The sequence below is a fragment of the Dipteris shenzhenensis genome, chromosome 2, assembly GCF_047967505.1.
Source record: "Dipteris shenzhenensis isolate YYH24624 ecotype China chromosome 2, Dip_SZ_1.0, whole genome shotgun sequence".
Lineage (NCBI taxonomy): Eukaryota > Viridiplantae > Streptophyta > Polypodiopsida > Gleicheniales > Dipteridaceae > Dipteris > Dipteris shenzhenensis.
In genome coordinates, this window is record NC_141597.1 from 21363292 (window position 1) to 21651649 (window position 288358).

General features: G+C 43.4%; 6 protein-coding genes across 11 annotated transcripts; all 6 read right to left on the minus strand.

The window, feature by feature from the left end:
- Positions 1-3727: 3727 nt before the first annotated feature.
- On the minus strand, positions 3728-142471 carry LOC147904475 (Metallopeptidase M24 family protein). Of its 3 annotated transcripts, none has more exons than XM_087386756.1 (15): positions 142076-142471; positions 139471-139596; positions 139121-139240; positions 138695-138970; positions 131885-132057; positions 131286-131567; positions 111846-112000; positions 89116-89306; positions 88488-88596; positions 88140-88294; positions 61276-61368; positions 34094-34174; positions 29224-29340; positions 4244-4335; positions 3728-4051 (listed from the first exon to the last, which is right to left on the minus strand). In XM_087386756.1, the coding sequence occupies exons 1-13, from the start codon at positions 142427-142429 to the stop codon at positions 29260-29262; spliced, it is 2196 nt and encodes a 731-aa protein (XP_087242882.1). In that variant the 5' UTR covers positions 142430-142471; the 3' UTR covers positions 3728-4051; positions 4244-4335; positions 29224-29259. The 3 variants fall into 3 exon arrangements, with proteins under 3 accessions (XP_087242882.1, XP_087242880.1, XP_087242877.1); XM_087386754.1 differs by having other exon boundaries at positions 3728-4087; XM_087386751.1 differs by having other exon boundaries at positions 3729-4084.
- Positions 142472-168584: 26113 nt separating this feature from the next.
- Positions 168585-169686, minus strand: LOC147904476 (uncharacterized). Of its 4 annotated transcripts, none has more exons than XM_087398193.1 (4): positions 169644-169686; positions 169494-169554; positions 168949-169415; positions 168585-168790 (listed from the first exon to the last, which is right to left on the minus strand). In XM_087398193.1, coding segments are annotated over exons 1-4 (546 nt in total). In that variant the 5' UTR covers positions 169661-169686; the 3' UTR covers positions 168585-168789. The 4 variants fall into 4 exon arrangements, with proteins under 4 accessions (XP_087254319.1, XP_087254311.1, XP_087254323.1 ...); XM_087398185.1 differs by having other exon boundaries at positions 168585-168865; XM_087398197.1 differs by having other exon boundaries at positions 168585-168845; positions 168949-169033; positions 169644-169675.
- Positions 169687-169747: 61 nt separating this feature from the next.
- On the minus strand, positions 169748-172472 carry LOC147904477 (uncharacterized). Its single transcript, XM_087391507.1, has 7 exons — positions 171889-172472; positions 171589-171799; positions 171350-171481; positions 170787-170977; positions 170469-170702; positions 170207-170382; positions 169748-170127 (listed from the first exon to the last, which is right to left on the minus strand). The coding sequence occupies exons 1-7, from the start codon at positions 172470-172472 to the stop codon at positions 169796-169798; spliced, it is 1860 nt and encodes a 619-aa protein (XP_087247633.1). The 3' UTR covers positions 169748-169795.
- A 27406-nt stretch (positions 172473-199878) lies between these two features.
- On the minus strand, positions 199879-200639 carry LOC147904478 (uncharacterized). The gene has a single exon (XM_087386766.1). It carries the CDS (start codon positions 200588-200590, stop codon positions 200192-200194), a length of 399 nt encoding a protein of 132 aa, XP_087242892.1. The 5' UTR covers positions 200591-200639; the 3' UTR covers positions 199879-200191.
- A 15329-nt stretch (positions 200640-215968) lies between these two features.
- LOC147904479 (18.1 kDa class I heat shock protein-like) lies at positions 215969-216491 on the minus strand. Its single transcript, XM_087391518.1, has 2 exons — positions 216341-216491; positions 215969-216231 (listed from the first exon to the last, which is right to left on the minus strand). Exons 1-2 carry the CDS (start codon positions 216489-216491, stop codon positions 215969-215971), a joined length of 414 nt encoding a protein of 137 aa, XP_087247644.1.
- Positions 216492-233680: 17189 nt separating this feature from the next.
- On the minus strand, positions 233681-239193 carry LOC147904480 (ABC transporter C family member 8-like). The gene is made up of 11 exons (XM_087386775.1): positions 237637-239193; positions 237170-237490; positions 237005-237091; positions 236064-236699; positions 235764-235928; positions 235363-235651; positions 235059-235273; positions 234600-234905; positions 234436-234499; positions 234058-234297; positions 233681-233959 (listed from the first exon to the last, which is right to left on the minus strand). Exons 1-11 carry the CDS (start codon positions 239083-239085, stop codon positions 233829-233831), a joined length of 3903 nt encoding a protein of 1300 aa, XP_087242901.1. The 5' UTR covers positions 239086-239193; the 3' UTR covers positions 233681-233828.
- Positions 239194-288358: the final 49165 nt, after the last annotated feature.

Genomic DNA, 288358 nt, shown 5'->3' on the forward strand with positions numbered 1-288358 from the left:
TAGACAATCTTCTCTTGCTATGTGCTGTAACAGTAGGTTTGCCCTTAACTACTATGTCTTTATGTCTGAGAAGGAAGAGAAAGATCTTCAGAATCATCTAAGTCCTCCGTGAGCATATTGTCACTCTTTATTACTTCATCTTCAAAATCATTGTCCCAATCATCACCCTATTCCAACTTGGGAATGATCTAAGGACTAGGTTCAAGCATAGGTTCAACCAACGCCTCAAAAGCGTTTTTCATTAGAATGTCAAGCGCATCACTGGCTTTTGGTACTGAAGAGATTGCCCATTTTGATTTAATCGGGCTGGCTGGGCGAGAAGTAGTTTCCGCCTGCTTGAAAATCTTTGGCTCTTTGGGCGTCCATTTTTCGTTAGGACCTTTGGGCTGATCAGAGCTGTTTTTTGCCTTGACTCGTTTTAACGAGCAACTCCTAACTGTGTGGTCTTTCAGACCACACAAAAAGCACGAGTTGGAAAGGTTATTATACAGGACCTTTTGTTCTCTTAGTATTCCTCCTCTCTAGTTAAGAATCACTATTGTATCAGGCAGCTCCTCCGCTACATCAAGTTGCACACAGACCTGGGGATTGCCTCTAGGATTAATGAACTGTTCCCTTTCTACACTAACAACCTCTCCTAGACTACTGCATATTGATGCAACTTGGTTGCACAAAGAGAAAGGAAAATCTGGAAGCTCTACCCATACCGGTAGAATCGTGGAGCGTGGGTGATCCAGACTGAAGAAAGGAGACCACTTGTCAAGATAAAGAGATTGGTTGCGCACATGTAGCAAGAATCTTGCAGCATGCTCTGCTTTTTCGAAGAGGAAAATGAAATAACCTCTACGGAGGAAACGGACATTGGTTACTAGATTGCCTCTCCTGCTCTAGTTGTTTCTAAACAAATTTTTAAGGTAAGCAACTGGGGGATGAGACCATGCAGATACCCAACAAGTGCATGCAACTCGAGCCATTCAACCAATTCGTCAAGATCTTCGTCGACTTGGGCAAACATGGTTTTACCTGGTTCAAAAGGCTCTCTCTCTCCTGGAATGCTTGATCTCTGCTTTTGAAAGCCTTGTGCAGCATCAGACGGTCCATTTCGTGCTTCTGTTCCGTTGGAGGCGAGGGCATCACCTTTGCCGGGGATCTTCTTGGACAGCTAGTCTTCCTCTTGGGTCGGCTTCTCAACTATGATTTGGGTCATGTTCCTCTTTTCTTGTACGCCGCTTGTCCGGGAGCTGCTAGAAGGTTTTTCTTTCTCTAAAGGGGATAGAGAAGAAGCCCCCTTTGCCCTGCTAAAGAGTGCCCGTGTACGAGGCGCCAGGTGTTGTAGCTTGTCCAAGGCGGCTAGGAGACGTTGCTCCAATGTTGAGAGAACCACGACTTGTGCCCCTTCCAAGTCTGCTACCTCCACGATCGGCAATGGCGTAGGAGTTTCCTCGTTCACTGGTTCCTCTTTGGATTCCTTCTTGGAAGCCAACAGGAGAGGTCCAGGTATCTCTATATCCATCTCCGACATTCATCTGGGAAAGCATAGTCGAGTTGTCTACTAGCGGCGGGAATGCACCAAGGTCTGTGAAGTCAAGGTCAAAGTAGTCTCTTCCAAAAGGGGGAATGAGGGACGCAGCCATTGTCACATCTTGCATGCAAAACTCAATGAGTGTCGTATTTGGTTAAGTGTGAGTTGAGTGGGACAAGAATGATGAAGGGAGGACACCGTACGCAGGTCTCAGAGGGAGTGGAGGGAGCCTAGATTGCGAGGGACGCAAGTCGCCATCGCTGTCACCGTCATCGTCCTCCATCCAACCCTCAGTTCTTTCGAGGAAAGAGAATCTACTTCAACCATTTGTTGCCACATGGTATGTACCAATTTACAACGAGGACTAAAACCTCATTGACCTTGAGAGATCAAATGCAGATGTTTCAGATATTAGCATAAATCATCATCCCACACCTTCTAGGCATATTTGATGGTAAGCACCCAACATGAGACACTTCTCGGTAAGCCCTCAGTATGAGACACATTTGACGATAAGCCCTCAACACAAGGCAACAGTCCCATCTACATCAGCACAGTATGATTTCAATGATATACAACCATCACGTTCATGCATGGATCCGACTCCATTTACTATCACACCAATTGCAGATACTCAACAAGAGTTCACCGGTGATCATGCAGTTTTTCAATAGGTAAGTCCTCAATATGGTGCACTCACATCTCCAGCCGCATGCAGAAATACATGCCACTGTATATTCGGCTCCGCAAGTGATTTCATTCTAGCATCGATCACTGATGCCTTCACTTCTGACACGAAGCATGATATGGATACAATTTCCACAAGCAATACAAATCAACACATCAATCTTCAAGACATTGCACCATCGACTCAAGCATGCCGCATTGCAACACGCTTGGATCCAATATTCATTACCACCTCTTTCGATCAACAAATCATTCCTCATTATAAGGATATTTATGCATCAGTGCAGTCTTGCCCCAGTGCAATGGATATCATCAAGTTCAACCATAACGCAACCTGAGGAACCTCAGTGCTTCAGCATGCACTTATGACTGTTGTATACAGTCCTTAATGCAAATTAGTAGTTGGATCCAAGACTTCAGATCAGTCCCGATATCAATACTCGAGCCTAAGAGACATCTTATGATTTTTCAATTGTATTTCAACCTTCTAAACCTTTACACTGTCAGTTCTACCTTAAGCCTATAACAAATGTTGCATCCCATGCCAATGGATGTTTAGCCATACACACATCAGACGACCTTCAACTCATGACAGTTGAGCATACAAGCTTGACAAGTGAACCTCTTCTTCAATAGAGCAAAGTATCCTACCAATATCTTCAGTCCCAAAATTTTCACCCCGAGATCACTCTATTCACTCCAACTATGTGGTCTTCTTCGACCTCGCATCATTCGACAGAGATTATAGCTCTGCTACAACATACCTCACACATTACTATCAGCCATAGGCAACAAACTCTGTGCATAGGCCCTCATGATCCTTAGCTCGGCCGTTGTGAAGCTTAAGCGCAACACAAAAAGATCTTGTACATGCACCCTCTACTTACCCAGTGCAATTTAATTGGGGGTGTTGAGGATAAAGTAAATTGTACCATACCTCTAGGGCATTAGGGACAAAAATCCTAAGGGATTCACATGTGTATATTCAAGTTTACGTTCAATACAACATAGTGTACACCTAGTTATATCATGTGCACTCCTCTCTCTCTCTCTCTCCCACTTCCGCTATCACTTCGTTCTAGGTTCAATTTTCGAGCTTTGTGTGACAGGAGGCCTTCATTGATCCAAATGTATAAGTGAATCAAAAGTGTTACACATATAAAAAGAATCACTCTTTTATGCTCCCAAAAAAAAGTCAGGTTCGATTGATACATGAATGCAAATTTATGAAGTTATACACTAAGTCATTGCAATAGCAAGATGTATGTAGCCTATGTAGACTCTCCATCAAGATGCACAATGAAAGTCATAGCCTGCCTATCCACCCTAGTTAAAAAGATGTGAGATAATCCAGCTTAATGTAAGACCTAGATACAGAATGCAAGGAACAATAACGGATCATGCTCCTTGCACAAAAAAGAATGGCAGCTTCAAACCATCTATGCCAGCCAACATATTCAAAACGCTTTGGAAAGCCATAGCTTCATGTTTAGAACTCATCATAAATAGTCTATTTATCAACCACCTCCAACAAAAAATTATGTATTCTGTACAGGAGGAATATATTTTGATTTATTCAATTGTTACAAATAAATTGATCCCTCAACTATGAATGGCTGAAATTTTGAGAAACAGGACTACCTTATGCTGCACATATAGCTGAAATACAGCTGAAGGTCATAGCCGAATAATATTAATATACAAATTAGGACAATTATTATACATGGAGCAGAATGCCACTCGGGACATGATTGTTTGTTTTTTTGGCGAGGACTTGGACATGACATTTTTATGAGCCTTGGTAAAGAGTTACGAAACATGACATATTCTTGAACCCGAATGCTGCAGAGGAAACTCCTATGAATAGGCCATCATCTCCTGTAATCATGTTGAGCAAGAAACGTGAACATATATAAATGTCCTTTCAGAAACGTTCAATAATTTGGAAGGAAGAAAATATTGAGTAACCTAACCCAGTGTGTACAAATGGTTTGGAGTTAACAGATAATTTCAAGGAAGAAAATTTTGACTAACCTAGCCCAAATACTGCAACTAGCTTCTAGTTGGCAGTCTTTCATATGTGATCCTGGAAATCTGCAAGGTACATTTTTTTGGCCAGGGTTCATCTGCAAAATAACCAACAAGATTCAGTTTTGACCTTCTTCCAAAATTTCGGATGAGAGCTGCTAAATACATCTTAAAGTCTCCCAAAGGCCTTACAGATAGGACTGTTCTAGTTTTTCATTCAAACCATGTCTACTTCAAAAAGTGTGAGATATCCTTTCTTCAAGGAAGTAATCAATAAAGAAGTATGTATCAAGCATCACAACCAATCGTAATTAAGGCTTGCAAGGGTATCATCCCAATCTGTGACTAGTAGCCCTTTGCAATCAATTTGGCTTTGTACTTCTCCTAGAGAATACAAGACACCATTTTTGTCCCATACTTCTCTATTTAGCATCTCTGTTGGTCTTCTACCAACATCTTTAATGTAATGAAGTGTGAAATCTCCTAGCTCAATATGATCATTAGCATCCTCTTGTCAAGATGGACGAACCACTCCATGTAAGGAGTGAAACTGCTAGAAGCTCCTAAGGTCAACGTATGTATCTCATTAGCATAGCTGGACTTATTTGGGCTTTTCAACTTAAAGATCTAATATGTGGCTATGTAAGTAGAGCCTTTACCATTTGAATTAGACACTTGTTGACCGATGTCTACCTTTTTCTTCCTACATTCAGAAGTGAAGAGGCCATGCTTTCCATAGTAATAACAAGGACCATTTTTCTTAGTGTCTTTTATTCATGATTTACTTTACAGTACTCACTTTGTTCTGTACTATTATCATTCCATTTAGGCTTAGCATTAATTAAGATTTTTGAGATTGTTTTCTAATCTTTGCCAGTATGAGCGTATTATTCCAATTACTAAGTTTCCTTCTTTGCTTTTGATTTCATCAATGATGAAGTAACCATGAAGCCGAGCGAGTGGAGGAGACTTCTCTCAGTACAAAGCATCGTGACAAAGTCGTCCCATGAATTAAGCAAGCTCTTGAGAAAGGCCCAATCAGTCGAGCAAGTCTTCCATTTAGATGGTATAACCCTAATCTTGCTAAGCTGCCTCTTGATAACTAATGCTTATTGTCTTCTTTGTAGTTTGTAGTGCTCTCCAAGCTTTGTTTGAGTTTCACAATTTTGGAGTGCAAGGATGCTGTTATCTTTAATGCTCAAGTTGATGAGAGTATGATCCTTTTTCTCTTGCCCTTCACCTACTCCCCATAGTTTTCTAGATTAACTTTTATAATGTCATATTTGGTTTGGCATTCTCTAGTAAAAGACATTCACTTATGTCACATAGACTAAGAATCTGTCATATGTGTGCTTTTACTAGGCAACTCAATCAAATGAAATGAACACCTATGTGAATGATTAAATGCTTTTCTACTTTTCCCCTTCTTTATCCAGAAAAAGGACTTCTATTAAGTATGAACAAAGTCCACAAGAGCAAGCTCAATGCAAAAATACATCATGCAAGCATGAAAAAAACACCCTATTGATAGCTTAGCAACAATAAACTACCTGGAGATCTACTCTTCACGTATAAAGTTGAGACACGAGATTACATAAGATATGTAAAGCATGCAGAATTGCAATGGAAAAATGACCCGACTGCTTCTATTATACTTCAGCAAAATGAGCCTCAATCCTACGGGATTTGTTGGCTTCTACAAGCATAAATGAAGCGACTCGACTTTGAATCCTATGCAGCTGCTCGACTCTGTTACTAGCTATGGCGCACAGCATACCAGCTTGTCACCTCGACAAAAAGACCTAACTTGTTTACGTGAAGACCTTTGTAGTTCTCCAAGGATCACCGCTTCCATGCAGTCGTCTAGTTCATTCTCTAGAGCCGCCAAGTGTCCACGTTACGCTCAGCCCTCCAATCAAGCAAGTTCTCTTAGCATGGTCTGATGACCAAGTGTCACCAACAAGCACTAACCAATTGTTGAGCAACTAACTCACACTGTGACTCCTAGGAGGATCACCCCTCCAACACCTATAAGGGGCTGAGAAAAAGCTCCTCAGAGCAAACAAGAAATAAACCAAGGAAGAGGCTCAAAGTGCTATCTCAACTTTGCCGTGGACTCGAAAAAAAAGGGAGCCTCTCCATTCCCTAAGGCATATAACTCTCCTGGAAGAAGCTGCTCGTGAGGTTCCCTGCATGCTCATCCAGATAGCCATAAGCGTATGAATAGTATTTGTCCAAATAATGGCCAAGTCTGAGAAGGGTGGACCTGGGATCCATCCAAGGGCTCTATGCATCTGGCTCTCTAGGTATGCCATGTTCAAATACTCGCCAATATCTCCCAAGAAGAATCCATAGCAGCATGCATGGGCCTAAATTGTGAGAAGGGAACATCATCCCGAGAGCATGACTCAACGAAATGGTGCCATATCGAGAGAGCCTAGGAAAGGCCATGGGGAGAGGGTGAGAGATACTCAATCACAGGTTAGAGACAAGAGCTGAGGCACGAACTGATGCTGATAGATTGTGTAATCATAGCAAGTACATAGCCTCATTTATAGGTTGGGCAAGCCTTATCTTCCCACATAGACACCTCATAGATGTGGTCACACACAAGAGAATCTAGATCCTATAATCTAGGGGAGGAATCACACCTACCACATGAGGTGGCACAAGTGGCCTCAAGACTCTTCACACTCACACAACTGTAGGACACTCCTAGGACTCTAGGACCACACACACACACTAGGACTCCGATTCCAACAAACCCCCCTTCGGAGCTAGGGTGAGAGACTGTGCATCCCAGGCAATCTCAGAGGCTAAGAGCTGAGCATAATTCAAAGGTTGAACCAAGCACTCTCATGGCTTAGGTGTCAACGTGATCAAAGACTCAAATCTGAGCATGGATGCATGACCAACTCATAGGTCTAGGGAGTACACCAACATCCTGGAACTCGGCCAAGCCTGATAAAGGAAAGACATAACAACCCCCCTGTCTCCTAACTGGGTACATGGAAATAAGTGGAGCCTTTTATAGGACAAGGCACACAAAATGACAAATTATTACATCATTTTAGGGGGACTACCCAAGGTAGAGTACCTAACACACATGACTCTAGAAAGCCCACTCTTCATCTATCACCTCATGGAGGGATAGACCAGAAACAGCAGCAGTGTAGGCTTGTTCCTCAGGTCCAGAAGGTGTAACTTCATCGTCTTCGTCCTCACTCTGTTCCGCAACCAGATTGGCATGTTCTTTGGCTTGTACCTTTGCCATCTTGTTGAAGCAACAATCCTCTGGATGGCCAAGCTTCTGACAGTAATTACATTTAAGAGGTTTTTCTTTCTTCTTGGGCTTATTCTTGAGAAAGAATGCTTTGCCAGATTCAAAGGAAGATTCTGCTTTCTCTGTAAGCCTACGGTCCTCATCAATGAGATGAGCTACCATATCCTTAAAGCTCATATTGCAATTGACTCTTAGGACAGCAAGGATCTCATTGTACTTGGAAATGTCTTCAATACTTGAGAGAAGTACAACAACTTGATCATCATCTTCAACAATGGCTCGGATGGTAGATAATTGTTGGAGAATTGACCCAAGATTGCCCAAGTGTTCATTGAGGGTTTCAGTTTCCTTCATCTTGAGCTTGAAGAGTTTTTGTTTGAGAAATACTTTGGAATTATTGATCTTATTTCCAAACAAATTCTCTAATTTTTCCCAAACGTCATTTGCAGTCTTATCAAAATCCACATGGTGGATAAGGTTGTCAGCTAAAGCTAGGCCAATGATAGCCATTGCTTTATCATTTTGGTTCTCCCACCAACTGATTCCAGCATCATCACTTTGGGGTTTTGGCTCCTTGCCATTGGTGATATTCCATATCCCTTCTTGCATGAGAAGAAGCCGGAGTTTCGTCTGCCAAGTTGGGAAATTGCTCCCTGAGAATTTCTCGATGAATGAGGAGTTTTTTATGCTATCCATTGGTGGAAAGGTCTTAGCTGTTATTACATACAATGTCTAAATCCCTTACAATGTTTACTCAAATTTTGCAAAAAAAGCCCCAAATTTTACATGCCTGAGGCTTCAATTCTAGGTAAGGAAGTAAAATCAATGTATGTTTGCGAACAATAGATAGTACAAACAGAAAAGCCCCAATTTGTTGCAGAATAGTACCGGTTGTAGCAAGATCTAGACCGCAAAAGTGAACCCACGAACTGAAAGAGCAAATCTGCAATTTCTGCCTTCGTGCTGTTGCTTGAGAGAGATTTCAGATCGTGGACATGGATCCCAAAACAATATTGTTGGAGAACTCCCACGACATTGTTGAAATGAACTCCGTGGTTGAACAGAAATGTATCATACAAACGATCTGACGATGACGAAGACCCAGCTGATGATGTGGCGTAATCAGGTCTTATATTTCAATACTCAGGACGATGATAGAATAGAGTTTTTAGTCGAATTTTCCAAGCAGGCAAAGAACTTTGCTACGAATCATAGCGATGGCAAGGCAGCTAATTATATCTGACTGACGCATGAATCTCTACCGCATATTTAAGCCGTCAGTATCGGTTCAAACCACTGCCAAACCTCCACAAAAAGCCTCGCGTTGCAGTCTTCAGCCATTGTAGCTTCTGCGTTGACGGAAGAACTTGAGAAGGTAATTTTTCCTGGAATAGCGTGAATTAGTCCAATAATCAGACACGCTCCGTCATGAGGACGAGCTTTCATCAACTAAGACAAGCGAGGCAAACGATCGCAAACGTATTTCAACAGGAAGAGAGGAGAGCAGGGAGGGGGCAGTAGCAATGGGCAGAACTGGAATGGCATGCTAGTCAGCAACGTGGAGATGGCGACGTGCGAGTCGATGGCCACGGTCAGCTTCATGCTCACCGCATGACTTTTTGTCGCTTATCCAAGACACGTCTCCGGATCTATGCACCTTTCTCTTACATCTTGACGAGCGGTGGAGACATACGGCAATGTTATCACAGAGACAAGGCTCAGTCAGGGAAGACCCGCTCTGATACCAACTGTTGAAAATGGGGAGAGGGTGAGAGACACTCAATCACAGGTTAGAGACAAGAGCTGAGGCACGAACTGATGGTGATAGATTGTGTAATCATAGCAAGTACATAGCCTCATTTATAGGCTGGGCAAGCCTTATCTTCCCACACAGACACCTCATAGATGAGGTCACACACAAGAGAGTCTAGTTCCTATAATCTAGGGGAGGAATCACACCTACCACATGAGGTGGCACAAGTGGCCTCAAGACTCTTCGCACTCACACAATTGTAGGACACTCCTAGGACTCTAGGACCACACACACACACACTAGGACTCCGATTCCAACAAGGCCATGCCTCTCATAGAAGACCTAAGGCCTCGAAAGCGAGGGCTAGGCCACTGAGCCCCAGGTCACAAAGAAGGGGAAAGGTGCAAACATACTGAAAAACCTAGGAATCCCCTTCCAAACAATCCTCACCTGTCTGCAGTGTGCACTCCCATAGGCAATGTTGGATAGTCTCCACAATAGAACGGCAACAAGCCCTAGGTGAGTCTGCCCGAATCCAGACCTCCATTAAGTTACCTCCATTAAGTTCACTGCAATCTGTCCATGAATAGAAAGCCAAAAGAAAGGCGTAATTTTTAACGAGGGATTTTCAGAGTCTCCTCCAAAAAACTTTCTGCGAATCAGCAGAATTGTGAAAATTCTCCCACGAGGAGCTCTAGAGGGCCTCTAGCCTCTACAAGTGAGCTGAAATCTCCTGATATTACTGATTTTGTAACGGAAGAATGGAATGCTCTTCTCTTGATGACCTACATCGATCCACTGCCACTCTCGAAGATCCCACTGTAAAAGCTTTATGGGGACTCCTCTATATAGCTCAGATCCTCCACGATCCCAGAGAGAGAAGTAGGGGGTCAGGGACTAGGTGCCATTGTGAATCCGTGCCATGCTCCACATAGCCTAAGATCCTAACAGGCTGGAAAGGAACTCCCAATAAAATGTCGTGAAGATCTAGATAGCTTGCCCCTAGTCTGATCATCGAAGACCAATGCATATGCACGTGCTTGTCCTAGTGCAATGACATAAGTTGGAACACCCATCCCGGAGAAATCCTCCATCCAACTAGAGCAAGAGACTGGCCTGTCATCTGTGTGAACCCAGTCCATGGATATGGGTGCATAAATTTTCTGAATCCTCCCTGCACTTCCTCTGAGGTGACTTACCAATTGTAATTTGTGTTCCTCTAGAAGTTTTATGAAAGCTTTCCTAGATCCCACAGAGAAGGCAGGGCCTCTCCCATCTAGACCACTGCATATAATGAGACGTGCCTTTCCATGCTCATCCACTATGCTTTCATTCCACATGATGGGTTGCATGTCAACCTATTCCAGAGAGGAGGGGAGATTTCCATCTAGTACTATCCATCCAATCTTCACCTGAAGGACCAACTCACTATCTAAAAGTTCTTCCTCCTATCTTTGGAAAGAAAGAAAGAAAGAAAGAAAGTTTATTAAAGTATTCGGAAGACTGATGGGTCTATGAGACTGTGAAAATCCTGATACAACAAGCTGTGGTAGTGGAGCTACTAAACGAGCGTCCCTACCAATGCAAAATGCAAAAATGCAAAATGGCAGTGCTAAGTTCTAAGTACAACATAGTCATGTCAATGGTCGACTATATATCAATCTCACCATCGTCATCAATATCATCATCATCATCATCGGCAACAGCAAGATATCAGGATGGATGAGGCAGTGGAGGCATGAAGTTGGCAATAGAGTGTTGTCGGCCACTCAGAGGTGCGGTCCTGTCACGTCTCCTGGTTGTAGCTGACCAGGGCTACTCTGACCCCTGTCGGTCAGGCTCCGACTCTAAACAAGGAGGGAATGTCCCCAAGTGTGATCTATGTGTCGATCCTCTGTCTGAGCTGTCGGGTCACACGCTTCGGGTCACGGTCATGTCGAGGCCTCATCTCGTGGGAGTCCATGTGATCTAGCTGAAAGAACTCCGTGATAGAGCTCTGAGAGGAATCAGCCGAGGAAGAAGTTTGCTCCTGTCTCCGTGCTCAGAGTATCCTCTCAAGGTGTCTAAGTGCCTCATGAATGAAACCTGCCAAACACCGCTACTCTGGGTAGGAGAGCAAACAAGCCAAAATCCCATAACTATCCCTGAAGAGGCAGTGGAAACGCCCTCGGATCTCATAGTGCACGAGACACCTGAAGATGAAATGCTCCTCTGTCTCAACCTCCTGCATGTCACACAGTGTGCATATGCACCTCTCCCTAGGTAGTCGCTTTGCTTTGCTGCTCTTGATGCAAAGTCTGTGTGAAGGAACCTGAAACTGCCTGAGAGATATCCTCAGCGAGTGGGGTAGGTGAATCTGAGTGTATCCTGGTGGGTCAATGAAACCCTCCGCTGTGACATGTGAGAAGTGATCTCTGTAGAAGCTAAGCTTCACTGGGAGTTCACTCGGTCCCAAAATAGGTCCAAAATGTGTGTAGCTGTCGTAGATCCTCACGGATAACCTAGTTGACCTTGTGTGATAAGAGAGGAGTAAACGGAGCATCCATACTGTACTGAAAGGGAGGTAGTCTATCCATGTGGAGCCCCAATGGCTCAAACCATCTCTCTGTATGTGCATACCAACACCTCTGGTCTCCTCCTGCTGCAAGTGCCATAGAAGAGGATAGAGCTATCCATGGTAGCCTGCTACGCCCCGAGGTGTAATTCCCATATTCCCTAACTCGGTACAGATACATGATGACCTGAAATGCAACATCTGGTTGTAAAGGGGGTGACCCAAACTCAGCCTGAATAATCTGGTAAGGAACGCGTGACTTACCACGAATCATCCGTGATAACATGAGAGCCTATAGTTGCTCTACATGGGCCCACTCTGTATCCGACAAGTCTGGCTCCCAACAAGGGCTACAGTACATCCCTGCTGGGCGAACCAAGGAGTCAAAAAGCAACCCCTTGGTGCATGGATCCTGAAAGTGCGAGCGGAAGCACTGCCTCTCTAGTCTGGCCAATGGAGCATACCCTCTACTCAAGCGTGCCTGCATCGCGGGTTTCAGTGTGAAGCTAGGTCCAGAGAAGATAACCCCAAGATAAGTGTATGATGGAACTATCTCAATAGATGACCCCGCAAATGTGAACTACTCCTGACGCATGATGGCTCGAGATGTATTGAAGATCATGACCTTGGTTTTACCCAGGTTGATCTTCAAATCATGACTCACAAAAGGACTGCAGTGCGTCTAGGTGTCTATGAAGCCCCTCTGCTGAGGAAGACAAGAGAGCCACGCCATCTACGTAGAGCAAAATCTAGATCAGCGTGCCCGCAAGAGAGCAACCTACACCCCCCTGTGTCTGCATCATTGTCTCAAGCTCGTCAATGTAGAGGCCAAACAAAGTAGGTGACAAAGGACACCCTTGTTTAATCCCGATGGTGCTCATGATCTTGTTTGTCCACCCGGATCCTGTCCGAACTCTGCCTGAAAAATATTCAAATGGAGATCAAAGAAAGATATACTCAAGAGAGAGGCGGCAAGAGGCATCCCTGACGGACTGATCTGGAAATTTGGAATCTCTCCCCCCCTTACTCCTTTGGTGAGCACCTAGCTGTGGGCTGTTCTATATAGGGAGGAAACCCCTCTAATCCATGCATTTGAAAATCCAAAGCTAAGAAGGTGACCCTATTAAAAATCCCAATCTACCATGTCATATATGCCCACTCATCCCAAGCCCTGTGTGATCCACCTAGCAATCCTCATCGACGGGTGGAACATCTTTCCTGAATTAGTGGCGGAAATCCTCTCCTAGGAAACCTCCTGCCATAAGTAAAATGAGGAGGAAAGTCCACAAGAGACGCCTTGTCAAAAGAAATACCAAGCCTCGTACTAGTGTGCCTAAAGTCCCTACACTCCAGAAGGGTAAATAGAGAATAGTAACTCCCTTCCCTCTATCAATTAATGTCGACAGAATCTCTTCGGCACCGCCTCCTCGTCCAACTCCCCTTGTCTGCCTCGCACCGCTCCCTCGTTGGGTACAGATTAGCCTTGCCCACTCTCAAATTAGTGAGGGGCCCTCTCACATACCAGACCCTACATCTATGGCGACCTCGAACATTCCAGTCTTGGTCGCGACTTCTCAGCCAGGCTAGTGCAAGAGAACTAGAAATTTGATAAAGAGAGACATCGTCTGCCTATCCTCCTCTACTGGGACGAATCCAAGAAAGAAGGGCTTGAGAAAAATCTTCCTGGAACCAAGCACTAAAGGGTTGGCATTGAGCATAGTGCTCGTAGCTCCGAGAGTGTCAAAAGCCACATGAAAGAATCCTCATCCCAATAAATGAATGTCAGTGAGGTGCGGGGCGATGTCTTCAGGTAAGGCCACAAGCATCCAGTTCGTAGCTTGTGATCTGGATGGATGGGACCCATGGATGCATGCGAAGAGTGTGATAGAGCTCTCAAACTCCACATCCTTTTGCAACTGCAACAACTCATCTTTTGGGAGAATGCATGTTCTCGCGGCCAGTGGTAGTAGACGAGGATTGATCGGATGGGTTGCCATTTGTCAATCAAATGTGAAAGGCCAATTCAAGCCATTGAAACTCTTTCTGCCAAAAGCAAAGGAAAAGGGAGAGAGGGAAGAGCTCGGGATCCTAGAGCAAGGCTAAGGGAAGGCTAAGTTGGGGTAGAAGGAAGCTAAAGGATAAGTTAGGCGAGGGAGAGGAAAGGCTAGGAAGGCTAAGAGAGGGGAGAAGGGGCTGAAAGAAAGGAGGGGGGGGGGGGGGGGGAGAGAGAGAGAGAGAGAGAGATTTATTACCATCTGCAGAAGCCCTCACGAGGAAAAGAAACTACTACATCTCCAAGGAGAGTAGTAGTGCATAGGACATCCCCTAGAGAGTGCATAAAGCAACTCTTCTTTTTTTTTTTGGTGAAAATTTTGATACTTTATATTATAGAAAACGAGATATGCCAAATTACATCAACAGAAAATCTCAATGTATGACAAGTATACATCATGTTCTATATAATGAGCTTGCAGATAATCAAAGAGAGATTGCTGCAAGGAGTGCCTAAAGAAAGAGAAAGTGAAAAATGTAGGATCACCAAACACTATGATTTCTACCCTTCCATAGAGTCCATAGTGCCCAGTAACGAACCCGAGTGAAAACCAAATCTAACTCTTGTCTGGGTGGATGAATCCCAAAAGGCTAGAAGAACTTCCCAAAGGTAGCATTAGGAAATCAAATTCTCAAACGGTGCCCAAGGAAGATCAAGAAATCACAAGTACAGGAGCAATGCCAAAGAAGATGAGGCATAGACTCCCGCGGAGCCAAACATCTATGGTAAACAGCCAGATCAATATTTCTGCGTGCCAAAAGGTGCCCAGATGGAAGAACCCGCAACAAAACTCGCCACAAAAAAACATGTTATTGGAGGGGAATTGTTTAATTCCAAATCTGTCTCAATCTGTTCCACCACCAATTTGGAGGATGATCTATTTGCCAAAGGTAATTGGCCTTTTGAGAAACCCATGGTGGAGAAAGAAAAACATGTTGTTGGAGGGGAATTGTTTAATTCCAAATCTGTCTCAATCTGTTCCGCCACCAATTTGGAGGACGATCTATTTGCCAAAGGTAATTGGCCTTTTGAGAAACCCATGGTGGAGAAAGAAGTACTTTATATAAAGAAGAGACAGTAATATGTGACAGCCAACCTCAAAGGATGGCAAGATGACCCTGGTGAAGAAAGAGTTCAATCCTGAAGACGGTCCTCAAGCTCTAATGGCGGAACTGGTTGAAAAGACTAGAGCATACCAGTAATAGTTTGCCACATGGAACGGTAATGCATTCAAAGCCCAAATTTTAAAGCAACCAGAGGAAAAGAAAGAATGGTTCCATCAACATGAATGACATCCGCAACTGAATGGATTCCTTTTAAGCTGAGGAAATATGACCGTCTAGGCTCTTGCAATGCCAACAGAAGGGCAAAAGCCTTTGACCAATGTATGCTCTCAGCTATGAGAGAATTTTCGGCAACGAATCCTTACCATTCCATTTCAAATGCGACAGGACATGCTTCCAATCCAGTAACATATTGGAGACCAGAGGTCAACCTTTGATCTTGCCATCAACATAACTCAAAAGAAAATCCCATTGTGTGGACTGCCACCATCCAAAAGCAGGAGGGCACTCAGTTGGTTCGTCATCTTGGTTATCCTTTGGGTTGGACGGTTACTCATCGCCAACAAGCTGACTGAATACTTGCAAAACTGAAGAAAAAGGTTGAATATTGGAAAGTGGCAACATGACCTCTACATGTCCGGCTATGAATTTTCCAATCTATGTTGGTGGCCTATATACAGTAATCTACTTGCCTCTGATTATTTTCAGCAAGGCAGATTTTTTATGTCCACTGTTCAGGAAACTTTCTGGCATTCAAAACATGGCAAAAAGAGCTTGAGATTGCTCTCAGCACATCATCTCTATTCGTCAAAGATGCATGGAGGACTGAATATTCTGAGCATTCAAGTCCATATTCTTATCCACAAGGGGAAAATGATGCTGCAATTCAGGCCGAGTTTTGAGCCTTGGTTTGCCATGATGCGCCATTTGCTTTTACACGTTGAATAATTTCCCTCGGCCATAAAAGACCATGCCACTCTTTTGAAATGGCAACAACTTAGATTTCTGAAAATTTACATGAAGACCAGCAGCTAAACCATATAAAGATAATGCTTGCATCAAGCAAGAGAGATCCTGCTCTATATTCTGAGGTGTAAAAAATGAGTTATCTGCATAAGCTTGAGCAATCAAAGCACCGCTTCCTTGAATTTCCAAGCCATGAAGCATGCCAATTGCTACCAGATTATCCATGTAAAAGAAAAGCATGGGATGTGTGGCTATGGCATATGAAAGTGCACTAAGCAGACAGCCCTGGCGAATCAAACAACGAAGAGTCCAAGCTTTAGAGATGTCCCCAGATAGTATGCAAGCGGGTTTACTGTCACTGTAAAGCTAATAAATAATCTGCTGCAATTTCTGTCCAAAACCCAATGCATGCATGGTTTGTGATATAAAATCCCATTGAATTGTGTCAAATGCTTTGGCAATGTCAACTTGCAGCGACAAGACATCCTGCTGACTATATTTGGCATATTCTATTCCAACATAAGCATTCGCAATATTAAAAGTGATGCATGCGAGGAACAAAACCATATTGTGTGGTGTGGGATGAAAGCCATCATGTAAATACCCGTCAATATGATCAACCACCAAATTAAGTGATGATCTTGTAAATGACAGGCATAAGAGTAATAGGCCTCCAATCAAACAATGATTCACATATTTGCTTCTTTGGAAGAAGTTTTACAAGCGCTTTTTTCCAAGAATTTGGCATGCGCTGCTTTTCCCAAGCAAAATTAATCATTCGCAACAAAGTTGACTTAGGATATCTCAGTATAAAGAAAGAATTCAAGACCATCTCATCCTCAAGATTTCCATCTACCACACGATTTTACTGCATCTGATAATTCTGTTTCAGTGAAAGGACTTCTTAGCTCTAAAGCCTGCGCAGGAGAAACATGCTATAACAATTGACTCCATGCTGCAAGAACATCTTGTGAAGGAAGATCTGCAGTCCCGAATTGCCTAGAAAAGTGAACAGCACAAGCTACAGCAAGTTGTGCTCGAGACGAAGTCCAAACACCATCAGGCATAAGGGCCCGGTAAATATTTGCAAATTGTCTCTTGTAATGCAAACTTTTAAAAAAGTTCTTTGAGGAACAACCTTTATCTAAGAAAGCTCTCTGTCGTTCTCTTGTCTCCCATTTAATAATTTTTATATGATCATTGCTTTGCAACCAGTGTCTAGCCCGACATAAAGATGTGCTTTCTTCGACAGACAAAGGCCAAAAATGACTAAGCTCAGTCAAAGCCTGACAAGTATGTTTGGCCTGAGCAACAGTGTCTCTCAACGTCTCACAATTATTTGCAAATTGTCTCTTGTAATGCAAACTTTTAAAAAAGTTCTTTGAGGAACAACCTTTATCTAAGAAAGCTCTCTGTCGTTCTCTTCCATTTAATAATTTTTATATGATCATTGCTTTGCAACCAGTGTCTAGCCCGACATAAAGATGTGCTTTCTTCGACAGACAAAGGCCAAAAATGACTAAGCTCAGTCAAAGCCTGACAAGTATGTTTGGCCTGAGCAACAGTGTCTCTCAACGTCTCACAATTATTATAGATCATAACTATATTCTAGTACTATCATGATGTGACCTTCATAGATATATGATGTGGATGGGTGAGAGGAAGACAGCTCTGCTAAAATGTCTGGCTTCCTTGGATCATGGGTGTTAGTTTAAGACTGAGAGTCTTTGGGTTTGGATCTGAAGTCTCGAATCAATGCTTGTCCTTCACGTAGAATGCCATTTTCCTGCTTTCCTAACTTCCTTCACTTTGGTAAGTTCAATGCATCTTAGCTTGAGCTGAGTCGGATGGAGTTCTCTAGATATCCATATCTTCGTGCCCTTCAGCCTACATGTTTGTTTTAGAATCTTGATCTTAGCTGCCTTGTCACTAATGGAGATCCTCTTTTGTTGGATATTCCAAATAGCCTTTGGATCCCATTCCACTCATGGGGTCTTCTTGAGGTAGTCGATTTTGTCTTTTGTGAATGTCCCCGTGACTTGGCAGCCATCTGGTAATCCCCCCACGTGTAGGATCAGCTTGTTGACTTCTCTGGCTGCCTGTACTTTCACTTCTTTAGAGAGGTCAGCATTGTTAACCTTATTGCTAACATTTGTAGCCAGCTCCTGCTTGATTGAGCTTACCTGAGTATGTGATAATCTCTTTACTGTGGACACCAGCAAAGGTGCTGGTGGAGATGAAGTACATTTCTGCAACACTTCCTGAATAATTTCCTGCCCTTTTTTCCCCTCCATATCAGTGTTTTTCCTTTCTAGAGCTGCAATTCTAAGCTTGAGCTCACGAATTTCCTGCTGTAAATATTAAATATGCTCTTGCAGGTCTATCATGCTCACCATTTTCTTGTGCTAAAGATATGTCTTTGAATACGGGGAGGGCCTTTTTGAGAGGACGTACGGAGGAGGGTATGAGGCTGCAATGTCTGAGTACATGGGCTTGCTTGGAGCGAGGTCGTGGCAAACGTCTTTGTTGGCCTGTGCAAATCGAAAAAACCATTTGCTGAGACTAACCCCCCAAGGCTAGCCCCCCCGCCCCCCCCCCCTCTCTCTCTCTCTCCCGTCTGCTCCCCCGTCTGCACCTCTCATATCAGACATGGAATTATTCTTCGAAAGGTTTGGTTCTCCATCTGCACCTCCGTCTGCTCCTCCTGTAACTTCTCCATCCGTCTGCCCTAGTTGTTAGCCACCTACCTCGAGCCTTTCACATGTCCTACACAGTAGCAACAGTCACCATACAGCAGGTGCACCGTGCAGTCGCAGAGGCAGGTGCCGCACAGCCAGGTCCATTTCAGGCCTCCAATCTGGTCGTACAGCAGGCTTGGGGGGGGAGGGGAAATGAGGCTGAGGGGGTTATAGGGAGAGGCTGACGAGGGTAGAAGGAGAGGATCCCTGGCAGAACTGCGGGCAGCTGTTCTGGCCAAGAGATGAGACGTTTTGGAGCAAGCTGCATCTTGGAACAGAGGCTACTTGGAGCAGCCAGCCCTAGAGAAGAAATGCACAATGGAGAAGCAAGAAACTAAAGCTCTTGAGGCACCCCTTTGACTGAAAATCGTTGCAAATTGAAGATGCAACTTACACTTTCTCTTGACCTTCGAAGTGAGCCTTCACCACATGAAATTGAAGGCCGCTAAGTCTAAGAACAATATGGATTTGAAGGCAGCAGCTTCTGGGAGCAGTACGAACTGTTTCTGGCCCTGAAGATGGATCTAGAGCAGGCACAAGTGTTGGGGCTCGAGCTGGCAGACTGGTCCTGGAAATGGATCTGTAGCAGGCGCAATTTTGGGGGACTCGAGCTGGAAATGGAGAAAAATGCAGGCTCTGGTTTGCAGACACGAAATGCTGCCAGCATTCAAGACTTGCCAGAGAAGAGGGAACAGAGAAGCTGAAGGACTGAAAAGGAGGTGAGGGAGCTGAGGGGTTGAGAGGGATGAAGAAGGCGGGAGCAGGAGCAGGTGCACGATGGGGAGCTGTTCATGCATATATTTCCCCATTCCTATAATGCATCTATTTTGGCAATCCCTGCTACTTGAAAGCACGAGTGCGACAAAAACCAAAAAGAAAATGCTTCAACCCTTATCTCCCTACAAAGTTGACAGGTCATGATGTTACCCCCCCTAGCTCTCGAAATCGCATCCTAGGTCAAGCATGCTCTTCACTTATGTGAGCGGATAACAAGCTAGGCTAGATACATCTTGGATAGCTACGGATAGTAAGTATCCCCTCATTCCTGATTGTGGATTATAATGATGAAATATGAAATCAGACACCTCAACACGAAACTTATGTGCATCTTTTATTGCAGATTCCAGGTACTGCTGCTCCAACCTGTGATTTTCAAGCTCCTGTCTTCTGAAAATTGGCTTAATTATAGCTGTCCTCTCTATATGGGCCCACTGTGTAATCTATATGGGCCCACTGTGTAAAAGAGGTCCAAATGTTTAAATACTTTCCCAAGTGCGTCTTCAATGTTTCTAATTATGGCTTCTCTATGTGCTTTTTTTTCTACACTTGAATTGCTTAGTTTGCTGTGGTTTTTGCTAGATGTAGATCAGTGCTGTGATTCAGCTCAGCTTCTTCAGGCATCTATTGTGCTTCACTTTGATTTGCAGTGAATGTCTTTCTGCAGGTTTCATTGCATGCAGATGCCAATTTTTGATGATCTCACGTAGGTCTTCTTGATTTGTATCTACTTCAAAGTTCTGTAGTCTGTGTGGGGAATAGTGTAGGCCAACATAATCTCCCTGTTTGCATTTTACTCATGTCCATGCTGATCTTTTAGGGCACTGTATGCACTACCTTCCTCTTGATCATCTTGAATGTTGCTATTGGCTTGTGTTGCAAATTAAACTGCAATTTCCTCCACTGCACTACTTTTCCTTTTGCATCTTTTTGTTGCATGTCTATGCACCGATAATATGTAATAGATCATTGATAGACAATATTTCCACCTTCTGATGTTGTTGCATCTTCTTATGCTGCTTTGCTTGCAGATATTGTTCTGCTTCCCTTTGCCTATTGATATGTAATGCCAGGGCAGTTCTGATATATGCAGTGGACGAAGTGAGCTGTACGATACATGTAGCACCATATTGAATTGTATAACATGCATACCGTACCAAAAATTGACCGTACTTGCAAAGTTTTCTACTTTCATGCCATTTTGGCACTTTTTGCTGTAAGTTTGTGTTGGGCTATCCCCATTATGGATTGGATGATGCCCTCATGGGTTATATTATCGAGTCTACACAAGGTCATGGCATATGTAACCAATGCATAGAGTTCTAGACGGCTTGTACAAATTCAAATATACCATATGAACAATGAAGGAGTGTAGGGTTCCCCATGCATTGGTGAATAATAAATTTTTGCACTGTACATGTGGCACTATGCCATGTGTTGCTCTAAGATTTAATCTTAGTGTAGGGCTAGCGTTTTTTACAAACCTGCACATGAAGTTGTATGCAAATTATTTAAACTTTCTCAATGGTTGTATTATTGATTTTTACACAAGCTTGAGACATGTGTACCCAATGTATACGGTTTTAGACAATATGCAGAGTTCAGATTTAGAATATGAATCTAGTTCAATGGAGGAGTCTATGGTTTCCCATAGATTAGTGAATAACAATTTTCTGCACCACACTATGCCATGTGTTGCTCTAAGATTTGATCTTAGTACAAGGTTAGGGTTTGTTTACAAAACCCACACTTCTTTGTATTTCAACCTGTGTGCAGTTCATTTCAACGGTATCAAACGTGCAGTTCATTTCAAATTTATCAAGCTTTCTTCAACATTGTGTCTTCTCTCCGCTCTCAGTAGTTTTTTAAACCCTTGCCCCAACCCCCCCATGCCCCACTCTTTGCTTCCAAAAAGGCGAAGTTCATCTAAGTATGAATAAAATACATAGAAGAAAAGATACAATCCCATAAAAGCCTCATACTAAATCCAGCATGAAAGAAATGAGGCTGCCATAACAAATCCGCAAGGTGGAGGTGCCATGAAGGCCCTATGACTATATATTTGAAAAATAAACCATCGTCCCAATCCCTGATGAAGGAAGCTTTCTTGACCAAGTGTAGCATGTGAGGAGTCCCGATTCCTACCTCAAGTGGCCATGATGGTGTGCAATATCTTGCCAAATCATTGTGAGTGACTAAGAATTATAAGTCTAAGTCCCATCTAATGCCTCTATGCATCTGGATATCCAAAATTTCCATGCAAGAATCTTATGTTGATAACTTTGAACTCTTTGGCACCATCGTGTAAAGGGTTTACCTTCAGCTTCAACATGGAAGCTCATGTCAAGATGCCACAATGCAAGCATTGACATGGGTGGGCTGATACACCAGAGGCTTGTGAGACCTTGCTCATGGAGATACATAGTTTCCGTGAGCATGAGATGGAGCTGGCTCACTTCGCATGGGAGCAGGTCTGCTTCAACCAGGAGCAGGGCCGCATCATACAGGAGCAGGCTAGGGTCATTCGGGAGCAAACGGGTCTTATTCAAGGACTCAGACAAGATATCATGCAGCTCCGACAGGAGATCACAGCCATACACACTGTCCTAGGGATTACCCCGGTGGTCGAGGCACAGATTGCGAGCATGCAATATGCTATTGAGGAGACTTCCAGATGGGTTGATGTGGCCAAGCAGGAACCCGCAAGGCTAACCGTTTCAGCTACCCTCACGGAGTAGTAGCAGAGAGCCAATAAGGCTCTCAATATCACAGTACGCGGGATCCCACACACTGAGGCTACACCAATGGTAGATGCGACTGCGTTCGTGGCCGCTACCATGGGTGTGGCTGAGCACAGGATAGAGAGGGCATGGCGGGTAGGGAGAGATCCCAACCGAGAGCAACCCTTGATCATATGGTTCCATGACACTCAAGCATGACTTTCAGCTCTACGACGCAAGTCAGTCCTTCGAGATCAGCCAGCGATCTCTATGCATGAGGACCTTACACCTCTTCAGGTTGAGGAGAGGCGCTCTTTGCTGCAGCAGTGGGATCAGGCCTAAAAGGAGGGAAAGTGGACAGTGGTACGAGAGGGACGACTTCTTATAGGCCCCTATAGGGCACCTGCCCCCTCCCCTCATAGGAAAGCACGGTCTATCAGACTCAGATATCCGAGACCCTATCCTGCACCATTTGGAACTGTAATGGTACCTTATGGTCAGAACCAAGGAACTTCTCAGAATCCTATACAGGCCACGACATAGTCTTTTATACAGAGACACATCAGAGTCCAGAGTGCCCTCTTCCAATAGTCAGCGGATATACATGGGAGTCTGCCTACAGAGATGAGACGAGGGGTACAGGAGGAGTTCGAGGTTCAAGTGGAGTTGCAGTCCTTTTCAAATCCACACTTCTGGGGACCATTTCAGTAGAGCAGAGAGATACACATTCCAGATTTCTTTGGATGTCGAATCGACAGCCGAGATCTGTTTGTCGCAATTTGCTACTTCCCCCCTGAGACCTCTCAGTTTGCCAGAGATATCCAAGGTGATGATGAGACATCCCCATTTGCTGCTCTTTATCAGTCCATCGTTGATTTCTCTAGCCGCAGAGAAGTCCTCCTAGTGGGGGACTTTAACGCGAGGACAAGGGCCCGTCAGGTACCACTTCTTGACTTCAAAGATAATTCCACTCTACTGCCATATATTGACCTTGAGGAGGCAGGTATGCTACAGGTTTCGACTGACAGGCGAGGTCCATTCTCATCTTATGGGCAGGCCCTATTAGACCTCGGCAAGATACATGAGCTCATTATCATAATGGTCTTGACAGATGGCCCGCTTCAAGTGGTTTCACATGCTTTCCACATGGGGGAGCTTCAGTGTTGTTGATTACATCATGGGATCCCCTGTCTTCACATCTCGCATTACCGACTTCACTGTAGCACCTCTCTCCCCAAGGGCTGATCATACATACCTTTTCTTTAGCATCTCCACCCCCCTTCGCATAGCACCTTCCACCCCACTCAATTCTTACTCCACCTACCACGATATACGCTTTGATCGGGATCACTCACCTTCTTACTCTGGCCGTCTGTACATACTTCTCACTTATATTGACTTCATACCCCTTTTAGAGGATCGTGCTGCCCTGATCACCCGCTCACTACACGAGGCAACCATTCATGCTTTCCCCCACACCACCCGCTCCACCCGCCCACCACCCCATGGAACCGTACCCTGTAATAGTTCGTACGATGATGAGTGTAAGGCTTTACGCCGTCAACTCAGATTCGAAACCAAAAACAATCTTCCGAGCACAACGCAAATACCGTAGACTGGTACGGAGGAAGAAACTAGACTTCGTTCGCCGGAACGAGGAGGAGCTACTGAAGCTTTTGTTTGATAACAACTCTAAGGACTTCTGGCGGAGATTTCTAGAAGGACAGCCCCCTCTGCCACTCACTGACACTCAAATCTGGTTTGATTATGCACGCACACTTTATGACATCCCAAATCAGCCAATCCCTAATCTCTCACACATGCCTCGCCCCACATCATGTACCCTCTTCACTAGAGGAAGGGTAAAGGACGCCGTAATGAAACTTCATAATGGCCGAGCAAAGGATCATGAGGGGTTATGCATTGAGTTCATTGCATATGGAATTAACCTCCTAGCCCCGATCTTAGCAAAGCTTTTTAATGAAGTTGTTTGTTTGGGGTTTCCACACACTTGGACCACTAACACTATCTCACCCACCCACAAGGCAGGGGATCCCACGAGCCCCGAGAACTACAGGACCATTATGATTGGACATGTCATGTTCAAGATTTATGCATCAGTACTTGACTCCGAGGTTAGCAGACTTGCAGAGTGTCGAGGACTTAGAGCAGTAGGACAGGGCGTGATCATGGAACCATGGACCACATTCTCACGCTCAGATGTATCATCGAGGAGGCGTGGTCATGGAAGCAGAGGGTTTATTATTGCTTTGTGGATTTCTGCAAGGCAGTTGACACGGTTCTGAGAGCCCACCTCGTACAACGCCTGCAGGACTTGGGTTATGACTAGGAGATCATTTGGGTTGTCATGGCACTTTACGAGAGAGTTTCAAGCAGAGTTCGGGCAGGATCCGAGTGGACAGACGAGATCATGAGCACCATCAGGGTCAAACAAGGGTGTCGTTTGTCGCCTACCTTTTTTGGCCTCTACATTGACGAGCTTGAGACAATGATGCAGACACAGGGGGGTGTAGGTTGCTCTCTTGCGAGCACGCTGATCTAGATATTGCTCTACGCAGATGACGTGGCTCTCTTGTCTTTCTCGGCAGAGGGGCTTCAGAGACACCTAGACACACTACAGTCCTTTTGTGAGTCATGATCTTCAATACATCTCGAGCCATCATGCGTCAGGAGCAGTTTACATTTGAGGGGTCACCTATTGAGATAGTTTCATCATACACTTATCTTGGGGTTATCTTCTCCGGACCCAACTTCACTATGAGACCCGCGACGCAGGCACGCTTGAGCAGAGGGTATGCTTCATTGGCCAGACTCGAGAGGTAGTGCTTCCGCTCGCACTTTTAGGATCCACGCACCAAGGGGTTGCTTTCTGACTCCTTGGTTCGCCCAGTGGGGATGTACGGCAGCCCTTGTTGGGAGGCAGACTTGTCGGATACAGAGTGGGCCCATGTGGAGCGGCTACAGATTCTCATGTTATCACGGATGATTTGTGGTAAGCCATCCGTTCCTCACCGGATCATTCAGGCTGAGTTTGGGTCACCCCCTTTACAGCTAGATGCTGCATTTCAGGTCATCACGTATCTATACCGAGTTAGGGAATATGGGGATTACACCTCGGGCCGTAGCAAGCTACCATGGATAGCTCTATCTTCTTCTATGGCACTTGCAGCAGAAGGAGACCAGAGGTGTTGGTATGCACATACAGAGAGATGGTTTAATCAAGGACCCCGCATGGATAGACTACCTCCCTTCCAGTACAGCATGGATGCTCTGTTTTCTCCCCTCCTATCACACGAGGTAAACCAGGTTATCTGTGAGGATCTGCTACAGCTACACACATTTCAGACCTGGTTGGGACCGAGTGAACTCCCAGTGAAGCTTAGCTTCTACAGAGATCACTTCTTACATATCACAGCGGAGGGTTTCAATGACCCACTAGGATACACGTAGATTCACCTACCCCACTCGCTGAGGATCTCTCTTAGGCAGTTCCATATCTCTTCACACAGACTTTGCATCGAGAGCGGCAAAGCTATGCGACTAATCCACGGATGCACACTGTGTGACATGCACGAGGTTGAGACAGAGGAGAGCATTTCATCTTCGGGTGTTCTGTGTACTATGAGATCCAAAGGTGTTTCCACTGCCTCTTCAAGGATAGTAATGGGATTTTGGCCCGTTTCCTCTCCTACCCAAACCAGCGGTGTTTGGAAGGTTTCGTTCATGAGGCACTTAGACACCATGAGAGGATACTCCAAGCACGGAGACAGGAGCAAACTTCTTCTTCGGCTGATCCCTCTCAGAGCTCTATCATGGAGTTCTTTCAGCTAGATCACATGGACCCCCATGATACGAGACCTCGACATGACCGTGACTCAAAGCCTGTGACCCGACAGCTCAGACAGAGGGTCGACACATAGATCACACTTGGGGACATCCCCTCCTTGTTTAGAGTCGGAGCCTGACCAACGGGGTCACAATATCCCTGGTCAGACGCAGAGCTACGACCAGGAGACGTGCTAGGACCGCACCTCTGAGTGGCCGACAGCACTCTATTGCCGACTTCATGCCTCCAATGCCTCATCCATCCTGATATCTTGCTACTGCCAATGATGATGATGTTGAGATTCATATATAGTCAACCATCGACATGACTATGTTGTACTTAGGACTTAGTACTACCATTCTACATTTTTGCATTTTGCATTGGTATGGACGATCGTTTAGTAGCCCCACTACCACAGCTTGTTGTATTAGGATTTTCACAGTCTCATAGACCCATCGGTCTTCCGAAGACTTTAATAATCTTTCTTTCTTTCTAGCAAAGAAAAGCAATTGATAAAGGTCATGGAAATGACCAAGTTTTTACACCTATGGTTGTGGGAAGGGCAAAGAAAATTTGTCAAAATTTTCCTTCTACTCATAAGTCTCATGTGGAGACAGCTGGTGGTGGTAATGCAAATGCCAACCACAATGCTCATGGTTCAAGCAATGGAACCGACACCTATACATGGGATTGATCAAGGTCAAGGACAAAATGGGACGGATCAAGGTCAAGGACAGCAAGATATTCTTTGTTTCTTTATAGAGATGAAAAAGGATTGGGGACCAAGTACGACATAGGCAGATCCTATTGCAGTGAACAAGATACTCTCCATTTTTTTACAGAGATGAAAAAGGATTGCGGACCAACTAGGACAGAGGCAAATCCTATTGCGGTGAACAAGGGAGCATGAGACTTAGGATCAGGATGTATAGCTAGAAGATCTCCCGACCGTCTAGTCCACTAGGGCAATGATGGGCAAATTGATAAAACTGCTTGCAAATGTGACACGAACATGCCTTTGATTGAACACGACCATAAATTGAGAAGTCCTTGGAGCTCAGTGTGTGCGTCTTCTTCGACTTTGTTTGCAAAGTTTATTGAAAATTTTGCATACAAGGTAAACCAAAGGATGAAATCATCAAGTAAATGAGAATCCATCCTACACTAACCTCTCTCATTCTAGTTTCCCTCTCACCTGCCCAAGGGCCAATCCAATCGTGTCAAGGTGCCCGATGGAAATTCTAGGTAGTCTTGGAAGTACAAGCTCATATTTTCCCAAATTGGGTCGGACTCCAAGTATTAGGAATAAAATAAATCTTTCCTATAGGTACATTGGAAGGGGTAAGGGACATAATAGAAGCAACAACATCAAGGTATATAATTCCACTGAAAGTAGCCCTTACCAAGCAATCTAATGCTTCTAAGTTTGGAGACTAGATTAACAAGTAGTGAGCAAAAAGCCAATCCATAACTCGTCTCCCGAAAGGATAGGATCCCAAAGAAAAAAAGAAAGCAGGAAAGTTTCTTAAAGTCTTCAAAAGACTAAAGGGTCTATGAAACTCTAAAAACCATATAAAATGAACTAAATGGGTGAAGCTATATGTGATCATCTACACCTAAGACAAATACAACATAAATATACACAGTAGTGCAAAGTGTTTGAGCCTATGGAGAGAACTGGAACTGCAGTGTGGCATCACTGTGGTGGTCTCCTGTATGGCGTCTGAGGAACCAAGTCAATGTTGTGACTGAGAATGGATAAGAAGGTCTTGGCAAAGAGAGAGTACAAGGTTGTGGCAGCCTAAAACCCATAATAGAGTGTTGGTGTTGGTCAGTATGTGTGGTCTACTATGGTCTCCTAGCCATGGCCTTGCGTGAAAGCAGTGCCACTTTCATACCTATCATTCGTGCCTCTGGTCCGATGAACATGGAGAGAAGATCCCCAAGCCTGATCTGTGCATTGACACACTAATAGGTCTATTGTATCTATGGCTCTAGGCCTCAGCTACGTCGTCTCCCTAAGGCCTGTTGGTCTATGCTATTTGACTAGAAAAAGCAGTGATCACGCTTTGGGTGGGGCTTGACTGAACACCCTGATCTCATCTATGTGCCCTGAGAAGATGGAAAGATTCTACCATAAGTATGTGGCCATGCTCAAAGAGTAATGTCCTACCTAAGAGTTCTAAGCTCGTCTTCTAAGAAAAGATGCCCTTCTTGGCCGATGCAGGTGGAAGTGCAGCACCCGATGCCGAACCCGCTACACGCATCTTCGAGTGGAAAGGCGGACCCAAACAGAATGTGAGGCAATTTGAACTCCTATGGAGGCTTAAGAAGAGGAGGAGAAGCGAGGAAGGAAGAGAAGGGGGAGCAAACAGGAGCAAGCTTCAAAAGGCAACCAAGGAAGAGAGTAGGAACGAGAGGCAATTTGAAAGGTAGGAGGGGCTAAAGGAGAACACAAACACTCGAGCAGGATGTATGGTGTATGAGTCTATTCAAAGCACCATTATCACATTGTACCATTGTATAGCTATATGGATAGAAACGGACAGAGAGGGAATATGGGAATAGGTGGCAGGCTCACGGACTGGTTGAGGTTGTACGATTAGGGAGGGACATGTAGACGTGTCCGTACAGCTGTGTGGATGCACAGTGAGGGGTATGGAAGACGAAAGGAGCAAAGGGAAGGTTGAGGGAAGTTGAACCAAGATAGCAAGAAGCACGGGTCATCAGGGAGCTCAGAACCTAATGGAATTACTTTTCTCATATAGGTCTAGCAAGCTTTCAAATTCACAGTTCAAGTTAAGTAGGATTAACTAGCTTTCAATTTCATGGTCTAGTAAACTTGTATTATCTCTCCACATGAAGTATATACTTGGGTTTGGGCCTACGTGCTTAGATCATCCCACACTTTTCCATTTCACAAAACTAAAATACATTCACTGTTCTTCCATCTTCACTCTGAAGGGTGTGCCCTAGCCTAAAACAGTTAAGTAATTGTAGCAATCTGCTATACAGGTATATGGCAATCACGCATCTATACTGGCGACGGAATCAAGATGTGTGCTCACAGCTACAAACGTATCAAACACTTTCCAAGTCAAGGAGCAAGATACCTAATAAGCCAAGCCCTACTTCAAGGGCACATCTTAAACCATCGCATGGTAAACCATTGCCTCTGATAGCAACACTTATTAGCAAATGAACAAAAGGAAAGGAAACATGTCAGCTTACATTTTCAGGTGAATACTAAAGACCGTAATGTCTTCCTCATGTGGCAGCTATCTTTGAGATGGGCTTTGTATTTCTTCGAAGCCATTCCAAGGCACTACCTTCGCACAAAGGAGACACCTGCAAACATATCTTTGTGAGAACATATCCAACTACTCCAAAATTTAAAACTTTTATAATTCCATTGCATTGGGTAGTAGAAGATAACTGTTGGTGCACATCAAGTAGTCTTGGGTCAGCAAGGTGTCCATTTACAGCAATGAATGTTCATTTAGACACCTACCAGGCAAGGCAAGAATTTAAAGCTTTTATAATTCCATTGCATTGGCCAGTAGAAGATAGCTGTTTGTAACAGAGACATGATTCTTGTATGCAAACAAACCGTGACTACTTTGGCTTTGGGGGACTAGCCTAGAGGAAGTGAAAACTCCTAAAAGTCCCTAGGAAACCATCCAAAAAGTGGGGTCTAGTTCTAGGTACATTTACTAGGCCCAAATGCTGGCTTTCATCTCACCTTGAAGTCACTTGTGCATTTTCGAGATTTGTGTTGTTGCTCTGGTGCCCTGAGAGGATGGGCACTTGCTTTCAGGACTGCCAAACGCTTTTTGGCAAGCTGGATGCCTTGTGGAATGCATTAGTCAGCTTTCATTTAGTCACAAACACTTTGGAATGCATTAGCCTTGCCTTGGCAATTGCCTACTAGTTTGTACTTGGATTTGGATGCCTATTGAAGCCAAGAATTGGCTAGAAGAGTGGAAGTGTCAGTGAAGCAAAGTGCGAGGGTGAGCCCTTGTTGTAAAGAGCACATACCACTAACAGAGGCAATAAACAAATACCGAAAGGGGCGCCAATCTGTGTCTTTTGTATATCGTATGTTCAAGTAGAGGCATTCTAGCCTCCCTTCCAGTGTTTCAAAGTTTATTTCTCAGTGGTTTTAAATAAAAGGAAGTGTCTGAAAGTGAAGCATATGAGTGTGGATGAAAAATTAGTTGTGGATTACTTTCCTTTAGTTATCTAGCGGCCGGTTTCACTGTTGGTGCACATCAAGTAGTCTTGGGTCAGCAAGGTGTCCATTTACATCAATGAATATTCATTTAGACACCTATTGGGTAAGGCAATTAAATAAAAGGATGTATCCTTGCATATACCTAATCTTATGGTTGTGGTTTGAAATGACGTTTAGGACACCATTCAGTTGGCCGAGATGGTAGGGAAAAAAATCCTACACTTCAACACCTATTAGATGGGAAGTTCTCTCCCATCCTCTAGCTGAGACTGATATGATACCACTGGAGGGAGAAGAATTATGCAAACACATGGGGCACCTCAACAAGCTTGGAAAGATGGAACAAGTCAGATACCGCATAAAGCAATGGAGGCTACAAAGACCACCGGCTGTTACAGAGATGGGAGGAATGGAGGGAGCTATGGATGGAGCTATGGCTGCTGATATACCAGAGACTCAAGTGAAATCAGAGAATTAGTAATGCAGAACATGCTACAGAAATTATGGCTAGACCTTGGAAAAAAATGCAGTCCTAAAAGCAGGAAATTAACAGGTATGAAATGCAGAAATATCTTGACGATGATATATCAAGGTTCAAAAGGCATTTAACCAGCAAAATAAGGACCATCTCACACGATGCAGAGGTGGAGAGGGGCAGATGAGCAAGACCCAAGATCCTAAAAGAGGAAAGAATCTGAAAAATATGTGAGGAAAGAATTTATAAATTAGGCCCCATAGGAGAGGTAGAAGATGAGCAACACATGCTCATAAGATACTGATCCTATGCACATATCAAGGAAAAAGATAGTGGCCGCAGGGGTAACCTGAAAAATCTGCTACAACAGCCAGCCCAAAAGCTTGGAAGCTACCTAAAGGAAGTCTTGGAGCATCGCAAGAAAGTCCTCGGGTAGTGCACAAGCTAGTTAAGCAAGTACTCACAACCTAGTTAGTTTGTAAAAGATTTATTTTCACTGTCAACAAGTCCCGTTATAGGCTCCCTTCCGGCGGCGGGCCATGCACAGGGGAATGCATGGGCACAGCTACTGGGATCATGGTATGCCAAGTCCCTATCATGGTAGGGAATAGCAGCCCTCTACCATCCTCAAGATATGGCTACACCACCATATCTACATGTACGGTTAGGAGTCTAGGAAGAAAAATGGCTAGAGCACGGGAAAAAACGAGGCAGCAGCCACCTGTGTATGACAACATTGCACCCAAGGGCAAATTGAAATACTATAAAGAGGGTGGGGCTGCTGTAAAATTTGAGACATTCAATGGGGCACAAGACAAGCTGAAAGCATTGACTTTTGTGCAACAATTTGATGCTGCCTATGGCAGTGGGAACTTCATGGAGTCATCGAAGGTAAGGAGGCAGCCACATTTCTCAAGGGCAATGCACTTCAATGGTGGACCAATTTGCTCTTGCAAGGTAAAGCCCCTAATACTTGGGTTGAGTTCAAGCAAGTCTTCTCATCTGCTTGGCTCACCACCACTTTTTAAGTGGATATAATGACGTCATGGCATAAGCTGGATGCCGCAAATTGTAAGAACCTCGAAGAGTACAATAAAAAGATTTGGGAAGCCTTGCTGCCCATGAGCTCTTACAAGTGTGTGAAGCTGTCCAAACAGATCGAGAATATTGTTGTCGTCTGCCAAGGGAAATTCGGGACTACTGCACCAAAACCAAAGTCTCTAATATGTCCAAACTGATAGAAAATGTCACAATAGCATATGCCCTATTACAGGGGAAGACTTCGAGCTTCAAGGGAAGCCACCAGGAAGCACAAAAGTTTAGGGGCAGCAAGCAAAGAGGACATAAAAATTCAAGAGATTTGAACAGCCCATCAAGTCTAGATTTGTTGCAGAATAGAGGCGAGCATTGCCTCGAAAGAAGTTGTCAGAGAAAGAGAAGAAGGCCCTCTATGATGCCAACAAATGTGTCATATGCAAGGAAGAGGGTCACTGAGCACATGAATGCCCACACGGAAAGAGGAAGTTTCCCTCATCAGATCAGAGTGAGAACAAGGGAGAAAAGAGGGATGACCAGCAGGGCAAGAAGCCCAAACCCATTGCTGGTCTTATGCCAGATGTCACTGGAGCTATACAGGATGTGGATGCCACGAAGTCATGCAAAGCGTGGGGCAAAATCCACAATCAGACCGCTTTGTTCTTCTTTGATCCAGGTGCGAGAGCCAATCTTATATCACCAGAGCTGGCTGGAAAATTGGGCATAAAGGCAAAAGAGATGTGACACAAATATGGCTTGCCCAGGACATAGTGAATCAGTAACACCAATCATTGGGAAGCTCCGCATGCACATTCTGAGCTACGCGGACATCGAGGAGTTCTACATTATGCCGTTGAATGGGTGTGATGTTTTGCTCCAAATACCTTGGTACCACAGGAAGGCAGCATTTCTGGATGCCAGAAACTGAACTCTAAGTTTGACTCACAGAGGGAAGACTTATGTTTTGGATGCTAAACTGAAGGGAGAATCTATTCCAATTGTATCGGCTTTGGCCATTTCAAATGTACTGAAAAAGCATCTTTCTGAGTACTTGGTTTTTGCAACTGGAAAATAGCAAGCAGAAGAAAATTCTAATTTTTCTAAGCTGGGTAAAGAGAGGACAGATTTCCTTTTTCAGTTCCGCGAATGTTTTTCTGACTCCCTACCACAGAACTTACCCCAAAACACCCTGAGAACCATGCCATAGATGTAATTCCAAGTAGCAGCCCGCCAAACAAGCCTCCTTATAGGGTTAGTGCAGCCTAGCAAGAGGAGATAATGATTCAAATAATGGATCTCCTCGAGAAGGGTTAATTCAGCCAAGATCCTCGCCCTATTGTTCCCCGGTCTTGCTTGTACAAAAGAAGGCTGGCTCATGGAGGATGAGCGATTGGGGCTCCACATGGATAGACTACCTCCCTTCCAATACACCATGGATGCTCCGTTTTCTCCCCTCCTATCACACGAGGTCAACCATGTTATCCGTGAGGATCTATTACAGCTACACACATTTCGGACCTAGTTGGGACCGAGTGAGCTCCCAATGGAGCTTGGCTTCTACAGAGATCACTTCTTACATATCACAGCGGAGGGTTTCATTGACTCACCAGGATACACACGGATTTACCTACCCCCACTCACTGAGGATCTCTCTTGGGCAGTTCCAGGTCTCTTCACACAGACTTAGTATCAAGAACGGCAGAGCAGAGCGACTACCCAGGAAGAGGCGCATATGCACATTGTGTGACATGCAAGAGGGTGAGACAGAGCACTTCATCTTCAGGTGTCCTATTTACTATGAGATGCGAGGGCGTTTCTACTACCTCTTCAAAGATATTATCCAATGACCAAGCACTCATGGCAAGCCAGCTTCCAAACCATGACTAGTAGGCTATCAGGAGATAGTGACTTAGATTGGAGACATCCTGACATAATGCGTGTGAAATAGAGGCACAAAACATATGACCTAGTGTGTCCTTCAATCAAATGAGTCCCAGAGATATATACTTAGCTATATAAATACATTTGAGTGAATATTTTCAAACATAATCTGTGAAATGAAAGAGTAGTACAAACAATAGGAAAGGAGTAAAGGGGACCTAAAAATAGAGGAAGCCATATCCTAAAAGATAACAAGGTAGAAAATTGCAAGCCAAAATAAACCTACACTATAACAGTGTTTTAAATAGACTAGAAAAGCAATAGTTAGCAGCTGCACATTTTGAAACTTCAAAAAATGGCTCAGAGGATTGGATACATTATCGAAAATCACCTAGAAAAGCGACAATTAGTAGCTTCACATTTCAAAACTCACTTTAAATACGGCTGAGAGGATAGGATACATTATGGGAAATCACCTGTTCCCAGACTTCTTCATGATAAGCATTGACCCATTCAATTTCCTCTTGAGATAATAAAGCCAAGTCCATGAGATTCGTCTGAACAAATAAAGAACAAACCCACAAATCAGATCCTAAAAATATTCAGCGGAGTAAATCAGCCATGTCTAATTTGCAAGAACACAGCACTATTTTGCAACAAAAGCATTCATATTTGGATTATTAGCAGAAAGAGGCAAGGCTTGAAGATGAAGATAGCCATGGCTATGGAGGAGTGGACAATGATAAAATACAGAGCTAGAGAGACACAATGAGAGTTTGTTGCGCAGCTCAAATCATAGTTATGAGCTTATCTTAACTTCAAGTGAACAGCCTATTTAAATAGGTGTGGAGCTACAAATGTCTCCATCACTCGTGATGTCATGGAAAGGATCTCTAGATCCTTAATTACCTCCTTGAACCTCTAGATCCTTAGTTATCTCCATTATACCAACCACAAGCCCGTGATACGTCCCACATTCTCCAAACAACGTAGGCACTCATACACAAGCACACACCTAGACACACTAGAGCTCCAAAATTCCCAACAAAACCCCTTTGGAGCGAAGGTGGACTGATATACAATAAACTTCAATAGCCATGATGATGAGGCTCATAAAGGCACAATAATGCTCCAACTAAGACATGTTTCCTGCAACAGACTCATAGACTAGCAAGCATGGCTTGGAGGCCATGAGCTTGGCCAAAAAAAGGCTCAGAGGCTCAACAAGCATGGCTAAGAGGCTTAACAAGCATGGATGCACAAAAACTCAGAGATCTACGGAACAAACACCAAAGAGCTTGACCACACACGGCTGTGCCTACATCAATCTACCCAAAAATCAACCCCCCCTTGCTCTTAGCAGGGAAAACTAACAACATGGAGCCTTTTAAAATCTAAGGCGGTAGAGGACATATATTTATTAGAAATCATTTTGAGGAACATCCCGGGCAGAGAACCCAACTATAACACTCAAGATGACACACAAAACAACACAAACACATTTCTAGGTTTTAGAAATCCCAATCCGTATCATTGATGAAACATTCGTCCTCTGACAAGTCTGTAATCACTTCCACAGGTGCTTCCTGTAACACTTTGGCAAAATATCAATATTTAACCAGAAAAGCCCTAAATTTTGAAATTAGGGTTTCTCAGAATTAGGGTTTCTTATATTTTCTCAGAAACATGCACAACTGTAAGCCCTAGTGCATCAGAGGCTAAATATGCCAAAATCTCCAAAAAATACTGAAAATCTGGGCTAAAATTGCAAAAGTCGATTTTTAGGTCAAAAATCACACTTTTGACAGTTTGCAGATTTCAGCACGAAATGAACCTGGGAACTTGCTGTGAGTATTGGATAAGCTTCTCCTCAGTAGGGCGACCAGTTCTAAAGCAGGAAACGTCAAAAAAGATGGCTGGAACCCTAAAACCGGAGGTGGTTTTGGCAATACCAGTAGTGGTTTTTTTTTTCCAAAGAAAAAACCAATAGTGGTTTTGAGGATGGGAGCTGATTTTGAAGGGACTTTTGCACCAGGATGCGGCGCCTGCTGTAGTGACTGCAAATATGCAAGAAAATCTGGAGTTGATCAAAACCACCCAATCAAAAAGCTGTTTTCTTGTTTCAGCAGGCGATTCTCGTGATGAAACTCATCCAAAAGCTCTCCAGAAGGCTGGACCAGCAAAGAGAAGGTGCGGCAATTGCTGAAGAGACAGTTCCAGTACAAGATCAAAGTGATGGCGGGCTGGAGCAGTATCGGACTTCAATGGAGAGGCTAAGGAAAGGGGAGGGCAGCTCTACCTTGGAGGGAGAGGGTAGCTTCCATTTGCGCGCCTGCCTCATCCTCTAGGTTGGTAGGAGAAGGGAAGAGGAAAGGTAGGAGAGGTGGCTCTGATACCACATGAAGGAACATGGTGGAGAGAGGGAGAGAGAGAGAGGGTAGGCTAGGGAGAGAGGAAGTGATACTCAAAGGAGACATAATGAAATGGAAATGAAATGACTAGAGCAATGAACAAAAGGAGAGTACTCACATGTAGACCAAAGAGCTTGTACCTTGATACTTCATTGATTTGACAATAGACAAGTACAGCTCTTATATAGAGCACACACACACATATGAAAGGTAGGAGAGGTGGCTCTGATACCACATGAAGGAACATGGTGGAGAGAGGGAGAGAGAGAGGGTAGGCTAGGGAGAGAGGAAGTGATACTCAAAGGAGACATAATGAAATGGAAATGAAATGACTAGAGCAATGAACAAAAGGAGAGTACTCACATGTAGACCAAAGAGCTTGTACCTTGATACTTGATTGATTTGACAATAGACAAGTACAGCTCTTATATAGAGCACACACACACATATGAACACCAATGCATATGGGATAATTCCCAATGTAACACATGGCATCAATAGAACACACTAGACTAGAATTCACACTAGAACACACTAGAACACACCAAACTGACTCAACTTGGCTTCATATTCTAACATTTGTATCCCCCATTTTGCTGCCATAAACATAGGATACCTAAGAGTAGGAGAGGTTGTTGAAGAAGATTCGACTTGCTTGGAAGTCATTGGATGCCTAACCTTACTCACAGGTCTGCTGTCCAAGTGACCAATACCAACACCTCTCTGCTGTCCAGGTGACCAATAACAACACACCTCTACTTGAGTTCATAGAGTTCAGCAAGTCTCATAGCCTCCTGAAGGGTGCTGGGGCTTTGAGCTGACACATCAGCAGCTATGCTGGGATGAAGCCCATGTATAAACCTGAGCAGCTTGCTCCTATCACTATGCACATGCTTGGTGGAGGCACCTTCAACAAGAGGGGATCCCTATTAGCACATGGGATGTCTTTAAGGAGCAGATGTTTCAGACTTTTGCCTCTCCCCTTGCTAGAGACAGGCTTGTCTGTGAATGGGACAGTGAGAAACTACATCAAGAAATTTCTGGAAGCTGCTGTTTTCCCATGGCATTGATACAGCAAACCTGTCACTGCTTTGATCACTCTTAGGGTATAGCATGAAATAACCCTCCATCTTACTTAGCCACTCTTCAAGCGCATGAGGGGATCAAGATTCACCCTTAAACTTGGACAAAACAACCTTATCCTTAGCATCCTTACCTTGTTTAGTAGGTCCTTTGCGTTCAACAGATTTAACAGGTTGGATACATTGGTGGAAGGGGCATAACTGACCTCAGATCTGCTGGGAGAGTCTTGTACTCATTGAACCTCTGGCATAGTCCATTCACTCAGGACTGGCCCCCATGGAAACATTGCCCCTTGGTGGCTCCCTGCTTCTATTAGCTGTCACACCACTTGTATGGTATGCTTTGCTCACAAAGGACATAAAACTAGTAGGGTCAGCAGGAGGTTCAGCAAGGATGTCAGCCTTTGAATCTGAATCATCATCTCGGGTCTGTTCCATGGGCTTTTTTCCCTCATGGACTTGGTTTCTTCTGAGCTGGTCAAGCTAATGATACCCCTGGCAGTTGCAGACAGGGATCTACAGATGGCACCTCACATGTGCAAGCATGTCAAGGCCAGGAGATCCTATATTGCAGGTGCTTAAAGAGATGGCCATGGAGATTGAGGCCAATGGACTAAGGATGTAGAATGCCTTTGCAACTATGAAGAGAGGATCAAGGTCTCCCATAGGCTGCTTCCTAGACTGACTCCCAATCCGTAGAAACACAGTTTGAACACTGTGGAGAAGCTATATTTGAACACTATGTAGAAACACTATCTGTACATTGTTTAGAAGACTCTGCCTGAGCTGTATAATGCCACTTACTAGGGACAACAGATTCAATGTCCACATTGAAGATACACAGATTGCCCTAATTCAGCTATTGAGGGCTCAATCTAGAATAGAACAAGAATTGCAATTAGGGATTGGAAGTGCCAAATTTCAATATCTGAATTCAAATGTGTCACCTAAGAGCCAATCTCTATACAAAAGAATGTAAAAAAGGAGTAGGGACAGATTTGGAGAAAGGGGGATAGAGGAGCAGAAGGGAGGGAGTAGAATCAAGTAACTCATATAGACGACTGTGGGCCGAGGCAAAGGGCTCACTAAGGCCCTTGCTGAGTACTAAAATAGACCACTGTCGGCCGAGGCAAAGGGCTCACTAAGGCCCTTGCTGAGTACTAAAATGCTATACTAGTACAAAATAGCAAAAAAAGTAGCAAAATAGCATGAGAGTGGCATGAAGATATCAAGTGCTCAGAGCTAGAGTCCCAAGTGTATGAACCGGCTCCACATATCCAGGCTCCACGACGGCCCTCGGATGAGATGCAAAGAGCTCACATATCTACATCTGTCGGGATGTCTCCTATGGTGGTGGACGTGGTCTCCTCGATCTCTGGATCTGATGAGCTATGTCAAGGGCGATGCCTCACCTCGGTCAATTTCCCCTAAGGAGAGCTGAAATAGGTCGGACCTCGATCGTGTGTGCTCTGGTCACATGTCACTCCGTGTACGATCTCTATGCCCCTCGTCTAGCAGTGTTGTGTCGGCTCCCTCCACTGATCCATATATCTCTCATGTCGGCTAGCTCCTCCTCCTCTATCCCAGAGTGCCCTGGGGCTGAGTCAAATGCATAGAAATCCATGACATGTCTCTGCGCTCGGTCTACCTCGGTACCCTGTGGTGCAATGGTCCCATCCTCCTGCTCTCTGATATGTCATAGTAGTATCTCCCTGTGTCGTCGCATCTCCATCAGGTAGAGCCCAATACAGACCTGGTCCTAAAAGTGGATCAGTCATGAGAGTGGGCCAAACCATACCCCTCCTGAAAAAGGCAGTGGTAGCGCCCTCAGATCTCATAGTCGACTGGGCAAACACAGAGAAAGTGCTCCTCTGTCTCGACCACCCCCATCGTGCACAACCTGCAAGTCCCCTGCTCTCTGGTTATGCGTGCAGCTCTCCCTGTCTCGATCCTCAGCTGATGGGATGAGAGCCGCATCTATCCGATGGCAATTCTCAATGCTTGTGAGACTCCTTTGTCCTCGAGATACTGAGGTTTGATGATGAGCCCATCTTCCGATACTCTCAAAAAGTGGTCATAGTAGAGCTGGGTGATCGGGAACTCCTCGTCCCCCCCCAAAGTGCGAGATGTGTGGAGCTGAAGGAGATCTAACCGTATGATGCGGTTAATCTCATCTCGTGGGATCGACTCGGGCGGTGCATCCATGCTATACTGAAACGGGGGACACCAATCCATCTGAATGCCGTGACTGGCAAACCATGTGGTGACGCGTGCAAACCATGATGTACCTACCCCACTCCCAGATAGTCGTATGGAGGACTCTAGCGCCAACCTCGGAAGTCTCTCACAAGGTAGGTTCCAAACTCTGTGGAGGAAAGTCACTGTCTGAAAAATGGCATCAACCTGGAGAGGGGTCATAGCAAACTCTACCTATACTATTTGATGGGGGACCGAGGGCTTACTCCGAATCATCTTGGAGCCCATAATCACCCGTAGCCGCTCGAATCTCTTCCATTCTGTTGCTGAAATATCACACCCCCAAAAAGGTGCCGCATACATGGCAGTCGGCCTCACTAGAGTGTCAAAAAGCCAACACTTCGCCGGTGGATCTTGGAAGTGCACCTGGAAGCATTGTCGCTCTACTCGGGCCATGGCACCATGCCCTCGTGTGAGTCGTGCTCTGGCTGCGTGGGTCATCGTGAAAACTGGCCCTGTGAAAACTGCACCCAAGTATGTGTAGGACTGTACGATCTCCACTTGCTAACTCTGGTATGTAAAGCTATGTCGGTGAAGCACTGCATAAGAGGTGTTGAAAATCATGACCTTGGTCTTCCCAAGGTTAACCATAAAGTCTCTCTCTGCAAAACACCTCTAGGGCATCTAGATGCCTCTGTAGTCCCTCTGTCGAAGAGACTATGTCATCCACATATAGTAGGATCTGTATCATCAAGTCTGCTAATGGTGCTCCCTCGCCTCCTAGGCCGTCTATGAAAGAGGTAATCTCATCAATGTAGAGCCCGAAGAGAGTCAGTGAAAGAGGGCATCCCTACTATACTCCGATCGTACTCTCAACCCAGTTTGATAGGCCTTCTAGGACACGAACTCTCCCTCTAATTGACTCGTATAGGCTCACCACTTCCCAGATCAGAACCTCTAGAATCTGCATATCCTGTAGTCTCCTGATCATGCGGGATCGTGGGACAGTGTCGAAGGCCTACCGAAAGTCTACAAAACAAGCGTAGTCTTTCTGGCGTCTCGACCTCACCTCCTCAATGATAGCCCTCAAGGTGAAGATGTGGTTTAGAGTGGAGTGTTGTCTCCGGAAACCTGCTTGCCCTACAGCATGCTGCCCATGTGCCTATGTATGGCTGTTGATCTCCCCTCTAGTATCCATCCATAGATCTTGGCCAACGTGTGGCCAATCATGAGAGTGCGATAGTTCCCCGTATCCATGGGGTCGCCCGCCTTGTATATCGGTACTATGGTGGTGGTACTCCATGAGGATGGGAAGCCGTGACATATGGCATGGTTGAACATCTATGCTAGTACCGGAGCCAAAACCTCCTATCCATGGTCAAAATGCTCAATCCGTAGTCCCTCATGGTCCTGTGCTCTTCTGTCATGTGCATGGTGTACCTAGAGTTGGATAGCAGGTGAACGTGGGTTACATGATAGCATAGGGCTAGATGGCTATTTTCAGCCAAGATTGCTATATATAGAGATTGATTCATATATAGTGCTCGCTTTATATGGAGGGAGCTATTCATAGCATTGTGCTATCTATAGCGGGTTTCCTTCTAATTAGAGAGAGGGCCAATGCTATTGTGTAGTTCAGTTGAGCGCTCCTCTACTGATGGATGGACTTGGACCCAGGCCGGGACTCTGGCCATCTACATGGCGGATCATAGGAGGTGTATCGCGGGTCCTCTAGACAACCTCACGTGGTATGGGACGCCTGGGTTAGATACGAGCCTATGGATGAGTCAAGCTGTAGCCCACGTGCTCGGGGGTGGTCGAGAGGATCAAGGTGCCTGCACTATGATTTTGGTTGGATTGAGGACGAGATTCTAGGTCAGTGATAGGGTTAGATCCTACGGGGTCATGTCATTTGGTATCAGAGCCATCCTATCACAATTGAATTTAATGCAAGGTATGCAAAAAAGATGTCTTCTAGGTATACTTTTTTAGATTGCTCTTGCAAATCTGAATTTCTGCTATGTATGGGCTGAATCATTGGCTGATGATGCACGCTCATGATTGGGAGAGTTGTGAAAGAAATAGACGTCCATAGGCTATGTGCTCTCTCTCGGTTGCTACGTACTTGGAAATCGAGATTCCCTGAGAAGGGTAGGTGATGAGATGACTTGATGTTTCAGTAAGAGATATGAGTATGTGTTGTAACTTCCCACACTTGGGTTGTTGATGTGATTGGCTATGTGGGGACGTGTGAGAGTGGGCTGGTTAGGGAAAGAATTCGCTCTAGGTTCTCAAGGACGAGATTCCTACCCTAGAGACCTAGATTTGCTGCGATTGAGAAGTAGGAGGAAAGAGAGGGCGTTCATAAGCTAGAGAATGACTTGTTTAGGAGATTCGGGCATCAGAGATAGCCACTCCCCCCAAACCCCGCACACCGGTGACTCTCCTCGTCTCCTTCCTATGAGATGACTCCCATGTATATCCTGTCACAGTGGGCAGTCCTCTCTCGGGGCTCTCATGTGTCTCAATGTAGAAGACCATGTCTCTGTCAGTGTATGTCTCCGGAAAGCCACCAGGATCAGACCAGAGTGTGCCATTGCAATTCCATACTCTAATTTTCAGTCCACTTTGTGTCCCTCTAGCCCGACACCGTCATAATTCACCCTCTTCTTTCTCTTCCTTTCCTTCCTTCTCCCCCCGGTCTTGATCTCCTCTCTCTCAGATGATCCCCCTACCATCTCTGTATGCAGCCCATTTCCCTGCTTCTCTCGCTGCCATGACATGTACCATACCTTCTCTCCGGTGTTCCTGCTGCAAGAGGGTGAGGTCATCGTCCAAGTAGATCCGGGTTCCTTTCAAGGTCACCCTTGTGCTCATGACGGTCTTCCTATCCATGGCTGTTCGGAGCTTCATCACAAGTGGCCTTGTGGGTGCATCGGGCTGACCAACTCTCCAAGCTGTCTCACATGTCAGGTTCACACCCATTTTGGTGAACAAAGCATTTGCATCTGCCATAGGAGTATCTCCTATTGTGAGGCCTCGGACTAAAACATTTAGGGCTTTACTGTTTCTCCTTTTATCCTCCTCTAGAGCATCTGAAATGAACTCTTTCTTGGGGACAGCAGTGCCTTTCTTGACCACATCTCTCCATTCCAAGATTGCAGCCTCTCCTTTCTTGATTTTCTGGATGAATTCAGCATGTTTACCCTTCATAGTGTCTTGCAAGAATGCCAAGTCTTTTCTAAGTTTTTCATTCTCAGATTTCAGCTCATTTATAATCTTGCATCCTTCTTCTAACGTCCCTTTTGGCCTTTGAGCTGCTTCATTTGTTCCCTAATAGTGTTCAGCTCCTCGTGTAGGGATGGTTGGAGCTTCCCTTCATCTCCGTGTGTGTTTGCTTTCAGTTTTGCATTCTCGTCTTGAAGAATAATCACCTGAGCTTCGAGGCTCTCTATCTTGGATGTAAGAAAACTGTTTTTCACATCCATATCCCGCATCATATCCATCTTCATTTTCCCAATTTGTTTTGCAAAAATTTTGTATGCATTTCTTCTTGCCATCCCTTCATGTCGTCCTTCATTTGGGCACGTATGTTTGAGAGCTCATCCTTCTTGTATTCTTCCAGTTTCTTTTGTAGGCATTCAATTTCAGCATCTTGTAGCTTACATACCTCTTTGATAGTAGATAGGCATGCTTTGACATTCCCATCCTTTACTTTCTGCCCTTTGGTCCAAATTACGCTGTATTTTCTGTCCTTTTCCCCTTTGGTTTTCTGATTGGGTGAGCTTTCCATGGCCTCTTCTTTTTCTCTGGTTTTTACTGATTTTTCTGTTCTTTGGACTGTCCACCACCTAAGGGCTGCCCATATCAAGTCTCTCTTGATTTGATTCTTGATTTTTGCCGGTCAGGAGCTGGTTGGAGCAGAGGTATAGGACTGGAGTCGAGGCATGAGGGCTGTAAGGGCTAGACAGGGACTGGTGGCAGCCACTTGACATTGGCGGGCCTGGAGCTTAAACAGTAGGTAAGGGGGGGGGCCTAGTAGCCCGTGCGGCCTGCACAGGCCCTTGTGGCCTGCATTGCTTAGCTGACAGAAAGCGGGGGGTGGCGCAACAGGTGGCGGGGGTGGCATAGCAGCTCCAGGTGGGCCGATGGCCTGTTACCAGCAGCCTTGCAGCAGGGAGCCCACGCGGGGGCTAGGAGGCAGCCCATGGGGGCTGAGATTAGTCACACGGACCCAAAGGCCTGTTACCAGCTGCGCAACAGTAGGAAGCCCACACGGGAGGGCTAGGAGGCAGCCCGCTGACACAGAGAGAGGAGAGAGAGAGAGAGTAGACAGCACGTAGGAGGAAGGAGAAGGTAGTAGATAAGATTAGATGTCACATCAAAAGGTACCATACAAATCATTAGGGGCTGACTTATATAGTCCCCCTTCTTTCTCCTATCTTACCACCAATTTCCCTTCTTTTTTCCCACCTAATTCCCTGTTATTTGCCACCTTCATTACAGCCATCCCTCCCCAAGGATTTTTGCCCTCAAAATTTTATATGCGGGCTGTTAAATGGGTGCAGCAAACAGCAAATAATAATCAGCCCGGTAGGAGATAGGGGTTGTCCTGGACAATGCTCTCTGGCTGCCATGAGTTCTCATCTTCACGAAGTCCCTGCCACTTGATAAGATACTTGGTGTAGACTTTGTTTTGGAGTACGTGATCCCAGAAACCCATGATGCGCTCCGGAACATAGTGTATGTGGCCTTCCTCATCCATAGGTGGTAGCTCAGGAAGGACTTGGACATGCTGTCCAACATGTGGCTTCAGCAAGGACACATGGAAAACATTATGAATCTTGGAGGTCCTGGGTAGCTCCAACTCATACACCACCTCGCCAACTTTGCGGATGATTCTATAGGGACCGTAATACCTATGAGCAACCTTCGTGTTGGTGTCACCTTTCAGCGAGGCATAACGGTTCTTATGGAAGCGTAAGTGACCCATAAATTTTGCATCTCTGTCGTTGACAATCTCCCGAGGGAAGCCATGATGCTTAAAAACATGCTCGATGAACTGCCAAGCAACCTGTGATGCTGAATAACAGGTCTTAGTGGGTATGAAATGGGCATGCTTTGTCATTCTGTCAACCACTACAAAAATGCTATCCCATCCCCGCTCTGTGAAAGGCAACCCTGTGATGAAATCCATAGCAATGTGAGTCCATTTGCCTTCTGGAATAGGTAATGGCTGCAAGAGACCCGCAGGTAACCGGCTGTCCACTTTATTCTGCTGGCAGGGCAAACATTCACTGACAAATTTAACGACATCCCGCCACAAGCCATCCCAGATAAAGCTCTATTTGACCTTTTCATATGTCTTAGTAATACCCGCATGTCCTGCCATAGGAGATGAGTGCATTTCCTGTAAGACCAAGAGTCGATACTTTGAATCTCGGACCAAATAAATTATGTCCTTGCACCACAACAGCCCATTATGCAGTTAATTCAGCATGCCCCTGGCTCGATGGCCTCTATAACTCCACAAATATGGGAGCTTCCTTAGAATCTTGCATTTATTCTTCCTGAATACCATGAATCCACTCCTGGTAGATGGTAGAAATGGTAGACAAACTACAAGCCCACATACGGGATAAGGCATCTGCAACCACATTTTCTTTCCCTTTCCTGTACTCAATGTCAAAATCATAAGATTGAACCTTAGCTAGCCACCTCTTCTACTTCATTGCCAAGTTGGACTGCGTAAGGAAATACATAAGTGTCCTATGATCTGTCTTAACCTTGATTTTGCTACCGTACAGGTAGTGGTGCCATTTTTCGAAAGCATGGAGGATAGCCAACATCTCCTGATCATACACATGATAATCCAGTTCCTTGGCATCCAATTTACTGCTTTCAAAAGCAATTACCCCGTGTTCTTGTCTTAGCACAGTCCCTAATCCTTTGCCATTGGCATCTGCCTCCACAATGAAAGTACATGAAAAATCAGGGCATACCAACACAGGAGCATGAGTGAGGGCAAATTTCAGGTCTTCAAAGTTGCGCTATGCATCTGTAGAACACATAAAAGCATCCTTCTTCAAAAGGTCTGTCAGAGGGGCTGCCCTCTTGGCAAACTTGCAAATAAAGCGCCTGTAGAAGGAAGCAAGACCTAGAAATCCCCTCAACTGAGTAGGGTTGCGTGAATGCATTTCACCTTTGCAGGATCCACTCGAATGCCATCCTCTTCTACCATAAAAGTGCATTTGCTGGCTTTAGCATAAAGCTGATGCAACCTCAAAATTTCCAGCACTTGCTTGACATGTCTGATGTGCTCCTACTTATCCTTGCTGTAAATGAGGATGTCATCAAAAAATACCAGCACATATTTGAAAAGGAGAGGCTGCAAAATCTTGTTCATGAGTGCATGGAAGGTAGCTAGTGCATTGGTCAATCCAAAAGGCATCACCTTGAACTCTTACAGTGCCCTCTCTGTGCGAAAAGTTGTCTTGTGCTCATCCCCAGCTTTCATTCTAATCTGATGATAGACGGACCTCAAATCAATCTTAGTGAAAAACTGAGCACCCTTGAGTTCATCTAATAGGTCATCTTTCCTCGGGATCGGAAACCAATTCTTGACGACGACCTTATTCAAGTCTCTGTAGTCAATGCACATACGGTAAGAACCGTCGTCCTCCTTCACCAGGAGCACAGGGGATGCAAAAGGAGAAGTGCTATGAGTGATGAAACTTTTCTGAAGTAAGTCCCTCACTTGAGTTGCCACTTCCTCCCATTCTACCTTAGAGAGTCGGTATGGGGCCTTATTGATTGGCTTACTGCCAAGTTCCAGGACTATGGCATGATCTACATCTCTTCTCGGAGGCAACTGTGATGGCAAATCAGCAAACACATATGCAAACTCTAAGAGCAATCTCTGCATATCATAATCATCAACACGGGGAGTTGCCACCCTCCTTAGTTACTGACACATTTAATGCATATATGGCACTGCCCATCTTGAGCTCTCTCGCCAACTGCCTTGCTGAAATGACCTGCAATTTAGGAGCTGCAATACCATGCAATGTAACTGATCCATCCCTGTGGACAAAGCTGAGTGTTAAGGCACTGAAATCCATGCTGATTTTGCCTAGTGATTGCAACCAATCACAGCCCAGGACAACATCTATTGGGGCCACGTCAAGTGCCAAAAGATCACCTGCAAATGTATGGTCATTAGAGAACTTAATCCTTGCATCTTGGCAACAAGATCTACTGATCATATGCTGTCCATTGGCCACTTCTACTCTCAGCCCATGGTCTATCTTAGTAGCAATCAGTCCCACCCTCTGTAAGGTCTTACAGTTAACAAAACTGTGAGTGCTACCGCTGTCCACCAACACATGCACAATCCTGCCATTAATCATCCCTGTTAATCTAATAGTATCAGCACTTTTGGCACCCATCAGGGCATGCATGGAAATAGTATAAAGTGTTGGCTGTGTATCCCAATAAACCTTCTCCTCGTTCACAGGAGCATTACCACCTACATCTTCACGTGCATAAAAAGGCATCGCATCGTGATGCTCCACGGAAAAGAGTGTGGACCTACGGCCTCTCATGACACCAATGGGCAGAATCTCATACGAATGCGAAGCATGAGTGTCATGCGTAGTAGCACCACCAGGATCAAAACGAAAGTATGTGCCCTTCGTGGCTCCAGTGTCAGGAGCCTCATCTGCATCATGTGTTTTGCCATCTCATCCTGAGACATATCCAAAGAACCTGGGGCATCAAACAATTCTTCGTCATTTGGGAGGTCAATGATCATCCTGAGCTTGGCAGTACCACTGTTGCGCATCTCGCACACATTCTTGTGCTCAGGAGTCCATTTCTCGCCACATTTAAAGCATAAGTTGGCCTTCTTTCTGCTGTCCATTATTGCTCGTGTATGCTGTTTTATCTCAGCCTGCTCATTTCAAGCAGTAGGCTTGGCATCAGGATACCTGTAAGGCCTGGCATATGGCATCTTACTACCCCAGACAGTAGGAAAGCGAGGAAATGGTGTGGCTGTAGATTTCTTGTCAGTCCATTCAGCAAACTTAGGCTTCGACTCAACGTCATACCCCGTAGCATGCGAGCTGCCCATGGCGCCGAGCTGCCCTCTCAATTGTTTCAGGGTTATGTGCCTTCACATCTGCAGCGAGAGGAGGACTTAACCTATGGATGAAACGCAGCAGCTTTCCCTTTTCAGATACATCCTGCACAAATAGGGAAAGCCTCCAAAAGCACTACAAGTACTCTTGGACCGTACTGGTCTGTGACAAGGAATAAAATTCAGCCAAGTATTGATCCAATGCAAGTGGAGATACAAATGTAGTGACCATCAATTCTTTGCAACCCCTCCAAAAGGTTGGTCTCTGAGGCGAATCCCTCATGTATCGCCACCATGTGTGGGCATATTCCTGCATATGCATACCTGCAAAAATGATGCGCTCCTCCTCAGACTTGGAGTAGAAGAGGAAATAGTCTTCCAGCTTCGTGAACCACTCCAACTCATTGGGAGTGCGAGTGTCCCCTTTAAACTTATGCACTGGGAGTTTGTCCTTAATATCCTTGGCTGCATAATCCTTGTGTGTGTAACCTCAAAAAGTGCGGGCTTCATCACGCTTGAGGTTCACATAATCGGAGAAGGGCAACTCAAGTTTGATGGCCTCAGGTAGGGCCTTATATGAACGCAAAGAATCTGCCAACATGTCATCAAAAGTGGCTTGCTGCCCACAACCAACCCCCTGCTGCATAGAAGCTACTGCCATCTGATGCACTAGCTACGTCTAGCTATATGTGCTTGCTGGCGGAGCGATAGGTGCATGAACCCCAAACTGGGTCTCTCTGCCAAATGCATCTCTCCGAAATGATGGCATACCAAAGGGCTGAGAAGAGGACTGACCTCTCTCCCAAGGGTGTGGGCTGCCATATAAACCTAAGCCAGCTCCATGCATGCTCGTTGGTGCGGTGAAAGGAGCACTAGCCGAATGGACACCAACGGGTCGGCCCAAAAGAGACGGCTCAGCCTGCATAGATGCAGAAAGCTGAGAGCCAAAAGATGGCCTGACATCCTGCAAGAAGGTGCTCTGTGGCAAAGAAAATGCATCATCTAATCCCCAAGCTGGGGTACATGCAATGGTCCAAAAGACTGATGCTCATAGGCACGACGGGCATCTGCCATAAAACCCCCGCGTGGAGCAAACAACATCCTGACTGTGTGAATGGTCCCCTTGTTGGGGTGCGGGCTGCTTACCCTTATCCTGCATAGCAATGGCAGATGTGATGTGCTGACCAATGTGCTGTCCCATCTCGACAAGAGCCGTATCCTGCATAGCCATAGCTGTGGTAAGCTATTGGCTGAACTCCTGTCCTATCTGGCGGAAAGCACCCTGGAGCATAGAGAAAAGGGCATCCAAAAACTGCGCCTTCACTGCCTGCACTTCCCAGGATGCAGGAGAGAGGCTGAGTGGAAGGAACCGCTGCACCACCAGTGGATGCAGCCACTGTGGTAGGCACTTGCTCAGCAACCTCATCAGTGTCATGCAATATATCACGAGGGGCACACTTCAGTGGCATAGTGCCTGGCCCTGGAGAGAGGAGCTCGAATGTAGGCAAGGAGAAGTGGATAGCTAAATCCTGTTGTAATGAGCACCGGAGATAGTGTGTGGAAAAAACACAAAAAATGTCGATGGAGAGGCTCAAAAGAAAGGTCGTCGAAGAAGCCTTGAAATGGGGCTTGAATGAGCCAAAATAGGGCTATGGAGAGCCCCTAAAAGAGGCTGAAAATTTTTGAGTTTTTGCCTTTTTTTTTTTTAGAGACCTAAGTCACCTAGGACAGTTAGTACAGTTCTAGCCTAAGACCTTTAGGACTGTTAGGGCACTGTCTTAGACAAAACACGAAAATGTTGATGGAGAGGCTCAAAAGAAAGGTCGTCGAAGAAGCATTGAAATGGGGCTTGAATGAGCCAAAATAGGGCTATGGGGAGCCCCTAAAAGAGGCTGATTTGAGTTTTTGTCTTTTTTTTTTAGAGACCCAAGTCGCCTAGGACAATTAGTACAGTTCTAGCCTAAGACTATTAGGGCACTATCTTAGACCAACCTAGCCTAGCCTTTAACCTTAGTTAGTACTAACCTAACCTAGAGAGATAAACAAGCTAAACCTAACTGACTAAACCTAACCTAACCCAATCTACTAACCTGACTAATCAACCAACCCCACTAACCCACTGTAGTCAGCAACCTTAGAAAGCTAAGGTTTGCACGTGAGCATGGACGGCAGTGCGTGGGCACAAACTGGCATGGATGGCGGCGAGAAGCGCACACAGGCGGTGCACCGACACGGATGGGAGAGGCGGAGGCCACAAGCAAAATTGCTAAAACGAGAGAGGCGGAGAAGCGAGCCATCTTGAAGGAAATGAGTCTCTCAAACAGCTCCTCTTCTCTGGTAGATTAAGAATTTCGCCAAGCAGCCAAAGCTCCAACCTGCTTCTTCTCTCTCTGCAACCTTGGCAAGCACGCAGAGGAATATGTATGCGTTGTGGCATGACAACTGATGACGGTTGCGCTCAATTGCTAGTTGCAAAAGGGGCACGTTAGAAAGCCTCCTAACTTGGGTCACGTCTGTCAAAAGACCCCAATGCTGTCGGAGAGGCAATAGAGAGAACTGATGTCAGCTGAGCGGAGTCCTCCAATATCTGCTGGTAGTCCTCCCTGATATGTGCAAATCGGGGGCACTGTAGAGCCACATGTGCCTCCGTCTCAACTGTCTGCATGTCATAAAGAGTACAGACTCTAGCATGTCTGGGCTGATGCATCCAAGCTCCCTTCTCACTTGCAAATGTATGAGATCTGGTACGAAACCTGGCTATGTTTTCGCGATATAGAAGGGGGATAAGTGTGCTAATATAAGACTGGGCATGAGTCTCTATGGACATGTATGTAGACCAACATGTGGGATTTATGTTGTCTTGGTAATATTCCAGCTTTATCTTCTTTTCACTCGTCAGCCAGTGAGTTTGCAAAGTGCTCAATAAAGACAGTTGAAACTCTTGCATGGTGACCTTTTCAGGCGGCATGGTCAAATATGCTTCCACTTTCCATCTGCTAAACCATTTTCTTATGTCGGTTGCCCATCCTGTACAAATGATCTTACTTTTGTGGTTCTTTTGCTTTGTGCTAGCATTCCATGCTTTATGAGGCAACCTATCAGGTTGCATTTGTTGCACCTCTATTACATATTGCATAACTCTAATTAGTACATGAAATTCAATCAGCCTCCTGTAGGCCATCTCCTGGTGGTTCTAGTGATGCCCTATAGACCATGGTATGTGCCTTGTAGGCATAAATATAGGCACTTGTAGTGTTAGTACCTTTTAGGCCACATAGGACACTTAGTCCTATGTGACACCTAGGACACTTAGTCCTAGGTCTAGGTACAAGTACCTTCTACACTCTTTTTCTATCTATCTTAATTGACGTGACAGCGTTTCTTATCGACCCTTGTACCTTGTACGTGCACTCTTTTGTCTACGCGACCCTTCAGTGGTATCAGAGCCCAGATCTGCTTCTTGCGCCTCTTGTACGGATGTCTGTACAACTGTACGGACGTCTGTACAGATACGTACGGATCCCGTACGTTTCCTCTAGCTGCTGTCCAAGGCTTTCCAAAGCGCCTCATTGCTGTTCCCAAACTGAGGCGACTGCTTGTAGGTTTCAGCTGCAGCATTTTCGAGGTCCTCCACAGTACCCGTGACCATCTATCGTCACCTTTGTACTGCTGTTCAAGACGCCTAGCTCCCGTGACTTTAACCAGACCCAAATCCAGGCGCCTAGCTCCCCTGACCTCTCCACAGTCATCTGCTGAAGATGTTCTGCTATCGCGACCTGCTGTTCAGAGCCCTCCAAAGGAGATACTACCAGCCACGCACTAAGTTCGAGGTGTCTTAGGGCTGTTCCAACTACGCTCCAACTGTCTTTTGCACTTCAACTTGCTGCAAAAGCTTTGTGGTCTGTTATACTCTACCTACAGAGGCCTTTTGAGTCAATCCTAATCTCAAAGGACTAGAAGCTCATTCACAAGCAACATTTGCAGTATTTTACTGTTTTTGCCAGATGTTGACATGTTTGATGCCTTTGAATCTTGGTTACCTCTACCATCTTCAGAAGAGGACTTTGACCAACAACATGAGCCTCCTACACGCCCTCCACCAAGCAATAATCCGCCACTACCCCATGCTGATTTGCAGGTTTCTCTTCCAGCACAAAATGATCCCACTATTCATGACGCAGTCATTGAAGAAAGAGTTGTCAATAGACAGCAAAGGCAAGTTCCCAGATGGCTTCTTGATAAATCGAGGGACAGCAAACAAGATCAGCCTTTTGCTGCCCGGACAAGATCAGGGAATAGACAGATGCATGGTCACTTTCTTGAGTTTGCACTCCTTGCTACAGCTTGCAATGAAGAGCCTTTGTGCCATAAAGATGCTTTTGACAGCAAAGAGTGGATGGATCCAATGAGAGCTGAGTTACAATCCATTGCCAAAAATGACACATGGGAATTAGTAGATCTCCCTCCCGGCAAGCATGCCATTGGTATCCGGTGGGTCTACAAATTAAAAAGGAAATCTGATGGCAGCATAGATCGATACAAAGCATGTCTTGTTGCAAAAGGGTATGCCCAACAACAAGGCATTGACTTTGAGGACACATTTGCTCCCACATCCAGGATTACTATCATTAGATGTGTCATTGCCATTGCAGCCCATCATCATTGGCAAGTGCACCAACTTGACATCAAGACTGCTTTTCTTCATGGGGATCTGCAGGAAGAAGTATATGTCACACAACCTCCTGGCTTTGAGGTTGTTAATTCTGAAAATAAGGTATGCCGGCTTAGAAAATCCCTTTATGGTTTGAAGCAGGCACCCAAGGCATGGTATGCCAAAATTCATGCGCACTTACTATCCCTTGGTTTTCAGTATAGTCCCACAGAACCCACTCTTTATGTCCATGGGAGTGGATCTAATTTTTTAGTGCTGATTTTATATGTGGATGATATGCTCATCACGGGCCCAGATACTCAGCAAATTGCAGCTTTCAAGGCTGATTTGCAGCAGATTTTTGACATGTCAGACATGGGACAGCTCCATTATTATTTGGGCATTCAGTTTGCTCATGTTGAGGGGGGTATCATGATGTCTCAGTCCAAGTATATTGGACAGCTCCTTGATCGTTTTCAATTTAAGGATTACAAGCCAATCTCTACTCCAGTGGACCCTGGCTTCAAATTCTCAGCTCATGATGGAAGCCCACCATGTGATATCACTCTTTATCAACAAGTTGTTGGATGCCTTATTTATTTATGTCACACCAGACCTGACTTACAGTATGCAATATCTCAGCTCAACAGATTCATGCACATGCCCAGTTCACAGCATTGGCAAGCAGTGAAGAGAGTCTTCAGATATCTCAGAGGCACTCAGGATTTAGCCCTCTTCTATGGTGATGAGGGTTCACTACCATGCATGCTTACACGGATAGTGACTGGGCAGGATGTTCTGACACCAGAGTGTCACATATTGGCAATTGTTTTTTGCTTGGCAATTCATGTATCTCTTGGCTCAGCAAGAAGCAACCAACAGTTGCCACATCTAGCTGTGAGGCTGAGTACAGGGCAGCTTTCACCTCTACAGTAGAGTTTGTTTGGCTTCGACAGTTACTTACAGATCTTGGTATTCGCCAGGCATCCTCCACTATTGTCTACAATGACAGCCAAAGTGCTTTGGCCATTGCGCGTAACCCAGTGTTTCATGCGCGTACCAAGCATATTGAAGTTCACTATCATTATGTTCGGGAGCTGTTGTCAGCAGGAGACATAGAGTTGTCCTATCTTCCCACAGAGGACAACATAGCAGATATGTTTACAAAGGCAGTTCCTCGTCCCAAGTTCGAAGTCTTCCGACAAGCTTTACACTTGGTTCCCTTTGTTACATGATCTGACATCCCTTGTACATTCATAGGTGGCTATATCCTTTTGGATGAACATGTGCCACCATGACCAGAAAATACCAGGTATTCTGAGACGTTTCCAGAAGACTTCAGCGCATCCCATGGAGGGGGGTTTGTAGGCCATCTCCTAGTGGTTCTAGTGATGCCCTATAGACCATGGTATGTGCCTTGTAGGCATAAATATAGGCACTTATAGTGTTAGTGCCTTTTAGGCCACATAGGACACTTAGTCCTATGTGACACCTAGGACACTTAGTCCTAGGTCTAGGTACAAGTACCTTGTACACTCTTTTTCTATCTATCTTAGTTGACGTGACGGCGTTTCTTATTGACCCTTGTACCTTGTACGTGCACTCTTTTGTCTACGCGACCCTTCACCTCCTTCCAGTTTTCAACAGAAAACTGTTGCTGAGTATGGAGTAGTGGGTTTGACACCAAGGTGTCCCCGTACAAAAGCCTTTTGCATTTTCTCAATATGATTCCATGTAGAGGCTGAAATATTGCCTCCCCATACTTCCACTCCATATAATACTGTCTGTACTACATATGCATCAAACAATACATTTCGAATTTTCCAGTTCCTGGTGTCAATGTGCCTGCAGTCATTCTCAAACTGGTAGTACTTCCCCCAGCCAGTGTCCATCCTTCTGTGTATACATTGCCACCCTCTGTGATCTACTGGGATATCAACCCCTAAGTATTTGAAGGTGCTACATACTCAATAATCTATCCATCAAAGGTGATCTCAAGGGGATGCTCTGGCTGATTGGTACAGACTGCCATCATCTTTGTTTTTCCAACATTCACTTGCAGCCCACTTTCCCTACAAAAAGTCTTGAGCACTTGTAAAAGTTTATGCATAGAGTCCGGATCGTATGCAAAAAGAACTACATCATCTGCGTATAGCAACAATAGCACTGTCCATAGTCCCAATTGCGGTCCTTGCAACCCTTCCTCTGTTACAAATTCATTGATGAGTTCCTCCAGTTGATCAATGCATATTCGAAACAAGGTAGGTGATAGAGGGCAGCCTTGCTTCACTCCCATATTACTCTCAAATACATCGGACATACCCTGTGCTTGTTTAAGTCAGCATGATACCTTTTCATAGATACGAGAGATGCCTACTCTCAAGGCCAATGGGACTCCTATTGCTTGCATTCTCTTCCATAGTCCTCCTCTTGGAACTGTGTCAAATGCTTTCTTGAAATCCACAAAGCAACAAAATAAAGTGCGTCCTCTCAATCTGCACTCATCCATAAGGACTCTCAAGGTAATAAGGTGGTCGGCTATCCTGTGCTCCTTGCGAAAGCCTGCTTGTCCAGTGGCCCTTTTCTGGGCCTCTTCTGCTCATGAGCTGATTTTCATTTCAAGCACCGTACTGAAGAGCTTGGCCAATGTAGAGCTGACCATTATAGTTCTGTAATTTGTGATTTTTGTCTCCACCCTTGTGTAAAGGCTAGACCCAATTTTCTTGCCATTCCTAAGGAAAACCATGGTGTAGAGCATGTGTTAGGATGTGTGAGAGCCATGTTCTTGCTCGGTCTCCTGTCCATTTCACAAATTCAGCATGTATCTTCAGGTGATCTGAGGCTTTGCCATGAGCCATCTTCTTTAGTCCAGCTTCAATGTCTTCAAAGGTAAAAGGACAAGTACATGTGACCGACAAATCCTCCTTCCCCATTTCAATGGCATGTGCATGATTGTACAACTTGGTAACATAATCAAGCATGGTTGCATCTGATATATCCCCTGTTACCTGTTTCCGTCTACCTTTCACTTGTTTCCAGCCCTTTCTTGGATTTTTTATGAAAGTAATCAAATCAGATTTCTCTCTTTCTAGAATATATTTTCTTTTCTTTTTCCTTGTGAGGGCATTGTATGTCTTCTCCAATTGCTTATGCCTGTCTGCATCCAGTATGTATTTCAGCTCTTTGCACAGTTGTTTACATTCCTCGTCATACCATTTCTTGTGTGGTAACCCTTTGACCTGTTTGTTTTTTCTTGTACATGCTGCTCCAAATGTTTGTGTGGCTGAGGCAAGTATTGCTTCCTGCAGGGCTGTCCATCTAGGGTTGGTCATTGTTCTCAGCTTTGCATCCAAAGTGTCTACATAATCTTGGTGTTTGTCTAGGTCTACTTTGAAACCTCCTGCATGTGCTGAAAATTTCTGCTCCCTATGTTCAATGTGTATGTCAAGATCCAACCATATTGGGAGATGGTCCGATTCCGGATATTTCATCCCTATCTTGAAGCTTTTGATAACAAGTATAGTGTCCACATGTACCAAGGCATAATCTAGCACACTCTGTCCTCCACTAGCTGAAATACACGTCGTCTTGTGGGTGTTGGGGAATAATTGCATTCCATTCAAGACTGGCATGTGCAGCCCATTAATCATGCATCTGAGTGCTCTGCCTTGTGTGTTGATGGTGTCATCCTCGGATGTTCTCTGCCACATGGTGTCCACTTCTATGACTAATTCTTTATCCATTTCATCGTGTGTGATGGGCTGAAACTGTAGGTGACCAATTCTTGTGTTAAGGTCTCCCATCACTATGACTTGACCCTTTTCTCTGAGTTCAGCCACATCAAGAGATAGTGCTACAAACGCATCACTAGGGTCCACTCCGTGTCTGCTGTAAAAGGGTGACTCATGGTGAGGTATGTAGCAACCTGCAAGAAAGACAAGGCATTTACCAAGCTCTATTTTCAGCCACATGTATCTTGTGTATTTGTCCACTTTATGGAGGCTGACTTTTTCTACCATGTGTTCCTGTACCATACATGCAACACCTCCTTATCCTCTTTTCCCCACTTGCCTTTGGTATATTGAGTGCACCACATATCCAACTCTCTCTGGGATTTTGCATATTTCACTTTCCCAAGTCTCTCCTAAAAGGATGATGTCTGCATCATGAATGAAGGCATTTATGCTTACCCCTTTATGCCAAGGAAAACCTCTACAATTCCAAAACATGACTTGTAGGCATTTGCGTTTCCCATGGGTCGCGAATCCCTATTTTGCATTTTGATCCCCATCTTGTGTTTGGGGCAACTTTCCTTATCTCATTAGTCTTTCCATGTATTGTTTTCTTCGCACTTTTTGCAGTTTGGGGATACGGTCTTCACTGATATAGAAATGTGCCTTTGAGATATACTTTATTGCTATCCAAGATAATCTCCCTTTTCCGTGGATCTACTACAGTGCACACAATAGCGCTTTTATTGGGCCTGTCTTCTTGTGCTTTCCCTACGTGGTGGGCTGCATATATAGTCACTTCAGGCATCGCAAAGTATTCTGAAAAAAATTCAGTCACCTCTTTGGCTAGATCCAAAGGAGTTTCCTTATCCATCTCCGGTAGACCGCAGATAACAATGTTCTAAGACCTCTTATCTCTTTCTCTCTGTTCATGGGCATCCTCTTGATTTGGGGTTGAGGGACGTGGCGGTACTTGAGCTGATTTCGATGACTCTTCAACATGTTCTGCACTGGCATCTTTCTTGGAGACTATTTCAGTCCACTTCTTGCACATTCTTTGCATCTCGTTCAACAGGCGTGGTTTGCATAAACTTTTGCATCTGTTGGCATCCATTATCCACTGTGTTCTCCAAGGCATCCACTCTTCTTTGGAGTTGCATGACAGCCGGAAATTCTCAGCTGTAACTCGATGAACATATTCATAAGCATGTCTATTTTCTTGCTGTTCTTGGTGCCATACACTTTCCCAAAAGGAGTATTTAGGCCCAGGTGTTTGTTTAACTTGAAAAGGGTCTGAAATGACCCCATGTTTCCTACGCTTCTTGAAGTTCTGTGTGGATGTAAATGCTTGTCCTTGGCACAGGAATCTCGACTGCACGTGGGTGATGAAGAAGAGGTTCGTTGATGACTGTCAGGTACGTTTCTTGGTTTACCAATTATTGTAGTCGGACTGTTTCTCAAGCAGGTGTCCAGTTGTCTCAGGTGTAGGCATAGGGGGGCCGCGTGATTGTCTCTGAGGCTGGGCGTGTAGGTGTCTTTGAGGTTGATTGTGATGTCGCACAGGTGTCTCGAGGCTGCACACGAGGCTCACACGATTGTCTCTGAGGCTGGACGTGAGGTCTCGTACGTGTCTCTGAGGACTGAATGTGATGCTGTGCAGATGTATCCAGTGTCTCACTTGCTGCTACACGCAGGTGTCTCGAGGCTGCACACGGGGGTCGCGAGGCAGATACGCACAAGGGCCGTGCGAACAATGTGCTGGCAGCAACTGTGCTAGTCACTTGTTGATGCGCGCAGTCACTTGCTGATATGAGCAGGGGCTGTGCAAACCATGTGCCAGCAGCGAGGAGCTGCAAAGCACGAGCACGAGCACGAAGCTATGAACAAGGGCAGCGAGGAGCTGCCGACAACTGAGGGAAGGGGAAAGTGCAGGAAGCGGCGTGTGGGGGGGGGGGAGAGAGTAGACAGCACGTAGGAGGAAGGAGAAGGTAGTAGATGAGATTAGATGTCACATCAAAAGGTACCATACAAATCATTAGGGGCTGACTTATATAGTCCCCCTTCTTTCTCCTATCTTACCACCAATTTCCCTTCTTTTTTCCCACCTATTTCCCACCTAATTCCCTGCTATTCCCACCTTCATTACAAAGAAGGGGCAAATGAGATCTGATGGCAACCAAACCTGGTACAGTGTTTGCTGAAGCTGGGGTGACCAAATTGGCATTTGGATCAGTAGATCTCCTGATCGCTGCAGAATAAGATCACTACCTCCATCACTGAATCTTGAGCAAATCGGGCCCAAGTGGAGAATCGTATTGATCATAAGCTGGGACAGTTGTGTGGGCTAATGATCAGTCACAATGATATAAAAATGGTACAGATCCAAGTAGTCTGGAATTTCGAGGGTCTCAGTAGCTGATCCATGTAATCAAGAGATTGGAGCATCTGTTCGTGACAATTCTTTGCACAGACGTAGGCCCAAGGCTCACGATTCCATGCTCCAAGTTTCAGAATGAACTGACAAGGATTTATCCACCAAATCCTAAGAAAAGAGCTCTGATCCAATGCAGCAAAGCCCAACTAACAGGCCTGCTAAATCTGCCCTAGCTAGAAAATCCTAGGGATGGCAGCTAGGAACAAAAGGACAGAACAGCATGTAATCATGAGTATCCAAATGCATTTTTCTTTTATTTTATTTTTTTTGCAAAAAGAGAGTTCTATTAAGTATTAAAGAAAAACCGTTAGAGCAAGCTCCATACGGGATACATCATGCAATGCACGAAAAGCTCAAGAGCCAAAAAGAAAGGATTGAGGCTGATAGTGCCATCTCAATCCGGTAGAAACCTCCGAGAAAAAGGGAGAACCCCTCCAAACTCGAAGAAATATAGTCCTTCTAGAAGAGGCTGCCCGTGAAGGGCCCTGCATGCTAGCCCATATGATATCCAAATACATAATCACAATGAGAGTACCTGGAAACCCGTAGGCATCCATGGCTTGTGAGGGCTGCAGAAGCAACAGGCTAGGATGTAGAGTCCTAGTTCAGTCTAGAGCAAGCAGAGCTCAACTGCAAAGTGACATTTATTAAATAGCATTCAAGTTATGAGTACAAAGTACAGCAGGGCGCCCTTTTATGATCTCCTAATCACACCCTGTACTCGTGATCTCCTCTATCCACCCTGTACTTGTTGTCCAGACCCTGCCTGAAACTCTCTCATAGAATGCCATGACTAGCCAAATGATCTCCTAATCACAACCTAGAGCTTACAAACGTCTGATGAGGCGAGCTCTCGGCACCATGTTAAACACTTGCAAAAATCCACAAACCAAGATAAACCCTCTGTCTCTGTGCTCTGGCCTCCTCAATGACACCCCAAGTGTGAGTATGTGATCTAGAGTCGCATGATTGGACTTGAAGCCTGCCTATCGCTCGGCCCTGAGTCCTTGGAGCTCTGCAAAATTGCTAACCTATGTGTCGAGCATTAATGCATAGACCTTGGACATGACATGCCCAATCATAATGGTCATGTAGTTCACCGAGCTCATGGGATCCCCTAACTTGTGAATGGGAGTGATGGTGTTAAGGATCCATGCAAACCACTTTATTAAAAAGATTTGCTAAAATTGGAGCCATGGTACTTATTCCATATGCAATGTAATGAGTAGCTCCTCACTTCAAAATTACATGTTTGACACCATGGGCATTGAAAATTGTGGAAGGAGTGGGACGTGGTAATTGTGCAAAAATACTAATACCATGGATTTGATATAAGAAGTACTAAAAACAACAAGATATGTATCCTCATCATGGTGATGAAGATCGTGGTTTGCGAAATTCCTCAAAATTTCTTTGCAGTAGACCACCCAATTTCCAGCTTCCCAAGAAGCTTTGACTGTGGCCAATCCTCCTTCCTTTTCCTTGACTTGTGTGGGAGCAAGTTCATTTGTGATCCATTGCTGGGTACTCTGAGTGGCTTGGACTGCTTCAGGACTGCAATTTTTTCTTGTTAATTATGATTTTTCACGACAGCTTGTTGGCCTTTGGCTTCTATAGCTCATGGCTCACTAAAGTCTATGAATGGGAGGGGCCAGGACATTCTTATTTTCATCTCCTCCACCTCACTGATGTAACCTTCAGCTTCAATTTCTTCGGGCTCAATTACATCAACTGGATGCCATCTTTCAGGCAAGCACCTGCGTGTATGTAGCGTGACAAAGCTTGACGAAAATCATCCTCTCTAATGGTAGAAATCGCTTCATCATACATTGCTTGGCTTCAATGAATTCCTCCTTGGCAGCTGGGATTTCTCCACGTCTTGGGCTTTACATTGTTGGCAACTTCCTGAACAGTGGGGTCAGAATTGCCCTCAAGTGTGGCAAGACAGGTCTGAACGCTGGCATGGGTCTTCTTCAATGTCACCTTCTCCACCTGCAGCTTGTTAATCTCTTGGAGAAGATGCATCTCTCTGTCCTGAGGGTCTCACCCATGAGGCGAGAGCTCCAGAAAACGTCAACTTCTTAGGCATGGTAGACGCTTGGGCTCTGGTATTCACCATACAGGAAAAACCTGGACAGTTGCAAGCAACAAAAGGCTAACCTTCAATGCCCGATGGTAGCCCTACACCAAGCATTGGTGTCGATGCAGGAGGACGGGGTCACAGGGTTGAGGCGAGGAGGTTGTGGGGCTGAGCGAGGGGGTGGTGGGGCTGAACAGAGGGGTTTGCGGGCTGAGCTGAGGGACTGGTGGAGGGAGGGAGAGAGGCTGCTATGAGCTCACCTAATACATTTGAGTAGGTATTTTGAGGAGTGTCCTCTGTATCGCATTCTCAAAAAAGTCCATTGTATGAGAAGAGTTTTCAGTCACGTCACCTTCTCCATTATGTGAAATTTACCATAATCAATAATCTGTTCTCTCTGCATATTAGGGAAGGTCAAAGACATTTTCTTAAATTAACTATATACTTACACCATGTCTGTCCAAACTTAAGGATCTAAAAGTGCCTGTATGGGAAAGTGTGTATATTTTCTATGATTTTCTGAAAATAGTTCGTAGATTATCCACAACTCTAATGCCTAATGTCTTTAGTAAGCATCTTGAAAATAGGATTGCATGTACATTGTGTAATACAACATGAACATTCAGTTTTCATTCTTCAGAACCTGCCCACAGTAAAAATTATCATGTATAGAAATAAATGCAATATACGCACATGAAATAGGACAAAGACAAGTCCATCGCTAACTCACACAAAAATGTTAAGAAAAGGCCTGTTCAACCAAACATAAATATGAAACAATACATAGGCAAAGAGAAATCACCCAATGCACGATTACTGGGTCTTCACGCCCCACTAAGGTTTTGGCATACTGTTTATTTCGAAAAATCATCACGCATAAGGTACAAGCCTGACAACATTTGGAGCTGGAAAGAAAATAGATAGTAATACAATAACCTGAATAGGAACGTATGTCAACTTTTCAAATCCCAGATAAGTTATACCCCCAAAACGGTTTGAGGTTTCCATTTCACGAACCACTAACAAGTTCTGCACAAGGCCATAAAAAATACTGGTTACAAACACCAAGTTGAATCTATGTCAGAGACTGTCCCTGTTTTACAAAACACAAAAGGTGGGTAACAAAAGAGTGAGACAAGCCACAAGATAGTCTCCCTACCATATAGTATTTTCAGAGATCATACATGGGTAAAAGTAAATGCAGCTCCGTATATGCTTAAGATGGATAGCTAACAATGATAACCCTGCAAATTTGGTGAAGGATCCTATCAAAAAGCACACGTTATTTCTTGCAAACCAAAATCACATGTCATGTGCTGAGCAAGGCAGGAATCATTCCAACTGATTAGTGATATTTAAAAATCACTCCAACTAAGATGAGCTGGAGAATTTTAAAAGTGCACCTATAAAGATCAACTGGAGAATTGTAAAACTGCACTTTATTTTAAAAGTGCTCTGCAATTTAAGAATGCAATAACCCCCATGGGGTTGAGGGTGGTACAAATGAATAGTGTAAAATTTTACTTTTCAGGTTAATCTAAACTGGCATCTTGAAGTTTGTTACAATTCATATTTCTCACTACTAACAAAAAGGATCCATTATTTTTTAAAGTTGGATTAACTTTGGGATCCAACAACAAGCACCTACCCTGTTCACATTTACAGATGGTGGAAATTCACGCCCCATTTTTTATGGCATCACCCAAAATCTCAAATATTGTGTGGTGAGCCATGTATCCAACCCTTGTAGACTCTATCACTCTCTTAAATCATACAAGTACTTATTCTTCACTATACACATACTCAGTATCTTTGGCTTCACATATACTCCCATGAACGCATCCACAGTGGGTGATATCAATATACAACCTAAAAATTGTATGACTAGTAAAAGCTATAGACCGTACAAGTTTAGCTGTGCGTTGAATCAAAATGTCTAAAAGTAAAGGTATCTCTGAAGTGGATGCCACAAAATTCTTAGCATGTGCCCAAATATGCCTGCAGTCATTCTGTTGATGAAAACATTCACATAATCTAGGTTGGCCAATCAGGACATGGCTATGGGCTATCAGATCTGGGAAGGTACATAAAGTACTAATCAAACACTGAGCTCAGCATCATCTACAATGTAGCTATAATAAGAAAGATCTTCAGATTGTGAAGATCCAAGAACTCCATGTTAGTAATGCATGTCTCTGTTTAAACATGCAGGAGAGCATATGCTACATATCCTTGAAAAGAGCCAAGTCAATATACCCTAGAATAGATCTCCCCAAGCCTCCCCCCCATTTAATATTTTTTTCTTTAAACAACAACAAGAGTGTCTTTCTGAAATCTCAGAAAACATCACTTTAAAACATGCAAGAGACAATGGTGAGGAGGTTTGCATCCAATGATGCTGAGGGTTTCACCTGGTCAATGGAAGAGTGTTATAAGCCTACCAATTCATACAGAGCAACGCATTCGTGGAAAGAATACAGCAAAAAACACCTTCATAGGAGGTCCCTAAAAAACTGCCAAATATCTTCTTCAAATCTCTCCCAAAAAATAGAATGTCTATTGACATCATCTCCCACCGGATCCCCTCTCCAAGGCTGGGCTGGAATAGTGTTTTTGGCCATCGCTGGGCTGGCACTGCAACGCTGGAGTTAATGCACCTGGGCAGTGATTCAAAAGCATGGGGCAGTGCGACTAAGCTGCCAGTGGCGCTGTTCCAGCACTACTTGTGAGCAGGGGAACCCTTTAAGGATCACCAAAATATCTGTTCCATTAGCTCCTCAAAGTGTGAATGATTTCTAAACAGAATCTCGCTATCATCTACAAGGTCCAGGCACAGAAACTGCTGTGGGCAATTTTTAAACTGAGATATTGCTTTACAGTAAGCCTACAATCCTTAGTTGTTGGAATCTCTCCATAAGCTGATTGCTATGTTTGGATAGAAATAAGATGCAAAGCACAGAATGGTAAGGATGTGACACTTTGTTGAATTATGGGTTACATTATATATGCGAGTCATGCTTCATGAAATCAATGGAATATTCCAGAGGGTGGAAAGATAGTAAAGAGATTATTTGAGCAAGACCTTAGCATGTCATTTACTGTAGATGGCACAAATGCCAATAGGAAAGCATACCAGATTCGAGAGACATGGCATCCACAGCTCAGCTGCATGGAAAAATAGTTAAGTAACCATTTTATGTATAACTAGGTCGCTGCTGTGGATTGTATATGCGCATAAAAAATCTGTCCTTGTTCATGTCATCTTTGATGGGATGAGGTACAAAAACCATGTAGGAGACCAATGAACCATATGGCAAACCATGTTTCTTCAGGTGACATCCAATAAAGTTGGAATCAATCAACCATATGATGGACCACTCATGCAACCAACGAGCCAACATTGGGACAAACCAATGATGTAGTCGGAAAATCAACCATATAACAAACCAATGCATCCAAGTGATGAATCACTTGCAAGGAGTTTGGTGGCTACAAAAATTAAATGGTCTCCAAATATTACATGACTCCAGCGAGAAGTTTCTAAAGAATCTAGTGGCACTTGCTCTCCACAAGTCAAGAGAAGGCTTAGGTCATGAGACGAGGAGAGAAAGAAAGAAACAAAGAAAGCTTATTAACATCTATGAAAAACCAAAGGGTCTATAAGGATGCCAAAAAACAGATACAATGAAAGCTGAGGGTGGGAAATTCTAACAATGGCAACCACTTGTCCCACATATGTTGCCTCAACGAAGCATATGCTCTAAGCATATCCTCTAAAGTCTGGTTGACTATTTCCGTCTGACCATCCGTTTCTAGACGATCCCCACTACTCATTCCCAACTCAGTCCTTAGTGCTTCAAAACACTGCAGTCCAAAAATAATTGGTCAATCATCGATGGCACAAAGCGATGGAAGGATTTTGCACGCCATAAGAGTTAACCTGATGAGTGGCATCGCCCAATTGTCCGAAAAGAAAAAGGCTACCATACGAGCTGCGTGAATGCTAATGCAAGCTAGGTTAGCATCAATGGGGAGAGGAAAGGAAAGAATACAAGATCTAGGTGGAGGAAAGTGGAAAAACATGGGGGAGGAGAAGATAGAGAGAAGCCCCAGAGATCTGAGCTCACACGACAAGGAGGTATAGGCATTGCATGCTTGTGAGAGATGTAAGGTGGCCGGTGTCCTTGTGCGACAGGTAATGGAATCCAAGCTTCGCTATTACATCCGATTTTCTCATGAGTGCCACAGCTAGGATATGTACTCTTAAGGGTATAATTAAGTGAGTAATCCAAAAGAAATGTGAGGTCCAGGCAGACCAGCTACTATAAAATCCATGAAAATGCTCTCCCACCTACCTAGTGGTATTTCCAAGGGTTGTAAAAGTCTGGGTCGCTTCACCCGCTCTGCTTTACTCACTTGACACGAAAAACAACATGTCACATATTCATGAATATGTTTTTTCATTTTTGGCCAAAAGAAATCTCGTTTCACGAGATCATACATCTTCTCGACTCATGGATGTCCCGCACAGGGGCTATCATGGCACAGTTGAATGACTCTCTGCCTAAGATCATTCCGATTAGGTACTACTATCTTGCCATTTCTTTTCAACATACCATTCCCTATGATATATCTTGCATACATTTGGTCTTTTCTAGATACTAGGTCATCCTTTTCCCCAGGTTTAAGTACATAAGCCTTAGGCCAAAGGCTCTGGACGCGAACTCGTCCATCTTTCGAGTTTCTCTAATCTCCACCACTAGAGCACTCTGTAATACCGTGAAACTCATATTATGCATAATGTGTGACAACGCATCAACAACTTTATTATCCTTCCCTCTTTGGTACCGAATCGTCACGTTAAACTCATGCATGAGTTCTGCCCACCTAGCTTGGCGGCCTCTCAAGTCAGGTTGTTTACAAAAATGTTTCAGATTATCATGATCAACATCAACATAAAACTCTCCATGTTTTCAAAGCATGGACAACGGCATATAACTCCAATTCATGAGTTGGCCAGTTTCGTTGAGAGGGAGAAAGCTTCTTGTTTTCAAAGGCTACCGATCTTCACTCTTGAAGGAGAACTGCTCCTACCATAATGCCACTCGCATCGGTTTCTATGAAAAATGGTTTCCGAGGATCAACTAATTTTAACATTGGTCCTAAGACCACAACTTGTTTTATGGCATTACAACTTTCTTGTTGATTCAGTCCCCATATAAAAGGTACTTTATTTGAGGTCAAATCAGTCAATGGCGATACTATCTCGGAATATCCTTTGATATGCCTTCGATAAAATTGAACAAATCCCAAGAATGATCGCAAAGCGGTCAAACTCTGAGGGATAGGCCGTCCTAAGACCACAACTTGTTTTATGGCATTACAACTTTCTTGTTGATTCAGTCCCCATATAAAAGGTACTTTATTTGAGGTCAAATCAGTCAATGGCGATACTATCTCGTAATATCCTTTGATATGCCTTTGATAAAATTGAACAAATCCCAAGAATGATCGCAAAGCGGTCAAACTCTGAGGGATAGGCCAAGTCAGTATTGCAGCCACTTTCTATGGATCCATTTCCACCCCCTTAGGAGTTATAATGAATTCTAAATATTTAGGTCTTACCATGCACAGCACAGTTTTCTTTTTATTTACATACAGACTGGCTTTCCTCAAAGTACTGAACACTATTCTCAAGTGTTCGTGATGCTCAGCAATACTTTTGCTGAAAAAAAGAATGTTGTCAATAAAATGTACTACAAACTTCCCAATATACGAATGTAGTAAATCGTTCATAAGCATGACGAACGTAGCTGGAGCATTGATAAGTCCAAATGGCATTACCAAAAACTCATAATGTCCAAACCTACTTTTAAAAGCGATCTTATGCACATCCTCGGCTCTAATATGGATCTGATGGTAGCCACACTTAAGATCTATCTTGCTGAAAATTATGGCCCCATGTAATGCATCTAGCAGGTCATTGATCCAAGCCATCGGATACCTGTGCTTAATAGTGATATTATTTGGTGCTCTATAATCTATACACTAGGTGGAAAGAATCATCTTTCTTTTTCTTCAATATTACTGGCGAAGCAAAAGGTGAGAAACTGGGCTGAATCTGCCCCAGCCTAAGGTATTCTTCCAGTTGTCTTTGCACCTCCGCTTCTTCGGTAAAACTTAATCTATAGGGAGGCCTATTTACAGGTGCCCCCGGATATGTTCAATCTTATGTTGAACATTCCACTGTGGAGATAACCCATAAGGCAACTCATCCCTAAAACAATCAGAGAACTCCTCTGCTATTTGATCAGCCAACTTGGCCATTTCCTCATCTTGGGTAACATCAGTGCTAGCCGATGGACCATCAATCGGCTCTACTGATGCTGTACAAAAAGAAACCACAACTCCTCTTGAGTTTTTCGAACTTCCATTACGGAAGCCAACGGTCCCTGAGGTAAATCCTTTTCACCTCGCAAGACATACAACACGTCATTCATCTTGAATTGATAAATGTTTTTCCAATCTATCGTTGGATTCTTCCTAGAATGCCAAGCCTTACCCAAGGCTATATCTGTGTGAGCAAGCCTTGTTATTTTGAAATCAAGCTTCTCCACATAGTCTTGAATTCGAAGTTCCAACTAGGTAACCCTTTGGTCCCATACTTCAGTTAAAATTCCATCTGCCATTCTGACTATATATGCATAGTAAGATGGGCTAGTCTCTAATTTCAGCCTCTTTACAAGCTTGGAGTTAGTTACATTGTGTGTTGGCGCTGATCAAACAACACAATGACGTCATGATTGGTTACTTGCCCCTTCATCTTAATTAGCTTCGTATCATTAAAGGCTGTATACCCGTTGTTGTGGGCTTTGATAGGATATTATCACGTGCATTGTTTACCAGCTTAGCAATAGACATACATAACAAAACAAGTACTGACCTCTGAGAAGATCCTGCTAGCTAAATCTGCATTTGTTCTGCTCTGGGACTTCCCTCCATCTCTACGTCACATTCTAAGATTACCATCTCAATCATCCAACGATCCTTGTTTTGTGGACAATCTATCCAATGAGGCTGAAGGCATCCAAAACACAAGCTTTCTCTCCTCGCTTTCTCTTCTTGCTTTGGGGTCAAAGAAGATTTTGACCAAGCCCGGGCTGCCATTGGTGTTACTTTTCTTTTCACCCCAATGGTGGTACTTGGTTTAGAAGGAGTCTCAACTTGCTTCGCCTGCTTAACTTGGCCACTAGGATGTGAGACACTCCCTTTGCTAACCCACTTCTTCTTAAAGCCAATTTTCTTCGGATACTCATACCGAGTCCCAACCTGCACAAATCCAATTGTTATGTTTCCTTTGGCATCCTCATAGTTCAAGGCTATGGCAATTGCTTCATCTAGCATGTTCGCATACTTAGCCCGAACTTCCACCTTGATCCGATCATTCAATCCAAAAATAAAATCTTTTACATGTACCCTCTTGGCTCGAGTTTCGAGATGGTAGGTCGGTGAATGGCAGTTTCGGCTCCCTCTGCAGCTTATATACACGATGGTTTGTTGATAATTCACGGACGGCTGCCATGTGGCATGCATGGTGGTGACTATATTCTTTCCACTGATTGCGCCCTCATTCTCTCTTTGCTCGAGTTTCAGGATGGCAGGTCCGTGATAGACAAGATGCTCTCATGGCAGTTTCGCCTCACTCTACAGCTCATATACATGATGGTTCGTTGATAGTTCGATGCCAAGAAGATCATGAGGGTGATCTGTAAGTTGTAGTGCTTGTTTTCTCTATGGAATGAATGTAGGTCCTCCAACAACGCACATAGCAATGAGGGGGACCAAGAATGTCATTTGGCTCTGAGTATTTTCGCAAGCAATAAGAGTCTTCTTTCCTTTCACTTCTCAGTTTAGTCTTAGGCTGGCATAATTGTGAGTGTAGGTAATTTTCAACCCTTCAAATATTAATCTACCTAAACTCTTTCTTTGCAAGGAACATTAGCTGCAATTAAGAATAGTCTCACTTGCTCCCACCACCAAGGAGTTCTTCATCTACATAGATAGGTATTTAAGTAGCTTCCAAATCTACCAAAGGTCCAAACCTCGCTCAATAAAGTAATTAAAAAAAGGGTCTTCACCGTTTGATGTCCATACCCGTCCATAAAGAACCATGCGCTGACGTAGGGTGGACCTTACAATTGATGAGGAGTCCTTAAAGAATGCAAAAAGCCTAGACATTTCTTTGAGAACCAAAAGTTCAAAGTGTAACCCGTGTCAAGCCACACAACTAAAAGCTCAAGGATGCTAGTATCCCCCAACAATGTGCCACAAGAATATCAATTTGAAAAGAGGAGCTACAAGCAACTTGCCTGGCAACAATTGTGAACTCTACTACACCATTGGTTTCATCATTTTTAAATGAATGCTCGAACCATAACATCTGGTTTACTAGGGATGGTTTTAGTTATTAGGACAATCTTCGAGTGGTGCAATGGAAGTTAAAAATGTTTAAAAGCTGATATGTCCAAAAGAGGTGAAGTATTTGAAGAATGCCAAATATGTGCCTAGTCCTTGAAAGAACTTGCTTTTTGTTTCAACCTTACGTGATGAAGGGAATGATGTAAACCTTCACAAAAGCATTTGCACTATAAAGGTTCCATTTAACGAACTCATGGGCTCATGTAGCAAATGTGAAGGCTGTTCCACATCAAAACAGCCTATTATACACCCTATGCATAGAAGGTTGGCTGACATTAACCCCAAAAGTCCTTGCACAATTAACATGATGGATGCTTTGGATCCTATACAATCGCATATTGCATTTTGTAGGAGATATATTCACGGAAAGATACACAGGTTCCACTCCATAAAACGTCTCTTCTTTCAAGGCAGCCTTGGATTTATTTTGTTCGCGGCGGCAGCAGGTGCAAGTATTAATTGGAATAAATCTAATGTCTTTTGGATTAATGATTAGGACACTCCAATTTGGGGGCTGATTTTGGTTTCACTTGGATTCACCGGTGTTGGAGAGCCAAGCCTAATCTTGCTTCCAGGGTGGTGGTGATCAACTAAGTATTGCTAGCCACAACATGGTTGAGGAACTACATCACTCAGCTCGAAAGGCCTACAAAGAATTTCTTTGAAGTGGTCTAGATGGTTTAGTAGACACCGGAGCCAGGCTGTCTTGGGAGACTTTGATCCTATCCACGTGGGAAGGAGGCCTCGATATAATAGATCTAGACTTACAAAGCAGAGCTGATTATGCAAGGTGGTGGTCAGAGCGCTCTTGCCAAGACAGGAATCTTGGGAAAAAAAATTTCATTACATGCATTCAATCCTACTCTCCCTCTAAGGGTAGAGATTGAATGGATGGCACCAGGTAGATTTTTACCTCAGTCCATCTCAGAGCCCCCCTCCCCTCTTATGGCTACTATCCGAAAAGCTTGGGCCAACTTTAGGAGCACTCTTTAGAGAGTTCCCCCCTCCTCTCAAGAAGAGATTAATAGGCACCTTGTCATGTGGAATGGCAGTATCCATGATGATCATGGCTGGCCACTTGGTAATTCTCATTATATGCCATGATCTAGTTAGAAGAGAGGGTCCGCTTCCTATTGGATGAGGATGAAATGGAAGAAAGCTGGAATGTAAGCAGAAGACTGGACTGTAAGGGGAAGACAACAAGCTGAAGAAACATAATAAAAAAGTACAAGATAAATTGCCATACGTGTACTAGGTGTCCCAATAGGAGTGAGTGTCCTAACTAGCCTACACGGCCATACCACGACTATGTGTCAACAAACCCCCCTCCATGGCGGCTGAAGTATTCTACATACATCTCATGTATACCAAGAAGCTATATCATGGTTGCACATATTCGTCAATATAGCACCCTATGACGGTATAGAGAACTAGCGCAACAAATGGTGCCAAGTGTAAAGCTTGCCGAAAAGCTTGAAACTTAGGTCATGGTAGAGCCTCCGTGAAGAGACCTACTATAGAAAAGGGGTTATGTACAGATTTGGAGAAAGGGGGATAGACTAGCAAAAGGGGGAGAGAGATAGGGGAAGAAGCGAGGAGAAGGGGTAGGAGAGAGAGAATGAGGTAGGAAAGAGAGAGAGAGAGAATGCGAGGGAGTATGGAAGAGAGAGAGTGAGCGAGCGTAGGCAAAAGGAGGAAGGGAGAGTAGATAGGATTAGATGTCACATCAAAAGGTACATAGTAGGGGGTGGATGGAGACTTATATAGTCCCTCAACATTTTCCACCTAAAGGGCCTCTAACTCGGCCCCTTTTTCCCCTTCATTACAACCATCCCTTCCCATAGAATTTTGCCCTCAATATTTCACAGCATGGCTGTCCAAAAGTGCAGCAAACAGCAACTACTAATCAATCCGGTAGGAGATAGGGGTGGTCCTGTACAATGCTTCTTGGCTGCCATGAATTTTCATCCTCAAGGAGTCCCTGTCACTTGATAAGATACTCTACGTAGGCCTTGTTTCGGAGTACATGGTCTCTGAAACCCACGATGCGCTTCGGAACATAGAGGATGTGGCCCTCTTCATCCATAGGTGGCAACTCTGGAAGAACATGGACATGTTGTCCAACATGTGGTTTCAGCAAAGACAATGGAAAACATTATGGATCTTGGAGGTACTGGGTAGCTCCAACTGATATGCTACCTCTCCAACCTTGCGGATGATCCTGTAAGGACCATGATATCTATGAGCAAGCTTTGTGTTGGTATTACTTTTCAGTGAGGCATAACGGTTCTTATGGAGACGCAAATGCACATAATCTCCCTCTTTCAAAGAATAATATCTCATGCATTCATCTGCATATTTCTTATGCTTGGCTTGGGCATCTTGCATATTCTTTTTTGCCAACTGCAGAAGGGCATCCATCCCCTCCAAGTCATTCCGTGCTTGCTGATTTTTCACAGCCATGTCAGCAATTGAAGAAAGCATCCCGACCTTGCATCCGTACATTGCCTCAAAAGGGCTCATGCTGTTGTAGCGAAATTCAGCGGGTGACCACCATTTATCCCAAGACTTCTGAGTATCATGACAAAAATGTCTCAAATATTCCTCCACCCATTTGTTCACCCTTTCTGACTGTCCATCAGTCTCAACATGGTAAGCAGTGCCAGGTGTGAGTAAAGTACCCACTACTGTAAATATCCCCTGCCAAAAGTGACCCATAAACTTTGCATCTCTCTCACTGACAATTTCCTGAGGGAAACCATGATGCTTAAAGACATGCTCAATGAATTGCCAAGCAACCTGTGATGCTGAATACCAGTTCTTAGTGGGTATGAAATGGGCCTGTTTTGTCATTCTATCCACCACAACAAAAATGTTGTCCCATCCCTTCTCTGTAGAAGGATAACCTGTGATGAAATCCATTGCTATGTGCATCCATTTTCCCTCTTGAATGGGTAATGGCTGCAAGAGACATGTGGGTAATTTGTTGTCTACTTTATTCTATTGTCAAGGCAAGCATTCAGCCACGTATTTAACCACATCTCTCCACATGCCTTCCCAAGTAAAGCTCTGCTTGATTCTTTCATATGTTTTAGTGATATCCGCATGTCCAGCCATGGGAGAGGAGTGCATTTCTTGCAAAACCAACTCGCGGTATTTTGATTATGGCACTATATAAATCCTGTCTTGGCACCACAACAGCCCATTATGCAATTTGAAATCTGGATGACCCTGACTAGAAGGCTTCTGCAAATCTGAAAATATGGGAGCTGCCTTAGAATTCTGCATATACTCTTGCTGAATGCCATGAATCCACTCCTAATATATGGTAGAGATAGCAGACAATTGCAAGCCCACATCCTAGACAAGGCATCTGCAACCACATTTTCCTTCCCTTTTCTATACTCAATGTCAAAATCATAGGATTGAACTGCAGCCAACCACCTCTTCTGCTTATATGACAAATTTGGCTAAGTGAGGAAGAATCTGAGTGTCCTATGATCTATTTTCACCTTAATTTTACTTCCGTACAGATAGTGGTGCCATTTCTTGAAAGCATGCAAAATAGCCAGCATCTCCTAATCATAAACATGCAAATTGAGTTCTTTGGCATCAAACTTCCTACTTTCAAAGGCTATTACCCTGTGTTCTTGCCTCATAACAGCCCCCAATCCTTTGCTACTGGTATCTGCCTACACAATGAAAGGACGCGAAAAATCAAGGCATACCAAGATAGGTGCATGAGTGAGAAAATTTCAGGTCTTCAAAGCTGTGTTGTGCTTCCTTTGACCACCGAAAAGCATCCTTCTTCAAGAGGTCAGTAAGAGGAGCTACCCTCTTGACAAATTTGCGAATAAAGCGCCTGTAGAAGGAAGCAAGACCTAAAAATCCTCTCAACTGGGGTGGGATTTTGTGGTTGTGGCCAATCTTTGATGCATTTCACCTTTGCGGGATCCACCCGAATGCCACGTCTACTCACAATATGCCCCAGGTACTCAACCTCCTTTGCCATAAAAGTGCATTTGCTGGCTTTTGCATAAAGTTGATGCATCCTAAAAATTTCCAGCACTTGCTTCATATGCTTAATGTGCTCTTGTCTATCATTGTTATAAATGAGGATATCATCAAAGAAAACTAGCACGCATCTGCTCCAATATCTTGTTCATCAATGCCTGGAAGGTGGCTGGTGCATTAGTCAATCCAAAAGGCATCACCTTGAATTCATACAAGCCCCGTTCTGTGCGGAAGGCCATCTTGTGCTCATCTCCTTCTTTCACCCTGATTTGATGGTAACCAAACCTCTAATCTATCTTTGTGAAAAACTGAGCCCCCTTGAGTTCCATCCAACAAGTCATCTATCCTAGGGATTGGAAACTTGTTCTCGATAGTAGCCTTATTTAGATCCCTGTAATCAATGCACATGCAGTATGATCCATCCTTCTTGAAGCACCGGAGAGGAAAAAGAAGAAGTGCTCTGAGAGATGAAGTTCTTCTCAAGCAATTTGTCGACGACTGGAGGCTCCAGTCGCGTGTGGACGGGCACCCCGTGGGCGTAGCGACAGGCAGCTCGAGGATAAGACTGTCGTCAATGACATAGGTGTGGAGCTCCGGATTAGTTGTTGTTTGCTTTTGGTCGGAGGGCTCTTGCTCATGGATTTGTTGTTTGCTCGTGGGCTGCTGTGGAGTGCTAGTTTTTCCAAATTGAAGCCTCTGACGTAGGCGCCCTTAGTCAAGTCCAAACTCTTGACTCCTACATCTGTACTTCGCTAGACCATAGCGGTTCTCTCTCAGGCCAGATTTACCGCTCGGCCATTCACGTAGGAGCTGAAGTGAAAGGTTAAAGGGGAAGCTAGGTGCAAGAGTCGGAGCTGTAGAAAAGGGGATAGGGACAGACTTGGAGAAAGGGGGATAGACTAGCAGAAGGGGGAGAGAGGTAGGGGAAGAAGGGAGGAGAAGGGGTAGGAGAGAGAGAGAGAATGAGGTAGGAAAGACATAGGGAGAGAATGAGAGGGAGTAGGGAAGAGAGAGAGTGAGTGAGCGTATACAACAAGGAGGAAGGGAGAGTAGACAGGATTAGATGACACATCAAAAGGTACATAGTAGGAGGTGGGGGTGGATGGGAACTTATATAGTCCCTTCACATTTTCCACCTAAAGGACCTCTAACTTGGCCCCTTCTTCCCCTTCATTATACCTACTAAGTTATCCTCCATGGGAATGTAGAACAATCGTATATCTCCAGCTAAAAGTCGCTCTCGAACATAATGATAGTGCACCTACATGTGCTTGATAGGCACATGAAAGTCAAGATTAAAATTAAGACCTTCGGTTTTACCTACCAAGTATGGTTTGTGGTTATGGATTTCTATGACCAGTCGGACGGCTACAACATTATATTAGGGAGACCTTTCATGTGCACTGCAGGATTGGGGTCCGTGACTGGAGCTTGAACAAGATATATCTGCATAAGGACGAGCAGGTCATGAGGGTCAACCTTCATACTTGGAAAGCCCATCCTGTGTCCAGTAATATATTTGCTGCCGAGTCTGACAATACCCAACGGACCACTTTAGTGAATGTGTTCCAGGCATGTAATGAAAAGGATGCAGGAGAGGACCACCATGAACATTGGTACGCTTCGCTGCCAGAGACCGAGTTCTCCCACAATTGGATGCATATCCTTGTATCCATATATGTGCCTAGAAAGGGAGGAAAACAAATGGCCATTCACGATCCCAAGGTGCCAGGGACTATAGTCCCATTGAACATAATTAACATACTAAAGGCACCAAGGAAATGAAGGTAAAGTCCAGCATTGGCTCAGGTATGTGTAACGGGCAAAGAACTCTGGCTGTCAGTGTAGATCATGGTAGAAGTTGCCTGGCATCTGCAAGTAACTTGCAAAGACAAACAAAGTCTACATTGGTTGTGAAGGCTGCCCTCTATTCAGCTTCACAACTCGAAGTAGCAACTATAGGATACTTTTTTCTTGCTGAACCAATAAATACATGAAGAGCCAAGCATGAAACAATTGAGCCAAGCATGAAACAATTGACACTGTGAGACACACTGGTGTTGTAACAACTAGCCTTGTCACTATCTGTGAAGGCATCATATAACAGTCCCAAATGCTGCATGCCTTGCAAGTATCTGAAGACACGTTTTCTGCTTTCCAATGCTGAATACTGGACTTGAACATGAACCTGTTTAACTGAAACACTGCATACTGCAAGTTAGGCCTGGTGTGACATAAATAGATAATGCAGACCACAGCCTATAGGTAAAGGGTAGCATCAAATGGGTCACTCCCATCCTCATAGGAGAAACAGAAACTAGGGTCCAATGTTGTAGAAACCAGCTTACAACCTTTGGAAAAAAAAAAAAAAAACAGCTTGCAATCCTTGAACTTGAAGCATTGTAAGAAGCTATCACAATCCCGCAACCTGGACGCTCCCACTACCCACCCTGCCCGCCTTCTCCCTCCGCCCTTCCGCCTCCGACTCCTCTCCACCCTTCCGCCTCTGCCTCCTCTCCACCCTTCAGCCTCTGCCTCTGCCTCCTCTCCTCTCCTACTCTCCGCCCTTTTGCCATCCCTCGCCTCTGCCTCCTCCCCCACTTGCATCCCGCCTCCACCTCCATCTCCCTCCCTGCCTCCTTCCCAACCTCTTCCTCGACCTCCACCTCCACCTCCATCCCGCCTGCATCTCCCTCCCCGTCTCCACCTTCACCTCCATCTCTGCTACCTCCTCCCCTGCCCCCCTCTCAGCCTCCTTCCCACCCTCTCTACGCCTCTATTCTTGGGCCCCCCCACTGCTTTCTCCACCCCGCCTCTTTCGGCTTCTTTTCCGCCTCCCTTCTCCGCCTCCTCCTCCCCGCCTTCTCCATTCCCCCTCACCTCCTCTCCGCCTCTTCATCTCCTTCCTTCCTCTTCTTCATTCACAACAGGAGCATTTGTGTTTGTTAGGAGGAGAAAGATCTTGGAGGTGACCTTTGGTCTCGCTAGAGGGACTCTATGGCAGCACCCTCGAATCCCACAATGATTAAGGTCCTCCTTTCTTCAGCCGACAAGCAACAGGTACAACAAGCAGTTCGGTCCCTCCAAGACAAGGTGATTGTGGGCAGAATTGTGGGCCTCACACCCACAAGGCGACAGTGTGTGAGAGTGGATCCAGGTGAGCTTGGCACTAGAGGGTGACCACATCCAGGAAGTCACTATCTATGGAAGAGCATATGGTGTACCTCTTTCCTTGGTACCATGGCGTTAACAGTGGAGGACATGCACACGACACACCATGTTTTCGTTTTTCCGTTACGCTCCACTTCCCAGGTCTCCCAAAGGAATATAGAGCCATCTTCCCCTCCATTGGTTGGGCATTTGGCATTGTGCTGGAGTCTCCGCCACATTCGGCCGCATCAGTGGTAGCATATGACAGGGTCCCCAGGATCAGAGTAGTGGTTAAGAGCCCTCCCAGAGTTGATCCTCCTAGAGACCCTCGAAGGTGGTACACTTCGCCAGTGAGTGGAGATTTCTAGGTTACCAGGCTAGTGTCTTCGTCGCAGATAGATGGGTCACCTAGCCAAAGATTGCCCCCACGGCCAAGGCCGAGCTCCCCCCCCCCCACCCCGCAGAGCAGGCAGAGTCAGCGGGCCAGAGCCCAACACCCCCCCAGACAGGAGTAGTAGGAGTCTCAGACCCCCTGGGTGCTTCAAAAGGGAATTGGACCCAGGTTAAAAAGAAACAGAAACCAAGCAAACAGGCCCAAAAGTGCCGCAGGCAGAGGGCTAGACGCAAAGAGAGAGAGAGAGAGAGAGAGATGGTTTTTTTAAAGGCACCTGAGGAGGAGCAGCAAGAGCCCATACGTGGAGACCCACACCCCCTTGCGGCAGGGGCCACTGCTCAGCCAAGTGATCCTCCCATTGATAAAAGAAAAGGGGGAAAACCGGGCAGCCCCTAAGCAATCTAGAATAGCTCAATGACCTTATCCACTCCTCCCAAACCAAAGGAAATGCTCCCTCACTAACAAGACTTCAGATATTTTATCCTAAGAGTGAATCATTTAACGGGAAAAAAAGTGACAGGTTTCCAGATAAAAAACACTTGATTTATTCAACAGAGGTTCTCTTCATTACAAGATTCAAACACTCCAAAGAACACTTCATGTTCTTTAGGACGTAACTCAAGGAATAAATATATCACGCCACTTCCAAAGTACACCTTGGAATGAATGAACTGAGCCAGGAACCAAGTAGATCAAAACACCAAGTGAGGCTCTCAAGACTAGAGCGCTTACACCACTTCAGAGCAAGGTGTCCAGCCACCACTACCACAAGACTCCCTCACAACAAATAATCACAAGACAACACAGATCTTGCTGTTAATTCAGGAAAACAATCCCCAGAACAGAGAGCACTCAATCCACCAATGAATCCCACTCCTAAGATCGAAATTCCCAAGACGTCACTTCAGAAAAAAACAGTGAATCCTTTGCAGATTTGAAGGTACTCCAGCCTGTCAACACCAAATGAGAACTCCAGTCAGAGATAGGCTGAATCAAACTATTCGATTCTGGAAACTCAGCAGCTTCACACCAACAAACGATCCTTCTCCTGACTGCTAGGAGTCACAGAACAGCAACAAGTAGATACACGATTCCAAGGCCCAAACATCCTTTTCAATGCAACATCAACTAGAAGCGATCAGCCTAGAAGATTTGAAACGCTTTCTCTGAGCAGCATCAATCACAACTGACTCTCGTACAACTTGCTCGATCAACAGAAAGAAATGGGAATCAGCTCCTTTAGATTCTTGTTCCTTCTTTCCTGACGAACTCTTCACGCCCTCTTTGCAGCAGCAAATTGATGCAGACCAGCAAGCTACTTCATTCGTCGAAAACCCACATATATCAAGAGATGAATAACTTCAGGACCGAAATGATGAGCGATGGCTTCACGTTCTTGCTGGTGTCCAGAGAATGAAGAAAAAAAGCCGCCTCCTTTGGTAAGAGACGTCGATCAAGCCCACAATTCCTCCTTGCAATCTTCCACAATCAGTAACATCATTGCATGGCTTCCAGCAACCACATCAGCTGTCGATTCTTCCCCCAGGTGGAGCACTGAAATCAGCACGTCGATCATCCTTCTCCACATCGCACAGGTTTCCAGAATTCTTTTACCCACGTATCGTTTTCAATTTCTTCCTTGCCTGGAGTAACCTTGGCATACAGTCTCATTTTTCTCCAAAGGTTTTTTACCACTGTCCTTTGCTTGCATAGAATCACCCCATGGCAAATTTAATTGCACATTTGGCCCCCTAGGCACACTTTCTACACACACTTTTCACATGCAATTTTGCCCTGTATGCAAACCCACATGAACCAGCTAAAAGCCCCTTGACCTGGCAACAAAAAAACCCCATAATCCCATCCCATCATGAACACGGATGAACACGGTGACCCGGAAAAAACCCCACAATTACACATACCTTTGGACATGTGACCCCCAACACATGACCCTTGGATACACTTGCTCTGATGTGATTGGTCTACCACTTGGAGATTCATCTTCTTCCATTAAGGCCCTTGCAGAGTTTTATTCAACTCTAAAAAAATATTTACATCACATCATTTTTTTTTTTGAAAAATGTCCTTGGAACAAAAAAGCCCCATCATCTGCTAGCTAAGTGTACCTATGTGCCTACCCCTTATTATGTACAGTGCACAAGAGCTTACTACATTTTTTGACCTATCATATTTGCCCACACCCAAGACTGCAGACATTCATGTCTTGCAGCTCGGAGGCGAACATGTGCTTCAACTCAAATGAAACATTTTCATCCATAAGACTTTCTGCTTTATCTGCTACTATCACCATTGGCCCACACGAGCTTACTTGCCTGATCCTAACAACATATTTCTTCAATCTTAAACCATTAACCCGATTCTTATGCATCTTGCCATCCAAGTCTTCAAGCTGATACGAGCCCGATGCAAGATCCTCTTTCCCATTTGTTGACACTGAAAACAAGACATACACCAATGTCTTATATCTCTCTGTAAGGAAGGCCAAACATAGCCTTCTGTCAAAATCTTCCTTAACATGATCTTAAATGCAAAATGGCCACCGCAGATGCCTTCATGATTTGCTTCCAGTATATGCCGGATCTCATCACGCCAAGGTACTCTTCTAAGTATCAGGTCAGCTCCTGTCATGTGTCAGCTCCTTTCATGTATAAAATATCACCAATCAAACAATAAGGCTGACTTGTCTTCACGAACCTATATCTCTTTTGTTCAGGAACTTCTTCAGAAACTTTTCCAGACAACAAAAACTTTTCCACCAAAGCCAAGAATTCTCTACCCCTATAAAGAGGTTCCTGTACTCTCACTGCTTGTATATGTGGCTCAGCCAACTCTTGGGCAGCATTATGAGGCTCCGAGTTTAGACTCCTCTCTACATGATGCAAGCTCCAGGCCTCAAGCTGTTTCAACTGCTTCCTAATGACATTCAGCCAACTCCTTAAATGCAAATGCTTTGTCTTTCAGACTCCGAAGATTTGCTTGACAACTATTAATGCATCACCCTTCATCATTAATCTCTTGATTCCCAAACTGATACATACCTTGAAGCTAGACGGGTCAGACTACCCGATTTGAAAGATGAAAATCTGGAGCCTTCTAGTGGCTCAGAAGTTGTGGAAGCTAACAACGGGGGTGGGGGTAAAACCGAAAGACTTGTTGGATAGCAAGGAGAAGATTGCCATTCCAGTTGATGATTAAGAGCTTGAGAATTGGAAGAAAGAGATGGCCACTCCCTAGCTTTAATCATTGGGACCACGGTGGACTCTGTTCTTTATTGGGTATTCAGCTTAAAGCATGCAGTAATAATGAAGCTGAATATGCAGCATTGTCCTTCCACGTGGCGCATACCAAATCAGTTGGAGACCAAATCTTGTGTGATGTACGTCTAGGGTAGCCTAAGAGCCTTGTGAAGTTTCATCCCCAACAGATAAGTCCACGTGCATATTTCATTAGTATGTGTGCCATTTTTCATACGTAGTTGTGCTAGTAGGGATTGTAAAAATGTACGCAGCTGTCCTTCCACGTGGCGCATACCAAATCAGTTGGGCACCAAATCTTGCGTGGATGTACGTCTACGGTAGCCTAAGAGCCGTGCAAAGTTTAATCTCCAACAGATAAGTCCACATGCATATTTGGTTAGTACGTGCGCCATTTTTCACACGTAGTCGTGCTAGTAGGGATTGTAAAAATGTACGCATTATACCTTCCACATGGTGCATACCAAATAAGTTGGAGACCAAATCTTGCGTGGATGTATGTCTAGGGTGGCCTAAGAGTCGTGCGAAGTTTCATTCCCAACAGATAAGTCCACACGCGTATTTCGTTAGTACATGCGCCATAGCTCATACGTAGTCGTGCTAGTAGGGATTGTAAAAATGTACGCATTGTACCTTCCACGTGGCGCATACCAAATCAGTTCAGACCAAATCTCGCGTGGATGTATGACTAGGGTGGCCTAAGAGTCGTGCGAAGTTTCATCCCCAACAAGTCCACACGCGTATTTCGTTAGTACGTGCGCGAATTTTCTTAATCACGTTTTTAAAATGTCCTAAAGCACAAAACAAATTACAACATTACTACTAGTAAATAATTTTTTGTTTTACAAACACAACAAATCCCATTGAGAAGACATCGGACATCATGTAAAAAATAGAATTATCTCAATCACACCAACATAGGTGACACCTAACTGATGAGTCACTTGACACACCTACCACGGTGCTCACTAGCACTCACACCATGTCCTACACAAGCACTAGCACATTGGCGCACACACACACACACACACCATATGACCATGTCCATAAGTGTGTCCCCTAAACATCAATTTATCCAACATTATATCCTCTTCAATAGGTGGTGAAGCATGAGCCACTGAAATGGACAAGTGAATGTGAAGAAGTATTTGAAGCAGTGAAGGAGATGCTTGGTCATTTTCAAGTGTGAAGGTACCAAACTTCCAAAAAACTTTTTATGTGAATCCTTCGGTGGGTCTTGATGCTATTGGGGCTATACTTTTACAGCAAGGAGAGGGCTCAAGGTATATGAGGCCAGTTTATTATGCAAGCAGAAGTGAGGCTGAAAGAGAATTCACAGCAGCGCAATTGATTCTGGCCAGCTTGGTTTATGCTTGTAGAAGGTTTCGTTCCTATTTGTCGTCTCAAACTTTTGTGGTTCTCACTAATTCCTCTTTACTTCCTCATTTGTTGAATAGCACCTACCTCTCAAGAAGCATGATTAAGTGGATTACTGAACTTCAGGAGTTTTCATTTACTTTTCTTGTTGAAGACTCTACCAGGGCTGCGCTGGCTGATTTGCTTACTTACAAAGAAATTCCGATTCTGGTGAAGGAGGTTGAGGAGCATATTGCAAAGGAGGAAGAGCAGCCATTAGATAATGCATATACCCTGTTTTTTGATGGGTCTTTTAAGAAGAGCTTGAATAAAGCCTCGGGAGGTGTTGTTGTGCATGATCCAGATGGGAGGCAGATTCATCAAGGGCATTCCACTATATGTAACTCTACTCATGAATGAAATAAGACTCGCACTTGCTATTGCTCTCATTTGCTCACTTGCTCACTTGCTCTTGTTCATGCTCCATTTCTAACATGGTATCAGAGCCTGGTTGACTGAGGCTTGACTTTGCTGCCACGTGGTCATCCCTACCAAGCTTCATTCTTGCTTCCATGGTGTCTTTCCCTTTGCCCACGATTTTGCAAGAGCAAATTCTCCGCATCCAACCGATAAATTGAAACATCCTCCTAGCTGAACATTCCTCATGGCTGGGCGACCTCACTAACCGAAGGGATCTTCCAAATCGTCGCCGATTTTGTGTGCCGCTTCCTCTTCTTCATGGCGGGATTTCCACAATGCTGGCTGCATACGTAAACCATTCTCAAATTCCTCTGACAGGAGGCTGGGCGACCCCAAGGGCTACCTCCTGATGGAATTTCATCTCTGTTGGTGAAGTATTCGGGCCACACTTGTCGATTTTACAGTCAGGATTCACTGTGTAATGCCAAGCGACATGGCGCGATTCTAAGCGAATGCTTTCTGCTACTGATGGGCGACTACAAGGGCAATCTTTTCCACTCAAACTCCCTCTGAATAATGCACGATAGCTCTCCAATTTCGGCCTCCAGTCTCTAATTTCTTAGTTTGGGAAAATTTGGGGGGTAATGGTTTAAGTTTGACTATTTCCTACAATTAACTATCCAAAAGTTTGCTCATATATGTGTTTTAGTTCCCTGAACTCTGATTTCCAGAAATGCATTGAGTATCTACCTCGCATTTAATGTTATCATTGTTTTTGGTTTGATTCTCCAAACTCCTCAAAAAGATAATCAAATCTTGTAAGAGTTTAGACACTGCTTTCTATTGAAAGTAAGACCTACTCATTATGGATCCCTCAAAGGTGAAGGAAGAAAAGCCCCAGTACAAGGTCATCAAGAAGACACCACCGAAGAGGCTATGGGAGAAACCCACTAGTTATTATTATGCTAAGCAATTAGGCTTCTCTGAATTTATGGCAAGCAATCTACACACGTATGGAGAAGGAGATTTCTTCTGCCCTAAAGAAGAGCGAGAAGATGTCATGAAGGACAAGGCCTTACGGGAAAAGGATCCAAGCAATAAGAAGTATGAAGTCTACTGTGATGATATGATTGTCATCAATAAGGGAGATTTCATCCAAGGGAGCATTGACCCTATCACCTAGTTTTATGTTGTGTGATTGAGTAAATAAGGTGCTCTGCCATGGATAGTCCATTCTAAAATGATATGTTATTTCCATTTTAGTTAGTTGTGTTTGCCTGCTTTGAGTCATATGTCCTATGGTGATACCCAAAGAGACATATTCTAGGTGGACTCTCTTATTGTAAACCGAGGTAGCCAGATTTGGAGTGAGATCATGGTGGAGCTAGGGTGTCCACGTGAGTCTACTGCCGATGCAACTGGAGTGAGAACAAGGTCAGGAGCATGAAAACCATGGCCAGGGTAGAAGGTCATCAATTTAAGGGGGGGTAGTTTGGATAAATTGATGTTTAGGGGACACACTTATGGACATGGTCATATGGTGTGTGTGTGTGTGCCAATGTGCTAGTGCTTGTGTAGGACATGGTGTGAGTGCTAGTGAGCACCATGGTAGGTGTGTCAAGTGACTCATCAGTTAGGTGTCACCTATGTTGGTGTGATTGAGATAAGTTAGGGACTTGGTGGTCAGGTTAATGGAGGACTTGGGGGTGTTACTGATGGAGACAAAAATATCTGAAAGCTCAGACACAGACATCAACTTCACTGTCTTCTTTCGGGCAGCCCTATTGCTAGGATTCACTGCTCGCCTCCATTCCTTCTTCAATTTGGGACACAAGCTGATCATTTGCCCAAAAGTAATATCAGGCTTTCTCCTGGAGAGATCTCCCACAAGATCATATTCTCCTTGTTCTCTTCCAATAGGATAATCAAACACCTTATATTTTCTTCTGGGATTCTTAGCTCTTCTGCTCTTCTTCCTTTGATAAGTGACCACCTCTTCAGCATGCTCTTCCTGCCTTGCACTCGGACTGGCTTCTTCTTCACGGACTATTTTCCCTACAGGCATAACATCTGCATCATCCTCCTCTATTTCAAGGAAACTCACAAGCTTTCCTTTGCCCTTTTCTTCAGCAGTGAATTTACCATTACCACTTGATTGACTTGCTTCCTTCACCTCCACACTATGATCATCACTCCTGTTATTCAGCCCTGGTGGCAGTGGATAAATATCTCCCCCCTCTCGAGATGGGTTATCACATTGTGAACTATAATGACCCATAACTCCACACTTAAAACATTGCACATTGGGAGCAGAAACCTCTCGTCCTCTTCCCGCTTGCCACAGAGCTGAACCACCAGGTAAAGGCAATCCGCCTATACCCCTCCCTGCTGCAGCCCTACCTCTTCTCCTACCACTCATCAGATTCAGAGAAAGATTCTTCATAAGTTTTGACATTTCATGAATCTCTTCCTTTATGGATTCTTCCTTTTTGGGTTCTGACTTAAATGGCTCATCCGGCAAAGGAAATGTGGCAGTAGGATTAGCCTACACCATAGGAAGCTCACTACTAAGCTGTATCAATTTCTTTTGTTTCCTTTCCTTTTCCCTGGCTACTCTCCTTGCATCCTCAAAAGTGGGCAATCCCTTACATTCCACCTTAATTCGACTTTCAGACTTCACTCCAGTTATGAACCTGTCCTTCTTTATCACCCGTGGAGGCACCTCTGGCAGCAAAGCAGTCTGCCATCTATTACACAAGATAGTAAACCTTCCCAAGTATTCATCCAGTGACTGGTGCGAGTTCTGCTGCAAAGCGCACAGCTCTCTCCACAACCCATCAGCATCATGCACACATGCGAACCTTGCCAAAAAGGCAGCCCTCACCTCAGCATAACTCGGATTTCTATGAACCCTTTGCTCAACTTGGCAACCAGCTTGGAACTCTTGCAACCAATTTCGAGCCTCTCCCATCAAGCAAAAGGAAAGAAACTGCAAAAGCACTTCAGGAGCATTTCTGTCTTTGATTAAAGCAATAAACTCCATACTCTCAATGAACCTCTGAGGATCTTCATTGAGCAACCCATAAAATCTGGGAAATTCATGAGCCATCTTGTACACAGGAAAAAAACTCAACCAATCACCCCAAAACAAATAACTCTATTCCTCAGTAGTGCTCTGACTTGCAGCTAACTCAGATCTCTATTTCTTCAAGACAATCTTCTTCAGAATTTTCTTAATTATTGCTTGGAGATGAATCACTCGAAGCTTGTGATCAATGCAATTCTCTCTTCTATGCCCACACCCACTACATAACTCACAATGTATCACATGCATGCGAGGCGTTGTCTTCATAGCTCATCAAAATACACCCAAGATTCAGAAGAGAATCTTCAACCAACCCACAAAAAAGGGATTAAATCTCACCCAACCCTTCCAAGTTGTCTTGTTTCGAGTGCACACTATCTCAATCCAAGACCCACAGTGTTTTTGTGTGTCCCCAGCAGGATCGCCAAAAAAGATGATAAAAGAAAAGAGGGAAAACCGGACAGCCCCTAAGCAATCTAGAATAGCTCAATGACCTTACCCACCCCTCCCAAACCAAAGGAAATGCTCCCTCACTAACAAGACTTCATATATTTTATCCAAGAGTGAATCATTTAACGGGAAAAAAAGCGACAAGTTTCCAAATAAAAGACACTTGATTTATTCAACAGAGGTTCTCTTCATTACAAGATTTAAACACTCCAAAGAACACTTCATGTACTTTAGGACGTAACTCAAGGAATAAATATATCATGCCACTTCCGAAGTACACCTTGGAATGACTGAACTGAGCTCGATCAACAGAAAGAAATGAGAATCAGCGCCCGCCGCCTATCCCGCATTTCATTTCGAGAAATGCTTCCGAAACACTGCACCATTTTGGGAGCCCCGAAACGACAGTTCTGGAAACTACCATATCCTTGGAATCCATTTTCACCAAACTACCATAATTGAGATGTCCCAATCTCGCCTTCACCTCTAGCGTTCAATTCCTTGAGAGGAAGTTGGGTTGAGCAATGAGCATGGGGCAAGCAGATACGAGCAAGAGAACTTGCTATGACCAGTATTCAATGGGTGGAGCAATAGAAGGAAGCTCGAATGCAGGACAATAATCTGAAGACACTAAAGTGTACTTGCAAATGGATGATGAGAAAGTATAAGAGATGGCCAATATAAGGCCCAAAGTCAACTTAGAACTAAAATGTGCTAGCTAGCCTACAAGGCAATACCAGGTCTAAGTGTCAACAATTCCTTTATGGGCTCTTGGACGGTTTTCAGAAATCTTCCAAATGATCGGAGACTCCAATTAGTAAGTTTCCTTAGAGGAAGTGAAAGGGGAACTCAACAAATTGATGCAGCCATACCCTTAGATTGGGTTCTCAGAAGTGGTAGGCCTTTTCCTCGGTCTCCTTGGCTTGGGGCCTTCAGGAAAGGATCCCACTTCAAGTTATAGGATTTTGAGGATCAGACGAGGACACCTTGGTCTTTGATGTTCACTCGGGCCAAATCTATAGATGACGTACTTCTGCATATTCCATTTTAGCCTATCAGGGTTGCAGGCCATGTGGAGTAGTGGTTTGTGGCTTGAGGATGGTCTCAAGACTGTAACATAGCTCACATTCCCTAGGGCTCGTGGAGGCTTTGGCTCTATGGAGATGTCCCCATTAAGTATTTGCACTGGGACCTCAGGAGTGGGAATGGATTGATGCAGGGCACGACGGCACCAAGAGGGGCCTCCCCTCAATATACAGTTAGTAATGCTAGGAGATTTCAGCTCAGTTTAGAGGCTGGAATGCCACCAGAGCTCCTCATTAGAACAATTTCTCAGATTTCTACTGATTTGGAGAAATCCGTTTGGAAGAGATTGTAGAAATCCCTAAGGATTAGGAACATCACTCTTCTTTTGGCTTTCTATTCATGGAGGGATTGCAATGAACTAGTGGAGGTCCGTGTTCGGGACAGATTCTACATGTATTTGTTGGCTTTCTACTGAGGAGTCTATTCTACAATGCTTATGGCACTGCAGACAAACGAGAATCATCTATTGCTAGATTACTAAGAACCTTTATCCAATCTCCTTTCTCCATGACCTGGGGTTCCGTAGCTGGCTCTCTCTTTCAAGGCCTCCGGTGTTTTATGAAAAACATAACTCTTCTTCGGCTCTTTCCATTTGATTATGGTTGAGACATGTTCTTTGGATGACATTTTTGCCTCTCATTATAGACTTGTGCATGCCTCTATGGATACTTCATCGGAGTTCTGGCGAGCATATCAGCATGGCATATTTGGAGATCCAGATGCACAAAGGCTTTGAGTGGTTCCTAGGTTTTCTCTATACCCATAATGGCCAGTATTTAGATAGATACGGTATAAATCTTGGTGGCCATTTGGGCCCTGGGGAGCATGCAAGGGTCTTCACGGGCAGCTTCTAAAAAGAGGATTTTTTCCTTCAAGGAGTGGAGTGGCTCCCTGTTTTTCTCAGAGTCCCTAGCCCTTTCAACCTCAACCTTGGATTTCCTCTAGCTCCGCCCCATTGGGTATTTGTTTTCTCGTGCTCGCAAGATGTACTCCTTTTTGAGTCGGAGTTTCTTACATACTTAATAGAAGTCTTTTCTTTTGACAAAAAAGAAGAAAGATGCATAGAAGTATGAAGAAAAAAGGGGCAAAAGCCGTCTTGATCTTGTGCACTCAGACCTGACAGGGATTATAAACACTTAATCATTTGATGGGAAGAAGTAAAGCTTGACTTTTTCATGGATGACTTTTCTAGAAAGATCTATACTTCTTTCTTAAGCAAGAAAATACTCTCTCAATTTCTTGATTTCAAGGCTCTGTGAAAAAGAAAGTGGATGGAAAATCAGAATTGGAAGAAGTGGCAAAGGAGTGAATACAGCATTGGGGTCAAAAGATTTTGCAGCAAACAGGGCATCAAGCAATAGTTGATCATTGCCTACACTCCTCCACAAAATGGAGCAGCAAAGAGTAAGCACATGCTTCTTTTGCCCCCATTCCTTTAAACATTTGTTTTGGCCCACCCCTAATTACGTAAGGGAGGACTCTAGGTAATTGTTCTTCCCCTGCTTTCACACGTGGGGGTATTCTAATAGAGAAGGCTAGAAGAGCTCTCTATGCATCTGGGGAAGCTACAACACATCCCCTTAGTGGGAATATTCCTAGTCTAATCCTCTCTAACATCATGATAATGAGGCTCAAGAAGTATGCAACCAACATGAATGAGTATTCTTCAATTTTTTAGGCCTTTAGTTGCTATAACCTTATAGGTCAAGTACTACGCAACCAAAGCTCCTTCTTAAGATCCAACTACGCCCAAGTCTCTTTTTATTCTCTAACCTGTTTCTTGCAAAAAAAGAACAACAAGATAGCTTCCAAAATATGCTGCAGAGTATGACGAGACACATGGCTTAGAAAACACAATATTTTATATGATTTTTCCATCACTAGAAACTCACCACACAAATCGAATGGCTTGATAGTAACAAAATTAAGAAACGAAAAGCCTTGTGAAAGATATTGAAAATAGAGTTTCACTTAACGTCCACAAGTAATTATTGCCCAAAAAACTTTGCAAGGCCTTGGAGGTAGAAGCATCTTTAAAATTGAAGAGCTAAAATATCTACTTGAGCAAGATGACATGCAAGAAGAAAATGACCTCGATGCGAATGCCAAAAGCTCTATCCTCATAATAACCTGGCTCATTGCTTACGATCATGCCTGCCTCAAGGCTAGTGAAGTTACCAAAACGAGCACTTATGCTCTGAGGGCCCTCATGAACATTTAGGGCAGCACCAACGCCATGACCAGTGCCTATAAAAAGAAAAACATCATTAAATTTTATAGAATGCCTCACTCAGTTTCTCCTATCATTCTCTTAACATTATACTTGCTATTCATAGAATGCCTCACTCAGTTTCTCTTATCACTCTATCAGAATTAACCCATCCAGCCTAAAAAGAAATTCAGCAAGAGGAACAAATTCAGCAAGAGGCCAACATTGTACCATGGCGATAATCCAGACCCGCTTTCCACAGCGATGACCGTGCTAAGACATCAAGCACAAACCCAGGAGTGCCTTCAGGAAATACTGCCTTGTCGAGTGCTATATGACCCTGAAAAATGATGTCGGTTATACAAAAAATCAGCTAGAGATAATCAGGCTGTCATAAGTATGCCCTCCAAACAGACAAGAAACATTTAGATTAATATAGTTAAAGCTTAATATAGGATTTTTCTCTGGCACCATTGAATTTTTAGGGGAAAGTTTTTAGTTATTTTACATGGAGTACAGATTATTGGAATATCCGTATGACATGAAGTAGCTGTCTTCACTACTTGTAGGGCCTCATCGCTGGCAATAATTTCATCAAGGGCACTGTTTCATATAGAAGATTTGAAATTCATTGTATACTACCACATAAGAATGAATATCTATAGTCTCCACTCCAAAACATAACATTGATTCTTTTTTATGTGAAATAAAGATTTTAATTTATTGCCTTTTCCTTCAGAGATTGGGAGCAGTTCGTTTGTATCAAATCGATGAGATACTATCCTTATCACGATGTTGATGCTTGTCTGCCCATGGGTTCTACGTGAACAACCCTATGTTAATAGGGAACAATTAAGACCTGCAATACTCGAGTATAGCATTCCCTTTGGCGAGTAGTTGGAACTCCGAAATGAGCAGTCCTTGTAATGTCAGTAGTACCATCAACATATTGCCCACCACTGTCTAACAAAAAAAGATGATTGTCATCCACTGTTCTACAACTATTTGGCTCCGCCCTATAGTGTATTATAGCACCATTTGGTCCAGAACCTGTGAAGCCCAAAAAGATTAGAATTAGAGTTTTGTACTTCCCTACATAGACATACGTTTATTCCTAAATAAATATTATAGAGCCTTTGGTCATTTCAATAGATTTCTATCCAAGGAATGTAAGCCTTAAAATGAGATTCAAAGCATCAAAATAAAATTTTCAGCATTAGCAAATAGAACTAAATTCAAAGAAAATATTGAAGCCAAAACAATATGACAAATGAAGCAACAAAATATCAATTTTGGAAGATGAAGATTCAAGGAAATGCTTTGCTAGAAGAATAACACTGCACCTGGAAGCATTTCTCATGTCCTAGATGACAACCTTTATTTCTCGTCTCACACAACAAAACGACTCATAGCCATAACCCACACAAGGCAAGATTCCTATTTAAAGGGCCTCTACTATCTCCAAGACTTAAGCATCAAACACATTACACAGAACACATTTGTCGCGCTTTAGATAGAGTCTAAAAAATAAGACACTATAAATTATATATATATATATATATGTGGATTTATATCTAAATTAAAACGTGCAATGTACATAGTATATAATCTAATTATAAATGTAATGAATTTTTTTCAAAATTTATAACATCAAGAATTTGCTTTGACAATAGCTAAAGTTGAAATTTGAACATTTACATGAACACATCGTGATAACTAGTGCCAAGAGAGCATCTTACAATGTGACAATGTCTGAGTAGAGTGTAGATGCACCCACTTCTTTTGAGCAAGCCATGGGAAAAGAAAAATGGGAGAAAGCCATGGATGAAGAAATAAATGCCTTGGAAGCAAATGCTACATGGGAATTGGTGCCTTTGTCTAAAGACAAGAATGCAATTGGCTATAAGTGGGTTTATAAGGTGAAGCACAATGCAGATGGTTCTGTGAGCAGATACAAGGCAAGATTAGTTGTCAAGGGATATGCACAGACATATGGCATTGATTATGAAGAAACATTCAGTCCAGTTGCAAGGATGGCAATCGTAAGAGCAGTCATTGCTATGGCTGCATCAAAGGGATGGTCTTTATGTCAGATGGATGTAAAGAATGCTTTCTTGCATGGTGATTTGCAAGAAGAGGTCTATATAGAGCAGCCACCAGGTTATGTGCATGCTGTTCATCCTGAGTTTGTTTGCATCTCATACTCAAGATTTTGATAGGTTTTCTTACTAAAGGAGTTGGCGCCCCAAGCTTCAACTGCTTCTCCAAGAATTGTGTCTCTTTCCCATGCGGCACTCTGTCAAAGGCTTTCATGAAATCTATGAAACTGCAACAGATAGCCTCTTTGTTGCCTTTGACTCCTTCAATTGCAGCTCTTACGGCAACCAAGTGATCAACTGTTGAGTACTTGGGATGGGATGGTGCCCTCACTCCTTGTCCTCTGCCCATTTACTGATTTTCTGCTCAACTATAGTAGTCTGCTTACCATGATTGTCTAATAATTCTTTGCCACCTTGCTATCTCCCCCTTATGGATTGATACAATCCTCTTTATCTGCCAATCTAACGAAAACCCTTCCTCTAGAGCCATATTCATAAGCCTTGTAAGCATTTTCCCTATTTCTCACCTCCCTATGTTAGCATCTATGCTACTAGCCCTTCTGTGTCTAGAGCTTCCCCATTGGCTAGATTTTTCCCGTTTTCCATGTCTTCCTCTGTTATGATCTATCTATTGCTTTCCGCATCTCTTTCATAGAGGCTTTTGAAAAATCGTACCATGTCTTCCCATTGTGCCTTCCTTTCTTGGGGTTTGTTGCCATGTAGTTTCAAGAAAAACTTTATGGGTTTTGTTTCACTTACCGAGGAGAGCCAGTGGAGATAGTGCAGTCCTACACGTACCTAGGGGCAGTATTCACAGGACCAGTCTTCACAATGACCCATACCGCCAGAGCACGACTCACACGAGGGAAGGACGCCCTGGCCCGATTCACTCCTTGCCTTGCCTTACCTCATCATGCTCCTCTCCTACCTTTCCTGTGGGTCTCACCACCCATCCATATAGGCACTACGTCCACCCTACTGTTATACAGCAGCGATACAGCCCTCGACCCTGCCCTTCTGCTTCCATCTCTCCGCCCTTCTACCTGTTTGCACCTACCTTTCTACTCCTCACTTACACACACACATTTTTTTTGGCGGCAAATCCATTTGTCATTATAGTGCAAATGACAATCCTAAAGAAAGGAACTGCTAGGTACAAACATTAGAAGATGTCATTATATGACAAGAAGGCAAGATGATCTAGATCCCGTGTTAAAAACTACCTCTCTGGCAAATGTTTTTTTTACAGCAATTGATGCTTGGAGTTCTTTCCTTTGAACAAATCTTAGCTCATCGTCGTATTACTCCTGCCACTTGTAGCCGAGATGCTAAAAGCCAGCTATGAAGGGTCAGCCCTGAACGAGGGGAGGCAGAATAAAGTCATGTATCCATAGTACAAAGGCCAGGGGACCCATCAGCTATAATCCACTGTACTTATCCCTCCACCATGTGGGAAACAAGTGAGCCCACTAGACGAGGGTTATGGCTTACACACACATCAGAGAAGGTTATGGGAGCGACAGAGATAATCTGAAAAACATGCTAGAGCAGCCAGCCAAAAAGCTAGGAAGCTACCTGAAAGAGATTTGGAACACCACCCCAAGGTATCGGGACTAGCACACAAGCTAGCCCGACAAGTACTTACTACATAACAAGTTTGTAATATTTTCTCTCACAGGATATCAATTGATAGTGATTGCCAGTCCCATAGATGCTGAAGGGGCGTACGAGAGATCTCACTAGCACCTCAGCTATGAGCCATGAGCTTAAGTGTGATGGAAGAGAAACAGCAGAGGTACAATCACGGCAAAATTTGTTGCAACTACTAAGGAGGTCATGTTGGGATAAGTATGATCAAGGGCTTGCTCTATGGTGCATGTGTGCATCTAGGGGAGTCACATGTGCGTTTGTGTGTGTTGTAAAGGCACATCAAGTGCTATGATGTGTCTAGTGTGTGACCTAAGTGATGATGTGAGCCCCCCCACATGGGAGGTTCCTTTGATTTAGTCCAGTCCCACTGATGTAGGGACTGATTCCCACTGATGTAGGGGCTGATTGCCACTTATGTAGGGAAGGTATTACCTTCTCCCCCTTTCTATAAGAGAGAGTCCTCTCTCTCACAATCCATAATAGAGAACAACATATTGCTTTCATTGTGCTCTCACACCTCTTGCAAGATGCATCTATTCTATCCTACGGGATTCTACACTTGGTATCAGAGCTTTAAGTTCTAGATCTAGCCTAGCCTAGCATTAGATGCTTTCTCTAGCATAAACTACTAGTTTTCTCAAAGCTTCTTCATCTTCTCCATTTTCCTCCTCCTTCCCCAAATCTGTAAGAGCCATGTTCTCTACCTACAAGCGACCATTGCTGAAACCCTTTGAGCTGTAGACTCCTAGTGTATGGGCGACCTTCCAGCTGCAAGCAATTAGAGAGTTCTCCTCTGTACGCGCAACACCAACACAAAGACTACTCGACGATCTATCACGTAATGCCGCCTCTATGCTTACCCTTTTGCAAAACGACACTACAGCCAAGCTACTGTTGAAATCTGAGCTCGTTTGGTCAAGAAATGGAGGCGCAACAGACAAAAAACCAATCGGTTTTCTCAAGCTTGGCTATGGCGACCTGGCGCAACATCGCGCCCTTCCTTAGTGGAGGACCTTCTCTGGTATAAGGCCTTTCTTCCTGCATAAAAATCCCCTTGAATAGACCTATGAGCTGTGAGAATTGCACCCTCCAAGTTCACGCCTCTATTTTGGACAGTTTTGACAATGTTGTGAGTTTGATGCTACATTAGATGCTACTTTAGCATTTCTGATGTTTTAAAGTGTTGAATAGCATCAGTACAACTGTGGCTACAGCTTTCCTTTAAGTTGCTATACCTGGATTTGCTTGGAATACTTTCATTTAGCCACCTCTATGAAGCATGCAAGTTGAAGCATCATTTCCATTATGATTTGTAGTATGGAATTTGGTTACAAGTCTTTGCTATACTAAATGCTTGTACTGTGAAGTTTTTCAACTCTTTCTAGCCTTGTAAGAGAGTAGACATTGCCCATTTTGGGTGAGACCCTCTCATTTTGGGTCAGACCCTCTCATGGCTACCTTCTTGAATATGGATAAGTTCAATGGTAAAGGCTTTCACATGGCAAATGAAAGTTAAGTTTGCATTGATGAGGGAAAACCTCTGGGGGCTTGTCCAACCTGCTTCAACTTCTTCTTCAACAGCCTCTAATGCTAGAGAATCCTCAGCTCCGACATGCCCGGCATGAGATCCTGCTAGAGAGGAGAAAGCCTATGGCATCATTGCTCTTGGCTTAGGAGATGACTATATTCATCACATTCTTTTGGTGCTAGCTCTCACATCTCAAAATTGTCACTTAAGATTGCTTTCTTTGAATTGAAGATGGCTAGTGGCACTCCTTTGGCTGCCCATGTCAATCACATGCGGAGTCTTATGACTCAACTTGCTTCTATCAACTCTCCAATCACTACAGATGATGCAATGGCAGTGTTGCTCAAAAGTATGCCTGAAGATTATGATCATGTTGTTACCACTTTTAAAAATCTTCCTAATCCTACTCTTGAAGGTCTTATTACTGCTCTTCAAGAAGAAGAAAGGCACATGGAACTCCGGACAGGCAATGACACAACCTATGCCATAAAAACTCAAAAGGGCAAGTTTTCACCTTGCAGACATTGTGGGAAGACTAATCACCTCTCAAAAGATTGCTTCAAGATCGCAAACATTGTGGCAAAAACAATCACCATGAAAAGTATTGTAAAGCCAAAAAGGAAGCAACTACAAAGCCAGAAACTGCCAATCTACTTTTAGTTGATGTGCCTCCACAAGATGAGGCCTCCTATGAAGACTATGCTTTTTAAGCACTTTTTTGTTTATCATCACTTGGTCAAATTTTGAGGTTCTCTGCCTGGAGTAGTACTCCAAAAAGAATATGTTATGTAAATCACCTCTGGTCACCATATGATGTAGACCATGTGAACCTCACACCCTTGGGAACCCTTGCTAGCATGAGATCCTAGCCATAGATTTATCCTTGACCACCATGAGATGGCATGAGAAACTATGAGACTAGATGTATCCTTGACACTGCAAGAGGCAACCCCTTGAGGGGGGGTATGTTGGGATAAGTATGATCAAGGACTTGCTCTATGGTGCATGTGTGCATCTAGGGAAGTCACATGTGTGTTTGTGTGTGTTGTAAAGGCACATCAAGTGCTATGATGTGTCTAGTGTGTGACCTAAGTGATGATGTAAGCCAAAGGCCCCCACATGGGAGGTTCCTTTGATTTAGGCCAGTCCTACTGATGTAGGGACTGATTCCCACTGATGTAGGAGCTGATTGCCACTTATGTAGGGAAGGTATTACCTTCTCCCCCTTTCTATAAAAGAGTTCTCTCTCTCTCACAATCCATAATAGAGAACAACATATTTCTTTCATTGTGCTCTCACACCTCTTGCAAGATGCATCTATTCTATCCTACGGGATTCTACAGGTCATCCACAAAAACAAGCGAAACCACCACGCCTTCAAAGTCCACAACTTCTCCATGCAAACTAGTACCCACGTCACTGGCTGCCCTTATGCATCTAGTCAGCATGGCCCATGTAGAGGTTTGCCACCCTCCAACATGGGTAGGCCTTAGGGAAGACTCAGTCATGACAAAGGCTAGCACTAAAGGAGAATACAATATAGCTATAATTACCATTGGCGGGTCTGCCGTGTCTCTCGCTTTGGTCCTCGGATCCGGCCTCTCCCAGATCCTATATGGCTAAAAAACCTCAATGATCATGCTCTAAGTGGAGTACCGCTATCCATAGACATTGAGGCCGAAAGGGATGGCAAGAGCTCGAATGAATTTAGAGGATAAATTGGAAAATCATAAGCTGAGTACAAATTAAGGGGTTGAGGCTTTTATAGTCATACCCCACATCCTCTTTGCTAGCCCTTCCTTTCTTAATGACCCCTAGTTAGCTAGCTTAGGCTTAGTTTTCCCTTCATTACATACTGTAATAAATTTTGTGGATTCTTCTTTCTTTCTTTTTTTTCTGGGAATGCCTTGGTTTTTAATGTTCACTCTAAGGGCAAGTTGTCCACGTCCAAGGATCAGGATATCTTTGTGGGTGTTGCTTTTGAACATTTCAAGGTATCGGGTCATGTGGAGCAGTGTTTCTTAACTTCAGGATGATATCTAGACCCCAACCCAAATCACATTCCCCTGGGTTAATGGAGGATATAGCTCTATGGATAGGCCTTAGGGAATTGGCCATACTTGTATTTGAAGGGGACCTTTGCTTTGGTGGAATATCATCTTGATTTGTGTCTTTTCATTATTGTTTTTATAGATACGCACTTTTTAGGTTCCGACATCCAGACGATTAGCCTAGAGTGGGGTCAGCGCATTATGGTATCCTCGCATATCCACACGGTTTGCCATCCAAGATATTCACATGGACTGGCTTCCCCCCTTTCAGTACAGCACGGATGCATCACCCGAGTTAATCCCACGAGATGAGATCAACAGTATCATACGGCTAAATCTCCTCCAACTCCATATGTCTCAGAGGACTTTTTTTTTGGGGGGGGGGGGGGGCTAGGAGTTCCCAATTCTATTGCGACCATGTAGTGAGAGTACCTACAGGACAGAGGAGTCTCACATCAGACCAGTTCTATTGCGACTCATCATCGAACCAGAGTACCTACAGCACAGAGGAGTCTCACACGCGCACTGAGGGTTGCCATTTAGCAGATGTGGCACTTGTCCCAGCAGTTGAGGATTGAGGCAAGGAGAGCTGCACATACTTAGAGAGCAATGGATTTGCAGTTAATACACGATGTGGGAGGTCGAGACAAAGTAGCACTTCTTGTGTGCCTGCCCAGCCTACTATGAGGTCCGAGCACAATACCACTGCCTCTTTCAGAAGGGACTCAAGTTTGGTCCACTCTCATGGCTGATCCACTTCATGACCAGGTCCGTGTTGGAGGTAGACCGAGCACAGTGATATGTCACGGACTTATATGCATTTGAGTCAACTCCAAGACTTAGTGGATGGAGGAGGAGGAGCTAGCTGACATGAAAGCAGTGTGGATCAGCAAGGAGAGCCAACACAACACTGCCGAGAGCCAGAGACATAGAGACCACACATGGCACAGAGTGACTAGATCACACATGATTGAGGTCGAGTCTATCACAGCTCTCCTCAAAGGAGACAGCCAGAGATGAGGTGTCACTATTGACATGATACAAAGGTCGAGGAGACCACGTCCTCCACCACAATGAGAGACAGCTTGACCGATGCAGATCTAGGACATCTGTGTAGCCCACTAGAGAGCCAACACGGCACCAGGTTTTGGATTTGAGAGTCACTTTTGAGTTTGAACTCTTTAGCTCTTCATGTTAGCATAGCACTCAACAAGGGCACTGGTGCGCCATTTGGTTCAGCCCAGAGAGGCTTGTATGAGTTACTTCTCTTGACGTACTTTGTCCCATACGCCCGTGAGGCCTTCCGAGGACATTAACACTCTCTCTCTCTCTCTCTCTCTCTCTCTCTCTCTCTCTCTCTCTCTTTGTATGGGATTGATGCCTTAGCTACAGTCCTCTCCCGTCTTTTTAACAAGTCCATTTGTACAGGTCTTCCACCTAGTTGGCTAGAAAATACTATAGTACCCATATACAAGGGGGGATCCTTTGGAGGCGTCGAACTACAGGACCATTATGATTGGCCATGTCATGGCCAAGATTTATGCGACCATTCTAGAAGGACATATAAATGACCATGCCGAGGCGACAGGCATGAGAGCTAGAGGGCAGGCAGGATTTCGTGCAGAGCACTCGACTCTAGATCATATCTTCACACTCAGGGCTTTGATTGAGGAGGCGAAGTCACGTAAGCAACGGCTCTATTGTTGCTTCGTGGACTTCAGAAAGGCATTTGACACTGTGCCGCGTTTCAGACTCTTCCAGCGACTTCGTGACTTGGGATTCAATGGGGAGATTCAATGGGCGATCATGGCCTTGTATGAGAGAGTCACAGGTAGAGTCAGGACACGGGCGGGGCTGTCGGGGAAAGTACGCAGTACGATAGGGGTGAAGCAGGGGTGTCCTTTGTCTCCGACACTCTTCGGTCTCTATATCGATGAGTTAGAGATGTACATACAGACGATGGGTGGTACAGGTTCTTTACTGGCAGGATCCACGATACCGATTCTCCTCTATGCAGATGACGTGGTTCTTATTTCTTCCTCCCAGCAGGGTTTACAGGCACATCTCCATGCACTCCACAGCTTTTGTCAGGACAGAGGGTTGTCTGTAAACCTTGGGAAGACCAAAGTCATGGTCTTCAACACGTCATACCAGGTTTATAGGAGAGGCGAGTTCTCTTTCACATTTGATGGGCAGGAGGTGGAGCTAGTCAGGGAGTATACATATTTGGGTGCCACATTTAGAGGTCCAGTCTTCACCATGACGCATGCAGCACGAGATAGGATCAGTAGAGGGCATGCCGCCTTGGCTCTTCTCGAGAGGCAGTGTGCACAGTCACATTTTCAGCATCCCGACACGAAGTCCTTACTTTTCGATACGCTGGTGAGACCTGCAGTCATGTATGCTAGCCCCTTTTGGGCAGGAGATCTCAGTGTTGCAGATTGGAGACGAGTAGAGAGGTTACAGATCATCATGTTCTCCAGATTGATCAGAGCGAAGCCCACGGTACCGCATCAGATTACATTCGCAGAGTTCGGAGCTACACCCCTAGCGCTAGATGCAGCATTTCAGTCAGTTACATACTTGCATAGGATCAGGGCGCTCGGAGACTCAGCAGCAGGCAGAGCACGATTACCGTGGCTAGCACTGACATCCTCGCAGATGTTAGCGGAGAGAGGTCATACTTTTTGTTGGTACCACACACTCTCCACATGGCTCACCTCGCTGGGCTTGGATATGGATAGGCTGCCACCATTTCGATACAGCATAGATGCCCCTCGCCTCCCTCTCACTCGACATGAGCTCAGCCAGGTTATCAGGGCAGATTTGTTGCAGCTACACACGTTTCGCACTTGGGTTCATCCCACGGAGCTTCCTACGAAGATGGCCACATATCGTGACCATTTTCTCAGGATTTCAGAGGATGGCTTCATCATATCCCCAGGATATATCGGTGTTCATATGTCGCACTCACTCAGGATTGCCTTGGGCCAGCTCAGGGTATCTTCCCACAGATTAGACGTTGAGGCCGGCAGGATGCGTTGTACAGCTACCGGACATAGACCCAGGCGAGAGACTAGGATATGCCCTTGTTGCACTATGGGGGAGGTGGAGACTGAGGAGCACTTTGTTTGCAGATGCCCTTTATATTATGAGATCCGTGGCACATTTCACTGTTTATTTGGGCACGGATTTGGACCTCTCTCTCGGATTATGGAGTATGAGGATCAGTATTGCTTAGCGTTGTTCATCAGGGAGATCACCAGATACAGAGAGAGATTCCTCAGAGAGCACCGTCGCATCCCTGCCAGAGACCTGGTTATTCATGAGGAGCAGGACGAGGCGCAGGACCATGAGCACAGAGATAGCCCATCTTGCCAGAGAGCACCGATGGTTCCACCCCGAGGATGTACATATGACATGATCCGGCAGCACCGCAGGATGATCTTACACAGAGGCCGTACCCGTCGCTTTATTTCTAGACGACGGAGGATGATGGCAGATTTTCGGAGGAGATTGCTCCATGGAGACTGGCACCGCCAGCAGCCCATTTGACACTTGCCCAGATCTTCACACTCATGGCAGGAGGCATGGTCGATGGCCATGACTTCCATCATTTCTTTGGATCACAGACCCCTTAGGGAAGACGATGTTCCTCATATTTCATATTTTACATTTTGTATCTAGGCATTTTTGGTACTCTATTTCATTTCATTTTGTATCCAGGATTTTTGTAGCCATTTTTGGCATCTTAGCGGTATTACGATGAGGCCACCTAGTTGGCGCATCGTTGATGATGTATTTTTCTTTCGGATGATTTTGTGTCCCATAGGCCATGTATGGCCTTCCGTGGACCTTTAATAAAATTTCTTTCTTTCTTTCTTTCTTTCTCTCTCTCTCTCTCTCTCTCCCCCCCCCCTCCGCTACCCCTCGGCTACCCCCCGGCTACCCCTCTGCTATACCCCCTCCGCTACACCCCCCGCTACCCCTTCGCTATCCCTCCGCTACCCCCTCCTTGCTACCCCTCGCTACCCCTCCGTACCCCCTCGCCTCCCCTCGCTCAGCCCCCCCCACCCCCCCTCGCCCTTTTTTTTTTTTTAAAACCCCCGCTCGCAGCTCCGACGTTTTCCCCCCCCCCCCCCCTTCCCCCCCTTCTTCTTCAACAGCTCCGACCTCCTGCAATCCCTTCTTTGCCCGCTGCTGCCTCCCCCATAATGAAGGGAACAGGGGGATGAGGACAGGAGACTAGGCAGGAGACCCTTCGGTCCAAATTTGCATACGCGTGGAGATGGGGAAAGGGAACGGTGACAAGGCAAAAACACAAAAGCAACTCAATCTGGAGGACTTCAACAAACGCAGCAACCAGAGCGGTTTGACAATGGACAGCACAGCGGCCCAGAAGAAAGGGGCCTACCCAAAGCCCATGCCGCTCACCACATCCTCGACCTCTATGGTTACCACCACTATTTCACCACCATCATCCGCCTCATCATCTACGCCACCTCTCTCCTCCCCCTCTCCTGCATCATCATCACATGTCTCCTCTCCAGTAGCCTCACCACTGGCCCCATCGGCCACGGCTCCACAGTACTTTCCCCTCGTATCACCTCTACCTCTCAGTCAACCACCCTTCATCACCTCATCCAGCCTCGCTACTCCTACATACCACTCCCCCGCCCAGATCATGATGTCCCCACCCTCAGTACAACCTCAGCAGCCTACCTTCATTCCAACCCCTCTCAAGATCCAGTTCCCACCTGGACCAGGACATCTTAGGCCCCCACCAGATGCTTGGGACTCCCTATACACAGCCTCCGGGCCTATCAAGCAAAGCTAACACATTACACCCAGGAGCGGCCCGCATTATACACGAGCAGGGCACCCTTATCCAAGGACTCAGACACAACATCACACAGCTTGGAGAGGAGCTCGGGACCCTCAGAGCAACGCCTGGAGGGACCCCAATCACAAAGATGGAGGCACACATAGCCACGATACAGTCGACTATAGCAGAGACGACTAGATGGGTGGATGTGGCCAAACGAGAGCCCGCAAAGGCAACCGTTTCAACCGCCATTCAGAAGCAACAGCAGAGGGCTTCGAAGGCCCTCGACATCCGGATACGAGGGATCACGCGAGACAACACCAGCACCAGCACCACTATGATGCCCATGGAGGAGGCGATCACCTTTGTGACCACCACCATGGGGGTCCCCGACCATGGCATAGAGGGAGCATGGCGTGTTGGGAGAGATCTTACCGAGAGCAACGCCTAGTCATTCACTTTAGAGATTCGCATGCTTGACTAGCGACACTCCGACGCCGAGCCGCTCTACGAGAGCATCCCACCCTGTCCATGGGCGAGGATTTGACACCACTACAGATTGAGGACCAACGAGTTCTTCTGCAGCAGCAGGATGTTGCCCGCAAGGAGGGAAAATGGGCCGTGGTCCAAGATGGTAAGTTGTTGACCGGCACCCGTCGGGCTCCCACCCGTAGCCCCTAGGGAGACGGGGCCTATGAGACTCAGGTTTCCGAGACCCTAGACTGCACCATTTAAAACTGTAATGGTACCTTATGGTCAGACCCAGGGAACTTCTCGGAGTCTTATACAGGATGAGACATAGTCTTTTACACGGAGACACACCAGAGCCCAGAGCGTCCACTACCGATAGTCAGTGGCTACACATGGGAATCAGCCTTCAGGGATGAGACGAGGGATACAGGAGGAGTCCGAGGATTAGGCGGGGTTGTAGTATTGTGCAGGTCTTCCCTCGCTGGAGCCATCCCCATTGAGAGGAAGGACACACACTCCCGATTCATGTGGATCCGGATCCGACGCACAGACACCCGTGACCTTTTCATAGCAATATGCTACTTCCCGCCAAACACATCCCACTTCGCCAAAGTGGCACGATGAGACATCCCCACATGCACCCCTACATCAGAATATCCCAAACCTTTCATCCCGCGGGGAAGTTCTCCTTGTTAGGGACTTCAATGCCAAGATGAGCAAATAGTAAACTTATAATTCTCAAAAAAGGACTTCTCCCTCTCTGGTGCTTGCCCAGAAATCTAGGGCATAATAACACCTACAACAAAAACAATGGGCAGCCCTAATGCCCATATGAAGGGACTCACAGGCAGGCGCTTCCCTCTTTCAACAGTTTTGGCCTCGCCTCTGGACTAGCCTCTGCCCGAGGAAGATTTTTTATTTCTTCTAGCTTAGACCATGAAGGGCTTCCCATTGACCTTAATTGGAGCAGAAGAGAGTGGATGGGGTCTGTGGTGTGTGGGCAGGAAAGCGACCTGCAGCAAGCCCTAGTTATGGCACACAGATGGCCGGAGATGCCAGCAGCAAAGGCGGCCAGTAGTGGAACATTAAATCATTGAAAGAAGATTTATACTTTTTAACATTATCAAAAACAACATTACTTCTTTCCGATGCAGAAGACATAAAATCACCAATAAAATTAAGTTCACAAAGATATACCTCGCATTTTTCTTGGTGTAGTAGTCGTTCCAATTCCATCGAACAAATAAGGAGAGTTAGACACATCATGTTCTCCTTGAATCTGGAAGACTCTACCCTCTTTTTCAAACATAATGGAGTTATTAAGATAACACCTCTGTAAGCTATGCCCAAGACTATACAACCATTCTCGACCAAGCACTACATTTGTTCGGTCGAGATGCATGATTTGGAAATCCAAGGCATCCTGATAGCCTTGAATATCCACCTCTACACCATATATCATCGTGTCCCAAACTTTTTTATCACTGCCCTTCGCCAAAGAGACCACATATTTATGGGCACTGGGACTCTCAGGCAATTTTAATTTCTTAACTAACGAGTAGTTTAAGAAATTATGTGTTACACTCCCCGTCGCACAACACTTCCCTCCCCGCTGAGTTCTTACTCCACCTACCATGATATATTCTTTGACCGCGATCACTCACCTACTTACTCTGGCCGTCTGTACATACTTCTCGCCTACATTGACTCATACCCCTATTAGAGGATCAAGCTGCCCTAGTCACCCGCTCACTACACGAGGCTGCCCTTCACGCTTTCCCCCACACCACCCACTCCACCCGCCCACCACCCCCTGGGACCGTACCCTATAATAGCCGGTACGAAGATGAGTGTAAGGGTTTACGCCGTCAACTCAGATTCGAAACCAAAAACAGTCTTTCAAGCGAACTAGAGACGCTATGCGAGTACTATCAACTGGTACGCAGAAAGAAACTAGACTTTGTTCGCCAGAACAAGGAAGAGCTATTGAACATTTTGTTCAGTAATAACCCTAAGGACTTTTGGCGGAGATTTCTAGAGGGACAGTCCCTCTCACCACTCACTAACACTCAAGTGTGGTTTCATTATGCACGCACACTTCATGATATCCCAAATCAGCCAGTCCCTAACCTCTCACATATGCCACACCCCACATCCTGTACCCTCTTCACTAGGGGGGAGTAAAGGATGCCGTAATGAAACTTCATAATGGCCGAGCAAAGGATCATGAGGGACTATGCACTGAGTTCATTGCATATGGGATTAACCTCCTAGCCCCGACCTTAGGAAAGCTATTTAATGAAGATGTTTGTTTGGGGTTTCTACGCACCTGGACCATTAACACTATCTCACCCATCCACAAGGCAGGGGATCCCATGAGCCCAGAGAACTACAGGACCATTATGATTGGACATGTCATGTCCAAGATTTTTGCATCAGTACTTGATTCCGAGATCAGCAAATTTGTGGAGTGTCAAGGACTTAGAGCACCAGACAGATCGGATTGCAGCGTGATCATGGGACCATGGACCACATTCTCACGCTCAGATGTATCATCGAGGAGGCGAGGGCACGGATGCAGAGGGTTTACTATTGCTCTATGGATTTCCACAAGGCATTTGACACAGTCCCGAGAGCCCGCCTCATACGGCACCTACAAGATTTGGGTTACGACCAGGAGATCATTTGGCTATCATGGCACTTTATGATGTTAGAATTATAGGAAACGAAGAGAGAGAGAGAGAGAGAGAGTGCAGATACAAGACGAAGTCGATGTAGAAGTCACGTCAAAACTTCGATAGATAGATTAGGTTCCTAAACACAAGTACAAAGTACTTGTATCTAGGCCTAGGACTAAGTGTCCTAGGTGTCACATAGGACTAAGTGTCCTATGTGGCATAGAAGGCACTAACACTATAAGTGCCTACACTTATGCCTACAAGGCACATACCATGACCTATAGGGCATCACTAGAACCACCAAAAGATGGCCTACAAACCCCCCTCCATGGGATGGGCTGAAGTACTCTGAAAACGTCTCAGAATACCTGGTAGTTTCTGGTCATGGTGGCACATGTTCATCCAAAAGGATATAGCCACCTATGAATGTACAAGGAATGTCAGATCATGTAACAAAGGGAACCAACTGTAAAGCCTGTCACAAGACTTCGAACTTGGGACGAGCAAGTGCCTTTGTAAACATATCTGCTATGTTGTCCTCTGTGGGAAGATAGGACAACTCTATGTCTCCTGCTGACAACCGCTCCCGAACATAATGATAGTGAACTTCAATACGCTTGGTATGCGCATGAAACACTGGGTTATGCGCAATGGCCAAAGCACTTTGACTGTCAGTGTAGACAATAGTGGAGGATCTCTGGCAAATACCAAGATCTGTAAGTAACTGTCGAAGCCAAACACACTCTACTGTAGCGGTGAAGGCTGCCCTGTACTCAGCCTCACAACTAGACGTGGCAACTGTCGGTTGCTTCTTGCTGAGCCAAGAAATACATGAATTGCCAAGCAAAAAACAATTGCCAGTATGTGACACTCTGGTGTCGGAACATCCTGCCCAGTCACTATCCGTGTAAGCATGCATGGTAAGTGAAACCTGATCACCATAGAAGAGGGCTAAATCCTGAGTGCCTCTGAGATATCTGAAGACTCTCTTCACTGCCTGCCAATGCTGTGAACTGGGCATGTGCATGAATCTGCTGAGCTGAGATACTGCATACTGCAAGTCAGGTCTGGTGTGACATAAATAAATAAGGCATCCAACAGCCTGCTGATAAAGAGTGATATCACATGGTGGGCTCCCATCATGAGCAGAGAATTTGAAGCCAGGGTCCACTGGAGTAGAGATTGGCTTGCAATCCTCAAACTGAAAACGATCAAGGACCTGTCCAATATACTTGGACTGAGACATCATGATACCCTCCTCAACATGAGCAAACTGAATGCCCAAAGAATAATGGAGCTGTCCCATGTCTGACATGTCAAAAATCTGCTGCAAATCAGCCTTGAAAGCTGCAATTTGCTGAGTATTTGGGCCCGTGATAAGCATATCATCCACATATAAAATCAGCACTAGAAAATCAGATCCACTCCCACGGAAATAAAGAGTGGGTTCTGTGGGACTATTCTGAAAACCAAGGGATAGTAAGTGTGCATGAATTTTGGCATACCATGCCCTAGGTGCCTGCTTCAAACCATAAAGAGCTTTTCTAAGCCGGCATACCTTATTTTCAGAATTAACAACCTCAAAGCCATGAGGTTGTGTGACATAGACTTCTTCCTACAGATCCCCATGAAGAAAGGCAGTCTTGATGTCAAGTTGGTGCACTTGCCAATGATGATGGGCTGCAATGGCACTGACACATCAAATGGTAGTAATCCTGGATGTGGGAGCAAATGTCTCCTCAAAGTCAATGCCTTGTTGTCGGGCATACCCTTTTGCAACAAGACGAGCTTTGTATCGATCTACGCTGCCATCAGATTTTCTTTTTAATTTGTAGACCCGCGTTCCAATGGCATGCTTGCCAGGTGGGAGATCTACTAATTCCCAAGTGTCATTTTTGGCAATAGATTGTAACTCAGCTTTCATTGCATCCATCCACTCTTTGCTGTCAAAAGCATCCTTATGGCACAAAGGCTCTTCATTGCAAGCTGTAGCAAGGAGTGCAACTCAAGAAAGTGACCATGCTGTCTATTCCCTGATCTTGTCCAGGCAGCAAAAGGCTGATCTTGTTTGCTGTCCCTCAATGTGTCAAGAAGTCATCTGAGAACTTGCCTTTGCTGTCTATTGACAGCTCTTTCTTCAATGACTGCATCATGAGTAGTGGGATCATTTTGTGCCGGAAGAGAAACCTGCAAATCAGCATGAGGTGGTGGCTGATTATTGCTTAGTGGAGGGCCTACAGGAGGCTCATGTTGCTGCTCAAAATCCTCTTCTGATGATGGTAGAGGTAACCAAGATTCAAAGGCATCAAACATGTCAATATCTGGCTTTGCTTTGCAGTCCACTAGAGGAGAAGCTGAATGTTCAGCAAAGATCACATCTCTACTGACAATAATCTTCCCAGTATTTGGTTGATATAACCGATACCCTCTGCTCTCCTGGCTGTAACCAATGAATATGCATTTGATTGCCTTGTCATCAAGCTTATGTCTCAGCTGAGATGGTACATGAACATATGCAAGAGACCCAAAAACTTTCATGTGTGAAAGTGAAGGCTTCCTGCCTTTCCATGCTTCATAAGGTGTAATAGTCTTTAATGCCCGTGTAGGTGATCTATTCAGCACATAGTTGGCACACATTACTGCATCAAGCCAAAATTTATTGGGCAAAGACTTGGCCTTAAGCATGCATCTGGCCATCTCCATTGTGGACCTGTTTTTCCTTTCAAAAACAGGATTCTGCTGAGGAGTGTAAGGAGTAGTGCATGAGTGAATAATGCCTCGTGAGGAGAGAAATGCATCAAACTCCTTTGACAAATACTCACCCCCCCTATCTGTGTTGAGGGTGACAAAGCTTGCATCCTGATTCATTCTCAACCATATTCAGCCATCTCTGAAAGCATAAGAAACCTTCAGATTTAGCCTTCAAAGGATATACCCAGCAATACCTTGTGAAATCATCAATGAGAGTCATGAAATACTTGTATCCTCCAATGGTATTTGTCCTCATTGGGCCACAGACATCACTATGTACTAGCTGTAATTTCCTTTGTGAGAGTTTTGGACAATTCTTTTGAAAAGGAAATCGATGCATCTTACCCAAAAGACAACCCTCACACACATGTTTAGAAACTGTGTGAGTCTGAGGTACATCGTTTGCCATCTGCTGTGAATGTAGCTTTGCAAGAGCTCTATAATTGAGATGGCCCATTCTCTCATGCCAAAGATGAGTTTCAGCAAGCTGTGAATCTGAAATAGCCAATGCTTCAGTAGAAAGTGCAGCTGAATGATGATCAAGGTGATAAAGCCCTTTTTGCAAAGTGCCAGTGAGAACTATGGCATTGTCATCACGAAGATCATATACTAGGCATCTGTAGCCATCAAAAATTACTCTGAAACCTGAAGTAGCAATTGCTGAAATTGAAATCAAGTTGACTTCAATTCCAAGCACAAAAAGAACATTTGTCAGAGTGACAGGATGGCTGGAAATGGATGTGAGCTGCACATCTCCAACTCCTTTTACAGCATATGAAGCATTATTGGCACATGTAACAGTCCCCCCTCGAGGTGCATCAGCTAGAGAATGAAACAACTGTCTGCAAGATGTGACATGCTTGGAAGCTCCACTATCAAAGTACCAGGACTGAGAATCATTAGCAGCAAAGAGTGCATCAGCTTTGGAGGGATCAAATGAGCAATGGACAGCCCATGCCCAATCATCCTGAAGAGCATGTGCATGTGAAGCATCTGCTGGCTCATGGGATTCAATGGCATGTGAGGCATTAACTGTCAATCCTGCTTTCTTTTTCTCCGAAGCAATGCGCTTCCTGCATTCTGAAATGTCATGTCCAGGCTCGACAATAGTTGCATCTTTTCTTCTTTCCCTTATCTGCCATATTTTTAGATGCATGGGAGGAATTGCAGCTGCTATGCGTAGAGGAATTGCAGCTGCTGTGCGCAGATTTTGGCTTGCCCATAGGCTTGGAAGCCTTGCCTCTTCCTGTCTGCTGTGAAGCAAATGCATGATCAGGAATAATGGCTTGTCTGTTAGCTCTACTTTGCTCTTCCTGCAAAAGCAAAGTAACTAGCTGATCAAAAGAATAGTGGTCTGGATTACCCATGGCCACTAATCGAAGGGTTGTAGCAAACCCTTGATATGTATCTGGTAGTCCATTCAATGAAGTACTGACAAGCTGTGAATTTGGCACCACCTCATCAATGTTGGCAAGCTGTTCCATGAGGTCCTTGACCTTTGTCAAATATGCATCCATTGACTCACCTTCATTCATATTCACTTCCTGTAAGCTTCATTGCGAATCTGATATAGAGAAGCCAATTTATCCCAAGCATCCTTTGCTGTCCTGCAAGAACGGATGTGTGGAATAATGATTCTCTTGCATGATAAAGCAATGCATGAATGTGCATTTGCATCTCTTGCATCCCATCTAGACTGTTCTTGAATTGGAAGAGCAGCAGCAGGAGTGCTAGAGGAAGAGGCATCAGGAGGAGTACCACCTGCAGAAGGTGCAGCAGTAGAACCAACCACTGTAGCATTGGCTGGCCTCAGATCAGCCCCAGAAACAATATTCCACAAATTCTTTCCAACAAGAATATGTATCATGAGATAAGACCACATCGGATAGTTGGTGCCATCCAACTTATCATCTTCACAAAGAACTCCAAATAAATCTTGATTGTTTCCAGCCATAGCAACTGTGATAACCTGTAAAAGAACTGAAAAACCAAAAGCATCAAGGCTATCACTACAAAAAGTTGGCTGTCCCAAAAATGACAGCAAACATCTGTAAATTTCTGACCCAAATCAAAGGGCAAATGCAGATCTGACCCAAATGTGACTGTGACAGGCAATGTTCACTGCAAAAACAGCAAATTTGGCAAAAGCCCCAAATTCATTGAGGGCAAATAGGCCAAAAAGAGGGCAAATTCAGAAAATCCCCAAATTTTGCTGAAATTTTGCAAATGTGACCCAATGTATGCAAATCTGACTCAATGTCCTGCAAATGTAACTGAATGTCCTGCAATCTGACCCAATGTACTCCAATCTAAACAAGAAGTTGCAGAACAAATCCCAAAACTCCAATTTCTTGCAAGAAATTGGAATTAAAGGAGGTGAAAGGAAATGAAAACCCCAAATTTTCCAATGTCTTGCAAAAGCCCCAAATCTGCAAATGTCTGTAGATGACTACAGTGAGACCAAGGACCTGATTCCAACGAAGGTACGAAACTGTGTACGGTACAGTACGACGTACGGATGGAGTACAACGCAACGTACGGTACGATGCAAGTACAATTGACGACATAGGTACAATTGACGACTGATGTACTGCGCAGATCTAGGTGCAGAGTACGGCGATGCAACGGCTACAGTACGACGTACGACGATTTCAATACGGCGACCCACTGAAGGTACGGCGAAGTATACTGCGATGCACGACTGCAGAACAGCATACGGCGACTTCTGTACGACGACCCTCGATGCGCATGTACGAACTGAATGTACGTACGACTCTGAAGGTACGACGGAGCAAATAGCGCTGAAGGGCCTCGAACAAGATCTGGGAATGTACGCAGAAACTATACGGAAGGAACAGAAGGTACGGACTGTACGACGCCTACTTGTCGACCAGCAGGGCAGAAAAATCTCCAATGTACAATGGAGGCTCGGGGCTGAGGAGAGCTGGAGGACTAGAGCAAAACCTGCTTTGATACCACTATAGATGCGAAACGAAGAGAGAGAGAGAGAGTGCAGGTATAGGACGAAGTCGATGTAGAAGTCACGTCAAAACTTAGATAAATAGAATAGGTTCCTAAACACAAGTACAAAGTACTTGTATCTAGGCCTAGGACTAAGTGTCCTAGGTGTCACATAGGACTAAGTGTCCTATGTGGCATAGAAGGCACTAACACTATAAGTGCCTACACTTATGCCTACAAGGCACATACCATGGCCTATAGGGCATCACTAGAACCACCAAAAGATGGCCTACACGCCCAATAGTTTGTGTAGACCATAGTATAAACATATGCTCTCACACACACAAATCCACCTCACGCTCAAGAGGGGGGCGATGATGTGTGAGGCTGCGATGGCATAAAGGTAGTGATAGACCATTGGCGGCAGTCGGTATGCTGGTCTCTAAGCTATGGCCCTACGTCAAATAAGTGCCACTGTCACCCCCATCAATCGTGCCCCCAATTCACTGAGCATGGAGGGGGTGTCCCTAGTCTAATCTGTGCCTCAACCCACTGGCGGGTCTGTCAAGTCTCTCGCTTTGGTCCTCGGATCCGGCCTCTCCCAGAGGCCTGCTAGTCCATCCTATCTGGCTAAAAAACCTCAATGATCATGCTCTAAGTGGAGTACCGCTATACATAGACATTGAGGCCAAAAGGGATGGCAAGAGCTCAAATGAATTTAGAGGATAAATTGGAAAATCATAAGCTGAGTACAAATTAAGGGATTGAGGCTTTTATAGTCCTACCCCACATCCTCCTTGCTAGCCCTTCCTTTCTTAATCACCCCTAGTTAGCTAGCTTAGGCTTAGTTTTCCCTTCATTACATTTTGTGGATTCTTCTTTTTTTAAAATTCGGGGATGCCTTGGTTTTTTATATTCACTCTAAAAGGGAAGTTGTCCACGTCCACGGATCGGGATATCTTTGTGGGTGTTGCTTTTGAACATTTCGGGGTAACGGGTCATGTGGAGTTTCTTAACTTCAGGATGATATCTAGACCCCAACCCAAATCACATTCCCCTGGGTTAATGGAGGATATAACTCTATGGAGGTGTCCCCATAAAGTATTTGTGGTGGGACCCGGCGGAGTGCGAGTGGATTGATGCAAGAAATCGAGAGAAGAGCTGCCCCTTCTTTCCGTAAACATTAGCAATGCCAGGAGGTTTCAGCTCAGCCTCAAGGGCTGGAAAGCCCACTAGAGCTCCTCATTGGGAGAATTTTCAGATGTCTACTGACTTTGGAAGAGACTTTGGAAATCCCTCAGAATAGAAAATTCACTCAGTTCTTTTAGCTTTCCATTCACGGAGGTATTGCAATGAACCAGCAGAAGTTTAAGTCTGAGGCAACTCCTACTTGCCCTCGTTGCCTTTCTGAGTCTATTCAGCATTGTCTTTGTAATTGCAGATAGGTGAAGTTTATACGGAAGGGGATTTCTTGCTTGGCTCTCTCTTTAGGGACCTCGGGTCTTTTATGAGAGGCATGACTCTTTTTGGGCTTGTTTGGTTCAACAACATACAGTTCAGTCATGCTCTCTAGATGATGTTCCCCACTTGCCTTACAAGCCTGCACATGCATTGGTGGCTACGTTTTGGGAGATCTTCGTGAGCATTTCAGCATGGCATATTTAGAGATCTAGATGCACAGGATTTGGATGGCTCCCAGATCCACCCTTCACACACATTGGCTAGTATTGGGACAGATACTGTACGCACTTTGATGGCTATTTGGGTGAGCATGCCGGGGCCTTCCCAAGCAGCTTCTACCACGAGGACAGTTTTTCTCAGGGAGTGGAGTGGCTTCCTATTCTTTTTGGAGTCCACCGCAGGGTGGCGGCATTTTCAACCTCTACCTTGGTGTTTTTCTTGTTCTTGGTGATGAGCATGTTTTTTCCCCACTTAGGGTGTTTTATTTCTCATGCTTTGCATGATATATTTCTTCCATGAGCTTTGCACTTCGGGCTTTTTTCATACTTAATAGAAGTCTTTTCGTTGAAAAAATAAAAAGTAAAAATTTCCAGTGATACACACTGTGTGACGTCCAACAAGCACTTTTAATTGATGCTAGCCTTTCATCTACCTTTCATCTAATGCTAGCCCTTCATCTAACTTTCTCTGTGAGTATTAGATATCTAAAAGGGCCTCACTGGTTACAAATTTACTGAGGTTCAAGACCACTATAGTAGATCTTAATCAATGTTATGCTTCACTTGACTATAAAGTAAAGATATGCAAATGAAAGTATTGCTTCACTGAAAATAAAATCCACAGTAAATCTTTCAGAACGCTTTGAAGTCTGCATAATTTATCTCAGCAAAAGCTCCAATCTTGACTTGTCACAGCTCAAAAGTATCTCATGGACTTTCTGTGTATCTTCACTTTTAAAGGAAATTTGGATATCTAAAAAGTGTGGAAGACAATGCCCTAGGTTAAATTGAGTCAAAGATATTCTCCATAGTTTGCTTTTGGGCAAAATTTAAACTCCAACGCTTGAAATATCAAACACATGAGCACGAAGAAGAGAAAGCAAAGGACGACATACCACTAATGGTATCAAAGCTCGTATCCAGAAAGCCACTCTGTTTGGCACGAAACTTGAGCAAAGTCTCTGCCACCTCCACTTCTGTGGGTGTTTCCTTTTCAACTCTAATTTTATTCTCAAGCCAATCCCAGAACTCTGCCAAAGCTGCGGCATCTCTGCATAACAACAGAAGAATGTAACACCACAAAGTTCAAAAGATATCAAGGAATATTTCAGCAAATGGTCTTCCTACTTTAAGAACTTATGATCCCAACTGTTCAGTTATTGTATTGAGCTGTGTCAGAAAATCTGAAGAAAAGCATGATTTAGTTCAGCAATCTACCCTTTGTTTATTGTCCACATCAAGAGCCCACACACACACACTTTTGTTTGTAAAGCAGAAATTTCATTTAGAAGAATGAACATTCATCGCTGTTCAGAGTACACAGCTACTACTCAAAACTAGAAGCAGTAATAAAACAATTCTAACTGAACCAGAGGAAGGTCTTCAAGAGAATGAGCATCCTGGAGAGATCGATACAAAGATGATAGGAAATAGGGAAAAACAGCTACTAAAGAGTGCTCATACAAACGAATGCGCGCGCACACTTTTTTTTGTTGGGTAAAAGAAACTTTCCATTAAGAAATTTAAACATTCATAGCTGTCCCAAAGTGGAACTTGTGTGTGAGACATGAATTCACACGATCAATGTCCTCAAGGAAAGGGGGAGGTGGATCGGTCAATGAATCCCTCCTCTACAATCCGTAATTAGTGGTCCATGTAGAAGCTTGTTTGCCAACCAGCAGGATCCAACCCTCACCCTATTAAAAGCAGACCATCTGATGTGAAACTAAGGGCTTAATGCGAATCATCGGTGAAAGCATGAGACCCTGAAGCCTCTCAACTCAAGCCCACTCTATATCTGATAGGTCTAGCCCCCAACAACAAGGGCTGCCATACATACCTACGGGTCGGACCAAAGAGTCAAAGAGAAGGGTTTTGCTCTAGGGATCCTGGAAATGAGAATGAAAGCACTCTCGCTCGAGACTGGCCAGTGCGGTGTACCCCAAGCTCAGTCAGGCCTATAGTGCTGGTCTATCGTGAAGATCGGGCCTGATAAAAGGGCCCCCAAGTATGTGTAAGATGCAACCACCTCCACTAGCAACCCATCTAAGATGAAATGCTCTCTGTGCATGGCTGCCTGGACGTGTTGATCATGACCTTGGTTTTACCAAGATTGACCTTCAGATCATGTGTCTCATAGAAGGTATGAAGTGCATCTAAGTGTTGCTGAAGACCCTCTGCTGAGGAAGAGAGTAACACCACATCATTTGCATACAAGAGAATCTGGAGCAAGGATCCTGCTAGGCAATAACCAACCCCTCCTAGGAAAGGTCTCAAGATCATCTATGTAGAGGCCGAACAAGGTTGGTGATACCCAAACAACCTTGTTTGACCCCAATGGTGCTCATGGTCCGCTCTGTCCACCCTACACTTGTCCGAACCCAACCCGAGACTCTCTCATAAAGTGCCATGATTGCCCAGGTGATCTCCTAATCGTATCCCAACTCTTGTAGATGTCTGATGAGTAGGGCCTTCGACACTGCCTCAAACACCTTGCGGAAATCCACAAAGCAACAACAAACCCTCTATCTCCATGCCCTGGCCTCCTCCTGAAGTAAGTATATGATCTATAATCCCATGATCTATTCAGAATCTTGCTCTGAATCCCCAAAGCTCTGCAAGCAGGCTAATCTCTGTATCAAGTACTAATGCATAGATCTTGGACATGCGATGTCAAACAAATAGGTGTGGTTTGCTCCTGGGGTGGTCGGAATGGCTTAGGTTTCTTAGGAAGGGCATTTACCCTCAACGCAGCAGCAAGGTCTCCCTCACAATAGGATAGAGAGCCCCAAAACTTCATCTTTTGCTTCCCGTTCTCAAGACGAGGATGTGACTGGGGCCCGCCATCTGTCTACAGCAGAGACTTGAGACATCCCTGCCTCGTCTATATCAACATCTAGTAATAAGATAGAATCATCACCCAAGTCTATAAGTGATATCTAGCATGTACATGTCCTTGCGTTGAAGTCCCCAACAAGGAAAACTTTTCGAAAAATTCATGATGTCCGGGTAGACGGCTGCGTACGGTGAGATCTCAGCCTCCTCACATAGGTCCTGTTAGAATTATTAATATATTCTAGGCAGTGGCCAATGTAATGTAATAAGTGAGTTAGGGGCACTTTTCCCTCTTAGAGGTTTTTTCCCCTAACCACGGTGTAATCTCTAACTATGGTTAGTGATTAGATAGGGTTTTGTCACTTAGATAAAACCCTTCTCTCTTTCTTGTACTCATACTTCATTCACTTCAATTCAGTTGACATTCGGGAGTGAACTACGTTCAGCTCACTCTCCATCTTGCTCACTCTTGCTCTCTTGCTTTTTCTCACATTTGGTATCAGAGCACTTCCTTCCCGGACCTGCTCCTTGCTCCCAGCCTCTTGCTTCCAACTCCTGCATTTCTGCTCCATCACCAAGCTTTAGCTCCTGGACGTCCGTACAGCTCCATTCTACCCGTACAATCCATACAACTCTACAATTTCCGTACCATACATGTCTCTGTCCGTACAGTCCGTACAACTGTACGGATTTTCGTACCTGCGCGTTAGTTTGTCCATACAGGCCGTATAGTTTCGCATTTCGCCTTCCGTACAGTTCCGCATTTCAACATCCATACCGTCCGTACAAGCCGTATAGTTCCGCATTTCAACCTCCGTACAAATTTCGCCGTACATTCCGTACAGTCATTCGTACACTATATGAATTCCGTACAGCTTTGTACTTGCAGATATTTTTGCAGACTGAAGGTGTCTGGTGTCCGTCATCTATTAGCAGGATTCATTTGCAGGCTCAGTTGTGCATCAGCCATTCTTGGGCTTCACTTTTGGGAGCACATTTGAAGCTGTAGCAGACATTGCAGTAGCTCTACAAGTTTTAGATAATTTTTGGGCTTTTGCAATTGCACTGCAATCTGACAGTGAAATTTGGGGCTTTTGCAGGCAAAGTGCAATTTGTGCAACATTTGGGGGCTTTCAGATCATTTGCCCTCTTTTGTATGCAATTTCCCACAAGAAATTGGGGCTTTTGCATTTGGGGTGCAATTTTGCAAGTAAAAGAGCATTTTGGAAGTTTGCAAGCAGCTATGGACTCAATACAAGTCCATTTGCAGACTTTTGCAACTTTTTGCAGATTCTATTTGCAGATTTTTGGGCATGGGCATTCAATAGAGTATTGAAGTGCATTTTGAGCTTTTGATAGGCTGTGACAGTATTTGTCACTGTGGGCATATTTTCTTTGCAGATTTTACTTGAGCATTTTACATCCCAGGAAGGGATTTTACTTGGTCACTTTGCTGTATTTTTTGAGATTATTTGGTGAAAATGGCTCAAAACAACCCCAATGAGGTGTTCGAAGTTCTCACACAGGAGGATAAGTTGGATGGCACCAACTGCTCCTTGTGGAGTTTCATGGTTCGCAATATCTTGGTTGGCAGACATCTTTGGGATTATGTCAATGGAGATGAAGCAAGACCAGATACAGCGGCTACACCTGTGACTCCTACAACTGGAGGTAGGGGTAGAGGTGCAAATGCAGCACAAGTAGTTGGAGCAGCCGCTCCAAGAGCTCCCACATCAGAGCAGAAAAGATGGGACTCTAGAGATGCACAAGCTCTTTCAGTGATTTGTCTCTCTGTCAAGAGGTTCATTATACCTCACATTTGGTCATGCAAGACATCTATGGCAACTTGGGAGATAATAGAGAGTATGTTTGCAGCAAGAAATGATGCCAGAGTTTCCTTTTTGAAGCGAGAGCTTTCCCATACGCATATGGTGGATGAAAGAAAGAAAGAAAGAAAGAAATTTTATTAGAGTCTTCGGAAGACCGATGGGTCTATGAGACTGAAAGAAAACCTGATACAAATCACAGTAAGGGTGGAGCTACTGAAACGAGCATCATCACCCGTGCTGAATCCTAAGTCTGATCATACATAATCAAATACATCTGGATGTAACAATGAAAAGAAAAGGACTGGTGGAGCGGAGCGGAATTCTCCGTATGTCATGTCCCCCTGGCTAGTGCATAGCTGGTGATGGGACGCTGGTGCCCGTCAAGGGATGCCGTGCGTCTCGGTCTCTTGGACGAGGCTCGACGCAAGACCAAAGCCACCGTGACTCCTGTGGGACGTATATCGGGTCTAAACAATGACGGGAGGCCCCCCAGAGTGATCTGTGTATCCCCTCGTTGTCTCGTGTGTCATGCTGCGATCGTCAGGTCGGGGTCTCTGTCACGTCGGCGGCTAGAGACTGAACGATCAATGTCACTCGATGGGAAGAACTCTGTGATCCTGCTCTGAGAGGTGTCTGATGATGTGACCAAGCCCCGTCGCCTGAGTAAGTACTCTCTATGTCGGATATCCTCGTGAATGAAGGCCGCAAGGCATCTCTGATCTGGATAGGCAAGGAATCTCGAAAGGAGCCCAGAGCCGTCTCTGAAGAGGCAGTGGTAGCGACCTCAGATCTCGTAGTACACTGGGCACCTGAAAATAAAATGCTCCTCCGACTCAACCTCCTGACAGTCGCACGGTATGCATAAGCGATGCTCCCTAGGAATCCCCTCTGCTCTGCCGCTCTCTATGCGGAGGCGGTGTGATGATACCCGAAACTGTCCGATGGAGATCCGTAGTGAGTGAGGCATTTGAAGCTCAGTGTACCCCAGTGGTGTTATGAATCCCTCCTCCGAAATGCGAAGACAGTAATCTCTATAGAAACTCAGCTTCACTAGAAGCTCCCTCGGCTCCAACCAAGTCCTAAAGGTGTGTAGCTGCAAGAGATCCTCTCAAATGACCTGGTTGGTATGTGGCCCAATCGGGATGGTGGGTGGGAGTATCGGAGGGGCATCTGTCATTATTGCAAGAAGCTAGGTCACTATATTGGAGAATGCAAGAAGCGCATAGCGAAAGAGAAGAAAAGGGACTCAGGTATGGCTGTGTCAGATGCATCAGCTCCACATTCTCATGATGGGGGAGATGTTGCAGCCAACTTTGAGAAAGAGCACTATGCCTTTCTCTCTTGCACTTCAGATTTTTCGGTGGGTAGTTCAGATGCTACATGGGTTGAGGCTCATGCATTGTCTAAGATGGAGCTCGGCATGGGGGCAGGGAAGGGGGCAGCCAGGTCGGAGGCGGGGGGGGGGGGGGGGGGGGACGGTGGTGAGGGTGATAACAGCTGGATGAGTGCGGGGGGGAGGGAGAACGGAAGTGGAAGGTGGGGCAGCTGGTGGCGGCGGAGAGGGGGATGGGAGGGAGGGGGCCCAACCTCAATTGACACAAAAGAAGAAGCCTAGGATGAGGATGGAGCCGATCTATGGGATCTGGTCTAAGAACCCAGGGTCTCCTCCTCTACTACTGGAGCAAGTCTGTCGGCTTGGCGAGCGGGGCCCCACACGCCTCCTGGGCCTTGGCTGCTAAGTGGCTATCTGCATGCCCTTGGTCCCTTCCCCAACGGGATCTACCAAGGGCATGGACTCCTCCATGGCCTCATCTCCCTGAGACTGAGAGACTACCCCACGCTCAGCTTTCTCCTTCGCTTTGTGATGGACTCTCCTTCGTCGGTTCTTCAGGGTCTTTTTGCTTGGTTTCTTCTTATGCTCCACTTTTGTCCACTTTCCACTGGAGGGCTCCCCCAAGGGGGTCTGGGACTGTTGCTGATGCATGCACGAGTGACTCTGCCTATCCACCTGAGGCTCTCGCTGATGATCCTCTAGCTGCCCGAGGGGCGTCTCTGGCCTTGAGAACGATCCCTGGCTAGGTGGCCATGCTCTCTGCATCGGAGGCACTATCCCAATAATCCTGAGATCTCAATCCTCTGACGTAGCTCACCCCCCTCGAGAGTCTCGAGAAGGATCCACTCCAGGATGGACTCTGGGTCCTCTATCACCAATCTAAATCTTGGGACCCCCTCATCTGCCACCACCAACGTGGCTACTCTGGGGGGGACTCGAGTACTGTGCCCAAAGCTCTGCCAATGGAGGGGAGGATGGGCTTGTACTCCTTGGGAAGTCCTAGAAAACGAAGCGTCACCGAAAAGCAAGGCACATGATGGGACGAGTTCACGTCCTCTACAGTAAAGCAGTGGTACCAGGGGAAAAGGAAAACCAGGTGCAGGCCAAGGTAGATGGGGCTCTGCTCAAGTAGTGCCTGGGTGGTGTTGGGTGAACGTAGCTGGAGAAGGAAGACTCCTCATCCATAGATGGTGACCTCTTAGATATGGTCCCCCTATAATGCTAAACTCTCCTATAACTAGTCGCGGATCTGGCTCTGAGCCCTACTATCGGCCCACTACTAATCTGTTCGAGAGGGATTGAACTGCTTGCTTGCCTTGTTGTTTGTGTTGGGGAGAGAAAATAACCTTGCTGGCTGGGGGGTTCGAAGGTGCTTCAATTTGAGCCCTTCTGGCCAGCCAAAAGTCGCCACCAAGTTCTCTTTCTTCCAAGTGTCAACAATGAACCCGAAGCTCCAAAAAGAAAGAAAAGAAAAAAGCCATGCTAGCACTGCAGACCGGCTGACACTCAAGCTGAGAAGTGAGCAAACTCGAGCAACGTGCAAGCTCAAAAGGAGACCCTCGAGACTCATCCCAGCCCCGACACAGGCAGCTGGTCCACCTCACTGCAGCAGCTCCAAGCAAAGGCTGAAAAAAGGTGGGAGAAGGAAAAAGCCAGCGCAAGGGGGCGGATAAGGACCCTGTGGGAAGAGGGGGAAGCGAAGGAAGAAGCAGGGCAGCGAGAGAGATGAAGAAGGGGAGCAGGGAAGAAGCGCACGGGGGGGAGGAGGTAGAAGAGGGCGGGGCTAGGGAGCAGCCTGCACGCAGGGGGGGAGAAGACAGGGCGGAGAGGAGAAGATGGCGCGGGGTGGAGGAGAAGGCGCCTGGGGGGGGAGGAGCAACAACGGGAGGGGTGCGGAAGGGGCAGGCGGAGAAGGAGGTGTGACACGGGAGGCAGAGGCGGGGTGGAAGGGAGGGAGGGGAAGCTATGGCAAGGAGGGGGGCTTCAGGAGTAGGGAGCAGCTCATCAACCCTTTACCTATTTGTTCTGGACCTGGTAGAATTGCCAGTGCGCATAGTGCAGAATCTCCTCTCTCCTCCCCCTGTCCCATCACCTTATCCTCTAGACGTTTTGTCTGACTTTATTTATGTCACATCCTAATCTCCTAGACACCTAAATGTTCTACCCCCCCATGAATACATGATTGACTCCACCCACATTTCATTACATAACTCCCCCTTGGCTAGTCCGATTTCCCAGATTTTGAACACGCCCAAGCATTTAAGACTCTCCCTCTTCCTATAGATCCACAGCAAAGAGGGGTTACACTCACTCAAACACGCCCTTTTACACAAACTAAAGTTTTGTGTAATATATTCCTCCCCGGGTGCCAAGTACAGGAGCATACTTGCAGACGGAAGCCGAAATAGTCATGTTTTTAACCACAGGAGCTATTCACATGTCTCTCCACAAATTTCTGCATCTTTTTATTTCCTCGCCTTAAATCTCTTAAGGCAGAATTTATTTACTCGCTCACCAAATATGTCTCCACCAAGTCCCTGCAATTCAAACATCCCAATCGTGAAAGCTCTCAAGATGACACATGGTCCTTCCCAGCTCACTAAAACTCCTTGTCCAGCTGGTGTTCAAGCCGGCTGTCATATTTCAGAACCAAATCACCCTTCTTATAACTTTCTATGAGAACTCTATCATCCCAACTGGGAATTCATGATTATTGCTTCTATTCCATATACCAAATGGAACAGGGTGAAACCTGTAACCACATGTATTAATAAGCCCACAAAGCCATAGGCAGCCATTTTTCCCATTCACTTCTAATTCTCTCAATCATCTTTGCAATGATATTGCACATTGTCCCACTGATCTTCTCCACTAGGCCATTGCATTGAGGATAATAAGCTCACGAAAACCGGTGCTTCACAGAAACCCTGGAAGCAAAATCTGTAACACACCTCCCCAAAATGCAGGGCCATGATCTATCACGACCTCAAGTGGGCATCCAAGCTATAAATAGATGTTCTCCACTAAGCAAGTGGCCACCGTTCGGGCAGTACAGTCCGCTTGGTAACGAAGACTGTGCTCACAATAATATAATGCTTTCCACGGCGGGAGAGCAGTAGAGGCTCCATGAAATGCAGCCCCCGTTTGTTGAAAAGGCCTAATGCAACGATGGGGTGCGGCGGGCCCCTTGAGAAGGAACCATCATTTGAATATTTTACAATGGCATCCTAAGAAGGAATGAAAAATGAAGGTCAACCCTTTCATGGTGAGGGTGTGTCAAGCCAAGGGAAGCCCATGCAAATGAGACATCATAGGAACCATGTTTCAACTCTGTGGAGCAGCCTGATTATTCACCACTTGAACCACCACCTAGAGATCCATCTCCTTCACCTTGCTGAGAGTGGTCAATGTGAGAGATTAGTGGGCCACTTAAATACTCTAGTCTAAAAATCCATGTAGAAGAAATGTCTCCACCAAATGTCAACAAAAAATCCATGTAGAAGCCGGTTTAATTTCCCGGACATGATGGGACAAAGACCCAGATAAACTCTTGAAACGGGTGAGGCATTTTGAGCAGTATTTCTTTCAAATACCCAAGGCCCATGTTGAAAAGCTTGCCTTGGCAACCTTGCATTTTGAGAAGTATGACTTGTTACGATGGGTGGTTGACCAAACCCAAGAGCAACCTATTGGAGAGTGTGAATGATTTCTTGAATTGCTCAAGGAAACTTTTTTGTTTTTAAGATACAAGAAAAAACTCATATCGAAAAAGTCAAGGCAATATGAGGAAAGTTTGATGGAGTTTTAGATACACTTTTGGAAACTTTCCTTAGAAGTTAGAGTCAAGAAAGCAAGTTTATTAATGTCTTCAAAAGACCAAAATGTCTATGAGACTGAAGAAAGCAAAAGGGCTAGGGCTACTAAAGCGGGATCCACATCCAAGGCTGATATCTAAGAGGTGGATATCCCTAGACAAATAACCACATCGTCGCTCTACGGGAGAGTACAAAAATGCATGTTCATATGAGAGCCGAACAAAACACGCGTCACATGCACCCCTGCACTAATCTAGGTGATTTTGTTGTATGCTTAGGACCCCATTGTAAGCCCTCGTCCAGGAACAATCAGACACGAGCTACGTAGGTCAGTCTCAAGAGATTTAGATCAGTCCATTTTCACTAGTACCCACTGGAGAACTCAGTAAGTTGATGTTTCCATCTTAGGGTTTAGTTAGACCTAGGTCTCAGCCCAGAAGGGCCCCCAAGGGCTGGCCTCTGGAAGAAGGCAGGAGCAGCCACGGTAGAAGCCCCAAAAGGGCCCCCTGAGGCAGCTCCAAGCAAAGGGAAAAGCACTAGGGAAGGTGCCTTATATAGGCTGCCCTTCCATCCCTATACAGCATTTGGGCTGGCATTTATGGCCTAGCCAGCCAACCAGCCGACTGGCTGGTCATCTGATTTGGGCTGGTTGGGTTGGCCAAACCCTATTTAAAGGGGGCCTTGCAACCCTCATTTCTCATCCAAAGCCTCCAAGTCTTCAGCCTTCCTCTCCAGCCCCGGTGGAGCCTCTAGCCCTTCCAAGATCCCTGCAGGACGGCAGCAATCTCAGCAGTCCCTAATTGCAATCCAAGAAGGTGTCCACGCAGCACCATAGCTCGGGATCAGAGTAGAAGTTTGGTGTTATGTTTCAGCAGCTTTTCCTTTTCAATTTTCAGCTCTCTTTCAGCATTCACTCAGTTTCTCAGCTCCATGGCTCTCTGTTTTTCCATCCTCCCTTACTCTCTCTCTCACTCGCGCAGCTCTGTTGCATGCCCATGGACAGGACAAAGCCTCTTCGATAGCCTTGCACAGTGGTCTACATTGACAATGTGGGCAGCGTTAGGCCTTGGTCGTGGCTGGTCTGTTTCTCAAGCATTTGTGGGTCAGCTCTCATTGTTTGAAGTATTTTATATTTACAGGTTCTCCAAGTATAAGCAAATTCTTCCCTATTTGGGGAAAGAGGCCCTCAATGGGTATAGGGACCCAATCTAGTGTTGTCTCCATTTCTCTAACCTTAAAACTCTCTCTCTCTCTCCCTCTATGTGGTACATACGCATACACCTCACAATAAGGTTTGAAGAAGGTCTCACTGCGATTAAACGATCATTAACCGCTGCATGTTACATTGGTATCAAAGCTTCGGTCTGTAATCGAGCTTGACTACAGTGAGGGCATGGTTGTATTGAGATCTAGAAAGGACACACATACCAGCATCATGGAGCAGCAGAGGAGAGAAGAGGAGCAGGAGTCCAGAGAAGACAAAGAAAGTCCGCTTCTGCCCAGCACTAAAGAAATGTTAGAGAAGCTCATGGAACATAGTCGATATCCTCCTAGCCCAGCTAGAAGAAAAAACTTCAGGCAGCTGGGAGAAAAAGGCAAGCAGGTGGAGGAAACGAAGAACTCAAAGAAAAAAAAAGAAACAAAGGGAGAAAAAACCAGAAGAAAGCGAGGGAATGTTAATTTCAAAAAACTGTTCTTATTGATGTGCGAGGAATGCAAGCAGGAGGAGGCGGTTAAATGCGATGAGATGGCCCAAGCCAAGAAGTAGCACAAACTCGACCAGGAAGCCATGTTGCTCTAGCATAGACAGATGTTGGCCACCATGTACGCTAGCATGAGCACCACTATTCCCGGAGCCACACCAACTTCGACATCAGCCAAGGTTACTCCGCTCACCCGGTCCACGTCTCATCATACAAGTGAGGCAGTTACGTGGTGGCATCATTGAGCCAGTAGTTACATTGACCCAACCACGCATGTGACGAGTTTCAAATAGAATAGTTTGTGTCCGACCTCAAAGCTCAGCTTCTACTACCTGAGTACATGCTGAATTTGAAAGACGAGTTCTCTAATCTATCCTAGAACGGTCTCCCAATGTTGACTTGTAGCAATAAGGTTATCACACTGGCTCAGCAATAAGGAGTGTCCAAGACTAGCAAGATGAAGCTAATCTTACGACCTCTCGTTATCGGGTGCCAGTTCATTAGGGGTTCGGACTCCAATATTCACTTCTCTGTCCGAACTTTGACCCGCTCACCTATGAGCGTGCGCTTACCCGCTTACCCGTTTAGGAAATGATGCTAAACAGGGGAAAGCCTAAGCAGGTCTGACAAGGAGCCAAAGCCTCGCAGCAATCTTCAACCCCAGGCTCCAGCAAGTAAAGGTCCTCAACAAAAGGACAATAGCTTCCATAAGAAAGACAACCAGCAATCGTCTGTCAAAAGGAGGAATCTAAGCCAAAAATGACTCCATATGAAAAAGCTAAAGCAAGCATCACGGGAGGCTACTTAAAGTTCAACGAGTAGAAGCAATACCACGCGGAGATCAGCTCTATCTCCATGCCAAAAAGAGTGAGTTTGGGCTGATATCTAGGCTATATCATCAGCACAGGCGGCATCCACTAGGACCCAGAAAAGGTTCAACTGGGCAGTCTCCACGACAGCTCAAGAGATCCAATCCTTTGTAGGGCTTTGCCAGGCCTATAGCTCTCACATGCCCGTATTTTCCACCACTTCGGCACCCTTAACAGATCTATTAAAAGTGATTAAGACACGCTGGTAAAATATTCCCCTTATAGGTGCAGCTTTCCAAGCCTTTCACGATTTACAGCGGTTGGCCACTATAACTCCAGTTAAGAAAATAGCTCTTGCGATGATCCATTCTTGCTCATCATGGATGCAAGAAATGTGGCCATTGGGGAAATTCTACGGCAAGAAGATAGGCCAATGGCTTACTATAGCTGAAAACTCAATGATGCTGAAAAGAAATACTCTATCTATGACATGTCTATGACAGTGACTTGCAATGATTCAGGCATTGAAGCACTGGAAGCCGTTCCTTTATGGACGGACTCTCACAATCAAAACAGATCATCAAGCCCAAAAATAGCTTCAAACAATGCCTAGCTCACAGTGAGTGATCGGCAGTCCTGATGGAGTCAAATATTTGAACAATTCGGGGGTATGATCAAATATGTCTGTAGAAAGAATAACCCGTTGCCAACGCTCTCAATAGAAAAGCATCCATTTAGATAATTCAGGGGGCCATTGTGCTCGAGATTCAAGGGAAAGACCTTGATTCTATGAAGGCACAGTACGTGGATTCAATGGAGTTCGACACTCGGTATCAGTGCACCACGACTCTCACTCCCAGCCATTACTCAATCCAAGATGGGAGGCTTTTTACAAACATAGACTATGTGTGCTTAAAGAAAAGCGGACAAGCTCTTCTCCATGATGCCCTCACAAGTGGCTGTAGAGGCATCAATAGCACATTGGAGAAACTAGAGCGCTACTTTTACTGACAAAAAATGTGAGCAGAAGGATGTGTATAGTTATATCCAGAGATGTCAAATTTGCCAAAAAGTGAAAGTCAAAAGAGAGTAGGTTTGCCAAAAGGCCCTTTTTAGAACATCACCATGGATTTCGTGAGACCCCTTCTAGCATCTGCAGGTACGTGAAACACTCAGTATCTAATCATTGTTGATCGCTTTAGTAAATTTTATATGCTTATTCCTTGCAAGCAGACAACCAGCGCAAAAGACATAACCCGCTTATTCATCAGGTATTGGTATCCGATTGGAGGTTTGCCACAGACCATTACCACAAACAAGGATTCCAAATTCACCTCGCATCTCTAGAGGGACCTATTTGAAAATATCGGCACCAAGCTCCAAATGTCTAGTGCATTCCATTCACAAACAGACAGGTAATGAGAGATATATAATCAATTGGCCTTGATGTACTAAAATCTTATTGTCATGATGCACAGTCAAAGTGGAAGTAGTATCTCCCGCTCGTACAAGCCATCCTGAATGATACAGATTCTTCGAGCATTGGTAGGTCCTCGAGGTGCCCCATCCACAGCACCACAGCATCATGACAGTTAGCAACATTACAAAGACCACGAGTCAAGTCTATGTAATGAATTCGAGGACAATAGCTCTAGATTTCATATATGTTCCAGAGACGCCACGACCCTCAATGGGACCCTAGCTAGCCCACACTGAGCTTGACTCACTCATGACTAGATCTTGATGATGGTCTCATAGACTCTGAGCATTTGTGCCTTTTTTCCTAGTTACTTTAGTAGGATCATAGTTAGGGGAAACGGGGAACGGAAACGGAAACAAAAACGTTTTGAGATTTTTGGGAGGGCTGAAACGAGGAAATGCCACGTCAGCAAGGGGGGGTTTTAGAAAAGGGGGTTTTGAGATGAGAACACCCACATTTAGAATGCTACAACCTACAGCCTACCTGTAACTTAAAATATAGTTCATAATATTTACCACAACGTCACTTAGAAGTTAGAACTCAAAACAAGTTACAAATTAGAACTTGGAAGTTAACTTAGAAGGCTGAAAGAGAGGGCTGAAAGAGGGGGCTGAAGGAGGGCTGAAGCCTGAAAGAGAGCTGAAGGAGTGGAGTTTGAGCTTTGAAGGAGGGCTGAAGGGGAGTAGATGATGATGGAGGGCTGAAGCAGCGCCCATGAGAGAAAGGAGTACAAAGGAGTGAATGGGGCTCAAGGAGGGCTGGAAGACCTTGAGTATGGAGAGAGTATGAGGCTGAAGGAGTGAAACATTGCACAGGAGGCCAAAATCGAAATCAAAATTACCAAAATCCGGTTGGTGGCGGATTTTCGAGACCCTAGACACTTTGTTGTCTGAAATGGGCCGTTTCTGTGCCCTGAAACGCATTTCAGACTGGCTGAAACGTTTCAGCCAGCCATTTCAGGGTCCTGAAATGTTTCACACCCTAAAACGCGTTTCAAAATAAAATCTTGCCTGAAGCGGCGTTTCAGGCCTAGCTGGGCTCTAAAATGTGTTTCAGCGTAACTGTGAGTAGGATGCTTAGGGATGTACTACACACTCTGTACATTGGGGGGTTGATCCTGTTATAGGTCATCTCTTGATGTCACCGTAGCGAGAGTGAGTGTGCCCGCCCAGTGAGTGAGGCTAGGGTAGAGAGTGAGGGCCTCTATTGTGGGTGTACCCACCCTTGTGAGGATAGACTAGGGTAGGTACTATGTGGTCCTCTTGGGCCCCATGCTGGTTCACATGCCTTTCCATGGCTGCCCTTCTGTAGGCATATCTTGCTGCACATTGGGGAGGCCTAGAGGCTGGAGGGTGGCATGTCAGTTGGCCTTTGAGGCATAGTAGTTCAGCCCTTATGGACGGCAGAGGTAGGTCAGCCCTTCCTCTTGTGCAGGTTGGCTAGAGGGCAGAGAGTACAGCCCCTCTTAGAGGCTGATGCAGCACCTTTCCTATTCATAGACATCCCTTTGTACCCCTATTATTACCTTTAAAAAGTGTTGAAAAATAATTCCATTAAGAAGCATCCCTCATAATCACTCTCAATGTAATAATATTATGCATATATATTTACTTATTAAACACATTTATATCAATATGACAAGAGCTTTCTAGTGTTTTTATAGCATAAATAACAAGATATTTATGGATATGTTTCTAAAGAAGTTTAAATTACTATAAATAAGTATTAACTTGGGCTTATATATCACTCTCATAAAATACATGTAATATTTAATACTATATATGCAAGATTTTCTAGAATATAACCCCATATATGTGCTCAAATGGGATTTGCCAATCAATTTGAGTGATTGAATGACTATCTTTGGACATTGGATGTGAAAGTTATGTCACTTTTAAAATGTTGTCCAAGGTAGTTAAGTTATGTCACTTTTAAAATGTTGTCCAAGGTAGTTTCGTTGGAAGGCCTACTTCAAAGAGGTTTCGCTGGCGAAACTACCTTGATGGCTTGCTTCAATGAGGTTTCTTTGGAGAAACCCTTTCATGAAGATACATTGAGAGAGGGTTTTCAATGTCACCCCCTATTAAGTAAAAGTTGTAAGAAGGATCATAAGGAAATTTTCATAGACAAGTCTACTCTACATGTGGGTTTCTTTAAAAGCCATCCCATTATGTTACTCACCATTTCCAAACTTTCATGTAAAGATTTGTGTATAAAATAGGCATTGCTATAATACTTCGCATATTTCTAAGTGAAACTATGTTTTCTTTTGATCCATTTTGGCCATATTTTTACATAGTTGGAAGCTTTTTTTTCCCCTTTGCTCGGGCACACAGAAGATTTCGCTCGGAAAATGAGGGGGGGGGCTGGGCTGTATATGTGCCTCCCCTCTCCTCTCCTTTCCCATCTTCTGGAGCTGGAGTAGTCGTTCTAGTAGTGCATCTTGTGGAGCCTCGCAGAGGTGCAGAGCTGCCCACAACATCACTTGAGGAGGAGCAGTCCCTCGTGCTCCCAGTTCAATTGGCTGTTGAGTTGTGTGTTCCGAGCTCTCGAGCAGTCTGTTGTTTCCGTGGTTTCCCCTAGTTGTAGCGGGGTTTTCTCCAGAGATCACTTGCAGTTCTCCTGTGCCTCTCTCTCCTTTCTCTCCTTCTCAATGTGTGTGTGTGAGGCGTACTATCTCTATCTCTCTCTCTTCCGTTCATTTCCGCTGCACTTCTCACATGGTATCAAAGCCATGGTTGGCTTGAGACCCAAGGGGCGGAGGGATTGTTGAGCCACCACAGAGAGAGGAGATTCGGGTGTTGCTCGGAGGTGGAGCGTATTCGAGGAGTGGACTGTTCGGGTGACCAGCAAAGGGGTGACTTTGAAGGGTGTTTTCATATCATAGAGGAGGTGTTTCCAAGGGACGGAAGCGAGGTGTGAAGGTACATTGGGCTGTCAGCCCCTTCATCCTCTTATTCCGCCTTCTCCTTTCTTCAACCCTCAAATCCCTTCCATCCCATCCACCTTCTCTTTCAGTTCATCGTCCTCTTCACTCCGACATGGCAACTTTGTCCGAGATGGCAGAGAACAAGACTAGAATTCCAGTGTTGCCCACGTTCCCGATTGACCGGCAACTGGATGATCTCAATTATGGCGTTTGGCGGGTGATAATCTGTGTTACAGTCATACGACATGGCGGATTTTGTCTTGATAAGCAGAAAGAAAGAAAGAAAGAAAGAAATTTTATTGACTCATCATGCAATGGATGTTGTCTATAAGAAAGAAATTAGGACATTCAAGACGTTGAATACCATCTGAAAAAGAGTGTCTTCGGAAGACCAATGGGTCTATGAGACTGAAAGAAAACCTGATACAAATCACAGTAAGGGTGGAGCTACTGAAACGAGCATCATCACCCGTGCTGAATCCTAAGTCTGATCATACATAATCAAATACAACTGGATGTAACAATGGAAAGGGGAAAAAAAAAAGACTGAAGCGGAGCGGAATCCTCCGTATGTCATGTCGCCCTGGCTGGTGCACGCTGGCGCCCGTCAAGGGGTGCCTTGGCATCCTGTCTCAAAAGGAGGCCGAGACTCTATTCCAATTGTGGGACCGTGTTAATGTCAGGGTAAGATCATTCATCTTTCTTAATTGTACTCCTCAGGTGATTAATCACGTGAAGCACATGACAATGGTCAAAAGTATACGAGAGCATTTGGCATCCATGTATAACCGAACCTCTCCCATGAAGAGGGTCTCCCTGGAGGTCCAGATGAGGTTGTTGGATCCCAAGAAATCTTCATCGATGTAGGAACACATCAACAAGTTATAAAAACTTCAGCAAAGGTAGGGAAGCAAATTTCATCAACGGAGATGGCCATTACTCTACTCTCCCAACTATCCTCTCACTACGGGGCCTTCTATTCATCCCTGATGAAGAGTGGTAGGGTAAATGAGTTGACCTAGGAGGAATTGGTCCCCATGGTGCTTGACCGGGAGGAGCGCTGCGTCGGTCGTACCTATGATTGTCAGCCTAAGGCTTTGACAGCTGATCAAAGAGGAAGAAAGCAGTTGAGAGCTGAGGAATGAGAAGCTCTCAAGGCATCCCGAACATGTAACCGATGTGGCCAGAAAGGTTATTATTGGCGCCAGTGTCCCCAAAAGAACACAGAGGGGTCCAGTAACCAATTGGCCAATAGTGTGACTGTTGTGACCACGATTACTCCAACCTTTTAGTAGCACTTGGCAGGAGCTGCCAGCAGGCTTTCCAGATCCAGATGGAGGATTGTTTGTTTGTGGCAGTTGGACCTACCGAGCAAGTGCACCAAGCAGGGAATCATTTATCGAGGTAGAGCCTTTCAAGAAGACCTCGAGCCACGAGTTGTTCCCACTGACTCAGGTGGCAGTGTGTTACCAGTTTGTATTATGTTTGGACGTTATGCTCTGGCAGATCCAAAGGGGGTCTCCTAGTGTTCTGTTGCAGCTATTGTCTGATGTTGTTGGAGATCAGGATGGGTCAATAGATTTCCAGTGCGGGAACCCACACACAGTTGATTGATCCTTGTGAGTTGTTATATGCCCATTACCATTGGAGCACTGAAGTTCATCGATCTGGCGACAATGTACCAGTTTGGACTTGAGAGGAGGCTTCAAAGCTCTGCGATACAAGTGCCCATGCAGGGAAGTAGACCTTGCACCGGAGGCAGTATCAGTTGGATTATTGTTCCAGGATCCTCTGTTGGACTCATTGACCAGTACCAGCAATTGGATTGTTGTACCGGTTGACCCAGTCTACCAGTACCAGACAAGAGGAGTGTACCTAGCACCAGTGGCTTAGGAGCGTTCCCGGTTTCCAGTGATCGTGCTGAGGCGGTTCAAGCCACGAGGGGGACTTCTTTGACAGTACCTATGGCGGGTCTTTAGTGGCAGCGAAGCATCACACGATGGATTCCTCCAGTTGTTCCAGCGGCACACCCAGCTCCCTTGCGTCTCTGTTCCATCCACGAACTGAGAGGGGGTGTTAGAGGTCATCTCCCAATATCACCATAGAGAGAGAGGGCCTTGCTTGTGGGTGTGCCTGCCCCCGAGAGGATAGACTAGGGAAGGTACTGTGTGGTCCTCCTGGGCCCCATGTTGGTTCACATGCCTTGCATGGCTGCCCTTGTGTAGGCATATCTTGATGCACATTGGGGAGGCCTAGAGGCTGGAAGGTGGCATGTCAGTTGGCCCTTGAGGCGCAGGGCAGAGGTGGGTTGGCCCTTCCTCTTGTGCAGGTTGGCTGGAGAGCAGAGGGTACAGGCAGCACCTTGTGGAGGGCTAGGGGCAGTCGGCCCTAGAGCCCTGGCTGTTGGCTGTCAGGCCCTTGCTTTGGGGCCTTGTGCAGCCTCATATAGAGGGCTGTAGTGGTCGGCCCCTAGGGCTGTAGGGGTTGGCCCCTAGGGCTAAGGGTCAGCCCTCATGAGCTGGCTGGTTGGTGCCCCCTATGCTGACCGACTAGGGGGGGGCTGGGCTATTTATGTGCCTCCCCTCTCCCCTCCTTTCCCATCTTCTGGAGCTGGAGCAGTCCTTCCAGTAGTGCATCTTGTGGAGCCTCGCAGAGGTACAGAGCCAGCCCACAGCATCACTTGAAGAGCAGGGTAATGAAGCAGTTCATCCATTCCCTCGTGCTCCCAATTCACTTGGCTGTTGAGCTGTGTGTTCCGAGCTCTCGAGCAGCCCGTTGTTTTCGTGGTTTTCCCCCCAATTGTAGCGGGGTTTTCTCCAGAGATCACTTGCAGTTCTCCTGTGCCTCTCTCTCCTTTCTCTCCTTCTCAATGTGTGTGTGTGAGGCGTGCTCTCTCTCTCTCTCTCTCTCTCTCTCTCTCTCTCTCTCTCTCTCTCTCTTCCGTTCATTTCCGCTGCACTTCTCACAGATCCGCTGGTGTAATATTGATTTGTCTCATAGGCTTTTTCAGCCTTCCGCACAGCCTACCCAATCCTGCTCCATAATGCCAAACCACTTCACAGTGGGCCACCTCATGACACCCACTTGTGAAACCAGCAGAGCAAAATTAGGGGAGGGCAGAGACAGATCTCAAACATTTTTCACAGACATCACAGGTCTCAAGGGTCCTTACCTAGACCACGGAGATGACTTCATTTCTTGCATCTATTTCAAGTTTTCTTCCATAGTTTCTTTCCATTGCATGATAATAGGGTCCTAGCCTCTGGTATGTAATGTCTGTTTCTATTTTGCTTGATGAGGATAAGCTCCCACACCCCCAAACCAGGGCCCAAAAAAAAAGTTTACCAGATCTCAAACATAGTAGAACCTAACCTTCCATGGAACTTAAAGAAACTCTCTCTGTTAGACAATTCAGCCAATGCAAAATGAGTGACGCTCAGATGTTGCTACCAGTAAAACTACAAAAGTAGAACGAAACACAATAGTATCATCAAGGAAGATTTGGAAAGAGTGATAGAAAACAAAAAGCTTGTGAGTTCGTTGAACAAACCTTGTCAAGCAATAACAAATCGACATAAGATTAGGCAAAATCTACTTACTAACCTTAGATGTGCTCGCCTCATACCATCAAGCTCTGCAGCATTTTTTTTTGCCTTTGCTAGAGTAATGGGTGAAGTCCTGTTCAGAGCAGCGGGACTATTTTTCACTTGTTCAACTTTACAATGCTCCGACCCAAAAGATTGTGAATTGCCGTCAGATTGATCAGATTGTACGTCGCCATCTAAGTTTTTGTAGTACGTTGAGCATGCCATATCAAAAGTATTCGCGATTGCAACACTCACACGAGAGGAGTCCAACCACAGCTTGCAACCATTCGAAGCCAACCTGGAAAACATAGGCAATCAAATATCTTGTGTCATCATGGCAACATGTCTGACAAAAAGGTCCTCCTACTGCAATCAACAAAAATTCTGCTTAAAGCATCAGACTCATGCCAAATGCTTAATTCTTAATTTAATTCTTAATTCTATATAGCACTGATTTGTTAAGACCTGTCTATCTTCATGCCAACAGCCTGCAAATAATGTACTTAAAAGGGCGTGTATTATATTCCTCTGCCTTTATAATATGAAAGGAAGGCAAAGGAAGAGCCCACTAAGTTAAAGCTTCAAAATAATCTAAAAGATATGAATCACAACCACCTTTCTAAGTCTGAAAGCAACTCTTTGTAAGGCTTTACAGAAACTCGTGCATCTTTCAAATGTGAAGATACTTCATCTGAAATTTTGGCTGGCTCCACAAACAACGTTGCAGTCTCAAGCTCTACAATCGCATAAGCATAGGCAACAGGACAGTGAGGCACATCATTACCACGCTGCAAAACAAGCAAAACATTTTCAGAGTTCCTTTTAAATGCAGCTCAATCCATTGAAGGGAAGCCAAAGAGCACCTATGCTTCTAAACGCAAGAAAGGAATACATGAACCAGTGTGAAAATTAAAGTTGCTCTCAGAATTTGGTTGTTCTTTATGCATTTTAAAAATTATTTAAATCTGTATATATATGATGGTTGGCTGACAAACAAACATGAATCTTCTACGAATCAGTAGCACTATAGTTATAAAGAAAATTATCCTTATCTCAGACACAAAATGCAAATAACCAAAGATCACAATAGAATTTCAAAATCTAACATGGAACTTGAGAGCTCCACTACCCTCTTCGCGCACATTCATGGATCCTACCCTTCCATTTTCATGGATCCTACCATTCTAGGACTCAAGCTATGGACTAGATGCTTGCTATCCTTCCCTCAGACCTCTCTTCGCACCTCTCAAATATTCACCTGCTAGGAAAAGACTTATTCCAGGTTGGTTTTGATTCGCCCAGAGTCGTAGATGTGGTGCTTTAGGCTAGTCCTTTAGCACTTGGCTCCAGGTTGATCTTCCTCTCACCTCCAATAACAGGATTAGACCTGGTAGAGGAGGATAGATGGGTCACCTCTTTGTTCCTCAGATTCCCAGTCTTCCACAATTTCACCACCTACTCTTGGCCACAATTGAAGCCTCCTTCGGATTAGTCACAAAGGTTTCCCCTCTCCCTGATTTGCCTTCTTACAAAGCAGAGGCAGCCAGGGCTGAAGGAGTCCCGAGGGTTACGGTCACTGTTGCTGACCCTAACATCTCCAATGACCGTATTATGCTTCAGACACTAGATGACTCTCTTTTTCAGCAAAGAGTTGAGACTTGCGGCCAGCCTCAAATTTGTGAGCTCTTTAAGCACTTCGCTAGAGATTACCCAAAGAAGAAGAAAAGTCCCAAGAAGACTCTAGGTGGCACCCCCTTCGATAGCGTGCTCTTATGGCACCCCCTGTCCCTACTGCCCCTCGTCAAAGATGGGTTTTGGTCTTAGGTGGGTGCAATTTTGGCAAATCAATAGGCCCTTCTTCGGATCTTGCCCCCCTTATCCCCTTCAGTAGCCCCTCTCTCCTTCATCTCAACAAGTACTTCAGTAGCCCCTCTCTCCTTCCTCTACCTGTAAGAATGGAGCAAGCAGGATGCAAGAGAGCAAGCAAGAGCAATCGTAGAGTGCGATAGATAAGATAGATACAAAGTAGTGTGGAGGTGGTTTTGTCTAAGTGACAAAACCACACTAACCCACTAACTGTGGTTAGAAGGGAAGACCTCTAGTGAGGAAAAAGTGCCCCTAACACACTTATAGATTACATTGGTCACTGCCTAGAGTTATGGCAATAATTCTAACACCATCCTACAGTGCCAATGTGCTGATGTACAAGAAATTGATCAATCACCAAAAGGAGATAAGTTCAGGGCACTGCAAAATGTCTCAGACTTTTCGCGTGGAAGTGCTTTGGTGAAGATGTCTGCAACATTGCCATGTGTTAACACATAGATCATACTGATCTCCCCTGCATGCAACTTCTCTCTAACATAATGATAATGAACCTCAATGTGCTTCATGCAAGCATGAAACACAAGATTCTTTGCCACTACTATAGCACTCTGACTATCAATGAGAATCGGAGAAGGACCCTCCAATGAGAGATGAAGATCAGCAAACAAATGACGCACCCAAACACATTCAACTGTCGCTGTGAAAGCTGCCCTGTACTCAACTTCACATGAGGAAGTAGCCACAGTTGATTGTTTCTTGCTCAGCCAAGAAATGCAAGCTTTGCCCAAAAAGAAACAATTACCACTTGTGGACTGCCTAGTGTCATAGTCCCCAGCCCAATCTGAGTCACTGTAAGCATGCATATGCAAGTCTCCCCCCCCCCCCCCCGGTAACATCAAGCCATAAGACTATGTGCCTTGCAAGTAATGGAAGATGCGTTTTACAACCTGCCAATGTGTTGTCTTTGGGCTGTGCATATATCTGCTCACCTAAGATACTGCATACTGAATATCAGGCCGTGTATTGCACAAATAAATGAGGCATCCAACAGCCTAGTTGTAAAGTGTGGCATCCATTAATTCAACTGCATCATACATAGTAAGCTTCAGCCCTGGCTCCATGGGAGTGGTTGTAGGCTTACAATCTTGCATGTTGAATCTATCCAATTAACATGCCCAAATCTGTCATGTCAAATTCAGCTTTCAATTCAGCCTTGAAATCTGCAATTATTTCCTCATTTGACTCCTGTCAGGCAAAGGTGACTCAAGTCTACTCTCCCTGAGAGTTTGGAGCAACCAGTTCGAAACTGTTTTTGTTGCATGTATTTCTTGAATCTCTTCCCTAACAACATCATCCATTGTCTGTGGAGGAACAAAATCAGCACGTGGCTGAAACAGGGCATGTGGAGTAGGTGGAGGCTGCTGTAAATGCTGATTTTCAGCATGAGCATCAACTGGGGAACCAAAAGCAATAGGAAGGAACCCCTCAAAAACATCATCTAAAGAAGCTGGAATAGTGAATTCAACATGTGTATGAGCTGAATTCTCTAAAAAGATTACATCTCTACTCACAAAAATCTTGCGTGTGGTAGGATTGTAAAGACGATAGCCTTTGCTTTCTGCACTATACCTAACAAAGATACACTTTAGTGCCTTATATGACAACTTATGTCGAAACTCCACAGGCATGTGGGCATATGCAACACATCCAAAGACACGAAAATGATCCTCTACCAAGCCTCACAGGGAGTGATTGTCATTAAAGCCTTTCTGGGAGCCCAATTCAAAACATAATTGGCACACATGAGCCCTTCTAGCCAAAATTTGTGAGGCAAATTCTAGCTAGTTAGCATGCATCTATCCATCTCCATGAGAGTTCTATTTTTTTGCTCAAATTTGCATTTTGCTAAGGGATAAGTCTCACTGTAAGCTGATGTGTGATGCCTTTCTCCTTCAAAAATGCTGCAGGGACACACTTTCACGACTTGGTTGGGACCGAGTGAGCTTCCAGTGAAGCTCAGCTTCTACAGGGATCATTGTTTACACTTCACAGAGGAGGGTTTCATATATGCAGATCCACCTACCCCACTCACTGAGGATCTCTATTGGGCAGTTTCTGGTCTCTTCACATAGACTTCTCATTGAGGGTGGCAGGGCTAACAGTATGCCCAGGGAGAGGCGCTTATGCACATTATGCGACGCATTGTACACAGAATATTGAGTCAGAGGAGCATTTCATTTTCAGATGCCCGGTATACTATGAGATTCGAAAACGCTTCTATTGCCTCTTCAGAGGCAGTTCTGGGATATTGTCCTACTTTCTCTCCATTCCAGACCAGAGATGCCTAACCACCTTCATTCACAAGGCAGTCAAACACCGAGAGCGTCTAATTCGATCACAGAGACAGAAGCAGACCTCCTTAATAGACTCTTCTCAGAGCTAAATCATTGATTTCTTCTAGCCAAACCATGTGGACTCCCATACCACGAGGCCCCGTCATGATTGAGACACAGAGCCAGCGGCGTGACAACTCAGACAAAGGATGGATGCACAGATTACACTTGGGGATATTCCTTCCTTGTTCATAGTTGTTGGGGTTCCCCCGATAGGGATTACAGTAGCCCTTGTCAGACGCAGAGCTACGACCATGAGACGAGTGGATGTTAGTGTTGTGTAGGCAATCATCATTCTAACATGACTATGTAGCACTATGACACTCAGCACTTATCATTTTGCATTCTGCATTCGAGTGGATGCTCGTTTAGTAGCTCCACCCACACAGCTTGTTTGTATCAGGATTTTTCACAGTCTCACAGACCCATCGATCTTACTTCTCTCTCTCTCTCTCTCTCTCTCTCTCTCTCTCTCTCTCTCTCTCTCGGCAGTCTATCAGAGCACCATTGGGGTGGAGTAGGGCTGCCCTCTCTCACCAACTCTCTTTGGACTCTACATTGATGAGATCACATCTTTCATAGATCGCCTAGGTGGCGAGGGCTCATTACTAGGGGATCTCCTTGTACAGATATTGTTATATGCTGATGATATAGTCCTTATATCCTCTTCAGTCGAGGGGCTGCAAAGAGATCTAGAGGCTTTAGAGTTGTTTTGCAGAGAGAGAGATCTGACGGTCAACCTTGGGAAAACTAAGGTTATGATCTTCAACACCTCACAAGCAGTGACTAACCAACTTACTTTCACCTATCGTGGTGAACCAGTGGAGATAGTGCAGTCATACACATATTTGGGAGCAGTCTTCACAGGACCCATCTTCACAATGAAACATGCAGCCCAAGCACGACTCTCACGAGGGCGTAGTGCTTTGGCTAGACTAGAGCGGCAGTGTTTCCAGGCGCACTTCCAGGATCCATTGACGAAGGGCTGGCTTTTCGACACACTAGTGCAGCCGACTGTCATGTATGCAGCACCTTTCTGGGGGTGCGATCTTCCGAGGACAGATTGGAGGAGCTTCAAGCGGCTACAGGTGACGATGGGATCCAGGATGATCCGATGTAAGCCCTCAGTTCCACATGAGATAGTATAGGCAGAGTTCGCCATGACACCTCTCTAGGTTGATGCCATCTTTCAGACAGTGACTTTCATCCACAAAGTCTAGGACTTACCCCATTGGAGACTTCCGAGGTTGGCCCTAGAGTCATCCAGACGACTCGCTGAGAGCGGGGTAGACACATGGTATGCACGCATATCTACATGGCTTGCCAGGCACGGTATCCACATGGATAGGCTTCCCCCCTTTCATTACAGCATGGATGCACCTTGTGAGTCGATCCCGCGAGATGAGATCAACCGTATCATATGGTTAGACCTCCTCCAGCTTCACACATCCCGAACTGGGGGGGAGGACCAAGAGCTCCCCACCAAGACCCAGTTTTATCGCAACCACTTCCTAAGAGTATCAGAGGAGGGATTCATTATTAGACCATAGTATCTCGAGGATAGAGGAGTCTCCCATGCACTGAGGATTGCCATTGGTCAGATGTGGGTTTCGTCCCACCAGCTGAGGATCGAGGCAGGGAGAGCAACGGGAATACCCAGAGAGCAGCGGGTCTGCACACACTGTGCGCTGGGGGCAGTTGAGACAAAGGAGCATTTTCTTTGTCTTTGTCCAACCTACTACGAGATTCGGGGACGCTACCATTGTCTCTACCTAGAGGGGAGTGGCTTCGGTCCTTTGTCACGACTAATCCATTTCCATGACCAGGTCTGTATCGGGCTTTATCTGATGGAGATGCGACGACACAGGGAGACGCTTCTACGACAGATCAAAGAGCAACAGGGGATGGTCATACCACTACAGGACATAGAGGGTGACCGGGCACAGTGACACGTCACAGACTTCTATACATTTAAGTCAGCCCCCAACCATAGGGGAGTGGAGGAGGAGGAGCTAGCCGACATGAGAACAGTCTGGATGAGCAGCCAGCACAGTACCACCGAGAGGGGCACAAAGGCCACATGTGCAACAGAGAGCCCCCAGGATACACTCTATTGAGGTCCGACCTATCACAGCTTTCCTCAGGGGAGACCGACAGAGACGAGGGGTCACCCTAGACGTAGCCTAGAGAGCGAGGAGACCGCATCCCCCACCACAACGCGAGACAGCCTGACAGACGCAAATACGAGACATCTTCGCAGCCCACCAGAGAGCCATCACTGTACCAGGCTTCGGTTTCGTCCCAGCACGTCGATAGATTGATTGATTGATATGGCCCACTCTGCAGTTGTAGTTGACCTTTTTTTTCTCTATGATTATGATTCTGTTAGCATAGATTAATACTCAGCAAGGGTCCTAGCATACCCTTTGCTTCAGCCAACTGAGGCTTGTATGAGTTCGCTTTTCTGTGTACTTTGTCCCATAGGCCCATGAGGCCTCCCGTGGACGTTAATATATCTTTCTTTCTCTCTCTCCTCTCTCTCTCTCTCCCTCTCTCTCTCTCTCTCTCCCCCTCTCTCTCTCTCTCCAACCTGAGACGCAAGGGCCGCACATGATGCAGAGACGGACAAGAGCTCTCCAAATGACCAGACCTCTGGCACAGGAATCTAGGGCCGACCCTAGATCTCTGGCTATGACTCCCCGAAGCAGCTACCTGGCTTATTCCCACATGGCTAACAAGCCGCTGACCTGCCAACTGGCCGAATGCCACATAAGAGTTTGCCTACAGGGCCGACATGTTGCTGGTATCTTGTCTGGGGCCCAGCTCTGGCCCATATGTTGCCTAACCTGCTGCCTCATGGTGTGCCTTGCACATAGTTGATTACATGTCGGCACCTCCTCCTATGGAGGTAGGAGGAGACCTTCCGAATTGAGCAACTAAAACTGATCAGGAACCCCAACAGTGGATTGATATCAAGCATGTGCATGGTATAATAGGAAAACAAGAAAACTTGACACTGTAGTTGCAAATTGCTGAATTAAATAAATCCCTAGATCTGTCTCTTTATATTTTAGCTACATTACCTACCTGCAAAGAGAAACTAGTAGCACAAAATTAACTGCAAATATATCCTTAGAGAGGATGCAAATAGTCATAGAATGAGTAACTTTCTGAGCTGTTGAACTGTCGTTGAGGTTCTTCTTACCAAGTTGAACAACCAAGCAACCTCATCTAGCATTGAGATAATTATTGCAGTAGCACCAGCAGAGACAAGATCTTTCCTCAAGTTCTGGATCTTTGACGTCACGTCTGTTCCAGCATATTTGATGTCATGCACTCTGAGCAGTGATGATGGCAGGCTTGGTCTTGCATCACCCCATATATCATCGACTAAGTTTGACGAGTGAAGCAAGACAAGATTGTGACCTTTCTCAAGCAAGCAGTTCTTAAGTTCAGCTGCTGCCTCAGATGAAAACAGAAACTGACCACAAACACCAAGAAATCCATGGGATCAATTAATGTGGTGTTAATGACAGTGACATGCATAAGAAAGCACGATGTTTGTGGTATTATTCCATACAGTCATCGCATTGGTGAAAGAACCAAAATTTCAATATAAAACACAGCTTACTGGATCAATGCCAACTTTGGACCCTGGATCCAACCGGTCCCTCAACCACTCGCCATAAGACGGCACTCCAGGCATCCCTGCTTTCATAAGCTGCCAGTCCAAGCCAAGCTGATTTTCTGCCTGCAGCAGACTGTCAGACTCAAAAAAATATACTTCAAACAAACAACAAATGTGAGATTTATATCCGTTTAACAAAGAATCATAAACTCATCAGTTTCCTATGTTTATCTGCTGCCTCCAACAAAGCTTAAAACTAGTAAGGCAAAGAACAAGATGTTACAACTTTCAAACTAATGCAGCAAGCAAACTCAATGAAACCAAGGAAGCTGAGAAAAACAGGAAACATGTACTTGCAAGAAGTAGCGACCATCTGTCCAAAGGGCTGCATGATATTTTGTTACAACCGCGGTACCTGCAGACCCAGTAAAACCGGAGATATAAGCTCGGCGCGTGAAGCAATCTGCAGTGTATTCACCCTGTTGACAATCCACGGCATCAAAAGTCAGATCGTTGCATATAACAGAGCACATCAGAAACAAAACACAATGTCCCTGATAGTAAGAACCTCACTAACTGCAACCATTGCAGCACTGAAATTGAGCACTATGTCAAATAAGTCCTTTCCATGTATTTGGTGTTACTCCAAAACACACTCAGGAATTAGATATGATTAGCATGCTATCCTATTGCTACCAAGCTTGTTTTGAGATATAGGCCATCTAGGACAATCTAAAAGCTCGTATGAAATGGAAGTATTCTTTCCCCGATCAAAAAGAGATCAGCCTTTTGCATAGACGAGGGGCATGAGTCAATGCAAATTTCCGGTCTTCAAAACTGATAAGGCTAATCCTCCAACCGGAGGGATAGCTCTGGGAACCAATTCTCTGACAGAAAATACAGAACTGAATTTGAGGCAGGGTGTGCCTTCGCAGGGATCTCATACATGCACTTGAGGTCCAGGAGAATTTTGTCCAAGAAGCCTGAGTCCAAGGACCGCATTTTAAACTACACGCAGCCCACCTTTCACCCCAGTTTTGGTTCAGCTCCAACAGGAAATTAAATTCCCAGCTCTCATTCAGTGTTAGGGCCCCAATGTAGTGATCCCTAGTTCAGACACGACCGAGAGCTTGAACGAGGAAATGCAAGAACCAATTGGCTTGAGGGCCTCCAAAGCCCCCTACACAAGCATAGCTCTACCTCATTCTCCGGCTCCTTTCCTAGCCTCTAGACTAAGAGGACTATATCCAACATGTTCGGACAGTTAGGCCGAACGGATTCAGCAAAAATGGAGAACCCTTTCGCCAATATGCCCACGGAAAGGGGAGGCCAGCAAAAACTAGTCCTTGCACCGCAGGGAGGGACTGAGGCCATTTTTGTGGGCTCAGGACCCACAATCTTCACTGGGCACTCTGACCCAGAGCGCATGGAAGACAAAGACAAGTGGATGAGGGACTTCGCTAGACAAAACCCCAGGCTTGGAAACTCACGGGACTTCAAAGAGGGAACCCCTTATGACCCCGCGACCCCTCCAAGTGCCCCCAAAATTCACCATTAGGTCACAAGCCACCGGCTATGTGCCCTTCCAAGTTCCACCCTTCAAACCAATGCAAGGAGTGTCCATACAGATGCCTAGTAATCCGCTCCCTCAGGGAGTCCGACAGTTTACTCCCACAGTCACAACCCCAATGTCCAGGGGAGCAAGCTTCACAGCCCCAATGTCAGCACCAGCAAACCAATGGATCCCGCCACCAGGGCAAGACCTGAGGTCCACAATAGTGTTGCCTCCTCCAGCTTCCCAAACAGTGCTATCGGATGAGGCGATGCGCAACCTAGTGGACGCACTAGTAAGGGGGCCCGCTCCACCCCCAGTGTACCCGTATTTCCAGCAGGGAACACTAACCCCTCTAAGAGTCGACCCATAGCCATCTGCAAGCTTATAACTAAAATTCTTGGGGAAGGAGATCCGGTCTCCCACTTGGAGCGATTTGAGCAAATATTCGAAGCATTTGGTGCTCCCGGAGATCTGGAAATGGTTAACACATTCAGCCTCATCCTAGATGGTAAGGCAAGCCAATGGTATAGGGCCCTCAGCCCTAAGGAGAAAGTCAACTAGGAGGCGTTGCAGAAAGCCTTCATCCTAGGGTTCGCCAGTGGTCACAAGTGGAGCCCGATTAATCAGTTGTATGAGGTGAAAATGAATCTATAAGCAGGGGCAACACATTCAGAATGGGATCTGCCGATCCCAGAGTCACCCAATCGTAAACCCATCCAAACTGCTCTCCCTGTGATCAGGTCACCCTTATCATAAGCATCTGCAGCGACAGCCTGCAAAATGAAGTGCAAACCCCTTTGCTCTTTGCCTTCTGCGGGAGACCGCACCTCGAGGCCTCTCCTTGGGAGAAGGCAGCTTCGCAACCCCGTCAACTCAGATTCAAAACCTCTTTCCAACCACTCCCTTCTCATCTCTCAAGCGTATTGTAGCATCCCTTCACACACCATGACAGATGAAACCACCCATTTCTACTCTATGTTAGTCGTCTCCCTTCATATTGAGCCATATGGGCACACAATCCCACACAAGTGCCCACTGCAAATAAAAGACTTATTGAGACAAAGAATTTCACTTTCCTATACCAGCATATCGGACATCCTTTACTACCTCTACATAAAACGACATGGATATCAATGTCACTCAGTGAGATCAACATATATGAGGCTGTCCTAGACATTTGTGTGGATCTAGTCAGCATGGCTCCTGTTTCGGTTTGCTACCCTCCAGAATATATAGACTCTAAGGCGATATTTGTCCTTGTCAAGTATACGTGTTGCTTTGCAACTTCGATTCTGATCCAATATTGTCAAATGAGCCAGCAAAGCTACAAAATTCAATTCACTTGAAGCACACGAGCTTTAGGGAGCACCTTCCGTAAGGAACCACCACGCCTGAGCTCGTACCTGATGGGGATCCTCGGAAGGAATGATGTAGGCATCGATGCCCGCACTGTGGAATCGTTTCCTCAGATTAACAAGCTTCTCGTCGGGAGGAGGAGGTGCTTTTTTGGAAGCCTTTCTAATTGAAGAGGGCTCTGCGAGAAAAGGGCCAGCGGCACTCGCAACAGGAGCAAAGCAACACCTCCTGCTACCAAAATGAGTCAAAGGCCAGCTGACGACCTTCGGTTTCAGTGACGGGGAAGCACGGGGAACCCAAGGGAAGATTGAAGGCAAGGGAGGAGCTTGGGTGGTTGTAGCCATAATGGGCGATGTGGTTGCTCTGGTGAAAGCTTTCGAGTAAACAAGGAAGCTCCTCATGTTCACACTCAATTGAATTCAACGATTTTTTTGGTGCTCCAATCATCTGACGTATAGCCTCAATACATTCCCACGTGATTGATAATTTTTCCTTCTTCCTAGAAATGTTTTCTTCATGAACTGCGACGGCCTTCCCATGTTCCCCCTCAAACGTTCATAGACTTTCTATTTGATGTTCTCATGTGAATTATTATTGTCTATCCTTTTGTGATTTGATTTTCTTCATGAACCCAAGCAATTGGGACATATTGTCCCATAAACTCTTTGTTAACATTACATTGATTTGAATTGATTTGATATTACTTCAGAGATGATGACAACCACTTGGTCGATGTTGATTGCATTAATCCCCTCTCACTTTGCCCCTAAACTCACATTTAGTGACATTGAAACTACCTTTTTGGCTTTGCCATTTTTCATCCAATGTTATTGTTGTAGCCAAGACTCTCTTGACCCCAATGAAAACTAGCTTCTTGATCAAAGATGAGTTATCGAAACTTATCAGTTTTTGTTTGAATTCTAGTCTTTCAGAGGTCCTAAGACTTTAAGACTTAGTGTAGATGGACCTTAGACTTTAAAGAGTCTCCGTGGATTATATTTTGTATGTGACATGGCAAATTAGCCTTTGGTAAGATTGACCTCGTCAGACTTAGGGCTAGGTTACTAGTTGGCTTAATTAGGATTTGTCTAACCTAAGTTTATTGACCATAATCATAATATGGCACATTGACAAGGCAATTGTGAGATTTATATAGGTTAATCATATGAGACCCATATTGGTAGATACGACAAAGTGTAGAGGACACATTTTGTGAGGTCATACGATTAAGGTCAATGCACGATCGGGTATAGACAATCGAGAAACTATTTTTATGGCATTTTTGGATCGTGATGCAATGAGCTGGTAGGTGAAATTTTAAATTTGGGACATACTTGCGCTCTCGCCGAATTTTTTTTCGATGTAATGATTCTTGCATTGGCGTAAAAATTAGACCAATCTGTCAAAACTTGTTGTTCTGAACACCGCAGACCTTGACACATGTCACTACATGAGTAGTTTGTCCTCCTTCACGCTATCTCTGTACTACATCTTTGTGCATTAGACTATTCACAGTCTGTCATGTCATCTACCCACCATGGCTCGCCACCTGTCATCTACCCACAACTCACCACATGTCATCTAGCCTCAACTTGCCACTTGTCATGTTTTTCGCATTGGTCTAGACTCTCTAAAATCCGAGCATGCAGATCTAGACTTGTGAAAATCCATGAAGATCTAGATTCACGACCACCACGCTTATCTAAACTCGTGAAAATCTATGAAGGTCTAGATTCACAAACCATCACTGACAAGGTGGTGACATTGGCTTGGAGCGACCACCGCGTTGGGTCTTGGAGTTATTTTAGTGCTAGTTGGTTACTTCTAAACTAAGGAAAATGTATTTCCTTGTGCAACCACCTAGACCTTAATAGGCTGGGTCATGTGAGACTCGCATTGGAATCCCACAATGATATAGTTTTTTGTTCATATATTTTACACCATTTGTCCTTGAGGGGTCCCATTTCATGTCGATATGGCCCTTAAGGGGTCCCCTTTAGGGACAAGGGCTATATAGACATGCCACATATGTCCAATATAGAATATTTAAACTTTTAAATATGGACCTCAAAAGCCCATTTCATTGCTTAGTTTAGTGCTATTTTAAGGTTAGGTGAGGGCACATTTGCTACCTTGTTAAGGCCATGTCTCTATCTGACCCAAGACTATTTTATGGGCAATTCATTTTTGTGGGTGTAACGATTATTCTTCATGTATACATTGATCTTTAGGATGTCCTCAACTCATAATCTAGCAAGTTCAAATGGTGTTTCTTCCTCAATGTAATCTCATAGCATAAGCTTCATCACCCCCCAAGTGTATTCAATCTTGTCCCACAACACCAAAAATAGTTGTGGGTATGTGCTTGTCTCTTCATATGGGCCTATTAGAATGCAAGGGAATCCTTTGGTATCCTCATATGAACCTGACTCTTTCAAAGGGACTTAGCCTCTTCAACTAGAAGAGGCTACCAATGTAATGCATGAGTTCTAAAGCTATGAGGTAGGGTCTAATGGGATTCTAGTACCACTTGGGCTATGAATGGAGCATTGGCACATTGATTTCTTTGATCTCACACATGCCTTCACCTCCTAGGAACATAGGGGTAATATTAAATGGAAACAATGTATCTACTTGGCCAAATAAAATTCACAAGTTATGGGAGAAGGAGGTTTTAATTCTTAATATATGAGTCTCAACTAAAGAAGATTATACTTGAATGTAACAATCACCCATCAAATAATGAGCAAGTAGAGGATCTTTTAGGGAGTGTGCAAATTTGTAGACCAGCCTTTAAAAGCATTGATATCTTGGGGAATGCAAGGCTATCATTTGTGGAAAATAGGACAACACGTTTTAGGAATCCACGTGTTATAGGGCCTGTTGGACATATGGCTCTAGGATCGAAAGTTGAAGAAATCATGGCTATTAGCTATTGCTCCAAAAAGTCCTATGAGTACCAATTGTTAGCGCTTGCTTCTAGGACACTCTAGGCAATGAGATGGGGTCCAGAATAAAGCGTCTATGAAACCAAAAAATTTGGACCATCTCTCAATTTGTACATGTCATCTTTGCACTAGCTCCATCTTTATCAAGTGCCAATCCTCCAAGCGATACATTAAACCATAGAGATATAAATGGGCACAAAATAGGTATGGAAAAGGACTTATATCAAATGAAATGGGCACCAAATAGGTATGGAAAAGGACTTATATAAAATGAAATGCATTAATTGACATGATAGCAAGTAATAAAGATACTTACCAAATACGTTAGCTCCACCTATCTCTTGCTATTGGCTCCAGCTACTATTAGGGTCTATTTTGAGCTCATTTTGAGCTCTTATTTCTTCAGGCTTCTCCCAAGTGGCCAGCATCAATCTTCCAAGAAATTGGTATAGTATCATATTGTTCATTCCCCATGTCTTGGATATTGATCCTAATACCATGATTATTATTTGGAAATGTCATGAATCATGCTCCAATCCCAAACATATGCTAAGGTTGTAGCTCACTATGAGTGAAGTGCTTAGACCAAAATTCTCCTCCAATAATTCACATCATGAATTGCAATCAAACAACTTGAGTCTTCTTTTTGTCCTACATATTCAAAATACTTGCCTCTCCAAAATGTCCAAGGGTTTTGAATTTCCTTTAGCCTGAAGAATAGTAATTCTTTCCTTCACCCCAAGGCCTAGCCTAGAGAGTGATTCCTAGTTCTTGCACTCATAATGCAAGGAACTATATGGGACTAATCTTAAGGTGTAGTGCTTGGAATGTCTCTAGAGAGAATTAAATGCTTATTGATAAGGAAACTTGATAGACTTGGACCTTTTGGAGATAGGGGTTATTGAGTATGTAGGACCAAAAGAGACGTTAGATTATACAATTGTAGTTCATTACCTAAAAACTTATGGATAGATTTTTTGTCTAAACACTTAAGGCATTGTGAGCTATACCCTTCACATATGTTTGGGGTTGGAACATCATTCATACAATTTGCAAACCATTATCATAGCACTATGGTGGGGATGAAAAAGTCTCAAAAGCATGGGAAATAAGCCATACGATACTATATAATTTGCTTGGAAGCAATATTTGATAGATGTGTCCAAATTTTAATATGGCATGATTCATACGGTGCTACATGAAAGAATGCAGCATGATATGATGCATGATGAAGCCATGTGACAACATAAGCAAATTTTACAAAAGTAGACTCAAGGGGCTTAAAAATGAGGCTCAAAATGTGATTTTATTACATAATTGTAACAAATGTAGGTATAAGGAATTTGTATGCATAAAGAATCTGTCTTGTATTAATACTTTGCAAGCTTCAAAGCAAGGTTCATCTCTTTAATGCGCTACATAGGCAGTTGCTAATCACAACTCGTGCCAACGCTTTCCTCCACCCACACTCTGTTTGTTGTGCCTTGACCTGGCTTTTCAGCTTTCTTGTCTCGCAGCCTCTATTTGATTCTCTTTAAAGCCATGGTGAGCTACATGCTGCCATTGATGCCATGGCCACGATCAGCAGTCTAGAATAGACCCAAAGAACCTAGCTGGTGAGACAAGCAAAGAATAGAATACAACTTACCTAAAAGAAGACAATGTCAAACCAAAGTATGCGCAAGGTCACGTCGAGGTGCATGCGGGTTGCATAGCATTTGCAGGGTGAGGGCAGCATGTAGGTACTTAATCTTCCAAGATTTAAGGGGCAGGAGGTGTGAAAATTCAAAATTCATGGGAGTATCAAAATTTTTAGCCATCGGTTTCCCACCCTTCGGCGATACATGTTAGCACAATTGGATTGGCTGAAAATGTTTCAAAACACAAATAGGCCAAAGGGCACGCTATCGGGTTTCATGATGTGTATTATGAAATGCAATAACCTTTGGCATGCTTATGATCCATATAGCAAGCAAGTGCATTGAAAAAGAAACAATTCAAAATTGTAAATAGTGTTGGATTTATTAAAAGATCTTTGAACATGCACAAATTGCACTTTTTTAACTTCTTCCATTTAAGGGTAAATCTAGATACCAATACCAACAACTATAAATGTTTTAAGACCACCATGAAGTAGTCCCACTAGTTTGGATTCGAAATTTTCAATCTGTTTTGGTTTTCAACAAATTAAAAAAAAATTATGAGCGTGCCCTCAAATGGGTATGCATTACTTTAGCATAACATTGGAGGCCCATTAACCTATTCCTAATGTTCTCATTTAGGTGTGTCCTTGGGTTGAGGAGAGGCTCATGTAGCATACTTTTGAATAATTACTTGGTTGCATGTATGTATAGAACAAAATTTTGATGTTTTTGAATAAATTGCTATATCCTATAGTCTTCAAGATGCATGCTTCACATGCAACATAGCACTTGTAATGCTTTAATGGTCCTGTTCCATATCCTTATTCCATAATTTTTTGCTCTCATGTTCAAGTTTGAAATGTGTACTACAACTTGAAGACAAAGTTTGCCGAATTCCATTGAGCAATGCATAAGTTATGGGTGATGCAGTAAGATACCTATATACAAAAAAGTCCCTGAACCTCACCAAAAATGGCTACACCTAAGCAAACAATGATCTGATTCGGTCCAAGGATTGTTCCAATTGTTTTATGAGGTTAATCATTTCCTCTATCTTGCCTTTTCCAAGGACCAGGATTCTACACCAATCATAAAAGGATAGTTGCATGACAAGCAATCTTCTCGAGTTTGAGTGGTCCCATATTTCTAGAGAATCCAATTCTTCATGGACCCTCTTTGGAAAGATGGTCATAATAGCCTTGCATGCTTGAGATGGGGCTGGTAAAGGATATCCATAGCTAATCTTTGAAAGATCCTCACACCATGCTGGGGCCTAAAAAGTAAATTCGTTAAGTTAGGATCTTTGAAATCCAAACAAAATTGCAAGGGTGTGTGTTGCTTATTTCATTAAGGCATCTACTTCTCCTTTATCCCACATGCATAGTATTAAAATGGATAAATGCCCCTAGCAACCATAGCTTGCTTATGACAATGCATTCAATTAATCACATGTATAAATGTGCAGCAAAAAGAATCACCTAAGTGTTCACTACACTTTCCATTAGGTGTTAAGTGGGTCTTTTCATTCCAAGTTCTGATGGTGTATTACAACCCTTGATAAAAAATAGTAAAAGTAACATTTTCCATTTTTACCATAGCAACTCGTTCATTGGATGCCGGTGTCAAGTGGTAGGATCTCCCTCACATTCTTTATTTGACAAAACATTGAGAAAGGCGGTTAGACTCACCTGGGTCAATCAAGACAAGACCAAAGTTAGAACCTTTGTAATAATCTTGTAACCACAGGCTTCAATGCCCAACGACGTTGTTATCCTTATCCATGTCATCATTTTCTCAAAGAGGAGAGGAGTAAAAAGAAAGTTCCATGTACTAGCCAGTTTGTGTCCTCATACATGGACATTCTCATGTACAACTTACTTAGAATTGTCATTAGGTATATGCTTCCAACATATTAAAATATTATCAACATTGAGTGACAATCCATTTTTCCCATATAACCTGTGCTTTTTATAGACCTCAACATAGTTTTAACATTGCTTCCAAGGGGTAGCATCCCTGCAAGATCATAGCCCTGCTAAAATAAGTAATAAATCCACTTAATCCTTTTAAGGTCTTTTATAAAGGGAGGTAAAGTAAAATCTCAAAGGGTTCCCATCATGTCCTAGCACCTATTAGAGCCTGAGTCATCATAGGGGATAGGGAAGCTCAATAAACAACTTGAATCTTTTGTAATTAAAATCAATAAGAAAGTTTTATCTTTTTGGGAAGCTTGAACAAAACATTGCTAAATGTTTGACAACTAAATAGCTCTAATAAATCAACTCATAGCTTCATATATCAAACTAAGACTAAGTTCATCCTTAATCATTTATTTATCAGTTCAAAATAAGTTCATCATCTCAACTATACAAAAAACTATATACATTTCTATGATCATTTTAAGGTACAGTAAAAGGCTGCTGTCAAGACTATTGTATACAACCAAGGGCTGTTGTCAGTATCTAGCATAGCTTTATATTTCATACCAGAGTCATCCCGAGTATTCAAGTCCCGTCTTGTGTGTGTACAAGTCTCAAGAGAGCTGGCATTCCATTTTTAGTGATGACTCTCCCTCTCTATATTCGGAGGGGTGGATGTACTATGCCAACAGGCCATATTCGATAAAGAGCTTGGTTTGACATGTAGAGGTAAGTCTGGGCCGATTTGCCGTCTATATTGGGCTGTCTAAGTGCACCGTGGGGGACTAAATTGCTCAGTGGGGTGGAAAAATACATTGAACTACCATAAATGATAGCTGGTAGGAAGCACCATGATTAGACTTTGTATGCAGGTACTTGCAGCTATGGGACTATAAGGTTCCTTCATGCGCACAGGGAATAGATCCCCTAGGAAGAACTCCTACTTCTGTGAGTATAGAGAATGTAAAAACTTGTAACTCATCGATGTCACACTTGGTTAACAGCAATTAACGTCACTTTCGATTTTAACGTCGATTTTGCCTTCCCTTCCAAGGCCATGGCTTGGGATCATGAGGCGGGGAGTTGTGTTCACATAATAAGAAGTTTCCTTAGTTCTAGAAATGAACAAGACGACTCTTTGAGTAGTCATTGCGGTCACTAGTTTAAAAATAGAGTAATGTGTTAACTAAGAGAGTAGTCAAAATGGGGTAAGCCGGTATCAGAGGCTAACTGAGTTGGAGTGTGAGAAGCTCTAGAGCCAAAGGTTACGTTACTAACATCAAACATATGCTTTGTGTATCAATGAAATTGTTGCCATCACTCTAGTATCATGGAATACATCCCTATAACCAATGGTTCTGTAGTGTTTTGTAATTAATAGTGTTACAATAGAGTCCCAACTACAAAATCATGGTGGGACTACGTCATCAGAACAGTGTGGTTATGACCAAAAGGCACACTAACAAGAGTATTGTTTACCTATTGTAGTTGCACAGAGGTCTGCTCATTGGTAAGCCAGGGTTGCCTTTTTTTTTTGCAAGGAAGGAAGGTCGGGTATAGGGCATATGAACCAGTTTGGTCATTTTGAATGTAAGTGGGTGTGTAGAAGTTCCTTAGAGCCTCCTAGTGTTGTGTCAAGCATTCAGCCAGGGTCCCTTGCAAACGATCTACATCCTCCAATCCTCCTTGTGCTCTGTGAGCACTCAGACAGTGGGCCTATAAATCGAGTGAAGGGTGTGCAAGAGTAGATTGGCGGGCTGATGTTATGAGGCTCACTATGGGACAAATCAGTCAATGCCCTTTGATGTTGCTAAGGGAGGTTTCACAAATGGGTGCTAAACATTGGAACATGGGCCCTACATGTTCGGCGGCTAAGGGTGAGCTTGGGCATAAGCACTTTCACAAACGGGCACACTGGACAAACAAGAAGTGGCCAAGTGGTTATCATGGCGAATTCTCTACTCTTGTCCACCTCCAAAATTTTTTGGGTTGCCTTAGACTACCGTCCAAGAAAAATCCTTTGCCCAAACTTTATAGGGATGTCACATAAGCATGTGCAAACCCATTTGTGAAACCATTTGAGGGCGGACAATTGAAATGGCAGCATGATATTCGTGGATATCATTTTTGCTAGGATGCCTACACCTGTTTGTGAATCCTACCTAAGGTACAGGGGATGGTGTAATAAGCTAGGAGGGTAGTTTTGAACACAATGTGAGATTCTTGAAGGGGAGGGAGACCTGAGTATTGTCCATTGCTCTCTGTTGTTTAGCCCACATCCCCGGATTTCACTTCCTTCGAGGTGTCAGTGGGCTTTGAAGTCTGGTGCAATCCAATCTGGCTGTTGGCAGGGCTTGGGGAAGTGTGAAGCTTTGTATGCTTCTTAGTGCTTTTGGATTCGAATTTGGGCTCAGAGAAGAAGTAGCACATTTACTACCACTCCACACTTAGGCTTAATTGGAGGGCTCGAGGTTGTTGGTGTTTAATTCACCCCATATCCCATCTTCAATCATGTGAAGATGTGCCAAATGTCCTGGCCCGCCGACTCCTGTGACATCTCAAGGCTAACCCAGTTAGAGTTCGAGAAGCTCTAGAGCCAAAGGTTACATTACTAACATTGAACATATCCTTTGTGGATCATCGAATTCATTGGTCTCATGGAATACGTCCCTAGACCTATTATTTCCATAGTGTTTTGTAATGAATGGTGTTATAGTAGAGGCATGGCTATGAAATCATGGTGGGATGATGTGATGAGAATAGTGCAGCTATGACTAAAGGCATGCTAACAATAGCATTTCTTACTTATTGTAGCTGCACAGAGGTTTGCTCATGATAGGCTAGGGCCGGCTTTTTTCTAGAAGGGAGGAATGTTGGGCATAGGAGCTCCCGTGACTTGTAATACGAATTGCTAGACCGAAGGAAAACGAGGGCAGATGAACCAATATGGTCGTTTTGAATGTAAGTGGGTGTGTAGAAGTTTCTAGCGACCTCTGACTGTTGTGTCAAGCATGCAGCCAAGGTCCCTTGCGAAGGACCTACATCCTCCAATCCTCCTTGTACTCTGCGAGCACTTAGACAGTGGGCCGACAAATCGAGTTGAGGGTGTGCAAGAGGAGATTAGTGGGATGATGGTGTGATGCTCATGATGTGATCATTCAGGCAACGCCCTCTATTCGTGCTAAGGTGGAGGGGATGGTGTAATAAGCTAGGAGGGTAGTCATGAAGACAGTGAGAGAATCCTGAAGGAGAGGGATGCTTGTTTATTTTCCATTGATCTTTGCTATTCAGCTCGTGTCCCCAAGTCGTGGGATTTCGCTTCCTTCAAGGTGTTAAAGAGCTCTGGAGTTTAGTGCGCTAGTCATAGTGCAATCCAATCTGGCCATTGGCAGGGCTTCGTGTTTTTTTTTTCAAAAAAGAGACTTCTATTAAGTAAGAAAGAAACCCGCTAGAGCAAGCTCTGTGTGGAAATACACCATGCTAAGCATGTAATAAAAACACTTCAGAGGAATGAGGTAGAAAGAAACCAAGGCTGGGGCTGAAAATGCCATCTCAACCCTGTAGAAGTCTCGGCAAAGAAGGGAGAGTCTCTCCAATCTCTGAGAAAAGTAACTCTCCTGGAGGAGGCTGCTCGAGATGATCCTTGCATGGTCACCCAAATGGCCATCAGAGTGTGTATCGTATTTGTCCAAGTATTGGCCAAGATCTGAGAAGGGTAACCTGAGAACCCTCCAAAGCCTCAGTGCATCTGGCTCTCCAAATGTGCCATGCTACAATGCTAGCTAGGATCTCCCATGGAGAGTCGACCGAGGAGTGAGCAGCCCTAAATAGAGTGGCCGAAACATCCTCTAGAGAGCATGACTCCACAAGGTGTCATCGGATGTGAAGAGCCCAAGAGGAGTCAAGTCTCTCAAAAAATACCTAGGGCCCTGAAACATTAAGCCAAGCCACTGATCCCCAGGTCATATAGAAAGGTAGGCGAACAAAAGTGCTATCAACACTGCACCAATGGCAATATCTGATGCATCCAAAAAACATGGAAATCCAAGCTCTAGTCCAGCATAGTAGTACCAGCACAACCATCAAGATCTTTTTGAGCAATTGGAATGCTTTCATGTTCCTCCCCCCAAATTAATGGAACATCCTTCTTTGTCAACTTCGTAAGTGGCTAGCAGACATATGACATGTAGCGTAGGAGCTAGTTATGCCATTTGACTTGGCCCACAAACCTTTGCAACTCCTTGACTTTATAGGGGGACCTTAGAATCCCATACCTTGAAGCCCACTACTACAAGTGAAGTCAAAGAGACAACCCCTCCCACCAAGGATGTGAATATGGAGGAATTGGCTATTAATTTATTAAATCAAGTAAGCTAGCAATTGGAAGGATGGATGGCCAAGGAATCCCCTAGTAATCCCCACCTATTTCCAAGTCATGATAATGTATGGTGTGGGATCTGTACCAAAAACCAGCCCACCAAGGATTGCACTCAACTTCAAGCTAGGCCCGCACTCTACTGCACGCATTGTGCATGATGGGGAACCATGATAAATCCCAATGTCATTATCCCAAGGTGATTCCCCATCCAATGTACCAGCAACAATGGCCATCTCTTGCTTTACTTGCACCACCGAATGTGTCCAACCAAGAACAATTACCAATACAAGGAGCCACTCCTACCATCCAAGGGAAATTTAGGGCTCAAAATTCCCCATTACTCCAACCCACATTGGGACCTCAACCCCCACCACCACAAATCACTCCCATGAATCAAGTATTGGTGGAGGAGGTACCTAGTCATTAGGAAGAGCCATTGTGCACTGGGGGTGGAGTTCACCAACTCTATAAAAATTGCTCAAGGCAAAGACCAGCAGTGCCATCTACTACACCTAAGAATGCAATTCTTAATCTTCTCAGCATTGAGAGAGGCCAAGTGTCCTTGGTACCCTTAAATGTAACCACAAGGGCTTAAGCTAAGGCCTTTAGCAAGGAACTTTGAAATCAGGCCAAAAGAGATAAAGCTAGCACATTGCACCTTAGAGAGTCAAATCCATCTACACATGGAAATGATAAACGAGCCACTAAGATTGGAAAAGGCCATGATATCATCTAGGATGGGTCTAATGAAGACGCTGCCACCCTGGCCACATCATCTTCTTCTAGTGGTACTTTCTCAAACAAAGGCTTGATCAATCTTCCTCTCAAAGAAGTCAAGTATCTTCCTCTCAAAGAAGTCAAGTAATCATGAAGGACCCCTATCCAATGTAGTGCCATAGTGCCCAAAAGTCAAGACGAATATCCAAATCCCTTGCTAGAGAAACACCTTATCAAGGCACAAACTTGGCATGTCAGTGCGAAGAAAAGTTTGAGAAAAGACTCAAGGAAAGCAAGGGAGATAATACAATCTATTCGAGGCATGAGGCAATCAATAGAGCCTCAAAATCCTTGAAAGTGCCCAAAATAGTGGAAGAGGAAATTACCTCATGCTCTGCAATGGAAAGATCCCCACTAATGTAGCAGATGTTTAAAGAAGACCTCGCCTTGCAACCACTAGAAGAGGATGACAACATGTCTTTATATGCTTAGAAGAGTCGGAATCGATAGGCAAGGAACCTATCACTAGGCATTGAGACATCACAAGATTAGCCTCATTCCTATCCATTGAGATCAAGGTGCCCATCTTGACCCTGTTGTGGTGTAATCCCACTCTATGGAGAGACCTCTCAGATTGGATGAATGGACAAATAGTAGCTCCTGATTTCAGTGATCCTAACATATTTGACTACCAAATGATGCCCAACACTTTTCAGAGGCACTGTTGGCTCTTTCCCATGGCTTCAGTAGGAAGAGTAGGGTATTCTTAGTATGCAGGGTCCCGAGGCTTTTTGTCACCTACATATATATTAGTGTCATTGTTTGTAGTATTTTGGTGAGAGACATAGGGTTAAGTGTGATAAGAAAACATCATGAAAGCATGTGTGAAAGGAACATGCATCATCATGATTGGGGTAATGAAGGCTTTCACCTTCATTGGGGGTTGAAGGGTTTAGGAGGAGTTTAAGGGCTAGAGGGAGGTTTAGGGTTCAGAAGGAGGTTCCGAGGTTTAGAAGGAGGTTCCAAGGTTTAGAAGAGGTTTAGGGTTTAGAAGGAGGATCCAAGGTTTAGGGTACAGTACATGGTGAAGAACTCGTCTCCCTCATAGATCATGGAGGTCAAGGGTTGAGGGACTAAGGGTTTAGGGGAAGCATAGGAGTGGGAGAGGAAAAAGGTGTAAGAGCACAAGGGGGGAGGAGAGGGTGGAGAAGGGAGGAGGAGGAGGGAGAAGAAGGGAGGAGAAGGAGGAAGGAGAGGGTTGAGAAGGGAGGAGGAGAAGGGAGGAGGAGGGAGGAGGAGAGGGAGAGGATGGGTTGCAAGGTTGGAGGAGAGGGGAGGAGGAGTAGGGAGGTTACGACATGCTTTTGGACATGGAGTGCAAGGAAGCATGGACACTTCGAGACAATTGCTTGGAATACAAAAGTAGAACACAATGCAATGCCCCAAAGAGTGTGGGCTTCATGCCATTATGGGGTGTTTATACAAGTTGAAGAGCTTCTCTCTGTGCATGTACGAATTGTAAGACATTTTCTCTCTACATGTAGAACTTGCATCTAGAAGTTGTATGTCGGAGTTGCAAGCTGCATGTAGGAGTTGCATGTTGCATGTAAGAGTTGCATATAGAACTCACATGTAGAACATGCATGTAGGAATGACTTGCATGTAGAACGTGCATGTAGGAATCGAATGTAGAATTTGCATGTAGAACATGAAAGTAGAAATTGCATGTAGAACTTGCATGTAGAACATGCAAGTAGGAATCGCATGTAGAACTTGCATGTAGAACATGCAAGTTAGATTTCCAAGAGGGATTATTCCTAGGCTTATGCAAGTACAAGCGGAGCTTTGCCACTGCTCTACACACACATTCTGTGCTACCTAAGTCCATATTAGCATAGAGACAACATACTACGAGATCCATTTTATTACCCGCATCCTTGGGTTATGGATTATTGCGATCACAAAGTTGGGATGCCATGTGTGTAACCTAGTGGCTGTGGAACTTGTGGCATGCCAGTCGATCCTGCTGTAAAGCCTTGGCACGATACAATTTTTGCTCTGTTTCCAGGAAGCATGTATCCACCATTTGTTCGAACAAGATATGTGACGTGCTTCTAAGAAGATGACTCTTTGATAGAGTCAGCTTGTAGTTTGAGAATCAATTTGCTCATTGGGATTGAAACTGAGTGGAGGCAAATGATGGTCGATGTGGTTGGGGACCTCCAGAATGTATTCCAATGTTTTGTAGAAGATAGCACTTTGGCGAAGGATGTAGTCAATGTTGTCGCACGTTATTTTCTCATGCTATTGAAGTGATTGGATCAGAAGAGTGCCTTGGATGTTCCATTTTACACCAGAGTATGGCTCAATCATTGGCCAATTAATGGTGTGCTCCTATGTATGTTGGCCTCCCATCAGTGATGTTGTGGAACTACATAGAACTTGGGATGGGTTTTGAGACATGGAGGTGCACGGAGGTACTCTTTCAAGGAGATTACATCAAAGAGCTTGGGGTGGTGCCAATCAAGTTGGGCATCCAATTTGTTGACCCAATCTTCACTAAGTTGATGCTGACAAAGGTTGGTAGGGAAGTTCCATCCACCTCGAGTTTTCATATCATGATATTTGCTCCAAAAATCGTTGATGGGATTACTGGAAAGTGGTATCACATCAAATCATACCCATCATTGGAATTTGGTATGGGAGTGTGAATTAGATTATCTGGATCCTGATATTCACACTCAAATACTAGGTCATTTTTTGCTGATGATAGCACAAGTACTTTCGGAGGTGATGGCAGGTTAGGGAGAGAATCTTGGGACATGGGGGAGAAATATGGAAGAGTGTTAGTTGTGGGAGGGAAATCAAAGGGGAGGGACGAAAGAATTGGGCAAATGGTTTGAATAGCTTGGTAATCCTTGAGGGTAGGATTAGCAAGGGAAGGGAAGAAGTTAGGTGTGAGGGGCTCATAAGTTTATGACTGTTGGGTTAGGTGAAAAGTGGTGAGAGGCATGAGCAAAGAGACGATGAAGGGAGTAGATGTTAGGTTGGAGCTTAGGGAAGGTTTAGAAGTTGGTAGCATCAAGGGTACATGAGGTTATGAGATTGGCATAGAGAGTGGTTAGATATGGGAAGTTAGATGTGAGATAGGCCCTATGATTCTCCGACATTTCTTTTTGTTGGTGTGATGTGATCATCAGCTGCTGCAAGGGTGGGATGTTGGTTATGTCATGCATTGTAGATAATAGTGATGGCCTTTGTAGTAATGGTGACAAACCAGCAGCAACCCTGAGGGGAGGACTACCCATGAGGCATACATATGCGATGAAAGCATATGTCATGAGTGCTATAAACCCAGCATATGTAGATAGGCAGAATATATTTTTTTCATCGTCGGACAAGTTTTGGAAAATTATGTGATGAGTTTTGGCCCCTATGGAACATTCCCATTTGATGTTTGGATGAGCTGATATGATACTGAGTTGGAGTTGGTTCCATTGGATAAGCACTCATGCTTTTAGGTGATCTTTCACTTGTAGAGCAGCCCCACAAGCTCTTGGTACACCACTATTGTGCATTGTAGTGGGACTTCATTGGTGATGTCCTCCATTACCTCATTGTTTTGCACTAGCGATTGGAGTTCAAGCTTGGAGATGACTATCTTTTGGGATTGCATCTCATCCATTTTTTCTTATACTTATGATAGATGGATGTATATGCCTGCTTAAGATTGTTCATTTACAAGGTGAACTACACTTGTTGAGGAATGACTTCTGTGGTATTGGACGATTGGTCCAAGACTTGTCCTTGAGAAGTTCTAGCCTCTTTAGTAGTAGCAAGTTGGTCCTTTAAGATTTGGCAGTCCCTTGTGAGCTCTTCAATGCTGAATGTGCATGTTGCCAAAGATTGTTGCATGTCTTCAAGCTTTTCTTAGCAATCCTAGAGCTCTTCTTCTTTTTGGATTAGAGTGAGTTCACCTTGTTCTCGAGCTTGTGCCAGTTCCTCCGTCTGTTTGAGCATGTGCTGAGGTTAAGTAGTCATAGGAGGTCTATAGGATTGTCGTAGCCTGTACTGCTGCTATCAGCTGTATTTGGCTCTGGTGGAGGTTGGAGGTCACATCCCACACTGCCTTCTCTTGATCTTGGAGAGCTTGGTTCATGCACACTTCTTCAACCTCTTTCTCATTTATTTGGGCTCAAAGTGCCTTGACCTCCATGGCAATTCCATGGAATTGGTCTTCGATTTGCTGCTACAGTCTGTCTTTCCAATTCTTATGCATGTTCCTCATTGGCCAAGCTAGTGAATAGTTTTGACATTTGAAGCATTTGGCTAACTTGATGATGGAGAATGACAGATGATGATGAAGATTGGCAATGCTACTGATACAATTGGTGCCCATGTAGCCACCCTGTGTTGGGGGTTGTTCCAATGGTAAGTTAGCCACTTGGCTATAGTAGTCGTATTGCTGATCTGGCACTAGCTCTCCTTGTGGCTTATTGACTGGCGTTGATGGGCGATGCTAGTGCTAATGTAGCCTCAGGCTCTAGCTACTACTATTGTTAGACATACATTGGTTGCAATAGTGCATTGAGCTATAGCATCTCGTGGGGCAATTCCTCAATTCCTACCTCCAGAATAGGCATTTCTTCTAAGGTATCCGCATTTGCTAATGTGATAGTAGTAGAAGTTGGTGATGGCTCCCATGCTGGTGAGAAGGGATTGTCCAACTCCTCAATAGGTTTTGGTGACTGGGGCAGAGTCATTTCTCATTCTTGTAGCTCTTTATTGATGATTACAGCTAATAAGTGTGGAGTTTTACATTTTTTGGCCTGATGAACCATCAAGTTTTTTTGTGAAGAAGATGAATAAGTGCTAGATCCAGTCTTGCTTTAGTTGCCTACTCAGCAAAACAAATGTGCGGAGTGGAAGGGATTGATTCTTGCTGCACTTAACCCCCAGGATTGTGGATAGGAATTGTGCTGCTTCCTTGAGTTGAGGTTTAATGATAGTGCGAAGTAATATTCCATCCCTATGGAACTTGGTGCGCTTGGCAAGGAGAGGAGGTGTTTCAAGAACTTTAGCATCGACAAGCCTTGTAGGGTATTTTGCACCTTGAGTTGGGAGTGAGAAGGCCCTTTGAATTACTATACTATCGAGGATAATGTTGAAGTTGGGTGGTCTGATGTACAGTAATGGTGCTGTACTTATTGCCAACCTGTGCATCATTGGAGTGGTAAGAATGGAGAAAGTCCCTGATGTATGTGGTCATTGTAGGACTGTTCTCCAAGAATTTTAGGCTCTCACACAAACTGCCTAGACCCTTTGCTCTAAGAAAGATGTTATTGCATTGGAAAGAGCATAAGTTAATGTAAGTGGCCACACAATTTGCAAGGACTGGGCCCCGTCAATGGTTGTGTAGGTCAATGGTGACTGGGGTGGCATTTGTTCTTCTTGTGTTTCCATGTCATGCACAGAATCCTCCTTAGAGCTATTGCTCTGAACCACAAATGCCTGTGGTCACCTTAGTTGAGAGGAGGTAGATGTCTGTGAACTCTAGAGGAGGTCTCGTGGGGGTGGTTGAGGCGGTGGGCTCTTTCTTTGCATCCTCTTTGGTGGCAGCATTGTTTCTGAACCTACATCCATGTTTATATGGTGTACCATTGATCATTAGATTATTTGGCATGTAGGTATGGCTTTTGTGTGTGTATTATGAGAGATCTTATTTTTACATATGCTTTGAGAGTGTGGAATAAAAGTGTGCAGCACAATTATTCATGCAGTCGACTATGTGTCTAGGCGAAAGCGTGTGAGTGCACGTGACCTAATAACTAGATAGGGACTAACTATATGGATTTTTTGTTGTTGCAGGGATTTCATAGGGTAGCTAGGACTCAGGCATCACTTTTGAGCCCTAGATTGAAATTGGTTGATGCTACCTATATGTGTGACGATGTACATATGCAAGTGAGTGCTCGTGATACAATCCAATACCAACTAAGGAAGAGTTGGGGTTCCCAAATCTTCATTTTTGTCAGGGATGGCTTGCGTGTTGATCTAGTAGCATTTCAATTGGCTCCCATTTATGGTTGTGTTGAATTGGACTCCATCCAATGTTTCTAGCACAACAGCTCTGATGAGATTCATTTTTCTTACTCGGTAGGGTCCTTGATCGAGATACTTGAGTTTTCCCTTGTGGACTTTGGCATTGTATAGCAAGACTAGGTTATCTTCCTTGATGTATTTGGCTTTAAGATTTCTATCAAACCATACCTTTCTTCTATGTTTTTCTATTGTCATGGCATGGTAGGTGACTAATTTGGTCTCTATATGCTTCTTCAATTGATAGAATCTTTCTTTTAGGGATGCATGATCTCCCATGCGTTCCTGTACTACTATGCACAGGCTTGTTATTACAAATTTGTGTGGGACCATAGCTTCAAGGCCGTACACCAATTGAAAAGGTGTATTTCCTATACTGACCTTGAGTGTGGTTCGGTATGCCCATAAGGCTACATTCAGTTTCTCTACCCAATCAGAACATTGTGGTTCTACTACCTTGGTGAGGATAATGCATAATATTTTGTTGGTGGATTTGGCCTCCCCATTCCTTTGGGGGTAGTAGGGTGTAATTTTTCTATGGATTACCATTAAGCCAAACAAGAGTTCTTGGATAACCTCATTGACAAATGCATGCCTCTATTTGACACAATTTCAATGGGGCATCCAAATTAGGTGATCACATTCTCATATAAGAATCTTGCTGTGCTCCTGGCATCTTGCTGTGCTCCTGGCATCTGCCTTTCTGACTGCTTTAGCTTCAGCCCATTTGGTAAAGTAATCAGTGGTGGCCACAATGATGTAGTGTGCTTGTGTTTCCTTCGTTGTGGGATGGATGGGACCCACAAAATCAATCCCCCATTTTTCAAATGGTTTTTGTGCAACAATGTTTGTTAGGGGGTTGAAGTCCTTGTGTTGTGGTTTAGTAGTCTGTTGGCATACATCATAGCTTTTAACATATTCATAGGCATCTGCCCAATGTGTTGGCCACTAGTAGCCTACGAGGAGGACTTTTCTTGCTATGGCTTCCCCTTGGAATTGTCCTCCTGTGATACCTTCATGGACTTCACTAAGGATTGGCATGATCTCATGAGGCATTACACATCTTTATAAAACCTGTTCCTTGCCCATCTTGTATAGTTGTCCTGCAATGAGTTGATAGGGTGCAACTTTTAAAATTAGTTTTCTAGCATCTGCTGCTTTCATTTTAGGGGGTGGTCTTCTTGCCATTAAGTACCCAATGATATCTGCACACTAATCTGGAACAACATCTATTTGAAATAGTGTGGCATCTGATAAGTCATCTTCTACGCCAGTGGCTTCTTCTACCGACTTGACACAAGATATTTGATCGGCAATGTAGTGTTGGGCACCTTTGCAGACCACTATTTAAGTAAGAGGAGCCATCTAGTTATTCTACCTATTGTACACGGACGGTTCACAAGATAATGCAATGCTTGATGGTGGTCGGTGTAGAAGACAAAGTCATTTGCCCAATAGATAGTGTCAAAAATTTTTAACACTATACACCATTATTAGGGCTTCTCTTTCTATGGTGGTATATAGTAGGGACCGTCATGTTAATAAGTGCGGGTGTTGATGTAGGTGTGTTAGGGGAGTTAGAGATGTGTTAGTGTAGTAGGGACCATCATATGTGCCTAGGATTGTCCCACATGAGTAGTGAAATGTGAGGGAGGGGGGGGGTGTGGTGGAGAGGAGCGGGTTGGAGGTGGGGAGGGGGGGTTGGAGGGGGAGGGCTAGGGGATGGAGGTGGAGAGGGGAGGGGGGGTGGAGAGGGGGGTGGGGGTGGTGGAGGGGGGCGGGTGGTGGAAGGGGGGGGGTTGGAGGGGAGAAGGAGGTGGAGGGGGGGTGGAGGGGGGGGTGGTGGTGGTGGTGGAAACTTGATGGATGGAAAACTTTAATAGAAATTCAAATGGGGGACGAGATGGTTACCTACAAAGCTTTCCCAAGTCTTTCTTGATGTAACATTATTGTTGAGGGCGAATGGACAGTGGGTGGATGGCTAGGTTATCACTGTGAGAAGGGCTCAAAATACCTCACCGTGTGAGGATGGGAGTAGGGTGGTGGTCGATAGAGAGGGAGGAGGGTCTTGCTTAGGGCTTGGAATGGGGAAGAGGATGGAGGCTAGATGTGGAAGAAGAAGAATGAGGGGGTGGAGTGGGTGTTTATAAGAATGGGTTTAGGGTTAGGGTCAAACCTTAAACTCTTCCTAGGCCAAAACTTTTCATGGTTAGCTCAGATCGCTCTTCTATAAAAAGGTGAAATGTTTGAAATTGTAAGATCTACGAATTGATGTCCATTACCTAGAATGATTTGTTCTTTAAGTGGCTTATTTTTAAGAAATAAAGAAAATTTCTTAAGGCAGTAGTAACCCAAGGTTGATGCTTGGGCTTGATATGTTTGGCTAGAGTTGGGATTTTTTTTAAAACTCTCCTTGCCCTTGAGTGTTATGTTCTTGAAAGTTTGTAGTAGTTTATTTTTTACACATACTTGCATTACTTGAGATGCTAGTCTCTCTGGCAATGGTGCAAATGTTGGCTCTTTCCCATGGCTTCCGCAGGAAGAGTAAGGTATTCTCAGTATGCACAATTTTGAGGATTTTTGTCACCTTCAGATATATCAGTGTTGTCGTTTGTAGTATAAGTGTAGCTTAGGACCTCGAGTCATATTCTGGTGAGAGAAGTAGGCTTAAGAGTGGTAAGCAAACATCGTGCAAGCATGTGTGAAAGGAATGTGCATCATCATGGTTGGGTAATGAAGGATTTTGCCTTCATTGTTGGGGGTTGAAGGGTCTAGGAGGAGTTTAACAGCTAGAGGGAGGTTCAGGGTTCAAAAGGAGGTTCCAAGGTTTAGAAGGAGGTTCCAGGGTTTAGAAGACGTTCAGGGCTCTGAAGGAGGATCCAAGGTTCATGGCAGAGAATTCATCTCCCTTGTAGATCATGGAGGTAAAGGGTTGAGGGACTAAGGGTTTAGGGGGAGCATAGGAGTGGGAGAGGAAGAAGGTGTAAGAGTAGAAGGGAGGAGGAGAGGGTGGAGAAGGGAGAAGAAGAGGGTGGAGGAGGGAGGAGGAGGAGGGACGAGAAGGGAGGAGGAGAGGGTGGAGAAGGGAGGAGGAGGAGGGAGGAGAAGGGAGGAGGAGGGAGTAGGAGAGGGAGAGGATGGGTTGCAAGGTTGGAGGAGAGGGGAGGAAGAGTAGGGAGGTTAGGACATGCTTTTGGACAAGGAGTGCAAGGAAGCATGGACACTTGGAGACTATTGCTTGGAATACCAAAGTAGAACTCAACACAATGCCCCAAAGAGTGTGGGCTTCATTCCATTATGGGGTATCTATAAAAGTTGGAGAGCCTCTCTCTCTGCATGTAGGAATTGTAAGACATTCTCGCTCTACATGTAGAACTTGCATCTAGAAGTTGCATGTAGGAGTTGCATGTTGCATGTTGCATGTAGGAACTCGCATGCAAAACATGCATGTAGGAATCGCATGTAAGACCTACATGTAGAACATGCATATAGGAATCACATGTAGGACTTGCATGTAGAACATGCATGTAGGAATCACATGTAGGACTTGCATGTAGAACATGCATGTAGAACTTGCATGTAGAACATGCAAGTAGGAATCATATGTAGAACTTGCATGTAGAACATGCAAGTTGGATTCCTAAGAGGGATTATTCCTAGGCTCAAGTACAAGTGGAGCTTTGCCACTACTCTACACACACATTTTGTGCTACCTAAGTCCATATTGGCATAGAGATGACATAGCCTCGGATCCATTTTATTACCCATCCTCGGGTTATGGCTTATTGTGATCATGGAGTTGGGATGCCATGCGTGTAACCCAGTGGCTATGGAACTTGTGGCATGCCATTCGATCATGTTGTAAAGCCTTGGCACGATATAATTTTTTCTCTATTTCTAGGAAGCTTGTATCCACCATTTGTTCAAACAGAGATATGTGATGTGCTTCTAAGAAGATGACTCTTTGATAGAGTTAGCTTGTAGTCTAAGCATCGATCCGTTCATTGGTATTGAAACTGAGTGGAGGAAAATGGCAGTCGATGTGTGGCTGGGGACCTCCAGAATGTATTCCAATGTTTTGTAGAAGATAGCACTTTGGCAAAGTATGCGGTCAATGTTGCTGCACATTATTTTTTCATGCTCTTGAAGTGCTTGGATTAGTGTGCCTTGGGTGTTCCATTCTACACCAGAGTATGGCTCGATCATTGACCAATTAATGGTGAGATCCTCACCCAAAGTGTGAATGTTGGCCTCCCATTTGTGATGTCATGGAACTACATAGAACTTGGGATGGGTTCTGAGACATGGAGGTGCATGCAGGTACTCTTTTAAGAAGATTACATCAAAGAGCTTGGGGCGGTGCCAATCAAGTTGGGGATCCAATTTGCTGACCCAAGCTTCACTAACTTGATGCTGTGACAAAGGTCGGTTTGGAAGTTGTTCAGGGTCCATCCACCTCGAGTTTTCATATCAGGATATTTGCTCCAAAAGTCCTTGATGGGGTTATTGGAAAGTGGTATCACATCAAAATCATACCCATCATTGGAATTTTGGCGTGGGAGTGCGAATTGGATTATCTGCATCCTGATATTCAAAATCAAATACTGGGTCATTTTCTGCTGATGGTAGCACAAGTAGTGTTGGAGGTGATGGTCGGGTAGGGAAGAGAATCTGGGGACATAGGGGAGAAATATGGAAGAGTGTTAGTTGTGGGAGGGGAGTCAGAGGAGAGGTGGGGAAGAACTTGGCAAATGGTTTGAGTAGCTTGGTAATCATTGAGGGTAGGATTAGCAAGGGAAGGGAAGAAGTTAGGTGTGAGGGGCTCATAAGTTTGTGACTATTGGGTTAGTTGAAAGTGGTGAGAGGCATGAGCAAAGAGACAATGAAGGGGGTAGATGTTAGGCTGGAGCTTAGGGAAGATTAAGAGGGTGGTAGCAGCAAGGGTAAGTGAGGTTATTAGATTGGCATAGAGAGTGGTTAGATATGGGAAGTTAGATGTGAGATAGGCTCTGTCATCCTCTGATACTTCTTTTTGTTGATGTGATGCGATCATCAACTGTTGCTGCTGCTGCAAGGGTGGGATGTTGGTTATGTCCTTCCTTGTAGATAGAAGTGATGGCCTTTGTAGCAATGGCAACAAACCAGCAATAACCTTGAGGGGAGGACTACTGATGAGGCATACATATGTGATTAAAGCATCTGGCATGAGTGCTATGATCTTGAGTTGGAGTTGCTTCTATTGGATAAGCACTCATGTTTTTAGGTGATCTTTTGCTTGTAGAGTGGCCACAAACTCTTAGTACACCACCATTGTGCATTGTAGTGGGACTTCATTGGTGATGTCTTCCATTGCCTCATTGTCTTGCACTAGCGATTGGAGTTCAAGCTTGGAGATGACTATCTTTTGGGATTGAATCCTCGGCAATGGCACCAAATTCGGCTCTTTCCCATGGCTTCCAACAGGAAGAGTAGGTTATTCTCAATATGCAGGGTTTCGAGGCTTTTGTCACCTATAGATATATCGGTGTTGTCGTTCGTAGTATAAGTGTAGCTTAGGACCTCGGGTTGTATTCCAGTGAGTGATGTAGGCTTATGTGTGGTAAGCAAACATCGTGCAAGCATGTGTGAAAGGAACGTCATCATCATGATTGGGGTAATGAAGGCTTTTGCCTTCATTGGGGGTGAAGGATTTAGGAGGAGTTTAAGGGCTAGATGGAGGTTTAGGGATTAGAAGGAGGTTCCAAGGTTTAGAAGGAGGTTCTAGGGTTTAGAAGAGGTTTAGGGTTCAGAAGGAGGATCCAAGGTTCAAGGTAGAGTACATGGTGGATAACTCGTCTCCCATATAGATCATGGAGGTCAAGGGTTAAGGGACTAAGGGTTTAGGGGGAGCATAGGAGTGGGAGAGGAGAAGGTGTAAAAGTAGAGGGAGGAGGAGAAGGTGGAGAAGGGAGGAGGAGTTGGAGGATAAGGGAGGAGGAGAGGGTGGAGAAGGGAGGAGGAGAGGGTGGATAAGGGAGGTGGAGGAGGGCGGAGAAGGGAGGGAGGAGGAGGGAGGAGGAGAAAGAGAGGATGGGTTGCAAGGTTGGAGGAGAGGGGAGGAGGAGTAGGGAGGTTATTACATGCTTTTGGATGTCTAGTGCAAGGAAGCATGGACACTTGGAGACGATTGCTTGGAACACCAAAGTAGAACTCAACACAATTCCATTATGGAGTATTTATACAAGTTGGAGAGCTTCTCTCTCTGCATGTAGGAATTGTAAGGCATTCTCTCTCTACATGTAGAACTTGCATCTAGAAGTTGCAAGTTGCATGTTGCATGTAGGAGTTGCATATAGAACTTGCATATAGAATGCATGTAGGAATTGCATTTAGGACTTGCATGTAGAACATGCATGTAGGACTTGTATGTAGGAATCGCATGTAGAGCTTGCATGTAGAACATGCGAGTAGGAATCACTTGTAGAGCTTGAATGTAGAACATGCAATTTGGATTCCTAAGAGGGATTATTCCTAGGCTTATGCAAGTACAAGCAGAGCTTTGTCGCTACTCTACACACACATTCTTTGCTACCTAAGTCCATGTTGGCACAGAGACAATAGGTACCCATTAACAAATTGGGCCAGTACTTCAAAAGTGATGACACCAATGCAGTACTTCCCATTTCCTACCAAGGTAAGAGCGTGAATAGAATCTTGGATGGAGGAGAGGGTGTAAGCATAGATACTAAGCAGTGCTGGACCAAGTGGGCTCGACCTACTAAGATGGTGGATAGCACAAACCTTGTAGTCAAATGGGATGATGGAGCAACAGCCCAACCGATAGGAGTTCTAAGAGAGATCATGGTGAAGACCTTTGGTCTGACCTACTGACTGTGGTTTGTCATAATGGACTTTCCCAACCAACCAAATGGCTATGACATCATATTGGGTAGACTCTGATGTGAATTATAGGATGGAGCTCAAATAAAATAATCTAGGTAAAGAATCTAGGTAAAGATGAGCAAGTCATGAGGGTGGATCTCCAAACTAGGAAGGCTCACCCCATGTCGAGGAATCTATTCACAGTGGAATCTGACACCATGAATAGGTCAACATCAGTAAATGTATCCAATGCTTATAAGGAAGAGGACAACATACAGAGTACTGAAGATTCTGGGTGTGCTCCTTTACTAGAGTTTGAAGACTCAATAAATTGGATGCAATAGATTGGCCAATTATTAAAGGAACTCAATTTATGCATCTTGACAAGGATAAGCTACCATTACACCTTTTTACACCATAGGAGCGGTAATACCTAATCAAATTGAACGTGGAATTGATAATGCCATTGATACTAAAGAGATAGATATTACTCCATCTCAACTTTTGGTAGAGCTGACATCAGTAGGTGCAACATGCCAAATATAGGTCATGGCAGATTAGCAAGCAAGCAATAACATCATTTCCTAGGTACTCCTTCAAGTTTGTGATTTTGAAATTCAATCCATAGGAGGTACCTCAATTAAAGTTATTGGTTCTTTAATGCTGAATGTTTTCATGGATAATCACACTATGACTTGCAAGTTTTTAGTAATTGCTGTAGGTACCTTAATGGGAGCCACAATTCTTGGTAAAAGTTCTATGCAAGACACTCACAAAGGTTTGTGTGGTGATGAATCAATCCATCAAGATGTGTTGATGACTACCCACTAGCCTAACATTCAAGCATCAGCATCAATGTCTACTTCCATCTCTCAACCTCCACAAGAGCCTCACCAACAAAGACAACAACGAAGAAGAGCAACCAAGCAAGTGTGGGTCCGAAAGGATCTACTAGAGGCCCAAGGGTACTTTGAAGGTGAAACATATATTTGGGTTCCAGCACAACCTCGACATCAAAAGCCACCCCATCATGTAAACAACAAACCCCGACATCGGAAAACAAAATGATGCTATCCATCAAGGAAGCTACAATATCATTGGGCTCCCACAAGACTACTAGAGGCCCAGGGATATTGCCTTAGAAACACTTTTACTTGGGTACCCAAGGTACTTAGTGCAACAAGACCACCTCCATCATCTTCAACTATTAAGACAAGGGGTTTTACAGGTATTCGAGCAGAAAACCACGAGCAGAGAAGTCCGAGCGAGCCTTTTTGCAACATTTTTTAATGTATATTCATTCAAGGAATCATATTGAAACACTATTACGGTGGCATATGTTAAATACCAACTATATTTATTCAATTCTAACAATACAAACTTTCCATGTATAGTATTTAAAGAAAATGTTAAAACAGGTCAAGGTCATTTGCAACCCCCCTAGAATGATACATTATCTTTCGAAACATTCATATTTTTAAATTCATTATTCTTTTTCTCTATTCTCCTCACACCCAAAGTAGACTGTTTCTCTAAGTTGGCCACTCATGTATGTGATTCCATCCATGAACAAGGTTTGAGCATATTGCATAAAACTTTTACTAGATGTGGAAGTTTTGCCCAATATATTCCTAATCGAAAAAACATTAAATCCAGATCATGAATCCAGGATTCCACACTAAAAATTGTAACCCACAAGTGTAATTTAAATTTTGAATTTCAATGAACCAATCCAACCAATAAATATACGTGTGCACTTCAACTTGCTTATCTATATGTAAGCCGCCAAGTGATTTTACAAACCACATGCAACAAGTTTACCAGATGCAAGTAATATAACAAGTAAGAGTGACAACGTATGAAGGAGAAGAAATGCATATCATAGAATCTTACATTAAATAATAATGTCAACCAACAAAATAGAAGCTCAAGATTGTTTCCAAAAGCCAAAACAATATGTACCTCCAATGTAGATTTTACTTGCGCATTAATAAACTAGAGTGCACCCAAAAAAAGTTTTTCAAACTATTGTCTCATACGCATAATGTCACAAAATTTCAGAAGCAAAATGATAGCCACAAATAAATATTGTGTATGTGAGATAGCACCAATGTCTAGTAGACCATAAAGTATAACCATGAACTAATTCTCATCGGCGGAGTCATCCACAAATAAAGTCCGTCGTCTCCTCTTCTCCCTCAACTCATAGTTATATGATTTGTCGTTCCTTTCCATGTGCATGGCCATACTCTCTGCGTAAGTTGGTAATTCACTTCAAAATGAAACTCTTGAACTCCCTTACATGTGTAAATGAAAGGTATTCATTCAAAATAAAGAACAACATTTTATACTCACTAGTCCAATGGCACAGCAACATTGATTTCTTCCTCCTCAGCATCGACGTCCATGAGCATATGCTGCTGTGTAGACGATCCCACACCTGCATAAATAGCATCCACCACTCCTAGAAGTAGTCCAGCACATATCTCTGGGTCATTGTCTATTGCCAAGCAAGGGCGACCAGAGTGGAGTGCAGCCCTCAATCCTGGTCCTGTCCCTGCCCCCATCTCAAGAATGGAACCATTTGGAGGACACAACATCTCCAAGAACATAAGTATGAATGCAGGATTCTTCTCAAGAGATCCATGCCATGCACCTCCCTTCCCAACTCTTTTGGAATGATGGACAAAAGGCAAGTAATGTGGAAGCAAGTTGCCATCTAAACTCATCCTCATCATGGAGGCCACACCCTTTGCGGATTGCATGTTAAATGTGGGTCTTTGTCCTATCCTCCTCATAGCCATAGCATGGAAAACATAAGACTATTCAAAAAAGCATGAGTCAATTTCTATGTGATTTATGATACAGAAGTAGAAGCAAACATACATATGAAGACTCACCTTCACACCAATCCCAAGTGTGTCTGAAATGCCTTGAGGTTCCATGCTTTGTACGATCCATCTGCTTGAAACAAAACAATATGTACCAGAATCAGACCCTAGCCTATAACCTGCAAGACTTCATGAAGTGTTCAACACAAATAAATTTACCTGCAAGCCACCTCCATTTTTAATCTTACTGCATAGCGCTCCACAGTAGACAGAATAGATGGGGAACAGAAAACCAATGTCCACCCATTGTCATCCATCACAGCTGCAGCAACGGCCAAGGAAGAGGAGATATGATCTTCTGTGATAACATTTCAAGGTGGAACCTCTCCTTTATCACCTGTAGCATACCCTGTGGGAAGATCCACAATGCAACAGTCCACACTCCATGTGCATTGTTTAGAGTTTCGTTTCTTCCCTTGTTGGTGTAGAAGTGCAAAAAAATCGCGTAATTCTTGATATCCATCTGCAAGCTGTGATTGCACTATCTCTTTGCCCAATTTGATATAGTCAAACTCCCATACCCTTACCCAACTTCTAGGTGTGAGGGGATGTTTCCAACGTGGTAGAAAAGACAGTGGAACCCAAATAAATTCAATGGAGAAAGGCTTTCTCACTATCCCAGAGTCATCAACTTCCGGAGTATCTGCAAACATAATGCATATCAAATGATAATACTAGACTAAAAGAAATTTGAAAACCTCAACAAAGATTTTGCAGCTTACCATCTCCATCCAAGTCAGTATTCTTTCTTCTCCCTGGTTTTGCAGGATCAGGATTCCCTATATTTTCCTTTTGTTTCTCCACCAACATCTTTTGTTGCTCCTCCAGATTTTTACGCTGCTCCTCCGTCATGTCTCCAGAGGATCCAGAATCAGATTTACACTGACCTTTCGAATGCCTTATCAAGAAACCCATGGAGCAAGTCAATCACAAAAAACTAGTTAAGAACAAGAGGCACATAAATAACCAACATGAGAAATATACCTCTCTAGCATTAATGCCTCCTCCTCCACACACTTTCCACTACTCATCTCTATCCACCATGGACAATGCTTTCTCTCCCACTCTGAAAGCTTTATAGTTCCTTTTGCAGTCATGTCCTCACGAAAGACTTTATGTGTGTACATGCAATATGTAGGAGGATTGAGCACTGTCCATGCCTTGCAAATAGATGGAATGGTCTGTATCTTTTTTGTTTCCAGCAAATGAAGAATAAACCTATTCAAAACCCAGGCAGTTGAAAGCATAAGAACACTATGAAATAGAAATTCAAGAATAAGGCAATGAAAGATGAATGTTTACCTATAAACAACTCTTCTGCTTGCATTCACAAGGTCAACCTGTTTTGCAGGCACAGTAGCCACAGACATGAAGGATGCAAAAGGCTCATACAAATCACTCCGATGTCTTGCCACAATATCCTCAAAATATTCGCATAGTGTAGGATGCTCTGGCAACTCCAAAGGAGAAACACCAACAAAGGAAGCCTGAACCTGTGACAATAATCTATGACACTCTTCAAGAACTTGGTCCATAAAAACTTCCTTTGCAAGCCACCCAATGAAGGCATGGTCACTTGATGGCATTCCATAACTATTCTTCAAATTCAAATCAGACCCAAGTAAAGATAATAATGAAAGCTACCTAGCCTTGCTGCAAGAAGCAATGGCCACTTGATACAACTTGTCTAGTGTAATTTTAGCAGTTGTGTCTTCATATGGCAAGGACCATAATTTGTGAAACCAATCTTTGCCATGTGCAGGATTTATTATTGACAAAATCTGTGAAAACCACACAAAAGAAATTCAGCGTGACATTTGAAAGCAATACATAGTAATACTAGACAAAGGAAAATGCATACTCACCCTATGCACCTTTCTCCTGTATGTTTGAGTGAGTGTTCTTTTAATACCAGCTATTTTAACAACTCTTTCATCTTTATCCAATCCAGGAGGCAGCTTCTTACAAGCTACTTCAAAATCAGATTTCCACTTGCCCTACAAAAGCAAGTATGCAGCAAAGCTATAATTCAAACTATATAAAGGAAGTGATGAAGTAAAAGCAGAAAGAAAGAAAGCATGAGGTAGAAAGTATAAGAACTCACAGCATAAACCATGCGACCAAGAATGGCCTGTGTGAGGGGATACCAAACCCTTCTTCCTTGACCAATCTCCTTTTGCCGTACAACCTCAATATTTTTCTTTTCTTCTTCCGTGAAATCCTCTAGAAATACTTGTGCATCACAACTAACAAGTGTACTTGTATGATACAAGTAATCTTTAAGATTTGTTGTGACAATTGCCTCCTCATTCAATCTGGACAATGGAATCTATTTTAGCATTAAAGTTGAAAATAGAAATGTGTTCTTGAAACAACTAGTGGAAGAAAGAAAGATGATACTCACAAGTTAAACCTTTGTAAAGCTGCAATCAACCTCAACTCATTGTCAGGCTCCGGAGCTATAATATGTGCATGAATCCTGATATGCCTTGCCTTGTTATTAACAAAGACCTCCCCAATGCTCTCCATCCATGAGGCAGTTCGATGGTTTCCCTCCCACACATATAACATCTTGCAGGACAAGAATTCCCATGCAGGAGTCTGTTGAAGCTCATGCTCAAACTCATCATTCACAGCATGCCAATGCTTATCCCATGAAGCTCTTATTCCATCGTCCACCTCTTTAGTTGTCCCATCAGACATCCCAACTGAAATAATAAAGGACCCCTTTGTAGGGACATATCCCTCCATCTCAAATGCTCTCTTGAGAATGGAGAGGTCATTCCTAAGTTGTCTCACCTTAGGGTTAATAAGTAATCTACACAAAGGGATACGGGGAGGTACCATTCCTCTATTGACAGTTATGGACTCAAGAAAATCACTTCCAACATTACTATCCATTGATTCAGGGACAAATTCATCACCTTCCGTATCAACCTTAGCCTTTCCACTATCCTTCTTGCTAGCAGACTCTTTCTCCACCGACATCTCTTCAACCTCCTCTGCATTTGGAGATTTGGCTTGTGTGTCAACAGATGTGGGGGATGGTGTTGTTGGTGCTTGCTCTTTCTTTTTTGCAGTCTTTTTCTTCTTACCAGCAGCCTGTCCACCTATTGGAGATTTTCTCTTTCCTGACCTAGTCATGACTTCTAGCCTACATAAAAGAAAATTGGATACTTGATCTCAGGCACCATTCATTTTTTATTGTACTTTGAGGAAAAGCAGGCCATTGAATGAACAATGAATCAAAGAATGCAACTGACCAAAAGAGAAATACCTGGTGATCTTGGAGCTTGGGCTGATACCATAAACAATTCAGTTTCCAATATTCCAACCAACACTCTGGAAAGAGAGATTCAAGAAAGTCATGACTATGTATTGACATAGGAGCGTAAGAACATCAAAGAGCAACCATAGTGTGAGAAAGAACTAATGCACAATCCCCCTATTCCACCCAAATTGAAATTACAAAAGGAGAAAATCCTAAGGAACCACCCCTTCACATTGGCGTTTTGCCTATGTGAGGTCAGGCGAACACAAGCCTTTTGCTTCACCAGAAGTGTATACTACAGTTGGTGCAGCATGGTGCAGCACCCAAAAATTCCTTCAGAAGCTATGGAATGTCTATACATTTGCAAAATATACGTCTTCCTGCTATTGGAAGACCAGTGCAAACAATCTCAAACAATAATGAAAACCATGCAGGAGAGCTCTATCATGAGCAATTCTCATATCAGGTTATTGTTAAAATGGATTAACCTTTGTATGATTATGTATCTAGTATTCCCACTATCCACAATGCTATGAACAAATGGTTTGTATCATACCCAAATCGTTCAACGACATAACCCCTTAAAGATCCTAATCTCGATTATATTACAAACCCCGGCCTCTAACAAACTTGTGAAGGGGCATTGGACGGTCTGATCTGGCCTGAGAAAATGTTGAGGGAATGAATCTTTTGAGCTAGGAAAACCCAAGTTTGAGCGCATGTTAGTTGTCAAAATTAATAGTGAAGCAAACATTAGCATGGCAGACCTTTCCAATCCCCTTAGAAGTGTTCGTCAATTAGATTTGTCAAATAGATCTTCAAGGTCATTGAGACCTCAGGCAATGGATTTTGCAAAGGTAGTGCTGCTTACTTGCAAAGGTAAGCTTGGAAGTTGCTGGATAGACGTAAGGAAGTTTGAAGGAATTCCTTCAGACCCACATCTCTGATGGATCAAGAAAAGCAGCAGCATGCCCGGCAATCAAACCCAAGTCTGTGATGGATCCAAAAAAGCAGCAAAGAGTATCTCAATGAGAGCAACAACAAAGAGGGAGAAGAAAAGAAACCAAGAGCCTCCGATCCCGATGTTTTAATCCATTCCACCAACAGCCAAACTTAAGCACTAAGGCACAACGATCGTGTGTGCAATACAGGAAATTACGCCAGATAATTACGTACCATTGCTGTGACATCATCTTTTGTGCTCGTCCGCTCCCATTTGGACGAGGAGATGACGAAGTCTGGCATGGGAGACACCGGATTGGGACACGTCTGGGGAATTATAAGGCGTGATGAAGCTCAAAACATGGAGAGAGCTGTGGGAGGAGCACGGAACTGCGGGAATGTGGAAGCAAAAGGAGGAAGAAAAGGGAGGATTGAAGGAGGAAGCAAAGGGAGGATTGAAGGAGGAAGCAAAGGCCGGAGAGGAGGTGAAGTTTGAGGAAGAAGGTGAGGGGAAGATGTGAAGAAGAAGACGAAGAAGAAGAAGACAAAGAGCAAGGGAGAAAGATTAGACTGAGCGAAGAAGGGGCAAAAGACAAACAAGAAGAAGAAGAAGAAGTCCGAAGATGAAAACAGAGAGCGCATTGAAATCAACGGAGACTTGTCATCTAGTTACTCTCGCTAACAAGAATCGAAGAGGATGGCCACATCTCCCCCTATTCCGCTGGTGGAATAGGGGGAGATGCATGCCAAACTCCTTTGAGGATGAAGCGCACTAGAGACTAGGTACGAGGTGGTAGACCTTAACGCTTAGAATTGTTATAGAATTGGCTGTCGAGAATCGCCATACGGGGGTCGCACCCGATGCATATTTCAGAGGTAAGAGGTAAGAGCTAAAACAAAGTCCCGGAAGCGCGAAACATTCCAATTGACAAAAACGACGATCCAGAGACACACCTGATCGGCTATTCTCAACTGTTCGAGAGGTTTGAATGCCTGCATTTGCATGAAGTGAAGCTCGCTACCCTGATCGCCATCGAATGGCAAATTGGAAGGGAGGAGGCGGAAAAGACTGAGTTGACTCAATTGTGCAATGGGATTCTACACGCCTTCTTCTCTTCTACAAATTCACCCCTTCACCCTGCACCTTCTCAGTCTAGTTCCGGTTTGCTCTTCTCCTCTCCTGTCTTTAATGGCTTCATAGCAACACTAGCTCGCTTGTCCTCCTGCACCCTTCAAGGCCTTCAAAGCCCCCTGCTCAACGTCTCTCATCCAGCATTTCCTTCTCTCAGTAGAGCTTATCCCTTGCCCTCCTGCTTCCTCACAGCCTTTCAACCTTGACTACTGCCTCTCCCCCTGCTGCTTCCCCGACCAACGGTAGCCCTGTCGGAATTGAAACCACTGCGAACCCAGTTTTACCTCCTGCTCAGACTCGCCTTGGCTACTCTTCTGTGTCCCCTCAAGATAACGATTCTCATGCTGTCATCTATCGTTACCCTTTGCAAGACGACGCGGACCTCACCAAAGCCATCCAGTGTGAAAATGTGCTGGATTTCTTCTATCCTGGTGCTTTGGGGAAATCCAAAGCGGATCTCATGTGGTTATTACAGTAGCGAATGGACTTATTCCTCCTCGCCTTTGAAGCTGTCCAGCAACTGCCTGCAAGCGATAAGTGGTCCTTCTACCAAATTGTCGGTATTCATGGTCTGCCTCACGTCCCCTACGATGGCGCGATCTGCGAGTCTGGTCTTTGATAAAGTTGGGTTTGTCTTTGAACTACTTACGAACGGCAATGTAAGTCTCGGTGGGAGCTGCGTGAATGGGGTGCGTGAATGGGGACTAGGTGAGGAAGTTTGGCGGAAGAGCGAGGGGAGCGAGACGGATGGGAGACGGAAAATGATGCGGCGTCGTGAGGAAGACCTAAGAAGGAAGAGAAGGCGGGTGAGGGGGAGTGATGGGAAGAAGAGAAAGCAGGAGAATTATGGAGAGGGGAAGATCGAAATCCACTAGAATCCCCCTGCTCCGCCCAAACTCCTATTCATAAGCTTCTGTCCCGCAGCTACTTTGGTGCAAAGATCAAGGGGGGAAGGACACCATTCAACGGGCCTTTCTCGACGACGACTCTCGAATTCACGAGCTAAGGAAAAACTTCCTCATAGCGACATACTCCGCCTGCGCACCTTTATGGAAATCTACTGTAAGCTTCTCCATCTCAGCTTGTATGATAGATCGCTCAGATACAACTTCCTCTTCTTTCTGCTGTATGTACTCCAAAAGCTTCGCTCTATTCAAGTTAGGGTCATCAAAATCGAGCTTTCCGCGTTGAATTCGGAGGTCGTTGCGGCGGACTTTGTTGTCGATGTACTTCCATTTAGGATGCTTGCCCATACGGATGCATGCATCTCCCCCTATTCCGCCGGCGGAATAGGGGGAGATGCATGCCGAACTCCCTATCCTGCTAGATGCCAAACTCCCTATCCTTGTTCTCACCTCCCCCCCAATAGCTTCTGCTCCCCCACCCTCTTCATCCACTTTCGCAAACTCCTCTCAGTTTCCACCTTGCCCAGCTCAAACTCGTCCCCAGTCATTACACCGCTCTGCAACCAGACCGCCATCGTCATAGCTCTACGGATCAAGATAATGTCGTTGATGCTGCTGCTGATTTCCATCGCAATGCTGGAATCCGAGCGTCAAAGACACGCCATTGCTTCTCGCAACAACACCACAACCATACCTCGAAGCTCCCTCCAATCCTCAGTAAAGTGAAAAGTTAGGGGTGGATATAGAGAGAAGACGATGTTTTGGTGAGGACATTTGTTTCTCAGCACTTTTGTTTGGGTGCCGTTGTACGGGAAGCAATGGTAGCTTCCGACAGGGCAGTGGAGGAGTCCGGCTGCAGTGGCCTTGCGAGTTTCTTCCTTTTCCTACAAAATGTCAGCGAAAGTACCCATAGAATCAGAACCTGCATTTTCAGTTCTCCCGAATATAGCTTTCCACCTTTGTTCGAGGTGAAGCGGTGGGGAGAGGACGGAAAAGAAGAAGGCTGGCAAGCTGTAGGACCCTTCGCCGCACCAACTCCCGCATCCAAGACCTATAATTAATAGGCGTGGTGTTGTCTTGGAAGAATTGCGGATTGATCAGGCCTCACAGTGCAGCTTGGAATGCCTTCGATTGCATTCAATAGAGCATCGCACTAGCAACTCGCAACTCTCACAGGGTCGAGTTTGGCATGCATCTCCCCCTATTCCGCCAGCGGAATAGGGGGTAATGCATGCCAAACTCCTTGGAACTTAGTGGAGTTTGGCATGCATCTCAATTACCTTTCTCTTCCTCCCCCACCTTCTTCACTCCATCGCCATTTCTCTTTTTCTCACCTCCCCTGATTCTCGTGCCCTCGTATCTTAATTAGAACACATTCACGCGAGAGATCCCAGCAACGTTGGGAAATCTTTCGGCTTTGACATCATATCTGATGCTTTCCTTGAATAACCTCACGGGACACATACCCCTATTCCGCCGGCAGAATAGGGGGAGATGCATGCCAAACTCCCTGGAACTTAGTGACTCCTCAAAGGAGTTTGGCATGCATTTCCCCCTATTCCGCTGGCGGAATAGGGGGGGAGATGCATGATCAGGAAGATGATTCACCTCCTTAGATTAATCACAAGATGTGAGAGAGAGAAATGCAAAGGAAGGGGATGGAGAGATCTGACAGCAAAATCCATAGCTCTGCTGTGCTAGAGTCGTAGATTCTAGCTCCACAGAGGCCTCATCCTTTCAGTGAAGACTTAAAGAAGATCATCCAAGTAGATCATCTTTCTCCTCTGTTGGATGAATCCAACGAGATCATCTTTCTCCTTTGTTGGATGTCACAAGCACCGTTAGCCCGCCACCCTCCTAAACATCAAAAGAAAGTGCTCATTCAGATAATCCGAAAAACACAGAAAAACAATGCCGAGACGACTCACATGATGACAAGGAAGGAGACGATGCAGAGAGCCCTACTTTCAAGCTCTTTGTAAGCTCTTCGTCCCGGAGCCTCGCAGTTAGAGCTTTCCTAGCAGCCTCTCCTTGTAAGCGCTTCCCACCTCCCCTCTCAGTTATGAGCTTTTCATAGTAGTCTCTCTATGAATCATCATGCCCTCAACTCTACTTGGCAATCTTTCATGAAGCAAAGTGGAGGTGAGCTTACAAGATCTGAGGACAAGATCTGAAGCACGGGCCAAAAGTAGAAGCAGTTCACGAACCAAAGCCTACGAGAGGACCATCAACGGTAGGCCAAAGAGGTTCTTACACACAACGCTGTTTTGTGGACAGTGCAAACATTTTGGACAGGGCTAATTTTGCTCATAAAATGGATGGCTAGAGTTTGATGAGAGTGCAGAGCTGTGCTCAGAGACCGTTTGCTGTAGTAGAAGACCACTTGTCATAGCTTTGGAGTGATGATATCGACTGGTAGAGGGCGAGTAAATGCATGTCCACTCCATCATATGTACAAAAATGGGAGTTTCTCGAGGTTGATGGTTTCAAATCCACTACTTGAGCATGGACATTGTAGTCACATGCATGATTGGAACGTTATCTTTCTCACTTTGAAAAATGATTTATACCAAATTTTATAATTGTCTTAGATTAATTATCAATGCAAATGAATTTCATATTTTTTTTTCATAATTTGAAATAAAACATTTATGATATCAAAATATAATATTTAAACAAAAACAACTCAAGCCATACACTAAGTTTTGAGTCAATTTCATTTAAATGCAAAGTTGATAGATTTAAAAAATAACATTTTCTACATCATTAGCTAAATATTCCTTAGTAGTTATGCAGATGTATGTGATCAATCTTTCACATTGTCATCTATCTTTTGCAAAACATGCATTATAATATGTTTTTCAATCACCCCCTTAAAATTTAGAAGAATACATTCATGTAAAAGTATATCCCATCCTTTCATTGGTGGCACACACTTTTCAAGATCGCGTTACTATATCACTACTCCACCACCTTTCACTACCCCACCTCCTTTCATGGCATTTATAACTATACCAACACCTTTCATGAGTGCCATGCAATTTAAGAATTGTCATCATACTGAATCACTACTCTAGCACTTGCCTCCAAGTTTTATAGCTCTGTTCGCACCTGCCTCCACATAGCATTTGAGGTGCGTGCTTCACGTTCAATACTACCTCGACCACTTACTTTTGTGAGCTGCAGTCATTCTTATTCTTTTGCTTTGGCACCAATGAACTTCCCTGGCATGTGAGGTATCTCCACCTTCAAAAACTTTCCCTTCCTTTTTCGGCATTATTCATGGGGCATCGGATGGTAGATACTTCCTGACTTCTACAGTCTACAACAATTGCTTTCACAGATTTTGAAGCTTCTTCTGTAAAAGAAAAAGCATTTATCCTTGTTCGAAAGCTTTCTTATGGAAATGGAGAGTAGTGCTTTGCTTCATGACGAGAATGGCGTTTTGTTACTACAAAAGGTTGCTCAAAATGGTGTGTGCATGCTTGAGGAGAATGAAATAGTTTCGGTCTTCAGTTTGATTTCTTCTACCATCAGCATTCACCAGTGTATAGATGTGTCACAGCAAGAGGTTGTGTTTGAAGTACCATTTGCAATGAGAGGAGATGGGAGGGAATATACCTTGGACATTCAATTCGGAAATAAGTTCATTGTGACTGGGGATAGATTGCCTTCAACAGATAAGCCATTCCATAGTGTCGTTGACAAAGATAAGCCATTCCACAGTGTCGTTGACATGTTACGTAAATTACCACCTTCTAATTCTCTTTTTATTTTTTTCCAAATGGTCTCTTCAATTAAATTTGTCAAGGAGCTACCTAAGTCATATGATGGAAATATTCTGTTTGAGCTACCTCCAACATTCCAAGAGCAAAAGACACTAGGATTGGAAAACAAGTTTGATGGTCATGTTTGGAGTGAGGATGTTACAACAAATATTGCTAGCTTCAATGGGATAGTTAGATTGAGGAAATGTGCAGGTCGATCGCAATGTGATAGTAAGATGTGTCCTTTCTTTCTGAGATCAGGTGTTAGAAATGAGAGTCATTGGAAGGGACGATTAATAAAGATTCCAGAGATCCACCAAGTCACAGGTGGTACTCTCAAATGCTATCATTGCAAGACTAGTCCACTTTGCATTGCCAGGTGTCCTTGCAAATTGTACATATGTCTTCCAAGAGACACCATGGAGCATCCAGTGAGTAGATGTGCGATTCACATTGGTTTTCATATGCATGTGGTGGCAGAGGGATCATCTAGGAGTGAATTGGATGAGTTGAAAGGAAAGGTTTCTAAAATGGTGGAAAGTAAGCATCCTTCTAGGCCTAAGGCTTTGCAAAAAATGGTGGCAGAAGAGATGGTGTTGGAAGCTATCATTCCAAACAATGATCAATCCAATCCTTTGACTGACACTGAACTGGATTCGTTGCTAAAAAAGATGGAGCCTTTGCTTGACAATAAGAGGTAAGGTGTTCAGTATTTTTTCATTACTCTTCTTCTTGAATGCACAGTTCCTACCTTTGATTTTAACGAGTTTAGATTTGTGCATGTGTGTAGGGTGTCTAGATGGAAGAAGGATGTGGATGAACAAAAGGGTGCAGGTGAACAAAGCCTTGATAGTATTTTGGAATTGAAGTCAAGGAGTAGATACGAATACATCCAAAGTATTGTTTTCCCAGGACAGTTATCTTTTTCATCCTTCAATAGATGCCACATTTTCAAGATGTCTACAAAAGGTCCCGATTCTGGTGTGGACCTAGTCAACAAGATGCGACCCAATGGAGAGCTTGGGCAGTGCTGGGTTTGCTTTGATCATGTGAAGAGGATTCGAGGTTGGTCAACAATGGCTTGCCATGTTTACAACCCTCATCTTCAAGAACTCCAAACAATAGCCATTGGGGATTTCAAAGGTGAGGACACAGAGAGTCAGGTGATTTTTTGGGAATTGTTGAACCAAGTCATGGGGAAAGAGGGTTTTCATAAAGCACAGTTTCATGGTTTCATGGGGGATGAAGCTCAAGCAAATTGGAGGGCTGTTAGGATTGTCTTTAATGTGGGCCAGAGAATGTGATGATGCGAAAGGAGCGCACTTGTTTGTGGCATTGGGAGGATAATCTTCATAAGCATGCTACAAAATGCATCCCACCTCATGACCAAGAGGAGTTCAAGATGAGATGTAGACAATGGAAGAATTCTCCAACCAAGGAGGCTGCCATGTATGCATTCAAATCATTGTGTGAATGGCTTGAAAATGGTCATGCAATCGAGGGCAACATCCACTTTATTCAGACATGGCTCATGCGGTGGCACTCAAGAGTTTACCACTGGGGAGAATACATTTTAAAAGTGAGTGACTTGAAAATTTTAACATTGTTAATCCATTGAAATCTTGCATCACTGCTTCCTCCTTAACAAAGTTGATTTCTTATTCTTGTGTAGGAGATGGAAGCTGAAGAACGTTACCTTGTTCCTAGGACTAACCTGTCTGAATCAATCCATGGTAGTTGGTTGAGCACAAACAATGGCGTCAAGTATGTGTCGTTGTATGATGCATGCATCACTGACATGACTGTAGCAATCTTGCAAAGTAGTAAACAAGGATCCTACATGAGAGGCAAACATATTGGTGAAGGTCCGACAGTGCAAAAACTGAGAAGAAGAGAATCATTGTGGAGTAAAAAATCCTATTCGAAAAGAAATTTCATTGACCTTACAAATGATGTGGCTACAGAACTTGGAGTGGCACACGAAGGTGGGATTGACCTTGGAGATATTAGAATAGTACGGAAGAAAAGACCAAAATCCATGTCCTCTGCAATCCATAAAGATGACTCCCACAGACCTGAGTATCAAACAGTTAGCACACCAGTGCCAAGAAGATGACATTCAGGTTCAATTGTGATTGACAATAAAAATCTTGATGGTTGTGAACAAGGTGTGGTAGAGGTGCAAATACATCAGACAAAGTGGGCGATTCGACGTACACAGGCAGGGAGTCAAGTCCGCTGCCAAGGGTATCTACATCGAAGGGGGGGGAAGTGTAACAAGTTAATTGACTCAAAGGGAAGAAAAGGAGCTTTGGGAGTCCCTGCACCTTCATTTTTTGGGAGGATTAGAACACCGATAGGTGTAAAGTCACAAATGATCTGGTTCTGTGGGGATAGCGTGGACCACTCTTGGAATCCAACAACAGCAATTGAGGCGTTGCAAGAACCAACACCAGCAAAGTGGAAGGTTGCTGAAGGAACTAATATCAGCTTGGAAGAGTTGCATATTCTTATAGAAGGAGGATTTGTTCTGGAAGAACCACTTCAAAAAGGGTCAAGGAAATTTCAGTAGGGCCATAAAAAACGTTTGGAGAATCAAGCGAGGCCTGAATTTCGAGAGGGCCAGAGAGTTGTCTTTACAAAAAAAATAAGTAAAGATATGCAGGCAAGGATGGATTCAGCAAGGGCTATGGAATGTGAGGTGCTTCATGTGAATGAGGTGGAGCCTAAGGAGCACGTGGAGTTTATTGTTGGTACAACTGGGTCTTGCATGAGGGGGCTTCAATATACAGTGACCATATCTGTTTTTCCATCTTGCACTTGCGAAGACTTCCTATTTAGGTCTGGAAGATTGGATCATTACATTCCTTGCAAGCACATTTACTACATACTATTGCAGTACTTGGGTCTAGATGTAGAAAATCACAAAGAGGTCCACCAAGCATCAATGACAAAACAAGAGCTTTATAATGCACTTTCAAGAATCCCGTGATGTGGACATACGTACCTACTACTCTAGTCTTCTATGGATAGAAAACATTTTGTGTCGAGGCACTGCTCACCAGATTGTGGTTTTGTGTACTCTTTGTGGTCATGACATGTCCGCATGGGTCTTTCGCTCTGCTATAGTTTTGCTACACCTCAAATTGTCACTATGTGAATGGTGCAACTGAGTTAGTGTCTACATGGCATAATTTTTGACTGTTTTGTCATTTTATAATATAGCTCGGTTTGGTATATGTGTTTTAAACATATAATAATGAAAGATTCCCTGACATTTTTAACTGTTGGTTCTTTGATATTTTTGTTATCTTGTAATATTGTTGGGTATGGTAGATGTGTTTTAAACATATTACGATCAGAGTCTCCCTCACATTGAATAATTAAATACTAAATATACATATTCCTTGGAATAATATTGGTGACGTGATGTACTACATTTAGGTCCAAGAATAATGTTTTTAGCCATATTCTCTGACATGCCGCTCGCCGCTCGGCGATTTCTGCTCGGAAAATGGAAACCCCCTAATGACAAGGTGCTCAATAAGGAATGAAGAAACACTGGAGGCCAAAGCATTTAAAATCGTCATCATCAACAAATGTGAGGTAGTAGTCAAATTCAAGCCTATCTATTGTGATAAATCAAGGCAAATATTGGAGAGCAGAACCACAAGAACTTACCTTTGTGCATTTAAAATTAATAATCCCATCAAAAGTGAACCATATAGTTAATTCCATAATTTGGATACATCACAATATCACCAAATAATTCTAAGAATTCATATCTTAGAGTAATTGAGAAAAAGATAATTCTAGCAATGAATAGCAAAGTGACAGAGCATATGTTAGCACAAGCAAAGGTAGACCACACAATATATATAGAAGGCACATAATAGTCCATTACCAAGGAATGATTGTTTGTCAAAATCATAGACTAATTGTCCATGGTACTATAGTCCAAGTGTTGAATATTTTTGGAAGCCAGAAACCAAGGTCAACGTTAACTTACCTGCCACCATCCAGTTGAAACTAGGTGTTAGTACATCATAGTTTCAAATGGGAATACAGGTAGCACCTATTCCCCCCAATGTGTTATTGCAGTCTTGAGATATACGCTTGCAAGCGCAATTGTGAGCAAAAGAGCCTCTCAGCTCCAGGGAGTCTCATGCTACTAGTCCAGTGAGTACTCATTAAAAATTCTTAATTTTGATCAAAATTTTTGCAAACTCTAGTTGCATTTTTCAACTTAGATGTCTCAAACATTTTTTCCTTATATGTTTCTCCTTTTTAACTTTTTATCCAATTGATGGAATTAATTGTATAGCTCAATTATTGATGGGACTTTTTAATCTACACACACACACACACACACACACACACACACACACACACACACACACACACACATTGTATAAATTTAGATGCCAGAGTAAAGGAACACAATAATAATATCATGCCAAATATATTTACCTACATGCATGATAATACAGTGCAAACATTATATAAGTATATTTATAAAGAAGTAATGTTAATACAATAAATGCAAAAGGCGTGCATAAATAATTGAATATAGACATATATGTATATACACAATTATAAATATATACCCATAAGTTTATGTGTGTGTGTGTGTGTCTCTCTCTCTCTCTCTCTCTCTATATATATATATATATATATATATGAAAATAATACATATGTATTAGCTAACAAAAATAATACAGAGATATATCGCGATGCACTTGACACGAGCACAAACACCACCAAAAGAGTAGGTTCATGAAGAATTAAAGGAGGTCACGAACAATTAGTAGACATCAACAATAATTAGTCGAGTCAAAGATAAGGAGCACAACAAAATACAATTAAGCTAGGACGAACCATGAATATGCATCAAAGTAAGTGAGATGTTCACAAGATGATGCGGCTTGGTAACCCAGCTTTGCAGGGAGTAGACTATAGCCAAAGCGAAGTATGATGCCTATGAAAGGTCCATGTAAGTAACTCAGCTTCAAATTCTCCAAATATTACCATTAGCACACAATACCGGCCAAATTTAAGCAAGCTATAAGCAAACAAAACATAGCACAAGTACTTCTTGCTAGTAGTATGGATCAAAGTCAATTCTACTCTACATGAAAAATTAGACAAGGCCATGCAGCTACCCTAGATGGTAAAGGCCGATGAGCTCATCAACTTCAGAGACTACATGGTAATGATTGAGTATGGAGAATGAATCGAAGAGAACACTTAGTGCACGTAATGAGACATTGTAGGAACAAAATACCGCACACAAGCAAAGAGCTAACTAGTAGTACTAGGTAAGCCCGTGAAGTGGAGCATGTAATAGATGAATGCAAGAGAGCTTACATTAAGCAAGTACACAATGTCCAAGCTATTTGAGTTGTCAAAACCATGCAGCATAGACAAAGTGGAGCAGTATATAGTGATCAAAATGAGCATCCCATGGATGGCTAGAAGCAAAGTTGATCGAAGCCAACACGGCATAAGGATCAAAACATCAAGTATAGTGTCTCCACATTGTGTTAGAGTCCATAATAATATCACAAAAAGTAAACACGATACGTAAGCCATATAATGGTGGTCTATCACCATGAAGGAAGTGTAATACATAACTAGCCATCATATAGGGAGCATGAATTTGACATATATTTATCCATATGCTTCAATAAGCAAAGTACTGCAAAGTTGGAAAAGTAAACAATGAAGCATATCACAAAAGATTATTGGCATTCCAATATAGGCATGCTAATCATTACCTACCCAAACCCAAAAGCTTAACATTTCACCATATCCTTGATATGTATCAATCTTCCATCAAGGAAAGAGTTTCTTGCAATAAACATAAGGTGGCACCAACATTGCAGATGTGAGTTCATAGGTGCAATTAGTACATCATCAAATTAGTGGCAAAATGACAGTGTAACCATTAAGTGTGTGAATGTGTGAATACTATAATGGTGCAAATTGATGAGTGTATGTGTGTGTGTGTGTGTGTGTTTGTTTAGAATTAATAGTCCCATTAATAAATGAGCCATACAATTAATTCCACCATTTGGATAAAAAGTTATATATGAGATAAGTACACAAATATATATTTACGACATCTAAGTTGGGAACTGCAAAAAATTGAGAGTTTTGGAAAAATTTTAACAAAATTGAGAATTTATAATCATATTGAGTTTGAAATAGAAACACAATATTGGAAAAGGGTGTCAAATCATCAGGTAGTCCAGGTTCCAAGGTCAGGGTCCACCTACCTGCCACCATCCAAGAGAAACTAGGTGTTCAAACATCATAGTCTCAATTGGGTAGATAGGTAATGCCTCTATTCCCTGGCATGTTATTGCTTTACCTAGGAACATAGACAACTGTCTAGATTCACAAGTAAATTTTTGAAAATACCATGCCATATGTACAATTGGTGTCACAGATCTAGCATAAAAGGGATACATCTGTGACTAAAGTGTGTGAGACAATAAGGGGGGTAGTCCCCACCCTTACAAGAAAACAATCAAATGGGGGGTAATCCACACCCTTAGGTTAAACCATCTCAACATTTAAAATGGGTGATAAACCAAAGAGGAAAAAGAACGAACCGACTAAGTCTCAAACCAAATGGATGTGAGGGGGATAAATGTGTTAGGTATAGTCAATTAAGAACTAAAAGAGAAATAATTTTCATATACATTACTAAACTTACATGACCAAAGAAGCTAATTATCTGATCATAAATTTCATCAAAAATTGAATGAACTCCTAAGAAGTAATAAGTAAACCAAAAAGGGGGGTTAGATAAAGCTTTTATTAAAAAAATCAAGCAATTAAATGGTCCTTTATTTATATAAAGAGAGGGTAAGAGAGCATAAAAAGGGCTAGAGAGAACCTAAAATAAAGGTAGGAAAAAGAGAGACCTAAAATAAGAAAAAAATTAAATGATAAGGAAATTATAATACAACAAAAGGACTAAAATACTTTAAACCAAAACAGGTATGCTAATCAAAAGACTTTTAAAAGTTAGAAACATAACAAAGATTTTCCTATATATACACAACTAGACGCAAGAATTAAAAAAAAAAAAAAGCTAGAAACATATAAACGAATTTCTATATATAATTGTGTGTGTATATATATATATATATATATCAATAAAGGTGAGAGAAAATTTAAATTCAGAAAATAATTAAGAAAAGAACTTTGAGGGACACCAAAATTAGATGAAAACTACAAAAAGCTAAAGGAAAGACAAATAGGTTGATAACTACAAAAAGCCACTTGCAAATTAAAAAACGAATGGCAGTCAACGTAGTGGAAAAGGGAGTAGTTAAGGAGCTGAGAAGGCCGCGTTGCCATGAGCAGCGATGCAAAAAAAGGCCATAGCTTGCAGCCATGAGGTGCAACCAAAGTGCAACGAAGCCCAATGATATAACTCATCAAATGCAAGTCGGATGGCTCTCACAGTTGGCAAAGGGATCACACAACCAAGGAGCTAAAAGTAAAAATCAAAAGGAGAAGCAACCAAGAGGCCAAAGCAAGGCAATAGCAAAGTGCGAGTTGCCAAAGGGATCACACAAGGGAAAGCTGTATGAGCACAAGGTAGGCAACACAGCTATGGGAAGACGAGAAGGTAAAAGAGCCAACTAACAGTAGAAAGCCAATGAAGGAAAGGGGGGACACACAATGACCAGTAAGTGTTTGGAGATGAAGGAAATAATATAGAACTATTAGGGAGACAAGCTGTAAGCTTTGCTATGGATAAAAGCGGGTGGTATGGCACAAAAGGAGAAGAGCAAAGGATCCATGACAAGAGTACGAGGGACGAAAGCTACAAGCAAAGTTAGTGTGTTAATTGCCTAGTAAACTAAAAGGGAGAGCCGATGGAACAAACCAGTTGAAGATAGAGCTTAGGCTTTGTAAGCTAAGGAGAGTAGCCGTGCACTTAAGAGAGACAATAAAAAAGCGATGAAGCGGATGGCAAAGTATGCAGCTAAGTGACTATGTGAAATAGTACCTAGAGAAGTGGCCAGAGAACTATAGCTCCAAGATAACCATGTAGTCGGACAAAAAAGAGACTACGAAGAAAAGAGAATAAGAGACGAGCATAAGGGACAAAGGTAAGCATGGTAAAGGAGTGAAAAAATCTCCGAGCACCTGAGACACAACCAAGAGCCACCCACTGAGAGCGGAGATTCAACGAGAAGGTGTGCAGCTGAGGGAGAAAGTGTGGAGGTACAACCAAGACGGGAAAGTAGAGCTGAGTGTTAGATAAGGTCACTCTAAATAGAGATGACAGATAGAGGGGTGGTGGTAGTTAATCAAGATTAGCGGTGAGTAGGAGTGGGGGAGAGCATAGGGATAGTGTAGGGTATGTATATAATGCCAATAAAAGGTTAGAGTAGGCACTTTAGTAGGGGCTAAGGCATGGTTTGCAAATAAAGGGTGGGGGTACTAGGACTATACACATAACAAGGGGAACATTATAATTATCCTCTATTAATGAACTAACTCATAGCAAGCACATATAAAAAATATAAAACTATTTGAAACAATTCTTGATAATTACATTATCATAAGCAAGCATGGTAAAGGGAAGTGATCAAGCAAAGGTCCATGGTGTAAAAGGGTCTAGAGAGAGTTACAAGTTACATGCCACCAATTAGGGAGTAGCATTAAAATTGTTTGCTTAAGAATATTTGGGGGTTTAGGTTAGTTTATAAACATTAGTTGGGGGGGTTCCAGGTCAATTAAAGAGTAAGTCTTTATGGTTCGGGAAGAAACGGGTGTTGTAAAGGTAGGGTAGGGGGGGAAAATTAATAGTTCAATTTAAATAAATTATATATTCTAAATGAAAGAATAGGCATAGGGTTAAAGATAATTTTAAGGGTTAGTTGTAATAATAAGAAGCTTTCAAGTGGGGTGGTTTAGTTAGTGTAAATCAAAAGTGGGGAGTGAGGGCAGGGGCATGAGGAACAATAATTTAGGGGTACAAAATCCACCGAATAAAGGGAGTTTGTGTGTATGGGTGTGTGTATGTGTGTGTTTGTAAAGTGTAGAAAAAGTGTGTGTGTGTGTGTGTGAAAAAGATGAATATCAGAACATAAAATAGGAAAGGGATTATTTTAAAAAAAATTCAAAATATTTTTCGTGATCAGTAAGGATTAAGCAATTATTCTAAAAAATTCCTATCAATCTCAACAAGTCACTATATGCCCATGAAGTGTGCAAAGCATTGTAAGTAAGTGGAAGCACGTGTGAGACACAAACCTTGTACACCATATTCTTGGGTCTATTGCTAACTGCATGAATAAATGGCACATTAGTACAAGGAATTTTATATTTTTTCCAAAAGTTATGTGTTTCATAGAATTTGATAAAGTCCGGTCTTAAAAATGTAATGGAAGTGTTCAGATAAGTGGTAGAATAAATGTGATAAGTACGTTTGATGGCAATAATATCCAATGGGTAGATAGTCAATGGGTTAGGCTGATCCAATAGGTTTGTTGTGAGAGAGACAGTCCAAAATGAAATCATTATTAAATAAATATTGAATCATACATAAATCGTGTAGAATGATAGGAAGCTCTAAGTCTCCCAATGTCTTTACGCTTTGATAGTTTGAGAATATAGTGAACTTCAAACCAAGCAAGTTAAGCTCTAAGTCTCCCAATGTCTTTACGCTTTGATAGTTTGAGAATATAGTGAACTTCAAACCAAGCAAGTTATAAATTGCACCAAAGTGGAGAACATAAGCACAAGGTGTCGTTTGATCCCAGACCCTTTTTTCCAAAGCAAAGAAGCTTAAAGAGCTCAAAGACAAAGTTGTGGAGTTAGACCTCAAACGCACTAGGAGAGCTCAGAGTAAGTCAATATGTAGTTGTCAAATCATTTCTGTTTATTGATTTTTAAATTCTACTTGGATGACAACAAACCCAAGAATGAAATTTGGTTATAGAAAATGGGATTGGAAGGGTTGCACCAGTGTCCGTGGTGGAAGTGGCATATTAATCTATAGGTGGGATGAACACTTTGCAAAATTGCAAGAGTTAGGGGTTTACGTAGCCTCTAGAATCTAGCTCATGGAGGAGGTTGTTTCCAACTTTATTTCAGTTACCTCTACGTCTTGATGCCCCGACCAAAGTAGAAGTGAAATGTATGACACAACAAATGGTAGTAGAGTTTGCAGCACTAGATTATGTTACATGATTAAGAATTGCAAGAGTTAGTTGAGGCAAAAACAATTTCTTTGGTTTTTGGAATGTGTTTTGGTTCTTACAAAATATGACTACATGTTGGAAGCAAACTACTCGTCGATTTTTTCTGTTGAAAATGGTTACCAATATAATTGGGATAGCATTGCCCATGCCAAAATTATGGTAGAAGTACTGTGCAAAGAAAAACGCAGGAGTGTCACACAATCCAAGTTGAGGTAGAGGTTAGATGCGGTGTATGAGTATGTTAATTAGTTAGAAAGTCCTATGAAGGCCTTTGACAAAGGAAGAAAGAGTTGAGCTCAAGAAAATTGGATGTACATATTTGGAACTAGAAGAGTCATACAAGAGGGTCGAAGTAGTAGAGGATATTTTACCATCACCACCTCATCCTCCTCCTACTACCAGAAAGATTATGAAGTTGAGGTTTAAGCAAGGGGGATCCAAGATAAGGATACAATAGCTAAAAAATAGCTTTATATGAATGAGCTATATGTTCATGATGGAGATCTTACTTTGATAGAATAGGAACAAAAAGGGGAGATAGAGGATGCTAGAGAGACCACTGTAAAAAAAATGAAGGATGCTACTGATATGCTTGCAGATAACAAGCCGAAGAGCCGTAGGAACTCATCATAATACCATCACATGATGATGAAAGAGCACCTGGTAGGTAGATTATCCAACAAGCAGAAATGATTTTGCATGTTTAGCCAGATGTGTGTTCGTAAGGGGAAATGACTGAAGTGCTAGAAAAGTAAGATAATAAAGCCATCTCTCAGTTAATTTCTTCCTTTAATGTTTTGTCAAGTTATCACTACCAGTAGAAGGGAAGACTGCAGAATGTATAGTTTTTAATGGAGGAGATGTATATTGAAAGGCAAATGCACAAGGCCTTCAGAGAGGGACATGAAAGGTTTAAGAAACATATGCATAATGAGCTAACAAGTTGTAGATAGAGGTCAATCAAGTGACAAATGAAAAAACATCATGGATGCAGGAAAGGGAGCAGTTGCTTTAGAGTCAAAAGGAATCACAAAAAAATGCAGAAGAGAATGAATTGGCCTTGGGGGAGCTTCAAAAGCAAAATGCAATAATTTGTGAAAAAGACTCAGAGGTTGCAAAAATTAGTCATGACTGCTAAAGCAACCATTGTGCATGTTCAACAATGGCTGACAAAAGTGAAGGGAACTTTGTTAGAACATCTAAATCAGCTAATGGAAGGGAATGCAAAACTAAGGAGAGAAAAGACACTGCTCTATAGGAAGGGGTGAATGGCTTGGTGGATGTAGAAGCTTAGATCAAGGCTATGTTAGGTGAAGGTAATTTGGAAGTGGAATGAGTTTTCATGAGTGGTAGAAGTTTTGAAGAGTTATAGAAATAGGTGCATAATTATATGAAGGATATGTGGGTTCAAGTTAAGGAGAAATTGACGATACCATGGGATCACCCATTCTCTAATCACGAGAAGACTGAAGAGTTTATTAGAGTCACAATTTTGCAAGAACAAGTGGAAGCATTATAGAAGTCCAGCAGTACGAGGAGATAAGATCCAAGCAAGTAATTTTTGCTACATCACTTTCTAGGTTGGGGGAATCAACCTTCATAGAGGAAGAGCCCAAGACCTCCAAGGAGTAAGAACTGATTAGTGCTCCAGAAGTGGAAACTCAGATAGAACCAGATATTGCTACTGGAAAGGAAGTAGAAGTTGTGCTTCAGAAATCATCTGATCTTAGTATACAAAAAGGACTAGAAGTTGTTACACAAGAGGAACTAGACATTGATCATCTAGAGGATCAGATTGTTGCTACTTGTGCCTTGGTTCAAGTAGCCCACGAGATATTGGTTAGAGAAGAAGTGGGGGACAAACTTGACTTATAACAATTTGCTACGACGACTTTGCAGATGTTGTTGAGGGAGTCTACAATATTTTGGAAGAGAAAAAACAGGTGGTAGAGAAAAGTATTGATTTAGTTGAGCACTACAGTGTGGAAATTCTAGTTGAGCCATATGTTGTTATTACTTCAGTTGAGCATCCAGCTGATATAGAAATTGTTCAAATTACTTATAACATTGATCCTAGTGACATCCCAATAGCTGATGCTGCGATAAAAAATGATATCTCTGTTGAGCCCATGATTACTAAAACCACTGATCCATAGGTTCAATAAGTTTAAAATCTTCTTCTTCCAACCCCAAAATTGTGTTTTTAAACACAGAGAATTTACACAACTGAAAAACCAAATGTGTTTTTCAACACAAATCACTTGATGGTTACATTTTGTTTTTGTTTTTTAGCTACTGTATAGAATAAACAGTGGTTTTAGATTTTCTTTTTGGACTCTTGTAAGTAGCTATGTTTGGAGGTAGTTGGAATCTTGGTATTGCACCAGGCTCTTCTCTCAATTTTCTAGCATAGTCTTGGATTGAGGAGACATTGCCTCATGAAGAGAGCTTACTTTAATAAGACTAGAATTTACTAAGTTAAGCATTAGGGTGGGTTTAGGTCTATGAATTTTTTCAAAATTCCTATCCATTGAGTATGCTAGTGATACACAGATATATACATATACATAACTGGATAGTATTTCCTTATTTCCGTATACGCATGTTAGTTTCTTTCAGATAGCAAGGTTCACCACTTGTCAGGTGTATCCCTTCATATGCGTGCATGAGAGACGTGTTAGCATGTGTGATGAGAGAGGTGATTCTCTTGTAAGCAAGTATGAGAGCATATTCTATCAAATGATGATGACTATTGCCTTGGATATCTTTGTTCACATATTCATTGTTCTGTTCTTTATGATTCAGTAGGTCTGCAAGTATATGAATTATATTCCAATGGCATTGTTTCCTGTAACCATATTGTTTTCACAGTACTATCAATCCGGTGCACTATTGCAAGACATTTATGATATGTTCATTAGTCTTTTCTTTGTTTTTTCAGTGATGAGATCTGCAGAAGTTTCTATCTGGAACACATTTGCTGGTTCCAAATGAACCCCAAAATAGTTGTGCTTTACTATTTTTCAACATATATGCTGCAAAGATTGTTCATGATGAACATCATTAATCTTTAATTGCAAATTTCAATTTAGATGTGTGAAATGATGTTAATTTGATGCATACATTATATCTTAAGATAAAAAAGAGATCTAAGATGAGCATCATATGATAACGAAAATATGATACATGGAATGAATACATCGTATGATGGATGGCATTGCATGAGTTTCTTGGAATTTGTTGGAAGGCATAGGAAGCATTATCAAAACAATATATTCAAATACACTTTTAAAAAAGTGAAAAAGATAGCTTCATATAAAACATAATGTAGAAAATGAAAACTATGTGGCCTTTAGAAGAAATAGGATTCTACTAGACATTCTTCTCAAAATCCAAGGGAAAGTTCCATATATGAAAGAGTTTCTAAATTCTTGAATATACAATGGCTAATCCATACTATTCTATATGGATGATAATCCCAAACCTGATCTCTCTCTCTCTCTCTCTCTCTCTCTCTCCGTTCAAGTGCCACATGCAAAAATCTCCTTAAAGATGTAGTAACACACACACACACACACACACACACACACACACACACACAGAGGAATATGGAGGGTGCACAAGTAGGTTATTACCTGGAAATATTCAATGCTGTAGGAGCCATGGCATAGCCAGGGAGCTATGTGTTGTAGACCTTATTTCAGGAGGCAAGAGAACGAAAGCTATTCTCACTTGAAACCACACTATTGGTCTTTAGCTACGTGGTGGAGGAGGAGCAAGGAGATACTGGCCGAGCGGCAGTGAGCTCCTCCATCATCTACGTAGGAGAGACTTCGTTGATCCATTCGCCTTTCTCATTCTTTCATGCCTCTAACATATGGAGTATAGAAGGGAATGCTCGCTAGGGCGAGCTCCTCCACGTATGCATGATCACTCCCCCTTACGAGATGCTACTACTATGCATAGGAATGCTGTGAGTTCATAGTGATAGATGTAACATTTGAGGTGCCTAGGTGACCAACGATGGGCTGAGTGTTCATAGGAGATACAAGGAAGCTGAGATATTGCTTAAACACTGTATATGTCTGGCGGTTCTGATGCGATGGATACTCGACGTCCCTAGCGCTCGAATGTACACTATATCAGTCAGTAATACGTATAAAAGATAGCTCTATAACGGCGGCTGAGGTCAAGAGAGATGCTCTAGGAGAACCGGGAGCTGAAATGACAAGTGCTAGTTGAATATACAGTTACACGATACCTTGATTAGGAACTAACGGCTTTCACGTACACTGATGCTTTTTCTCTTTGGGAGTCAACGAAGGTGCTCGTAAGTTAGCTACTATGATTTAACATAGAAGATGTCATTAGGAACGATATGCCATGGCACGTTGAACATGAGCAAAGTATGATGGCAGAGAGCCGTCTGGGATCTTTGTATTTCGTGTGAGTGATTATAGCAGGAGACGTGGCTGCGAGGATTGTATAGCTGCCTCCTACTTAGTGCTATTTATAGTGCTTAAGTGTATGTTGGAAATGTTTATTGGAAGGGCTCACATAGACATTTACGGTGATATGCATGGGTTATGTGCTTGATATGCTCACGGGATTACTTGCACGTAGGAATGTAGAATACTTGCGTTAGGAGGTAAGAAGGTTATGACAGCTACCGAGAACCTCTTTACTCACCAAAAGATCCTCAAATATTCTATTCGGCTTGTTGCTTATGGAAATACGAGTTGCCGCTGCTGTATCTAGTTGAACAACATTATTGTCTGCCCTAGTGAAAGCTCAGAGCTTGGGTCGTTGTTTGTATAGAAGTTTTTTCACGAGCCTTAGCAAGCCTCCCCCTGAGCCAAGAGTGATCGTATCTCATTATGTTCTATCGTGAACTTGGCGTCCTAATAAGCTTGAGCTATAGCGGATTGCATGGGCTCACAAGAGTCTTGGTCTCGATGGGGATGGGTTATGTCTGCCCTCGTGTCCTTCAGTTGCTAGACTGCAATGTCTAAGGTACGTGGGATATATTTTTGTAGTTCTTGTAGACATGAAGGAAATGTGGATAAGGCCCGCATATACTTTCATATAAATCAATATAACTCAGTATCACTCTATGCCATCCTCCAAGCATTAATGTGATCGATTTTTGAGCAAGGCTGGCCAATTGGTTATTTATGATTATTGAGGAGTCCCTCTAAGTGTGACTATGGTTATGCTGAAGCATCATTTACTGCCCCCATATTGAACTACGGTTCTGTGTTAATCAGAGATGAAGAGCTATGTTGACACCTCGGAAATAGAGATAATCTCATAAGTTTTTTTGAACTATATAGTATATGCTCATTGTGAATACTATGGGTCAAGTTGAACTTAGGGGATTGATTTCGCATGATTCCATTCATTTGTTAACTTTTTATTAATGATAAGAGTTATTAGGAGATGGATATTTCAAAAATGGTACTTTGTGATATGTTATGATCTATGTACATTTGCATAGTATTGCAGTAGTCTTATCCCTCCTTCTAAGGTCACGAGAAATTGATATAGTAAGATTATGCCACTGGTTGTGACTTTGAATATTCACTGGGAAGTGTAATACTTGAGGGAAGGAGCAGTTATATAACTAATGGCTTGTATATGGATCTCTTTTTTGATCTGATAATTGATAAAATTGTAAGGAATTTGGATATGGAAGTTGACGTTCGGACGGTGCAGCATTAAACTAGTATATGAATGAAACATTTAGATGTCCTTTCACCATTTAACAAGGAGAAAGGTGATGAGAAAAATAATGATGATATCCCCAGTCATATATAAGTGGATATGGAAAGTAACACACAGGAATCATTATTGTCTGTAAACTTTATTACCAGGATTTTTACTGCCACTCATTGAAAGTACTTTTTACTAGTTACTATATTTCTGAGAGTTTGAGTGCAAAAATATGAATTATTGCAAATCAAGTTGGGTGACATGGATAGCAACTGTGTGCCAGCATGGAGGCCTACAGTCCCACATTAAAAGGCCCTTGTTCTAACTTGTCCTTTTTGTGGATGGATGCAGGTGAGTTGGCACACTTCTCAACCAGATTTGCTAATGAAGGTTTTTTGAAGATTACACTGGCACACTATTACTACCGGTAGAATGGATAGATACATATAATCATCCTATAGTATTAGTTGCTATTTTGTTCACAAATTTTGGCTAATACTGAGAATTTTGAGAGTAGATTTTCTTTTGTATGGGTATACCATAGACATGGAATTTTGAGACAACTCAGTGATCCCTAGTTACTACTGTTATTATGCAAGCTTTGGCCAGAATAGTTATTTACCCTTTGCCACCTTCCATCAGATTTGAATGTATGGAATTTTTGGAAAAAAGGAGGATTGGTAATGATTGATTTGGGACACCTTGTATTCCCTTTCCAACTTATATTCAGTTGATTGTATCATGGAAACTTTAGTTTTTGCAATGACAATATAATTATCTATAGGATTTTTTGATCCATTTATGTGGCAAATAGTAAGACTTTGAATTTTAGGGACTTTGGAAATTTTCATGGGAGATGCGTGTCATTTCTACAATTATAGACATTAGATTTAAGGCTGTTTAATGAACCTAAGGAAATAATAATTCAAGGGCATTGAAGTCATACGATTCTGAATGTGTCAAGGATATTGGATTGAGATATGAAAAAGTAGTAGAAATGTAGGTTGAAACACACACAACACAAAATATGAAAAGATAATAAAAACTTTCTCCCTCCTCCTCCTCCTCCTCCTCCTCCTCCTCTCTCTCTCTCTCTCTCTCTCTCTCTCTCTATCTCTCTCTCTCTCTCATATATGAAAATATATATGATATATATGTATGTATGTATCTCTCTCTCTCTCTCTCATATATGAAAAAATATATAATATATATGTATGTATGTATGTATCTATGTGTGTGTGTGTGTGTATGTATATGTTTATCTATATATATATATATATTCTCTCTCTCTCTCTCTCTCTCTCTACTGGTCTCTCTCTACTGGGCCATATGTTCCGCAGCCTCTAGCTTTTGCCACGTGTCTCAATTCGCAGGTCTCCATGTGTCATACCTATGTGGTGCACATCACGCGAATTAATTTTGCACGTGTCCCTTTCTTGCCATCAGTCGCGACAACCATGTGGCATTCTATGCGATGCACGCATCGCACTACACCGTCATCTACACGGTCAACTGTCTGCCCTCCATAGTCCCTTTTATTGCTCATCCCACCTGCTATGCTCTACTCATCTGGTCAGTCGCCATGTGTCAATATCATCTCCTAGTGCTGCTGGAAACATGGGTTGTGGTTCTTGCAAACAGTGCCATGTGGCCTTTTTCTCCTCTTCTCTCCCCGAACGTCCCTCCTCCTCCCCCGAACGTCCCTCTTCCTCCCCCGAACCTCTAGAATGCTTCCCCAAACCTCCATATCTCGACCACATCATTAGAGAGAGAGAGAGAGAGAGAGAGAGAGAGAGAGAGAGAGAGAGAGAGGGAGGGAGGGGGATATATATATATATATTCCTTTTTGAATACTTTTCAATTAATTTTTATTTTAGAGAGAGAGAGAGAGAGAGAGAGAGAGAGAGAGACACACACACACACACACTCTGTGTGTGTGTGTCTCTCTCTAAGCGAGAGAGAGAGAGAGAGAGAGAGAGAGAGAGCCATAGCATCATCTTCAGTAACTGGAGAGTTGATTGAGGCCAATTGTGTCATAAGTCTCCTCAAAGTATTAACATGAATTGCAACATTTTCTTCATCCATCTTAAGTTCAAAGAACTTAATTTTCAAATTCAACTTAAAACTATGAGAGCTAGCACCAAATAACATATCTAACTTATGCCAGAAGGGGATTCCAAATCAGAAATGTGATGCACATAATCCCCAGTCCTCTGGGATTTTTTAAGTAAGTTTTTTTTGAGAAAAGAACGTGTTTTTCGAATTAAAAATGCTTGTGGACGTTCAAAACGCAAAAAATGCATTTTTAATAATCGGTCAACATACATCGGTTGATCGGCTATATATTGCTCAGTGTATCCCGAGAGGCCAACAAAGGAGAAAGAAATTTTGTCATCTTTCTCAAGGTTTGTGCCCCAAGAAGACAAGCATACTTGCAAACATCCCTCTTAAAAGACTCACCTTGATCTTCTACTTGAACCGAAAGGGATGTGCACTTCTTCGCATACATCATGCACAACCATTTATGAGCAAATAAACTCCCACTCACAATTAAGTGCTGAAATTTTGTCTAGTTATAGACTAATTTCCAAATGGAAAGAGTGTGGTTTAACTCAATTATAGTGGACTCCAGTTATAAGCATTTGATGCTCACGCATGCAATCTTTCGGGTACAAAATGAGTATAACTTCACATACAAAGTGGGCACAAGCTTTTCATATGTGACAGGTTGAAGGTGCAACCTTGTGTATGGTTCAAAGTCAATGCTCATAGATTTGGATACAACTTGGCAAGGCAATGCAGTTCTTGGACTAGAGAACAAGATTGAAGTGCTATACTCATTGCTTAATTGTCTGGGAACGCAGAGAAGACCTGCAACAAGGTGAAGCTACACTGTGAGAACAAGGCTAATGGTTTCCACCAGTGCTGGAGCATGCTTTTAAGCTTTGAAAGGCCGTTTTCACAGTTCAGGTTGGCAGTTGTGATCCTTCAGGAGTTGGACTGTTGCCTCACCTATATGGCACATGCTGTGTTTTTTCCTTTATGGGTGTGTTTCTGCCCAAGGACTTGCAAAGTTTTGTATGCCTCCCTTTTATGTCATTTTTGGACCAGCCAGTGGTCATTCATAAGCATCATCAGACCTACCACATGGCATTGCCACATCATTAGGGCTGTGCCTCGTCTCATGTGTACTTTTCACATCATGTGTGCTGTCCCACTTTGATTGTGAGGTGGTCTTATCTGGCCAAGTATGACATCTGGAACTCAATCACATGTGGTGACATGGCAGGTCTTCCTCTATACGCTGTGAAGGTGCTCTGCTGCAGATGACTCAAAGCTGGAGAGAGTCTGGTAACACGCAGAGGTACACTGGAGCATCCCATTGGAGTAGTTTTGACCTTTACTGGCACCCATATCTTAAGAGGGGACAGCTCATACAATTCCAGATTTAATTTTGTCAATGACTGCCAAAAATGAATCATATATCCCTGGCATGAGATGTAGCTTGCAAGCAACTATTCAACAGCCTTTCAAATACACTGTTCACAATGACCCTATATTTAGTGAACTTATTCATCTTATTCACCTATTTGAATCGCACAAAAATCTACTTCTGCAAGTAGCTGTCCAGGAATGCCACACACAGTGTCTACCCCTAGCATTTGCATTAAATAATACTATCCCACATCTTTCTGGTAAAAATATAATCATGGACCTTTCCTGACCTCACACACTCTTAACAGAAGGGAGAAACAGAGTAAGAGGATAATGTCAAGCTCCTAACTTGCGCTTGTTAGAAAGGCTAAACTACTCTTGTTACTATTGTATTCAAAAGAATGCATAGTATTTGGCCTTGAGCCATTTAAGGAGCATGAGTTGCACTAAACTCTTGGAGTTTTCAGCCATATTTGATTGCAGCTAAGCATCATTCAGTGACTCCTCAGACCCATTTAGATCGTTAGAAAAAGCTATGGCAGAGCACTGCATTTTGACATTCTATAATATTCAAAGAACACAAACACTGCATGATGACGCGGAAACGAGTCACTCCTTCAAATTCCTTCTCAAGTTTTCGATCCATGCAACATTCCCAACGTTACCATCTACGATTTTTATCTCAATGAAACCTCAGAAGGCAACCGAAGCAACATTCACTATAAGCCTTTTCATGCAGTCCAACGACAGCTAGAAAGGCATTCAGAGTACAATTAAATTATACACTTCAATTCATAAAAGCGCTCATGGAAATGTACAGCTTGGCTGGAATGTCATTTTGGCATTGTCTGACAAAGGGTATTAGCAATATCGTTGAGTTTGACAAGCAGCTGGAAACCGAACCCCCCTGATTCATAAAATCAATTGTGAGGTCAGGACACTGTGAAGCAGTCTGTATAAGTATCCCTTATATCACATACCCACGCTTGACATTCAGAAACTGCTTGACGTATTCTCTCGTCAATTAAACAGCATGTCTGCTTATTATATAAGAGCTTTACAAAGTAAGTTTGACAAAGTACAAACGCTGAGTCATGAGCCGCATTACATAACTGGTAAGGCCACCTGAAATCAGAAGGAACTCACAACAGTAAAGGAGACGCACAGTAAAAAAACATTTCATAGTTTTCTCTCTTCATTTGATAGAAATCAAGCATAGATATCCAAGGAGTAAAAAGAAGTGTTAGGGCTCTGAGATCCAAAACACGGCCAGCAGAGCACAGAATACATCGAATACTCGGCCAATGCTTTTCATTGGGAGTTACGTTGCTTCAATTGCTTCACTTGCTGATTAAGCCTTTCGATCTGGACCAACATATGGGTGGCGCAGTAAAGAAGCCAATAAAGGAGAAGAGCTGCGAGCACTAGAATGGCGTTGCGCTGGCTTTTCATAATGGATTTGGCATGTCTCGTCTGCTCAGCCACGGTGCAAGTCGGTCCTTCACATTTTGGCATGTGGTCATACTTCCAGTATATGTCAAGGAGAAGAAAGAGACAAAAGGGGATCAACGCCAGTAGAGGTTGCAAACTGTTCCTCGAAACAACGATGATCCCCTTGCGAAGGCGTTCCAAACCAGGCAGTGTCACGAGCAACAGAATAATAGCTTCCGCTCCGACGGCATAAGCCAAGACGGCCCATTCTAGTGCCATATTCCAAAGAGCAAAACGCAAGATGTGGAAACAAGATTGTTCAGTACCTGGGATCTGGATCGAAGAAAGGGCAAAACGTGAGCTGGAAAAAATGCAACGATTGCCGATCCGATGGATCCAAGCACCGATTTGATGGAAAAGATCAGTTGCAGAAATCCAAGGGCGTCGAAATCTTCAGATCGACAATAGTCGAGACGAGAGAATTAAGGCAAACACAGGGGCTCTGCGTAAACCCTAGAGTAATTCTGTGCATTGTTCTTTATACATGTGGCGTTGTAAAAGCCATATTGCCGAGCACATGCCTCCAGGAATCGATATTCACACTCGAGCCCAAACCAGCTCTCATTTGGTGAGAGCTGTCTATATAGCCACCACCTAGGTGCGCGTGCTTCTGGCGCTACAGAGCTCGCTGACTCCACGCCTTTGATAGCACCTAGGGAAATCATGCCCCCCCTGTGTGTCGCTAGCAACTTTCCATGCCGCCTGCACCGCCACCGACTATGCGTGTCATTGCAATGTCATAGCAACTAGGGTGCGGTAGGCAGGCTTTTCGTAGGAGCACATGACTATTAACTCGAAATTGAACCTAAATCCTAGCATTTTATCAAATTTTCAAAGGAAAAAAACGAATGAGTAAAAATTGTGGACATGAGACACTGCATAGGGTCCGTTAGGACTCGATCCTCCCTATAAATGTCAGGGATGGTGATTTATTATTGACTTGGCAATGTCAACAAATACATGAATAAGGTGATGCTCACAAGAGCTAATAACTAATCCTCATTGCAATCTATACAATATTGTTGCATGGACCACAATCATAAATAGAGGTGTCGATATTTTTTGATCTTGTGTCCAGCTTGGCTTTCCTTGCTCCCCCGCATTGAGAACATGCATCAAAAGAGAGGAATGTTGTAAGAATTCAGATTGAAGATGAGCAATTTTGAATGGATGAGCAATTGAAAATATGTGTATTGAAAATATGTGTATGAGAATATATATAATATACAATTACTATAACCACACATAGTTTGGGCGGGGAGGCGGCGTGGATATTGACATATTATCATAATCATATTTTTGCATATTGGCCATAAAGCCCTCATCATTCCAACGACGGTCTTTGAGATATATTTGCAAATTCTCCGATCGCTCACTGCGATAATCAAGTGAATCGTCATGCGACTTCAATTACAGGATGTCTTTGTAGCCGACAAGCTACTCACCCGTCGGTGAGCGAAAGGCAATCCAATAGCATCGATAATGTTGTTAAAGCAAGAATGGATCCCCTCGCATGAATGTAGCACCTCCGTCGATTTCTCCACGCTCTGTAGCACCACTTCCTTCAGGAACGCCTTTGTTTGGGGAATGAGATTAAGCACAAATAGTGCAAAAGACACAAACATTTATTCCAAGCATAGCTATTATTCGATAACCATTCATCTTCTCTCCCGATCCTAAAGTCCAATGCAACCTTCACGTGCCAAGCTATCAACTCCATGAAGCTACGTGCCCATGCAACTGTGAGTGAAATAGAAGATCTGAGCTTGATAAAATATTAGTGGCTCACAAGAAATGCCGTGGGATTGGTGAGTAAAAAATAGGAAATGGCGGTTGTCCCCGAAGGAGAAGATTGCCAATTTAATGCAACTAAATGACACTCTTGTCAAGCCAGTTGCATCCTCTTGGGTTGCTAATGATGAATTGACTGGAAAGATCAAGACGCTTGAAGAAGAGCTTGGGAGCAATGTTTCTAGGATTGCTCTTGTGTTTTCTTCACAGAGATGGTGGCTTCTTGCCCAGTGTGTTATTGTGCGCATCAACACCTTGAGAACATGCCTCTTCCATGTAGAACTATTGCATTGCTACATCGTCGTGTTTTTGAATCCTCCACCCCAGCTTCTTAGCAAACACCAGCATCTGCTCCTTTTGCTCTGCCGCCATGAACTTGGTCCGAAAGCGCTTCTTGAAAGATGATGGTGGAGACATCATTCCCCCTTCGAGGTTCTCGGAATCAGTAAGAGGGGGTTTGAACGCCATGATCATATGCGAGGAAGGACGAGGCTGCAGCAACAAACCCAGAGGGGGAAGAGGTAGTCAAACGTGGGGAGGAGGGAAAAGTGGAGAAAACCTGGCTCGACGAAGAAGAGAAGCACAAGTTCAAGGTGGAAGTTTCTTAAGGAAAGAAGAAGCTAGAATAGGGGATGAAAAGGTGCCCTTGCTGATGAACAAACAAACCGAGCTTGCGTCAAAGCAGGATCTTTGCACATCACTTAACTTGGTGCTCACGTCTAGAAAAGCACTTCAAATTTGAAAGCATTGCTTTTTCATAGAAAGAAAGCTTCTAACCCTTAGATCGATCCAAGATCAAGGGTCTACAATGGAACACGTGGTTCAAGGAAGGAGTCTAAAAGGAAAACTTCCCTCTAGGCTGATGAGTTTTTGGGTTGGCATTCCATTGCTTCCCGAGCCAGCCGTCTCTCCTTATGGGACCTTCTGAATCGCCTACTAGTAGGGCTGGGTGAGCGCCACTAGAGCTGGTGCGAGGAAGCTCTATAATAGGGCTCAACCCGTCAAGGTCCCCAGATGGCTAAAATCTATGAAGTGCCACAACAATATAGGTCAAGATTGACCTGTCTAACACCTCTCGTGGGAGCTCGACTCTTGTAAAAAGGCTTGTACTGTCACCGCTCTCGATGGTTATTTTTGAAAAATTCCTCCCTCAAGCCTTTCACTCATAGTAAAAAGCTTGCTACAACATCTCATCATTGCTTTGTGAGAAAAATGACACATAATTGGCCATGCTAAGGGACTCGGTTGGATTTTTGGTTAGGGGACCTTCCTTGAATTTCCTTTATATTCGGTCAAGTTCACCAAATACGTTAGAAGGTTAATGTTAATCATGTCATTCATGTTAGATTCTAGTTAGTTGTTAGGCTTAAATAAGCCCTTACGTTAGCGTTTAGACATTTATTTAGGATTTTGATGTATTGGAGGCAAGCATATTCACCACCATAGAAACTATGATGCACCACTCCTCTTCTATACCTCCTCAATGAGATTCTGACTCTTCTTCTCTCCATCCTTGTCCCTGCTCATGTTCTTATCAGGCTGTCCTCTCAATCAATTAGGTGTTTTCGATGGACGTGGGGATGGGAGCTCCATTCCTGTTCCATTCTCTTTCTTTGCCAATGATGTATTTGCATATGCTTGCTAGTCATTAGGTTTCGAACTCGAAAAGGGTCTCTTGGATTAGGCCCTTGAGATTTGTGAGTAACAAACTTGCCAATGGGAAGGCTTAGGAATTAAAACAATGGAGGACTCCATCTTGGCCTCCCATTGGTGGAGGGATTCTCCCTTGGTCCCTGCTAGGCTCCCACTTGCCTCCCTCTTTCCCCTACAACCACCTAGGGCATTTACTCACCCTCTCGACTTTTGTTTGGGTTCATCAGACTCTGTTGGACAGGCTCACTTTGCCTTTATGCGTTGTGGCACAACAATTCTGCAACGGCAGTTAGTCCGGTTGACCTTCGGTTCCCTGCTGTGGTGTCGACTATTGTGGGTACTACTAAAGACCTCATCTTCCTTGGAATCACCTGTCGGATCCTTCACAATGGTCTCCAACCCATCTTCTACTTGTGTACATTTGTCCTCCTCTTCCTCAGGTTCTTTGACTGGATTCATTTGTCCAAGTCCTCTGACCTGAAGTGGGTCGTACCATAGTCTGTGGTTGGTTTCCACTGCGTCAAGGCCATAGTTCCTAGGCCATAGTTCCAATTAGGGCCACAAAGTCCAGATCTCTCCATAGCAGTTCACTTGGGGGAACCGTTTTGACATCATTGGGGCATGTTGTTGGACTGCTTTCGTCCACCTCGTGTGGTGAGTCGAGAGATAGTTTGACATTTACTGTTAAGGAAAATTTCGGTTGGACATCTGGGCACTGTTGGCTTAGATCATGTCACAACTATGTATGGGATGCAACGGGGCCTATGTCCGCTTCAAAGCTTGACATACAGGTGAGGATCAATCCCTGTGCTACACCCAGTTCGACGTGCACCATTGCCTCGGACTGTTCGGAGCATGTGTGGAAGCATCTCCCTATAGGAATGGTGCAAGCTTTTCTGCAACGACCCATGCATGTAATTGCCTGGAGGAGTCACAGGTTTGTGGGTACTCACATTCCAAGTATCAGTAACTTCATGACAATGTATTACGCAACAAGATGAATGTTAATCTGTGCACCATTACAACAATGAGAATATGCAAGCAGCAATTTACAATTCCCCTTCATTTCTGGGCCTGATGCGCACCAGCAAAAGGAACCATGGCCTCAAAGTTGATAGGGAATTCATCCAGTAGGATCGGTAGTGTTTTAGGGTTCGTACGAAAACCCCAAAAATATATTATAGTCACATAATGCTTGCTCTCTCATATCAGAAATACAGATAACAATACATATGAATTGTGCATTGGAACAGGATAGATTGTATGTTAGGAAGATTACAAATTATATGGAACTACAGACAGAGATATATTTACTTTATGATCAGAAAAGTATACAATACGTGATCTATAAGCGGTTTGAGACTTGAATAGGTACATCCGACAATTGGTGTCCTTTCATATCTGAAAACCAAAAATACAAAGACCATGGCCAAGATCACTGAGTTAGTTAAAAACTGGCTAGCAAAGGCATAGGAAGTGTATAAAGGCCAAGCAAACAAGTCTTATAGAGACATTAATATCAAAGGAGAATGTGTCTAATATCTATTTATGCATCATTAAGCAAATTTTGAAGCAAGTGGGCAAGTGATGCCCCAAGATTTGTTTTCACACTTTTGGACAGTTCCTTATCATCCATAAGATCAATGGTGTCTCCATGAAGCTATGAATGAATAGCAAGGCCCTAAATGTCCTTGTTGTTAGAGGACTAGTAGTGGGTGATACTCCTTCATGATCAAGATGAGTGTCAACCCCACTTCTAAGGTAGCTTAATGTTTATGCATTGACAAGGCCAATGGTAGTGAGATTTTGAATAGCAGTGGAGGTCACCATAGAGGGGTAGGACTCTCAAATGCATCACCAAGTAAACCTCTCGATGTGCATAAGGTGATCACAGAGGAGCAATGCCTTGTCATGACACATGCTTCTACTTATGGAGGAGAATCAACTCTAACTCAATGACTTTAGCTTCATCAATCACCTTAGGATATGGCTCACATCTGGGACATTACTGATGAGTGCTGGTCGAGTGCTAGTCCAATGCATTTATTTAACCACAAGATGTGAAAGACATTGTGCATGGTCCAATCTAATGTACCTTTCTTAACTACTCTTTCTGCTCCAACATCTCTTGGAGGGGGTGGTGCAGGTTCCATGGGAAGCTGGAATAGGTCTAAAAGCCCCTCGACATACTTTTTGGAGCTTAGAAAGAGTGGTACAAGTCCTATATGCAATTAGGATAGTTTGATCAGCCCAAAGTGGCTGGTAGGTAGTCATGACAGTTAGGGAGGGTCTTGGAAAATGTGGCCAGATGCCACATGTCACTAGGGGGCACCGAGTATGGGGGGTTCCACACCCCTGCCTCCTAGCCACGCCAACCTCCTCTTCTTCCAAAAAGTCTCGGGAGGGATTAGAGGAGGGTCTTCATATTTGGGCCTTATATCCAAGGCCCCATTTATTACACATTTGTATATGGGATTTCTCCCTTAATCTTCCACATGTCAAGTGTGCATCAAGGGGATCCAATACCTCTCCAATACATTCATATTACCAAGGTATCATGAGGGGGTTAGGATCACATGCAAAGGCCCCACAATTTCCAATAGGGGGGAGGGGGGCATTGGGGGAGATATCTTTATATATATATATATATATATATATATAGAGAGAGAGAGAGAGAGAGAGAGAGAGAGAGAGAGAGAGAGAGAGAAGGTGCAAGTACACAATATGTCTTAGTGCCAAGAGGCATTCAGAATGGGTAGGTTCCTAATAGGAACAACTATCCAGTGCATTGAATGTAAAACAAGGGCACCTCCCAAAATAAATAAATTTAGTAGCTAAAAGATTGAGCATATATTTAATGTGTGTGTCGCAAAGGTAGAAGGTACACATAGATATTTAATCTCAGGTCATTTGAAAAGATACCATGTTGCCTCCTCTTTCTCATACCAACCAATCTGAACTATTCATCAGGTGTCCTTAGTAATTTCCATAAAGTAGAGTTTCTGAGTATTAATTGCTAATAAAAAATAAAGGTCATGAATAATTTTTTCTTTACTACTCATAATCATATTTATTTAGAGAGAAAATTATAAATAGAATGTTTCAAGGTCACACAATTTGATCCATCCTATACTGCATCAATCACCAATAGAAGAGAATGCTAAACTTGACAAAATATGAAGAGGGAGGAGAGGAGAAGAGTGGAGATGAGGAGAGAGGGCACAGCTAGAGAGCACACCACAAATGACTAACTGTACACTAGATTTAGTTGAAATTGTAGAATATATACAAGCCCTTTTATGATTAGGGTTAGGGCATCTAACCCTTTCCTTTATAGCATTCTATGTGTTAGTGCTATGCACAATATCAAACACATGATGTTGAGATGGTCTCTCAACACCTTCCCTCAAGATCAACATCATGAAGTAGGCCTTCCCTCAAGATGATGATTTTGAGGAATTGAAGAAGGATTTAACATTACATTCCATCACACCCCTTTAATGGGAATGTCCTTCCTCTGAGTCAAACCAAGAGCTTGTCGGTGTTTCTCAAAAACATCTTTGCCAAGTGGTTTAGTAAAGATGTCCGCAACACTCTGTGCTGTCACAATGCTGCAGTGTGATGTCACCAAGTAACACTCTTTCTCTGATGAAGTGCTCTCTGATATCAATGTGCTTTGCCCTGGAGTGATATATTGGATTATTGGCCAAGCCAATGCATGAGCCGATTGATTATCACAGTATATTGTTGTTGGCTTTGATTCATCAAAGTAATCTATTTCAGACAATAGTCTTCTAAGCCATATTACCTCATATGCACCTGTATAGTGAGCGCCCTATATTCTTCTTCAATTGAAGACAAAGAAACAGTTGGCTATTTGTTTGACAACCATGATATAGCACCTTTTCCAAGGAAAAATGCATATCCCTTTGTTGATCTCCTGGTTGATGATCTCTGCAGAGTCACTGTCACAGTATCCATGAAACCTTGGATGACTTCCTCTGTATTCTATTCCAAACTATCTTGTACCTTTGATGTATGGCAAGACCCTTTTGGTTGCATTCGAGTGAGATTGTTTTGTATTTGCCATAGACTGTGCAAGTGAACTTACTGCATAACAAATATCTGACTGTGTGATAGTCAAATATATAAGAGATCCGATAAGCTACCAATAGTACTTGTCATTGACGGTACGCTTTTCTAAATCTTTTGTAAGTTTCAAACTATATTCCATGGGAGTGGCTACAATCTTGCAATCTTCCATATGAAACTTCTTGAGGAGACTATCAAAATACTTTAGCTAACTCATGAAGTGCTGTCTCAATCTCTCTAGAACTCAATCCAAGACAATAGTGCATAAGTCCAAGATCTTTCATGTTGAACGTTACAGATAAGTCTTGTTTCAACTTCTTGATGAAGCGATCATTACTTCCGATTACAATCAGATCATCTACATACAAGAGTGTAATAGTGATGTCTTCCCCTTGAACTTTGTAGTAGAGAGTATGATTTGCGTTGGATTTCATGTATCCTAGATTAGAAAAATACTTGTCGATTCTATTGTATCAACTTCTGGGTGCTTGCTTTAAGCCATAGAGACTTTTCTTGAGATGGAAAACCTGATTCTCTTTTCCTGGTTCAACATAACCTGTTGGTTGTTGCATGTAGACTTCCTTGTCTAGGTAACCATTGAGAAAAGAATTCTTGACATCGAGCCGGTACACATTCCATCTGTTGTGCTGAGTGTTGCTAGTGATATCAAGAACCTCCTTCTAATGGTTTCATCTTGGTAAACCATTTGTGATGCTTTGTCATATAAGATGATGCACCGCTATCTATGTACCAAGGATCCTGATTTGATTGATCAACTTGATAACTGAATTCCTCTTTTGAATTGCAATCAATGTCAAGGTAGATTGTTTGAGTCTTTTGCATATCCTTGCTTGCAAGGAACATATTCTCAAGCTCATTGGCATAATGAGTGTGACTGGAATGTCCACCATGATGATTTCATCTTCTGCGAAAATTTCCTCGATTGTTGCTAGATTGACCTCCTTGGTCGTACTACTTCTTGCGGTAATCTCTTTCATAATGTCCAAAATTATGATAGTAATTGCATTGAATGTTTGACACATTGATGGATGCATTCCCTCATCCTTGGAACCTTCCTCTATTGAATGATTTCCTCTTCGATGATGCTGATGTTTCTGAGGATGATGCTGATGTTGATTCTAACTTTAATACTGACTTTGTTGCTGATGATGACCACTTTGCTAAAATGATCTACCTCTGCCTCTACTTCTATCTGAAGCTGTGAATGCTTGATCACTAGAATGACCTTTTCATGCACGAATGGCTTGCGCCCTGAGTTCTTCACCAAGTAAAACTGATTGTAGTTCTTCTAGTGTTGAAATATGCCATTGAATGGCAATACTCTAGACTAGATTCCCTCTCCTAGTCCATTCAGGATGACTTGAACCATTTCTGCAAGTTTAATAGTCTCTCCTGCTACTACGAGTTGATTATTGTAAATCTTGATTCTGAGTACTTAAGCATGAATGGTTTCACTACTATTGCAAAGACTCTGGTTGATTTGGTTTCTCAGTGTGAGAATCCTAGAAGTGTTCTTAAACTCATAAAGAGCTGTAAAAACACTCGGGGGGGTCACTCTTCATAAAACCCATATAGCATGTGCGAGCAAGCATGTATTAAAAATACCCCTATTCTTTAATTTTTACATTTCTTCATGTAATGGATTAACCCCCTCTTGCATGTATACATTTCTCCATCTTAAAATCTAGACACCCCTCCATAAATATAGACATGAATTTTACTAAGTCCCTATTTTATAAATTCCCTCGTGTGAAAAAAACGGTATGTAAGTCCCCCTATTAAAAAAATGCCCCTTTGTGCACTAACGTGCTACGTTACATGTTTATGAGTGACCCCCCCGGGCAAAAACATATCCCATGCTTTGTTTTGATGTCTTCACTGTGTTGAGCTATCCTAGCATGACATCTTGCACATTGGGCTTGATCAAATGATATGCATATTTGTCTTTATTATCCCATTCTGCCTATGCTCGGGCAATGGCAGGATCTACTATAGGTGCGGTCATTGTTGGTGGCGGCAACAGGTGGAGTAGAGCTATTGGTGGATGGATCGTCTGTCTAGGTGTACACCCATTGACACTCCCATTTGTCTTGAAGTACAAAAATGGTCTTCATTCGATATTTCCATGTGCCATAACTGGAGTTTTCTAGCTTAGCAGATGCCTCCAAATTGAGGTTGCTAGTCATAGACATGGTGCAAGAAATGTACTCAAAGTGTCTGTGAAATCACTGTGTGAATCGAATGCACAAAACAGTGATTGTATCAAGTGAAATATGAACTGTTGATGAAGATAGAAATGCAACATATAATCCAATCTATTACAAGGCTTGTGGCAAATGATGCCGGGAATAGCCAAGAGGCTTTACAGGGCTTGAATAAAGTGCACAATGCCAAAAAATAGCCAAATAGGCTTTACAATGATGGCATGCATGTGTGAAATCAAGTCATGTGCAATCTACCCATTGATCAGTCGGTCAATGCCTCTAAACACTCAAAAATCTTCTCACTGAACTATGGAATGTCGGGCTTCAGGAAATGTGATGATGTGAAACCGCATGTGAGCGAAGGGACTGACTTCGAGTAGGAACTATTTAGGAATTTTTAGGCATGGCTTTGATCGGCTACTTTGGAGTTCTCTCCACTATGGATGATCTAATGTACTCTGAACTAGATCTAGACCAACCATCGAGTGATGCAAAAGCAGCAAATAATTCCTTTTCTTTGCTTGTTTTAGGTGCTGGGTCAGATGTGTCGATCTAGAGGTTGATGTGCGTCTAAGAAGTGGATTTATCACCGAGGCTCAAAAGTGTGTGATATTTGTGCCAAAATGTGCACATGATGTGATGAGCACATAGAGCATGAAAAATCGAGCGTCTTTCCTTTTTGGAGCGCCCTCAAATTCTTCGTGGATCAAGAGACACGGGTTGATCTAGGTGGAGGGGCCGAAAGGGTGCAAAATGATGATGTGGCAAGAGGGGGTCACATGCAGATACAGTGCCTGTGGAGAGGTGTGCTGGCAGAGCATTGGTGAGGTGCTTGGCTCACATGTAGTGCCTAGTAAGAGATTACTGTGCCTGACAGAGGTTACTACCATGTGGCACATGCTGAGGTGGTTGTTGACTGGGCAAGATGAGATGGCACTTCACTGACCAATATGACTAACCTAGGTCCAAATCACTAACCCAAGGTTAACTCAAGTAACCTTAGTTCAATGCTATTTGCCATGTGTCAAAGGCTAAACCAAGCCTTGCTGACCCAAGGTTAATGCTACCTACCCTTGGTAAAGGGTGTGGTTTGTGGAGAGCCACGTGGCAAATTTTGAGTGGTGCCACATGTTTACTTTAGGACCAAGTGTGGTAGGGATAATATTTTGTTGGATGCTGTCAGAATCTCAGAGATTCTATTTGATATAATTCTTTCCGTGAGTCAGCTCCGTCGATAGAGCATAGGAGCCGGGAGCCGCCCTCGTTTGTTATTGCCATTGCCCTTGTAAAACTCTTTGTTGGCTCTGTAGAACGTCATGGAGCGACTGTGCAAGACCGTGGAGAGATGAGCCATTGAGATAGAGCCGCTGGTCGTCAATTAGCACTGCAGCTCATTGTTTGGACGAGGTCGTTTGGCTCGTTGGAGTAGATGCTCCAAGGCATAGAGGCAGTCAGAGTCCATCATTGATGAAGGCGGTCGAGCAGATTGTATTGGTTGGCTGAGTAGGTCATTGTAGTCCTATTTGAGGAAGGCGCTTAGTCGGCCAGTATGGTGGAGAGGCCCATCGGACGGGAGCTAGAAGTGTTGCAGCTGGAGCTGAGGCGTCACAGGCACTAGCTGTAGAAAGTCTAGGTGGAGAGGTTGTAGTTGAGGTAGCTGCTGACTATGAACGGTTCCCGATTGGCTGTGGATGCATGCCGGGCAAGGAGGCATGAGCCATTGAAAATGGTGGACAACTGAAGACCGTGTACGAGGAGCTAAGGGCTGTTGAAGAGCGGACTGAAGGTCGCTACTTCGTCGAAGAATCCTTAAGCCACTGTTGCTCGGTGCTAGAGGTACAGTCGGTATGACGTAGTTATACCGACTGTCTAGGTGGAGAGGTTGTAGTTGAGGTAGCTGCTGACTATGAACGGTTGGCGATTGGTTGTGGATGCATGCCGGGCAAGGAGGCGTGAGCCATTGAAAATGATGGACAACTGAAGACCGTGTACGAGGAGCTAAGGGCTGTTGAAGAGCGGACTGAAGGTCGCTGCTTCGTCGAGGAATCCTTGAGCCACTGCTGCTCAGTGCTAGAGGTACAGTCGGTATGACGTAGTTAGCCAGCTGATCGCTGTGTCGTAGCCATCCCTATTGGCATTGAGGTTGCTAGAGCCCCTAGAGGAGCCATGGTAGCGAGCGCTATGCAGGGCCAGGAGCTACGTGCAGCCTTGGAGGTTGTGAGCCATGAAGACTGCAGCAGGGCTGGTGGAGGTGTTGATGGATGAGCTGCAGAAGGCTTGATTGCAGAGGTCGCAGGCTGCCACATTCGTCTGGTGTCGTGAGTGTAGGCTGTGGGAAGCCTGGCTACACTGAAGCTCGTTCGACAATTTTTGGTTGATGGGCAGCTAGAGTTGTTCTGCTACTTGTGTTTCGATGAAGATGCCCATGAGCTCCGTAGTTGTGAATGCTTGAAGTGCTTGCTGTAGAAGTCAACTAAGCTTGCTATAGGGGGTCCTCGAGCTCTCTCTAAATGAAGAGACATGTCTCTCTCAAATTTTTTTTCTTGAGAATCAACCTTTCTTCCTGTGTAGTCTTGGTGTAATTGATGATTCGTAGTTATATGTGGTTGGATATCTCAAGGTATCTACATACGAAATTGCCAGCGTTGTAGCTGAAATTGTAGCTGAAAGAGGACTTGCAGCATATGAGCCCTTCATACCCAAGGTCGTCATAGTTATACTCATATTCTTAAATCTTATTATCACATGAAAAAGCTCATTTCTCACTCTGATCTTACGAATCAACAAACCTGCAAGAAGCTTTGTTGGCTATAGGGAACTCAGTGGGCAAATCACTAAGATGGATAGAACATTCACAAGCAAAGGGTAGTGAGCAGAGGTAATAGGGATGAGGGAGCACTTGTAAGGAAGGGGGAGAGGGAGGTGGAGTTACTTGGTATGGGGCCATAGAGAGAATCCTATGAGGTGGTGGTGAGAAAAGGTAAGGGGCTAAGGGAGCAGCCATGTCACGAAGAGAAGCGAGGGAGTTGTGAAGCAAAGATGAGGTGGGAGGTGGAGCAAAGGTGAGTGGTGCTAGCCTGTAAGGAGAGGGGAAAGTCACAGGGAAAAAGAGGGGGGGGGGTGGGGCAATAGCCATGAGGAGAGGGGATGCAAAGGGATGAGGAAATGGCCACAAGGAGAGGGGAGGTGAGGGAATAGCCATGAGGAGAGGGGTTGAGGGAGGTTGAGGGAGAAGCTTTGATCCAAGGAGGGGGTGAATGGAACGGTAAGGTCTGGTGCAAAGTCCTAAAAATGTAGGCTCTTTTGATTTTATTGGAAAAGGAGAGAATCTATATGTAAAGTCTCTCTCCATGATACAAGTGCTGAGATATTGCAATCGATAGCACATTTCGCATGGAATTTTGGGTAGAGAGGTGAAGCAAGTGTCGAGATTCTGATCAACTCATGGCTCATCTTTTAGATGAACCCGTGCATCTGGGTTGGACTCAAAAACAAAGTTGAGAATAATGGAGCTGATGTAGAAGCAAGCTAAGGTAAGGATTGCATGTGCTATTCAATCAATTGCTACCTAAATAGTTACGCAATAGAATTTCATTGTAACATATAGATGATCTTTGACGAACTCATAGTCATCATCTTCTATGTATTGATAGTCATGAATGAATTTTGATGTAATGAATAATGTAGGAAGTTTTGTTGTGTGCTATATTCGATTAGAATGGGAGAATGATGGTGAGAACGATCCACTAGCCTTTGAGTTGAGTGTTTACTATAGTTGGTTGAGGGGCGATCAACCTTCTTAGGAAGAGGAGTGGATGCCATGCAGCAATTTGGGTGGTTGTTGAGAATGTACCGTTCTCACATCCCATTCGTCGAGTAGCCACAAGGGGTGGATTCAAAGTTACAGATTTGTGCATTGGGAAGCGGGGCAACAATGCTAGATGCTACAGTCATTTCTTTGTTAGATTTAGATCTTGATTCATTGAAGAATTGGGATGCAACCTTCCTGTCCAACTGCATCATGCACATTACAAAAGTGTAGGTCGTTGCAATTGTCATGTGCAAGCTTTTTATTGCAAATGAATAAATGTGCCAATTGTAAGCTTTGCATCTAGTACCAAAATTCCCAAAGAATTGATCCAAGTATCGAACCTCTCCTTGATTAGTTTGAGGAACTAAGCCATCAACCTATACTCTGTGCTTCTTCATCCTTAAGCTCCACTTCCTCCTCAATCCAACAATACGACCTCCCTCTTCTCTCTCGTTGATGACAACAATTGTCTTTCATCCAATATACTAGCTCCAATGCGATGCCAAGTCACACAAAAAGCAAAGCATTTCAAAAGTGAATACTTCAATATTAGATCATCAAGTTTTGCTTTATTCCCACTACATGCTTCCTATACTTATCTAATGTGGATACAAGGGTCAGGATCATCCTCATCACTTCACAATATAAATGTAACCATCTAGAAGGGGATGGTGCCCACCAAAGGATTTAAAGCACACTCTACTCTTGCTCCTAATGGAGGTGACCACTTTGCAAGAAGAGAATGGAGAGAAACTCCAACAGCCACCTCCTATTTAGAAAGATCCCACATGGACTTCAACAAATGGCATCCACCATGACCTGCTTCATCATCTACTCTTAGTTTACTTTCCATTACAACTATAAAGGTGACTAAATGAATGTATGGTTTTAAAATCCTAATCTAAAAGCCAAAGGGATTTCCAAGGGCCCAAAGGGTTGCCTCCCCTGCCTAGCCTAATATTTGGCTTGCCCAAGTATGTCCTAACCTCTTGACCTCCATTGCCCTCAAGCTGCTGATGCCTTGCACAGGCTTGAAATGGGTAAATTTTACTAAAGAGAAGAGAGGAAAAGGTTGATCTACCTCCCGCCGCCGACTGCCCTTGATGGTGAGAAGAACCGCTGCCTTTGCCATGCAAGAGAGCACCCATCTACATGAAGATTCACAGATTTTTTGTGCAGCTCCAAGAATCAAAGCCATGATGCTATGATGGCATATCAAAGTGCATGTGGAAACATGCAGAATGCATGAAGAAAGCGCAAGGAACAATGGCAAAACAACCTATTGCATAAACAAGGAAAGAAATACAATGGGCCAACGTGCCATAGGCACTTAAGTGGGTGTGCCGAGAGATCTCGCCCTACAAAGGAAAAAGATAAGAAATACTAGGGGTAAGCTTATAAGTAGGCAAACCTTTGACTAAATATAAAATGGCCAAAGTGGCCAGCCGGACAAAAAGGCAACAAAGTGTTCGGTCAAATACAAAATGGCCAAAGTGAAAAAATTGTGGCCTGTTAAACCCAAAAGTGGACACACATTGCTCCAAAATGCCTCCCACTAACTCAGTGATAGGGCTCACAACCAGGAGATGACCAGCACATGCGATACATACTACTAACGAATTTGCAAGAATGAAGTGTGTTAACCTCTAGGCTTTGTTCTAAAGGTGCAAAACATAAAGTGTGTATTCACTTCCCTAGAGACAGGCTATTCATTGGACTGCTTACTATCAATAGACATCGGACAGCTGGCTATTGACTGGGACTTGCTATTGACTGATGGCTGCTTACTGTCGTTTGACACTGGCTATTGGGGAGTGGGATTTCCTTTTTGGGGCATAAAACGAAGCACTTTTCTTAGCTACCAACTTGTTAAACGAAATATCTAACTCCAGATGCGGTTGAACGAATTCGATATCCGCTTATTCTGCTCATAGCTTTACAAATCACAAGACCCACACACAAACTAGGATGCCTTCCATTTGGGAGTGAAGAAGCTGTATCGAAACATTCCTCTACGACAGCTTTCTACGTTTGAATGTCGATGTTGCGAGGCTGTGGCTGCTCTTTCTTGTACACAATCAACGTCAGAATGCCGTCCGCCAACTGAGCCTTGATTCTGCTAGGATCTGCATTTTCAGGCAGGGTTATTCTCCTGTAGAATGTGCCGCGACGGCGTTCCGCAACGTGCCAACGATCCGCCGGTGCGCTCTCTTCCTCCTTTTTCTGCCCTATGATTTGAAGTGTTCGGTCATCTTCCAAGGTGATTTTAAAGTCGTTCTTAGACAATCCTGCGTGTCCATATGGAATAAGACTCCAAAACACAGAGATACAGAAACCCATTATTCGGCGCTGATAGAGACCACGCTGAGAATGAACAAACACGAACAGAGAGCTTACCGGGGAGCTCAACCATGTAGACATGGTACTGGGGATTCTCCGGCCAATCCACTCGTGGGCAGTTTGATTTCTTACGATCGAAATCGCTAGGAGGACCGGAAGCAGTCGCTGCCTCAGGTTGGCTAGGAGGAGGGGCACCAACCGTTGTCATAGGCCGCTACGATGAGTAGAACTAGCACCTACCGAAATGATCATGTTGCCGCTGCTGCTCTCAAATTGAAGCGGAGGAAGACGCTTCCAGAGGGGCATGTTGGCTCCTCCAACGTATGTATGTGTTTTGGAAAGCCGTGTATGAGCATGACCCGCGATTAAAGACCGGTTAGAGACGGGTCTCAAAGTGCGATCTTAAAACGTCTTTAATTTCAAGAAATAACATTTTAAGTTTCAAGGCCCCAAGTGAGTACGCCGCCTTGGTTGTGCAACACGTGTGTATTTTCCTTTTACTTTTTCTTTTTAAACATGCATAAAACCTTTTTTTCAACTGAAATCCATGCTTAGGCTTAACTAAGATCTAATTCAAAAATTCCTCAAAAGAATTCAAATATTGAGATCCATAACAAAACCCAAAATGTTATTCCTTGAAAATTTAGGAAAACTTGCAAGAAACTATTTCAACTCATTGAGGGGATGCTTCAAATCGAATGACCAACTATCAAGAAAGCCACAATGCGGAATCGCAGAGGGAAAGTTAAAAAAATAGAGAGAGAGAGAGAGAGAGAGAGAGAGAGAGAGAGAGGGAAGAGGAGGAGGAGGAGGAGGAGGAGGAGGAGGTTTTCTTATGCCTATGGTTAAGGGGTGATTGTTGTTACTCATTGATGGGATGATTCAAATCAAATGAACAACTTTCAAGAAAGCCAAATGAGGCAAAAAAGAATCACAAAGAGGAAGGTCCAAAAAAAATTAATAGAGAGGGCAAGAGGAGAGAGAGAAATAGAGAGGAGGGGGGGGGACGCTTAGGATCAAGGTGTGAAATTATGCCTACATCATTGAGTAGATCTAGATTTATCATGACTACGTCAAGGTTTATTTAGTGTGTCATAGTAAGCTCATGGCCAGAGACAAATGCTATTGACTTGTATAGAGAGGAGGGGGGGGGACGCTTAGGATCAAGGTGTGAAATTATGCCTACATCATTGAGTAGATCTAGATTTATCATGACTACGTCAAGGTTTATTTAGTGTGTCATAGTAAGCTCATGGCCAGAGACAAATGCTATTGACTTGTATGCTCCTACCCTACAATACTAACACATTCTTAACTATAAGTGACTCCATCATCTCACATACTACATTTGCACAAAGTTTTTTGTAAATCAAGCATTCTCTCCTTTACAATGCTTGATTTAGCCTAGCCTAATAGTGTGGGAGTATCCCGTAGAACGGGTAGTTGTAAGCTCAATTCTTTATAACCTAGATTATTGTCATGGCTACTCTATTGTAATTCCATCATTTGGAAAATTGGATCCCTCTCAGGTGGGTATTAAATCAAGCAACTACATGTGATCTAATTCTTTGGCAAATAAAAAATGGCTTATACTTTCTTAGGGCACATTGGATTGAGATTGGGTACCATTAATTGAACCAATTCTTAGTGTTTCCCACAGATGCTAAATGCACATTTCAACAATCCATAAATCTGATTTAAACAACCTAATAATTTGGTTTGGCTCATCTATCTATAGCTGGTATTCTATTTTTCTCATACATTTAGACAATAGGAGGTTCGCACCCAACAAAAAAATGGTTAACACACTCAATTTTGTGGGAGAGTGTGGTAAGAGAAAGGGCATCTCACATCACTTCCTGCTTGGATTCTTTCACACCTCACCTAACCTCCTCTTTGATTCATCTCTATCTATTTTATATAGCTGTGCAAGACTCATAAATTGTTGGGTTTTGCTCATAGACTTGGGGCTTATTGGTGCATCTCGCATCACTTTCCTTGCTTATTCTTCTTTGGTGGTGAACTTTATTCTTCTTATTTTATCCATTTTGTCACATGTTGATTTCTTTTATTCACATTGATTGGAATTGCTTCTAAGCTTAATTCTCTGCTGTGCTAATGCCTCACACATTTTAATCAATGTTGCCTTTATTTTACGTAGCTTTTAGGCTTTATTCCTCATGATGCTAGGTTTCTCACATTCCATGTGATAGCCATCCTAAAGTTCGCCTTCCAAAGTTGAAGAGGATAAGAAGCCATCTAAGCTCCCAGCCTCCGACCATGGTGATAATCTTATGCAACTTCAACGTCTGAGCAACAACCATGACAGTCAAACTGACTCAATTCGCTATGTGATCTTTCAAGAAAAATTCACTCAATAGATATAAATGACTCAATTTTCACCCCCTCAATGTTCTCTAGCTCACAATTTAAAGGATTTGAGAAGAGGGGTGAGGCGGAGTTCTTCCCATACCAATGTGTGGCATTCAAAGGCCTTTGGATCTCAAACCATTCTTAACTTGATGATCTTCTTTGGCCTATAGAATGTCAAATCTCCATAACCATATCTTCAGCTCCTACATTCTCTTTGAATCTAACCTCTTCGTCTACCCATTTTGAATCATAGTTAAGACTTATGGAAGAACTTAGCTACCAAAGTCCATCCCCATGCTGCTACACTATGCTTCCAATCATTGTTTGGAGGTATATCATTGCAAGTACACTTAAGGGACCTTCATCTTTCCCTTGGAGAAACACTACATGCAATGAACTTAAACAAATGGTTTAATTCAAAATTAAGATCACAAGCTCATGATGTCACTCATGAACTAGAGAGACATTGTGATATCAAATAACTCAATGACTCTCATAGAAAACTGTTCAAGCTACTATCAAACATTGAGCTCATCCCTACGGGGCTTTTTGCTCTATATGATGATTATAGAAGGCCACATAGGTTCATACCACATAGCTACAAAGTTACAAACTTGATCAACCTACTAAAGACCATTGTGATTACAAACACCGGCAATGTATTGCTACCTCACCTGCCTGTACCTTGCCACATTTAGACACAAGAGCCAATTTCCCTCACTGATTTATCAGGAGTTGACTCTAAAAATTGCCTTCTTGAGCTTGTTGGAATGGAGGTGACTCTACCCCATCTCCTACTACGTAGCCTAACTCATGCAATGAAGCCACATAGTCATCCATGCCTAGACTTACATGGACTCAATATTGGACCAATCACAATACCCTTTAACACTTATCACGACCAATGAGACTGTGATAAGAAGGACCCTCTCTAACCTTAATCACCCGTGAGGATGAATACCCAACAAACCCCCCCTCAGTCAAAATGGGAGATCGGACAAAAGCTAGAACACTAAAGCTACACTCACACAAAGAGCACACAGCTACCTATGTCCACAAAGGACTCATTGACCAACAATTGCTCACAAAGAGCTCGAATCTCAGTAGTCATCATTGCCCTCCAGTGATCACAAAGATGCTAGAAGGCCAATCATGATCACTGAGGTGATCAACCTCAACCACCATAGTTGTCTCCTCTTTGCCATCTGCTACAAGTGCTTTCTCCTTGCCTTTATCTTGTTTTAGGATCTCATCACATTGCTAGTATAACGATATCTCTCAATGTGTTGTTCTTTGCCACAGTAATTGCATTTATGTGCATCTCATCCTGATTTCTTCTGGTCACTAGCTGCATATGCCTTGCTATCAAACCACGTGAAGTGGCTACACTTCTCTTCACTCAAAATCATACCCACACAATCCAAGAAGTCCATATCATTGTTGCATCTGAGAATTCACACAATCTCTCCATATTGTTCTGCTGGTAAACTCCTGAGCAAGATTGCTTTCTTTTCCTCATCCTCTACGCATTCACCTAGGTCACTTAATTGTCTAAGAAGTGCTTTCATATGATTGAGAAAGGCTCCCAAAGTCTCTCATTCATTGATTTACAAGTTGAAGAGATCTTGCTTCAAATTACAATTTGAATGCTTCTTTCGTACTCCAAAGAGGGTCTCCAATGTCTACTAATTCTATGCTGTAGTTGCTTTGATGTCCAAGTGATGAAAGTACTCTGGCCCTAGAGCTCTGCCCAAATAACCTAGTGCCTTCTCATCCTGAGCTGCTCCCAAACTAGTACCTTATCCACATCATGAGATCTCTCTTTTTCGGCTTCTTTGTGCTCGATACTATGCTATATAGCCCCTTCTACATGAACAACAGTCTAGTTGTCAACTGCTAGGATGCAAAGTTCTTCCCATTGAAGGTGACTAGGATAGCCCGCCTCCATTCCAACAAGATCCAAAAGGTAGTTTTGAGAGTCGGATCCCGCAAAATCAGTGAGGGAGCTTGGCTCTTGGTATCTGCATGCAGTCGAGGTCACAAGCACAAGAGGTGAAAATTCACTGGCTAGGTGTTGGTAATCAAAACAATCTTCAATAGGTCGATCAAGTTTGTAAGTTGTAGTTGTGTGGTATGAGCTTGTGTGGCCCTGTAGTGATGAGCTTAGTGTTTGACAGTAGTTTGAATTGTTTTCTATGAGCATTATTGAGTCATTTGATATCACAATTTGTCTCTAGTTCATGAGCTTGTGATTTCAATTTTGAACTAAACCGTTTGTTTAAGTTCATTGCATGCATGCATTAGTTTGAGGAACTAATCCATTAGTGGTATCAGAGCCAGGTTATCATCATTTTGCCTCCATGATAATATCTATTGTGGTCCATGCATGTCTTGGGTTTCTACACATCTCTTGTTGGGCATCAAAATCGTGAAGGGCCGTAGGAGCAAACGAAGTGGTTGAAGGAATTCCCTTCATGTACTTGCACGGGCATGCTTTCAAGTCCTTCTCAACCCATAAAGACTGTAAGCATGGACTAGTCCATCTCCTATTACGTAGTCTAACTCATGCAATGAAGCCACATAGTCATCCATGCATAGACTCATGTGGACTCAATATTGGACCAATCACACTCTACTTTTTGGTCTTGTCATGTCATCTAGCTTACCAATATCCTCTATGCTATCCTATCTTTTCTCTCCTACACTTAGTTTGTCCTATGTCTATTCTACTCTCGATCACATGTATACTATCTTATCCTACATGAGTCCCGCTTATACCCTATTTTCCTTGTTCTCCTATCACCTATCTACACCATTTATCCTTATATCACATTCTATTTTATGGTCCCTATCCTCCTACTTGTGTCCTCCTAAGTGCTTAGCATGCGATGTGAGAGGCTGTAATGGTGTAGGAAAGTTGTGCTTGCGCAGATGAGGATGAACGGTGGGGTTGAAGTGTGAGGAGGTGTAAATGGACACAAATGCGCCTTAGTAAACGGATCAAATTAAAAACTTTTAACCTTAATCAAAAGGTAGAGCATGATGAATGTCAACAACCAATTGATGTAAGTGTATGGCAAATGTTATAATCGACAATGACTTACAAGTACTAGTGTCTATAATGTTCAAGATAGCTTATGAACTTATGTAGTTAATTGTAAATAAATATGGTGCTCCTAGTATGTAGGGATAGTTCTATTCATAGTCATTCACCTTGAATGGGAGGGGTTCGTGCTTTCTTAGGAAAATGTGCCTCCAAGTAGACCAAGTTATACAAAGAAAGATGTGAGTAAGAGCCATGTGGGTGTGTATGAAGCAATGTGAGGTGGATGCAAAGCGGATTTGGATGCAACTTTAACAATAGAAGACATGCAGCTTAAATAGAACAAATAAAAGACAATTTCAATGATAAGACCAACCTCGTCAACCATGCAAAGCGGATTTGGATGCAACTTTAACAATAGAAGACATGCAACTTATGTAGAACAAATAAAAGATCGTTTCAATGATGAGACCAACCTCATCAACCAAAACAAAATTGATGGACAAGACCATAACGATGAAGACAACTTCGATGACAAGGAGGTGACAAGGCTATAAATAAACCAACAAGGATGAAAGCGCACCATATTTTTAATTATAATGATTCCAATCACAAACCAGTTACTCTCCTCTTGTTATTTCTTCCACCTTTTCTCATTTTCATGATGTAATTTTTTACGTTCTTCCAAAAAAAATTCACTTTCTAATATGACTAAGTTTGTGCACCCATTAGATATTTCACAATGTGCAATAGTACCTGCCCCTTGCACATGGGTATTGGTTGCCAAAGAACAAGATGTGACCATCATTTTCACCCACTTTGGACTCTGCATTAGTTTCTATCTTCAAAGAAAGTATGCATACTGCTGGCACATCTCTCTCATCTAGATTGTAACTAATCCGAGTCTCTGTAGAATGACATCTATGTGCTGTCTCAGGCTAGTTCCTTTCTATTGCACCTTCTTCTCCCATAGGGTCCAGTTCCTTGTCACCCACTCTAGTATGGCATTGATTGGTCTCAACCAATGCTATCCTAAAATCATTGGATAACTCACTACCCCATGCTTGAAAGAGCGATGTGAAAAGGAAACTCTATGGGTATCCCCTAGATGCTTAATTTTACTCTTCTCACCATTTTCATCTATTTAAGGCATGCATTCTCATCTAGTTTGACCTTTAGGGGAACACAAGATTACTCTTTGATTGCTTATGCGCCAATTGTAGATTGAAAATGTTAAGGGCTTCTTGTATAATACATCATTTCTTTTCTTTTTATTCAACATGGTTGAGACCAAGGGATGTTCCCTTGTTCTCCATAATCACCCCCATTGCACCTGCTACCACTGTTTTCTTCTTGGACCTTTAGGTGTTTACAACACCTTTGCAAATCGGTGCTTTAGATCTGCACTTAAAGCCATCAATTGTTGTGAGGGTAGAAAGGTTGACCTCAATGTCCTTCAAATAAGGTAGCAAATTATAATCTGGCACCCCTTATCCCAATAGTAAAATACAAAACCAATTTTACTTCAAGAGGGCTCCCCCCTCTTTGTGCGAGTAGACACCATTTGTGGAGTTCTTTGCCTCACTGACATTATCATGGGTTGGCTATCCTACACATAGATTAACTCTTGCATCTGTATTACCCTCATACATCTCTTCAATTACCACCAATTTTTTTTACATTCTTAGAAATAACCAAAACAAAGGGTATTTGCAGCAAAAGATAGATATTGTGTAGCCTAGGAAGTCACATAGTGGTCCTTAGATGGAACCCAAAACTTCTTTCCTTGGTGTGCAACATGTACGTGCAAGAAATTAAATAGACAGTGCTCATGAGAGAGATGCAGAACCAGTTAGTAGATAGATGTTTGTCCAAGACATCAATACAAAACAAGTCTAGTGCCCCACCAAAGCGTGGACACTTGTACTTACAAAATACATTGTTCTCCTACCTTCGTGGCACTTCTAGAAAACTGAGCCTGAGTGCTCCCGTAGAGCTTGAGTTAGCATTATAGTTGTACCCATAAACTCCCCTCAACACTACCCCCTCCTAGGCAGCCAAAACACAAGGCAGTACTTGCCCCTTTGATCCTTACACCTTGCTGCCTTGGAAGATAGCCAAGGGTGAAGTCCTTATCTGAGCTATGTTTGCAGCACTCAACTCTTTTTAAGTCCCCCAAGATTTATGCCCAAACTTGGTTAATCTGTTGCTCCAGTTTGCTCCTCCAATGTGAAGTTCTGGTGCAATTGGGGATTTTCTTCAGGATCTACCCACCTTTTTCTCCAATGGATGAAGTATGAGCCCCCAATGGGCTCCTTTTATAGGGGTTCATAGCTCCCAAGAAAACCAATCAAAGAGGCTGCCTTTGTAACTTGTTCAGGCCAACGTTGAGCTCCAAGCCAGCCTACTTGATTGGCTCCCCAATGAGCTGGCCTGGTTGGCTCCCAATATCCTCATAGGTAGGTCGACTTGCGATGTGTCAGAGCCTGACAGTGGCTCAGGTCTCACACGCCTCTATTCTGCATGTTCTCAGGCTTGTATCCAAGCCCAAAGCCTCTTCCAAGTAGGCAAAATGAACCTGCAAACATTTAAGATTTTAACATTTAAAACCATACATTCATCCAGTCACCTTTATAGTTGTAATGGAAGTAAACTAAGCGTAGAGGACTAAGAAGCCAAAGAAGGTGGTTACAATCATAGAGGGATGCCACTGGTAAGTAGGGCCATTCAACAAAAACCATTGGTAAGTAGGGCTAGGTAACAAAAGGATCATTAAGAAGAAAACTTTGTGATTTGGGCAAAACTTGGGGAGCTCTCCAAAAACCTATGGTAGAACTAAAGTAGTTAAGAGGGATTGCACATCCTTAGGAGATAGCATGTAAACGGGGCTTGGATGTAATCCAAATCCTTCCCTCCCATTTTTTGACCTTGCAAAAGTGAAGGAAACTGTGTTGGATCAAAGAAACGGATCAAAGAAACAGAGCCTTGTGATGACTGGCAAGCTTGTAAAGCACACCCATACCCATGTGGGGAAGCTACCAATTTCTTCAAGATGGCAACATACTCTTGTCTGGTCCACAAGGGGATGGTGTCCACCAATGAATATGAAGCACACTCTACTCTTGCCCCTAATGGAGGTCGTGACACTTTGCAGGAAGAGAATGGGGAGACCAAAACCACAACCATCTCTTGTTTGCATGAACTTCAACATACTTATCCATCATCAACTTCATCATCTAGAGCAAAGGAGAGGTCATCTTCAATAATCGTAGTGTTTCATTTTGTAAATCTCATTCCATAAATCCTCCACTACTTTGTAGGTGCTCCCAAAATTCTCCCACAGCCGAAGGCACGCTCTTTCTTAATAATACTTAGGGGCCTCATCCTTCTCGATACTTTGTAGCTTCTTGCAAACTTACTCCCACAGTCCAAGGAAAGCTCTTTCTTTAAATACTTAGAGGCCTCATCCTTCTCTAGATCACCAAACAACCCCAAAAGATACCTTCTAGAACCAAGTTAGCTCTTCATCCAAATTCCAATCACTATTTTTTCCTTGACTCTGTAAGGCCAACGTGGTGGGGATGCACATGTTTACCCACTTCTTCATATTCATGAAACATCCTAAAGGACACTACATCTCATCTCACTTTTGTTTCTTGTTGGCACGTTAACACCAAATGAATAAGGTGGTTCTTGGGGTTCTCATGAACATTCAAAAGGGCACTACATCTTGTCTCACATTTTTGGCCTTACTAAGGGTCTATGGAGACATGGAGAGTTTTTTTGCTAATTAGGTTCATTTTTGTCCATTACTTTGAAAGGGCTCGTGCCACTAGAAAGGTGCTTGGTACTATTGTAACAAAACTAAACAAGATCCAACCAATTATCCCAAGACTTCTATGTATCATGACAAAAGTGCCTCAAGTATTCCTCCACACATTTGTTCTCCCTTTCTCACTATCCATCCATCTCAGAGTGGTAAGCAGTGCTAGGTGTGAGGACAATACCCACTACTGTGAATAACTCCTAGCAAAAATGACCCATAAATTTTTCATCTCTATCACTGACAATTTCCTAAGGGAATCCATGATGCTTAAAAACATGCTCAATAAATTGTCAAGCAACCTGTGATGCTGAATACCGAGTCTTAGTGGGTATAAAGTGAGCCTATTTTGTCATTCTATCCACCACCACATACATGCTATCCCATCCCCTCTCTGTAGAAAGAAACCTTGTGATGATGAAATCCATAGATATGTGCCTTTTGGAATAGGTAATGGCTGTAAGAGACCTACGGGTACCTGATTGTCCACCTTATTCTGTTGACAAAGGCAAGCATTCTGTAACATATTTAATCACATGTCGCCACATGCCATGCTAGATGATGCTCTATTTGATCTTTTCATATGTCTTAGTGATACATGCATGTCCTACTGTAGGAGATGAGTGCATCTCGTGTTAAACTAGCAGCCTATACTTTGAATCTAGCACAAGATAATATATGTCCTTGTAGTACAACAGCTCATTATGCTCCTTAAATCCAGCATGCCCTTGGCTTAAAGGTTCCTGTAACTCTAAAAATATGGGAGCTACCTTTTAATTTTGCATATATTCTTCTTGAATTCCATGAATCCACTCTTGATAGATGATAGGACCAATATGTGCCAGTAGAGGCTGATCACTCTTCTTAACACTACATACAAGATCCTAGCCAAGGTCTTGAGCTTGTGGTTGCATCCCCATCTCTCCAACATGATTCACGATACGCAGATTGGCTTTGTTTAGGAACACATAATCTTGAACAACATTTTCATCTTCTGGGAGGCCATAGACTAGGCCAGGGAGGAGTCACAACCCCTACCCATCCTTCTCTTGGACTTAGAAAAGGCTTATGATAGGGTGGAGTGGTCCTTTCTAGAGGGCATTATGCGCTGCTTGGGTTTCTCAAACCAGTGGATTCGAGGGTTTTCAGCCCTATACGCAGGGAGATCTAACCAAATGCTCATAATTGGCCACATTGGCGAGGCCCTCTCTCTCTCCCGCTCGGTACAATAGGGCTGCCCATTGGCCCCCTTCCTTTTCCTCTTCGTAGCCAAGGAGCTTGGCTATTTCCTACGCTCCCAAGCTACAAGATTGATTGGGATAAAGAGGAGGAGCTATTGGACTCAGAGTTTACATATGACATTGCATTGTATGTGGAGGGGTCAGCATTGAGCCTAGAGGCAACCAGAGGAGCTTTGGCCATCTATTTTGAGGCCTCCGAGGCTCAGATCAATTGGACCAAATCGATGGTTTCTCAGGAGGTGTGAGATTGGGGTGTTGCCTTTGGATTTTAGTGGATCTGCGAGGGCGGAAGCGAGATATTTGGGGTGTCAAGTAGGGAATGACATTATAGTGGAGCAGCAGATTGCCCTAGTTTTGGAGAGCATGCAATGAAAGCTTTTATATTGGAGCTCACCAAACTCTCTCTAGCAAGGAGGGCTCTTGTAGCTGACCAGGTTCTCTTAGCCACAGCTTGGTTCATCGCTTCCTGCTAGTGCTTTCATAGGACCTGCATGGCATAACTCAGGCAACTAGTGCACAATCTCCTCTGGGCTGGTTCGGATGGCACGACGAACACCAAGTCCAGAGCTACTTGAAAAGTCATCATGCCACATGCTCGAGGTGGCTCGGGCATCATTGATTCAGAAATGCAGAGTAGAGCCCTTTTGGGCAAGCTAATGATTTGCAAACTTATCCTAGGTACAGAGCCCAAGAAGCTCCTACACAAGGGAGGCTTCTCAGGAATACTCCACACGCAAGAGGCCAATGGCAACAATCACATCAGTGGCTCTTCTCGAAGGCCCCTCTTACAAGGAGAGGATCCCCATTGATGCATACCCTTTTCAAGGTTTGGCAGAGCTAGGCAAAGGGATTCATACAGGCCCTACCTAGGTGCAAAGAGGAGTTTGAGCGTCAGCCCTCATTTGACACCTGGAGGTCTAGGATCAGGATGGTTGTATGCTCGGATAACAGACACACACAGGCTGTGCTCAATGGGATAATGGAGCAGCCAGCTTATTTGGGGCGTGGAACACTCCCAACTTAACCCGAGGCATCCCTCAGGGCTCTCTCTCACTTGTGAGGGCTATCTCTCCCTCAGGGCTATCTCACTTGTGAGAAGCCAGGCACAAGATGAGGGAGAATAACCTTAGGTTAATTTAGCAATATGAGAGGTGGCAGCCTCTTCTGTTCTCTGCACTTTCGCACTCACATGGGTGAAATTGGGTGCCCTCTCCCTCAATTTCTCACTCGGTGGCAGAACATATTATGGGAATTTTCTTTGGAAAGTTTTCCGATTGATTCCTGCTCCAAGAGTAAGGTTGTTCCAAGCTCATGAGGGACACTCAGACAATTGTCTCAATGATGATCATGAGTTTGTGATGCACTAGATTGACACATGGAAAATACGCAGCATTTAAAAAATCGTGGATAGTAAGGGCTCAAGATAGCAATACCACATCGAATGGATGTAGTAATTTTGAAGGGGGAGGATAATTGGATACCAACTCGTCTGTATGTGTTTTCTTGACAATCAACCATAGAAATCTTCAATAGATTCAAGAGCAATGCCATCATCCTCTGTTCCAGTCATGCTCAAATGGTTGTGGACTTTCCAGTAGTGTGTCATTGAATGACCCACATGGAGGCCGTAAGTCACATCATCAAGGAGTGGTACCTAAATGAATAACCTTCCCAATCACGGAGACGCTTGGATATCATATATGCATGCCCAACTTCAGCACATGCACATCGCATGGCCTATGCATACCTGCCTTAAGGCATTGAGATTGTTTGGACGCCGACGAAGGTAGGACTGGTGTGGCTAGTCGGGCTGAAAAGCTGGCTGTGTGGCTGTTATGCTCTAGCCGACATAGCATGACCTCGGATAGATCGGTGGGCATTTTCTCTTAGATGACCAACTTTTGTAATAGTTAATGTGCGTAATTAAAATGGTCAAGAGAAGTAACTGCCAAGGTCCTAGGTGAGGGTGGAATGGCATTGACTAGATAGTTCTGAGTGCTAAGGCCTAGGTGCACCTAGATGTGCAATAATGCCAAGGGGCAAGTGGATTTAATGTGCCCAAGAGAGGGGTAAAAAGGTGCACCAAGTGGAGAGGCTATAATGATGACATTTGGCAGGGAGAACTATCTAGGGAATTGAGGGTCTCATGGATAGGAATGAAGAAAAATAACGATGAAAATGTACGTAATCTGACGACGGCTATCCATGAGAGTTTGGCTGGGTGGAAATATAGCAAGCCATTGCCCGTGATTGTACGAACGGAGGAAAAGAGATTTAAGGCTGAGATAGAAGGGTATGACATTTGGTATCAGAGCGAGGCTAGAGGATGAAGGGGGAGTTTGTAATTTATGACGAAATCTTGAGAGCCGAGCTATGGCGCTAGCAAAGACGAAGAACTTTGTGTCCTCCAACCACACCGTCGCATACGCAGTCACTTAAGCATCACTTCCTTCGTCGAGCTCTACAGCTTCGTTTTTGACGCCTAAGCTTGCTAGACGACGACAGGGTTGGATCGCCTCGAGCGAGAGTTTGGTGAAGACCGTCACGTAACGAACCTGTGGTATCACGTAACGAACCTGTTTGTTCCGCTTTGGAATATGGCTGGTTATTAGTAGGCAGAGATGGGTCGTGGAAGCGCGAGCGACGCGCATACCTGAGCATTGAAATCAAAGGTCACCGTGGCCTATGAAGGTTGTGCGTGAAGGGGCTACGTAGACGGACGGTAGGTGGTGAAGTCTATTACGATTGATTAAGGTGGTGACGGGTAAACGAAGCTATTGACTTCGTCGGTTTCAAGCGGACGTCGACACATTTTGAAAAGGGGTCGTTGGATCAACCAAAGAAGCGGATTCATGTTGGGGTTAAGAGTGCAGGATCTGGAAAGCAAGGGGCAGATGCAGAATATTGGCAAAGCCTTATCGCTCTTGGTCAAAGTGGTAAAGGTATAGGTTCAGCACGTAAAGACTGAAGAAACTCCAACAAGAACTTCCATGCCAAAGCAGAAGCGGCAGCAATCTGCAAAGAAAAATATATTCACAGAAAAGACACCTGGAAATGAAAATGCTTCAAAGGGACTGTCGCTAGCACTTGGACTGGGAATTCTGAAGGGGTTCAGTCTGTGAAGATTGCAAACCGTATATATAATAGGGCAGAGTCATTTTGCGAGTTTCGAGGATATCCAGGGGGCATCTCTTTCCCTTTATTATATATATTTCAAGTTTTCAGTTTGCAGTAGTTGTTCCTGTACAGAAAGGGATTTTGAAGTGCTGTACTTTTGGAGTTTTCGCGTAAGAAGAGAAGAAAGAAATAAAAAAAAAAAAAAAAAAAAAACCCCATCTTCCACTGTGAACCTATGGAAACAGAAGGACAGAATTCAAGAGTGAATCCTAGTGAGTCTAGACTACAGTCTACACAACAGATGTCACATCAGGCAGCACCTACTTTGATTGGTAGGATTTCGATATTAGAGGATGCTTTACAGCAGATTATGAACCAACAGCTTCAAGTGAATGCTGGTCAAAATGAGATCAGGGAGATGGTGCAAGCCTTGTCGGCTAGACCGTCTAGGATTGATAAGGGCAAAGCTCTAGCAGAGCCAGAGCCCAGTATACATTCCTTAGAGCGCGCAAGGGTCAAAGTGCCTAATATCGCTAATTATAGATCGGAGAAGTACGCTGGTCAGATGACCGAGCGCAGCTCTGATGTGATCGAGGTTTGGTTACACAAGTGGGAAGAAGCCTTCGCCATTTGTGAGATTAGATCCGATCTAAAGAAAATCTGCGAGGCCACACACCTGTTTATTGAGGCAGCGGACAGATGGTGGATAAAGCAACAGAAGGATCAAGTTGCTCCAACCACCTGGGAAGGGTTTAAAGCTGAATTCAAGAAACACTTTCTCCCACCTGATGAAGAATCCCGAGCTTGGGATGCTTATAGAAATCTTCGTCAGAGGAGCTTGTCAGTGGCAGAGTACACTGACAAATTCAGGGAATGTGTCATGAAGATAACAGACCCTCTCCCTATGTCGGTTCAGTTAAAAGACTATCAGAGAAACTCAAAAGGTGGATGAGTTTGTCCAGAGCTTATGGCCTAAAGCTCATGTATTAAAACCCGGGGAAAGTGAAAAGGATGACCTAGCATCCAGAAAAGGCCAAACTTATGCAAGATATACCATAAGGGATGGTATGCTAGTTAGAAATGGCAAGGTTGTAGTACCTGGTCAGAATGATCTCAGGCAGAGTGTCATTCGACAGTGCCATGATAGCCCGTGTGCGGGACATCCAGGAGTCGAGAAGACATATGATCTCGTGAAGCGAGATTTCTTTTGGCCAAGGATGAAAAAGCATATTCATGAATATGTGACACGGTGTTTCTCGTGTCAGGTAAGTAAGGCCGAGCGGGTGAAGCCACCCGGACTTTTACAGCCCTTGGAAATACCACTAAGTAAGTGGGAGAGCATTTCCATGGATTTTATTGTAGGGCTACCTGCAACATAAGGAGGGTATAATTCTATCCTTGTGGTGGTTGATCGTCTAACCAAGATGGCTCACTTCATTCCGACTAGAGAGTCTGTTAGTGCCCCGCAAGTGGCGGATTTGTTCATTAGACATATATTTCGTCTGCATGGATTGCCTAGATCCATAGTGTCAGACAGAGATGTTAGATTTACCGGTCATTTTTGGACAGCGGTATTTGAGACACTAAGGACTGAGTTGGGAATGAGTAGTAGGGATCATCCTGAGACGGATGGTCAGACGGAGAGAGTCAACCAGACTTTAGAGGATATGCTGAGGGCATATGTGTCATTGAGGCAACATACATGGAACAAGTGGTTGCCATTGTTGGAGTTTGCCTACAATGATAGGAAACATTCATCTACTGGGTTCAGTCCGTTTGAGCTGAACTATGGTTATAGACCAGCCAATCCAACTATAGTTGGAGTACCTCAGAAAGTGCCTAGTGCCGCGAACTTTGTAGTTTAGATGCGGGAGATGCTAGCACTTGCGAGAGCTAATATCCGCCAGGCTATGGATAGAGCCAAGGTGTATGCGGATGAAAATCGGTCTATAAGAGTATTTGAAGAAGGAGAAAAAGTTTTTCTCAGAATTCCTTCGCACTCGAAGTCGTTGACTTCAGGAGAGTGTGCTAAGTTATCACCTCGATACTGTGGGCCGTGGTTAGTTCTAAAGAGAATAGGCAGTGTAGCCTATAAATTAGAATTGCCACAGGGGTGTAAGGTGCACCCGATTTTTCATGTTTCGCGCTTAAAGAAATTTTTGCATACTGGTGACTCACTAATCGAAGGTGTGGTTTTGTTTCAGGAGATAGAGGATATTGCAAGGCGTCAACCAACAAGAATCCTGGACCGAGGAACAATGCAGATACGAAATCGGAAGATACCCACGGTGTTGGTTGCATGGCATGGTCAGCCTCTATCGGAAGCTACCTGGGAATCCGTATACCAGTTACGGAGAGCGTTCCCAGATTTCATCATCGAGGACGCTGATGCTTGAAGAGGAAAGGAATGTTATGCTCTAGCCGACATAGCATGACCTCGGATAGATCGGTGGGCATTTTCTCTTAGATGACCAACTTTTGTAATAGTTAATGTGCGTAATTAAAATGGTCAAGAGAAGTTACTGCCAAGGTCCTAGGTGAGGGCGGAATGGCATTGACTAGATAGTTCTGAGTGCTAAGGCCTAGGTGCACCTAGATGTGCAATAATGCCAAGGGGCAAGTGGATTTAATGTGCCCAAGAGAGGGGTAAAAAGGTGCACCAAGTGGAGAGGCTATAATGATGACATTTGGCAGGGAGAACTATCTAGGGAATTGAGGGTCTCATGGATAGGAATGAAGAAAAATAACGATGAAAATGTACGTAATCTGACGACGGCTATCCATGAGAGTTTGGCTGGGTGGAAATATAGCAAGCCATCGCCCGTGATTGTACGAACGGAGGAAAAGAGATTTAAGGCTGAGATAGAAGGGTTTGACAGTGGCCTTAAAAATAGCACACAAGAAGGGTCCCATATGCAGGTTGGGACAGATCTGCAGAGTGATTGATGGTTGCCCAATGTAAAGACGTAAACAGTTACAAGCACTGTTCAGCCAGAAAAGAGGGCACTCTGACAGCCCCTTCATCACCACATAGGGATCATTGCCACTCCCTTGACATTCATTCCACTGAAGCCTCAGAAGGCATGCAGATAGCAAGGGACAGGCCCACAGTAGAGTATCTTGTGTCCATAGGGGCTTCAGGTAGACCAGCACTAAGCTGCATTGCATGGAGTAATATTAGGGACAGTTTTATACTTTAACAGTGCTCAGCATGATAATGATTTAGCTTGGCTGCATACTTTGCTGTATATTCTTCCAAACTTAAGTCTGTCTCAATGTTTGCTTGTGTGCACAAAGAAAGGAGTGAAATCTAAGTAATAGTGTGCTTCATGGGAATTCATCGTTCCACTGCTGTGGGTAGTGAGCCCTATGCTGTGCCCTCTTATCCCTGACAGAGAAGTCTCGATTCCAAGCTTTTGCACTGTCCAATTGTCTCATGGTTCTCAGCTATGAGGGGGCTCCCATCACCCATATGGATTTTAGCAGGAGGGAAGGCAGAAATGCAGATTTGGTTGTAAAGTTAGTATTTAGACGTGGTGGAAAGGGATAAACTGGACAGCTTCCGAAGTAAACTCCCCTAAGCCAGATTTTAAGTTTGACTTAATGTACTCAGCCATGTGAGCGCTCATAATCTTTGTTCCTGCGTTTACTCGATACAAGTGAGCCCTCAATCTGTGTTCCAGTTTTTTAAAGATATTTCATCAATGTGGGACACAGACTGATGATAAGCCCACAAGCCCACTTGAATGCTCAATTGAGTGAAACCTTTCTGATTTGAATCCTGTAATTTTTCTTGAACCTTGGTTCAACCAGTGGAACAATTTCAACTGGAAAAGTACAGGTGCAAGAAGTGTACGCATATAAGACCAATACCTCAACGGCATAGAAATTTTCTCACATGGACACGACCCTCAGATTATGTTTTAGGGAAGTATGAAATCGAATGCATCATGTCATAAGTTGCTCCGTACTGGAACTATTGCGACCAGCTTGAGCCCAATATTCTGCTACCAGGTTTGCAAATAAGGATGTCTCGTTTTCCATCAGCTTCCTTGGAGAGTCAAACTCCATCAAAACCCCTGTGAAACATTCAATCAAATTAAAGCCATCATGATCATGTAAAGGTCTGAACTCAAAGAAGAAAACAAACAAAAATCTCTCTTGATGATGACAGTACCATCACGGAGGGCCAAGACCATGTCACTATCAATAACAGTTGGTATTCTATGGGCAACTGTTATCACAGTGCATGTGGAAAACTCTTCTCGTATGACTCTTTGAAGAAGAGCATCAGTAGATGAGTCAATGGAAGCAGTTGCCTCATCCAGAACAAGAACTTGGCTTTGCTTCAACAATACACGACCGAGACAAAAGAGCTGCCTTTGCCCTGCACTCCAGTTTTCCCCTTGATCGCTGACTGCAATCAATCAAATTGATCTCTTTTGAGACTTGTCTTGTTCGAAGCAACCTTTACTAAACCTCTTGACACAGCTTAATGTATTAAAAAACTACTCAATATAGCATTTGAGCGTGTAAATGATTCCAAATTTCTAACCTCGAGACTCAAGTCGGAGAGGTAGCTTCTCTATAACTTCTGCAAGCTGGCACTTCCTCAGTGCCTGAATCACAGGAAAAGAATAGAGAGAAATGAATGTGCTGTTGAGAGTAATAATCTTTTCAAAACAAACATCTTTGAATTTGAAAACATTATCCACGTACCTCCCACACTTCATAGTCGGTATATTGGTTCAATGGGTCCAAATTTGTTCGCACTGTCCCCTGGAATAAGACTGGCTCTTGAGGTATGATTCCCAATTTGAATCGCAGATCATGCAATCCAATTGAACAAATGTCGACATCATCTATATAGATCCTTCCACCACATGGCTCCACTAGACGAAAGAGAGCACTTATCAAGGTGGTTTTCCCACTTCCTGTGCGGCCAACCACACCTACTCTTTGACCACCATAGAAAGTGCATGTTATTCCTTTCAAAACCAAAGGAGAGTTCTCTCTGTACCGGATCTGTCAAATAATATAACACACAGATTGGGCTCAGATGGGCATTTCCAAACTCTTGAAGGGAATAATTGACAGGAAAACGTCTTCACATCCACAATAGCTCTCGTAATGATTTAAGCAGTGCCGTGCACTAACGTAATACATAATTTTTCTTACTTGGAGATGGTCAAGAACAACTTTTCCTTTCTGCGGCCAATCAGGAGGCGGCCTATTTGCTTCAATAATAGCAGGTCCCTCTGCTGGAAGCTCCAAATATTGCTTGATGCGTTCGACTGACACGATGTATATTCCTAAGAAGCACTGCCAGATTGAGAAAACAACTAAAGAGCTGTTCAAAGCAAGAGCATAGGTAACAGCCAATCCCGCAAACCCTGCAGCACCAAGGGACAACTAAATCTCTCAGCAATGAAAATCACTAGAAATGCCCTGTAGAGATTTGTAGAGGAAGAATTTGCAGCACCTGAGGAAACGTTGCTTTGATAAAGCACAAGAGCAGCAGAAACAACGAGCACTGAAATGGAGCTTAACTCAATGCGAATGACCATCCACTCCAAAGTTGCAAATTTGTAGAGGTATGCACTAGCATCCCGATCAATAAGCTGCAAATTGCGTGTTCTGAATCTCTCAACCTCCTTAAACGCTCGAATTACTGCACAGCCACTCATAGTCTCCGCAGAATTGTTGACGATGGGTGCCTTTGTTGTCGAGTTTATCCTATTCAGCTCTCGAGCTGCAGCCGCATAGTAGCGCTGTTTAAAGATATTTCACAGATTTCAGTAACATCTTGCTTGACAACAGGGAAGAAGATCTGGTGCATGCATTTACATGCAAATTTTTCTGTGAAGGGGAAGGGGAGCATACCTGGAGGTAGTGAGTCAACAAAAGCACCGGAATGATTAGCAGCAAAATCTCCCAAGTGACGATGGCTGTGACAACAATTATGCAGACAACGTCGAATCCTGTTCCCAGGACGGACGCCATGCCAAAAGGAATGTCAAGGTCGATCACGCTCATGTCGACCGATGCCTTGAGACATGCCGAAAACAGATTTTCAACCCATGGCAAAAGAAGTTGGAGAATACGACGATTTGCAACAGAACAAGAGCTACAAGGAGATGTTCGAATGCATTTTCCGTAATTTGTAGAGGTTTTGCAACCTACCCGATTAAGAATCCGGCCGGAAGGAGTGGAATCGAAGAAGGACATCGGAGCCTTCATGACGGAAGTCATAAATCGACTGAAGAAATGCTTGGAAGCGTGAAGGCCCAACATGACGAGCATTTGGCTGCGGAGGGCGAAGAAGATGACGCAGACAAGGCAGAGGCAGGCATATACTCCTATCAAGATTTGCGATGAGATATTGGAGCTGGAAACTCCTTTGGCTAGCCAAAGATTGCTGTAGAGCTGCGAGACCGAAAACAGTAGCTGCCCGATCACCATTGCTATGGCAAGAGCTTGCCCTCTCGCAATCTGTGTATAGTGCAGATATGGCTTCAGCCCAACTTTGCCGGACTCCATCGATTCTTCCTGCACCAGCTGCGTGCCCGATTCGGAGCCTTTCTCCGTCAATGATTCCTCCCTGCTCAACCTCTTCTGAATTTTGGCGAATCGTTGCTCCGGTCCATCTTCCGATTCCGCCCTGCGAGCTCCTCCTCCCCCTCTCTCACTCTCGCCATTCTCGTCAATCACTGTGTGCAAAGCCTCCTGGTGCGCTGACACCAGCTGCTCAAAGGCTTCTCCCGCCATCAACAGATCGTCGTAGGTGCCCGCCTGCTTGATTTCTCCATCTTGCATCACCTTGATTGACAAAACCACGTCAAAACTGAACTTCATGATGAAATTCACATCAGAATCAAATGTCATGCAGCGCATTAATTCCCTTTTCCATCACCCTGGTGTACAGAACGTTCCGAGGCATCTGTGAGCGTAGTTTCTGTTCTTTCCTAAGACGAATTCAATCCATTCCAGTTATAAGCTCCAGCTAAACGCCGGAAGCATCTCCAAAGTGAGAGTGCAGCAAAGAAAGCAGATTGTTTCGTCGTCAAAAACGATGCGGCAATGAGAACCACGAGTTATCTACAGGCTACAAAACATGGACTCACCAGAATGGTGTCCACTGATGGCAAGAATTCTATCTGATGCGTCACGAGAACCACCGTCTTGTCCTTCAGCGCTCCCATCACGCAATCCTGCACGAAATACCGCGATCAGTACCCGTGGGCTTGAAGAATACGGCTCGATTGAAGAACAGAGAATGTCTGACGCACATGGAAAAGAATGGAAGCTGTCTGTGCATCAACTGCGCTGAAAGGATCGTCCAAAAGATAGATGTCTGCGTCATTGTATACAGCCCTGGCCAGCTGAATTCGCTGTTTCTGACCACCGCTCATGTTGATTCCCCTCTCCCCGATTTCTGTGAGGTCTCCGTGGCTGAAAGTTTTGATGTCTTCCTCGAGCGCACAAGCACGCAAAGTTTTTCTATAGCGAATCAAGTCGAACTCTTTACCAAACAGTATGTTGTCTCGGACGGTCATCGTCTGAATCCAAGCTGTTTGAGGCACATATGCTACTCTGCCCGACAAGTGCACCTGTCGCCGTAACATCGACCAAAAGTGAGCATCGATACGCTCATGCAAGTATTTCTAATGTATGTTCAGACAAGAACGAACGTTCTTAAGTACAGAAAATCGACGACAGAAAGAACGTTCTTACGTAAAGTGAATCTACGACTTACGGTGCCGGCCAGCTTGGGAACCTCGCCCAGAAGCGAGAAAAGAAGCGTAGATTTTCCTGAGCCGACAGCTCCGCAAACAGCAACCTTCTCTCCCCGTTTCACCACCAGGTTGAGATCATTGAGAGTAGGCTTTGAGACTTCCGGATTCCAGCTCAATACGGCACCGTTCACTCTCACAGCGTACTCCGACACAACAGAGTTGGATTCTGTCCCGAGGAGTGCTTCCATGGGTAGCTCCTCCTCCAGCAAGAACTTCTCTAAGCGAGCAACGGAGACCTGAGCCTGAATCGATGACGACAATACTTCCGGCGTCATTCGGATGGGATCCTGAATGATCCGGAAGGTTGCCACCACCGTGAAAACAACCGTAGAAGTGAGCGTTATCCCGAGAAAGAGGCAAGCGACCAGAACCGAGCACGTCAAGACGATCGGCAATAGCCAGTTGATGATCAGGGTGACGTTTCGTTTGTATAGAGTCTCTGCAAGCCAACCGAACTCCACATCTCTCTTCTGCTGAATGAAATCGTTGAACTTCTCCTCCCAAGCCTGCAGCTTGATGACCTTCATCCCCATCAGTATCTCGCTGGTCGCTCGCAATCGCTCGTCTTGAGTCGTCATGAATTTTCGCTGAGATTGTTGCATCGATTTCATGAGGGGGGTGAGGCAGAGAATGGCTGCAACGATCAGCACCACGGCAGGAATCACAGCCAGACCGACAACATAAGCGCCGAAGCCCAAGGCAGCAAGGATGACAAACGGAACAAGCCAGCTCCAATGGAGACGCCATGAGAATTCACACAGACGGTACGCATCCACTGAGACATAGTTCACGATTTCTCCTGTGGTATGTTCCCGCCTCGCACTGCTGGAGAGACAGAGCTCCTTCTGATAGACGGCAGCCATCACCACCGTCTGCACCTTGCAACCCAAAATCCTGACCCCGAAGTACCAATGCCTCTGCGCGAGGTTCTCGCAGACCTTGACCAGGAGCAGGCTGAAGATGAGGATGATGCCTTCGTTGTCGAATCTGACATTGCCGGAGGCGTAATCGACGAGGAAGAAGAGGAAAACGGGGCCGGAGAGGGTGCCGAGGCCTTTGAAGAGGGCGAGGCAACCAGTCCAGAGGATGTCTTTCCAGAAGCATTTCCAGAAGGCAGAGAGGATGGAGGGCTTACCGGATTTCTTTTGGGAGTCCCAGACGGAGAGGAAGTGGGAGAGGAGGAGGTGGGCTTGGCAGGAGGGGGGGACGGAGGGGATGTCATGGGGCTGGAGGAGGCGGGAGTTACCGAGGCGGAGGAGGGGGAGGGGGAAGAAGAAGAAGAGGAAGCCAAGGAAGGAAGAATTGGAGAAGTAATCAGGAGGGGATGAGGAAGAAGAAGAGAGTGCTGGAGGAGAAGGAAGAAGAGGAGTGGAAGCATCAGAGGATGAGGAAAGAGGAGGAGGCGACATGGTGTCGAGCTCTCTACTGTTACTGTTGTTGTTGTTGTTCTTCTTCTTCTTCTTCTGATGAGTTCATTGAGGATGATAATCTTCTCCTTCTTCTTCGTCTTCTTCTGATGATGATGATGAATAGAGCTCTATTCATTTGGTCTTTTTATCTCACACGCAACGAGTTGCTCACTTGTTTGCTTTTGTTCTAATTAGGGTTTTTTTGTTCTCACCACCGTTCTTGTTCTTTTGTTCGAACACGCTCTCCTACAGAGCATAAATGAACTCCTTTCCAGGCTTCTGAGTTTAGACAGTACTTTCGTGTGTCCTCTCATTCTCTCTCTCTCTCTCTGCCAAATGACGCTTTGATTGAGCTCGAAACGACAAACACAAAACACACAATCGAAACAATTAACACACTAGGAATTGCAAACAGTCGAAACAATAAACGCACAACGAAACTGCAAACAACCGCAAAAAACCAATTCCAAGACAAACTTGGAAATACCCTAATATTTTAACTTAGGCTAGGCGTTAGGGTTAGCTTAGAAGCGAGCTGAAAAGTTTCGCAGCTTTTTTGGCAGCACGGGTTCGACTTTGCACTTTGTACGTTTCTCAAAAAATCTCTCCCCAAATTCACAGTCCCCCACGGACTGCTTGTTCCTCATCAACATTCTCCTCGTGTGTCGCCTTGTGTTCACCATTTCACTTCTTAACGGTGAACACCCCCCAATTTAATCACCATTTCACTTCATAACACTTATTCGTTCATTCTTAATCTCCTACAACGTGAGCATTTCGGGGGCACAAGCAGAGATACACGACCATCCTCAATCACTCCCTATATGACGGTGCTTGTTCCCTTAGCTAGCCAATAGAAAGCATTTGCTTCACGGAGTCACACTCTCATCGTTCGATCGGTTTCTTATGTGAGTGATCCCATAACGGGAGTAATGCAAGAGGTTGCAAGAGATTTGACTTTGTGCATTGGAAGAGGACCATCATCTCAACATCAAGTGGAGCGCATCAAGAACTTCGTGCAAAAGCACACATATCAACACTCCATCTAGCTCCTTCTGTAAATGCTTCTTTCATCAACACTCATTCAGGAACCCAATTTACTTCCTTTGTCTACATCCAATGGAGCTCTCGTTTGTTTGCTTTGCTACAATCAAGAAAATGGATTGACCAAAAATTAATTAAGTAATGGCCAAGGCCGAACAAATGCATATTTTAAACACTTGAAACTCCTTTTGGCACATGCATTGATCGCCGTCCTCTTCAAGATTTCATTTCATCGTGATGTGTGCCGTGGATCGTCATAAACTTGGATTGGCTTTTGAAATTCTGGCTAAGCCTTAATCCAAGGCTCTGAGACCTTCCATCTCCTCCCTTCATTCCCTTGACCTTCCATTTCCTCCTTCCTCCCTAAGTTGCCTCTTATCTTTCCACCTCCTCCCCACTCAAAGCTTGCCTCTTGTCTTTCCATCTCCATCTAGTCTTATGTGGCAAGCTCTTGTTCTCTAAGCTGCCACATGCCCTCTCTTTTTTTCCTTTTGTCCATGGTTAATAGGTTAAAAATGAGGCAAATTAATAAAAGCTTCTAGGCCTGGCTGCTTCTCAAATCTTGCATTACCGTTCTCAAATCTCCCTTCTCTCTCTCTCCCACTCGAGGCTCCCTCCTCTAGGTTTGCCTTCCTCTCTCTCTCTCTCTCTCTCTAGGCTCCCTCCTCCAACGTGCCTCTCTCTCTCTCTCTCTCTCCCATCATCTAACACCTCTCACTCGCCATCATTTGCCACGTTTCAACGGATGATAAATAAAGCCTCTCCACCTAAACAACTGCACATCTCTCACCTTCCTCTCACGCAACATCCCACCCAAACATGCAGCTGATAATTTTCTATGTAAAATTACATTCAATCTATGATTAAATCTGTGTGGAAATAGTGTTTAGTTTGTCAGTTACGAATTTTTCAAATCAAAGAAACCAAATCAAATAGAGAATAGAGGTATTCGTGCTAGAGTGAGGATCCAAATGTAATTTTTTAAAAAATAACTAGGTTGTGTGTTTCAAATTGACATTGATGGAGATCATCCTACAAAAATTGCCAAATGTAATTTAAAAAAAAAACTAGGTTGTGTTTTTTCAAATTGACATTTATGGAGATCATCCTACAAAAATTGCCTTTCAATAGCCCAAAAGTCGTTTGCTTTCTCTTTTACAATCTAAAAGCGATTGCTTTACCATTATACTATATTAGGAGGCACAACCCACACCCTTGTTCATGATGTGCTTGCTTCATGAGCGCCGAGAAAGGTCGCATGTGTTTTAATCTGATTCTAATCAAAACTCTCCCCTAACCATAAAGGCCACTACACTATAGTTAACCAACAGCTTTATAAAACTTTGTTCACCCTACCTCATGAACTCACGATAACAGTTCTACTCACAATTTCACTTAAGAAAGTGTAATCCAACCAACCAATTCGGATTTACTAGTTCATTCATGATATGCATCCATTTGCCCCTTATCTCTTCTCTTAGGAAAATATATTTTTGCATTAAAAGAGGGCACACGGACAATGCCTCCTAATATAATCTTGATCTAAAGGTATACAACACTTTTGGAAGCAAATGAGAAAGGCAATTCTGATGGGATTTGGGGGTAGATGATTTGCATGAAAGACTCTTCAGTTAGTACTTGTCTCTGGGATGTTATGTCACCAAGCTGCTAGGTATGTAGCATAGGCTACAAGCAAGGTACCTATTTTCACATGGGGTGACCTCCCGTAAATATAAGTCAGCTACTTAACTTTTCTATTTTATTTTTTATTTTTTAAAAGGAAGTTTTCGCATGAAGGTAAAAGCCTTCTAGAATGATCTCAATAGTAGCCCAACTCAATGATCTTTAAAAATTCCATATGGAAATTCACAAAGGATAATCCAATTCTCCCCTATGGCACTACCTCTCAAGAAGCAGTGCTAAAGAGGGGGCGAGCATAGCCCTAGCCTCTACAAACACTCGCACTTCCAAGGTTCTTCAAATGATATTGAGAACCTAAGCACTTCCTAAGTTCTTCAAATGATGAGAAGGCACGTTGAAAATTTATCAAGGTCCATGAAAAGTTGACATGCCACCTCCTCCCTTGTCCTCCTCAAATAGGAATTACACCGCTAGGAATCCACTCGAAATTAGGCTCTCAACCTAACAATCGTTTGCATGATTCTCACAAGATCCCCTCTTACTGGCATTTCCCTTTCTCTTTCCTTCTTCCCCCTTTGCCACATATATTTTATTACCCATGGGCCTCACTACTCCTTTATGCATTGCCCCTCACATCTCCCATATAAAAATCCTATACAAAATACCAAAAGCATAAATTATTTAGCTATTAGGCCTTGAACGTTGCAAGTTGCAAGTCCCTAAAAGACGGGCAACCCAACATCTCCTAAGAGCACAAAGAGTTTTACCATAGCACTCTCTATTTAACTTGGAAGCAGTTGGAAGTTCATGCAAATGAATGGATGCTGATTCCATTCCAAAAGCATAAATTATTTGCCTATTAAGCCTTGAAAGTTAAAAGAGGATAGTTTTGTCATGAGAAAAGGAATTTTGAATTTGAGAAAAGGATAATTCTCTACCCAAAACATGTCTCATGTTGATAAACAACGTATGCTTGCAAGTTGCAATTTCTTTAAGCATGTGCGTCTAGACCCCTAAAGGTAGAGCAACCCAACACTTACTAGTGGAACTCTCCATGCTTCGACACAAGTGGTTTTTTTAAAACGAATATGTACATAAAAGTTTTCCTATGCATGCACATGTCACCGACCCATGTGTTTATCACTCGATGTCACCTCCAAAACTCTTGGGATTTGGAGGTCATATATCATATATTTTTCAAAGGTTTACTATATAATTTAGGCCCTATAATGACATGGTGGGAAAAGTGTTTTGATGGGAAAGATTAATTCCCCATTTCATAATGTTTGGTGACCCCCACAAAACCATTGACCTCAAGAGCTCATTGCTTTTGCGGGAAAAAAATGGGGGGAAAGCAAGGGATTGGCATTGAGTTTTAGATTTCCCACAAAACTATCATAGTGTCATAAGGTCTTTACACATCATAACTATGTAGATGTTCATCATTCTATGTCACCCTCGCAAATATATTTTGCACGTTTACTATACCTCCCTATCTCCCAACCCACCCATCTTTCTTGCTTCCTTTCTTCTGCAAGATATACCCCTTGAACACGCTTATGGTATGGTTACAAGAACCCCTCTTCTTTGACATTTCTCACTATTTGAAATGTCTTTCCACTCTCCCTTTTTCGTGTTATATTTCCCCTATGATCGAAATTCCAAATTCTCTAAAGAGCAAACGTGTCCCCTTGTTCTCTTAGTCATAAAGAAGTTGAACACCCAGCTACTTCTCATGGGGGTCAAAAAGTTTGTAGAAATATGTAAGTGTTATTTTCAATGTTTATTTGTTTTCTTAAATGAGCATGTATTTTAATTTTCCTTTATTTTCAACAAATCCCAAAAATTATCCCACTTGAAAACTAAGCTTAAGACACTATAATTTTACAATAGTAAGGCAAAAACTAGGCTATGACATTTTGCACGTAAGAAATCAAAAGCATTATTAGAACCTCTTATAAAATTTTGCATTTGCATTGAAACTTGAACATAAAAAACAATGCTCACAAAAGACATAAATTCACATAGATAAGCAAATTGAAAGACAAAAAAACAATGCTCACAAAAGACATAACTCACATAGAGAAGGAAATTGGAAGCCTCTTTCTTATTCCAAAGAATAGCAAGAGACTTGTAAGTATACATTATATGCCTACAAGGCATATCAAGCTTCTTTCATACAAATTACATGCACTACAAGTTCATGAAAGAAACTTGGTAAATCACATTTCTCAAGAAGTTATAATAATTGAAGAGAAAAGAGTAGATTGCCTTTTCTTGCATCATCTTATTGTCAGTGGTCACAAGATTTCGAACACAAAGCCACTATGATAATTCTTCAACTACACTATCTTCTTGTGCTTCCTTGTTATTGAGCATCCTTAAAAGCTCTTGTATATAGAAGATACAATAATTTGGTATTCTTATTCTCCCTTCGACTATATAGTATTTTGGTATTTTGATTTTCTCTTCGGCTACATACTACTTCACGTGCTTTTCTTTTCTTAGCCTTTGCTTTTCCAAGAGGCTCTGATTGTTTCTCTCAATGGTTGCTTTGAAACTATTTCATTGTTTGGGACATATGCTTTTTTTGTGCAATTAATATACAATATGTTTCTCATATCATACTTCTTTAAATGTCATGGCTCTCCCATGATCAACCCTACACATTCACTACTTGCACACACCTGTACTCTCGTCAAAAATTTTCCCGACGTCATGATGTCGCACTGGCATAATAATGAGACGTAACCTATTTATTCTGAACACCGCACAGCTCGACACATGATAGCTTTGCACTACATTGTGCATCTCTGCACTGTTGCACGTAGCGCAGTCTCTGGCCGGGCCACCTATGATCGCGCAACCTTTTGCTACAGCTTTGCCACCTATCACTGAGCAGCATGCCCATGCAGATCATGAAAATTCAAGGTTGGCTTGGAGAGACCACCGCGCTGGTTCTTGGCGTAATAATGAGATGCAATCTATCATTATGAACATCGCCACAGCGCAGTCTTTGTCCTGGCCACCTGTCATCATCGCCCAAAATTCAAGGTTGGCTTGGAGCGACTATTGCACTGGTTCTTGAAGTTATGGCTCCATTACCTATTTTTACGTATTATAAGAGGAGATCTATGAAGGCCACCACTCTAGCAAATATAAGGAGATCTATGATAACCATCGTGTTAGTTCTTGGAGTTGTATATTTGTGTACCAAGGAAAATGTATTTCCTTGTGCAACCAAGGAAAATGCAACTGACGATATGGCCCTTGAGGGGTCCCCTCTAGGGGCAAGGTCCATATCGACATGCCATATCTGTCTAGTGGCATCCTGGATATTGTATAATGCATGTTGATATGGCCCTTGCCCTTAGAGGGGACCCCTCAAGGGCCATATTGTCAATTGCATTTTCCAAAAGTTTACTAGACATATCTCCATGCAACCACAACAGTGGGTTGTTGGAGCTATTTTAGTACTATTTTGGTCCTAAACCAAGGAAATTGTAGTTCTACTTTACTGGTATTTTAGTTAAATGAGGGCAAAAGTTTTCTGAGCCACCGTGGTGACTAGAGGCCCAGTGGTGCCATCCAGATAATCAACTAGAATTCATCGAGTGAAAATTGAGTGAAAGAGATTACATCTACATCCACTAACAGGTTATATAAAAATTAACAACTTATACTGAGCAAAAATTGAATAGAAGATCTTACATTTATAAAAACTCAGCAATTGCGGAGAGCTATAGAGGCCAAAAGATTACATCTAGCGACCATAACCACTCAAACATAAAAGTTAACAATAGTGCATACTGAGAGTCTCAAATTGAACAAAAGAGATTGCATCAAAATAAAAGCTCAGAAATTGCAAGGAGCCTTAGAGACCATAATATCACATCCAACGAGCCAAAAGATCGCTGAGAGCCTTAGAGGCCAAAAGAGTACATTCAGCCATTGTTGAGTGGTTATGAGCTTTGTTGAGCAAGAGGAAATTTTTACAACTCAGTATTGCCGCCAGGCCAGCTTATTGCATTAAAATGTTTTAGGGAGCCAATGGAGGAGATGATGGATAGGCGGAAGACCATGCACATTGCTAGGACACAGATTCCGCCCCCCCCAACAAGATGAGAGTACTCTGCTATGAAAATCCTGAGGCCTTCCTCGATGTCTAGGGGGAACCCATACTGCACATCGATATAGAGGCCCCCTGTAACCATGTCATCCAAGGTGGTGACATGCAGATATGGGGGGAATCGATCATGGGAACGAAGGGTGTCCACTAGAGCCAACATTTCCAGTCCACGTGAGTGCAACACAATCACCTTATATGAGAAGGAAGATAACATTGGAATCACGTTGCATCGAGGGGTGGTAGTAGTTACAATAGACATGGTGAAGACGAGTGGGTGAGCAGTTGAGTGGATGAGTAGGGGAGCAGATGAGTGATGAGAGTTGGAGGAGGGAGCGTGGAGCAAAGTAGAGTAGGGGCCGAAGAGAGCTGCAGGAGGGGGTGTGGAGCAAAGTACCAGAGCGGGGGCGGCGGATGTTGTCTCTGTGCCAACATGGACGTATGTTGTCTCTGTGCCAACATGGACGTAGGTAGTACAAAATGTGTGTGTAGAGTAGCGCCAAAGCTTCGCTTGTCCTTGCATAAGGCTAGAAATAATCCCTCTTAGAAATCCAACTTGCATGTTCTACATGCAAGTTCTACATGCGAGTTCTACATGCAACTCCTACATGCAACTCCTACTTGCAACTCCTACATGCAACATGCGAGTTCTACGTGCAACTCCTACATGCAACATGTGAGTTTTACATGCAACTTGCAACTCCTACATGCAAGTTCTACATGTAGAGAGAGAATGTCTTGCAATTCCTACATGTAGAGAGAGAAGCTCTCCAACTTGTATAAATACCCCATAATGGAATGAAGCCCACACTCTTTGGAGCATTGTGTTGAGTTCTACTTTGGTATTCCAAGCAATTGTCTCAAGTGTCCATGCTTCCTTGCACTCCACGTCCAAAAGCATATCCTAACCTTGCAACTCCTCCTCCCCTATCCTCCAACCTTTCAACCCATCCTCTCCCTCTCCTCCTCCCTCCTCCTCCTCCCCTCTTCTCCAACCTTGCAACCCATCCTCTCCCTCTCCTCCTCCCTCCTCCTCCCTTCTCCTCCTTCCTCCTCCTCCTCCTCCTCCTCCTGCCGCCTTCTCCTCCTCCTCCTTCTCCTCCTCCCTCCTCTTTCCCCCATGCCCTTACACCTTCTTCCTCTCCCACTCCTTTGCTCCTCCTAAACTCTTAGTTCCTCAACCCTTAACCTCCATGATCTATGAGGGAGATGAGTTCTCGACCATGTTCTCTACCCTGAACATTGGATCCTCCTTCTAACCTTGGAACCTCCTAAACTTTGGAATCTCTCTCTAAACCGTGGATCCTCCTTCTAACCCTAGAACCTCCTTTTAAACTTTGGAACCTCCTTCTGAACCTTGGATCCTCCTTCTAACCCTGGAACTTCTTCTAAACCTTAGAACCTCCTTCTAAACTCTGGAACCTCCTTCTAAACCTTGGAACCTCCTTCTAGACCTTGGAACCTCCTTCTAACCCTTAAACTCCTCCTAAACCCTGTAACCCCCAATGAAGTCGAAAGCCTTCATTACCTCAACCATGATGATACACGTTCCTTTTACACATGCATGCGCTATGTTTGCTTACCACACTTAAGCCTATGTCTCTCATCGGAATATGACTCGAGGTCCTAAGCTACACGTATACTACAAATGACAACCCGATATATCTGTAAGTGACAAAAAGCCTTGGAACCCTGCATACTGAGAATACCTTGCTCTTCCTATGGAAGCCGTGGGAAAGAGCAAACATTTGGTGTTGCTGGCGGGGAGACTAGCATCTTAAGTAATGAGTAAACATACACAGGTATGTGTAAAAAGTAAACTACTTTGAACTTTCACAAACATATCACTCAAGAGCTAGGAGAGCTAAAATTTTTCCAACTCTAGTGAAAAAATAAAATAAAATAATTCCTAGCTAAAACTCTTTGTTACCGGTTTAGGAAAGTGCATGTTTTCTTAAAAAATAGCACCTTAATTAATAAATTAGACCATGTGATGGTTGTCAGAGTGTAGAGCTTGAAATTCTGAACATTTCTCCTTTTTATGGAAGCACATTCTGACACAACCACCAAAAGTTATGGGCAATCAATGATTAAAGGATCTAAATGCCATAACCCAAAAGAAAAATTAAAACCACTTCCCTAGTCAAACATGGACAAATTCAAACTGCACATGTATTTGACTACTCAAACATGGACAAATTCAAAGGTGCACATGTGTTTGACTAAATCCTCAGCCCCCCTCCTTCCCTATAAAAGTGCACCCATCCCTCTCATACTTTTTCTTTCACATCTTGCCTCCATCCTCTTTCCCATTCCAAGCCCTACGTAAGACACTCCTCCCTCTCCATTGACCACCACCCTACTCCCATCCTCACATGGTGAATTACTTCGAGCCCATCTCGTAGCGATAACCTAGCCATCCACCCACCGTCCATTGGTCCTCGACAATCCCGTTACATCAAGAAAGACTTGGAGAGCATTCAAGTGACCATCTCTTCCTCCCTTTGGATTTCCGTCAAAGTTTTCCGTCCGTCAAGTTTTTTCTTTTTTCTTTTTTCCCCCTCCCCCTCCACCATTCCCCCCTCCACCACCATCCCCTCCACTTCCCCGCCCCCTTTTTCCCCCCCCCTCCTCTATCCCCCCCCTCTCCACCACCCCCCTCTCCACCACCCTCCCCTCCATCTCTACCACCCCCTTCCATCTCCACCACCCCTTCCCCCCCCGCCCCCCCCCTTCCCTCCCCCCCTCCCATCTCCACCCCCCACCCCCCCTCCTCCATCTCCACCTCCCCCCCTCCATCTCCACCACCCCCTCCACCCTCCAACACCCCCCCTTCCATCTCCACCTCCCCCCCTCCATCTCCACCACCCCCTCCACCCTCCAACACCCCCCCTCCCATCTCCACCCCCACAGCACCCGCATCTCCACCCCCCCTCTCTCTCTTCTCTTTCCTCCCCCCCCCTTCTCTCTCTCTCTCTCTCTCTCTCTCTCTCTCTCTCTTTTCCCCCTCTCTCTCATTCTTTCCCTCCCCCTCTCTCTCTCTTTCCCTCCCCCTCCCCCAACGTAAGAAGTTTCGGAAATATAAGCCACATGTGCGAATGAAGCTCAATCAAGAGACTTCAGAAAATAAAAGTCAAAAAGAGCCTAACAAATTGGTAAATGAAACTATGCCACCAGTACACATGGCACATGTCAGGCTAGTTCAACGCAATCAGAGACCAGATCTTCGAGAAGTGCCGGAGTACTTCAAGAATTACACAAGTGGCAGGAACGCTACATCATTGTGGCCACTGATTACTTTACAAAATGGGTTGAAGCTAAAGCAGTCAGAAAGGCAGATGCCAGAAGCACAGCAAGATTCTTATACGAAAATGTGATCACCCGATTCAGATGTCCGATTGAAATTGTGTCGGATAGAGGCACACATTTTGTCAATGAGGTAATCCAAGAAGTCTTGTCTGGCTTTATGGTAATCCATAGAAAAAGCACACCCTACTATCCCCAAGGGAATGGACAGGCCAAATCCACCAACAAAATATTATGCATTATCCTCACCAAGGTAGTAGAACCACAGCGTTCTGATTGGGCAGAGAAACTGAATGCAACCTTATGGGCATATAGAGCCACACTCAAGTTCAGTGCAGGGAACACAGCTTTTCAATTGGTGTACGGCCTTGAAGTTGTGGTCCCACTAGAATTTGTAATACCAAGCCTACGCATAGCAGTACAGGAACGCATGGGAGACCATGAATCCTTGAAAGAAAGACTCTATCAATAGGAGAAGCATACAAAGACAAGACTAGTCACCTACCATGCCATGACAACATAAAAACACAGAAGAAAGGCATGGTTTGACATAAATATTAAAGCTAAAGACATCAAGGAAGGTGACTTAGTCTTGTTATACAATGCCAAAGTACACAAGGGGAAACTGAAGTATCTAGGTCAAGGACCCTACCGAGTAAGAAAGATGAATCCCATTGGAGCTGTGCTACTAGAAACATTGGATGGAGTCCAATTCAACACAACAATAAATGAGAGCCGATTGAAGTGCTATTACTTCAACATGTAAGCCATACCCAACAAAAACGAAGATTGGGGAAACCCGAGTCTTCCTTAGTTAGGATTAGATTATTACACACGCACTCACTAGCATATGCACGTTTTTTTTGCACATATAGCTCAAGCACTAGATTGTTGCACACACACTCACTAGCATATGCACATTTTTGCACATTTAGGAAGGCCTAATCAATTTTGTATTAGGGATGATTAAGTCTTAGTTTCCCTAATAAATCCCACAAATAAGCATATAGTTAGTCCCTACCTAATCGACACATCACATGCATTCATACGATTTTGCATAGGCACATAATAGATTGCATCAATAATAGTATCACACACTTTCATTCCATACTCTCAAAGCATGCAATGAATTCACAAGCAGGACAAGAAGCTATGCAAAAACTCAAGATGAATTGGCAAAAGAGTCTGCAGCCTCAGCAATGAGACCCCTGCCAAACATCACAGCCGTCTCCTAAATGCAAAAATATCAGACTTGCATACAAACTTATCTACTACAAGCTCAATGATACGGGTGCAATCGCATCCAACATGTATGCAAGATAGCAAGAAATGCCAGCCTCAACAACGAGACCCCTGCCAAACCTCTTCCTAAGAAGATTCGATGGCAGAGTCCACAACCTCAGCAACGAGATCCCCTCTGATATTCATAGCCATCTACCCCTCCTTAAGAGGAGATAAGCTTCCCGAATACAGACCATAAATTGTATGGTGCAAAAGCATTACAGCAGAAATGACTCGCATGCCACAAGCTCAACAGCCACTGAATTACATACATGGCATCCCAACTCTGAAATCAAAATAAGCCGAGGATGGGTAATCAAATGGATACGGGAGTATGTTGTCTCTGTGCCAACATGGACTTAGGTAGTATAGAATGTGTGTGTAGAGTAGCGGCAAAGCTCCGCTTGTACTTGCATAAGGCTAGAAATAATCCCTCTTAGAAATCCAACTTGCATGTTCTACATGCAAGTTCTACATGCAAGTTCTACATGCAACTCCTACATGCAAGTTCTACTTGCAACTCCTACATGCAAGTCCTACTTGCAACTCCTACATGCAACATGGAACATGCGAGTTCTACATGCAACTCTTACATGCAACTTCTATATGCAAGTTCTACATGTAGAGAGAGAATGTCTTACAATTCCTACATGCAGAGAGAGAAGCTCTCCAACTTGTATAAATACCCCATAATGGAATGAAGCCCACACTCTTTGGGGCATTGTGTTGAGCTCTACTTTGGTATTCCAAGCAATTGTCTCAAGTGTCCATGCTTCCTTGCACTCCACGTCCAAAAGCATGTCCTAACCTTGCAACTCCTCCTCCCCTATCCTCCGACCTTGCAACCCATCCTCTCCCTCTCCTCCTCCCTTCTCCTCCTCCCCTCTCCTCCAACCTTGCAACTCATCCTCTCCCTCTCCTCCTCCCTCCTCCTCTTCCCTCCTCCTCCTCCTCCTCCTGCTCCCTCTCCTCCTCCTCCTCCCTCCTCCTTCTCCTCCTCCTCCTCCTCCTCCTCCTCCTCCTCCTTCTCCCTCCTCTCTCTCCTTTCCCCCATGCTCTTACACCTTCTTCCTCTCCCACTCCTATGCTCCCCCTAAACCCTTAGTTCCTCAACCCTTAACCTCCATGATCTACGAGGGAGACGAGTTCTCCACCATGTACTCTACCCTGAACCTTGGATCCCTGGAACCTCCTTCTAAACTCTGGAATCTCTCTCTAAACTTTGGATCCTCCTTCTAACCCTGGAACCTCCTTCTAAACTCTGGAACCTCCTTCTGAACCTTGGATCCTCTTTCTAACCCTGTAACTTATTCTAAACCTTGGAACCTCCTTCTAAACTCTGGAACCTCCTTCTGAGCCTTTTCATTACCTCAACCATGATGATACACATTCCTTTTACACATGCATGCACTATGTTTGCTTACCACACTTAAGCCTACGTCTCACTGGAATATGAATCGAGGTCCTAAGCTACACGTATACTACAAACGACAACCCAATATATCTATAGGTGACAAAAGCCTCGGAACCCTACATACTGAGAATACCTTGCTCTTCCTGTGAAAGCCATGGGAAAGAGCCAACAGCGGATGAGAGCAACGTAGCAAAATGCCAAATGACACGGATTTTATATATTATAAAGTTTGAGCCACTGTGGTGGCTGGAGGCTCGGAGGCCCTGCGTTCCATCCATATTAATTGCAAGACACCGTGGTGGCTAGTAATTAACTGCTAGCTCGGTGGTGTGGTGGGGCTGGAGGCTCGGAGGCCCGGTGTTCCATCCATATTAATTGCAGGACACCGCGGTGGCTGGTAATTAACTCTGCCAATCCGGTGGAATCTTAGGCGCCACCCTAGATGCAATGGCAAAGAAGACAATGCACTTCCTTCCTGATACAAGAGGAACCATGAAGTTCTGGCAGGTTCAAGCATCAGTAGAGCAACTGAAAGGACGTGATGTCTCTTTCTTAAGGGCGACCTCCAAGAGCATGATAACCAACCTGAAGAATTGTGTGGATGGTGACATCTACCCTCAAAGGGTTTTTGAGCAATACAATAAGAAGATGTCTTAGAAGGTGACTTTTCTACAAAAGAAAGTCACCGATGCAGCAAAGGTAGCACAATTTGAGAAAATTTTCAAGGAAGGCACAGAAGAGAGGTAGTCAATAGAGCGAGCGAGAAAAAGCGAGCGGGCCCAATGAAGCGAGCGAGTTTTTTTACAATTCCTCCGATGAGAACAAATTTGAAACCAAACTTACTATAGCAAGATGTTGTCATAATAAGCATACCAATAATTAGACTTACAATCCACCTTATCTTTCACTTGAAGAACATAAACTAATTACCAAACTCATAACATAGATGACTGTTGAAATACCACTTCACCTGCAAAATGCACTAGACCAAAACTTTCCAAATGTGTCCATGTTTCACCACAACAATTATCAGTCTATGAACAAAATGGTGTTTTAAATCATATTCTAATCCCCTTGACATTCATCATCAAGAAAGTAGTTGCGCGCATGTGGTCTATCTAATTGGCACTCATCATATCTCTTGTCGGCTGTCATGAATCTTGCCATTTTTTCTACATAGCATGGTAACAAACTACAACAAAACATACATTTCAAAGGAAAGTAAGTCAAAGTGGAACAATGAAAATAATTTCCAATAAGAAGAACTTGCCATCCTTATGTGTTATACAAAAGACAATTCGCTCCCAACAAAAAGTAGAAAAAATCAATTGCTAGATCAAGGCCTTACAAACACTATCCAAAGCATCAAAATTTGTACTTTCTTGATTCAAAGGCACTCGTAAATGTTCACTATCTACCATATTATAAAGATGCTAAATAACACTTTCAAAGTCCTCAATTTTAGCATTCAAAATATATAACAAAAAAACTCAGGGCCAGTAGCATGCTACTCATCAAAGGGGTTTGTGACAGGTTCCACTCTCTAGTCCTCTCTAGTCCACCTCGTGCTAGCTGAGAAGACATCGGCACGATTGTCCTTGCAGAGGGAGGTATGTGATGAGTCTAGACATCTTCACGTGGATCAATCAAAAGCTATTGGAAAAGTGGAAAGCTCTCCTCCCAAAAAACTGTTGGATTCTTCTTTGCTCTATGTATTAGAACTAATACTGAAGATTGCATCTGGAAACCACATGGAGAAAAACATGTATAGTATATTGACTTCAACTAGCAAGCATTATAGCATGAAAGATGGCAAACATAGCATGCATCGGACTTATCCTTCCAAACATAGCATGCATAGGACTAACGAGGAGACATTTGTCAAAGACACTTTTATCATGGAATGCAAACATAGAATGCATGGAATGGTAGCTTACCTTAACACTTTTATCATGTTCTCTACAAAATCCATATGGAAACTTGTCATGAATGATCACACGTCTGACAACCTCCAAGCCCTGGACATATGCAAACCATTCCATCCAACCAATACATTGTCTTGCAAGCAATTAATTTTATTTAAAACTAGTAGAATGGAAATGTGAAATGTCAATTGTGGTATTGTGCCTTACCTGCCAAAGGACATATGCATGCCAACCAACCATTATCAGACAAAGAAGCTGATGCAACTGCAAGCCCATGCCGCACATGGTCCTCGAGCAAGACATTCCAAGTAGGAGTGGATCCTCTCTCATCAAGTGGATAGCCAGATGGAAAATCGAGCAATATAAAATCTGAAGCCCACTTCACCTTCTTACCCATCCTCTTGTAGTCCTGATCTCGACTAGCCACTGTAATAAAAAACTCATGCAAAATAGCATACTTATCATTTCTTTTAGAGTCAGCAAAGTCTTTGCCCATTGCAATGTAATCTCAACTGTAGAAGCAAACAAAGGTGTGATGCCACGGGCCAAGGAAATGTCAGGTGACTGTGATCGATGGAACACGTATTGCTTCACAAGTCCCGAGATTGATTCTCCACCTATATGCAAAAGCAAATCAATTACAAGTAAAACTAGTGTTAAAGGAACAACTACATATGTAGAACACAACAACACCCTTACCTGCACTCCCTATGTGATCCATTTCATGCCGCATAGGACTAGATGGTCCCTCATCTAGAAAGAGAACAATCATAAACTTATTAATGCAATGTCAAAACGAATTGAAGACAACATCAACAAACAATCATATTGTATCTTCCTTACCTTTTTCTGTAGGATGTTCTTGTTTCTCTTTCTCTTTCTTATCTCTCCTTGAGCTTCCCTCCACTTTGTCGTTACTTGCTTCATTGGCTTTTTGTGAAGCATAAGTATTGTACAAGTCTCTTTCTCGCACCAGTACTTGTCCTTTAGGGAAATCTATCCACCAGGGACAATGTGCTAATTCCCATTGAGAGAGATGGTGCATGCTAGGTGGATACATTCATGCAGCATGACCAATCTCCACCCAACTCTTGCACAAATTTGGAATGTTAGAGATCCTTTTCTCTATTGCCAAGTGGGAGAGATATCTATCAACCAAGAAACAAAAAAAAAAAGGATGTCCCAAACCATCAAAAGGTCAAGAAATCAAGTGGAACAACCATCAATGATTGTGTAATTACATGAATTAACAGCACAAACATAGACAAATGAAAAATGAACCTTCAAATGAATTGACAACATACCTATAAACCACCCTATGGGCAGCCATGTCCAACTCAGATAGTCCATCTCCTTTTTTTCCACCCTTGCTCTCCATCTTTGTTTCCTTTGATCTTAGCACCACAAACATATGTTTTCTCCCCTCCAGTTTTATATCCTCCATGTATTGCTGCAATGTGTAATCCTTAGGGGTATCCAAAGGCATGCCCATTGTTGTAATCACCCTCAAATCCTCAAGCACTTTCAATGACTGTCTCTCCACCTTCTCCAAAAATATATCTCTACTAATCCACCTAAACAGTAAAAGTTGACTCAATTTTATAATAAAAAAATAAGAGTCATGCCGTTGGCAAGAGACAAACAAACACCATGAAAGATGATTTGAATTGGTAGAAGAAACACACCCTCTGTACTCAAGGTCGCCCACAGGCATGAAGTACATGTCTCGCATAGGTTTAGTGGCTTCTAACAAAGAAAGGAAAATATTTTTTTTTTCTAATCTCAAATCAGACTTTGCAATGAGTTGGAGCTTCTCCAATGTCACGCAAGAGTCCGTACCATCAAAGCGCAAGGCAAACAACTTTTCCAACCAAGCCTCTCCAAGACCAGGATCTATACAATTCAACACCTATCCAAAGATGACATGTCAGTCACTTAACTTCAAAATAAATGCAACAAAGTATAGAAAATTCAATTCACACCTTTCCCATCCTATTAGCAATTCTCTTTTGAATTATGATACACTGCTTTCCTTCTGCCTCTCCCCTTTGATCTAAAGGTAGCTTTGTAGATATTTTGTCCATTGCTTTTTTAAGCTCTGTATTGTACTCAACCTACATACATAAGTTCCAATTAGAGAAAGCAAAGGAGTGATAAAGATGTAAGCATCAATACAAATGCAACATTCTACGTGGAAGACAAGCCTTGCCAGATAACCTCTTGTCAATGGAAACCATGGCTTCTTCCCTTTACTCTCTTGAGCCCTCTAATTCTCTATTGATTTGATCTCACTCGAAGACAATGTTCTCATAAACACCATAGAGTCACACTCACAAATGTTGTGTGCATTTATGAGTATGTCCCTTAGACTGGGTTTGATAATGGCATGTTCATTCATGCTAGAAAACAAACAGCAAAGTACACAACCCAATCAATAAATGCAAAGTAGCATAAAACACAAATGTGGAGAAGATTCAAAGAGTCCATGTACTTACGAATTCATTCGTTGTAGCCCTGCCAAGAGAGCAATCTCACTAATTTTCCTTGGGTCAATTATTGTGCATACCACTCGTACATGTCTTTTCTTGTTTGTAGGAAAGATTTCCTTGATGATACTCATCCATGCAGTGGTCCTATGATTGCCCTCCCAAACAAATAACATCTTTTGCGACATAAAATGAAAGTCAGTGTTAGACATCACATCTTTCTCAAACTCCCCATCCACCTCTCTCTAGGTGGGAGACCAACTCTTCCTCATATCATCTATCACAACTATCTCCTCTCCATCACTCTTGCAGACAGATACAATGAAAGACCCTTTCTTTGGGAGATAGCCCTCCACTTGAAATGTACTTTTGAGTGAAGATACATCATCACGAAGTCCTCTCACTCTTGCATAAGGTATCAACCTATACAAGGGAATGCGAGGACACTGATCTGAATCAAGCATCCTACATTTGCCAATCACATCACCTCCTCCTTCCACTTGAACTTCATTATCATCCAACTCATCCTCCTCCACTCTTGGACCTTCATCTCTTTGAGTTGATGATACTTCAACCTCTAGACCCACCACACTTTCTTGCTCTTCCGTTCCACCTACTGATGATTCAACATTGTGATCTACTTTTGTTCCTCTTGTCACCTTTGTAGAATGTGCCACTTGAACTTTTCTACCTTTTTTTCCTGTCATCCTGAAAAGACAAAAAACAAGGCATTTTTCCAATCATAGTTCTCAAAACCTTTTCAATAAAAACCAAAACTAAGAACGAATACATGTATCTACCAATGCAATTGATTTCTAGTTTAGGGAACATTCACCCACTTGTGTCCTAAAAGAAAAAGGTTCATCTCCAATGCACATAGTATATCAACTTGCAGTGGTATCTATACACTTGGATATATGGAATTGCACTGGTAAATATGCACTTCTATGCCTACCCCTTACCCTCATGAAAAGACACCTTGAGATGCGAAAAAGGACAGTGCGTTAACGCGCTATCCTTTTTGGCATCTCAAGCTGTCTTTTCATGAAGGCTTTTCATGAAAGCTTTTCTACTCAATCCTCCATGCATCAATACTTTCTTTCATACTCACAAAAGGTTGCTTTGACCATTTCATCTTTTGTCTACAAGTATGCTTTGGTGTACAGGTCTAATGGTCTTTGGAATGCTATTGGACTCTTGGAGGGATAGGTCACATGGTCTTTTGAACACTATGCAAGGAGGGGACTATTGGACTGCTCAAGGGACCAAAATAGGTAGCGCGTTCACGCGCTGCCTCTTTTACTACCCCCGATAGTCCAAGTTTCCCTCCCTTGCATGGCTCTGGGTAACTCTAGCAACCGCGGGCATGTACGCGCTGCCTCTTTTACTACCCCCGATAGTCCAAGTTTCCCTCCCTTGCATGGCTCTGGGTAACTCTAGCAACCGCGGGCATACATGCCTCGTATATATGGTTTGTAGAAAAGCTTGCTTGCAGGGTAACTACCACCAAGTCCTAAGCAACTACCACCGAGTAACGAAATAAAATGGAGTAAGCAAAGGTCGTGGTGAGCCCGCAAAGGGAAGCATGAAAACTAGAATATGTCGAGTAAAGAATGGAACTTGAGAAAATCAAACATCGCTAAGAGGGGCATTCCTAAAATCAAACGACTGAGAAAATGAACGATAATCCAAGTCCAAACGACGTTAACAACAACAGAAAGGGGCGTCCCTTAATAAAGCAAGGAGCGTATGCAATATGCGAATTGAAAAGCCTTGTCTTGCATTCCAGACTGCGTTGGCAGAGTTTATACAAAACCCAAGATTCTCAAAAATCAAACTCGGCGTTCATGAACTCTACGAAACACTGGAAACAGTTTCAGTGAATTGAAAGCACTAATCGTCAATGTTGGGGAAGCTCATGCACTACCCATATCAAACACAAAGTAGCGACATCATATTTCATCATATCAAACACAAAGTAGCGGCGAGCTGATCAATACAGTGAGCACAAGCCGTCAATGTGAGACTTCATCTTCTTCAACGGTTCTGTGCAAAAGTTCCCAAACGAGATTGAAACGTGAGTGAAGGGCAAAAGAGCCAAAACTATATGCGAGTCGAGTTCGGAAGACATACCGGGAGAAGGACGGGAGTGATGGATGAGAAGCTGGGCAGGTGGTGGTGTCAAGCTCAGCGACGATGGAGCAGAGCTTTTCCCGGACGGCGCCAGATTTTTCGAGCTGGGAACGAAAATCCTCGAACTGGCAAAGCGAGGAGGGTACGAGAAAGAGGATGATGGAGAGAAGAAGGCAAACAAGGGCAACAAGGTATGCGAAGAAACAATCTAGAGCAACTGAAGGAGGACCCTCTAAAGCACAAACCTCTAAACGGAAGGAAAGCCAACTAATCTACTTCTTTTCTTCATTCATTCAAACTCCTCGAGCTCCGAAACTAGTGCAAAATAAAGGCTTGTCGTAGTAAGAGCGAAGGTAAGACGGCTGGACAACAGAGAGCAGGAGAAAGCAGAGACGGCTGGACAACAGAGAGCAGGACTAATTGATCAAAAGTTTCTGATTTGGAAGGCGAAAGGATCGATCAAAAGTTTCTAATTTGAAAATGATCAGTGTAAACTGCAGCGATCAATGGGATCAATGGGAGTACGTTGTTTGTATCACCGGAATGGGTCAGTGCTAAGCATCGTAAAGATCAACGCCTTGTAGCGATCAACGGTCAGTGCTAAGCATCGTAAAGATCAACGCCAATCCAAAAAGAGTGATCGGCACTGAAACATCAACGATGGGCAAAGTAAAGCGCCGAAGTAAAGCACCGAAGTAAAGCGCCATTTCAGAGCGTTCTTCTTCGCCTTGACACAAAATTGGCTTTGTCGTTTCAGGCTTCCATCCAAATCCTTCCCCTCACTCCCTCTGCTGCCTGAACGGCTCACATATATGGTCTTATCATCTGCATTTCAACCCATGTCCGTTTTCCCTCGCCTCCTTTTCCTTGCCTTTCCTCTGTTTTCGTCCTTTATTGCTTTTCATTTAGAATTTCGCTTGCAGGCCATTGGTTCCTTTCCGCTTCGACGCTTCGGATGCTTGCTCCTGTCTAGCTCCAGCATAAAAACAGAGAGTCGGTTATTGGGGGCCTTTGCTTGGCAAGCATTCGCACTCCAAGTTTGCATGGAGAATTGCAGCAGCAGCCGTAGACCCCTCTGTCGCTCAAGCCGTCGATGTTGGTGCCGCATGCAAGGAAAATGAAGCCGTGGACTCGCCTAAAACAACAATTTCCCTCGCCAATCGATGGATTGGAGCGGCTGAGCCTTCTTCAATACAACATGAATTGTCTAATTCACAAGAGTATCACGTTCTGGCTTTGTTCCATGAGAAAGGAATGGACTCACATCTTGTAGATACCATTGTTGCTACGCTGACGAAGTAAAGCGCCGATTTGGAGAGAGACTCTTTCTTGGATGCAAGAGGACTTTCTTGGGCGCTCTCTCTCGTGCTCTCTCGCTCACTCTCTCTCGCTCTCTCGCTCTCTCGCTATCAATCTCGGCGCTCTTTTGCTCGCTCGCTCTCGCTTCTGGTGTCTCTCTCCCTCTCTCCACTGCTCGCTTGGATTTTGCTCGCTTTATTTTCACGCTTCCTAGCCTCGAGCTCCGGAAGTATCCAACTTCCTTCCTGGACTGCTTGGGGCAGCAAAAGAGCCACCACAGCGAGTCACCTTGATCCGGACTGCCTGTGATTGATCGTCTTCCTCATCGTTCTCTTCTAAGAACATGCTCTCCTAATTATCGTCAGCATGCACGATCGAATGTATCGAATCCGCCACCGCACTAGAAGAAATTTCAAGGTTTTTTTCCCTTTTGCTCTTTTGCATTATCCCATCCAGTCGTACTCGTGTACATGTAGCTGGGACATCGATTGATCTGTTGGCCATCAGCTACGATTGCGTCGTTCGCTTTGAAAATGATTTGTTAGCACATATTTATACTAGTCCTTTCCTAACATTTTACACCATCGGCTAGAGATTCTCTTCTTTCCGCAAGGATGTCTGTCCAACTTCCTTCCTGGACTGCTCAGGAAGGCAGTCCAACTTCCTTCCTGGACTGCCACCACAGCGAGCAAGGTTATCCAACTTCCTTCCTGGACTGCCTGGGGCAGCGTTAACGCGCTACCTCTTTTGCTGCCCCAGGCAGTCCAACTGCCACCACAGTGAGCCACCTTGCTTCATATCTCTTTCGGCTCACTTTGCTTCATATCTTTTTCTTGCTTGCACTCTTGCCGTTACGCTTGCCTCCCTAGGCTATGGTCGTTGAATTTCTGAAGAGAAAAGAATACTTACCTCAAAAGCTCTTTGCTCGTTGATGTTTGTTGAAGGCCGCAAAGAGATCGATGTCGTTGAAGTTTATTAAAAGCCACAAGCAGCTCGATGTCATGGCACACACCTCGGAAAGGAAGGAGTCGACATCGCTAAACTTTTGAACTGTGAGAAGATGAGAGGGCAGGAATGTAAAATTTTTTAGACATTTGGAGGAGTGTGAGGAGCATTTGGGGGAAGCTTCAAGGCTAGAGAGAAAGAAAGATAAAATCGCTTCAAGGCTGGAGAGCCCACCACGCCCTTCCTTTTGCAGGCGATGGTCATTATTAGATAGATTTTGCAGGCGATGATCATTATTAGACAGATTTTGCAGGCGATTTTGTAGTAATGATTTTGTAGGCGATGGTCATTATTAGACAGATTTTGCAAGCGTAGCCTTTAGAGAAACGATTTTTGAGGGATTTTGCAGGCCTGGTCATTATTAGACGGTAGGAGAAGACCACATAACTAACACCTTGTAATAATGAGGAGAACACCATGTAATGACTCATGATGGAAATAGTAATATTGCTCGTTCATGCAAATGTGAAGTAAACTAACACATTTCGATAGTTTCATTTTAGATATGGATTTGAAGATACTACTCATTCTAACTATTGCTAGTAAAATATAGTAATTATAAATCTTTAATTTTTTTCTTGAAATTTTAGTCTTTCAATACCAATATATAAATTTGAAAGTTACTTCTCTTTTTATTCAATTATATTAAATGTACACCCTTACTGAATGAAATGCATGGAGGCGTCATTCAAATGCATGAAGGCATCTTGTTCAAAGATTACCATTATTCTAAACAAATAAACACATATTGTTCAATAAAGACCTGCAGTTAAACGACCACCTTGGATGCTAATAGTGACATCCATTTGCATTTGACACTTACAGAGATGAACTTGCTTCTCTCCCTAAATCCCTCTCGGTGGCTCTTTCAACACTTCTCTTTGCTCCATTCTCTTCGGTCTCCAACACATCTATGCCATTTCTTCTTTTGCCTCCCTGCTTTCGGACCCTTTGTGTAGCTAGCTTTTCTCTTGTTCTTTGGTTGGTGTCATCTGGTGCTACATCTTGGCTCTAGCATTTGAATCATGCCTTTCTCAGTTTTCATTCGCTTTGGAGAACATGAATCATTGACCATTCGTTTTGACACTCCTTTCCTGGAGGTTTCATTGGTGGAGCTTAAGGAACACTTTCACATTGAGAACGAGGACATTGAGCTGCATCAAGAAATCGGAATAGATGAGCTTGCCATTGTACTTCCAGTGGTGAACTTAGAGGATAGTCAGAAAGGGTTCAAGATTAGTGGTGGCCAACAATAAACCTTAAGAGTTCACATGTCCGATAAGAGAGGTACTCATGGTGACTTTATGAATCATGAACTGAATAGTGTGGTTTCACTTATAGAGAGGATGCCTTTGAATAGTTCTCTTCATGTTGCGCTCAAATCTACAGTTCGGGTGGAGAAGGTTACTAAGCTTCCTCTAACTTACGATGGATATATTGTCTTCAAACTTCCACCTATGCCTAAGGGTTCACCAATGTCTGGAATGGAACAGAATGCTGATGGTCGTGTTTGGACAAAATATTCCACATGTTTGCAAGACTGCTTCAATGGTATTATGAGAATGAGTAGATGTTCATGTTATTTGAGATGTTGTAATTGGGATTGTCCTTTCCTTGAACGAATGGGAATTTTAAATGATACACAATGGAAAGGAAAGCTTAGGAGACCTCCTCTACCTGGCCCCATTGATCCAGCCTTGGGGTCACTTATGTGCAAGCATTGCGATGCAATACCAGAATGTGTTTACCTATGCTGTGCTATTATATATTATTGCTTTCCCCATGAACCAGTGAAGACAATGAGATGCACAGTGCATGTGGGTTTCCATGACCATCCAGTTGAAAAAGGTAGAAGACAAGCAAAGGAAATGCAAGTAGAGGATCTCATTTCAATGCGTGCTAGGTTGAATGGAAATTCCTCTTGCAAAAATATCAAGGTGTCTGTGGCACAAGACCTTGTGATGGAGATGATGCTAGCAAAGGATGGGGTTGTTGTGGAGCCACTAGATGATTAAAAGTTCGAAGAAGTGCTTGAAACCATTACACCAATGACCCAGATAAGGAGGCTTCAGAGAGAGGTGCAGAGCGCAAGAAGTGAGGCTAGAGGAGGGGATGGTGGAATGGATTCAATACTTGATTTAAAGAGAAGATGTAAATATCCATACCTACAAAGTATCCTATTTCCTGAACAATTGCAAGATGAACAACAACCACATATCTTCAAAATATCGACCATTGGTCCAGGATCAGGAGTTGATCTAGTGAATTGCATGTGACCTGGTGGAAGCTTGGGATCACAATGGGTTCATTTTGACCATGTGCATCGAGTGAGGGGATGGTCAACAATGGGTGCTCATGTGTATGACCCATTCATAAGGGAACTATTAACTATAGCAATATGTGAATTCAAGGTGGAGGATAACCATGCTCAAGTTCGATTCTAGGAGCTATTGAACAATACAATTGAGAAGAATGGTTTTAAAAAACCTGAATTCCGTGGATTCATGGCAGATGGATCAGGAGCAAATTGGCTGGCTGTCCGCACTATTTACAATGGTGGACTTGAAAATGTCATGGATGGTAGAGAAAGAACTTGTGTTTTCCATTGGGAGATGAGCATGGTTGAGCACACCAGACGATGCATTAAGCCACAATTTCAGGAGGAGAATAAAGTTCTATGTCGGAAGTGGAGAGAGGCAACAACTTCAACTTCTGCAGACCAATGCAAACAAACATTGAATTTGTATTGGTCCCCGATTCATGTGAAGGAGGGTGAGCTACCAACATTGCATATGTGGCTTGCTTGGTGGGATGTTAGAGTCAACCAGTGGGGGGGAATGTTCTTGCGGCAAGAAGAGCACTCTAGATTTGTTCCTACAGTGAACCTTTCAGAGACAAAACATTCTAGCATGAGAGCAGCACATGGATATGCAAAAAACATAACATTGTATGATGCTTGTGCAGCAGATCTTGCAATGAGTGTCCTTCAGAGTGCCCACTACAATGCCTTTATTAATGGAAGACACTTGGGTACATGACCAAATTTGGATGCTCTTCGGCGAAGAATACTTAATGGTAGTGGGTCTAGTAAAGGGGACAGAAATATTCTTGTGGATTTATCACACATGTGATTGAAGAGGCTGGGATACAATCTCCTGAGATGAATAGGCCAATAACAGAACCGGTGAGCATAAGAAGAAAGAGGGGTTCAAAATGTTCAATATTGGTCCATGGAAATGATAGTCATCGACCAGAATACATGACAGTGACAACAAGGAGAGTGATAGGAAACTAGGCTTGTTTGGATTGAAGTCGTGAGACCAATACTCAAGATACAATGGTTGGTTTCTAATAGTCCATAGGTTATGGAAGCCACCTCTTCTTTTTCAAAAAGAAAGAACTAGAAACATTTCCTTAGGAATCTGACACTGGTTACAACCAATTTCTTCCGTATCCAGTTGGTTCTAAGCCAATTTTCTAGGAGTACCAATGATTTTTGTGCCCACACCTGTGAATTGTCGTCAATAGACAATGTTGGTAAGGTCCTTGCATGCTGTAGTGCTAGTTAAATCTACTAAGATGATCCACCGCCATAACAATTCAGGCGGTGTCTATCATAAATACAAATATACATGTTACACCATCAGTGTTGTATAATATATAATAATGTTCTAATATCTACTAAACGAATTAGTGATTTCTCGTCTCATGATACTGGGGAGGCGAGCTAGAGTCGAATATCTCGTGAGGAAAGCCAACTGAAGAAGAGTGTGGATGTGCTCCCAAAAGCACCAAATGAAGGATGTTATCAATCCATCCTCCCTAAGCCAATGGAAGGGCACTGTGGATATGCTCCTAGAAGCACCTAAAGAAGGACGATATCAATCCATCCTCTCCAATGAGCCAAATTTGTTCATATCTCTTAGAAAGCCAACTACAGGGGAGTGTGGATGTGCTCCTAGAAGCACCTAAAGAAGGACGGTGTCAATCCATCCTCTTGAGGGTACTTTCTAAAAAAGCTCCTCTTCTATTATGAAAGGCACCTCTGTTGGGATATGTGTGATCAAGGGTTTGCTAGGTGCATGTGTGCATCCACTAGCAGTCATATGGTTGTGTGTGTGTGTATAGAAGAGGCACACTTAGTGCCATAGGCCATGACACAGGTGATGATGTAATGCAAAGGCCCCCACATGGGGTGGTGCCTATGATTATGGAGTTCCTATGATTTAGGAGCTACCTCCTTTGATGTAGGAGAGGTGCCATTGATTTAGGCCACCCTCTCTCCATTCTATAAAAGAGGGACTTCCCTCTCACAATGAATAGAACACCCATTGCTACATCTTTTGTGTTCTCACTCCTCTGGCCACAATGCATCTATTCTCCCCCACGTTCCAACATTTGGTATTAGAGCCATGATCCTCCTTGAGCTTGTAGACTCCTAGGCTGCCACCTCATCATCTTCTTCAACCTTGTTCCATATCTCTCCCATTTTTCCCAATTCTGCCCAAATCTTATAGCATCAATTTCTCTAGATCCAACCGTTAACTTTCACAATGCTTTTGGCTCCAGCTTCCCCAAATAGGGCGCACCTCTTCACCGTTGGGATTGATAGAATTTTAATGTGAGCACCCGTGTCCACACGATCTCTGCTCACTGATCTTTCAAGAAATTTCATCTACAGACACAACATTTCGTCAATTCCTCTAAGCCATGGGTGGGCAACCTCATCACCTAGATGTTGTTCAATTTTGAGTGCATTTGGTCTACAAACGAAGGAGAAAATGCAAAAAATAGTCAAGTTTGATGTTATTGTCCCAGGCGATCTGATGCAACATTGCGCCTCTGCTTGGCTGAGGATTCTCTCTGGTAGTCAGGCTTCCATTTGCCTTTGAAAGCCCTCTCAAAGCTTTTCTCTTCAGCTTCAATTGCACCCTTCAAATTTAGATTGCTCAATTTGGGGGTAACAGTGATATCTACTTCTAAGATGAACCATTGAATATGGTTAAGTGCTAGAAAGTTTCATTATTATCTCAGTTATCTTTGTTCTTTTGGATGTTTGACCATTGGAAGTGATTTGAGGCATTTTTTAGTCTTATCTTTAGAGCACTGTCCTGCAGTTTGACAGTTTTGGTAAATGCTCATGATGCATTTATGATATATTTTGAATTGAATATGTTTGAATACTATTTTGTGAAGGAATAGACACTGCCTTGTAAGAGGTAAGACCTTTCTAATGGCTAATATGAGTAAGATACATGGTCATTATTTCCATACTTGGTAGACCAAGATCAAGTTCATTCTCATGAAGAAAGGTCTATGGAATATTGCTTGTGGAAAGAAGAAGAAACTGTCAACAAGAAAAGGTGAAATAGCATGGACAGTAAAAGATAAAAAGGCTCTAGCAATTGTTTCTTTGGGTCTTATTGATGAATATATTCATCACATTGATGGGAAGGACAATTCACATGATGCATGGAAGACACTTTGACAAGATATTTGGTGCCAAAGGTAAGCACTCAAAGATGAAGATACTTATTCACAAAATATTAGAATGCTTTTGTGGAAAGACCAGCCACATTGAGGAAGAGCTTGAAGATAAGAACAAGATCAAGGAGAACAAGGAAAAGAACTACATCAATGAAGGTTTCAACAATGGCTCCTCCTACAACTCCAAAGAGAATGAAGCATATCTTGTGAAAAAGAGCTACATCAACAACAAAGAAAATCTGGTTGAAGAGATAACTCCATCAACAAATGAAGAATCAAACTTTGTGGTAGAAGATACAGACTATGCCTTTTGAGCAATGTCTTTTGAACTTTATTTATCATCACTTGGTCAAATTTTGAGGTTCCCTGCCTGGAATAGTACTGCAAAAAGAATGTTATGTGTTTTGTCTTTTGTAAATCACCTCTGGTCACCATATGATGTAGGCCATGTGATATGTGTTTACCCCCATGGTACCTTTTGCAAAAATGAGAAACTAGGTCCACACAAAGGCCTAAGATTCATCCTTGCACATGCAAGGGAGATAACCATTTTGGGGGGGTCAATCCCATTTTTGTAAACCTTGACCCTTGGGCACCTTTGCTAGCATGAAATCCTAGCCATAGATTTATCCTTGATCACCGTAAGATGGCATGAGAAACTATGAGACTAGATGTATCCTTGACATAGCATGAGGCAGACCCTTGAGGGGCAATCCCTCACTTCCTAGCCACATCATATCTCCTCTCCTCCCCAAAAAGTCTCAGGAGGGATAGGAGAGGAGGGTCTGATAAGCTCTTATATATCCAAGGCCCCCAAGGGGGCTCCAATGCCTATGGGATTTTATATCCCCAAATCCACGTGTCACAGCCGCAAACCTCCATTAAACCATGCTCCACACACTATTTGAGGTGTGAAGGCCACCACCTCCAAGGTAAAAGGCATAAATATGTGTGTGTGTGGAAATAATATAATAAAATATGGTGTGCATAGGGACCAGGGTTGAGGTGGCAGGGTATGACCCCCTGCACTCGGTGTCACTTAGGACATGTGGCAGCCTGCACGATTGCCTACAGTGGTATCAAAGTAGGGATCAAACCTGCGGACTGTGGAATCTACTGGGCATGGCCCCTGCATTGACGACACATGGCAGTTGGAAGTTCTGTGGTGGCCGATTGTTGCAATCTATGTGGTGGCTCAAAGTGTGACATTATGACGGTTGTTCCTTCTTGAATGCTCTCACGTGGCAAACTCCCTTGTGGCATTTGGTAGATGTACCTGTGGAATTTATTGGTGGCTGGTCCTTGTTGATTGACTCGTCGACCTTGTGTTGGCTGTGGTCGGGTTTGGTCAGCACCAAGTTTGGTTTGCCTCGAGTTTTGGTCACACGGGGGGGTATTGGAGGTGGTGGCTTTCACCCATCAAATAGTGTGTGGAGCATGGTTTAATGAAGGAGGTTCGTGGCTATGACACATGGATTTGGGGATCTAAAATCCCATAAGCATTAGAGCTCCCTTGGGGGCCTTGGATATATAAGAGCTTATTAGACCCTCCTCTCCTATCCCTCTCGGCACTTTTTGGGGAGGAGAGGAGGTATGACGTGGCTAAGAGGTAGGGGATTGGGACCCCCTGCACTCAGCATCACTTAGGACACATGGCAACCTGCATGGCTGCCTACACATTTTTATCCATAACAACTCGCTCTCTCTCTCTCTCTCTCTCTCTCTCTCTCTCTCTCTCTCTTTCTCCCTGAACAATGTATGCACACACAATCCGATTGTAGCGTCATAACTCAGCGCATATGCTACAAAAAATAGAGATAAAGTGATACACGCAGCATCTACAGAAAGTGACAAAATATGAAGAGGGGAGAGGAGAAGAGTGGAGATGAGGAGAGAGGGCATAGCTAGAGAGCACACCATAAATGACTAATTGTACACTCGATTTAGTTGAAAATGTAGAATATATACAAACCCATTTAGGGTTAGGGTTAGGACATCTAACCCTTTCCTTTATAGCACTCTATTGGGTTAGTGCTATGCACATATGATCACATGATGGTGCTATGCACACATGATCACATGATGTTGAGTGTAAAATCTCAACACCTTCCCTCAAGATCAACATCATGAAGTAGGCCTTCCCTAAAGATGATGATTATGGGGAATCGAAGAAGGAGTGAGCATTACATTCCCATCACAACCCTTTAATGGGAATGCCCTTCCTCTACGTCAAACCAAGAGCTAGTTAGTGTTTCTCGAAAAGCTCTTTACCGAGTGGTTTGGTAAAGATGTCTACAACATTCTCTTTGCTATCACAATGCTACAGTGTGATGTCAGCAAGTAACACTCTTTCTCTGATGAAGTGCTCTCTGACATTAATGTGTTTTGTCTTGGAGTGATATACTGGATTCTTGGCCAATTCTTGAGCCAATTGCAGTATATTGTTGTTGGCTTTGACTCATCAAAGTAATCTGTTTTTGACAATAGTCTTCTAAGCCATATAGCTTCACATGCACTTGTAGTGAGTGCTCTATATTCTGCTTCAGTTGAAGATAAAGAAATAGTTGGTTGTTTGTTTGACAACCATGACATAGCACCTTGACCAAGGAAAAATGCATATCCTTGTGTTGATCGCGTGGCCTCATGATCTCCAGCATAGTCATTGTCACATTATCCATGCAACCGTGGATGACTTCCTCTGTATTCTATTCCAAATTGTCTTGTACCTCTGATGTATCTCAAGACTCTTTTGGTTGCATTCCAGTGAGACTGTTTTTGATTTGCCATAAACTGTGCTAGTGAGCTTATTGCATAACAAATATCTAGCCGTGTGATAGTCAGATATATAAGAGATCCGATGAGTTGCTTGTAGTTCTTATCATTGACTGTAGGCTTTTTGAATCTTTAGTAAGTTTCAAACTCTGTTCCACAGGAGTGGCTGCAATCTTGCAATCTGCCATATGAAACTTCTTCAAGATACAGTCAACATACTTGAGTTGACTTATGAATGTGCTATTTGAATCTCTCCAGGACTCAATTCCAAGACACTAGTGCATAAGTCCAAGATCTTTCATGTCGAACTCTGTAGATAAGTCTTGTTTTGGTTTTCTGATGAAGCTATATCCCAGATCAGCAAAATACTTGTCGATTCTACTGTACCAACTTCTGACTGCTTGCTTTAAGCCATAGAGACTCTTCTTAAGATGTCAAACCTTATTCTCCTTTCTTGGTTCAACATAACCTGCTAGTTGTTGCATGTAGACTTCCTCGTCTAGGTAACCATTGAGAAATGCATTCTTGACATCGAGTTGATACACATTCCATCTGCTGAGTGCAGCTAGTGATATCAAGAACTGTATGGGATCCATCTTTGCTACTGGAGCATAAGTCTCATCATAGTCCTGACCATATTGCTGTGCAAATCCTTTTGCAACTAGTCTGGATTTGTATCTTTGAATACTTCCATCTAGATTGTACTTCACTTTGTATACCCATTTGTTTGCTATAGCCTTCTTTCCTGGTGGAAGGTCGCATAATTTCCAAGTATTATTCTTATACAAAGCATCCATTTCTTCATTCATAGCAGTTTGCCATTCTGGCTTCTCTACTGCATCTTTGAAGTACACTGGCTCTTCTATAGCCATGATGGTAGTCATAAGAGCATAGTTGGTGGTTTCAACCTGAATTGCTTTGCCTTTCTAAGCATATGTCAATCTGACTGGAGGTCTACTTTCCCTAGTAGACCGTTTGAGCTGCTGTGGCTCTGCTTGGGATGTTTCTGGCAATTCTTGCTCTTCTTCATCAACCTTTTCTATGGATGATTGTGAAGTTGATGCTTCCATCTCTTGTGTATTTGAGGTTTTCCATTCTGATTCCTCATCAAAGATTACATCTCTATCGATAATGACCTTGCGGTTGATGGGATCATACAACTTGTATGCTTTTCTTTCTTCACTGTAGCCAACCATGATGCATTTGCATGACTTCACATCCAATTTCCTGTGATGATCATCATGTATGCCCAACATGTGGCTTGTGTCCAGTGAATGCTTCATAAGGAGTCATACCTTGTATCGGTTTGGTAGGAAGCCGATTAAGCAAATAGTTTACAGTGGCTATTGCTTCTGCCCAATACTAATTCAAAAGATGCTTTTCACTAAGCATTGCTCTAGCACTGTCTACTAAAGTCCCATTCTTCCTTTTAGCTCTTGCAATCTGCTGAGGAGTATCTGCACAAGTGAATTGTCTTCGAATGCTGTGATTTTTGCAAAAGTTCATGAATGCTGAAGACATGTATTGACCTCCTCTATCTGATCTCATGACTTTGATCTTTTTGCATGTCTAGTTTTCTACCATGGCTTTGAATTCTTGAAATCTGAAAAATACTTCAGATTTCTCTTTCAGAAAGTAGACCCAACAATATTTGTTGTAGTCGTCGAGATGAAAGTCAAGTAATAAAGTGAACCATTAATGCTACAGGCCTGGGCATAACCCCATACATCTCTATGAATCAAATCAAGAATACCTCATGCATGAGAGGTACTTATACCAAAGTTGGTTCTCTTTTGTTTGCCGAAGTAGCATGCTTCGCAAACTTTTCCAAGAAACTGTAGCTTAGGAATCCTGATTACCATATTTTGATTCCTGAGATCTAACAAGTACTTGAAATTAACATGACCATATCTCTTGTGCCCTTTTGCAGATAGTGGCATCTGTTGTGGTTGAGCTAACATGGCATGCTTATTTGGTATTGTAGCTAGCATTTGGTACAAGCGTCCTTCCTTGACAGCTTTTGCTACTAGAGCTGACATCTTCTGGATTTGTCTCTGATAGTGCATTCATCTCTGTCAAAGATGACTCGATAGTTGTGTTCCATCATTTGACCTACTGACAAAAGGTTCTTGCTAAGTTTTAGAACATAGAGCACATCTTTCACCAATCCTTTCATACCAGTGAAATTGTTCATAGGGATAACACCTATCCCTTGAACTTCTAATGTATAGATGACATTTTTCTGACCTTCTAATGGTTTCATCTCTGTGGACCATTCTTGATGATTTGTCATGTGAGATTATGCACACTAGTATTGATGTACCAAGGATCCTGTTCTGCTTGGTTGACTTGATAGCTGAAATCCTCTTTGGGATTGTAATCAGTGGTCTGGGTACAATGTATCAGTTTGATGTATTTCCTTGCTTGCAAGAAACATATTCCCATGTTCATTTGCAAAATGACTGTGAGACTAGAATGTCCACCATGGATTTCCTCTACCGCGGAAATTCCCTCGATTACTGTTGGATTGACTGCCTTGGTCGTACTACTTTTTGCGGCAATCTCTTTCATAGTGTCCAAACTTGTGACAGTAATTGCACTGAATGTTTGATACGTTGGTGGACGCATTCCCTCGTCCTTGAAATCTCCCTTGATTGGAATGATTTTCTCTTTGTTGATTTTGATGTTGTTGAGGATGATGCTGATGTTGATTTTGACTTTACTGATTTTGTTGCTGATGATGACCACTTTTTGGAATGATCTACCTGGCCTGTGTCCTGAGTTCTTCACCAAGTAGGACTAACTGAAGTTCTTCCAATGTCAATTTTGGACTAGATTCTTGTATCCCTCTCCTAGTCCATTCATTATTACTTGAACCATTTCTGCTGGATTCATAGTCTCTCTTGCTACTATTGACCGGTTTTGCTCTACTGTTGTGGAAACTCTGGTTGATTTGGTTTCTTAGTGTGAGAATCCTGGATGTGTTCTTGGACTCATAGAGAGCTAGGAACATATCCCATGCTTCTTTCAATGTCTTGACTGTGTTGAGCTGTCCTAGCATGACATCTTGCACATTTTGCTCGATCATGATATGCGTACTTATCTTTCTTATCCCATTTTGCCTGAGCTCCAGGCAATGGCAGGATCTGCTACAGGTGTGGAAACTATTTGTGTAGTTGTAGATCCCATTGTAGATCTCGATGCTGGTGCTATAACAACAGGTGGAGTAGAGCTACTGGTGGCTAGATCATCCAATGGTCTAGGTGTAGATCCATCGACATACTCCCATTTATCCTAAAGTACAAGAATGGTCTCCATTTGGTATTTCCATGTGCCATAATTGGAGTTTTCTAGCTTAGCAAATGCCTCTAGATTGAGGTTGCTAGTTATAGACATGGTGCAGAAAATGTACTCAAAGTGTCGTGAAAATCACTATATGAATCCACTTCAAAACATTGACTGTGGCAAGTGAAATCTAAACTGTCAGTGGTGAAGATAGAATTGCAATATATAAACTCCGATTTGTGTTACAAGGCTTGTGGCAAATGATGCCAGGAATAGCCAAGAGGCTCTACAAGGTTGAAATGATGTACATAATGCCGTGAAATAGCCAAGTAGGCTTTACAATGATGGCATGTGTATATGAAATCAAATCATATGCTATCTGCCCACTAAATAATTGGCTAATGCCTCTAAACACTTTGAATATTTCTCACTGAACTGATGAACGTCAGGTTTCAGGTAATGTGATGATGTGAAATAGTATGTGAGCGTATGGATTGACTCTGAGTAGGTACTAGTCAAGATTTTTGGGCATGGCTTAGATTGGCAACTTGGGGAGATTCAAAGCATCCCCTCTATGGCGATCTAGTCTACTCTGATCTGGATCTATACCAACCATTGAGTGATGAAAGAACAGAAAATAATTTCTTTTCTTTTGTTCTTTTTAAGTGCTGAGTCAGATGCGTCGATGTAGAGGCGAATGTGAGTGTAGGAAGTGGATTTGCTGGGCGAAGCTCAAAAGTGAGTGTAACTTGCACCAAAATGTGTGCATGATGTGACGAGCATGTAGAGCATGAAAAACCAAGCGACTTTCCTTTTTGGAGTGCCCTCAAATTCTTCTTGGATCAAGAGATACGACTTGATCTAGGTGGAGGGGCAAAAGGAGTGCAACTATGCCTAGCAAGAGGTGTGTTTGTGAAGCAGTGAGTTGAGGTGGCACCTGGGTGCACATGCAAAATGCCAAGTGTGCCAAGCAGGAGGTTAGTGTGCTTGGCAGGGACAGTGTGTCATGTGGCAATGATGAGGTGGTAGTTGACTTTTGATTGGTCAAAGTGATGATGTGGCACTTTGACTTTCACTTGCTGACTAGGCAAATAAGGTAGTAGATAAGATGATGTGGCATAGGTGACATGGCAGATGATGTGGCACAAGTGATGTGGCACATGTGATGTGGTAGATGAGTGATGACATGGCAATTGAGCTTGCAATGATATCATGGCTGCCTTGCTGATGTGGCCAAATATGATGATGTGGCATGTACACAGGTCAAGATAAGGTGGTGACATGGCACGAGGGTGGGGGTTTCCATTTTTCGAGCAAAAACCCCTGAGCGACGAGTGGACAAATGGTGGGAGGGGTCAAAATATATAGGCTCAAGTCATTTTTGTGGAGCAAAAAATTCCAAATTATTTCAAGGAATATGTAAGTAAACATGAAATATTGATAAATAGATATAGATATAGATATACCTTTATATAATATACATATATAATGTCCAAGTGGTGACTTATTTTATGACTTTAAAAAATTCTTTCTTTTCCTTTGACCATTGGTTGGATCATGAAATTTTGAGCAAATATCCTCTTTACAGTTCCTCAAGATGACCTAAGAAAAATATATAATACCTTTTTAATAGACCCTCTAAGTATATTTTGCTAGAGGAATATGGTTTGAAGAGCTTGCCCAACCCTATTCTGCCAGTGGAATACCTTTGGAGAGTCTACACAGAAGGGGTCATAACTTTTGCTCCTTAGCTTAGATTGAGGAGCTATAAAAAGGAAAAATGTTCAAAATTTCATGATCTATGCAATGGTAGGCTTAAAATTATACTTTTTATAGCTATAAAAGATAAAATTTAAAAATAATGTGTATATGAGAGTTACAACTTCTCCCTAATTCATATTATAGTAGGAAGGAGTTTAGTAGAGAGCACATTTCCTTAAAAGTACTTAGGTTTGGAGACTTGGGAATATTTTGAAAATCCCTCCCTTGCCTTTCCATATTTGATAATGTATTAGAGATTAATCTATGATTGATTATAATGGCTTCAACTATGAGGTTTCCAATATCTTTTTCCTACTCATCCAAGGAATATGGTATACATTGTTATATGAGGGCTTCAAATATGGGATTGCTAAAGATTAGGGAAACTCTTTTAAATTGATTAAATTACCATAATCCTCAAAAGAGAGTATGGTAGGGAGGTATTTATAGGAGTTTCTAAAGTGTTCACTATTTGTTCATCTATATATGACGAAATATAATTAAGTATATGGTTCCATAAAAGAGAAATTAAGAAAGAATTGTATATTTCTTTGAGTTGCTCGAAAACTATGCACATCCAAGGCGGGGGCCAGTGGGCTAATGTGGCAGATGCAGGAAGCCGCTGACATGGCAGATAAGTTGCCACATGTCAACAACTCGTAGACCACTCCTAAGGTGAGTGGTGACCTTGGGATAGGGTCTTGGTATGACATGGCACGCATGCCATGTAGCTTTTCCAAGGTGGTGGAGCTCTTGGAGATCTAGTCGCGGGAGCATCGCGCCCTCTGTTTGTGCAGATATGGAGGTCCGCCCATGGCGTGAAGGAGCTTTGGAGTTTAGGAGATCGGAGGGTCGCCTGTTAAGCTGTTATCACTGAGAAGGTCATTGGCAATGGAGAGGCATCGCATGTTGTTGATCAGAGGAGCTTGGAGCTCGGGAGCGCTAGTTGTAGGAGCGCTGTTGATTAGAGGCCCATGAAGATGAAACCGCCTCAGGAGCTTATGTGAGTAGCTCGTTAGCTGTAGCTTTGTTGGAGAGGTGGATAGCTGGCTATGCAGGAGTCTGTCGATGAGATCAACCGGGTGCTAGAAGCTGTAGTTTTGAATGTAGGCAGAGGTAAGGCTTGGGCGTTGGTTGGTGTTGTAGCCTTAGCCATTGCATCTCATGGAGCTTTGGCTTGTTGAGCGTCTCAGACGGGGCGTTGCTCTTGTCGGTTAGCCGGGTACTACCCATCGTGCTGGATGCTTTGGTGTGAGGCTTGAGGCTTAGCTTCTGGAGTCGTGTAGAAGCTGCTGTAGGGAGGCCGTCGCTGTTGCCTGGCTTTGAGTGGTGATTAGCCGTAGGTGAATTACCGGATCTGGGTTGACGACGGCCGCTGGGAGGTAGGAGTTGTTGTAGAGCTTGTAGGTCCTGTGGTGTAGCTTGTTGCTAAGGCTATCATAGAGGCGCAGGTGCTTTGCTTGCTAGCAATCCTTGCAGGAGGGTTGGACTCATTTCACAACCAAATTTGTGGTATTATCCCACAAAGCCCAAGCTTCCACCCATTTGCTACAGTATTTGCTACCAGAGTGTAACAATTCCCATGTGTGGGCAGCTGCTAGATTGAATGGACCCATGAAGTCTAAAACCCACTTCTAAAATGGCTCTAGAGGCAAAATGGGGTTAAGTGGCATTTGATACCAGAGTGTAACAATTCCATGTGTGGGCAGCTGCTGGATTGAATGGACCCATGAAGTCTAAAACCCACTTCTAAAATGGCTCTAGAGGCAAAATGGGGTTAAGTGGCATTTGATCATGATCTATAGGTTGGCCCAACTGCCTGGCAGAGGTCGCAACTCTTTGCAAACCATTTGGCATCCTTTTGCATGGTTGGCCACCATAATCCTGCTTGCAGAATTTTCTTTGGGTTATTTCCCCTGCAAAATGTCCACCCAAAACCCTGCAATGAGCTTCCATTACTGCCTCTTGCTCATGAGGCTGAACACACCGTAGCAGGGCCTCCATTAGATGTCACCGTCAATATAGCTGGCCTAAGACTTGCTTCAAAAGATCGGCTCCGTAGTGCCAATTGTTTCCTTTGGTCTCTATTCATGTACTTGGGCATTATGCCGATAGTCAAGAATGAGAGCATCTCATCAAATCACCACACCTTCTGAAGCTCCATCGAAGTGTGTGCTACGGTGTGCAAACCTCCATGTGAAGTGCATCCGCAGTGACAGCAAGGAACAGACAACATGAGCTCGCCCAAAATGCCTTGTCGGGGGCAACTCAATCGCCAGATCACGCATCCCTTTCATGATGGTAAGAATGCACATCGTGATCACCAATGTGTAGCGTCATAACTCAGCGCAGACGCTACAGGAAATAGAGATAAAGCGATACACGTATTATCTACATAAAGAATACAAAGAATGCGAATAGAAGACACAACACTGAAGAACACTGTATTCTGGAGCAAGAGCTCTCTCAACAACTGTGTAAAGAACATAGTCAGAATGCTAGTCATAGCATGCGTACAAGAACCGTTTGTCGGTTAGAGACCCTTGAAGACTCAACCACTTGGAGAACTGAACTGCTCATCATTGCAGCTAACCTACCCTCGCACACTTATTTTTCATTATAACCCTCATTTTAGAGAACATCATCTATATATGAACAAATAGTGAACACTTTAGAAACTCCTATAATTACCTCCCTACCATACTCTCTTTTGAGGATGATGGTAATTCAATAAATTTAAAAGAGTTTCCCTAATCTTTAGCAATCCCATATTTGAAGCTCTCATATAACAATGTATACCATCTTCCTTGGATGAGTAGGAAAAAGATATTGGAAACCTCATACTTGAAGCCATTATAATCGATCATAAATTAATCTCTAATACATTATTGAATATGGGAAGGCAAGGGAGGGATTTTCAAAATATTCCCAATTCTCCAAACCTAAGTAGTTTTAAGGAAATGTGGTACTGAACTCCTTCCTACCATAATATGAATTAGGGAGAAGTTGTAACTCTCATATACATATTGAAAATTTTAATTTATCTCTTTATAACTATAGAAATTATAATTTTAAGCCTACCATTGCATAGATCATGAAATTTTGAACATTTTTCCTATTTATAGCTCCTCAATCTGAGCTAAGGATCAAAAGTTATGACCCCTTTTGCGTAGGCTCTCCAAGGGTATTTCGTCGGTAGAATAGGGTTGGGGCAAGCTCTTTTAACCATAATCCTCTGGCAAAATACACTTAGAGGGTCTATTAAAAAGGCATTATATATTTTTCTTAGGTCATCCTGAGGAATTGTAAAGAGGATGCTTGCTCAAAATTTCATGATCCCACCAATGGTGAAAGGAAAAGAAAGGATTTTTGAAAGTCGTAAAATTGAAATAATTTGGAATTTTTTGCTCCCTAAAAATGACTTGAGCCTATATATTTTGACCCCTCCCACCTTTTGTCTGCTCATCACTCGGGGGTTTTTGCTCAAAAAATGGAAACCCCCTCTTTAGCTCCATCTCTCACTTGCCATTCTCAGGCTGATTGCATGGAACTGCCCCTCCTCCAATGCCCACTCACTTCTCATTCTACTTGCCTTGCGAGTTTTCATCACATGCCCACTCGAATCTCCTCCCTTTGCCCTATTTGTAGGTGACCCTTTGAAGGGCATAGACGTTTGGAATGTCCTTTTGAACCTTTTAGTTCCTCATTTATCTAGCTTTCTCACCTCCCCCTCTTTTGGTTAAGGTGCTAACACAGTGGCACTTGCAACTATGCTTCTTTGGAGAGTTTGCCATGGAGATTTGATAGTATTAACAATTCCCTACTTCTTTATGCTATATGACCCCCAACCAAGTTTTAGATCCATGGCTATTAGCTATGTTTCTTGATTTCTAATCATCATCTAGTGATCTATATGTGCATCCTCAAAAGTAGAAATATGACTGTGCTTGAGTGAAGTACAACTATGTTACTTTGAGGGCCTCAAAATGTGGTATGGGTCACCATCCAACTGTTCATAGTGTGCATTTGTCATAATGATCTTGGCTATGAGTCTCTCTTTTGGCTTGTGTTATATACTTTGGTTGACATCATTGTCATATTGTGTAATTGATTTTTCATTGATTTTCCCTTTGAACTAATTGTTGATAGCTGTGGAGACCCTAAGTAATAAACATGTAGCAAATAGTGCGATGGTCATATCAGCTTGAGCATCATGTGTGTCTTGAAGAAATCTTCCCTATCAGGCAGTGAAGTGGTTCATGACCACCTCCTTGCATATGGATGGCTATATTTTTTAAGCTTAGAACCTTCGGCCTCATGTATTAAATATGTGGCATGGCTAGTCCATCCATAGTTTTGATTGACAAAATGGTATTGATGATTGGGCTACGTAAACATCCCTAGTGGTTGTCAATAGATCTAGATGGTTTGGGAATCTTTCTTGGATTATGATCATTAATGACAATCAGTGAGGATCTCTTACATTTTGCATGGTGGTTTCTGAGCACTATGACTCTTATGAGCTATGGACATTGTCTAATGTAGCTATAGGATGGGCCTTTGTCGTTCAATTGTCCAAGATGACTTACAACATCTTTTGAAGTCTATACTTCAAAGCTATTCTACCCTAGATTTTTACATGATCTACCATTAATTATAGTAGCTCAATAGGAAGCCTTGGGTATATTCTCTTATGATATTGACTCCATCCTCTTACAACAGAGGATTAAGGCCTTCCACTTGCATGGCGGGTTCTCCTCTCACATAATGTAGATGTATGCTTTGCTTTATTAGTTGTGCCTTGGATGATAGTTGTAGCTCAATTTGGTTTCATATTTTAAGGATCCATGGAAGCTATTGCTTGTTGCTTAGCTCAGTCACGTGATTACAATGAAGCATTACCCCATAATACTCAAGGGAGATGGTAGATCTCACTCTACTGGTTGATATGGTGTGTGCTTATGCTTTGACGATGATTAGACCTTTAGCTTGAAAAAGACCACTATGATATTGATAATCTTACTCTACTTGTTACCTTCCTTTCAAGTTGGTGGGCTACATGCTTAGTAATGTGATGTGGCTCTGAATTTACCTTTTGGAATTTATCATAGGTGGGCCTTTTTATGAGCTTTGCAAAATCATGAGTCCTCTGTGTTAGTTGGATCTGGATATATAGTTAAGACCCTGTCTATAACTAATTTTGGTTGTGGCTAAAAAATAGGACCTTTAGTTAGAATGCATACATACATACATACAGGCATAATTTCATGCATGTAGAGAGAGAAAGAGAGAGAGAGAGAGAGAGAGAGAGAGAGAGAGAGAGAGAGAGAGAGAGAGAGAAAGAAAGAGAGAGAGAGGTGGGGGAATAAGGTGTGCAGAGAAGGGGGTTGCAAAACAGAAAGAGGGGGGGTGTAGATTCAAGCGGGACAAGAGAAAAGGGCATGAGAGAGAGAGAGAAGGGGGCATGGTGGTGATCAAACCACCGAGCTTCTGTTGGAATACTAAAAGGAAAGAGTAGAGTGGACACAAAATCAGAATACTTGCTTATAGAATGAAGAAGAAAGAGGTCCTTAAGTAGGCACCTCATACAAGGTCACTGACATCACTGATGACCTCAAAGCTCCTCAATCATCTCCTCAATCTACTCCTAGATTCACTCAATCATCCTATGTGGCTTTTCCACCACCTAACTGTGCTTGTGGGCTAACTACTGATACTAGCTCAGCTTTGGTTAGAAGAGACTATGTTACGAAGCATAACTCCTGATACTAGCTCAGCTTTGCTTGTTCATAATATGTTACGAAGCATAACTCCTGATACTAGCTCGGCTTTGCTTGTTCATAATATGTTGGAAGTGATGTATCAACCTCCCTGTATGGGCTCCAATGCATTTTTTTGGGATCTAACCCCATAATGCCCAGGTAGAGAGGGATTTTTTTGTCTCCACTACGGCATTGCAGGTGCTTCTAAAGTCTTGAGGCGAGACATGGGAACGAATCAAAGCTCAGGCATTTCCAGCATTTCTCTGGGTTTCCCAAGCGTGGGAACGTACTCTTAGTAGCTCCTTTGCAAAAAGGACTATCTTTGGATTTCTACGACAAATCCTACCCAAAACTGGATTCTATTGTGCATGATACACTCAAAAGTTTTCTAAATGTCGATATCACTCAAGCAGCTGGGCTTCTTCAACGACACTTTCACGATTGCTTTGTTCTGAGAATCGTTTGTTCAAGCTTCATCTCTTCTTTTATTAACTTTAGATCTAACCTATGAATGTTGAGAGCCCATGTCTATCTTTTACCGTGCACAGGGCTGTGACTTCACTATCCCGCAAGTGTCTCCACCGATCCTAGCTTCCCTCGATCCTCGATCTGCCCAGCAACAACCTCTATATATTCTATGATTGATCGATCGATCGATCATCAACCGAGCTTGAGCTTTTGTGATCGATCGAGCTCTCACACTAATTCTGCTAGCATCAATCTCTTCTGATCGATCAACCTCTCATCAAACTCATTTAGCTTCCATGATCAAGCTCCAATGTCCTTCTTTGTTGCTCGATCAAGTTCTGGCACATTCAGCTCCTCCCACAGCTCTAGAGATTACAAAGATGACAATGCATCACGCTTTGCTGAGCTTCAGCTCTATTGCTGATGCCAATATGCATGACCTCACGTCGCCTGCTCCAGCTGATGGCTTCTTTGTCATCATCCCAGAATCAACCTCCATAGTCGAAGTATCTCTGCTCTGCTCCAGTGATGTTGCCTCACCAAACATAATATGGTGGCAGTTGGACTGCCTAGGGTAGCAAAAGAGGCAGCGCGTTAAACTACGTGGGGCAGCAAAAGAGGCAGTGCGTTAACAATTTGACTATACAGAAAGGCGCACATCCAATAGCCTGGGGCAGCAAAAGAGGCAGTGCGTTAACGCGCTGCCTCTTTTGCTACCCCAGGCTATTGGATGTACACCTTTCTGTATAGTCATTAGTCTGCATTTTGGCATCGGATTTTATCTCCTCTTCTTCATCTCCACAATCCACAATCCACACTAGGATTTCAACAATTGCGGCTGACTCAAAGCCTTGCCTCTTATTGACTTGCGACATAAATCCATCTTTGTTTGCTAAACTCAATGTCGAGCTTCCCATCCTCTCCCTGTTTCCTGGATTCGCAAAGATGCCCAAGAACCACATAGTTAGACATGGTGCCAATGGTGGACATGGTGCTTCCGTCTCCTCCCTCAAATGCTTCCCCCAATGCTCCTGACACTCCTCCAACACTCCCCACCCCCTTCCATTCCTACCCTCTCATCTTCCCACAGTTCAAATGCTGTGGTGGCAGTTGGACTGCCTGGGGCAGCAAAAGAGGCAGCGCATTAACACGCTGCCTCTTTTGCTACCCTAGGCTATTGGATGTACACCTTTCTGTGTAGTCGAATTAGTCTGCGTTTTGGCATCGGATTTTATCTCCTCGGGCTCTTCACGACTTTTGCTTGCTCCATTTTGTTTCGTTACTCCATTTTGCTTACATTGCTCGGTGGTAGTTGCTTAGGACTTGATGGTGTTCACAGGTTTTTTGTTGACTTGGTTGTGTAGCAGCCCGACGTATCATTTCATTTCACAGGACTTGCCGTCAAAATTTTGTGCCCATATTTGAAGAAAAACGATGCAAGGGTTTTATGGTGATTAAGATATCAACAGTAGAGAGATGAGTGGATAGCAAGAATAGAAGCTCAAATAATTGGAATCTACATGTTGAAATGAAGAGTAAACTCATACAAAGGAGGATATTGAGCAAACAAGCTATTCACTAGATATGATGCTGAATAAGAGAGGGAGAAGGGGAGGAAAAATAGATTCAAGACTCCACAACTCAAGGAGATTGGGGCAAGTTTTGGCAAGAATAGGAAAGCAAATCCTCACAAAGCTCACAAAGCCAAAGTTTGAATTTAGTAGTGCAGCCTATAATGGAGATGTTTAGTGGAATCCCACCTCAAAGTCCTCAATGTGAAGATTGGAAAAACAGATTCAAGACTCCACAACTCAAGGAGATTGGGGAAAATTTTGGCAAGAATAGGAAAGCAAGTCCTCACAAATCTCACAAAGGCAAAGTCTAAGTTCAGTAGGGAAACCCATAATGGAGATGTTTAGTGGAAGCCCACCTCAAAGTCCTTAAGAGAAATAAGACACCAAAAGATGAGAATAAAATTCCCAAAAGTTTCTATGTACGATGATGATATTTCAAGTCAAGTACAGAGAAAGAGTAATTGATGTAGTTATCTACCACATTTGTAGGACAAAGCCATCAAATTTTTTGATCAGTATCTAGATGATCACTTCATGGCATGGGATAAATTTAAGAAGGAAGTCTTTTTTAGGAGGCTTTATCATTATTTTAGCAAGGAATATATCATGTTGAAGCTAAATAGAATTAAACAAAAGGAACACTATAATATCTAGCTTTCTCAAGGCAAGTTCATTGCTACTACTCAATGGAATCACCAATGTGTGGAGTTTCTCAACATGGAGATCACCTATCCAACAAAATGAACAAATGTGGAGAGAGGAGAGGAGAAGAGTGGAGATGAGGAGAGAGGGAACATCTAGAGAGCACACCAAAAATGACTTAACTCTACAATGTCATTGAACTTTGTAGTAGAGAGGTAAGTCATTTTTGGTGTGCTCTCTAGAAACTAAAAATGAAAATAACCAAAAATGACTTAACTCTACAAACTCTACTAGCCAAAAATAACAAGTGAAAATAATTAATAACTCTCTATTGCAAAGTTCAAGGGGAAGACATTACTATTGTACTTTTGTATATAGATGATCTGATTGTGACAGGAAGAAATGATAGCTTCATCTCAACAAGATAAAACAAGATTTATCAATAGAGTTTGACATGAAAGATCTTGGACTTATGCATTATTTTCTTGGAATTGAGTGCTAGAGAGACTTAGAAAGCACCTTCATGAGCCAACAAAAATATGTGGATAGTCTCCTAAAGAAGCTTCGTATGGCAAATTTCAAGATTGCAACCACCTCCATGGAACAAAGTTTGAAACTTACTAAATATCTAGAAAAGCCTATAGTTAATGGTAGGTACTACCGACAGAGCTGATCAAATATCTTATATATATTTGACTATCACAAAGCTAGATATTTGTTATGCAGTAAATTCACTTGCATAGCTTATGGCAACTCCAAAATAGTCTCACTACAATGCAGCCAAAAGAGTCTTGAGATACATTAGAGGTACAAGATAGTTTGGAATATAATACAGAGGAAGTCATCCAAGGTTTTATGGATACTATGACATGAGTATGCAAGAGATCATGAGACTAGGAGATCCACACAAGGATACACATTTTTCCTTGGTCAAGGTGCTATATCATGGTTGTCAAACAAGAATTCAACTATTTCTTTGTCTTCAATAGAAGTAAATCATAGGGCACTCACCATAGATACATGCGAGGCTATATGGATCAAAAGACTATTGTAAAAAATAGATTACTTTGATGAGTCAAATCCAACAACAATATACTATGATAATAAATCAAGTGAACAAGAATAATCAAAGAGCACTTTATTAAAGAAAGAGTGTTACTTGGTGACATCACATGGTAACATTGTGACAACAAAGAAAATTTTGCATACATATTTACCAAACCACTTGGGAAAGAGCTTATCAAGAAGCACCGACAAGCTCTTGGTTTGATGTAGAGGAAGGACATTCTTATTAAAGGAGTGTGATGGAATGTAATGTTTAATCCTTATTCAATTATAATCATCATCTTGAGGGAAGGCCTTCATGATGCTGATCTTGAGGGAAGGTGTTGTATCACATGTGCATAGCATTAACACATAGAGTGCTAAAAGGCACAAGGGTTGGAATTCCTAACCCTAATCCTAACCCTAAAGGGGCTTATATATATTCATTATGTTGAGCTATCCAAGCATGACATCTTGCATATTATTAATCAAGTGATATGAATATTTTTCTTTCTTGTCCCATTCCACCTATGCTCAAGGAATGGTAGGATCTACTATAGGTGTAGACCCTTTTGCTTGTGCCGTGGTGGCAATGGTGGAGGTTCTGCTAGTGCGCTAGATGGTTGAGGTGTAGACCCATCTACATACTCCCATTTGTCTTGAAGTACAAGAATGGTCTCCATTTGGTATTTCCATGTGCCATAATTTGAGTTGTCTAACTTAGAAAATGCCTCTAAATTGAGGTTTCTAGTAGTAGGCATGATGCAAGAAATGTACTCAAAGTGCGTATGAAAAACATTGGAATCAACTACAATTTGAATTGTTGATGAAGATGGAATTGGAATATAGTCCAATATGTTATAAGTCTTATGTGGAAAATGATGTCGAGAATAGCCAAGATGCTTTACAAGGCTCAAATAGAGTGCAAAAATGCTAGAAAAATAGCCAATAATGCTTTACAATGAAGGCATGTGATTGTAAAAAGGAATTATGTGCAATCTACCCACTAAAAAATCTGCCAATACCTTTGAATACTCTTGAATTTGTTCCCTGATGTGTCAATGGTTGGGTTTTAGGACATGTGATGGTGTGAAGCCGCATGTGTCATAATAAGCATACCAATAATCAAACTTACAATCCACCCTATCTTTCACTTGAAGAACATAAACTAATTACCAAAGTCATAACATAAATGACTGTTGAAATACCACTTCACCCGCAAAATGCACTAGACCAAAACCTTCCAAATGTGTCCATGGTTCACCACAACAATTATCACTCTATGAACAAAATGGTGTTTTAAACCATGTTCTAATCCCCCTGACATTCATCATCAAGAAAGTAGTTGCGCGCATGTGGTTTATCTAATTGGCACTCATCATATCTCTTGTCGGCTGTCATGAATCTTGCCATTTTTTCTGCATAGCATGGCAACAAACTACAACAAAACATACATTTCAAAGGAAAGTAAGTCAAAGTGGAACAATGAAAATAATTTCCAATAAGAAGAACTTGCCATCCTTATGTGTTATACAAAAGAAAATTCGCTACCAACAAAAAGCAGAAAAAATCAATTGCTAGATCAAGGCCTTACAACCACTATCCAAAGCATCAAAATTTTTACTTTCTTGATTCAAAGGCACTCGTAAATGTTCACTATCTACCATATTATAAAGATGCTAAATAACACTTTCAAAGTCCTCAATTTTAGCATTCAAAGTATATAACAAAAAAACTCAGGGCCAGTAGCATACTACTCATCCAAGGGGTTTGTGATAGGTTCCACTCTCTCTTCTTCCCCCTCTCCATCATGCTCTGACCTGATCCGTTTTGCAGAATGATCTGCCACTAGTGGCTCAACAATGCTAGCCACAATACCGTTGTCTGAATCAAATGAAAAACAAGGCCTGCCAATGGCCTGAGAAGGCTGTACCACAACCCATCTCTAGAACCAGCCCTCCAGGAACACAGAGAAGAGACATAATGCAACCTATAAAAAAACTACTCCTCTCTAGTCCACCTCGTGCTAGCTGAGAAGACATCGGCACGATTGTCCTTGCAGAGGGAGGTATGTGATGAGTCCATACATCTTCACGTGGATCAATCAAAAGCTGTTGGAAAAGTGGAAAGCTCTCCTCCCAAAAAACTCTTGGATTCTTCTTTGCTCTACGTATTAGAGCTAATACTGAAAGATTGCATCTGGAAACCACGTGGAGAAAAACATGTATAGTATATTGACTTCAACTAGCAAGCATTATAGCATGAAAGATGGCAAACCTAGCATGCATAGGACTTATCCTTCCAAACATAGCATGCATAGGACTAACGAGGAGACATTTGTCAAAGACACTTTTATCATGGAATGCAAACATAGAATGCATGGAATGGTAGCTTACCTTATCACTTTTATCATGTTCTCTACAAAATCCATATGGAAGCTTGTCATGAATGATCACACGTCTGACAACCTCCAAGCCCTGGACATATGCAAACCATTCCATCCAACCAATACATTGTCCTACAAGCAATTAATTTTAATTAAAGCTAGTAGAATGGAAACACAAAAATGTGAAATGTCAATTGTGTTATTGTGCCTTACCTGTCAAAGGACATATGCATGCCAACCAACCACTATCAAACAAAGAAGCTGATGCAACTGCAAGCCCATGCCGCACATGCTCCTCGAGCAAGACATTCCAAGTAGGAGTGGATCCTCTCTCATCAAGTGGATAGCCAGATGGAAAATCGAGCAATATAAAATCTGAAGCCCACTTCACCTTCTTACCCATCCTCTTGTAGTCCTGATCTCGACTAGCCACTCTAATAAAAAACTCATGCAAAATAGCATACTTATCATTTCTTTTAGAGTCAGCAAAGTGTTTGCCCATTGCAATGTAATCTCCAATTGTACAAGCAAACAAAGGTGTGATGCCACCGGCCAAGGAAATGTCAGGTGATTGTGATCGATGGAACAGGTATTGCTTCACAAGTCCCAAGATTGATTCTCCACCTATATGCAAAAGCAAATCAATTACAAGTAAAACTAGTGTTAAAGAACAACTACATATGCAGAACACAACAACACCCTTACTTGCACTCTCTATGTGATCCATTTCATGCCGCATAGGACTAGATGGTCCCTCATCTAGAAAGAGAGCAATCATAAACTTATTAATGCAATGGCAAAACGAATTGAAGACAACATCAACAAACAATCATATTTTATCTTCCTTACCTTTTTTTGTAGAATGTTCTTGTTTCTCTTTCTCTTTCTTATCTCTCCTTGAGCTTCCCTCCACTTTGTCCTTACTTGCTTCATTGGCTTTTTGTGAAGCATAAGTATTGTACAAGTCTCTTTCCCGCACTAGTACTTGTCCTTTAGGGAAATCTATCCACCAGGGACAATGTGCTAATTCCCATTGAGAGAGACAATGCATGCCAAGTGGATACATGCATGCAGCATGACCAATCTCCACCCAACTCCTGCACAAATTTGGAATGTCAGAGATCCTTTTCTCTATTGCCAAGTGGGAGAGATATCTATCAACCAAGAAACAAAAAAAAATTGGATGTCCCAAACCATCAAAAGGTCAATAAATCAAGTGGAACAACCATCAATGATTGTGTAATTACATGAATCAATAGCACAAACATAGACAAATGAAAAATGAACCTTTGAATGAATGACAACATACCTATAAACCACCCTATGGGCAGCCATGTCCAACTCAGATAGTCCATCTCCTTTTTTTCCACCCTTGCTCTCCATCTTTGTTTCCTTTGATCTTAGCACCACAAACATATGTTTTCTCCCCTCTAGTTTTATATCCTCCATGTATTGCTGCAATGTGTAATCCTTAGGGGTATCCAAAGGCAAGCCCATTGTTGTGATGACCCTCAAATCTTCAAGCACTTTCAATGACTGTCTCTCCACCTTCTCCAAAAATATCTCTCTACTAATCCGCATAAACAGTAAAAGTTGACTCAATTTTATAATTAAAAAATAAGAGTCATGCCATTGGCAAGAAACAAACAAACACCATGAAAGATGATTTGTATTGGTAGAAGAAACACACCCTCTGTACTCAAGGTCACCCACAGGCATGAAGTAGATATCTCACATAGGTTTAATGGCTTCTAACAAAGAAAGGAAAATATTTTTTTTTTCTAATCTCAAATCGGACTTTGCAATGAGTTGGAGCTTCTCCAATGTCATGCAAGAGTCTGTACCATCAAAGCGCAAGGCAAACAACTTTTCCAACCAAGCCTCTCCAAGACCAGGATCTATACAATTCAACACCTATCCAAAGATGACATGTCAGTCACTTAACTTCAAAATAAATGCAACAAAGTATAGAAAATTCAATTCACACCTTTCCCATCCTATCAGCAATTCTCTTTTGAATTATGGTACGCTGCTTTCCTTTTGCCTCTCCCCTTTGATCTAAAGGTAACTTTGTAGATATTTTCTCCATTGCTTTTTTAAGCTGTGTATTGTACTCAACCTACATACATAAGTTCCAATTAGAGAAAGCAAAGGAGTGATAAAGATGTAAGCGTCAATACAAATGCAACATTCTACATGGAAGACAAGCCTTGCCAGATAACCTCTTGTCAATGGAAACCATGGCTTCTTCCCTTTACTCTCTTGAGCCCTCCAATTCTCTATAGAAAACAAACAGCAAAGTACACAACCCAATCAATAAATGCAAAGTAGCATAAAACACAAATGTGCAGAAAATTCAAAGAGTCCATGTACTTACGAATTCATTCATTGTAGCCCTGCCAAGAGAGAAATCTCACTAATTTTCCTTGGGT

Coding starts and splice junctions, on each gene's coding strand:
- LOC147904475 (XM_087386756.1), bottom strand. CDS start 142,429: ATGAGGAGCTTCCTTGTTTACTCGAAAGCTTTCACCAGAGCAACCACA. Junction 132,058..138,694: donor TTGCTTGGTTGTTCAACTTG/GTAAGAAGAACC, acceptor CTTGTTTTGCAG/CGTGGTAATGATGTGCCTCA. Junction 89,307..111,845: donor GAGCTTTGATACCATTAGTG/GTATGTCGTCCT, acceptor TGGGCTTCACAG/GTTCTGGACCAAATGGTGCT.
- LOC147904480 (XM_087386775.1), bottom strand. CDS start 239,085: ATGTCGCCTCCTCCTCTTTCCTCATCCTCTGATGCTTCCACTCCTCTT. Junction 234,500..234,599: donor CCGACTATGAAGTGTGGGAG/GTACGTGGATAA, acceptor CCTGTGATTCAG/GCACTGAGGAAGTGCCAGCT. Junction 234,298..234,435: donor TCTCCGACTTGAGTCTCGAG/GTTAGAAATTTG, acceptor GATTGATTGCAG/TCAGCGATCAAGGGGAAAAC.
- LOC147904478 (XM_087386766.1), bottom strand. CDS start 200,590: ATGGCACTAGAATGGGCCGTCTTGGCTTATGCCGTCGGAGCGGAAGCT.
- LOC147904479 (XM_087391518.1), bottom strand. CDS start 216,491: ATGACAACGGTTGGTGCCCCTCCTCCTAGCCAACCTGAGGCAGCGACT. Junction 216,232..216,340: donor CTACATGGTTGAGCTCCCCG/GTAAGCTCTCTG, acceptor ATGGACACGCAG/GATTGTCTAAGAACGACTTT.
- LOC147904476 (XM_087398185.1), bottom strand. Junction 169,416..169,493: donor CACTTGGGATTGGTGTGAAG/GTGAGTCTTCAT, acceptor TTTTTTGAATAG/TCTTATGTTTTCCATGCTAT. Junction 168,866..168,948: donor GTTGCTGTGCCATTGGACTA/GTGAGTATAAAA, acceptor TTCATTTTGAAG/TGAATTACCAACTTACGCAG.
- LOC147904477 (XM_087391507.1), bottom strand. CDS start 172,472: ATGTCGGTGGAGAAAGAGTCTGCTAGCAAGAAGGATAGTGGAAAGGCT. Junction 171,800..171,888: donor GCTTTACAAAGGTTTAACTT/GTGAGTATCATC, acceptor TCCATTGTCCAG/ATTGAATGAGGAGGCAATTG. Junction 170,978..171,349: donor ACAGGAGAAAGGTGCATAGG/GTGAGTATGCAT, acceptor TTATTGTCACAG/GTTCAGGCTTCCTTTGTTGG.